The 237,256-nt window shown below is 43.4% G+C and overlaps 6 protein-coding genes and 1 long non-coding RNA gene across 25 annotated transcripts; 4 read left to right on the top strand and 3 right to left on the bottom strand.

Moving 5' to 3' along the window:
* Nucleotides 1-9,471: 9,471 nt before the first annotated feature.
* Nucleotides 9,472-33,534, bottom strand: LOC128854186 (uncharacterized). Its single transcript, XR_008453156.1, has 3 exons — nt 29,749-33,534; nt 22,053-22,150; nt 9,472-10,415 (listed from the first exon to the last, which is right to left on the bottom strand). It is a non-coding gene; the product is annotated as an uncharacterized LOC128854186 (long non-coding RNA).
* A 1,727-nt stretch (nt 33,535-35,261) lies between these two features.
* XAF1 (XIAP associated factor 1) lies at nt 35,262-54,562 on the bottom strand. 8 transcript variants are annotated; one of them, XM_054085253.1, is made up of 10 exons: nt 49,346-51,204; nt 47,696-48,069; nt 45,968-46,034; nt 43,688-43,823; nt 42,634-42,690; nt 41,596-41,848; nt 40,759-40,826; nt 39,553-39,897; nt 38,387-38,456; nt 35,262-37,459 (listed from the first exon to the last, which is right to left on the bottom strand). In XM_054085253.1, exons 3-10 carry the CDS (start codon nt 45,997-45,999, stop codon nt 37,431-37,433), a joined length of 990 nt encoding a protein of 329 aa, XP_053941228.1. In that variant the 5' UTR covers nt 46,000-46,034; nt 47,696-48,069; nt 49,346-51,204; the 3' UTR covers nt 35,262-37,430. The 8 variants fall into 8 exon arrangements, with proteins under 8 accessions (XP_053941228.1, XP_053941226.1, XP_053941225.1 ...); XM_054085251.1 differs by lacking the exon at nt 35,262-37,459 and adding an exon at nt 54,250-54,562 and having other exon boundaries at nt 37,468-38,456; nt 49,346-49,454; XM_054085250.1 differs by lacking the exon at nt 35,262-37,459 and having other exon boundaries at nt 37,468-38,456; nt 49,346-49,454; nt 50,979-51,204.
* Nucleotides 48,566-70,852, top strand: SLC13A5 (solute carrier family 13 member 5). Of its 2 annotated transcripts, none has more exons than XM_054085246.1 (13): nt 48,566-48,766; nt 54,566-54,673; nt 58,522-58,650; nt 59,902-60,038; nt 60,459-60,673; nt 61,260-61,431; nt 62,931-63,053; nt 63,585-63,797; nt 64,547-64,668; nt 64,943-65,061; nt 66,310-66,471; nt 68,043-68,180; nt 68,927-70,852. In XM_054085246.1, exons 2-13 carry the CDS (start codon nt 54,569-54,571, stop codon nt 69,050-69,052), a joined length of 1,761 nt encoding a protein of 586 aa, XP_053941221.1. In that variant the 5' UTR covers nt 48,566-48,766; nt 54,566-54,568; the 3' UTR covers nt 69,053-70,852. The 2 variants fall into 2 exon arrangements, with proteins under 2 accessions (XP_053941221.1, XP_053941220.1); XM_054085245.1 differs by lacking the exon at nt 48,566-48,766 and adding an exon at nt 53,993-54,251.
* Nucleotides 70,853-88,261: 17,409 nt separating this feature from the next.
* Nucleotides 88,262-91,495, top strand: MED31 (mediator complex subunit 31). The gene is made up of 4 exons (XM_009558663.2): nt 88,262-88,341; nt 89,768-89,845; nt 90,457-90,553; nt 91,303-91,495. Exons 1-4 carry the CDS (start codon nt 88,332-88,334, stop codon nt 91,493-91,495), a joined length of 378 nt encoding a protein of 125 aa, XP_009556958.1. The 5' UTR covers nt 88,262-88,331.
* Nucleotides 91,496-92,803: 1,308 nt separating this feature from the next.
* Nucleotides 92,804-95,738, bottom strand: TXNDC17 (thioredoxin domain containing 17). Its single transcript, XM_054085330.1, has 4 exons — nt 95,526-95,738; nt 93,950-94,031; nt 93,581-93,656; nt 92,804-92,944 (listed from the first exon to the last, which is right to left on the bottom strand). Exons 1-4 carry the CDS (start codon nt 95,665-95,667, stop codon nt 92,876-92,878), a joined length of 369 nt encoding a protein of 122 aa, XP_053941305.1. The 5' UTR covers nt 95,668-95,738; the 3' UTR covers nt 92,804-92,875.
* A 449-nt stretch (nt 95,739-96,187) lies between these two features.
* Nucleotides 96,188-113,805, top strand: KIAA0753 (KIAA0753 ortholog). 5 transcript variants are annotated; one of them, XM_054085301.1, is made up of 16 exons: nt 96,188-96,736; nt 97,370-97,512; nt 98,696-99,323; nt 100,356-100,462; nt 100,758-100,820; nt 101,625-101,840; nt 102,131-102,338; nt 103,259-103,449; nt 104,039-104,199; nt 104,954-105,043; nt 105,210-105,297; nt 106,641-106,814; nt 107,563-107,644; nt 109,850-109,970; nt 110,142-110,366; nt 112,210-113,805. In XM_054085301.1, exons 2-16 carry the CDS (start codon nt 97,423-97,425, stop codon nt 112,325-112,327), a joined length of 2,562 nt encoding a protein of 853 aa, XP_053941276.1. In that variant the 5' UTR covers nt 96,188-96,736; nt 97,370-97,422; the 3' UTR covers nt 112,328-113,805. The 5 variants fall into 5 exon arrangements, with proteins under 5 accessions (XP_053941276.1, XP_053941275.1, XP_053941274.1 ...); XM_054085300.1 differs by having other exon boundaries at nt 103,256-103,449; XM_054085299.1 differs by having other exon boundaries at nt 103,226-103,449; nt 106,644-106,814; nt 112,210-113,804.
* A 2,246-nt stretch (nt 113,806-116,051) lies between these two features.
* PITPNM3 (PITPNM family member 3) lies at nt 116,052-236,989 on the top strand. Of its 7 annotated transcripts, XM_054084901.1 has the most exons (21): nt 131,826-131,945; nt 133,683-133,798; nt 152,104-152,199; nt 171,958-172,065; nt 188,732-188,779; nt 195,229-195,305; nt 196,194-196,429; nt 200,271-200,460; nt 202,451-202,570; nt 207,647-207,828; nt 210,442-210,611; nt 217,619-217,789; nt 223,720-223,914; nt 224,643-224,791; nt 227,388-227,504; nt 228,156-228,272; nt 231,044-231,192; nt 231,778-231,927; nt 232,722-232,905; nt 233,293-233,421; nt 233,814-236,989. In XM_054084901.1, exons 3-21 carry the CDS (start codon nt 152,139-152,141, stop codon nt 234,120-234,122), a joined length of 2,862 nt encoding a protein of 953 aa, XP_053940876.1. In that variant the 5' UTR covers nt 131,826-131,945; nt 133,683-133,798; nt 152,104-152,138; the 3' UTR covers nt 234,123-236,989. The 7 variants fall into 7 exon arrangements, with proteins under 7 accessions (XP_053940879.1, XP_053940875.1, XP_053940874.1 ...); XM_054084904.1 differs by lacking the exons at nt 131,826-131,945; nt 133,683-133,798 and adding an exon at nt 116,052-116,069; XM_054084900.1 differs by lacking the exon at nt 133,683-133,798 and having other exon boundaries at nt 131,775-131,945; nt 210,496-210,611.
* The last annotated feature ends 267 nt before the right edge of the window (nt 236,990-237,256 follow it).

The following is a 237,256-nucleotide window of genomic DNA, read 5'->3' as shown; positions in this document are numbered from 1 at the left end:
TTGGGCCCCTCCCAAGCATCCCAGCTGCTTTACGATTAAAGCACAATCTGGAACAGTGCAGAAGACTTTGGATCCCCCTGGATCCCAGACCACCGTCTCCAGTTGCAGCACTCATGCTGTGCTACTCCTAGAACTCCCAGTGCCCACATCCTTCCATTATTAATTGTCAGGAAATACAAACTGCCTGCATGGACTTGAAATTAAACGCTTGTCTACTTTCTCCTATGTGCCTATGACCTTCTTCATTATTTTCTGGATCCCTTTGGAAGAGCCAGACAGTAAATAGAGCCCTACTCAGCATGACAGTTTCCTCTGAAAGCAAAATGAGAGGCATTTTGAGAAGGTCTGATTGTCTTTACAAAATTGTTGGCAGAATTGCCTTCATTTTTCTCAACTGCTTCATTAAAAAGAAAAAAAAAATCCAGTAAGGATGTCGCTACTGGGCCAAATTCCCCAGAGGCACATTGGTTTAATTGAATCTGCAGTAGGAATCGGCTCTGTCCTTTATGTTTTCAGCTTTGTTTCTGGATTCAACTGGATGTTATTTAAGCACTCCAGTGAAAAACTAAACAATGAACATTGGCATTTCTTGACCTCTATGCAAATTATCTCCTCTCTCTCTGCTCAAAAGTGCCAGGTGTTTTTATCTCCTCTGCAATTATCTGCTTTATGAAGTGTCATAGCAAAGCCATAAGGAAAACCGTCCTCTTTAGTGTTTCATCTCCTTTTTTTTTTAGTCATATTGTATTTTCTGGGTAAAGGGAAGGAAGAACGCTAAAATACTCAGAACCAGGTCTTCAGCTGAGGCTGGTGAATCAAACCCCACTGAAATCAATTTGCACAAGCTGCATAAATGGCCAGAAGCTTTCAAAAGGTAATTCCTTGGGTTTTGCTCTCCCCTACCTTCCATGCTTTCTTTTTGATTGCAAACAATGTGTTTAGCATCGCATCATACAACACTATGCCTCAGCCACACAAGCAAGGCTGGCGATGCACGGGTTTGTTCCCAAGCGTTGTAGAGGTTCTGCTCATCACGCAGGAGCAACACAAGTGACCAAAGCACAAGCTGGTATTGGGCTGTAAAGCTTGCCCGGATATGGCTCATCTTTAACCAAGGAAGATGGGATTTTTGTAGTGAAACCCCAAGAATTCCTGGAGGTTCAGGACTTCCTGTGACACTTCAGAAGTAACTTGACTCGACAGTCTCTGAAAGACAAAAGTTTTTGCTGTAGGTGCCATCCAGCTACAGCAGTGGATGGAAACTAATGGACTAATGGAGAAGCACTCAGGATTTCAACCCCTACCATCAACAACATCTTGAAGGCATCCCACAACAATGTACAACTGCAGGGTGTTCCATAGAAAGGACAGTGATGATCAATCGCCGGTGTGCAAAATTTAATAATAGGAAATCAGCAGCTTGCATGGAACATGTGGAAGGATTGCACACCAGCCTCCGTGATCTCTGTTTATCAGCTGCCAAAAGAGGGAAGTAGTTTAAGGAAATACAAGCATAAAGCCCCTCAAGGCATCTTAGCTTGAGATACAGTCTTTGAGCAATGTCTTTATATCTTCCACACAGAGCAAAATTAATACATGGAAGAAAGATTCCACTGGGTTTACAACTCTGTCTTCAAACTGGGCATAGTGAAAAAGTTGAGAGGGATGTCCAAGTCCATTCAACACCAAAAAGAGAGGGAATGAAACAACGGTATTTGTCAGTGCAAGACCCAGTGTAACAGCACTCTGCCGATATTCCACCTGCAGAAACGTAACAGCAGACACTGAGACGTGACAGAGGGAAGGGGTAGACTTTGGAATCTAAATGGCAGAGATCTGATTTACAGAAAACACAGAGCCTGCCAATATTTCCATTCCGTTATATTTTGGGAAGGGGGCTTGTTTTCCAGGTAATTTGAAGGCTATGGTTTGCAACTCAGCAGGGAGCCACTTGGCAGAAGAAAATGAAGTGCAGGCTGAAAAACAGCCAGACAGAGCCTTGGTGGTTCTTCTTTCAGGCATAGTCTGGAATGCATACATGGATCAGCTATCTCAGAAAAGAGGTGATTTTCCTTCTCCTGCTCTGCTCGTACAGGCTCTAATCATGGTAAGGCAAACAGATTTTCCTTAGGGTGTGAGACACAAGCTTCAGCTTTCCTGCTGCTGACAGCCGTGTAACTGAGAATTAAGAGCTGATTTTGTCGTATTTACCTCAAGGTATGATCAGTGAAATGTTTTTTGATGCAAGCAGGTGAAATTAAGATCTGATTAAGTCTGATTAAAAACAGTCCTGGCCGTGTCTGTCCCTTCCACCTGCCCCCAATGGTGTGTGTCTGCGACAATAGCTCTAAAGGCTCAAAAGGAAGGTAAGTACCAAATCCAATTACTTCCCAGAGGCACCACTGTGCACTGGAGTGCAAGTCCTGCTTGTAAAATAGCCACTTTCTCTGTTAAAGACAAGCCTGAACTCAGAAAGACCTGTGGAAACATAAGAACGTTCACTAGTTCCATTTCCCTTACTGTGTGATGTGCTGAAACCTTACATCTCACTATACGCTGTTCTTTTACACTGCTTTCCACTTATACATCCCGAAGCTCTAAATAGTCTCAGTATCTCCGGTTTGCAGCTGGGGAAGCTGGGGAATGAGCAGGAAAATGCTTTGCCCAAAGTAACTCAGCAGATAGTGACGGAGAACACATTAAGAATCCGAACAATAAACAGGTTCCAGTCTTTGTCCGGATGCAGAGAAGTATTTCTTACATTTTCAGTAAGAATTTTCAGTTGCTCAGTTTTTCTCAGCAAATGTACAGGAATTGTGAAAGAACGAAAGTACCCAACGCCAAGCTACTATCAAGTGTCTTCCTTCTTTCTCTCTTGGAAACAAAACTCTCCTTGCCAGCTTGTAATGAGCTGTTCTGCACTTCTTCACTGACAAGGTAGACAGACAAATTTTCATTCCAATTGAAGCCAAAATTGCAGCCATAAAATATCAGTAGATACCGAATATATAAGCTGAACGGCAACACAATAACACAGAGTAAGTAGCATACGCCTTCAGCTAAAGTTATTTTGCTATCCCGACAGGAATTTATCCAAAGCCAGCCTTCACAGACTTCTTTGCAGAGGAAGGAAGTCTGTCCTCTGCCTTTCTGGGCATCTTTCTGTCCCGGAGATACTTTGCTGATGTGCTCAGGAAAGCAGCCTGACCCCCGCGCCACACTGGGCTCTGGGGGCCAGAGCATCAGCCTGTAGAAATGGGTAAGCGCGAGAGTGCTAAGAGAGTTTAAAAGCATTTCAGAACTGAGCCTGGAGGATGGGCAGAACTGTGTCTTCGGAGGAGACCTCCTCGCGCCTCCAAGGTGTGCCTTGAAGTAATAACCAGAAGGCATTATGAGTCCCAAACAGTTCAGACTGGGAGCTCAGCACAGTCCCTCCTCACTGTCTCCCCACAAGCATCTTTGCTCCTTGCGCACGTGTTTCTGCATCCATGTCCAGGCAGGATTGGGGGTCCCTGCAGGTATCTCTTTCTCTCTCAGAGTTGGGATGGCTGCACAGGGCCAGCGCCTGCATCACCAGCGCAGACCACAGCAGCTCAGCCTCTGTCAGGAAGAGTGCAGAGACCAAATAATGGCACACAAATGCCACGTTCTCTGTGGTTTCTCAGCTTTTGACATGATTGGAGGGGTCTGCGTCCTTTTTATTGCTCTGTCATTAGAGTAATCCTCCATTTCTCCCTCACAGCTCTTCTTGGTATCGCCCACAGCTATTCTCTTCCTTATTGCCCAAATTTTCTATTTACTCTGAGAGTGGTGAGGCCCTGGCCCAGGGTGCCCAGAGCAGTGGTGGCTGCCCCATCCCTGGAGGTGTTCCAGGCCAGGTTGGATGGGGCTTGGAGCCCCTGATCCAGTGGGAGGTGTCCCTGCCCGTGGCAGGGGGTGGAACTGGATGGGCTTTGAGGTCCCTTCCAACCCAAACCATTCTACGATTCTATGTTGTCCTTGCACTAGGTCAGTCAAAATGGCACAATTGTAACAGAGACAAACAGGCAGCGTCAGCCTCCAGAGGAACATGTGCCTGACAGCAGCATTTTCATTGTGAGGAATAAGGAAATATAAAAATGCATGAAAGAGACCATCTATTTGGGGAAGAAAACACTATCAATAAAATAGGGAGAGGATTCACAAAGGCATTTTCCTCCCCCTGTGTTCCCCAGTAGGTCTAATACTGGTACAGCTCAGCCCTCCCAAATGATTCATTTAACCTTCACAGTTTAATCATAACTATAATATTTGTCCTTTTCTCACAGCACCTGATGATTGCTGTATTCATTACACCAGAGCCGTACATCCTCTGAAAGGAAGCACTCTGATGCTAGTCAACCACAAGGCACATATTTTCTCCGCAGGTGCTAGCCAAGTGTTTGGAAATAACCTTCGCAATATACAGTAACCACTAGACTGTAATAGCTTTTGTTCAGCCACCAAGAAAGGTTATAAAGTTTTGCAGAGATTTGTTCTGATCAGATTTCCTCCTCCCTCCCAGTTGTAAAGGACATTTCCAAAGTCCTTTTTGCCAATTCTTCCCTCCCAAGTGCTCAGGACTTGGCTGTGTGTGAGGACCTGTCTGGCACAGGACCATCCTCCTGCAAGTAGCACCTCAGACACAGCGAAGGCGATCAAAGTACTTGTGAGGTGGACCAGCCCCCATTGTCCTCTAACCCCGTGGGCACCTTTCTTGGCTTCTTGTAGTCAAGAAATTAGAAGTCGCTATTGAGCCGTGACTCCACTGGATCAGGTTTAACATCTAACCACCACATGGGAACAGCTTCCTACTGGACTTCCATGCCTACACTGACAGCATGGCCAGACCTGGGATGGTTTGCTTCAGCACAGCTTGCAGACGTGATCCTGCCATCAGCCAAATCCCACCCAGCAGCCCCGAAACAGCCACCATCCTCTCCTGTCTGGTCAGGCTCTCCTTTCCAGCAGGTCACCTGCTCCAAAATTAGCAGGCAGTAGCCACATTATCCTTTGGAAAAATCTACTTGGCAAGTCTCTGTGCACTGAAAGCCTTGAAAATACTGCAAGATCTGACTGCAAGAAAAGTGTCTGATCGTAGAAAGAATCAAGAGCTGAAGGCAGAGCCCGTACCCACCCACCACTTCCCTAGCACATAGAATCATAGAATCACCAGGTTGGAAAGGACCCACTGGATCATCGAGTCCAACCATTCCTAACACTCCCTAAACCATGTCCCTAAGCACTTCATCCACCCGTTCCTCAAACACCTCCAGGGAAGGCGATTAAGGCTCTGTAGGCTCCAGTGAGGAGCCCATGCACTGCATGCCACACTGGATCAACAACCCAAAGCAGCTGCTGAGTTGTTCCTGCCCACAAGGATGTTGAGGCTCCTATTTTTCTCATCGACAAATTCCTCCCGAAACGGTGCAAATCAGATCACAAAAAGTGTGAAACCACTCGGTTTGTCTTTGGCCAGACCTCATTTTAAAGGGGAAGCAATAAGTGATGGGAGATAGAACCTGCTGAAGCTGATGTCTGAAACACTGCCCTCTGCAATTACTGCAAATAATAACCTCTCCAAATATGATGTATTTCTAATTAAAGTGTGGGTGAGGGGTGACTCTGAAGATGACCGTGAAGCTTCCAGCAGCTGTGCCAATAGAAGCCATGCGGTTGCTAAGGATGCTCGGGATCTTGCTCCTTGCAACCACCCTGGCCAAGGGGCTGTGCAGGAGAGCCTGGTCCTCAGGCAGCCTTGGCAGGGCTGCCACCATCTCAGGCAACGTGTGGCTCCAGCAGATAGCTGCATGCAGCCACAGCGCAACTTGAACCTCAGGAGAAGAAAGGACAGCATCAGTTACAGCCCCGCTCGAAGGGCTGGTGTGATCCTGCCACCTGCTCAGAGCCCTCTGAAACACCGTTCTCAGGGTCAGTCTCGCACTCTGGTGTGACTCTGCATGACATGCAGATGCCCAGGGAATGTATGTACACACAGACACCTGAAAGTAGCCCAGATAGTGCTGCTGCAGCTCTGGGAAACCAGAGAATGAGTTTGCAGTACAAACCAGGTACGCTTTCTGTTTCTGTGTGGCTTAGAGGCACAGCACAGAACCAAACCCGAATACAGAGCAGAAGACATTGTATACGAAGGACAGGGTCGGACTGTTCAGTAGTGCCCAGAGACAGGACAAGGGGTAATGGGCACAAACTGGAGCATAGGAAGTTCTACCTGGACACGAGGAAAATATTAGGAGTGACAGAGCACTGGAATGGGCTTCCAGGGCGTGGAGTCTCTTTCTCTGCAGATATTCAAATCCACCTGGACATGGTCCTGTGCAACGTGCTCAAGGTGACCCTGCTTTAGCAGAGGTTCAACCAGATGAGCTCCAGAGGTCCCTCCGACCCCCACCGTCCTGGGATTCTGGACTATAGCAGCTTCCAGAGGATCCCCACGCTACCTGTCCCTGAAACACGACTTGTGCTCATTCCACCCTAAAGTGAAGATACAGCACATCTTGTCACTACTGCCAATTACAAATTACCTGCTGAAACATCACCCTCTCATGGCAGTCAGGGCAGGATTTTTATTAAAGAGCACATTTTTTATTGCAAATTATGTTCTTATTAAAATTCAAAAGGAATAAATTTAAAGGAGGAAGGCTCTACATCTTCATTCATCTAAATCACAGATTACAGCTTATTTGTCACATTCTTCCTTTCTTAGTTTCCCAGCAGGCTCTGTAATTGCACAGAAATCTGTGAAGGAGGACTTAAAGGCTTGTGACAGGATAGCAGGTAGTGGACACTGACGCCTTCTGGTACGTTACAAAATCAGATCTTATTTTCAGTTCAGGAAAATGAATTGTAGGTATTATATGCTGAGTTCAGGAAAAAAAGTGTCCCCACATCAGCACAGGTCATGGGACAACCAGTACACATCCTGCTAATATAATCCCTCTACAAGAATGCAAATATTGAGCCAAATATTTGCCCCAGGTAAGTCATCAGAACTTTACTGACTTTCTCTGAACACCCGTTTGTATCGGTTCAAACTGTTCGTATCAGTTTTCATCTACGCCGCCGACAGCTGTGTTTCTGTCTCACAGATGGTGGTGGCTGCACAGCTTAAGAAGATGCAGTCACCAACTGCCTGGTACCACCCAGAGAGGAACCCACCCGCACCGACATTTTATCATGGTCCTGCTGAAGGTCTCTGTCGCGAGGATCATAGAATCATAGAATAGTTGGGGTTGGAAAGGACCTTAAAGATCATCCAGTTCCAACCCTCCTGCCATGGGCAGGGACATCCCACTGGCTCAGGCTGCCCAAGGCCCATCCAACCTGGCCTGGAACACCTCCAGGGATGGGGCAGCCACAACCTCCCTGGGCAACCTGGGCCAGTGTCTCCCCACTCTCATGGTGAAGAAATTCTTCCTAATGTCCAGTCTAAATCTGCCCCTCTCCAGTTTGTACCCGTTCCCCTTCATCCTATCCCCACAAGCCTTTATGAACAGCCCCTCTCCAGCTTTCCTGCAGCCCCTTCAGGTACTGGAAGGTCACTCTAAGATCTCCTCAGAGCCTTCTCTTCTCCAGGCTGAACAACCCCAACTCTCTCAGCCTGTCCTCGTATGGAAGGTGCTCCAGACCTCAGATCATCTTTGTAGCTTCCTCTGGACCTGTTCCAACAGCTGCATCTCCTTCTTATGTTGAGGATTCCAGAATCGGACACAGTACTCCAGATGAGGTCTCATAAGAGAGGAATAGAGGGGCAGAATCACTTCCCTCGCCCTGCTGGCCACGCTGCTTTGGATGCGGCCCCCAAAAAAGGAGGAGAGATGCAGTCCCAGAGCACACAACCCTTCCTTCTCCATGTTGATGCCAACAAGCACTGTACAGGGCTGTAATTCCACTGTGTCCCACTGCCATAGACCACATCCCAGGCTGTGGAGGCACTTATCTCCATCTGAGGGTGCAAAGCCTTGTATAGAAAGGGAGAAAAAGAAAAAAGAAAAAAAAAAAAGCCAAACACCACCTCCCCCCGCGATAATACAGACACATCCTCTGCCCCCAGGGATATCAGTACAACAGGAACTCTCTCTCTCTCCACCCCTTCCAGATGACAGAAACCTCGGCAACATCATTTGGCTAAAGATGGAAAGCTGGGTGTGGCACTAGCAAGGTAATAGCTGGATGCTTTAACCATGGTTTTAAACATACAACAGACCAAAATGAGGAGAGCTTAAGAATCTGCACGTCTCCAGTTTTCTTTCTCTGTTGCCCATCTGCCATGTCCAATAGGTTGCACCTTGGCAGAATTAAAAGAAATCATCTAACACCTTCGTATAGGAGAGCAGTTTAACTACAAAGGATTTGCTTCGAGGTGATTTCAAAGGAGGGCCTCTTAAAAGTATTTTTCCTTTTCCCCTAACTGTATTCAAACAGTATCGTCTGTTTATCCAATGCCGTCTTTGGAATGCATGCTTCAGTGAAGTGATAGATGTAACAGAATCATTAGGTCATTAATCACTGATGAATGCCTTAAAAATAAATATTAATCTTTGTTTGGGAATTTTATTTTTCTGTTCTGATAGTGGATTAAAAATCTACCTAGATATTAACGTTCCAAATAATGTTTGTTTTGCTTAAGCAAAAAAAAAAATCCATTACATTCAAAAAGACTGTCTGATAAAATGTTTTCATTATAAGATGTATATGTAATCATTTAAACATTTAATTAAATATTTCTCTGCCAGTCCAAGAGATATCTTTCCTCTAGATACTTAAGACAGTTTAATGGATAAATGTGGAGTTTATCCAGCTATAACTGAGAAGATTAAAACCATTTCCTTGTAAGACAGACTCCCATCCAGCCACTCTGACCTTTATTCTCTTCTCCTGCCATCCCAACTAATTGAAACCCAGCAGTTTCACTGACCTCAGCAAGGCTTTACCGGGGCTGAGCGTCTGCTCCCTCAGATAAACACAAGCACCGGAGATGGACAGAATGCCCTTTGTACGGGCACTGGCATTCAAAACAAGACAAATACAATCTTCCTTCATCAACCAGCGTGCAGCTGCCTGCACAACGCCGGCCGGGAGAGCAGGAGCTCTGAATCCTACGACCTTTGCTCAGGGGATGTACACGTGGAATATTCACAGAGGTTTTATCTTTTTATATCATGTTCAATGGATTCTGTTAAGTTTTGTATCTCCGCAGTGAGCTTGGCATTGAACACAATTCCCACATAAATAGGCTGACAGGCAGTTTATGAGCCATCTACAATGCACTGCACCTCCTCTGTGTACACAAATAACCAAGTTCGCTCTTTCAAAAGGCTTCTTTTTCTTCAGCAAAATCCAATTACATTATTAAGCCATAAATCTAGGTCTTGTCTCATTGTTTATTTATGATAATTTTCATAAACAAATGGTTCCCGTCTGCTCCAAATTGATAGTACAAAATAAGCAAGTTTATCAAAGTCATCCTAAACTACGTATAAAGCAACTGTGTTTTTGTAAATCCACCTCAGGTATGTAATTATCACAAATAATATTTCCTGCATTACTCATCCAAGCAGAAAGGCGTTTCAGTGAAATTATGGCTTGTAATTGATTGTTTTGAAAGGCCATCATTCCAATTCAGAAGGATTTATGTGAGTTTTTGTGCTTTATTTATATACATCAAATTTTATCTGTCCCATCTCACACGTGCCTACCACGGTGCATCATCACTGACCCTGGAAGTCTTAACACCATGGTCCCCTCTTCTGTCCCAAAGCAATCCTATAGGTCGAAAGAGTTCACTTCTTACACCTTTCTGCTTCTGTTTTGCTAATTCAGTAATAAACTGTGATTCTTACCCATATTAAGGTAATGTTCATTTTGAACGTGTATATGAGCGTATTTCACCATCAGCTGAAAATCCATTTTTCATTTATCACCCCTGTAGAGGAAAACCTTGTACACGCTCTGTGAGCAAGTCTTGGGAAGGGAAAATTTATTGGTTAATTCTTTATTCCATGAAGTATCTCCAGTAAACACACTTACTTGGGACACTATTCCATTGTCATCACCACTATCATTCTCCTCCTAACACAACTCTCTGAAGTCATTGAGGCCCCACAGTAACAGTCCTGGTGGGTGAAGTTCATCGTGCAGTGAAACTTTCGCACCAGCGCAAAGACAGTAAGCTTCTCATAAGCATCCAGCTACATTTCTTCATCCCTAGCATGAAGCGCCCATCTTCAGAAGATGAGAAGAGAGCAAATATTCCTTCTTTCTCTGACAATCGTCTGCTGCGACTCCATTACATACTGTTTTTAAAATGCGTGAGTCTCTTTGTTGTCAAAAACCTTCAAGACGGCGCGTTTAAGACTTTTTCTCTTGGTGAAGTCCTATAAAGGAGAAACTCATTTTAGTCTATTTTCTGTTTAAAACTATAGTTAGAGCATCCAGGGTACTGATGAAAGAGCCACCCAAACCACATCACACTGTCAAGCCAAAAGACAGAGCTATTAGCTCAAAGAGCTACCGACCAGCACAGCCTTGGTGAGGAAGGAAACAGAGCCTCCAAGACCTACATGGATAAAATGCTTCAGGTGGAAAAATCCAGCCAGAAATAATCATCCTCTTTTTTGAAACAGAGCCCAGTACACAATCCACCGGCCCATACAGCCTTATTCTCCCTGCCTTTTGTATTCCTTTGAGCTCCTCAGCTCCGTTTCCTTTTGTAGTGATGACTTTGGATTTGAAAACCAGTTTGTCACAACAGCAAATGGTAGTATGCATTGTGCTTTCAATACAATCAAAACAGGTACTGTGAGTCACAGGCAGTTTTAGAAGGAAAGATTCCCTTAATTGCAAGAAGAAGAATGGATCTGTACAGTGCAATGAGAAAACACAACATTTTATTATTGGCATCTAATAGCATAACAGATTATTTCCCTAGATAGATATCTGATCTGTACTTATTAATGCCAATCTATTATGCTGCATAATGTGGTTATTAATACAGACCAAGCTCTGTTTATTCTCACTGCTATCGGCTTCGAATTCATGATATGCTTTTGTGTTTAAAACATCACTCAGGCTACAATCGCCAAATATTAATCAGCCAACCACTTCCACAGCCCCCCACTCCTCCTTCCCAGAAAGCCTGTTTTCTGCAAGTGGTTAAACTCATAAACAGCTTTAAGCAACAGCCCTTTGGAGCTCCTGAACAATAAATTAGAGTCTTTATGCACCGCTAACATGTTAGAAATAAACTAACTCTTACTTGTTTATTTTTCCTAGTTTTGAAGGTCAGACTACTCCTTCTCAAGCCTCTGGGTATATACTTCAACAGAAATAAAATTCATCTGCAAGCACCTTAAGTATGCAAATTCCCTCCCCCCTTCCATTCAATAAATGGGAATGACCCATCATTCCTACTGAAAGGTAGATGGAGCTTGGGGAATTCAAAGCTTTTCCATCCTGTCTAGAAAATCTTGGTTCTGTCAAACAACTGAAAAAAACGTGTAGGAATCCACCCAGAATTGCTCCTCAACACCCATGTTTAGCAACTTGGAGCTCCAGAATTTCAAGTGCTTTTATGCTTCCAGGTAAGAGAAAGAGCGAGCGCATCTCTGCCACACTCAGGCACAGCACCATAAAGGTTTCTCTGTAAATCAGGACATGCCCCTCCTACACTGTAATGCAATGTAACCCCCGGCACATCCTCTCCGCGCTGGCAGCTGCGGTGGTTCTCTGCAATCCCTCAACTCCCACCAGAGTTGGCTTTGTCGCAGACAACACTGTAGTCATCCTGGCTTCAACATGGTAAATATTTGATCAATCTGCAGATTTTTCATTAGCATCTGTGACTCACTATTGATTTCTTCTTTTATTTTTAGACAGCTGCAGCACACTTGATGTGCTATTTTCAAAACCTCCTCTCCTCTGTACACAGTGACAGCTTCTCTTTGCAGCATTCACCAGATGGAGAAAGATCACAAGTGCATTAGCCAGAAAGAGGGGGCTCACAGCATCTGTGACAAACTTGCTGTACTACCCATAAAAACCATTGCTCAAGCTGCTGGAACAACCAGATGCAGCAGAGCTAAACTGAAGATACAGGCATGTCTCTCATCCATTTTACCTGGAACTGTGGGGCTAAATTCTTGGTTTGGCTTCTTGGTAGAGGTTGTCCTCTCTGCAGGAGGGGGACTGCAGACAGGCTCTGTGTTCTCCCTCTGCGGCACCTCCTTCCCATTCCCAGCTCGCTGCATCTCAGTGCTTCACGGGGCAGTGACTTTCCCTCCCATCCATCTTTCAAATCTTATCTGGATTCCCAGTGTGCTCCAAGCACTTCCAGCTCTTTGCCACCCTTCCTCTTGCATCTGAGGAAAGCAGCTCACTCCCACCTTTGCTCCCCCACCACTTACCCTCTTTTTCTGCTGTGGAACTACCAGGCACTGGTTGAGTCCACACACACCTCCTGGCCAGTGAGTAGACGAGCAAAGAGCCGGCGGGGCACAGCACCCTGGCAGCTCCTCCAGGGAGTTCTAATTAGGGTCAGCAACAACCACTCACTTCTTCAAGGTGGTCTCAGTTGCTTTATTGCTTCCAGCTGGGTTAATTGCCCCTCTCCAGGTGGCTCCACTCCATCAGGGGGAGGAAAGTATGCTCCCAGGGACACCACCGCTGCTTTGGGGCTGAGGGTTCACGTTTAGCGCACAGTCTGGAGGTGCTCACTTGCCACTCATGACCTCCCTGCTGGCCTAACAGCCTCCTTCCCTGTTGAGACCGTACAGCTGCCAACAGGTCCTCCAGCCTTCTGCATCCCTGCACGACTGAGTGATTCCCAAGTCTATCTTTACATACACTGATCAAGCCATAAAGCTTTATAACCACACCCCGGTATTTTGCAAGTCAGACATCTCAAGGGAGAAAATAAAATGCAAAGAATGGGAACTAAAACACACTTTTTGTATCATGTTAGCTCCCAGGGGGAGAAGAAATTTTCTTGGAGGTGTCTTAAAGGCATGTTGACAGAGTACTTTTTCTGAGCGTGTTTCCATATCAAGTACCAATTTCCTCTTCGGTAAGAACTTTGTTCTGGAATAAAACATCATGGTTTCAGTGTCACTTAAACCCATCTGTCTCACTGGAGGCAGGTCCCACACTGTTTTTTGTCCTGGACTAACCATCCTAGAGACCAGAATTTACTCCTAGACCAAAGGAGGACAGTTTTTTTGCCCTCAGTGGATCCAAGTTGTGTGATGCCAACAGCTCTGCTCTCGAGGTCTCTAATCCAGCTACGCAGCCCCCAGGTTTGCTTAGTGAGAACAAAGGTGTGCGTGTTCCCTGGGAGAAGAGGGTCATTTCTCATGTGCTGTGCTGTTTGGGACGTCCGGAGAACCACAGCCCGCAGAAGGCACCACCATATCATTAACTTGTAGGAGCATGCACATGTGTGGAAATGGGACTCAAATCTGGGAAGGCAAAGATCTTTCCTGCTGCTGTGCCTTTAGACTGTCAAGTTCCCTCAGCACAGACTCAGCCAGGAAGCTGGACACAAATCATTAAACAATGAGAATCACAAGACCTTTGTTTGAAGGTCCTCATTCGGAAACAGCCTTGAATTGCCATACCTCAGTCCACCACAGCAGCTGAAAGTTTATTTATCTTTGAATGAAAGCATCTGCAAGAGAGCTAATGTGGTTTAAAATATGCATAGAGACCTCACATTTTCAGCTGGAGATGCCTCGACTTTCCCAAGCACTGAGGTAGCTGCAGGGATGGGATCGGGGCTGCAACTCCAGCCCCTCACACCAGCTGTGGTGCGGGAGGTGGAGATGAGCTGTCAGGGACAGCCTCACCACAGAGGCTATGGCTTCACTGAGCTGCCATCCTTCTTGTAGACAAAACCACCTCTGGCTCCCACACTCTTCTATTCAATCATCCAAAGATATGGTTTACCTATAGGCTCATTTCTGAGAATTTGAGAGGGAAGCTGGTCCCAAGGAGGGCCCTTGAGCTGCCTCTGAATGACATCCAGCCTTCACGATTGTTCCTCTGCAGAGATGGAGTAAATCCCCATGTGACTCTCTGAGTCACAGCCTCACTTGTAAGGGAGCCAGGCGCCAAATCTCTAATCCCTGCTTCCTGCCAGGCCAGTTGGAAAAAAAAAACCAAACACAACACAAAAACCTCCACACAGAAATAGTTCCACACAGAAATAGTCCTTTCCCTAGCAGAGCATAAATGCACATTGAGATTTACTGGGTTATGCTTCAATTTTTATTACAAAGTTTATCAATTATTGAATAATATTTATTTGAATTATTCAGCAACCTTCTTTTATTTAAACAGGCATTTGGTAGCAGGGAAACTGGAACAAACCGTTTAATCCATAGCTCTATAATCTAAATAGATAGACATAGCAGAAATAAAAGCCTTATTTCACAGTTAAAATTCACTTGCTGGACTCATTTCACCTTCTAAGTTTGCTGCTGCTCCTCAGGAATGGTGTGGGACAGCATCAAAAAGCATCCTTTGGTGCTCAGTACTTTTGGGGAGCGCCACACCGTCCCCGCACAATGTAGAATCATAGAATCATAGAATAGTTCGGGTTGGAAGGGACCTTAAAGATCATCCAGTTCCAACCCCTGCCATGGGCAGGGATACCTCCCACTGGCTCAGGCTGCCCAAGGCCCATCCAACCTGGCCTGGAACACCTCCAGGGATGGGGCAGCACCACTGCTCTGGGCAACCTGGGCCGGTGTCTCACCACCCTCTTGGTGAAGAAATTCTTCCTAACGTCCAGTCTAAATCTGCCCCTCTCCTGTTTATACCATTCCCCCTCGTCCTATCCCCACAAGCCTTTATGAACAGCCCCTCTCCAGCTTTTCTGTAGCCCCTTCAGGTACCGCAAGGTGGCCATAAGATCTCTCTGAGCCTTCTCCAGGCTGAACAAGCCCAACTCTCTCATGTAGCCCTGCAAGAGCGCAGCAGAGAGCGATGGCAGAAGCAGAAGATGGCACGTAGGTGCCCACCAGCACAGCAGGGAGAGCAGCGACATCTGCCTGGCTCCGGATGGTTTGAACTCACCCTGCCACCTGCAAAGCAGAGGCTTGAGAAGGAGCCACTCATCCAAGCCAGAGCCTGCACCCGCAAACCACAGTTCTGTTCTCACTTAGGAAAGAGTTTGTGCAATCAAACCGGATCAGCACATCCAGTTGCGCTTTTCAACTTGAAAGGCAAACATTTTGATCACTACATCTTTGATCTTGCAGATGCTTGATCCTCTGCGTTGAGCACAGGACCCATCCCACTCACACGAAGGATGACTCACACTGAAATATACTGAGGATAAGCCTTTATCGGATTGCAAGCAAAGGCATCCTGTCTTCCCAGTTGATATTTAAACTGCAGCAAATGAGTTTCATCGGGAAACTTGCTAACACAACCGCCCTTTGAAAGGCTGGTGCGTGTCTCCCTCTGAACGTGCTGAAAGCACTGCAGCAAGCGCCGGGTTTCGCAGGTAAGTGGCCCCTACGGCTTGCGTTTTTCCTGAGTGGCATCCTCAGGATGATACTGAAGCGTGCGTGCGTGTGGCAAGTCTCGCCTTACTCACAAAGTAATCAACACATTTTAATTACCCCAATGCTGTTTACGCACAGCAATAAAAGAGACCTGTTAAGGCTGAATCATTAATCATTTGACCTAAATCAATAAATAATTATATGTGCCATACCACTGTGCTCATAAACAGAACCTTTCAGGCATGGATATGCTGGAGATAAACAATAACCACACCTGCATGTGCAGGAACAAGAGAAAACAGCTGCTCCTCAGAAAAAAAACCCCACTTTTTCCTAAATGCTTAATAGTGAGATTTCAAAGCTGAGCTGTAAACTGTTAATTTCCTGCTAATACCACTATAGGCTTTTGAAAATTTTATTACATCAATACCAGATTCATAATTACCTCATCTGGTATTATTCCTGCACCGTGATTTTAAACACTGATCAAACACAGGGGCACACAAACATGAGTAAAACAATCACCGTCGGCCAAATTGTAGTGAAGCGGGTTTTGATCTATTTAGGAATTTTACCTAACAACTTTCCTGCAATGATCTAAAAGTTGTGAGAGAAGGAGGAACGCAACATAGACAACAGTCCCCATCACCATTAAATTCTCTTTTAATACGTGTGATATCTTAGAATCATAGAATAGTTGAGGTTGGAAGGGACCTTAAAGATCATCCAGTTCCAACCCTCCTGCCATGGGCAGGGACATCCCACTGGATCAGGCTGCCCAAGGCCCACATCTTGGAGAAATACCTATTTAATTACCTTCTGGTTAAAAGCCCTCCCCACTCCCTCACCTCTCAGCACCATTTCCAAGTTACGTGATGTGCCACACAAGCAATGGCAAAGCCTGCAACCTGTTTTTCTTTTCTGCTTGTGCAAGAGCACCACCAAGCACAGTCTGTTGGTGGCACAGTCCAAATCCATGCTGGAGGCAACAGCCAAATCTGGCGCTTACTGAGTAACAAACACCCTCAAGGAGTTTTGCCACCTCTGCCTTCAGCCAGCCGCGTACTCCAGCCCTTCCGAGCTCCCCAAGGGTTGATGGGGCAGACAGTCCCAGGGGCAGCAGCAGCCCAGAGTGTGCTCAGGTGAGGAACCAGGTGCCGAGAAGGACACGAAGAGATGGTGAAGGCTGGTAACTGCGAGGACCTGCCTACGCTGCACATATCCCTCGCTAGTCTCATCTTCAAGCAGAGAGGTAAATTACAGCTACTTATGATGTGCCACTCAGCTTCCACCTACAGACTTAGGTGGAGAAACAGCCATGACATGCAAGGAGTCAACCATCAGAATACTTCTATTCTGCCATGCATTTTCATGGTCCTAACACATTATAAGAAGACAAATGGAAAAATGGGGAGTAATGACTTGGATATGTGCTTACTAGCACTGTCTCCAAGGCTTTCTGAAAAAGGTCAAGGGTAGTCTCTGAACTTGTAGAAGACCAACCCTGTCTGAGTCCTGGGAACTATTTACAGAGGAGTAATTGGCATTTCCAAGGGTACAAGATGTATTATTTCAGTAATTATGGAGATTTACTTCAACTGGGGATATAGTGAATGTTGTAAATTCACCGGAGGGAGGATACTTGTGCTGACTTGCAGGGCTAAGGCTGAGCAGTGCCAGGGAACAGGAACTGCCACCTCTGCAACCACAAGCAAAGGCCAAGCCAAAGCCACCCATTCCAGCAGCACTGATGCATTCCCTCATCCTCTGTGGGGTGACACCAAATAGCAAGGTCAGGAGAACCATCAACAAGAGCAGAGAGCCTGTCACAGGCCAGAGTGAGCACCGGGGCTCGGACCACACAGTTCATGTTTGCCAAACTGCCCTGGGATGACACGTCCCACCTTCCCCAGTTGCAACACACATAGGTTCTCACAGCTTTTTGAAAACAAAGGTATGTATTGCAGACAGCAGGAGGGTTCACACGCCTCTGCTCCAGCTTCGCGGGGAACACGTGTGCCTGGTGCTCACCAGAGTACGCGTTGCTCCACCGAGGTCACCGAGCCCAGGCTTCATCAGAGCAGAGCACCCAGCTGGGTCCCTGAATAAAGGGCCAAATGCTGATGGTTTCAGCACCTTAGAAGCACACTGGTTATCGAGCACTTCCAGAGGCCTCAGGGTAGGGTCAAATGACACTAAGAGTTACACTCCTGCAGGATCTACCTCCAAAGTAGGTTAAAAAGCAGAAGCTGTGGGGAAGCAGTAGGTTTGCGGCGGGTTTTTTTCATTTTCATCCATTGTTGAAGGCTGAAAACTTGTGGATTTGAGTTTTCCTTTAAACTAGAAAGACTTGGAACAGCATAGGAAAAGAAATGATGAAAGTCTCAGATAACTCCAGGAGCCGGAACTTTAAGAAGAAACGCTAAGTACTGCAAGATTTGTAATAAGAACTGCAAGATGTGGCTGCTTTAGTATCTTTCTGTTCTCAGAATTGAGCCCCAGTGCATCCTTCAGCACAGCACTTCCCCCGAGACAGCGAGCGCAACCAGGTGCCAGCACCCCAACTCCTGTAAATCACCTCTGTGTTTTACCTCTTCCAGTCTGCCTTTGGAGAGCAACCTTAGTCTATTTTCCACATGTGTTTCCAGGACTAAAATTCTTGCACAGGAGTGGGAAAAAAAAAAAAAGAAAAGAAAGAAATAATGCTCTTCTAATAAACCCTACATAAGATAATACAATTTTTATAGTGCATGAAAATAACAATAAAGATTCAACCTTTTGTAGAAATCAATGAATCTCCTATTTCAAAAGCTTTTATGCAAACAATATTTCCTTGCACTAATATAATACATTGAACTGAAAATTTTAACTTTAATATAATTGCATCAATAGAGCAGCCACATTCCTCCAAACAGCTACTTTGAAGATGAGATTTTAAAGCATGGTCCATAAATATAGGAAGAGGGAACAAAATAGCTTCTTTTTTGATAATTAAACAGTTAGCAGCTAAATTGCATTGTAATTGATTGGAAAATTGCTTTTTTAATGAGATTTAGTTACTAGGAAATGGCTTTTTTCTTCAATATGTCCAATGTGCATTGGGTCATTTAAACAGCAAATTGCCTTTCTGGCCTCTTGTTTAGACAATCTAGATTCAACCTCTGGAAAAAAAAAGCTGCATCACCCAATGGAGGGGCCCCGAGGCTGAGCTGAGCGGGGCTGGCAGCAGGCGTTAGCCATAGCGACTCTGCTGTGTCTCGGCATCAGGTACCCCAGGAGGGCAGCCACAGGTCTGCCGACAAAGAAAAAGCAGGAATTAGGACTTATCCACAGAGAAAATAAAATCCACACCCTGCAAGCTCTTCTCTGGCCCATTGCTGTGATTCCAGAGGTGATGCTCCATCACCAGTCGCTGCCGCAGCAGAGACACGATCCTTGCAGCCGTGTGGATCCTGCCTCCCCCTACTACTGTAAAAGGCAGAATGACCAATCCTCTCCCAGCTGAAACCAACAGCAAAAAGACCCTAAGCCAAGGAACACCAGATTTCATACCTTTTGCTACAATATTAGCTAAATTCCCTTCTGAATGGCAGTGCTGAGCTCCGCAGAATGAGCCCTGAGGTGACACGATGCTCCAGGGACCACAGTGGTGGCACAGGCAGCTCCTTCACCCTGGCTGCCCACCAAACCCCTTAGGGTCACCGGGCAAACTCCTGCACCCACTTTATCTTCCTCTTATTGTTCTCAACTTCTTCAAAGCTCAGAAGGTGATGCGAAATGAGAAATTGATATTACAGTTTATTAATGCTATAAGAATTTCCTTTATACAAGCCTTTGCACAAAATAAAGACAATCCTTCCTCAAAAATCTAAATCTAACCTAAAAATACAAGACAGACAATTCAGTACTTTTCCCCACACCTTATCTTTTTAAAGATGCTTTGGTTAAGACCTAAGATGCTACTATGAGTAGTACCAGGTTAAAAAAAAAAAGTAGCCTTTCTTCAAAATCAGAAAGGCTGTTAAAATAATTGTTTTCAAGGATATAATCAGGGGATAGTATGAAAGAAATATTGTCCAGCTGTGTGAAGCACATTGGGTGAGTACCTATTGAAAATAAATTATCATTTGGCAACCTTTTAGTTAAAGGAATTTTCCAAATGCTTCAGGAACAAAAGATTCCTATGAATGCTGATTATTGTGAACAACCTATTATGTACAACAACAAATGCAGGGCACAAGCAAGTCAGATTTTTATTGTTTAGTTTCCAAGATCTCTATTGATGTGACTTGGATTGCAACATAAACAGCAGTGATTGCAATCATTTGTTGCTACCATAGCAACAGACAAAATTAAAAGGGCAAACTACAAAGCTGGAGTGGCATCATAGTTGTAGTTTCTAATTGCATGACAGTAAAATGATGTGTACAGGATGGCAGCAGTACCTGCAGATGTCTATAAAGGCAGTTTGCTTGCAGAGATCAAAGTCATTAAGGTCAGGTTCTGAAATCAAAGATCAGCATCACCTCTTGTGTTTCCACCAGTTTTATCTCTCTCTGTCTTTACAGTTTTAAGCACCTGGGGAATGGGGTAGACTTAAAAACAAGAACTTCAAAGTAATCTTCCGGAGATTTAGGTCATTTCTCCTCCAGGTTTCAAATTTGGAAGTTGGTCGTAACTATTGTTCACCAGTTTCGTTCTGGATTTTAGGAAGTGGGAGAGAACAGACTCCCTCCTCTCCCAAACGAAACAGAAAAAAACATGCTGTCACCTCTAATCTTGCAGCACAAGATGTAAATACACTCAAATAAAACCCACTGCCAGAGTTTTCATCAAAAAGCAGGAGAATGTAGTCCTGTAAAATGCTCTGAGCGACGGCATATTTAAAGTATGTTTTCATGCTGTTTTCTGGCTTTGGCATCAAACAGACAAGCCAAAAGCCTGGATCCACTGGGTTCTCCAAATGACCTCAAAAACTGCATGCGAGATTGGTGTCTCTCAAGTACAGGTCTCTACAAGAGGTAGAAAAGAATTTCCACCTTCCCACCTTTTTCTTGCGTTATGTATTTGGATAAGCTCTTTAAACCATTGCTTTCCTCCATGTTTACACACTCCAGAACACGACGGGGCCATCAGCATAGCTGGGGAAAGGCAAAACACTCATCCAAACGACAAAAAGAAACAAAAATTCACCATCTTGAGACAGGCTTTACGCACACAAAGATAATGTTGGTAAGAAGTAAAAGGGGGGAAGCAGGTAGTGTGTGGAAATCACGTCTCTGAAATGTTCAATCAAGATAACTCAAGAGCATCTTCAAAAATTGAGTCTTGGAAGCACGGGTTAAAGGTGGAGCTCAGATCTTTAGATATGCCTGTAATCAGGCTTCAAAACCATTTAACATTTCCAGTACTAGATAGGGCAGAAAATGTGTATTAGCAGCACATACAAAGATATTTAATGATATGTTATTGACCTCTGGTGAGTGTCAAGCTTCAGAAATTCAAAGACAATCTCCGTGTTATCAAGAGCACCTATAAAGTGAACTTTTAAACTTCAATTAATTTAATGGTAATTTTCTTTATCAGCTGCCTGCTGAGGATGAAATGAGGGCCAAAGGCTGAGCTGGCCCGTTCTGATGGATCGTCTGCTTTTGCAGAAGGACAAGACACTTGACCATGTTAAGTGCCAAAAAGCTGAATTTGAGTACATAATTAATTGTCACGCTCATCCAGCTCTCAAGAACTGGCCAGGGGACATTCAGTTTTGAGATTTCATCACCTTATGGAAAACCTGACCTGTGAACATGCTTTAGCAAAACTTAGTAGGTAAAGTCTTAGCTGGTATGGCTAGATACCAAATATCTCAATGATAAATAGCTTTAAGTGTTTGAGAGTACTCCTATTTTAAATGGTCATGAAAAATATCTGCTTTATTACAGTAAAGTAGTAAGACTGCGACTACAGTCTTACCACTGGCAGAAACTAACCCATAAAAGCCGGACTCAGGGGCCAGCAGGGCTTTTGCCTGCCAGTAACCCTGCGCTTGGCCCCAGAGATCGTTCCTGACAGCAGTCAGAGCTTCCAGTCCTGATCTCAACCAGCAAATAACATTTTCTGAAGGTAAACTACAGACCCTCCAAACTTCAACCCTTTCCTTTCCATTAGCCCTTTGTTACAATGACAATGGGAGGAAAAGAATACTGCTTCAAGGTACCCCAGCCATGAGTGACAGGAGACAAAGTAACATGCATAATTACAATATTCATAAGTAAATTTTCATTATAATTAACAAAGACGTTTGTCTTCTTTTGTTCTGATTACCTAAAGATATGTTAAAAGTAGGTTTGCATAATTAATTACCCACTGTAAGGTTCCTTACCAATTCTTGGAGGTTATTTCAGGGAGATTTTATCTGTCACTTGGTGACGTAAAGAGAAATACAGCTTGAGCATCAAGCAGAAGATAAAGCCCAGGAATTATTATTAGCAATGAAAAAAGAAAACTTACAGGAGGGTGAGACATCTCTTTGCCAACTTAGAGGAGCTCTGCGAGGCCCTGCGTTGGGAACATCCAAACAACAGGAATGTAAGCATCCTGTCCCTCAGCTGGAATCAAAAGGAAAAGAAGGGAGATAAAGAACCCAGGTCCTCTGAAGGATGTTTGACTGAAAAGATCTGCAGAAACATCCTTCCTGAAAGCAGAGGCACAGCCTGCAGCCTGGGAGAACCAGGCTCTCCTTAACTCTGCCACTGAGCAAGTGACTTTTTTCAAGGTTTTATTTCTCCTCCTAACTTCCCTCTGCCTTTCTTTATTAGAGTACCATTTAATATCATATGCGAGTAAAACAAATATAAATAAAAAGAATTACATCAAAAGCTTTTTTTAAATAATAAAAATATTAAATACAAGCCAGACCAAATGACCTTTATGGACAAATATGCAACATTTACAAAATAAAATTCATTAATAACAGTAGAATAAATTCTGTCATTTCTAGGACCTTGCATGAATGTTTTTTTGTTAAATCTAATGTACACATAGCTCTATATGAATACAATAAAATAGTCTCGGTTTTCTTTCCTGGAGAAATCATAGTTCTGCAACAAATTATTATTTTGACCTTCTGGACTGTTTCTATCTCTCCAAACTCTCGGACATTTTATAAATGCTGGTGCCTCGATGGCATCTTCTCTAACAAGGGTTCTGTGATGTCTCTTCGGTCAGGACTCATTTACTTCTCCCTGGCTGGGATATTCTATCCGCAGCCCAGCTTGAGCAAACATTGCTCTGCGGATCACCACAGCGTGTTAAGAAATTACGTGCAACCCAGTGATGTGAGGCTAATATTAAATCAAATCGATTATTTCACAGAGAGATGAAGTGGCAAGTTTCATCTAAGGCAAAACAGAAACGGGTGTGAAGTTTCTTTTCACGGATTAGCTGATTAGAAAGCTCTAGCATTTTATACTTCTATTGCATATGAAGCAGGGAGAGCTGTGAAATAATCCCCGCCATCAGTGTGAGAGGACAAAGTAGTTTTCCTTGCATTTTAAATGGTAGTTAATAGAAGAAAAGCAAAAGAGATGGCCTCTTCCATCCGCCTTATTCCTAGTATGCTCCTTCATAAAACAGAGAAGGATTTTTTTCTCCCCCACCCCGAGCCAAAATGTAAACTGTAAAAGTGAATAAATCCATTGGAACTCATGTCAAATGGAATATTAATTGGGATATTAAAAGCTGATAAACCAGCATGCTATCCCATCCATCTCCCTTTCAGCTAGAGGTGCTTGATATGGAAAGATGACGAAGAGGTGCTCTAAAAAGTGGCCCCAGCGCTGCAAGAACTCCTCACCGCGGAAAAGGAAGTCAACACTCATCCCCATGTTCTCTGCTCATCACTGCGGCTCCCTGCATCTGTCTCCATCTCCTGTAAGACTCCAGAGCACTGCTGGCAGACAGCTGTGTTCCAGCTGTGCTGGCACTTCCCTGGCAGCCCATCAATGTCACTGCCCCACAGCAGAGGCAGCCCAAGGGCCCCATGGCCATCACTGTGGCTTCTATATCGTCATGGGACAAGAATTTCCTTTTTTAAATAGGAGTAGTCCATAACAAACAGTTCAAACTCCTACTGTAGACCATCATCCTTCAATAAAATTTATTTTATACACGGATCTACTTATCACAGTTCACACTGCTTCTTTGACTTCAGAAAAATACGTAAAGAAGGTCCAATTACACGTCTTATAATAAAATATGCAAGCATAAAGGTGTGTCATAAAAGCAACGTAAAGCAGATTTATTCCAACATTTTAAAAGTTCAAGATTTCAAGAGAGAAATGCAGTCAAAGCTCAGGTTCTGTGAAGGTTAAGCAACTTGATATTGTTCATTTTATCTTAACATCTTATGAAATCATTTGTATATCTCCATATATTTTTCTATTTGTTAATGCCATAAAAATAAACATTTAAGTAAAAATATATTGGCTATTCATCAATTTTGAGTGCTGTTTATTGCTTCTCCAATCAAATATTCAATACAGGATACATTTTTACAGGTTGTGCTGTGTGTTTACACTCATCTGCTTAGTATTGCAAGGAAAAATATGTGTAGGCAACTCAGTTTAAAATCCTATTTTGTCACATTTCATTGCCCTCTCCAGACTGAAAATACATGCCAACAGGTTTTAATATCTCAGAAAATATGCTTATATACATCGTATGTTTTCACTCTGCATCAGTGATTGAGAAAGTCATTTAAGGAGGTCTACTTGGTGTTTAAAACAAAGCGTCTTCTGCAACAGCTCTTGGAAGAAATATTCTAAACACCCTCTCAATGAAGTCTGGGAAAATACTTCTGTTGCAAGAGAATGATTCTTGCCCTTTGATTTAGAGCTACCCTGTCTGAAAAACCTGAGATGAAACAATCCCCTCGTGATGTTGTGTTGTTGCTGTCTTAGTGAACCAGTTTGAACAACTTGCTTGCTTTGATGCATAAAGTAGCAGAGAGAGCAGTATATAAACAGCCCTTCTGAGGATTTTACTGAAGCACAGACCCAGCATCACCCTCAGGTAAGTGCTCTCAGCCAGTTTACCCTTCTCCTGGCATGGAGCAGCGACACCTTTCACCAGAACACAGACAAGCAGACAGAAATCCAGCAGCTATTGCTAGCAGGGGAGGAGGAGAGGAATGGATCTCCCACACATCCCTGCCATCCTCCTGCTCCAGGACTGCACCACATGGACCAAACTCTCTGCACGAAGTGGAGCAGCTCAGCCTAATCAGATAGAGCTCAAATGGTACCATCTCACCTTTCTCACATACCTGTAGTTAGAGAAGTACCGATAAAACCACCCAATCTCTGCCTTGCAGGAAATACAGCCTGCACAAGGGGAGTTCTTCACCATCATTCAGAAAGTCTCCCTGTGAACAGTGTCTGTCTCAGTCACAGAAAGCTCTTAATGCTCCTTGGAAAGAAAACATCTTGGCCTCTGAAAATTTGGACTTCCACTCTGGCATCTGAGGATGGCACATCAACGCAGGACACTCTTTATACCGTTACCGCTCATGCTCTGAAACACATGAACACCAGCTTTTCACTGAGCCTTGAGGAGCTCAAAGAACTGCAGGACAAAGGTGGAAAAATGCTTTCATACTTCCTGAAGTGACCATTTGAAGTCTACTCTCACACCTGTAAATCTTCCGCACAGGATAAACTTCATGTTGTCTTTCTCAAGACTAGAGATTTGTTACAGAGCACTATACGGACTCTTCCTCACTGGTGTTCTTTAATTTGCATTACTCTCCCCCTTCACTCACAACAAGGCTTCCTGCCCGTAGCTCAGGAGCCTCATGAGAACGTGCTTTTGCCATGAAGAATTTCAGGGATAAGCAATTATTATGATTCACCTTGTCTCACAACTCAGAGTTTGGGTTGTTTTTTTCTTAAAAGTGTTTTGTGATGTTTTTCTAAGTAGCACTGGGAAAAAAAAATAGCTTACTCTTTACTTTAAAAAAAACAGCTTTTCAAATGAATTTACAGGTCACAAAAATGTATAATAGGCTCTCCATTCAAAAATGACAGCAAAGAAACTTATGCAGAGCACAGTTTGAATTCGTGCACTGAAAACCTTTTCTGTAAGAGCTCTTACAAGCAAATCCCACTCAAGTCTACATGTGTTTTTCTTCATGACTCTAAAACAGCACAGCTCAGTGCTGTACACCAACAAAGGACACTTTTACAAGCGCAGAAAATGCGTGTTCTCAGTGCCTAGTGTCAGCACCCTATGACAGGAGCTGCTTCCCCAAAGCAGAAAAACATCCTGGCAAGACAGCCCAGCTGAAAAATGAATTTTCACTTAAACAGATACTGTGCACAGAGACCTGTTTTTCACGACAATTTTCTATTACTTGCTAAAGTAATTCTCAAACTGGAAAAACGAATCTTATTGTCAACTAAAAAACCTCCCAATCTTATTTTATGCATTGGCTGGAAATTCAAGCTTTCTGCACAAAAACGCACCGTTCAGTTGAACTGCAGCCTCTAATCTGAGTAAGGGTTTTTCCTTCCAAGCTCACCTTGAAGAGCTCAGTAAGTAGAGGGAAAGAAAAAGCCTACTAAGGTTCTCCAAGATAATGATAGTTATTAAATCTAACGAGTTTACTGGCATTGCTGCAGACACCCTGTGGATGTTCATACATTTCATGTACCCGCAATTCATGCTGCTCAGAAGTGGCAGAGGTTATTCTGGGCACTATACCCCTTCACCGCTCCTGCTGCACCCCCTGCACACAGGCAAACTCAGCGCAATCACAAGCCACAACCTTCTCTGTAAGGCGGTTTGCTCTATGCCCTTGAGGCCCTACGGCAGGGTGGAAGGCGGGGACTCTCCACCCATAGAGGAGCATCCATGGGTTCTTGGTGTTCAGGGCACTTTGCTCAGAGACACCCATCAGAGAGCAAGGCTGTCCCAACAGCTTTATTAAACAAGTGCCGTGTTATCCAGAAACCCTTTTTTTTTTGTGAAAGATTTTACAAAAGAAAAGGTTTAGAATCATAGAATGGGTTGGGTTGGGAGGGACCTCAAAGATCATCTAATTCCAACCCCCCTGCCATGGGCAGGGACACCCCCCACTGGCTCAGGCTGCCCAAGGCCCATCCAACCTGGCCTGGAACACCTCCAGGGATGGGGCAGTCACAACGTCCCTGAGCAACCTGGGCCAGTGCCTCACCACCCTCATAGTGAAGAGATTTATTTCAGTGTTGCTTCAAGACAATCTCTGCAGCTACCTCAGCTGAGCAGCCCCCGATGGGAACCAGCTCAGGACCGCTCTGTGTACCGGCCCCTTTTATTAACCATCGCGAGTTGCTTTCAAAAGGGTTATTTTCACTCCTCTCCATCACCTCTACTCAAGATTTCCTCTAACACCAATGCCAGCTCTTTACATTTGCACGTCTTTGTAATAAACATATTCCCTAATCCTGAAAAGCATCTTTAATACGTTGATAGTCCTGGCACGGGCTCCAAGCCCAGCACAACAGGCAAGTTACTTATGTGGAAAATTCCCTGTGGGATAGTGTAATCTAACCTATTATACAGACAATGAACTTTTGAGAAGTTAGAGCCTTAGGGATAAGTAACTTCTGGTTGGTAAAGGCAGAACAAACTCTAAGAATCAAGATATGAAACTTTCATTGCATTTGATAGAAAAAGATATTTTTGGCACAGCAAATGGACTACTAGGAGCAAGTCCATTCACCACTTCTCTCCTCTTAGAGGATGTCTAGCGGTACTAGAGGGGACTGTGCTTCAGATAAGATTTGATACGCAGTTTATGATGTTACAACCCCATCCTCCTCCTCTGTGATCTCGGAATATAACACAAAGTATAAAATCTCATTTCCTCACGCTGCTTCCAGTCATAGCAAACCAGTTTTTGACATCTTGCGGAGGCCTGAGGGAGCAGCAGCAGCATCCATTTCACAGGAAGAAATAGAAGTGACACTTTTCTGTTGAAAGCCTAGAGAAGAGCAGAAGGATCCCCACGCAGTACCTGCGGATGCAAACCTTGCCATGGCTGGCATGTTATGCCATCAGCTCAGACACACGGCTCAGTGGGATTTTACATAGTTACAGGACACCGATTTCCGCAGCACACGGATGAATTTCCTTCTGCTCTGTTGCCTCTGGAAGGTCTGTCACCACTGCAGGGAGATCCCTGCCTACCTTAATCCACTCATTTTTATGACACAGGCACGAAAGGAGCGAGAGACTAATGAAGCTGCTCATGCTATCTGCAGCACCCAGCCTAGTTGCTCCATTTCATAGAATCACAGAATGGTTTGGGTTGGAAGAGACCTTAAAGATCATCCAGTTCCACCCCCTGCCATGGGCAGGGACACCTCCCACTGGATCAGGGGCTCCAAGCCCCATCCAACCTGGCCTTGAACACCTCAGAGATGGGGCAGTCACCACTGCTCTGGGCAACCTATTCCAGTGTCTCACAGGAGAAAAAATCATCCTAATAACTAATCTAAATCTCCCTTCTTTCCTTTCCTTCTTCCCTCCCCCATCAGGACTTGCTAGGGGGATTGATGGGGTCAATGCAAGTTGTAGTACTTCACTGCCGTTGTTATAATCTCTTTTCCACACATTCCTCTCACACACAGCTGTCACAGTGCTACCGTTCAGGATACTCAGCGTAGGGATTGTCAGAGTCTCAGGCTGAGAAGAGGTGCAACCGCAGACATCAGCAGTCAAACTACCCACTGCCATCTCCAGCTTCAAGGATCTTTCAATAGGCTGAATCTATGGCTTTTCAGCTCACGTGCCCGTGGTAATGAACCTCTGACACCACAGATAGAAAAGCTGAGACAGAGCAATCATAGAGATCATCTAGTCCCTAAGACTGCTTTTCATTTTCCTGTAACGCTTCAGTCTGAAAACTTCCAGCAACATCAACACCCCTCTCCTGAACATGGATCATATTCACTCGTCAAGCTCCTCCTCTCTCCAGCAATGCCAAAAGCACATACTATCCCCTCTCTTCCCTTTCTACATCCTCTGTCTCTGCAGGGTGAGTTCCCAGCCCCAGCTGAACCCAGTCAGAACCAGCAAACACTTGTGGAATTAGTCTAACCCCACACCTGCCAGCAAACAGCACTGGGCTGGAACCTCTTACACTGCTTCCCTGAGATTAGAGTTTGTGAAATTCCACAAGAATGAGAATGCTACCATTTGTTTAACAGCACATAGGTAAACCTCCACTCTTTCTTGTATTTCAGCTTGGTCTTTATCAGTATATTAAAACTTTTTCAATCATATGGATTACACTTCCCAAAAATACTAACTCTAAACCACTAAGCAGCAGCATCTCTCCAAGCTGTGTGGTCACCATCCGTCATTGCCCCATGTTGCGTGAAGATCCCAGCCACAAAACTCACATCTGAGACAGCAGTCCCAAGAAACCCTTCAGCTCTGTGTCATTATCATCCCGAGGGCAAAATGGTATCAGAAGCAAAAGGGATATCTATGCTTCTAAACAATGAGGAAATGAAAATCTTAACAATGTGAAAAATATAGGGAACACGAAGGCAGTTCAGAATCTGAGACAGGTGCTTGAATGAGGCTCTTATCTTAAATCCTATCTCAGATAAGGGAAAACTGTAAACATTGGTAAAACATAATCTTTCCCTTTGTGCACCTATATCTATATATTTCATATACAGGTGAGAGGATGCGTGTATGTGTTTTCAAGCGTCTCTAAATATTACATGCACATAGACACACTCAGCCTACATGTGAACTTCCATGGTCTACAAAGATACGTGTTTGAAAACGAGGCATATCTTAACTGCTGTTACCCTCGCTTCCTGACCACAAGTCCCTTGAGGATGTTGGCTACAATGCCTTTAATGACCTCCTGCTCCGTATTCTTTTCCCTCGCGTGATGCTTGTGCCACTGGGAAGAATGAGCATCCCTCAGCAAAGACCCCCTCAGCCACCTCGATGGACCCCCTCACAAAGCATGTGGTGAACTCAGGCAGCGGCAGCGATTAAAATAACTTGTGTCTTTGCCATGCGAAATGACACAAAGACTGTGCCTTGACAGTGAGCTGCTTTGTAGCCTTGAAAAAAAGCAGCACATCTGCTCCAAAACCCCTCTGGTGGTGGGTGTCAGTGAGTGCTGTCACCCCAAACTCACCTGTGTCCATCAGAGCCACCCGTGAGGAGTCTCCATCCCTCTCCACCCTGCAGTTCTCCACCAGCATCCCTGCTGTGGTTGGTGGTTTCTGCTTGCTGCAAGGGTCCCAACAAGGAAAATTATTGGTATGTTTTCATTAAGAAGAAAAATAAATTACAAAGGTTCTCTGACTGTGTAAGACACCATATAAGAAATGTCTAGGAAAATGAGATCCTCTTCAGGTTCTGGCATATTCACTTCAGTGTGACACTTCAGGGCTGATTTAACTTCCCCCTCCCACATTTTCTCTATAAAATCTCTGTTCCAACTGCATTTAAGTCCTTTATAAAGACATGCTTCTTCTATGATGTCCACATAGAATATTTATGGTGGTTATTTCCCTTCTGACGTTCATCCTTAATTTGCAAGCATCTGTGCACATAAACCAACGCTGCTGAGCAGTGTGAAGGGATTCCCTCGCTCAGTCAGATCCACCACAAGCAAACAATGAATGCAGAAAGCAGACAAAATGCACAACCCATCAGTGCACAACACCTCACGGGTCAGTATCCGGAATTTGCCTTTAGTTCTTTGATTAACACATAACTGAATGAAGTTGAAGTAAAGCAGAAACAGCAAAGCCAAGCTACGTGGCTGCAGAACCTCTGCCATTTGTGCTGGAGGAAGCACCCTTCTCTCTGTGCTTTGTAGAATAGTCTGTGGGTGAGGAAAATTCAGAAAGCACCCATTAAACCTGCTGTAGTCATTAAGACTTCACACAACATAATTACTGACCTCTAATTGATAAATCATCTCTCATTTATTTTCTCCTTGCCTTACCTAAGAAGACACCTGCCTTGACATGGAAAGGACTCATCTTAGGAAACGACTGAGAAGAGCAATTCCCTTCTTTCTAGTGTTTGTAGTACTTTTTGTGTCATTCATCACACACGCAGAGGTCTACATCCGAGCTCGGTACTGAGATACTCTTCGCAGTCAGCAGAGAAAACAGGCACTTCCAGGACACAGCCTGCTTCATCCTGAAGTAAATATCTACAATGGGCCAAAAGAATCATATCCCAGGCCCTTTGTTGAGTCTGAAAGACCTGAGGTAGTTACAGCACTGCGGCCACCTCCTCTGTAGGTACTTGCAGCTCCTGGAGATCAATCTCACCATGGTCTACAGGTCTGCAAATAGTGATAAACTGCTTTCCCCACTTCAGCTTAGCCTGATTTTCTTTTCCCACAGCCATGAACACTTACACAGCAAGTACCACCATGGCACTGCTCGCACTCAGTTGCAGGGTGGAGCCTCTGGTCCCCCTCGCTGGAGTAATCCAGCTGGTGTTTGCTGTCTTTGCAGGACCTGGGCACTATCACGATCCACCCAGGCTGCAGAGAGGCTTCCTCTCAGGGTGACTCTGAGAAAAGCTAAGCCTATCTTTAGTCCAATCAGCCACTGAAGAACTTAGCAGAGACCTCCAGACTCCCACTGATGGGTACAAGTGCCACTTCCCAACAGCCAGGTGGAATATTTTTCCAATAACTATCTCTACGGGCTTCCCAACCCTTTGCAATCATCAGTCACAATGGTTATCATTATACTTCATGGTGTAGAAATGAAATGCCACCTTTTTACAAAGCCAAGACAATGTTATTGAACTTTTCTTTTAAAACCAAGCTGTTGACCCGACTGACTGCCAGGTTTATCAACCTGCTCCCTACCTGCACCTTGTAAAGGGCCTGTATTAAAGAGTTTGCACTAAATCCAAGGAGGAATCTGCCAGCAATTATTCAAGAATGGAATGGCATGATGCATAAGAAGAGGAGGCTGAGGGGAGACCTTATTGCTCTCTACAACTGCCTGAAAGGAGGTTGTGGAGAGGAGGGAGCTGGGCTCTTCTCCCAAGTGACAGAGGACAGGACAAGGGGGAATGGCCTGAAGCTCCACCAGGGGAGGGTCAGACTGGACGTCAGAAAAAAATTCTTCACAGAAAGAGTCATCGGGCACTGGAACAGCTGCCCAGGGAGGGGGTCGAGTCACCTTCCCTGGAGGTGTTTAAGGAATGGGTGGATGAAGTGCTTAGGGACATGGTTTAGGGAGTGTTAGGAATGGTTGGACTCGATGATCCAGTGGGTCCTTTCCAACCTGGTGATTCTATGATTCTATAAGGATGCACAGCTATATATAAGGCTGCTATCCTTTTAATAAGTTCTTCTGTCTTCCAGGGAACAAGGTTGTTCTTGACAGCTGTTAATAAGAACTGATCCAAGGAGTTGCACCACCTCTGCACAGAGCAGAGCAAAGACAGCATTCAGTCCTGCAGACCGGGGGAAACGTGCCTTCCTGGAATCAAAGAAATACACAGCTCTGAAATTACTGGCAGTCACCCAATTCATTTACTTTTACCACTCGATCTTCCCCACTCTTCATATGCATTTTCTGAATTTCTTTCTGAATTGCTTAGAAAAATGTTCATAGGAGATGAGCAGCCCTGGTCATCTATCTAATAGTTTGTTTAGTTTTCCTGTGTTTCTTCTAAATAATGGAAGAGCAGTTGGGCTCAGGTTTCTGCCAAATTTTATCTCTGTGTGACTCAGTTCAATAAAAACAGAAAGCCCTTCAACAGCAAATGAAGAGCTGTCAGTCGTGAGGTACTATAGAAGTTACAGAGTTGGGAACAGTTTGTAAAAAATATGCCACTTATTATTTCTTTAAACATGCTGAAGTGGTATGAGGGCCTTGTGTTGGCTCTTAACAGACGACTTTTACCCTCTAGAGTATTGAAAATCCACATCCTACAGAAGGCAGCGATAAGTACCGAGATCCCACATTGTCCTTTGCAACAGAACCACAGAGAAGCAGCAGTGGGCAAATCCAAAAATAGGTCATTCAGCTTTTCCCCATCAGCTCACTGCAGGGTATATTGTCAGTTTAATTTCTTCATTTAGTTCCTTCTGCTTCCCATAACGCTGCTTTCGAATCACAACAGTATACGGGTGTAGGATATGCCAGCTGGCTTTGCAAATTTTTGTACACACAAAACTCCTGCCTTCAAATGAGATTAACCTTCAAGCAAAATTAAGACACAGACGGCACACGGGGTAGTGGAGAAGCCACCAGCACACAGCACCCAGGAAACGGATGAATCAAGGTGTGTTTCACTCCAGTATCAGCTAGATTTGGGTTAAAGTTTTCTCTATGACAGAACATTGTTTAAAAATAAATGTATGGAGAGGCATGTAGGTAAGCTTTAACGAGGAAGGAGGGTCGTACGGAAACGGATTGCCTCCTGCTACTGCTAAGGAATAAAAACACGTTTTGAGCTTCAGGTTCAAACACTGAAATCCCCGTGTACTTGAGGCATCAGCAATGTTTCAGGAGTATGATGCCATATTGTCTAAATACCTGCCCTGGTGAGGCTAAGCTTCCTTTTTCTCACTCAGAATTATGTTTCTAATCTGATAACCTTTTCCTGCTGGGTAAATACAATCTATCTTTTTAGGGGTTTGGGTTTTGGGGTTTTTTTTTTTGAGAAACAGAAAATAACAAAAGAAATGCTCATTACCAAGCAGAAGGATTGCACATTTATTTTCATGGTTTCTCTAGTATCTTCCAGTTCTTTCTCCCAGGGCAAATCTAGGCCAAACTCCTGCAAACAGCCCCAGTTGAACAGGGATTCTTCATTGATTCTTCATTGCCATCTAGTGACCATAGCGATAACACTGCCACTGTCACAGCAAATTGGGTTACAAACCTGGGGAATTTTGAAACCAACTCGAGCAAGAAGGGAATCATTCTATGATAATTATAGAATAGTTCGGGTTGGAAAGGACCTTAAAGATGATCCAGTTCCAACCCCAGCCATGGGCAGGGACATCCCACCGGCTCAGGCTGCCCAAGGCCCATCCAACCTGGCCTGGAACACCTCCAGGAATGGGGCAGCCACAACTTCCCTGGGCAACCTGGGCCGGTGTCTCACCACTCTCATAGTGAAGAAATTCTTCCTCGAGTCCAGTCTAAATCTGCCCCTCTCCAATTTGTACCCATTCCCCCTCATCCTATCCCCACAAGCCTTTATGAACAGTCCCTCTCCAGCTTTCCTGTTGCCCCTTCAGGTGCTGGAAGGTCGCTATAAGATCTCTGATCCTTCTCTTCTCCAGGCTGAACAACCCCAACTCTCTCAGCCTTTCCCCATATGGAAGGTGCTCCACCCCTCTGATCACCTTTGTAGCCTCCTCTGGACCTGTTCCAACAGCTCCATTTCCTTCTTACATTGAGTATTCCAGAACTGGAGACAGTATTTCTGATGCAGTCTCACAAGAGAGGAATAGAGGGGCAGAATCACCTGCCTCAACCTGCTGGCCACGCTTTTTTTGATGCAGCCCAGGATACAGTTCTTCCTCTTAACTTGGCAGTACCCTCTTCATATAATCATAGAATCACCAGGTTGGAAGGGACCCACTGGATCATCGAGTCCAACCATTCCTAACAATCCCTAAACCATGCCCCTCAGCACCTCATCCACTCGTCCCTTAAACACCTCCAGGGAAGGTGACTCCAGCCCATGCCCAGGTCTTCAAATAAGGTGCCATATGAGCTCCTGCTGGTTCCACCAACAGCCACACCAGGCATGCTTCTCTTTCTCCAGCCCATGCCGAGGTCTCCAGATATGGTGCCATATGAGCTGTTGCTGGTTCCAGCACACGCCCAGGTCTCTAGATATGCTGCTATATATTAGTTCCTGCTGGTTCCACCAACAGCCACACCAGGCATGCTTCTCTTCCTCCAGCCCATGCCCAGGTCTCCAGATATGGTGCCATATGAGCTCCTGCTGGTTCCACCAACAGCCACATCAGGCATGCTTCTCTTTCTCCAGGCTGCGCTCAGGTCTCCAGCCATAGTGGAGTATGGGTTCCTGCTGGTACCATCAACAGCCACACGATGACACTGCCACATAGACTGCCAAAATCATCCCTGCTGTGCTTTCAGAGAGGAAATACCACCTCCTTAAGAAGCTGGGCCCTCCCCCCCTAGAAGGATTACCTGGCTGTGTGCTCTAACACAAGTCAGACACAGCCAGTTTGGCTCCTTTCTCACAGTGCGAGGTGAAGCCTCACAGCTACCAGGCCATGCTTTCAGAATGTGCTGTTTTTACCTGAAATTAATAAAAGAATGGCCGAAACAAAGTATTTTGTTTAGAAAGGAGGCACTGCTTTTATTCTGCTCAGGGTGCTAGGTGGAAGGGTTTTTCCATAAAACTAGCACGCAACAAAAACCATAAAGGGTTGTTTAAGACAAACCAAGCACTTCAGGTCCTGCTTAGTTAATGCAATTGTTACACCTATCTAATGTATATCCACTATGTTACATAATTCCAGAAGCTGCCTATTCCGCACATTCACATCCTTAGTTAGTGCAAGGGTGTCCTTCAGAGAATCCCTGAGCTGTCACAAACTCATCCTATCTGACACTCCTTTCCTAGAGAAGGCACAGGTTCTCAGCCTCAGTTACAAACTTCTGGGTTTATCACCTTCTCAGCAGATGTCCAGAGATGCCAGTGTTACAAAAAAACCTCGAAGATAAACAAGGCAGAGAATATATTCTTTGTTAAGCAAGGCACAAAATATATTCTTTGTTATTCTTTTAGCCTAGGAGCTCAAAAAGTATTCATTTACTCCAGGAGAACAGAAGTTTTCTTTTAACCCCCTAAGATAACACTGTCAGGCCATGACCTGAGGCTGTGCTAACCCTCACGGAGCCTGGTACCAGGCTGCAGCTGCCCTGCGATATCCATCCCTGCTCCTTTTTTTGTCCTCTCTGGCAAACTGGGCTGTTCGTAGGTGCAAAGCATCCTCCTTTGCATTTGGGCAGCAAAACTTTCCCAGTTCCTTTTCAAAAGGGATGAAAGTGTTCTCATGTCTTTCTCTGGACAAAGATTTAGGTTGTGGAGCATGAGCTGCCTGCCCAGTTCATCTCCAGACTTGTTTTACTCAATTACTGTGGACTCTTTTCAGACCATGTTATGTTTAGCAGCCCTGGACTACAAAGAATAATGAAAAAAAGTCTTCCTGGGAGGCCTGATAAGTCCGGTTTTGCTGGAACCTGCACAGGCCCCAAGATACGCAGCAGAGTGAGAGAGCTTATGCTTGTGCAGACATCCACAAAGTCCATTGCTGTGGTTTGTACCAAAGAAAAGTGAGAACACTAAACTATGTGAAAGTCTATGGAGTGCAGAATGAAAGAGGATACATTTATGCATAGTGATACAGCTTTAATGGATGTGCTTTCACAGCCCTTCCCTCTGCCCTCAAATCAATGTTAGACCTACTTAGCAGAAGCTCAGGGCAATTTAGTAAAAGCTCAAAATAAGCCTCAGTCAGAGCACTGTCTTAAGATTGTCTTCATAAATCCCTTCTTAAATGTCGTTGGAGTACTCCTGCAAACTTTCAAATGCAGTTCACAAGACATTGATCAGCAAAACATCTGGGACAGCCAGGGAGTGAAGTTATGCGCTCTTGGCTTTTGAGTAGCAGAGTTTCAGATTAAAGAGCTCTGAATGCAGGTAGGAAAAGCTGCTGATTGCTACAGTCTCCATGCTGCAAAGGTTAAGGAACCTCAGAAGTCACCAACACTCACCAGACCGCATGACAAGTGCTGTCTCACTCACAATGCTGGCACCGGTCTGATGGTTACAAGGCTGGAAGTATCTACTCCTGGAACATCAATTGGTACATTTTGGCTCAGTCCTGCTCATTTAGACCTGCCAATGATATGAATACATGAGCCGGGGCCCTTGCTGTATCGCTGGGAGAGCTTATGAACTCAGCCTGACTTCACATCCCACGTGTGCTTGTGCATAAATTATGCAGGTATCAAAAAGGTTGGCTCTGAGAAGTACGTTGCTCAATTTATAGGGCAGCATTAGTACCATAGTTCCAGCTATCAGCTTATAAGATTGAACACTGCAAAAGGTGGATGAAAGGAAAAGGGCACCTTGTAATAGAACTGTTCTGTTAGCATGTTTTAGTGTTTATTAACGTAAGATACCAACCAGCAGAGGCTGCTTCACAAACATTCACAGACGTTAGCATAAAGCATTCACTCCCTCTTCATGTTTAACTTTGCCACCATTGGGCTCTGGCAGTTTCCATTCCTATATCAGAAGATGAACACCCTCAGTTACCCTTGAATGTATCTGCAGTCTCCCAAGACTAAGCTGTTTGCGCTTGCCTTGGGTTTAGTGGTTCACTGGAACGAAGGAGACAGGGATTTAATGGTTTTTATTTCACTGGGCCCTACCCTGAAAAACACATAGGTCTCAGCTCTTAGAGAGGGCAAAGGGAATTGGTGGCGTTCCACATAACAAGGAATTCTGAATTCCTTATTTCCTTCTCCCCTCCTAGAACAAACAGTTTTTAAATAAGCTGCTCTCATTGCTGAAGCAGGTGGGAAAAACACATTCCTAAGGCAAGCTCACACAGAAATATTTTAAATGACAACAGCCCCCATCACTTTTACAGTTTTCTGGTGAAAACTTTTAAATGCTACTCTTGATAACGAATAAAAACTTTATCACTCTTTGTTCTTGACCCAAAGTAGCAAGTTACTTTTATTTGTTGATAAAGCTATTGCACTTTCAATGCCTTTTGCTAAAGCTGAGATGAAGCTTCAATCTGAAGATGTGCCTCTATTTCCAGATTTAATTGTCAGTGCTGTAGAAAGCGTCTTCTGTAAAACAAAGCAATCCCAGTTATGAGTGGTTTTAAAGTTTCCATTTTACAGCCTGCCTATACATCACTCGGTTGAGCAAAATAAAAAAAACACAATTCAAGTTAAATAATCTGTGTAATTACTGTGTACTTACATTTATTTCAAGACTAGAGACCTGTAATTCAAAGCTAGGCAAACCCCCCATTTCTCACTTTAGTGCCTTCTCTCTTTAATTTACCAGGAGAAGAAAGTTTTACAGGGAGAAGTAGTAACTCATTTACTGAACCAAATAGGAAAAGGACAGGTAGAGAAAAACTGCTTTCAATTTTACTTAATTAATTGGAGTGAGAGGAAATGATACTGCTTAGGAACTGAAAAGCAGAGGTGGATGTTAGCAGAGAGAAGCATTAAGGCTCACAGCCTGCCTGGGATGGGGTGAGAAAAGAGACTTACTTACTGCCTACAGTTCGGTGCAAGCTCAACTGGAGGTATTGTACGGCATAGTTACATTAATACTTCTACTGAACATGAAATTTTTACTATAGAGAAAAATATTTTTATTTCTTGTTTTCTGAAATTATACTTTAAGTTTCCATTCAGCGTTGGAGCATACGGACCTGGGACAGAATGTCTGTTCTGTTAAATCTTTTGTGCTGGTCTCCGCTTACAGTAGGGAAAGTACCGCAGTGGTCGAAGTAACATAATTGAGAGGCACAATGTATGTTACTTTGAGTCAAGAGAGTGAAAACATCCTGGCTCTGAAGCAGTGCTTGCCTAGTGAAACCTCATGGGAAGCCACTGTGATTTGGAATCTAAAGAGCATTGTGCTATTCTGAGTACTAGCTTTTCTAGATGCTCTTCCTCTGAAAATATCCCATTGTTCCTATTAACCAGGGTAGAATAATCATGCATGGTGAATTCTAAGTTTCTGAAATCCTACAGCACCTTTTTTTCCGTGGCTTGATTTTTGTTTCATCCTAGCGCTTTTCACAGATGTCAAACGTCCACATTTGATCTAGAAAAATAATTAATGGTCAGATCAGAGGAGAACTTAACATTACATGTATCCTGTATCCCAGGCTGCATCCAAAGAAGCGTGGCCAGCAGGTCAAGGGAAGTGATTCTGCCCCTCTCTTCCTCTCTTGTGTGACCTCATCTGGAGTTTTGGGTCCAGTTCTGGAATGCTCACCATAAGAAAGAGATGGAGCTGTTGGAACAGGTCCAGAGGGGGCTACAAAGATGATCAGAGGGCTGGAGCACCTCCCATACAGGGAAAGGCTGAGAGAGTTGGGGTTGTTCAGCCTGGAGAAGAGAAGGCTCAGAGATCTCATAGCGACCTTCCAGTACTTGAAAGGGCTACAGGAAAGCTGGAGAGGGACTGTTCATAAAGGCTTGTGGGGATAGGATGAGGGGGAATGGGTATAAATTGTGAGCGGCAAATTTAGACTGGACAAGAGGAAGAATTTCTTCACTATGAGAGTGGTGAGGCCCTGGCCCAGGTTGCCCAGGGAAGTTGTGGCTGTCCCATCCCTGGAGGTGTTCCAGGCCAGGTTGGATGGGTCTTGGGCAGCCTCATCCAGTGGGAGGTGTCCCTGCTCATGGCAGGTGGGTTGGATCTAGATGTTCTTTAAGGTCCCTTCCAACTCTAACTATTCTCTGATTCTATATTCATCATGCAATTGTATTCAGTGGGGAGGCAATTGGCCCCCTTTGTTGAGGTGGGAAACTATCTAGAGAACTATCCATTTCTGATGCAGCTGAGATATAATCATACCTTTTGCTTAGCAGGAACAATATCTGCCTTCAGCAAATAAGGACAGTGGCAGAAGACTGTCCAGGATTTGAGCTTAAAATTAATGGCTTCCTGGTTACTATTTTCCTAAAACTCAAGCAGACTATAAGCAATTGATTTTGGTTTTGTAGATGTGAGCATAGTCAATAGAATTAACAAATTCCACATTTTCCAAAGAGTGTAAATATGGCCAGCATTTCAAGAAGCTATGGGATTCAGAAATGGGCACTGGGACCCCAGGCAGTGTGGAGATGAGTAGTGACTCTGCAGGTACAGCCCTTTGCATGTAGTAGGCCGAGTGCAATGTGTCCTGTCTTACCTCATGTTTCTGAAGGGTTGGGAGTGGCAGGAGGATGTCACATTGGGCACAAGCCACCAGTATGTCAAATGACTGGGTGTCTTCAAGAGCTTGAGGTGATGTGGAAAGTTCTCTTCTTGTCAGAGAGGGAAAGTCAATCTTTTTGTTCTTTGGGGATTTAAGCAAGGTTTTGGAGGTCAATGGCTGGCCTTTCTCTTTGGGACGGACATCTTTCCAGGCCATTGCATTCTCGGAGACAGAAGAGGGAGCCAGGGAGGAAGAAGGTTGTGGTGGATCACTGCTGGGTTTTGAAGTTGACTGGTCAGCAAGAACTTTTGTCTGTTTATAGGCTGTACTGCATTTATTCTGTCAAAAGAGAAAATGCATAGTGATTCTGAGTTGCACCAAAAAATCCGTGGCCAGCAGGTCAAGGGAAGTGATTCTGCCCTTTTATTCCTCTCTTGTGTGACCTCATCTGGAGTTTTGGGTCCAGTTCTGGAACCCTCACCATAAGAAGGAGATGGAGCTGTTGGAACAGGTCCGGAGGAGGCTACATAGATGATCTGAGGGCTGGAGCACCTCCCATACAGGGAAAGGCTGAGAGAGTTGGGCTTGTTCAGCCTGGAGAAAGCTCAGAGGAGATTTTATAGTGACCTTCCAGTACCTGAAGGGGCTACAGGAAATCTGGAGAGGGACTATTCATAAAGGCTTGTGGGGATAGAAGGAGGGGGAATGGGTATAAACTGGAGAAGGGAAGATGTAGATTGGACATTAGGAAGAATTTCTTCACCATGAGAGCGGTGAGACACTGGCCCAGGTTGCCCAGGGAGGTTATGGCTGCCCCATCCCTGGACGTGTTCAAGGTCAGGTTGGATGGGCCTTCGGCAGCCTGATCCAGTGGGATGTCCCTGCCCATGGCAGGGAGTTTGGAAGTGGATCTTTAAGGTCCCTTCCAACTTGAACTGTTCTATGATTCTATGATACTATGTGACGATTGGCATTACAGCCAACTGCGTAGTGTGATTTGCAAAAGACATCAGTCAGGGGGAGGGACAGTGGACACCACTTCATAGTGATTGTTCAGATGAATACATTGGATTGTGAAACTCTAGTTTGAAGAACCAAGACACAGTGCCCTTTCTTACCTAATATATAGCTTTTCAGAGAAGTAACCTGGATGGAAATTAAGCACAGAGTGTTCTTTTGTTCAGTTTCAAATGCACTTACCAGATGCTGGGAGTACTGGTCATCTGGGAATGAGTTATTGCACTTCCAGCAAAGATTGCCACCAGAATCTTCAGAAGGAAAAAAAAAAATGGAGAGAAACATAGTAGTGACACTAGTCATTTGTACTGGCTCCTCAGATCCACTTAGGGTCAGTGGTTCTAGAGAAACACAGAATACTGGTTCCACAGACCAAGAAGGAATTAGAGCTCTGACTACATTTTGCTTTTGGCACAACTCAAAACCAACCCACCATCCCTTCTCACAAACTTCAGATATTTCAAATTCCACTCCAGCCTCGTGTTTTGTGGCTCAAGGTGCTTCACTCCTTCACAGAGAGTTTTGCTCTCTGTTTTGCCAGCCACTCGACCTACTGGTGCCTGTTATTTTCTGGAATCATTGACAGGATTCATGAAGTTTTTGTCTTGACATACTCTGTCCAGTACCTTAGGCCTAATAAAGCTGCTCTCAACTTCAAGAAATCAAGGTATGCATCACTGGTTTTATATATGATGTAGGACGAAATTCTAAGTCATATTTTCTCCTGTGTAACAAATGGAAAAAGAAAGAAGTTCCACTTGTTTTCTGACAAAAGGAATTTCACTTCCAGGATAGAAGGGAGGCAGAGAAGAACACGGCCAATGAGCTACCAGTCAGTGGAACCACTCTGGCTTTACAATAACCTGCATAATAGAAAGCACCACTTGGCCCCTTCACCATGGTTGTTAAACAACAATCCCCTCCAGCCTGGATTACAGAGAACTGTAGAGAAGGCAGGAGAGATTTCATTGAGATTTAACAGAGTTGAACCAGTCCCTGATAAAGAGGAATTTCGCTTACCGGTGGGGCCAATACGTGTTGCATTAGTGGATGTTTCACTAGTTTGAAAGCTCACATCCTTAGGATAGGAGAGACCACTATTCTGACAAATATCTTTGTGTTTGTTCAGATCTTTATACATGATGTACTTGTTACAGTCCCAACACCACTCTGTTCGGCTGGCACAGCTGTTCAGGTGTTCCTCCAGGTTGTCGAAGGGCATTTCAAGCCCACAGATCTTGCATTGTGTTGCTCGTTTGTGGCATTCCTTGCTCTGCACATGAATAGAGGAAAATATTGCAAATCTCCTATCGATACTGAAAGAGGGCATTGGGTGAGAGCAGTGAGTGGCTGTTGAAGAATGCCTTCCTTAAGGGGTATCTACGTAACCAAATGCAGTCTTAGCTGTATTAGGAGCTCGCCTACCTAAGCTAGCTTTAATTTAGGATGATTTTGGCAATAAAAAAGGCAAAATGGGAATCAATAGCGTGAAGATATTCTGTGTCAGTACAAGTTAAGAACAGAACACAAGCCCACCTAGAAAATTTTAATACCTTCAGCTACCACCAGCAGGGGAATCCTGCTGTCTTCACTGCTTTGGTTCCTTGAAATGGTTAGACTACAGCTGGCACGCACAGGCTGCTCTTGCTTCCCAGCCTCTGATAATTCTTTTGTGTCTCTCCTTTTTAGCTCTTTCCTTGACTCTCAGTTCGTACAACCACTCTTTTGGAAAAACAGGTACTAGTGTAGGGGCAGGACAGGCTTCTTTCTGAATCTCTCAAAGAAAGTCAGCTTCAGGTGCCACAGATGAGAATTTAATAGATCATCTCCTGGAACAAACGGTCCCATCACAACTGGGTGGGAACCCACCATGGGATATACCTAATTACCAGGGGGAAAAGGTATGCCAAAACTCTGCAGCTGCTGAGAGGTTTAAGAGCCTTCATGACAGGAGTCAAGGATTTACATGGTTTTGCTGTTGAATCCATTAGTGTGACTCTTGGTGGCTGATCAAAGGGATGAGCCAAGAAGGTAAGAGGTACTGCACTCCAAACTTACCTCATGATGCTCCAGCTGGTACTGCTGCATGCTTTGGTGACAAAGATTACATCTGACCTGCAAACAAAACATAGAGCACTTCATTGGGAGCATAGAAGGATAGTGCTTTCATATGTCAACACAACTGCAAGATGCTGAGATGATCTTCCCTTCGTTTTCATCCCAATCATTGACAAGATGTTGGTGAATTTTTGTTTCTGTCAGGGCTGAGCTGTGTTGATGATATCATCAGGAAAACGGATACCTGACGATTCTGCAGGAAGCTGTAATTCTGTGTGAGGATCTAATTCTGAAAAGTGCCCATGTGAAATGCCAAGTATGACATGAAATAAAAGGTGTGTATTCAAAACTCTGACTGGGGTTCAACTTAAAGTGTAGGTCTGATATCCAGCTAGTCTAAGCTACAACAGCCCCTCTGAAAACACAGCAGCTAGGCTAGTTTTCCATAGGTTTGCCATGAGAGATACTCATTTTGTTAAGTAACTGAAATCAAGGGAATTGCTAAAATAAAACTAGTAAGACAGAACAAAAAGTCATACCTGTATATTCGTGCTTCAACATAGCACCTCTGGCCAGGCGGTTCTTAATGCTATATTAAAAATTCTATTGCCTCATCATATGAAATGCTGATAAATTTACTCCTCTGGTTCAGTTTTGTGCAAAAAGCCCATCCTAGCTTTGTACAAGCAAGGCTTATGTCAGATAAGGTACTGCCTGTCTTTCTCCAACTAAATCACTTGATTTGCAGTTCAGGTTCATTCACAAGGACTAGGAGCGTGTATCCATAGCTGATCTGTACTTTGTATTGCTGGGGAAATGGAGATATCACAGCAGAATCTTTATTCTCTTAAGGTGAGTGTGCAATGAGATCACAATGTGCTGTAACCAGGTCTGAAGGGTCATATCAGACTCTTTTATAGACTTTTTGTTTAAGGAACTACATAAGTTCAAATCTGGTTCTATAAAGCACGGTACCATGAACATGATGCTTCAGGGCTGGCAGAGCTTTTTGCTATTTGCAAGAAAACCCTGAAAAACACGTAGCATTCCTCACCTGCTTGTGTGCTTCCATTTGATGGTCTTTCATATCCTTTTGGGCAACTGGTTCATCACATTCTGGACAGAGAGTGAGAAACCGCAAGCAGTGGGCCTCGTGGAGGGAGAAATTAGCAGCAGACACATCTCGTTTACTACCGAGCACAGAAATGGGAAAGAGAGAAGAGTAAATTAAATGGTGTGGTGGGTGAACCCTGGTCAGCAGCCAAGCACCCACCCAGCTAGCTGCTCTCTCACCGCCACACCACACGCAGGGGGACAGGAGGGAGGGGATAGGAGAAACAGAGTGAGAAAACTCGTAGGTTGAGATAAAGAGAGTTTAATACTTGAAGGAAAAAGGGAAGGGGGGAAAAAACAAGTGAAGCAAACAGCATCACTCACCACATCCCACAGGCATACCTCTGCCCAACCGGCCTTTGAACAATAGCCACTTTGCAAGTAAGAATAAAACAACCCAGCCCTGTTGTTCTTCCTGTAATGCAGTTTTCAGTCCTGAGCATGAGGTTATGCAGTATGGAACATCTCTTTTGTCAGTTTGGGTCAGCGGCCCTAGCTACGTTCCCTCACAGCTTCATGTGAGAGTGTAGAAAGTTGGAAAGTCCTTGACTTAGTATAAGCATTATTTAGCAACAATTGAAAACATTGGTATGTTATCAACATTATCCTCAAGCTGAATCCAAAATATAGCGCTACACTAGGTGCTAGGGAGAAAATTAACTCTATTTTGGTCAAAACCACAACAGTCATCTAAGACATCACAAAATTTACAGCTATTTGGCTCCCAGAGGACCTATTTAAGGCAGTCCAGCCAGGCAAATGCTCTGTTCAGATGAAGGCTGCCTCTGAGCATGCCTCTGATGTCACCATGTTCAGTGGGTTCAGGAAAAGCCACTTAATTTTATCTGGGAAATTGCTTATTTGAATTTAATAACTGATGTGTTCACAACATTAGTGACAAGAATTGAGATACACTTCAGCAAGGCTCAGGTAAAATGGACTGGAGAAACTTCCATGTGCAAGCCTTAAGCAATGTAAAACTTCCATTGCTCCCTGTGAAACAGCTTTAGGAATGGATTTCCTGGGGACAATATATCATCTCTGTCACCAGAGTTTTTAAGAATTGGTTAGAAGCATCTGTCAATAGTTTTAAGCAAAACAGGTCTCCCAAAAAGTCTGATTGGGGCACAGCAATTGCTTTATTCAAAGCTGGAGCACCTTCCCTAGGAGGACAGGCTGAGAGAGTTGGGGTTGTTCAGTCTGGAGAAGAGAAGGCTCAGAGGAGATCTTATAGTGACCTTCCAGCACCTGAAGGGGCTACAGGAAAGCTGGAGAGGGACTGTTCATAAAGGCTTGTGGGGATAGGAGGAGGGGGAACGAGTATAAACTGGAGAGGGGCAGATTTAGATTGGACATTAGGAAGAATTTCTTCACCATGTGGGTGGGGAGACACTGGCCCAGGTTGCCCAGGGAAGTTGTGGCTGCCCCATCCCTGGAGGTGTTCCAGGCCAGGTTGGATGGGCCTTGGGCAGCCTGAGCCAGTGGGATGTCCCTGCCCATGGCAGAGGGGTTGGAACTGGATGTTCTTTAAGGTCCCTTCCAACTCAAACTATTCTATGATCCCCAGTCCAACCTTCCAGAACACAGTGCACAGGCTCTCTTTGTGCAAGGCCAAACATTGGTTTTCCTCTGTGATCAAATAAAATTGAGGCTAAGCTCATTTTAACCTTTCTAGGTTTGACTCCCTTTTTTTTCACTGCAATACTTCCCAGGCTTTGTTCATATAATTTGCTCTAGCTACTAGGTGAGATGCACCAGGCTATGCTGCCCCCACAGCCCCTTCAGCCTTCTGTGACAGATGGCTAGTCACCGTGAAAAAAATGATATTTTATCACTTAACTGCAAGTACAGCAAAAGAAATAAGCATCAGCCATGGAGGGGAAACTGAGGCAGCTTCTGGGTTTGGCATGGTCCATGCACTGACTCCTCTGCGAACTTACCCACAGTGGGATTACAAGAAAAAAAGAACAGTCAGTGTAGGAGGGGACTATAGAAGAAACCTCTCCACAGTAATGTAGCAAGGAAGCAGCGACTGGAAACGTGAAAACTCTTACAAAATATTTCTATTTGCTACTCAATGGCGAGCATACAACTGTCTCGTCGGGGGGTCCTTCCTTGCCTCCCCCTGTTAGAGGACACTGAGATAAGGTTAATGAAAATCCTAGAAAACTCTTAAAATCCCCACCCTGCGTATGAGTGGGGAGGGAAGAAGATCTCTTACCAATTTTTGCAGAAATTGCTCTCTTCTGTCATGACTTTTCTTTTTACTTTGCTGGATTTCCTTTCTTCTAAGAGCAGAGAAGGGGAAAAAAAACCGAAACTGAAAGCCTCTGTGGCAGTAACTCCACCCCAAAGAGCTATTCAGCTAAAAATTCTTTAAAGGAGAAACAGCAGCATTGCCAGACAAGTATCACGGAGGGATCTGGACAGGCTGGATCGATGGGCCAAGGTCAAATGTATGGGGTCCAACAAGGCTCAGGGCTGGATCTTGCACTTAGACCACAACAACCTCAGGCAACACTACAGGCTTGGGCAAGAGTGGCTGGAAAGCTGCCCAGCAAAAAAGAACCTGTGGATGCTGGTTGACGGTGGCTAAAAATGAGCCACCAGTGTGCCAAGAAGGCCAAAAGCATCCTGGCTTGGCTCAGCAATGGTGAGGCCAGGAGGACGAGGGAAGGGATCATCCCCTCCCCATACTCAGCACCTCAAATCTTGGGTTCAGTTCAGTGCAAGTTCCACATACAGAACCATAGAATAGTTTGGGTTGGAAGAACATCTAGTTCCAACTCTCCTGCCATGGGCAGGGACATCCCACTGGCTCAGGCTGCCCAAGGCCCATCCAACCTGGCCTTAAACACCTCCAGGGATGGGGCAGCCACAGCTTCCCTGGGCAACCCGGGCCAGGGCTTCAGCATTCTCATCATGAAGAAGTTCTTCCTAATGTCCAGTATAAATCTGCCCCTTTCCTGTTTGTACCTGTCCCCCAGTCCTGTCCCCGCAATCCTTTATGAACAGCCCCTCTCCAGCTTTCCTGTAGCCCCTTCAGGTAGTGGAAGGTCACTTTAAGATCTCCTTTGAGCCTTCTCTTCTCCAGGCTGAACAACCCCAATTCTCTCAGCCTGTCCTCGTAGGGAAGGTGCTCCAGCACTCTGATCATCCTTGTAGCCTCCTCTGGACCCATTCCAACAGCTCCATCTCCTTCTCATATTGAGGATTCCAGAACTGGACACAGTATTCCAGATGAGGTCGCACAAGAGAGGAAGAGAAGGAGCAGAATCTATCCCTCACCTTGCTGGCCATGCTGCTTTTGATGCAGCCCAGGACACGGTTGGCCTTCTAGACTGTGAGTGCACGTTGCTGGCTCATGTCAAGCTTCTCATTGACCAGTATCCCCAAGTCCTTTTTCCCTCTTTCCCAAATAAGTTCAGTGCACAGTGGCAGCTCAGGTCACAGGCAGGGCTGCCACACGGAGCTGCCCATAGTGCGGCTCCTGTCAGGAGTATTTGCCTGGCCTGGGCATCTCCTACCCTCAAAACCCAGCACCTCAGGCTGGACGCAGCTCTGAAGCCCCTGATCGAGCTGAAGATACGCCTGCTTATTGTCCTGGAATGGATGGATTTTAAAGGTCCTTTCCAATCTATACCATTTATGGCCTCAAGTTGCGCCAGGGCAGGGTCAGACTGGATATCAGGAAAAAAAAATTCACAGATAGGGTCATGGGGCCCTGTCAGAGGCTGCCCAGGGAGGGGATTGAGTCACCATCCCTGGAAGTATTTAAGACAGGTAGACGAGGTGCTCAGGGACATGGTTTAGTGGCACATAGGAATGGTTGGACTCAATGATCCAAGAGCTCTTTTCCAATCTGGTGATTCTATGATTCTATTCTATGATTCTTTGACGGATTCCATTATTTTATGTCTGCACTCTTCCACCCACTGCAGATACCCACCTGACAGCACCTCAAGGACCTGTCATGGCTTCCCAAGAGGGTTGTAGGAAGCCCTCAAGCCACCATCTCCCTGCTACAGCTGGAGAAGCAATGGTGGTGGGGAGCCCTTTGTCCAGAAACTCTGTCATAGATCCTGTGTGGTGTGGAACAATGAGATGTAGGGGATGCAGAAAATACGAACTGAGCTGCTTAGTCCTTGAAATGGGGACAATGATATGAATTCTTCTGCTTTGCAGAGGTATTGGGAAGAATCATTTGGTAGTATTTGCATAATGTATTGTTATGCCATACACAACAGATGTCCCAGATGTTACTCAGGAATTGGTGTGGTTCATTTCCCATCCAAACAAGCGCCTTCTGTCCCCCATTTTTCTCTGGGAAAAATAAAAGAAGAGAAAGAAAAAAAAAAGGAAGCCAAATAAGCCATTATTTAGACCTGGGAATAATGAGTGTTTATCTGAATTTTGTAGCACAAATTATGTAATGAAGCAGAGAAAAGGCTTTTGAACAAATATGTAAATGAGATGGCAGCTAAGGGAGAGGTTACAGAGTTGCCACTCTGAATCAAATTTTTTAATGTGATTTTCCTTTGGGTTTTGGTGGGGTTTTTTTCTTCTTTTGTAGCTGTTAGCCTGCACTGCATTTGAATGTGCTTTAGCATTTCATGCAAACTAAACGGGAAATACCAATTCTAGGTCAAGAACGCCTGATCAGCAACACACACTGAGTGAGAAAACCCCACTGACTCAAAATTCATAATGAGGGCTTTTATGTAGAAAGTTGTTGGGCACAGGGATTGTACTGAAAGGACTGTTCGTTCAGAGTCTGTAAAGCTTTTCTTGGAAAAATATCAGATGCTCCACTGGGAACTTGGTTGAAAAATCCTCCTAAAGCAACACAGTGGACTGGCAGTGGCTGGAAAGTACTGACTGGAGGGAAAATGGAAAGAAATTAAACAGTGATTTTTCTCTGAATCCTGCTAATAACTCTTTTCATTTAAATCCTGTGTAAATCTTCCAGTGCCTGCAAGACCTCTTCTAGGCATCTTTTTAAATCAAGCATCACATAAAGGTAAGTTCTGAGCTAGTTCTTTTTAAAATGTGATTTTTCAAAAGCAGGGTAGCAGACAATTCTTTTTCTGCTGAGTCCTAGAATGTCTCGGGGTCAGTTGTTTTCATTTTTGTTTCTCAGTGTCAAATATGATAGGTCTTTCAGTCCTTGTTTAATGTAATTTCATTAAACCTTTTGTACCTCCGGGTGTTGTGTGGAGCCTGCAACATGAAAAAAAACTTTATAAAGAATGTGAGGCGAGTTTTTTCATGAGAAGGGAATAGCAGTTATTTAGGTCAACTGCTTTTAAGCAGGCAAACCTTGTGTGCTTGGACAGCATTTAAATTAGAGGCAGAAAATACATATATCTGTAACTCAATGAATCAACTGCTACCTGTAAAAGCCTCTTTGCCACGGACCATTCCTGTCCAGCAGTAACAGGAGTAACTGGGATGACTAGCTAGTAGTGAATAAGATATATATAAGAAAAGCAGCTTCTTGGGAGTGACTTAAACTACAGTAAAATCTATATTTTCCAATTTTTCCACCTGGAATACCTGCCTTCCAAGAGGACTTGATTTCTAGTGCTTTTCTACTTACCCTAACGATGCAGGTCAGCCTTTGTTAACTGGTCTTCAGCAGTGTCCCTCTTCTGAGCCGAACTCTTTACTTACAGTGGCTCACATCATTGAATCCCGTATCCGAAGCACTACAGACAAAGGAAGTTTGTGAGACTCTGTGTGTGGTTTGACAACTGCTGTCAAGCTCATCTATGAATTCCCTGTCAGGAAAGGTGTGGCTGTTCCTGTCTCAGCTGTTACTGTTCCAAGCCATAAGGTGCCCAGTCTCTGGAGTTGATTACTTTATTGAACCTATTCAGCTCACTAGGTCAGCAGAAAAATGCTCCGCTTTCTTTGTCATGTTGAACTCCAGTGAGCCCCAGAGCCACCAGCTGAGAAACAGCAAGAAATCCAGGGCAGGTCAGCGGCAGTGAGCCATGAAGGAGGTTTGGCTCTATTACTGCATCATACCCATAGTTATCAATATGCTTTACAACACCTCTGGTTATTCGGGACAGCAGCAAGTGGGAGTAGTGGTGTCCAGTAACCACGAAAAGGGATTCCAGTACAAGAGACCCGATTCAGCTCCTGGTTTCAATTCATGTCCCTACCCATGCCCAAGTATTTGTAACACAAAGATTTGAGTTCCTTTGTAAACACAGTTGAAATTTACTACCAAGATGAAAAAGAGCAGCATATTATTCAATGTCGGAGTATCAAAATTTAGCCCAAAGGCTGCTGCAATCTCCTGCTTTTTATACAGTGCCTGCAACCAAAAGCTAATTTTACATACTGTCTTTAAAGCAGTAGTTAAAGAAACCACACCTCTCACACGTATTTGTGAATAGTGCTCTGGTCCCTGTTAGGTTCAGAGAAGTACTGACCAGAGGAAACCGTTCTTATTTCTTGAAGGCCTGCAGTTAGAGCTCAATTAGCATAAGCTGAATTTCAGGCTGTGGGAGGTTATTGTTCGAATGCCCTCTTTGAACTGTCTGAAACTCCTGCTTCTGGAGGTTTTGCAAGCACTCCACAGCTTCCCTTTGCCCAACTGTCAGACTAGGTCTGTAAAGCAAGCAGGCAAAGCTTTGTCCACCTTCTTGGCACAGTGAAGAGGAAGCTCACAGGCTAATTCTATGAAAGGGCTGCCATTCCTGAAGCACTCTCATATCCAGCCACTGCCAACTGGATCTATCTGAGTTGTAAGCACAGTCTGAAGGGGACAAGGAACAGCTGGAAGACTTGCCAAATCCAACACGCTCCTCTGTGCTTCTCTCTGTTGGTGCACGCTGATCCTTTCGACAGCAGTGCCCAGTGTTAGCCTGCACTGTAAGATGCTCTCTTCTCCCTTTCATCAAATCATGCTCTCCCCTTCCTGCATCTCAGCTACGCGTTGCACAGCTTTTCCACCTCCTTATCTGAATGGAGGCATCTTCTCTCTTGTCCCCACTCAGTATTCTTCTTCCTGCCCGTGTTGCTGTCTGTGATGATATGTGAATAAGTGGTTCTAATACCTGGATTCAGCCAACTTCTTGGCCTCCTTGTTCTTCCAGTCAAGCATAAATTGACACACATAAACCTCCAATGGTTTACAAAATAATGATGGAGGTATCTTAAATATGAAGTGTGCAGTGGCAGGATGGCTTAAGCAAGGGAATAACAAAGTCAGAATTTACCTCTCACAATTCAGGTTCAGTTCAGTGCAGGACTTTATCCTTGCTGCTCTGCAACAGCCAAGCACTTTGCTTCATTTGCTTCATCCAGACTTCCCCAGGAACTGTAGTTGGCACTACAGGTTCTTTCACCACAGATGTCACCACAGACATTTTCCATGAGCAAATATTTCACACACAGGCCAACAGACCAACCTGCTCTCCAGAAGCAAATCTGCAGAAAAGGAAGCTACTTTTCAAGTAGGAAAAGAAAAGAAAAGAAAAGAAAAGAAAAGAAAAGAAAAGAAAAGAAAAGAAAAGAAAAGAAAAGAAAAGAAAAGAAAAGAAAAGAAAAGAAAAGAAAAGAAAGGAAAAGAAAAGAAAAGAACTTGATAATTTCCATGGTCACTCTTAAAATTTTCCCCAGCTTTTGCTTTAATCAAAGTGCTTGGAATGAACAGCCTTTCAATTTATGTTTCTAAACTCAGTGCTGCTCTTGATTCATTGAAACATTACAGTTGCTTAGTTTGCGACCTGGGTCTCTCATAAAAACACAGATTAAGGAGGTTGAGACACACTTTCCTTCAAATCTGGACTCTCTTGTTCCTAGATCTTCCTCTCCCATTCAACCGGTATTGACCAGGCAGCTCCACCAGAAGTGGGAAGTGGGTATTTATCTGTAAGGGTCAGATACTTGCTGGTCTGGATTGACGCCTCCCTTTGCCCCTTCCTTTCTGTTCCACTATCTCTTGGGAGGCTTGCATCATCTTCTCATTCCTGACTGTCCCGAGTCAGCTGTTCGCAAGAACGGGGAACGCAGTGTTTCTCGCACCCCTCCCCTTCTACACCCAAAGATATACCCTCCCACTTGATAGTTGCCATGTGAACAGCAGCAAAGTGCACTCTGCTGTCTTTCAATCCAATTTTCTATTATTCAGATGCTTGTTCTTCTCCTTGAATCCTTTTTTTGTTTTGTTCCGTATCATGGAATGTACTTTGCATGGCACACTGAAGGCAAGTTCGCAATAATTCTGCACAATGACAAAATTCCCTTTTCCATATTTGACAAAAGGGGCCACTAAGGCACAGACTGGCTAATTGAATTGCCCACAAGAGTCCCTGATCCCATTCCCAGGTACAGCAAGCAAGTTTCCTTTCATGGGATTAGTCCAAAGGCACCAACACTTTCTCTTTATTTTCTCTTTTTCTGCACTGTATTTCATCTAAACACAACAACCCCAAATCATGTTCACACTGGTCTATCAAAGTGAACCTGAGTACAACTCTTTCAGTGTTAGCTCTTTGCATTTTTCTCATTTAAGCACTGTAGTCCTTTTTCTTTGTTGACTAGGGACCATTTTTTTCCATTGGAAACTGGCCACAGGAATGCAAGTTCTGGCCAGTTCCCCACTTTCTGCTAGGCTTTGCACTGGTGTGAAGTTCCCTCTGTGTTGGTGAGTTACCCAGAGGAACTGCTGCTAATTGGAATCTGTCCACATCCGGTTGGCTACTATTTTCCTTAGTGGACATTCACTGCTTTTACAAATGGAACAGTGACTTTGGAGTGTCTTGTTTTGAATTTCTGTCATTCAAGCAGTTCCTTTGGTCAGCAGAGGACAAATAGTGCAAGCTGCAGTCAGAGCTCCCTCGTTACTCGCTGTGGAATCTGAAATTCTTTATTTCTGTGAGTAACTGCTTGGTAAGACTGAACTAACAGACTACAGGACCAAACTGTCGAGATATGACTTATGCTTCCTTCAGTGTCAGGTGGCTGCTGACATCCCAGGACCAGAACATATTATTTGTCTTCAATCTTTTCAGCCCTCTCGGTCCATAGAATCATAGAATAGTTTGGGTTGTAAGGGACCTTAAAGATCATCCAGTTCCAACCCCCTCAGTGATGGGCAAGGACACGTCCCACTAGTTGTTCCTTTCCGCCTCCTGATAGTGCTTGCCACCCTTTCGGTGCCATCACATCTGATTCTGATTCTGTGGCTACACTAGATGAAATTGGTGAAATGAAAGACAGTAAAAACAACCCTTCCAGTTAACCTTTCTGGGTTATTTTTAACCCAGGTCGAAGATACACAATCCCTCACAAAATAATAGCTGGTGAAACACAGCCATGCATGCCTGCACAGACCTTTGTGTCCGGGTTTTAACTCTCTGTTTCCCTAAAGGAGCTCAGTCCTTCTTCATCCCAGTGTAAATGAGGCAGAGATCAGCATAGAATCACCAGGTTGGAAAAGACCTCTTGATCATCAAGTCCAACCATTCCTATCTGTCACTAAACCATGTCCCTGAGCACCTCATCTACCTGTCTTTTACACATCTTCAGGGATGGGGATTCCACCCCCTCCCTGGGCAGCCTCTGACAGGGCCCCATGACCCTTTCTGTGAAAAATTTCTGATATCCAGTCTGACCCTCCCCTGGCGCAGCTTGAGGCCATTCCCCCTTGTCCTGTCCCCTGTCACCTGGGAAAAGAGCCCAGCTCCCTCCTCTCCACAACCTCCTTTCAGGTAGTTGTAGAGAGCAATCAGGTCTCCCCTCAGCCTCCTCTTCTCCAGGCTGAACAACCCCAGCTCTCTCAGCCGCTCCTCGTCAGACTTGTTCTCCAGCCCCTCACCAGCTTCGTTGCTCTTCTCTGGACACACTCCAGAGCCTCCACATCCTTCTTGTGGTGAGGGGCCCAGAACTGAACACAGTACTCAAGGTGCGGTCTCACCAGTGCTGAGTACAAAAGGGAGAATAACCTCCCTGGACCTGCTGGTCACACAGTTTCTGATCCAAGCCAAGATGCCATTGGCCTTCTTGGCCCCCTGGGCACACTGCTGGCTCATGTTCAGTCAATCATCACCCCCAGGTCCTTCTCTTCCGTGCAGCTCTCCAGCCACTCTTCCCCCAGTCTGTAGCACTGCACAGGGTTGTTGTGCCCCAAGTGCAGGACCCGGCATTTGGCCTTGTTAAACCTCATCCCATTGGTCTCAGCCCAGCGGTCCAGCCTGTTCAGATCCCTTTGGAGCCTCTCTGCCCTCCAGCAGATCCACACTTCCTCCCAGCTTAGTGTCTCTGCACTCAGGGCGCAGGGTGACCCTTCCCCGGGCACCGCGCTCACCTCCCGCGGGTTCCGCCCCGGGAGAAGCCCCCGTGCCCGCGCTCCGCTCCCCTGACGAGAGCACCGCTATCGGCTGTTAAACCGATCCCGCAACCGGTGCCCGCGATCCCCGCGGCTCCAGGGCAGCGCAAGCACAGAGCAGGGAGCAAAGAGAGGAGAAATGGAGCCGGAAAACTCACAGGTGTGGGACAAGGGGCTGCGGGGAGGGAGGGACGGATGGAGCCGATCCGGAGCATCCTTTGCTGTTCGCCCGCTCCGCATCCCTGACCGCACGGGGCGGGGGCGGTCCCGGAGCCCCGGAAGGGGGGGAAAGGCGGTCCCGGAGCCCCGGGGGGGCACAGGGGCTGTCCCGGAGTCCCGGTGGGACGGGAACGGGCGGTCCCGGTTCCCTTCGGGGCGCGGGCGGGTCCCGTCGCCCCCCGCCACGTCCCGTCACCCCGTACTTAAGGCGGCAGCCGCTCCTCCCCGGCCTGCCCTGAGCGCTTGTCCCCGCAGACCATGGCCCCGAAGTGCCTGCGGCCGCTGATGAAGTACCGGGCCACCGCCATCCTCTGCCTCACGCCGCTGCTGCTGCTGCCGCTGCCCCTGACTGTGCCGACACGGGTGAGTGCCTGCGGGGAGCGGAGACACCGGGGCCAGCCCTGCTCCCCGCTGCCCCGCCCGAGCCGCCCCGTCCGACCAGAGCCTGACCCTGACACCCCATCCAACCCCACTGCCTGCAGGAGCACACTCCATCCAACCTGGGTCTGACCCTGCCACCCTGTCCCATCCTGCTGCCCCGTAGGAGCCCACCCCGTCCCATCCTACTGTCCCATAGGAGCTGCCTTGTCCAATCCTACTGCCCCACAGGAGCCACCGCATCCAACCCGGGTCTGACCCTACCGCCCCGTCTAACCCTGCTGTCCTGCAGAAGCCCATCTCGTCCAACCCAGGTCCAGGCTCTGCCACCCTGCAGGAGCCCACCCTGTCCAACCCTGCTGCCCTGCAGGAGCCCACCCCATCCAACCCGGGTCTGACTCTGCCACCCCATCCCATCCTACTGCCCCACAGGAGCTGCCCCATCCAACCCTGCTGCCCCACAGGAGCTGCCCCATCCAATCCTGCTGCCCTGTCCAACCCTGCTGCCCTGCAGGAGCTGCCGTGTCCCATCCTACTGCCCCATCCGACCCTGCTGCCCCACAGGAGCCGACCAGTCCCATCCTAGTGCCCCGCAAGAGCTGCCCTGTCGGACCCTGCTGCCCGTCAGAATCCAGCCCGGGTCTGACCTTACCACCCCATCCAACCCTGCTGCCCTGCAGAAGCCCACCTCGTCCAACCCGGGTCTGACCCTGCTGCCCCATCCCATCCTACTGCACCCGTAGGAGCTGCCCCGTCCAACCTTCTTGCCCTGCAGGAGCCGCCCCATCGCACCCTACTGCCCCGCAGGATCCGCCCCATCCAACCCCACTGCCCTGTCGAACCCTGCTGCCCTGCAGGGTCCCACGCCATCTGACCCCACTGACCCGTAGGAGCCCACACCTGCACCCTGGGGCCCCTCCAGGCTCGCTGGGCACCCAGGCTGTTTGCCCACCCTGAGTAGGGCCGTGCCCCAGACACCCTGGGCAACACTGGCCACTCTCTCCACCTCATCGCAGCATCTCCTTGGCCACGTGAGCAAGCAGTGCCCAATTCCTGGCGATGTACCATTCCCACCAAGGTACCACCCCTGCCAACATACCATCCTGGATGAGGCAGAGCCTTTTCCCTACCATGAGCTGAAGCACATTATTCCTTCCACTCCATCCCTGAAGCATTTCTGTGCAGTTCACTTAGTTGCTCAGTCCCGGACCTGAGGAGCATCTCGTGTGGGTTTCCATCCCAAACAATCTTCAGACACTGGTGCTAGCCAGCCAAACGCACAGAGGGAGTGCTATGCCAACCTCCGTTCATCCTAAGGGTTGTGAGACAACCAGGACCCAGAGTTCCCGTAGACACAACCCACCCTGCAAGTTAGATGCAATTCTTTGAAAGCTAAGCAGGGCTCTTGCTCAGAAAGTACAGGGATAGGACGAGCGTAACAGTTTAAAGCTGGAAGAGGGGACATTTAGATCAGATCTTATAAAGAAATATTTTGCTGTGAGGGTGGGGAGGCCCTGGCCCAGGTTGCCCAGAGCAGTGGTGGCTGCCCCATTCCTGGAGGGGTTCCAGGCCAGGTTGGATGGGGCTTGGAGCCCCTGATCCAGTGGGAGGTGTCCCTGCCCATGGCAGGTGGATGATCTTTAAGATCCGTTCCAACCCAACCCATTCTATGTTTCTATACGCAGAACTGGCCTGCACATTTCAAATTGTGTCTTGTGTTAGCTTGTAATTATGACAGTGGGCAGAAGACATGCAGCATGCTGCTGCTGAGGCTCTGAGATACCTCCATAAGTGCTGCCGACCAGCACAGTTCATCAGCGGAGCCGTCAGAAGCTGTACATTGTGTATTATGCAACGATCATAACGGGGTTTCAAATGCAATATCCTCCAGTTCACATCCGTCTCACTCCAGGGATGGTGGTGGCACAAATCCTTTACTTTCAATGGAGTTACGCCAGTGTAAAGTTGAAACCACGCAGTGAAGGGCATGGTCTTTAATGTCTTGTGGCCACCTGGGCAAAATGTGGGGGCTCAGTTTACAGTATTTCAGCCTTTAGAGGCTATTCTGATTCTAAAACGAGTCTTTCTTCAGAGTGACCCATAGTGCTCAGTGTATTTTATAGTAGAGGGAAATGTTATGCGTATTTATAAACGAAATCACCATCCCTTCTGTTTTACCTCAGTCATATCAGCCCTGCCCTTCTGAATGCTGGTGCTTTATAGAAAGAGGAATTCCTGACTGTTAGCTGTACTTTGATCAGTACTAGGAAAAGTAATTTCCTTTAAAAAACTTATATCTTCAGTTTTCTGCTGTTTATTGGAATATTGCATCATCAATCTAATCTGGGAAATTACACTATTTCACAATGAGAGGGTAACGTTGCCTTCAAGGACAGCTTTTCCAGCTCTTGGTGAAAACGTAAATCCCTGTGGTTCCTGTAAACTGTTCAGAGATGCCAAAGAAATGTTCTGTGACTGAATCATAGACAGTTGTAGGTACAGATAATGGTGTATTTCATTCCAGATCTTTGGTTGTTTGAATTGGCTGTGGTTGTTGGAGTTAATTTATGAGCATGATTATATCTTTGAACCTCACATAAATTATTTACTCTCCACTCTACAAAACCAGTGCTCCTTCTGTATTGTGAATTTTATTTACTTAGGGTTGTTTATCTGTGTGTCACACTGGCAACAGATTAACCACAGTCAGTTCTAGCACTTAGTTACTGTGGTGCAACATAAATTGTATCATGCGCTCACCTCATATTTATTAAGGGAAGAGACTTAAATAGGGTCTGTCCGATATCTTTTACTCTCTGAAGAAATATTTTCTTTCAAAACTTGTGCTGTAAATACTATCCTGCAAACCTGAAGAAAAACAAAACATTCTAATTACTTACAAAGGCTGTTTTCTCGTTCTTAAGCTTCTCAGCAAAAAAAGGAAAACACACCCCTATTTATAAACATCACCTTACAGCAATTTTAAAATGTCACTGTAACACCATTTATTTTTGCAATAATGTCCCATTTGTTGCATTAGAATAAAATCCTATAAACACACATTTTAAATATGAGCAAATTTGGAGCTGCAGAACACTGAGTGGAGCTTTAAAACACTGGCTACTGTTGGCTAATGAATGCTTGCTTTTCCTAGCAATTTTGAAAGTACCAACCAAGGAAGGCCAGGTTTCAATAATGCCACATCAGCGGTGTGAAAAGACATGTTTAGAACATCTTGCATCTAGGGAATCCTTTGGGAAAGTAATTTCTCTCTACGAGTCACCCAAAAAAAAGAAGGTAAAAGAGTTTTATTTTAAGAGTTACTTCAAATAGTAAAGAACTTTTAAGTTATTCAGGGATGTCCTTTGTGGGCTCAAGCCTGTTGCTGGACACACCTCGAAGACCTGTGAACTGCAGACAAGCAAATCATCCACACATCCATTTACAAATTATTAACTCAAAATAGAAATGCCAAAATCTACAAACACTCTTAAAATTTCTTGGCTCCAAGGTGTGAAATCTGCTTAACTCAGCTGCCAAAAGGGAATCGCACCCTACAGACTGTGCTTCCCTACTTGTGGAGGTTTTGGTTTTGCCACACTCTGTGTTTTGTGTGAGTGCATTAGAAGAAATGTGGTCAAAAAGATCATTTTGTGTCTTCGGAACTAAGTTTAAAAGTACAAACTTCAGTCCTCATGTCTCTGCTACCTATTTCAGCATAACTTGTTGAGCCCCTTATAAGAGCTACCAACGTGTTTCATATCTATGAGATATTTTTATATATCTTTTTTAATACTTTTCTGTGCTCAGATATGTTTTCCATTATGTTGCAGGAGGCCAAATGCGCGTATGTCATCATCATCATGGCTGTGTATTGGTGCACGGAAGTGATCCCACTGGCTGTCACCTCCCTCATACCTGTGGTATTTTTCCCTCTACTTGGAGTTCGGAGCTCTAAATCAGTAAGGAATTTGTTCAATCCAGATCTGACATGGGGTTTTCCATTGCTCTCATCTCCCATCAATAATTAACAAATAAATCCAATAGGAAAGCGCTCCAGTTCTGTGGTGCTGGTTTTGAAGATGTTAAGCAGCACTCAGGGTCCTTGTGTGGGGAGATGCTGAACTAAAGATACTTTTGCCCAATATGGGAAGGGTGTGGAGCTTGAAGTGGTAGAGGGAAAGGTCTGTTTCTGGGTGTAGATGCAGCTGGAGAGCAACCCACTAGTGTCATCTGCTTGGGTGTTTGTAACTCATAGAATCACAGAATCATAGAAGAGTTCGGGTTGGAAGGGACCTTAAAGCTCATCCAGTTCCAACCCCCCTGCCATGGGCAGGGACATCCCCCTGGCTCAGGCTGCCCAAGGCCCATCCAACCTGGCCTGGAACACCTCCAGGGATGGGGCAGCCACAACTTCCCTGGGCAACCTGGGCCAGTGTCTCACCACTCTCATGGTGAAGAAATTCTTCCTTATGTCCAGTCTAAGTCTGCCCCTCTCCAGTTTATACCCATTCCCCCTCATCCTATCACCACAAGACTTTGTAAAAAGTCCCTCTCCAGCTTTCCTGTAGCCCTTTCAGGTACTGGAAGGTCACTATAGGATCTCCTTGGAACCTTCTCTTCTCCAGGCTGAACAACCCCAACTCTCTCAGCCTGTCCTTGTATGGGAGATGCTCCAGCCCTCTGATCATCCTTATAGCCCTCCTCTGGACCCATTCCAAAAGCTCCATCTCCTTCTCATCCCACGAGAGCGCAGTGCTGACATATCCTCTGGGAGATATCAAAATGCATGGGACAAATTTCTGAGAGAGGAGACAGCACTATGGCAGCGAGTACACAGTGCCCCGTCTAGAGCTCATTCTGGCTGTTTGTGCTGGTGCTTTAGTCCAAAGGAGAAAGACTGTGTTTGGGTGCTGTAGTCTACCTTCAGTGCTGGCCAACAAGCTGTTAAGGGCAGGTGTGGTTGCTAAAAGTGCTGAGAATCCGTTTTGGAGCTCATCGTTTCTAGTACTTCCACACGGAAGACCCTGCAGTAGGCAGTTCAGCACTTAAACAGGGGATTAAGGGTTCAGGCAACTGGAGGCAGCTCTGAGGCTGCAGCTTCTCATTTTGCCAATGCTGGTATAGGCCCTGATGCAGTAAATGGCAAAATGTACCAGTGAAGCTCGCAAAGAGGCAACTTTTGGGCCCCTGACCTCCCTTCTCTCTTTCAGGTGTGCTTGCAATACCTAAATGACACGTGCATGCTGTTCGTTGGAGGGCTGATTGTTGCCATTTCTGTTGAACAGTGGAATCTTCACAAAAGGATAGCGCTGAAGGTCCTCCTGGTTCTTGGAGTGAAACCCGGACTGTAAGACTATTATATTACTTCTTCCTTGCCTGTGTCAATTTAGCAGAGGCCTCAGGATGTTGTTTGACAGTCAGCAGAGAAGAGTGCCTTCAAGAACCTCTGCAGCTGCACTTGTACAGACTTTCCAGGGGTGAAGTCTGGCAGCAAGGGCAGTTTGTTTGTCCTTTAGCCAAAACCAGCATCTGACTAAATTCTAGATGCTTGCCACTGGGGACAAAATGATGAGAGACTTAATCATGCACAGACAAAGATGCTAAATGGCTTTCTGGATTCTTTCAGTGAAGGTGGCAGAGCTGTCGTAGGAGGGAGTCTGGCCCTGCTTTGCGCTACTGGGTGCTGCGCTCTAAATTGCAGTGACTACAAAGCCTAGCAGAGTCTGTTGTCTTTCCTCCTTTCCCCTCCACCTATTTCTCTTTTCAGACTCATGCTGGGATTTATGATAGTCACTGCCTTCCTGTCCATGTGGATAAGTAACACAGCCACCACTGCTATGATGGTTCCCATTGTCCAAGCTGTACTGGATCAAATGGACAGCACAGAGTGTGATGTGACCATGATGGAAGAAGCAACCGGGCAAACAAATTCAGTGGCTGAGCTGGAGGAAAAGAACGCATCAGATCCCGATTCAGCATGTGGTAAGGGCAATGAGCTGGTTCTACTGAACTTGCTAAGCTCAAAGCTCCCTGACCGAGGAGTTCTCTGTACCTTTTCCAGGGAAAGAGGTTGACAATCTGACTGAAAATCCCTAAACTCATGACATCTAGATTTTACAGAATGGCAAAATTTCACGGTTGATGTAAACTGACATAACATATTGGTCTTAGCAGTCATGACAGGCAAGAATTTGGTTGCGGGTGGATTTTTTATTGCCCAGATTCACAGCTGGTAAAGCTTTTTGGGTTCTTACTGTGGTATTGGAATGGTTCCAGTGACTGCAATATCTGGCTGGTGGTAACCCTCTCTGTGAAACAGGGAATTACTGCTGAGTAACTGTGGCACCAATATGGACCAGAGCATCCTTAATCACGTAGACCCAGATTATCAAACTCTCTCTTCAGCTCCTCATGAACGTGAGCCCAAAGTATTTAGGGACATGTCTGTGCTTTTTTGAATTAAAATAAATCACATATTCCAAACTGCAAGCACTGACCTTGCACAACCTGTTCTGAACTCTCTGCTTCCCTAACTTTTCTAAGGCAAGTTGTGTTCTTTGTATCTTAGTCGTGGGCAATGGACAAGTTCCTGATGACCCCAGATCTTCTCAGGAAAAGGCAATGAGGAAGCGTATCTATAAAGGAATGACACTTTGTGTGTGCTACGCTGCCAGCATCGGAGGAACTGCAACACTCACTGGAACAGGACCAAACGTGGTATTGAAAGGCCAGATGAATCAGTAAGTCATTCTTGCTCTTTCTTTTACTTATAATATCTTACTGTTTCTGTGACCAACTGACTAGTCTTGGTTTCAATTTTTGGTTGCAAACCGTAAGCAATAACCAGTTGATGAACTGAGAGTGAGGGATGTTTAGGAAGTGTTGTACCTCATTTTTCTGCTTCAGCCTTTTTTAGGCAGCTATGTGCTTGTGTTGCAGGTCTCCTGAGAAACTCAGGAATACTTGCTGGTAATACAGCTGGTTGCCATGAGATACCGGCGGTTTTGCTTCCTCTTTTTTCACTGAAATGCAGCACATCAGCAGAGGGACTGCACTGAAGAGCATCAGAAGAATGTGACTCGCTCTTCTCATCAGAATATAAAATACCTTAAATTGCCCTATATTATTTCTCCATGCTGTGGCTGCGGAAACTGTACAGATACAATTGTAAAGGAAAGGAAATCTGCACAAAATATTCTCTTTGCTAAACTGAGCTTGGGAATTCATTTAAATTAGTGGAATTTTTGCAGACTCCACAATTGTTCAGCCTGGAGAAGTTTCAGAGGAGGTCTTATAGCGACCTTCCAGTACCTGAAGGGGCTACAGGAAAGCTGGAGAGGGGCTGTTGATAAAGGCTTGTGGGGATAGAAGGAGGGGGAATGGATATAAACTGGAGAGGGACAGATTTAGACTGGACATTAGGAAGAATTTCTTCACCATGAGAGTGGTGAGACACTGGCCCAGGTTGCCCAGGGAAGCTGTGGCTGCCCCATCCCTGGAGGTGTTCCAGGCCAGGTTGGATGGGCCTTGGGCAGCCTGAGCCAGTGGGAGGTGTCCCTGCCCATGGCAATGGCGTTGGAACTGGATGATCTTTAAGGTCTCTTCCAACCCAAACTATTCTCTGATTCTATAGTCCCTCAACATTGCTTCCTTCTGTTGGGGGGCCTCAGCTGCCCCATTACCTGTTGGTTTTTACACCCACCTGGAAATTTGCTATTGATATCTTTCCTCCAGTCATTATTGGTGGATGCAGGGAAGAACAAAAATCGCTGTTCTTAAAACATTGACTCCATTCTTTTAAGCCAACTAGCAACTTTGTCTTCTATTGAAGTGCAGCTATTAATTTCAGGAAAGACAATTCTTGCTCTCTTCTTGGAATGAATGGGAAGGAAGAAAGAACATTCTGTCTTGGGATAAATGAACAGGCATGTTGGAATTGAAAGGTACCTAGAAAGTGTGGGAGATCTTTCAGCTGTGCTTGTCTTACTGAGACCTGATATACCAACATGAGCTCCTACATGCATTAAAGTAAAATAAAGGGAAAACTTAGTATCATTTCAGTTTCACTCAGAAATCCAGGCTGCCTTCCTAATGACTTCAGTTAGACTACAGATGTTGCCTATGATTACATGTAGAAATTGTCCTGGGTTTACATGTGTAATTGTCACTAATACATAGTAAAGGCAGAGTAGGTTACTAAATGTTTTGACTTTCATATAGAAAGCATTTTTCTTTTCAGGTTATACCCCAATAATAATGATGTTGTGAATTTTGCTTCCTGGTTTGGGTTTGCATTTCCTAACATGGTTCTGATGTTGATACTAGCTTGGCTTTGGCTACAGTGCTTCTTCATGGGACTCGAGTGAGTATTTAACTACATGATATCGTGTAAACCCCTGAGCTAATGCAGGAAGCTGGATAAAACAAATGCACTGACAAGTTATTAGTTTTGTAGCAGAGAGCAGTTCCATTTCACAGTGACTTTTCAGGTCTGGAAACCTTTTGTGTTCATGGGAGTTGCACTAAGGCAAAAGCTTTATACATTCTTAATGTTCAGACAGAATTACTTTTTTATTTTTCAATGTCATATATGAGAATTTCAGCCCTACAAGAGCTAGCATGTGTGTTTTGCTACCCTTTATTCAAAACTGAGTTTTTCATCCTAGATTACTCCAAACTGGACAGAAACTTATATCCATTCGTAGACCCCATTCTGCTATGGGAACTGGCATGTCCCCATGAAATCCTTTGACACTGTTGTCATTTCTTTGTTCCCAGCTTCTGCTGTAGTCTCTTGTCTGTCCCCAGGACTGACAGCTTCAGAGTGATAAGCATGTTAAATCCCTCTAGTGCGTTAATACTTATAGTATTTTCTTCTCCCTTTTTCTTAAAGCTTAAAAAAAAGCTGGGGCTGTGGGACAGAGAGATCTGCTAAAGAAAAAGCTGCATACAGAGTGCTGAAGGCAGAAATGAAGAAATTAGGACCTATTACTTATGCTGAATCCAATGTCCTCCTGTTGTTTATTTTGCTGGTGCTCTTATGGTTTTCCAGGCACCCCGGCTTTGTAAAAGGCTGGGCCACCGTACTCTTCCCAAGAGGAGAAAAGTAAGTTTTTAGGGTTTTTTTCCATCCTGTACCTTCTTGGTTGTGAATCAGATTCCCTTGTTCTTACATTCTATTTGAGAGTGGGGTCACCCATTCCAGCCTTCTCTGATTTCTCATGTTTGCTGGGCTTGATCCTGTTGCTTGTGCATGAGATCACCAGTTGATCCATTGTTTGACAGCTGGTTCTGCAATGAAGGCTGGAGACGGGCACACGGAGCAACCTGAACCTCCTAAAGTAAGAGAAAATTCTGTAACACTGGCCTCAGTCGCACTGATGTACTTGTTTGTATTTTGTTTCTATGAGCTCCAATCATTGTGGTGTCACTTCAGTATTTGGGTGACATTGGGAAGCTGATTTGTTGTTTGGAATGGCTTCTTCACATAAAGTCAGCGGCATATTGAGAACACAAAATGCACGATGGGGCTATCATTCAGGCCGTTTCTTTATACATCTTTCTTTAAGACCCAGGTGTTGCATCTTGGCTTTGTCCCAGAGAAGGAACCCTGCTCCCAGGAGCCGTTGTCATCTGTGACTCTGGTTATTAATGCATGTTGTAGCTGGTTTCTTTTATTACTGTGTTTGTGTTGTGGCAGGTCTGCGAGACCTCAGTCATGAACTAATGACCCATTTTGCTAAGGTACAAACCCCAGACAGGATGACAAAGAGCAGGGACTGCAATGCTGGAAGGCAGCCATCTTCAAAGAGAAAGATGTCTATTTTCTAAGCTATATTCTCCTTTCTTCTTTAGGTTTATCACCGATTCTGCTCCTGCTGTGTTTGTTTCCTTGCTACTATTTATCCTTCCTGCTAATAAACCCAAACTCCAAGACTGGAAACTAAGCACATCTGACCCTGAAAAGTCTGAAGAAGGTATTTGAAAAAGGAATTGTAACACTGGGAAATAGTTAGACAGTTCCAGCTAACATGGAAACTGCACGGAATTTGCATGCTTATGTTTATTCAGGGTAGCTTACCTGCCTCACTTCTTGGGCAGGGCTGGGGCACGTTCCCTGCTCATGTATGTTACCCTTACCCTGTGCAGGTTTCTCAGTCTTTTGAGTCTTTCCCTACTAGCTTATGGAACAGGAGACAAAAACCTCTTCACTCTCCTAAAATATGTTCTGCTTTTCATTTCTCGCTTCAGATTTTAAAAAGCCATTTTTATCATCCCCGCTGCTAGACTGGAATGTGGTTCAGAGGAAGATGCCCTGGACCATTGTGCTGCTGCTGGGAGGAGGTTTTGCTTTAGCTGATGCAAGCGCAGTATGTCCTGATATCTGTTTTCCTCTGTCTCAAAGGCAAAATTCCCTGGTTTGTTATCTAGTTCTGTATTATTGGGCATCCACCCAAAGCCAAACCCAGTAGAGATGTTCAGATCTTGAGGCAGATCCAAATTAGCAAAAAATCAGGAGGAGAGGTGAATGTTTATACCTTTTTTCCAGGAATTTGTATGCTCTGACCAAGTTTCTTGAATTTATCCTACCTCTTGGAGGCTGCCAAGTAGTTTGGGATCTTCACTGGCTGGATGGACCAGAAAAGCAGCCTTTCTTATTTAATTTATCATCCTGATCCCAGCCCTGGCTAGAAAAACAGAAATATAGATAATGCTTGTAAGATTTTCAAGAACTGTGTGAGAATTGTTTATAGAATAGATATGTATGTCTTCGGATTTAAACCAAACCACTACTGAAGTGATCAGGAAAAAAATCATTGTGGGTAGATATCTTCCATGGTTATGCACAGCGGAGTTGTTCCTTTTGCTCCTCGTCAGTGGCTGTCACCAGGCAATATGCTGCGTTCCATAAGGCCATGGTTTGATCCCATGTTCATAAATTCACAGAAAAGGCAGCTGAATTCTCCAAATAGAAAAGAATCTTGAGGTGAACCATATCGTTTCCTTCATCGCTGCTAAGATGCATCTAAATCAAAGCAAGCCTTAGCTCTCAGCAGTGCCATGCTTTGGGGAAACTCATATTCAGTTTTGTGGCTGGATAGTCTCAAACCATGGGGCAAATTAAAAGTTCTACATCATAACATTCATCTACATACATCATGCATATATTATCACAGCTCCAGAGTGTTAGAAGCCATCAAGTCAAAGGTTTTATAAGCTGTTTGAGTTAATCACCAGCTATGTCCTTACACTAAAACATTGATACAGCGTCACTGTCTTCAGAAACCTTAGGAAAACTTGACAGGAAACTTGGACACATGAACTATTTGCTACAGTCTCAGCAACAAATGTTTCTTTTTAGCAAAAACCCATAGTTTTGTAACCAAAGTGTGAGAAAGTATTTGAATAAATCAGGGAAGGGGGACTCTGTATTATGTGTAGTTGGCAAGGAATTTCTTTTAGTGTTTGTGACAGACCATTATACTTTCTGGGACGGTGTTTCTATAACACAGAAGTCATTTAGCATGATTTGGTAGGAAGGTTACACATAATATGAGTTCCCTGTACATGAGCTCGGGGTTCGAAGCCTCACTGAAAACCACTTTTTTTCTTGTCAGAACTCTGGGCTCTCAGCTTGGCTGGGTCATCAAATGACTCCACTAGGATCTATCCCACCATGGGCCATTGCAACAGTAATTTCACTTACCATAGCTGTCTTCACTGAATGCACCAGTAATGTCGCCACAGCCACCCTCTTCCTACCTGTCTTTTCATCCATGGTAAGGTTGCTTCCATCCTGTTATTTTATCCACTGGGAGATCAAAGTTAAATTGATAGTCTCTAGTGGCAAAGCAATATCATGTTTATTGGTCCACTGTTAATCTCAAAGCCAGTAATGAAACAGTCCATCTGACGATGTACAACAATGGGTAGTGTTTTTATCTGGTGGTCACTGCTATGTTTATAGCTTCCCGTGTGGATAGAAAGTGGGAATGCAAACTTTCTCCAGTCTGCCCTGCCTATATGCCTCTTAGTCTGGAGAAGGGGAGGCTAAGGGGAGATCTCATTGCTCTCCACAGATCCCTGAAAGGAGGTTGTAGCGAGGTGAGTGCTGGTCTTTTCTCCCAAGTAATAAGTGATGGGCTAAAGTTGCACCAGAGCAGGTTTAGATTGGCTATTAGGAAAAATTTCTTTGCCAAAAGAGTGGTGAAGCATTAGCGTAGGCCACCCAGGGCAGTGGTGGAGTCACCAACCCTGGAGATGTTCAGAAAGCACGTAGCCGTGCCACTTTGGGACATCGTTTAATAGGCACAGTGGTGTTGGACAGTTGGACTTTATGATCTTAGAGGTCTTTTCAAACCTCCATGATTCTAAGACTCTATGATTCAGGACCCCGAGAACCAGCTTCTTGGGAGAAGATGATCATACAGGATGCCTATCCTATGGCACCCTCGCTGAGAGGGAAGCCAGTTCAAGACTTCTGCAAGGTGCGTCCTTGCAGTGACGTGACGTCCTTAAATTGAAGTGAGAGTCACTTTTTTAATACAGATTGACAATCATCAGTTACTTTTTGGTCATTTTCTGTTTGAACTACCAACTCAGAACTGGAAAAGCACACACACAAAACCCAGCTCAACCCAAAATCAGCACTTTCTATTCACCCCTTTGAATGGTTCCTTCATCTTAATGGTTTTATGCTGGTGTACAGAAAGTGGTAGGCCTGGTTATTAGAAATGTGTGATTTTCCATAGGAAGCCAGAACAATTTTAAAACTTATAGAGGAAAACCTGGGGAGTTTCACTGCCTTTTCTGAGCAGAATTGAAATTGTAGAATAAAGGCAAAAATAGGTTATTTTGGTTTTTAATTTGAAAGTACAACTGCTTTATTCTAGACTGATTCACTGGAGTAAAATTATGTTAATGAAGGTGCTGCACTATTAGTGACTTAAATTAGCACTTAAGTTCTGAGTCTCCCAGAGTTTATGTAATGTCTCAGAGTGTTACTCCACAGGCCTAGTAATTATAATCCTACCCTTGTGTTACCCTGCCAAAAGCATGGTCTGAGGTCAAAGAAAAGATCATTGGTTAAATTTGACCAGAACTCCAAATTATACCATACAGCAAAACAAACAACAAGAAAGAACCAAGCATTAAGTATTGTGGGACAGGAATAGAGAGCAAAGTTATCTTTAAGCACATGTGGATTGCAGAGTAAAATACATGTGAATTACTCTGGTGGTATAATACCAGGAGATGAAATGAGCCTGGGTGTCCCAATGACCTGGTAAATGTTCTTTGTGCTTTTCTTTTGGAACACCTCCAGTACGATATTCTTTCCATTTCATTGCAGGCTGAATCTGTCAAGGTCAATCCTTTGTATGTGATGTTGCCTGGTACTCTCAGTTCTTCCTTTGCCTTCATGCTACCTGTTGCAACACCACCAAATGCAATAGCGTTTTCCTATGGCCACATCCGCGTTCTGGATATGGTAAGATTGCCTAGTCTCTTACCCAAAGCTCTCCATTGCCTTTATCCTGAAATATGGTGCTTAATTTTCTTAGCCAAGTATTTCCAGAGTCCCAGGAAGATCTTATGGGCTGTAACTAATACCTGCTTATGCCCCTGTCTTATGCAGTGTTAACACTGCAATAAAGATTTGCATCTCTGAAGTAACAATACCTTTCTCACAGGCTTTGGCAGATGCAGCCCAGCCCAATTGAAATTGATAACTGACAAGTCATGAATCTCTTAACCACTGAAGGGTTAAAATGCCGTCAGTGCTCTCCAGTTTACTAGGGCTTTGGCGAGTCTTGCTGAAGCCTTGATTCCACTGGAGCTGAAAGCAGAAGGTAGCAATCAGTTGCCCTCGGCTCTGGCCCTCTGCTTGCCTGCCAGACCACACAGTGCCAAGTTTTGTGCCGAACATCCAAACGTTATTGGTTTTCGAACTGAAAACTTGAAAGGGGCAGAAGTTGTTCTTTAACGAGTAACAGCAACTTGTTGGATGTGCCTTCGCAGTCCTTTACTAGTTATACAGCAAAGTGTTCCAAGGCTTTGCACGGTGCATTCCCTGGCCTTTCCACCTAAGCCAGAACACAGGGCAGTGGGTACAGGGGCTGTTGCTGTGATTTCTTTGACCCGGTGTCTCTCTTGTGTGTGTACAAACAGGCCTTGCTGCAATTTGCTCTGCTGGTGTTTGGTTATTGTTGTTGGTTTAGACTTTTGTCCTCACAGGTTAAGACTGGAATAGTGATGAACATCATTGGAATTTTCTGTGTCACACTGGCCATCAACACATGGGGGAGACTTATGTTTGATCTGGACACATTCCCAACCTGGGCAAACCAAACAAGTAACTAGTGAGCAGTGAAGAACCGATGTGTTAAAGAAGGAAAGGACCCATGATGCTACTCCCTGTTGCCCGAAGCCCTGTACAGTCTCATCACCACTGTGCCTCCAGTCAGGATCGAGATTTAGAATTTATCGAACTTTAAATAAAGAGGGGGCAGCCTGTTTTATCAAATGGTTTGAACTATCGTATCACTGATAAGTACTTGTAAATCATTTGCATTGAACACTGCACTCAATTAATGCATGAAAATGCATTAATTATTAATTATATCCTGATGTCAGCCACTGTACAGAGAAATCCTAGTGAAAGAAGAGCTCCGTTATGTTATGGTTTTTTTTCATGGGGCCTCAGTCATGTGGTGGAATCCTTCCGAGTCGAGATCTAACACATTTTCCATTGCCTCATTTTCACTCCCAATTTTCACTGCATTTATACACCCTAAGTGCTGAAATAACCTAACTCCACTGGTCATGATTCTTGGGCAATGATGAGTTAAGGCTGGCTGGCGTGGGCTTTGTTTTTCTCGCACTGGCAGGGCCAGCAGCTTTTCCTTCTTTTGGCCATAGGATGTGGTTTCACTTGCCAATGAGTGTTTTGTTAGTGCTAGCCTGGGAATGACTGGTAGCCTACAGGACTTCACACCTATTGTGAAAGTTCCTGGATTAGCCCCTGATGTGCCTTATTACCTAACTCTGGAATTTTGGAGTGGAGACAAGGCATGAGAAAGGCTCTAATTGAAGGCCTTGTTAAAATTTAGGGGCTCAGATATTAGGGCTTGTGCTGGCTGACAGCAGTGGGTGTTGTCTTGTGTACTTTGGAATTCAGCTTCCCTCTCAGAAGAGTGTTTTGTAGCACCTGTTTGTGTTATTTCTGAAGCAGAAGCAGTCTACAGCAGACTGGTGTTGGACTGGGTCTATTTTGTATGTGGATGCTTTTTACTCAGCCCTTTGCGATGACATTGGGTGGGAGGTAAGGCACTGTGTTACAGCGGAGAGATCTGCGGGCGTGAACCAAGTCCTGCTCCCAGACTTGCTCCGCAGCCTTACGCAAGTCAGTTAACCTCTTTTAGCCTCAATTTCCCCTCCTGAAGAAGATGTCATGGCACATATCTACCTCACAAGAGAGTTGTGAGGACATAAGGGTCAAATTCTGCACCCATGGTGATTCCCCACCTCATGATAAGGTGTGCAAGGTAGAAGTTACAGAATCACAGAATTCTGGCTGGAGAATTCAGTCCTCTAGCATAGTAGCTATAGCTTTAATAGTTTTGTTATTAATGTGAATGTTCCTTATAGAACTGGAAAAATATTCACATTTTTGCCTTAAAACATGAGGTAAGTATTTATCACAAAATCACCGGGTGCTTTTCTGAGCAGAAGACTACTTCAAGAATGATTTGATTTTCGTGCCTTTGTCTTCTGTGCTCTGTCAAGGTGCTGGGCACCACAAACTCTCCACTGACTGTTGTTCCTGGGTGCTTCCAACAGCCCTCTGTCTACCCAGCTGGCTGCATGCGATGCAGCCTCACACCTCTTCTATGGAATGGTGGAGCATGTGGATAAACACTGTTCCCCTGCAGAGTTTATCTAAGGAAGAGGAAAGTTCTAGTACCAAGAAGTGACTTGGTCACAGACGTTTTGTCACTGCCTGAACCTTATCCCAATATTTGTTTGAGGAAATGGAAACCAGGAGCGGTTAAGCACCTTCTTGGCTTTGGAAGTCACCATTGAATGATGATTTGCATCGGGAGGTGTCTAAATGCATTTGAGAAAGGGATATTTTCTGCCTTCTGATGGAGTTCACGGTATGAGGACATTTCACCACCACAGGTACTCCGTGGTGCTTTGCCATTCTCTATTGTGTGTAACATAAAGTGGGGCGTGCATGGGTGGGTAACGCTGAGCTTGCTGTCCCCATTTGCGCAGATCAGAACTCCTCTAAAACAGGTTTCAGCTAAGAGGTGTAGGGCAGACACTTCCCTGTCCCATTTGCAGAAAGGAACCTTCGTCTCTACTAGGGAAGAGCTTCTCTCTGCTGCTGTGCAAGCAGAAAACATTATTGTCATCCATGGTCACACAGGGATTTATTGTCGGGAGCGCCTGGGCAGGGGGAGTGTATGTGGAGGGTAATAAAGAATGCTGGGTTTATTATAACCGTGGTGTACTTGATGTGCCACCTCTCTGTCCTATTCATAGTAAATGTTTCTTTCTAAGAGACTTATGACACCCTGTGATTGATCTGTATTTAATTTAAATGGGTGAGTTGCAGAATGAGAGCCTGGCAAATAAAAAATTACTAAACCACCTCCTCTCCGGCATGGATTGTTTCCTGTGGAACACAGTGGAGCCCTTGTTTCTACACTCGCTTCCACTGCAGCGTGGTATCGCTCCAGTCAGCTCCAGGAGGGCACACACCATAGGGAGTCAGTGCAAAACACGATGCTGCTGGAAGTACCTTCAGCTCTCCATATCAATCGTTCCTCCTCTTTCCTCAGCTAAGTGATAACACAAGTTTCTGTCTTTGAGAGTGTTCAGGTGGGATGAAATCAGGTGAGAATTATATTCTCCAGTATAACTGTCACAAACAGGCTTTTCTTCAGCAACATGTTGTCCTGTTCCAGTACCCTAAGTAAACACACGTGTTCCTCACAATAGGTAACGCAAGAGCAGTTGCTTTGTTACTGCAGATGGGCTACACTCCCTCCCAGCGTTGCAGGGCAAGTAGCATGGCAGATGTTCATCCTGCATGACATTTCTTCTTCTTCTCATGAAAGAGTGGGGTTTTTTAGGTGCAAAAGTTGTGATGGTCCTCAGGTAGTAGCATAAAGAAATCCCTGTGTCCCCCACTTCAAAACAGATGCCAACAGAGAACATGAGAGGATCTCAGGGTGGATTTTGTCAGGACAGGTTACTCAGCCACACTGAACCAGCAAACAGCTTCTGTTTTATCACACGTGGGCAGTGTGAATCCTCGTGGTTAATGGGTTTGTCACTGTCCAGTTGGCGTAACAGCAGGCAGCGCCGCCTACGAGGAGCTAAATTAATGCCTTCCTATTTTCTGTTCACTTTCTGTCGCATGTCCTTGACTTCTCCTTTCGTCTCTCAGGAGAGCAAGTTGCTAACACTGTTTCTGCCAATGTTAACTGTCTGAAATCGCAGAATCGCGACACAGGCTGCAGTACACGGGGTTTGTCCCCGATGGTTCATGTCTCTGTGTGCAGGACTGTCCCCACAAAGTGCTGGCTGTTTGGGAATGGTTACAGGTGTGCGCATGAGCTCAGGGCTGTCCAGACTACAGGAAAACATACAAAGGGAAGACAAAGGTATTTCCTGCCTCTGCGTTGAACATCTAAATCTGTGGAACAGAGGAGAAAACCCTTCCAGCATTCCCTCTATGATCTAGAACTCGCCATGCTCAAAAAAAGCACCCGGACAGAAATAGCCTCAAATCTAATGCGGATGCAAAAGTCACTCCTTTTTCTCTTCAGTAGGAATACACTCTGCTTTGGCCTCTTTGGTGGTAGAGATCTGTCTGAGCCCTGAGTGTGAAGTAGGGCTACGTTACACTGGTCACCTCTTTGGCTACTGTCATCCGCTGGATTCGGAGCAGCGGATGGTTCATTCCGGCAGAGTTCTGATGTCACTTGAACACAGTCTTTGGTTTATTCAGATGTTGTTTTTCACATCAGGTGTGTTACCACTGTAAAGAGCAGTAGCCTGGTTGTAGACAGTGTGTTGGAATTGGACAGTTGGGGAAAACCAGCCCAGAAAAAAAGTAAATCACTGAACTAGTCCTGGTCAAAATCCAGCAGTGATTCCTTAACACAATAGTACATCTTCTTTTTGGTAATGACATATACATTTTTACATACTTCACATCTTTTTGTCTTAAATGTCAGTGTTAAATATGGGAAGAAGAGGGTAATAATGGATCCTGAACACTCAGATCATGTGGCAGATCGTTCTCATGATGTTTCCCAGTGTGGGAGAATAAACACATGACTACACAGCGCTCGGTCTGGCTGTGTCACTGTGAGGTCTCCAAAACTTCGAGCGTTGCAGCACAATCCCAGCAACCCATCACCGGGCGCTCCCTTGGCCTGGGATTTGTCTGCATGATTTAATGGCAGGATGCTGGTTTTCCTGTCCCCAGGAACCACCCCAGTGGCAGTAATTCTGCGTCAGATCAGACCTTCACTTCTACGAATGTTCGCTGGGCCCTTTGTGAAGAGCTCGTGGTATAAAGAGGACTCAGGCACACACCATAGGCTGCACCTACATTGCAAGATGTGACTGGAGACGTTCCTGTCCTTGAACAGAGAACCCTAATCTCCCTGAGCCCGGTGAGCTCCCACAGACCGGCAGAACACCACGGCTCAATAGTGCCAATTGCTACCAGTGACTATTGTAGAATCATAGAATCACAGAATAGTTTGGGTTGGAAGGGACCTTAAAGGTCATCCAGTTCAAACTCCCCTGCCATGGGCAGGGACATCCCACTGGCTCAGGCTGCCCAAGGCCCATCCAACCTGGCCTGGAACACCTCCAGGGATGGGGCAGCCACAATCTCCCTGGGCAACCTGGGCCAGTGCCTCACCACTCTCACGGTGAAGAAATTCTTCCTAATGTCCAGTCTAAATCTGCCCCTCTCCTGTTTGTACCCATTCCCCCTCATCCTGTCCCCACAAGCCTTTATGAACAGCCCCTCTCCAGCTTTTCTGTAGTCCCTTCAGGTACTGGAAGGTCACTATAAGATCTCCTCAGAACCTTCTCTTCTCCAGGATGAACAACCCCAACTCTCTCAGCCTGTCCTCGTAGGGAAGGTGCTCCAGCCCTCCGATCATCTTTGTAGCCTCCTCTGGACCCGGTCCAACAGCTCCATCTCCTTCTTATGGTGAGCATTCCAGAACTGGACACAGTATTCCAGATGAGGTCTCACAGGAGAGGAATAGAGGAGCAGAATCCGCTCCCTCCCTGCTGGGCACGCTGCCTTGGATGCAGCCCAGGACACGGTTGGTTTCTGGGCTGTGAGCACACGTTGCCGGCTCATGTCGAGCTTCTCATTGACCAGCACCCCAAGTCCTTCTCTGCAGGGCTGCTCTCAATCACATCATCCCCCATTGTATACTGAAAAAGGGAGATTTTTTTATCAATGACAAAACCAGCACAATGAATAATAATGTTGTTTTCCAAAGTCTAAAAATAGTTTCTTAGGAAACCTAGCCCCATAACATAGTATGATGTAAATAACCACGAGAGAAAAGGGGAAAAAGTTGCTAAAAATTGGTATTGTAAAGGAAGGAGGTCCTCTTATCTTTATTCATTACTAAGATTCATTCTTTACTGGGCTTTTGATTCGAATGTTTCCTGTATAACGGCTGCTGTCCAGTTAGATTTGTTAGGGATAAATTTGATACCTCTTCTGCTCTTACTTTATATCCTGCCAAGATTTTTCACCTGCAAAACCAGCAGGAGGATTTTTTATGCACACTCACCTGGGCTGCCATTGAAAATCAGCTTCTGCTGTCAACAGAACACTCCAGGGAGAAAAAAGAGAATTCCTAGAAGGTTGATGAGCACTTTCTGAAGACTTCTATCTAGACTGTCGTTACCTAAAGACTGCTTAAAGATTTTTGCACTCAGTATTTTACACCATTGTCTTGTAGCCAATAAATGACAAAGTGATCCTTTACTGAGCGCCAGTGATATAGTTTGTTTCACAGGAAGGCACGCTTTGTGAGAGTTTCTTTTTGTTTGCTTATGCCCAAACTGTTTTGTTTTAATGATCAACCACCCCCTTTATTTTTTCAGACTGAGGTCTGTTAAAACCCTCAGCTCTAGGAGCTCCTCAGGATTGCACTGATCCCCCCAGCTGGCAATCATCTCGCTTAGGCGAGTAAAGCCAACTCCTTTCCTAACGCCAGCAAGTTCTCTGTGTGATGGCCTTTCCTTTTATATTTATATGCATATGTACATATTACACACACATATATAAACTGGGAGGAAGTTGTTTTGAGTGTTTCATGTGAGTCTGGATTGCTTAAGTGTATTTGTAAAAATCAGCGTGGGAAATTGTGTGAAAAGACTTGTGAAAGTATATGCGTTAAATGGAGACAGCGTGAGTGTAAAGCAAGGAGCCAGAACCTGGTTTATTAAGTTTATTCAAATTGTTTAACTTTCTGTTTCAGTCTGAAATGTGGTATTTCATGCTTGTCAATCTGTAAAACTAGTAAGAAATATGTCCTGCTAATACATGCACGAAGACAGAGATTAAACATTTTGCCTAACTAATAAATAAACTATTTTGCTGAAGGTTGTGAGTTCAACCAGACTGTATGAAATTTGCTGGGAGTCTTGAAGTTCCACCTCTTTGAGTCATGTTGGAACCCTAAATTGTCTTGGAAGAAATAAGCCTAAAGCATGGGAAGAAAATCTCTGAGTATCAACTCTAAAGCCTCAAAACCCAGAGGATAAGTAACAGGAACTTGCTGTTTCAGTTTTTAATTACTTAGTTTTAAAGGCAGACTTACAATTTTGAGGGCTTGGCTCATGACTTTGTGCAGCAATTTGCTGAGCGACGCAAAACCGAATCCATGCTGATAGAATGGCATTTCTTGTCTATCATATCCATCACTCCCTGCTTTTCCACTTGTTGTTAAATCCCAGTGCTATTTGTTGCACTTGCACATGAATGTAACCCTAAGAAGGAAACTATATTTATCAAGAGATAATTCCTTTATCTTCTGTAGTAGATTTATCCCAAATGCTTTGTTATTTAATCTGTGGTTTAGCGTTTCGTTGTAGTAACTGTGAACTTAATACGCTGAAAATAATGTACTTATTTATGCTGTGCTCTTGCATGGGTAGTTAACACCTGTAACTTTTCATGGTGAAGGAGAATTGGCTTCTTCTGGAGGGAAATGTCCTTTATGGAATTGAGTTAGGTCCAGCCTTCATCATATGGAGCCACAGAGTAAAAGGCAGGCACACTGTGCTACTCTGAGGTGACGAGTAACTCCTTAACAAGACGTTTGGTAGCTCTTTAAAAATAGAGATGACTATACTAAAACTACACTTTGCCCATTTAGGTTTTTCTGGAGCACTAAGTCAATAGTTGCACGTTCATTACTGTATAAATGTGGACTGTAGATTCTGGTCATAATAAAGAGACTTTCTTCCGTAAGAATAAAAGGTGTTATCCTTCTTATGTTTGCTTCAGCACTTTATTTACCCACGTGAAATTACTCACTAGCCTTATTTGACACTCAGCTCTTCCATGAGTTTTCATAAACTGTCCCAGGTCAGAATGTGAGCCTCATTACAGTGTTTATAAAACCTCAGTTCTATAGACAAACCGTATTCTTGAAAGAACTGAATGTTCCAAACACTAAACATAGTTTGTTGTAGTTTCATTTGTGAACCATTCTTTGTGAACAATAACATGGGTTGGGTTTTAGCAAATATTTTAGCAAGCCAGTTGAAGATCAAACTTTCCACCAGAAACAAAGTTAACAAAATCTTTCAATTAAAGAAGAATTATTTCTGGAGCAAGTATCTATTTTGCTTCAATATTTTGTCTTGGCTATAAGTTCAAAAATCAGAAACCCAGGACTTTGTTCACATCCCTTTGAACAGTTACCCTTCAACTAGAGAAAACAGAATCTTCTCTGAGAAAGCGGGGTGGTGGCAGGACACTTCATCTCCTCTTTGAATAACAGAAGCCGGGGAAAAAAACAACATAAACTTCCCTGTGAGCATCCTCCACACACACAATTGTCTTATGATGCCTCCTTTCAGAGCTCACCTTTGGTTGTTTTCATTCATATCTGCCCACGTGTGTAAGTCAGAACAAATCAGAGCAAATCTGAACATGTCACCCTAGAATACTGAAAACATATAAGTTAAAATCAACCCTTTGAGGGCTTATATTGGAGAATAAAATCCCCAATTCGCAGGGTGGGCAACTAAATAAATATTGATTTTTTTTGGTAGCTGATCTTGGCCCAGCTCTTCATTTTCTTTTTTTTTTTTTCTTTTTGGGATGCAGGTGTCCCTCATGAAATACTTCTCCGGTCTTTGCTAATTTATATGCGTGGTGGCAGCAGCTCCCTTAGCTGTGTGGAGCTCCTCTGCTCCACTGCAGTGGAATTGCTCCATCAGTAGGTTGGCGTCTACAAGCTAAACTAAGGGCAAGAATGTCAGTATTTTCTTCCTCCTGAGGAACATTTAATGAATGGAAATCACAAAGGGTGAGTGTTCGGTTTGTAGTTGGGTTTTTTTTTTATCTCCTGCTGTAGCCGATGCCCCAAAACAGCAGGAATTGAAAGATCAGGAAGAGACCCTAATAAATGCTGGGAGGTGTGAATGCCTAAACTTGTTCATATTACGCAGGTGGGAGCTGTGCATTTGTGTGCTTTGTGAAGCGTTTCTAAGCCTGTGCGGCAGAGTTCCTCTGCAAACAGCCGACCACACATCATAAAAACCTCTGGCAGTGAGAGTGTTGGAGCCGTTGCAAAGAAGCTCCACCAGGCAGAGCCTGTAATAATGGAATCTAGAAACCTCTCAATTAAGGGATTAACTGAAGACGTACGTGATGGCTGGGCAGCTGTGCTAATACGTACATCTGTGATTTCTTTTGCACTCAGAAGGTGGTGGCGAGGGATTTTAGGAATAAAGACTGTTTTGAGTTTTCTTTCAGAACTGGGAATATATTCCAGGAATAATGCTGTTCAAAGTGTGGGTGGGACCCATGCTCTTCTCTCTTCTTGTCACTCTTCAATATTCCTGATAGAGGAGGTGCCTGCTCCCTGACTGGAAAGAACAGTCCATGAATACCTTCTCCTCTCCGCTAAGCAGTTCTGTGCAGGAGCTATGAAGGATTCAGTTGGACTGTTTGGTGGCACTCATTAAGATAACCATGGGTGAAAGACAACAGGAAAAATGGTTGCTGAATAGCTATGATATCAAGCAAGAAAATGGTAGTTGTACAGCCAGCGTAAGTGTTCACGTATTTCCAGAACCTACTGGCTGATTCCAGCCCAGGTTCCTGGATGGAGAGAGTCTTGGGGCAATATGTGCCCGGTGAGAAGAAAGAGACCTGGTAATGCCTTAACAATGAGAAAAGTCACAGAGAAACCACACAAGAGAATTTTCATTACTTAGAAAAAAACATTAGAAATCTTTTTTGTGGGAAATCCGCTTCTTTGACTCTAGTGCACCCAGAACAACACTTATAATAAAATTATTGCTATGTACTGTCTTAAATCATAGAATCATAGAATAGTTAGTGTTGGAAGGGACCTTAAAAGAACATCCAGTTCAAACTCCCCTGCCGTGGGCAGGGACATCCCACTGGCTCAGGCTGCCCAAGGCCCATCCAACCTGGCCTGGAACACCTCCAGGGATGGGGCAGCCACAGCTTCCCTGGGCAACCTGGGCCAGTGTCTCACCACTCTCATCATGAAGAAATTCTTCCTAATGTCCAGTCTAAATCTGCCCCTCTCCAGTTTATACTCATTGCCCCTCTTTCTATCCCCACAAGCCTTTATGAACAGCCCCTCTCCAGCTTTTCTGTAGCCCCTTCAGGTACTGGAAGGTCACTATAAGGTCTCCTCTGAGCCTTCTCTTCTCCAGGCAGAACAACCCCAACTCTCTCAGCCTGTCCTCGTAGGGAAGGTGCTCCAGCCCTCCAATCATCTTTGTAGCCTCCTCTGGACCCGTTCCAACAGTTCCATCTCCTTCTTACATTGAGAACTGGACACAGGATTCCAGATGAGGTCTCACAAGAGAGGAAGAGAAGGGCAGAATCCCCTCCCTCGCCCTGCTGGGCACGCTGCTTTGGATGCAGCCCAGGACACGGTTGGTTTCTGGGCTGTGAGCACAAGTTGCTGGCTCATGTTGAGCTTCTCATTGACCAGCACCCCAAGTCCTTCTCTGCAGGGCTGCTCTCAATTACATCATCCCCCATCATGTACTGAAATCGGGGATTGACCTGACCCAGGTGCAGGACCTTACACTTGGTCTGGTTGAACCTCATGAGGTTCTCCCAGCTCCACTTCTCCAGTCTGTCCAGGTCCCTCTGCATGACATCCTGTCCTTCCGGTGTGTCAACTACGCCACTCAGCTTGGTGTCATCCGCAAACTTTCTGAGGGTGCACTCAATCTCTCTGTCAATATCATCGACATTGAAATGCTAGTCTTCAGAGAAGATGCACAGATAATACTGGTGCAAAACACCTAGGAAGAATGCTCTGAAGCCACTGGATGGCTAGGGAGATATTCCCAGAAAAGCAGGAGCTATAATACAGCACACTGAGGCATTTTGGAGAGGAGCTCGCTCACCCTTGCAGAGGGGGAATAAGGGCAAGAACGAAAAACAAGCAATGCCCAGCAAGACTGCCAAGATATGCAGCTGGGTGTGAAGTCAGGACATGCATCTCAGGTGAGATGAGGAGTGCTCCATCAGTAACTGTCTATCCATATCCCCTGCAGGGTGTTTCTCACGGAGATTATTGCTGCTCAGGGTCAAACACTGTTTATGCTGCTAGCTTTAACGCTCACACTGCACCAACACGGTGTCTTCCAATAATGACGTGGTCATTGTTCACCTGCTCAGAGACTGAAAAGAGCAGCACTGAATTGGTTCAGCCAAATGATGAATCCATTAGATGGATTGGAAAGGGAGACTCTGGATCCGTTACTCCTTTATTCAATATGTACCCCTCTTTCCTTTCTTTTTCATAAAATTACCTCAGCCTCCTGGTGAAAAGGGATGGAGCTGTTAGATTAAAATTATATCCCTTAAGAATTCTTTCCAAAGCCAACAGATCTTCATGTCTGCAACATCACTGAAACCAGCAGAGATATTCTCCTCTTCAGGTAGTGTATGTATATCTTTTTGTTTGGAAAAGTGTAGAGGGAGAAGGAAAATGTATTAGGGCATCATCTCAGGGTGCTCACCTTGCGCTAAAATTTTCAGCTTTCCCCTTTTGCATTTCCAAACCAAATCTTATAGTTAGGATGGTGATTGATCCAAAACCCAGTTAAGGGAATGGAACACATTCTATTGTTCTTAATATGCTGATGCAAAAGCAAAAATAACCTAGGATCAGATCCTGAGCCTTTTTTTCCTGTTTTTCTTTTAGCAATGGTTAAACTGAAGGACTGCAAGATCAGGCACCTCAGAAATTATAATTACAATGAGAGTTATAGTTCCACGTTTTTGTTAGTTGCAGTGTTCTATATGTAATTGGACAGTAAAAAAAAAAACCTTGGGATTTTGTTTGGGTTCTTTTTTGGTTTTGTTTAGAAAGGGTTGTTTTTTGGCCACACAAAGTGGCTTAGGAAAAGGGATAGATTGAAAAACAATAGGCTGTTCTCATCAAAGTAGGAAAAACAGCTAAAGAACAGATATATTACTTGTAAGATATGAGCAAGGAACCAAGAGAACTTTAAGAAAACACCCCAGAGAAACTGTGTTTCTATGGCAATTAATCTCACAATACTTTTAATTAAAATATTAACTTTAAAATACAGAAGAAAAACCAAACTGAATGTAATGCAAGTACCGTGTCAAGGTGGGCTTTATGTTGCTTTGTAACTATACAAAACCTCCACGTTACATCAATTTACTTAAGTTTGCCTGTTAAGCGCGACCCAAACATCTACTGTACGCCTGGCATCTGAGGGTTCATGGGTTTTGCCTATATTCAGATTTACTCCCTAAGGAATTCAGCACTTTTATTCTCCTGAATGCTGTATAATCCTGACTCTAAGCACTGACAGGTTGGCCAACACGCAGCTAAAGAGAGGGTTTATATTCGTGCCAAATATCAATGTAGGCATCCGGAAAACTGTAACTATTTGCCCTTCTCCTTTGCAGTGACCAAGAACTGAAGTTATTTTCATCACGAGTGGGTGAGGCTGTGGGTGAGTGTACAGAATATTTAGAGTCTTACTTGCCAGCAGGAAGGAATCTCGCTAGTCATATTTTCATTATTGAAGACTATACATTTCCAGCTCTCTTTTCTTTATCCATAAAAGTAACTATTTCTAATGCCGTTCAATGTTCCTCTGCAAGAGTAGGATAATGGGATTTTTCTTTTTCTCTCTGATTTTCTTAAGTCAGGCAGTCGAGATGGTGATATAAAAGCTAGAAATAATTTTTTTTCTATTTATACCCAATTATTTAATTTACATTATTATTTATTATCAGAATATTAATTCCTGGGATCTCATAGCTTTGATCCTTATGTGAACTGGCAGGACTGTATCAAATTCATCTGCTCATCCAGTTTACACCTGGGGAAAGTTAGTCTTGAGTCTGAATCAGTACTGAACATCAGTCTGCATTTTCATGCTCACTTATCACTGGCACTAAAGTAGCATCTACAAACCCAGCAGTTTGAAGTCTGGCTTTCCACATAATTAGTGTTACTTGGTTTTGAGAGCTCTGGTTTGCCAAAGCCCCAGGTAAATTTAAAGCTCTGTCAGATCTTGAGCTTGCAGCTCGGGTTCCAGCGGTTTGACCCATTCATCATTTTAGGGATGAGCAAGTTGAACGCTCTTTCTTGCTACTGTCAGCTTGCTCCTACTTGTCAGCGCAGCCAGTAGGTTCAGGGAGGTGATTCTGCTCTTCTGTTCCTGTCTTGTGAGACTTCATCTGGAGTATTGTGTCCAGTTCTGGAATCCTCAACATAAGAAGGAGATGGAGCTGTTGGAACGGGTCCAGAGGAGGCTACAAAGATGGTGTGAGGGCTGGAGCACCTTCCCTACGAGGACAGGCTGAGAGAGTTGGGGTTGTTCAGCCTGGAGAAGAGAAGGCTCAGAGGAGATCTCATAGTGACCTTCCAGTACCTGAAGGGGCTACAAGAAAAGGACTTGTAGCCTGCTCACAAAGGCTTGTGGGGATAGGACGAGGGACAATGGGTATAAACTGAAGAGGGACAGACTTAGACCAGACATAGCGGTTGGAACTAGATGATCTTTATGGTTCCTTCCAACCCAAACTATTCTATGATTCTCTAGGCTACCATGCCACACACACCCCTTTCAGAACTTCCAGAAAGCCCTAAGGTTTTGACCTCGCTCACTATACAAGAGCTCAGCCTCTGAGCTGTCAGAGATGCTCTGTGCATTAGTCCACTAAGCGTTCCTGTCATTCATGCTTAGAAACAGCAAAACATGGAGTGCAGGATTAACACTTGTGCCAATTACAGAATCTACAAAACCCTATCTGCAGGTCTGGCAAAACAAAACCAGACAAACTAAACCTAGATATAAAACATCTACATTTACTCACAGTACCTCTGCATGTGGCTTACCTGGCTCTTAAGCTTTTAGGCTATATCGGAGGAAAAAATCACATTCTCAAGCTGTAGTGCTGGGAAACTGCTCTGTTCTTCTAAAACTGAAAAATACCTTCTCATGTAAGTTGAGAACCTTCCCAGTTGGCAGAGCCGTTTGTCAGTTCTTGTGATTATTAAGAAACATGCCCTCAGCTGTAGTCTTTGTGGGTGTATCTATTAGTTTCAGCATCAAATTAAGTATTTGTTTCCTCCTTGCTGAACACATCAAAACCATGTTATAAAATAAAGGGGATACATTTTTCATTATTTCCAGGTTTATGCCAAGGAGTTCCTTAGCTTTATACATAATTCTTTCTGGTATTTTCCCTACGCCCTTCTGCTCAGTGCCACAGTAGAAAAATGTAAAAATAAAACGGCGTAGAAAGTGGCTCAAATTACATAATTATTGGAGTATTATTTAGAAAATTAAATAATTAATGGTAATCCAAAATATAGTGGTAAAGAAGTGAAATTATTTGTATTTGCAGTCATTGTAGCTAACATTCAGCTTGTCTATGGGTCTCAGACTTTGGAAGTTTTACGCTCCTTCATTAGTGGGGAATGAGTTTCTCTGTCCTGTTTGGCATTCAACAGGATAAGGGTCCCTTCAGATCAGGTCTCACATGTCCTCTAGCTGCAGAATTCTTTCCTTGGAGTACCTTAAAAAGGGCTTCAAATGGCAAGCGATATCTTGGTGAGGATGTTCCTTGTAGACCCTTGTTCTCAGGTTCAGCATATTTTGCTCCTGGCAAATGCCTGGCTTCAAATTCACCTGCCTCCCAGAAGCCCTAAGAAGAGAAAACTGACTGGTTTTAACCAGCTTATTAAAGAAAAACACAAAATGCTTCCTGATAACATTAATTCCTGAATTCATCTTTGCTTTCTAACGCTTGTCTGAGGGTAGAGGTGTACCGCACACAAGTACGCATTCAAGTGCTGCAATAAACCACAGCCTTTCAAGCCTTTTTACACCTTTTCACCCAATTTACAGCTTTGTTGAATGGTGTTTAACAGTCTTCAGATGAAGCTTTTTCTGCCACGACTGTCACAGTTTGGCTTCTGAAATGCACATTACCTGCCAGTCTCTTGACCTCAAAAAATAGAACTCAGTCAGCAGTTAAACCTTTAATTAAATATGTTCTGACAATTGTTTCAGTCGCTGATAACTATGATCTTGTTTCTATTGAATTACAATTATAACATTGGAGTAAAAAAATTGCAGACTTTGTACTGGTTTGTTATAAATATAACATAATGCATACTCTGCTCTCTGTTATTTAACCATATTTGAAGCAGAATACTCTCCAGTCTGCAGAATTCTGCCTCGCATTCTATGGATAAAATCATTTAAGATGTTATTATCCCTGTCAATACACATTTGCTCTCTATTCTAAAGCAGATGGGTAAATGTATGAACAACAAAAAAGAAGATAACAAACCAGTAAAATATATTAGAAAGGATTTTTTTTCCTGTGAGGGTGGGGAGGCCCTGGCCCAGGTTGCCCAGAGCAGTGGTGGCTGCCCCATCCCTGGAGGGGTTCCAGGCCAGGTTGGATGGGGCTTGGAGCCCCTGATCCAGTGGGAGGTGCCCATGGGTGGAACTGGATGGGCTTTAAGATCCTTTCCGACCCAAACTATTCTACAATTCTATGAAAAGGGGATGTCTTGGGTTCCAAGCCCTGTGTAGAAAATACTGTTCCTCTTGATCAGCTTTCAACCACGAAGACTTGCTTAGTTATTATACCATGATCCTGACTTTCAATTCTGTTTCTAGTTCTGATGGCCAAGAATTGAGATGTCTGACTGAACTCTGGCAAACGTAGGTAGTAATTTATTTCTGTGACCACTCCTTTTTTAGGATTCTCTCCTCTGAAGTCAGTCTTGGGAGAGAAGTCACATTCCAGAATAGCAATACAGACACGTGGGATCTGTTTGATCTCTGCTTTTAGCCCAAAGTCTGTGTTTACTGGGGAGTGACTTGTTATGATTTGATATAGTAATGGTAGTATTCCACAACCACTAAAAACTTGTCTAAACAAAGCAACCCTATTTTATTAAGAAAAACTATGCATAAATCCTTTTTATATGGTTTTTGTAACCCAATTCCCAGGAAAAAAAAATCACACTGCATAGGAAAAGATAGAATTATAGAAAATTGCTAACTAAGATGCTGAAAATAGTTCAACAACTGAAAATAGCAAAGCATTTAAAAAGGAAAAGGAAAAAAAAGTGGGTCAGGTTTCAGGTAAGGCTGTATATGGTGTAGTCTTGCACAAGTGCTTAACAATACCATTATCATGGCAGTGGACCTAAGCTAGCTTGACAGTGTTGGACCAGTGGGGCTTCTGTTTCAGCCAAGTTCTGAAGATTCTCGATCTAACAGCAGGCGGAACTGCAGCTGTCGGGGGAAGTTCACAGCCTCGGAGCGGAGCTGCTACTCCTCAGAGTGCTGATGCAACACTGCAGTTCTGTGCTGTGCCCGCACAGCGTTTGTCCATTAACTGGTTTCACTCTGATACAAGTATTTTAATGAATGAAGTATTCAGTGCAGAGCGGGACTGAAATCTACTTGGCTCATTGTAAAGCTGCTACGAAAAACAAAACAATGTCCCAGCTCAAATGTCGGTCCAATGTGCAGAAAGGAAAAAAAAAAATCAAAACATAGTTTACTATTTTAGGGCTGAGTATCTCCTTGCCATTTCCTTCTGTGCTGGAAGTGATCAACAATGGCTTATCTCACACAAAGCCAAAATGCATGTTCTGTGAACAGAAACACAAGATTATCATCTTTGTATCCTTCTCTACTCAAGTTTTTCTCTATCTGGGGAGAAAACACGTCTAGAACATTGAACCCAAAGGTACCTTCTGGTGGAATCGGAACTGAATTGCCTAAGAGCTCCCTTACATGACAGAACAAATCATTGCTCCAACATTAATTTTCTTCAAAACGTTGTTTGCTCACATTGTAAATCACCAGATCTATGATGTTAGACAGTGAACAGTCCAGATCAGGGACACAAGATCTTGAGGAAACCCGGAGGGTTGATGACTCACTGATGGCAGCAATGATAAAAACACAAATACAAAGATCCATGGCAAAAATGAACACTTCAAGCCATGTTATGCCCTCCTTGTTGTATATCACAGAATCACAGAATCACAAGGTTGGAAAGGACCCATTGGATCATCGAGTCCAACCATTCCTAACACTCCCTAAACCATGTCCCTCAGCACTTCATCCACCCGTTCCTTAAACACCTCCAGGGAAGGCGACTCAACCACCTCCCTGGGCAGCCTCTGCCAGTACCCAATGACTCTTACTGTGAAGAATTTTTTTCTGATATCCAACCTGAACCTCCCCTGACGGAGCTTCAGGCCATTCCCTCTAGTCCTGTCCCCTGTCACTTGGGAGAAGAGCCCAGCTCCCTCCTCTCCACAACCTCCTTTCAGGCAGTTGTAGAGAGTAATAAGGTCTCCCCTCAGCCTCCCCTTCTCCAGGCTAAACAACCCCAGCTCTCTCAGCCGCTCCTCGTAAGACTTGTTCTCCAGCCCCCTCACCAGCTTTGTTGCTCTTCTCTGGACACGCTCCAGAGCCTCAACATCCTTCTTGTGGTGAGGGGCCCAGAACTGAACACAGTACTCGAGATGCGGTCTCACCAGTGCTGAGTACAGAGGGAGAATAACCTCCCTGGACCTGCTGGTGACCCCATTTCTGATCCAAGCCAAGATTCCATTGGCCTTCTTGGCCCCCTGGGCACACTGCTGGCTCATGTTCAGTCGGCTGTCAACCATTCCCCCCAGGTCCTTCTCTTCCGTGCAGCTCTCCAGCCACTCCTCCCCCAGTCTGTAGCGCTGCATAGGGTTGTTGTGCCCCAAGTGCAGGACCCGGCATTTGGCCTTGTTAAACCTCATCCCATTGGCCTCAGCCCAGCAGTCCAGCCTGTTCAGATCCCTTTGCAGAGCCTCCCTACCCTCCAGCAGATCCACACTTCCTCCCAGCTTAGTGTCATCTGCAAACTTGCTAAGGGTGCACTCGATGCCTTCATCCAGGTCATTGATAAAGACATTGAACAGAGCTGGACCCAGTACTGAGCCCTGAGGAACTCCACTTGTGACTGGCCTCCAGCTGGAGTTAACTCCATTGACCACCACTATCATAAGCATATTATCATATCATAAGCACCAAACTGCTTTCTGAAATGAGTTCTTAAGTCTTTTTCTCCAACCAGCTTCGGAGTGTCTCGGTCCAAACCGATTCAACATTTGGGGAAGCTTCTGTATCCCTTTGATAACAAGCCCATCATTTCTCCATGAAGAGTTATGTTAAAGCTACAGATCTCCAGAAATTCTGTTGCATTGCGACAGTAGAGAAATCTGAGAAATGCGCTCTTGAAAGATCGTCCTTACACATCCCCTGGAAGAGCAGTGACGTGGCTGCCTTACAATGTCTGGATAACATTGACAAATGCCAACCTTTCCAGCCAAATTCCTTTAAAAATCAGTTGTAAGGATGTCTTATTTATGCCTACACTGGATCCCACTGGAACCACCATGGCAACATTCTTCATGCTGAGGGTGGGGAGGCCCTGGCCCAGGTTGCCCCATCCCTGGAGGTGTTCCAGGCCAGGTTGGATGGGGCTTGGAACAACCTGATCCAGTGGGAGGTGTCCCTGCACGGGGTGGAACCGGATGGGCTTTGAGGTCCCTTCCAACACAAACCATTCTATGATTCCACGACCATAACTTTTCTTTCCCACATGGTGAAATCTTGCAGATTTTTAGACACCGGTAAAGGTGGTGAGGGAAGCGTTCAGGGTTTCGTTTGTTTTGCTCACCGAGTTTATAGTGAAGCGATTTATGTAAAACCAAACTTGGGCGTGTTTAAATACACCAGCGTTTGTGCTTCGGTCTCTGAGGACAGAAGTCAAAAATCAAAGTTTGTGGTGGCCGCAGAGGAGGGGAGGCCGGGCAGAGAATGGACGGAAAGGAGCTCTGAAGGGCGTGGGGGAGCTGCTGGAGAACCTCAATGGGAAGCAGGAACGTGGGCTTCGAGCCCATCCCGCGCTCTCAAGCCACGCCCCTCCTGCATAGGCCACGCCCCATCACCGAGGCAGTCTCCTGTCTAGGCCACGCCCCTTCTGTACAGGCCACGCCCCTCCTGCACAGACCACGCCCCACACAGAGGCCACACCCTCATCTGTCCCAGACCTCGCCCTCTGCACAGACCACGCCTTTTTCTGCCTTTTTCTGGTCCTTGCGCGGACCACACCCTTATATGCCCCAGGCCACGCCCCTCCTGCATAAATCCCTTCTCTCCTGCACAGGTCACGCCCCCTCACGCAGGCCACGCCCCCACCTGTCACAGACCACGCCCCTTGTAAAGACCGCCCCTCCTACCCAGACCACGCCCCCTCCACACAGACCGCGCCCCTGTACAGGCCACGCCCCCTCATCCACAGGCCACGCCCCTTCCTGCACAGGTCATGCCTCCTCTTATTCAGGCCGTGCCCCTTCCCCGTCCATATCCGGTCTCTTCCCCGTCCAGAAACCGCCTCTTTCCCGCCCGGGCCACGCCTCCTTCCCTATCCAGGTCACGTCCCTTTGCATAGACCCCGCCCACTCCTCAGTCCAGGCTCCTCCCTTTCCCCAGACAACGCCCCCTTCCCCACCCAGGCTCTGCCCCTTCCCACAAACCCCTTCCTCACACGCCCCCCCCCGGCCCCGTCCTTTCCCACTGACCAAGCCTCCTTCGCAAGATAGGCCCCGCCCCTCCCCCAAGCCACGCCCCCTTAGCCTCTTCCCCCAGACCCCGCCTCCTTCCTAGCTCAGACCCTCCTCCGCACAAGCCCCGCCTCCTCCTCAAGCCACGCCCCTTCGTCACAGGCCCCGCCTACTTCCTGTTTAGGTGCAGCCCTTCCTTCCGCTGCCTGCCTGCGGGCGCCATGGAGGCAGGTGAGGGGATTGGAGCCGTCGGGTGCTCGCGGTGAGGGGTCGGGTGGCTCTGAGCCCGCTCCCCGCCGAGAAGGGCGCTCGGGCGTGGGTCTGAGCCCCTCCCGTCGCTCCCGGCAGCAGAGTTCCACGTTCCCAAAGGGCTGTTCCTTCGGGTGACGCCGACCCGTGGCTCGGGAATCGGCTGCAGGGCGGGCCCGGTCTGTCCGGAGCCAGCAGCGAGCCCTGGAAGCCAAGAGGGCAACTGAGCGCCGGGGGGCATCGCCCGACGGGCCGGGGCTTGCCAGGCCGGGCTGGGAGCTGGGGGTGTTCCGCCTGGAGAAAGAAGGGTTCAGAGCAGCCTCCGGCACTGAAAGGGTGATACAGTACGTGGTATGTTTCAAAGGGGAATATTTTGATTTAAGCTAAAATACAGTTAAATTTTGTCTTAAGCACTTGTGGTTTTTGAAAGTTGGACAGAATGTCCTTCTGGTAGCATGTTTTCCTTAAAACAGTGTTTTTCAGACACTGCCCTTTCTTTGCGAATGACCATGTATTGTGTGAGGAACGACTTATAGAATCATAGAGGGAACGACAAATAGAATGACATATAGAATTATAGTTAGGGTTGGGAGGGACCTTAAAGATCATCCAGTTCCACCCCCTGCCATGGGCAGGGACATCCCACTGGCTCAGGCTGCCCAAGGCCCATCCAACCTGGCCTGGAACACCTCCAGGGATGAGGCAGACACAGCTTCCCTGGGCAACCTGTTCCAGTGCCTCACCACCCTCATGGTGAAGAAATTCTTCCTAATGTCCAGTCTAAATATGCCCCTCTCCAGTTTCTTCTTCTGTAATCACCTCTGTTTTTCCTAACTAATCCTAACCAAAGGTAAGGCCAAGCAGATAGCTGGAGCCAGCTCCAAATTAGCAAGAGTTTTCACTGTTGCAAAGTTTCATAACATTAAAATTAGCCTTTGGAAAGTAATAGAATATGCATAAGATTTCTGGGATTTCTGTGGGAGAACAGCGGGATGCTGAAGGATAGCCTCAGCCCAGGAAGGATCAGTCTGGGGGGTAACATACAACTAAGAACCTAGTGGGCTGTTTGGAGTTCCCTGTTCTTTACCTTCTTAATGTTCCCTGTACAGATATCTTGGGCTTCTTGCACCTCCCTTTTCCATCACTCTAAACATGGTGTCTGTGGGTGTTCCTCCATTCTTTGCACTCACCTGATTGTAAAATAAACCCCCTAGCATGTTCGTTAATGATGGCTCAGCACGGATTCCAGTAATAAAGGCTTTGCTGGCTGAATCCTTGTTTATGATCTGGAGTTGCTGCTCTTTCTCCTGTTTAAGCCTGTGACCTCTGCTTGTATGGCACAAACAAAGAAAATGACTTTCAAATTCATTGTGCGAGTCTAATTCTTATTGGTTTTCTCATGCATCAGATGATACAGGAAATCGACTTCGGTTCCAGCTGGAGTTAGAGTTTGTTCAGTGCCTGGCAAATCCAAACTACCTCAACTGTGAGTATTTAGAAGTGAATATCAGGATCCTGAGGAGTGAATAGAGTTCAATGGTGTTTTATTTTTGCTGGTAATGTTAAATGGGGAGAGAGGGGGCTAAACAAGGACAAAGAAACGGGCCTTTCACAGCATAAAGGTTGTCTGTAAATAATTTATTTTGTCTAGATTTCTAAAACTGCAAAATGTATTATTGGCTGAAATGAAAAAAAAAAAAAAAGGCAAGTTCAAGCCTGTAGTTAAAATTAAGGTCAAATTAAGAGTATTCCTTTTTCAGAAAACAGGATTTTACTGATGTTAACAAGAGGTTCAGGTACTATACTTCCCTGCCAATTTTGATGCCACAATCCAAATTTCAAACAGCTGGTCTCTTCCTTGCTGTTGTATGACTGATGAACACCATGAGGGAGATGGGACTTATTTGTTATGACCTGTGTGTAGGTGTAAAAATGTATTTTTTCCCTGGTTTTTTTTTTCAACCGTGATGGCTCTGGTAAAGTTGTGAGTGCTGTGCATCTCTGCATGGTTTTGTGAATCCTTATTCTTCCAGTTTGTCAGATTTTTTTTCCCACACGTCTGTAACTTATGATTCCTTCTTTGTCCTTTTATTTCAGTTCTTGCACAAAGAGGCTACTTCAAAGACAAAGCTTTTGTAAATTACCTTAAATATTTACTTTATTGGAAAGAACCTGAATATGCGAAATATCTGAAGTAAGTGTTAAAATCACTTAGGTTTCTGTATTTTAATGATTTGATGTTCACTTTCATTTTAATGATTGTATGCATTCATTTTAACGATTTTTTACATTTTAATGATTTGATGTACCGTACAGCTGTAGGTCAGTATTTATTTCTGCCTGTAACCTTAACCTTTGTACTCTCCACTGTGTTTATATACAACATAATTTTTCATGTTTCCAAAATTATAAAACTTGCCTTTCACGAGTGATGTATGGAATCTTCCTTTTGCAGCTTTTATCTGCACCTTACCATTTGCTTAAATAAAACTATTGACAGTTATGGTACGAAACTACTTCACTTAGGCCTGGTGAGGACGTTTTAAGAGTAATTTTGCATTGTGGATGCTTACTCGAAACAAAGGATGACTTTGCATTTTTGCAAGTATGGAAACTCCATCAAATTTCAGGAAAATAATTCTGGGTTATGCTCTTTAACTGACCTCTGGAAACAGATGTTGTAGTTGTTACTACAGTAATCTAGTCATTAGAAAGCTACTCTAAGCATCTGTGTCCATTTATAAACTGTTACGGGACTCCCTGTTTCCCAGACTAATACTGAAGTTAATAAGTCTGTGGAATATGTAGATTTTTCAGTGGTTTGATATTGAGTAAAGCACACATGTGATAGAACTAAAACAATGAGCTGCAGAATTATTGGAGACTCCACTTTTAGTGCAACTTGTAAAAACTTGTATTAAAGTATGTTTATTTTTAATCCAGGTACCCTCAATGTTTGCATATGCTAGAGCTGCTCCAATACGAACATTTCCGCAAGGAATTGGTAAACGCTCAGTGTGCGAAGTTTATTGATGAGCAACAGATTCTGCACTGGCAGCACTATTCACGGAAGAGAATGCGCCTCCAGCAAGCACTTGCAGAGCAGCAGCAACAGAACAACGCCTCTGTAAAATGAAAAACGCTTGGAAGAGTGATGATAAGGCATGCTTTGTGTCAGCTGAAGTATTTACAAAGGGAGGAATGAACCCTTTTCTACGTTTGGCTTTGGGTGTGCATTCAATTTAATTTTGATATATTGTGACTGGGTTTTTTTTCTTTCCTCAACTTTTTTAAAGACACAAAGCAAACACCTACTTCTGCAATTGATTTTGTAGCATGGACTATTTTCTAAGATCATTGCTTGCTGTAGTTACTGATTACTTGGTTTTGAAAACAAAATAGTTTTTTTACTTACTGACATTTAAGTATCTAACAAGAAGCGTAGCTCGGAAGCCTTGTTCTTAGGAGGCATTTTCCCTGGAGAATAATACTGTGGCTATGAACTCAGTCATGTATTTCTCTTTACAACTGCAGGATGAGCAAAGTGGAAGTGATGACATTGTTCAAAATCTAAATTGTGGATTTTTGCCTTGAAACTGAGCTGAGCTATTATTTGTCACTTCCATTTACGTGGTGATCGTTGTTGCTGATGGTCTTAGCGTTCTCCTTACAGCATGTTGTACAAAAGGAAATCAGAGTAGGGGCAGAGATAAGTAATAATAAACTTTGCAGATATTCAACAGGAGTAGGCTGTAGCTGATCTGTTCCAATAAAGCGAGCCAACTTTAATATTGGGTTTCTGACAGTGAAGTAGTAGCTGCCCTTGGGTTTCTCTTCAATGTGATTGAAAACAATGTTAACAAAAAAAGGTGTAAATGCTTGCAGGATCGGAGAAGTGTTTGCCATTTACTTCTGTATAGTTTTTATTGTAAGGACACAGATCATGGCAGCTGTCAGGGATTTAATTTTTGAATTTTAGATTGTATTTATGCTGCATTCATATTATATCCTTGTAGGAGCAGTTACTGTAACTGTCAACCCTTAGTGGTGGGATCAGTGACACCGGGACTGTCAGCCTTCAGCTTATCATACCTGGACTGAACAGATAGCAGTTAAACATGTCTGGCATTGAAAATTTATCTGAACAGCTTCATTAGCTGTGTGAAGTCAGATTTAGGAAGAAAAGGGAAGTTTTCCTTTGTCTTCTACCCCCTCCCTTATTCACTGTTATAACAGTTAACAATTACTCAAGAGTAAGACTTGGCTGCTCTCAGTTTATAACATGAGAGCAGCTCTTTTGAAAAGAGACTGTTTGCAAACTCAAAAGTTTATTTGAACATGAAAGGAAAGATACATTTTTTTTTTTGTTGTTGTTGCACAATTTCAGTGGGAGGTTTGGACCTAGAATTTAATGACATTTATCTTGTCTGAATTAACCACGGAAGTTTTAAAAGAAGGTTTCCTTAAAAGGACACTGAAATTTAACATCTTCATAAATGATTGACTACTGGTGGATTTAGTCTTCGGTAAACAACATACGTACAAGCTCTGCTTTAAAACATTCTTCTTCAACCAGCTTCTGAGGCTGAAAGAAAAGTTGAGATGTTTTAGGGGCAATTCAAAAGCCTACTGTAGACTAGAACCATTTGTACATGCTAACATTAGTCACGCTCCAGTAGTTATTTCTCTGAGGAGGTTGAGCTGAGGGTGTGCAGCAAGCTGAAAAATGCCTGAGGGCTTTTTGGCCTTGCAAGAGGCCAGAAAAGAAAGTTACTAAGAAAGTAACTGCCAATTTAAATGATGCGCACAGGTTAAAACTTGAGGTACAGTCTGGAATGAAATGTACTGCATGTAACTTGTTTCACTCTTCTAATTCAACATTTGGATTTTTTTTAAATGTGAGGAACTGCAAGTCAGGAAGCTAACACTGTTGCTAGGAATTTTTTCTACCCCCCAATGCCTGGATGCTGAGGGTACATACTTTCCTTACTATGTGCTTATTATAGACAAATTGTACAGAAACCTGAGTGGTTGTCTCTTGGGGAACTGTTTCAGCCAGAAAGTGCACAGGTGCGAGTAGAAGAGCCATTCCTAATTGTCTGCCCTTTTTAAACAAAAGGATGCCGGAAAACATACCTGACATTCATTTACAGCCATAAGCTCCTGCCAGTTTCCTATGTGAATGCCTATGTATATCCAGAACATACAATAAATCACTTACTGTTCCATATTTAAGCAGTGTAGGCACTCCTGTTAGTTTCAGATTCTTCCTGAATTCATTGTTGGGGTCTTTCCAGCTGTTAGGAAGAAGGGGTTAAGCACAGCTTGTAGAGGTGCAGTCTGAAGTCAGTCTGTCAGAATTCCTTCAAAAGGATGACTGAGAGGCCTTTGCCTCACCCTCCCCACCCTACTTCTCGGAACAAGCATGCAGATTGTTCACCTTAGGGATGATGCAGACCTCAAAACCCAAAACAATGCTTCATTCTTTGCAGAAAAGGACAGCTCAGTCAGTTGTTCCAACAGGTTTGTTAACCTCCAGGCCACACATAGCAAAGTTTCATCAGTCATTGGTATTAAAACAATTACTTACTAGGCTCTGTCTCCTACAAGGCAGTAGATGAATACAGACTCATCAGGCATGTTATGAAGTTCCTTCCTCACAATCGGTTCAGCTAGAGAGTAATTTTGAAAATGTATTAGTAGTTACTATTTTTACTGTGCTACAGAACCACACAGATTTACTTTGAGAAGCAAGCCTGTTAATTAATGTTTTAACTGCTTCAGGTAGTGATCTGTACTTTGTTTCCTCTAGTTATCCATGAGCTCTGCAGAATTTATTACATGTTTACATTGAAGGGACTTGTCTTTGAGCAAAGGCCAATTTCTGTTTTAAGAAGTAAGAGAACTCATCATCTCCCGTCCATGAGAAAGCCCATTGGAGCAGCTGCTGTCTGTATGCAACTACCACCCAGGCACTTCCATGCAGTGTTTGCTGAGGAATTGCCTTCATCCTCTGCTGGCAGGCCCCAACTGGTGCATGACTTCTGCTCTGGGCGTATAAAACGGAGGTGAATTAACTCATCGTTAAGATTCATATCTGATTGTTTGCTGGGCCTTTGTAGCAGCCTCCACAGAGCACCACGTTGCTGTTCAGTGGCATGCGGCTAACGAAACGAGCGTGGCACAGACTGCTTGTTAGTGAGGCAGTCGTCGCAGCCACCACTGCCCGTTGGATTCAGGTGCTTAGTAACTGAACTGGGAACAGCGGTGAGATGGGATGAGGCTGCTCAGCGCCAGGCGCTGCTGGTGACCACCAAGCGCATTTCAGGAGTGACACTGAGGGTCTCTCCAGCATCCTCAGGACACGGGAAAGAAACAGCGTGCACTGTGGGCCAAGGCATCCCGCCAGGCAGGGGCAAAGCAGGGGAAGGGGCACCCCAGGGCAATCCGCTGGGCAACAGCATCCCGTGGGACAGGTCAGCATCCCGGGAGAAGGCTCAGCCCGGGGACAGGGGGCATCCTGGGAGGGAAGGGGACATTCCAGGGGGAATGGGCGACAAAGATGATTGGAGGTGATTGGAGGGCTGGAGCACCTTCCCTAGGAGGACAGGCTGAGAGAGTTGGGCTTGTTTACCCTGGAGAGGAGAAGGCTCTGAGGAGATCTTATAGCGACCTTCCAGTACCTGAAGGGCCTACAGGGAAGCTGGAGAAGGGCTGTTCATAAAGGCTTGTGGGGATAGGATGAGGGGGAATGGGTACAAACTGGAGAGGGGCAAATTTAGACTGGATTTAGGAAGAATTTCTTCACTATGAGAGTGGGGAGGCCCTGGCCCACGTTGCCCAGGGAGATTGTGGCTGCCCCATCCCTGGAGGTGTTCCAGGCCAGGTTGGATGGGCCTTGGGCAGCCTGAGCCAGTGGGATGTCCCTGCCCATGGCAGGGGGGTTGGAACTGGATGATCTTTAAGGTCCCTTCCAACCCGAACCATACTATGATTCTATGAGTCCCGAGGGGAAAGGGGGCATCCCGAGAGAGAAGGTATCCCGAGGGAGGGGGGCATCCCAGGGGCAGGGAGCATCCCGGAGCAAGGGGCATCCCCGGGCTCCCCGCCTGCCTCGGCCCCAGCGCAGCGCGGACCGTCCCCGCCCCTCCGCGCCGCCGCCGCACCCGTGACGCAATCTGGGCACCAGCTCCGGCCCTCAGCGTCCTTGTCGCCGCAGAAGAGCGCGAAGATGGGCCGCCCGTGGTAGCGCTGCGCCGTCTGCACGAACTCGGGGTACCCGCGGACCTGCTTCTCCTCCCAACCCATGGCGGCGGCGGCGCGAACGGGCGCACGCGGGCGCGCCAAGCTCAGCCCACGCCCCGCCCACTCCTGACCACGCCCGCTGATATATTGGGCCACGCCCCTTCCCCATAGACACGGTTACTTCCTTCTCATGCCCCGCCCACTCGCGCGCCACGTTCCTGTTCAGGTCCCGCCCACTACTCATCGCCCCGCCCACTCCTCAACCCTGCACCGCCCATTCATTGCACCAAGCCCCGCCCCTCTCTATTACCCCGCCCACTCCATCTCGCTCCGCCCCCTCATCGCCTGCCTGTTCGCGCCCCGCCCCTTCACGCACAGATCCCTCCCCTTCGCTCTCACCCCGCGCACTCACTCTCAATGCCACTTCCATTATCCACTGTGCCCCGCCCACTTCCCCGCCTCCTTGCCACCTCCCAGCGCCCCCGCCCACTCTAAGCCACGCCCCCTTCTTGATCAAGCTGCGCCCGTCTCTGTGCCCCGCCCACTTCCCCGCCCCGGCCCTTCCCGGCAGTCTCTGCGGCGGCGGTTGTCGCGAGCGGGTTTGAACGCGCCCCGGCGGGACCCGCGCTGCCCGTCCCCGTCCCCGTCCCTGCGCTCCCGGGGAGCGGCCACAGCGCTCGCCACAGGGGAGGCGGGAGGAGAGAGACAGAGACCGCGACCGCGGACAGGTGCGGCCCGAACCGAGCGGGAGAGGAGACCAAGGCCGCGTTCGCTCGCGACAGGAGCTCAGGCAGTGTACGCTCGCGAGTGGAGGTCGCGACGGGAGCCCAGACAGCGCTCACTCGTGACAGGAGCTTGGGCAAGGATTCATTCACAACAGGAGCGTGAACAGCGTTTCATTGCGACAAGAACCGGGACAGCATTCGGTTCCAACAGGAGCCTCAACAGCTTTGGGCCCTGTGCACGGTGTGGTTCTCAGAGGCGGGTGAAGGAGCCACAAGTGCCTCCACACATCACTTCTATCTCCTCTGTGAAGGAGCCCTTGGCCTAGTTTCCTTCGACATCAGCGTTGTCTGCACCAGCCCATCCTGCTGCTCTGTCCCATTGCTGCCCAACATGGTTTCCCTGTCAGGTAAGACTGTAAAAGCTCTGTGGCAGTCGTCTTGGGGCACGTGGAGTGAGTCTTGTGGGCTGCAGTGGTGCCCCTTGCTCTCTGTGGAGGGGTGTAAAAAGAGCATGGACACCGGGAATGTTGCCTTACTCCATTTTGTGTGCCATGTGTACGAGCACAAGTGATGTTTTCTATCTCTTCATGCCTCAGGTTGCCTCTCTATCCATTATTCACATCAGACCTGGGACTGCTTATATGGGCGGAAATAGAATCATAGAATTGTTTGGGTTGGAAGGGACCTTAAAGATCATCCAGTTCCAACCCCTGCCATGGGCAGGGACACCTCCTGCTGGCTCAGGCTGCCCAAGGCCCGTCCAATCTGGCCTTGAACACCTCCAGGGATGGGGCAGCCACAGCTTCCCTGGGCAACCTGTTCCAGTGCCTCACCACTCTCATAATGAAGAACTTCTTCCTTATGTCCAGTCTTACTCTGCCCCTCTCCAGTTTATACCCTTTGCCCCTCGTCCTGTCACTACAAGCCTTTGTACACATTCCTCCCCAGCTTTCTTGTAGCCCTTTCAGGTACTGGGAGGTTGTTATGAGTTCTCCTTGGAGCCTTCTCTTCTCCAGGCTTGATTCCTCTTGTGTTCACAGTTGTGTTATGAGCAAAGGACGACTGACTGGGTTGTCAGCGTCAGGCCAATACGATGGGACCACGCAAGCCAACAACAACTGATGCTGCATTTGCATTTCCTACTCAGCTGCACGGGAACAGAGCCCAGGCTTTACAAACACAGGTACTACTTGACTACTGCAGCAACGCTCAACTGGTTTTCATTTGTGATCTTTTCAAAAAGATGATTATGCCCTGCTTCCTGAGGTAGCCCACTACTAAGTCTCAGAGTTTCATACTTGCTTGCATGATACTGTCATACATTATCTCTGCCCTTTTGTAAGGTTATAGATCAGAAATGACACCTGCTATTATTTACTTGTCTGTTGTGGTTTAGCCCCAGTAGGCAGCTAAGCACACAGCCCTTCAGTCATGCTCCCTCAGTGGGATGGGAAAGAAGATCAGAAGGGTCAAAGTGTGAAAACTCATGCATTGAGATACAGTTTACTGAGTGAAGCAAAAGCTGGGTGCACAAGCAAAGCAACGTGAGAAATTCCTTCACTACATCCCAACAGCAGGCAGATATTTAGCCATTTCTGCAGCTTCATCACGTGTGGAGGTGACTTTGGAAGACAAAAACCATAACTACAAACATTCTCCCTTTTTTTCCCCCCAGCTGTTACTGCTGAGCATGCTGTCATATGGTCTGGGATATCCTTTGGGTCAGCAGGGTCCGCTTTCCTAGCTGTGTCCCTTCCCAGCTCCTGGCCCACCTCGAGCCGGCTCGCTGGCAGGGCAGGGTGAGAGGCAGGAAGGGCCTTCACTCTGTTTAAGTGCTGCTCAGCAGTGACTAAAACATTCCTGGGCTTTATTCTGGTACCATGTTTCAGCTTCCTATTTCTCCTTCATCACACGTGTTTCCTTTGTTATTTTTTCTTCTGTTGCCTTTGTAAATTTAATAAGTAAATCAGTATAGTATGATCATACCAATTTATATTACTAGTGTTAGTTGTTATTAACTTCATTGTCAGAACTCTTAAAAAAAAAGTCTTAGTAAGGGCATTCGTTTTCCATGGCCTGAGCCCTTCAGAGCTGATTTTTCAATGTGTGCACCCTCCCTAAGGTGTCCAGTCTACATTGCAGGCATTATTTACAAGTTGATCTAAATACTTAATTCAAAATAATCTGGAATAGTGGCATTTGAGTGGACAGAATGCCTTGCATGCACTGAAGAAGTACCATCACAACAGAATGCATTCTAGTATGAAAGAGGATCCATTTTCCTTACTGTTATACCCTAGAGGTGCATCACCTGTGTAAACTGTTCTGTGTAACGTAAGCCTTTTTGTTTTTACACTTTGGAACAGCTCCAGTTTAATCGAAACGTTCCTGCAGTTCCAGAGAACTTGGCTCTCAGATTCTCTCACCCTCGTCCAATTATAATAGAAAAGCTGAAGGCATCCAATGATCGGAGAAACCTCACTGGAAGCGAGGACCTCAGCGTCAGAAGCTCTGGTATGTTTTCAGTGGTATCTGAAGAGAGACTAAAATTGGCTGTTCAGCTAGCCAAGAAGGACATAAAACGAAGGCATCTTGAAGAGCAAGTGAAACAGCAAGTGGTTGGAGATGCTGTCAATAAACCGCTGTTGGCCCAGAAGTCACAACAACAGGAGACTGAAGTATTTGAAAGTCCTGGAAATAAAAACGCACGGAAGTCTCAAACTCGCTTGAAAGATTTGCAGAAACTCAGTCAGCCTTCCAGACTGGAGACCACCAGCTCTGGTGCTAAGGTTTATCTCTACACTCCGAATCGGAAAAAGCTCATACCGAAAAAGGTCATGCCAGCTGTCTCAGATTCTCCACCCACTCGTGACACCGGGCCGGACCCCAGGTCAAGCGTAAGTAATAAAGAAGATAAAAATCTGCAGGAAGTCCGACGGCTGCAAAAGGAATTGAGAAGCTGTGTCCAGAAAATTGAGGACCTGACTAAAAAAGGTGTAAGACTGTACATTTATATATCATTATTTTCCGTAGTGTGTTGATCTGTTCTTCTTTGGGTTTTGGCTTGGATTAGAATCGGCGTTTAATTCTGTAATTTTGAGAACCACCTCCTTTTTTCAGAAGTAGATAAAAGCTAGAAATGCTACCCACTTAAAGCAATTGCAGGGTTTAATATCTTGGAGTGTTTGTGGTGGGTTCCAGTCCAACCTGAATAACATGGGAGAACAAATATGGGTGTTTGTAGGCCTATTAGCTAGATATTCAGATTGCAAAAAACTGTCATAATTAACCACTATCTTGTCAGTGACAAGAAAGGGCGCAATGGCTGGTAAAATTTGATTTCACAAGTCACTGACCTAATTTATGTCTGCGCAGTAGCATGGTTAATGTTTTTTTTGACACTGTGTTGTGGGCTAACCCTGGTCAGCTGTGAAATGCCCCATGCTTATGCTCATTTATCCCCTGGTGGGACTGGGGAGAGAATAGAAATATTAAAAGCGAGAACGCTTACAGGTTGAGATAAGAGTAGTTTAGTAAGGGAAAGTCTTAGTGCTCTGCAAGTACCATTCAGCGACAGCCAAAACACTGTTGTGTAATCAACACTGGTTTAGTCATAAATCCAAACCAGCACCATACTGGTCACTGTGAAGAAAACTCACTTCGTCCCAGCCAGCACAGCTGCACAGCTTCTTTTGTAATAACTAGCAGGAGGTTTAACTATTCTTGACTTTGTGTGCTTTACCTGCAACTCTGTTGTAAAACTGAGGGGTCATGTAATTTTTGGAAGGTATAACTAATAAGCTATATTGTACAAGAATGTTTAATCAGCTTCTAAATAGAAACGTGATGTACAGTTAAATAGCGAGCTTGTGTAACAGCTCAAGGGAGCCCTGCAAAATATAGATAGGTTGTGTATTGGTTCTGCATGAGAGAGGCTTTTTGTTAAAATATGTTTGTTATCATGGCTTAATCATAATTTCCACAGGTTAATTTAAGACATAAAACTTTAGATTTCATGCTTTTTAGGGAAAGAGAGAGAAATTCTAGATCCCGATACAGAGCAGCGAGTTCGCATTAGGAGACAGGAGCAAGCTGCACGGTCAGCTCGGATGCTGTATGCGCTCCAGCAACAGGTAGGAACCAGCATTTTAAATTGGGATGTATAGTAGTTAGTTTATTGCCGTGGGTTTGACAGAAATGGAATGAAACAAGAAATTCTGTCAGGTTATCTCTGAGCTTCCACGGCATTCTAGTTTAGATCTGAATGGTGTGACTGATTTCCCACATGACTGGACAGAGGGATGAGCGTCACTGGGGGAAAATGCGGACTCTCACTCCGACGTTACAGTGAAGAGTAATTGTTCCTATATAGTCATGGAGCTAATTCTAACTGACCTTCCCATCTCCCCTTCCTTTCCTGACAAACAGGTAAAAGAAATTCAGGATGATTTAGAGAAACTAAGTCCTCATAAAGTCAAGCATACTAAAAAGGTAAGATGTCATTGTCCTTCAGGCTGTAAGTAACTTACTAACAGAGTTTTCTGGCTAGTTTAATTGGTTGTCTAGGGCATGCCTCAGCCCTCTCTAGGAGGGAGATGTTCTTCGTAATTTGCACCTTATATCTCATCCTGACAGAATTACCTTTCACTTGTTCTTTTGCTGCCTTTGCTGCTTTCCTCTTCTCCTCAGTTCTTATCCATCTACACTAAACTGGGGAAGAAAGCTGCTGGTCTTCTGCTATTACATGACTCTTAATTCCTTCTTCATTCCACTTTCTTTTCTGAATTATAGTGTTCTACTTTTGACTGCTTTTTATAACTTCCTGTTGATGTGTCTCAGTCTTACCAGTCTCCTTTCTGTCTTCTCTAACCAGCATCTTTCAGAAAGACCATACTGAGATTATGTCTACTGTTTGGCAGTATTGTCCCATTCTCTTCTGCTTTTCCATCACTTGTATTTTCCTTTTATAACCAAAACTGAGGGATGGAGAATGTTCTATTTTGCAATTGCTGCATGTTAGGGTCAAGCCCGTGACTACAGTACTTTATTGGTACAGGTAGTAGAAACATCAGATTGTGGTTATTTTGTCTGGTCCTTGATATGAGTACTGTTGTGTAGTAACTTTAATAGATTACTTAAATGCCTGTTCTGTTCCGTTCCACAAATGACCTCATATCCATCAGAAATACCCCAAGTCTTAGCATTTCTCCATGAAACTGTGGCAAGAATTCTGTGAATAGTATCAGTATTCATAGAAACTATAGCTATTAAAGCATTTCTTTTTCATTTTTCCAGTCTCGAGCAGCATCCAGATTGGCAGCAGCACACAGAGGAGCTGTACGAGCCTTGCAGGCATTTGCCAGTCAGTTTACAGATCAAACAGAGCAGCAGATTCCTACCCACTACAAGGAACTGGGCAGTCTCATTCGACAACTTTCTCTCTGTTCAGCTAGACTAGAAGTGGATTCTTCCATTTCTGACATTATCATAGATATTTTGATGCAAGTTGAGGTAGGAAAAAGCATTTTTGTTTTGCTGAGGCAGAAAAGATGTAGTGAAATACGAGACTACAAACTATATTCTGTGTTCATGAAATGGCAGAATATCTTACTGTTGATTTTTTTATTAAAGGCTGTATTTTCTAGTGTATAAATACATTTCTAATGTTCCTAAGTAATGTTGTTCTAAAATACAGTTGAATCCTAAAGATGGAAGCTACTTGCTGCCGTTCTTGTTGCTGTTCTTGTTATTCCATCAGGTTGATTAAGAGATTAATAACAATTCTAAATCCTTTGGTGCAGGATCTGGATTCACTGCTAGAAAAGAAACAAACATCAAAAAAAGTTAAGAAATGTATTTCAGCATCTCAGGAGAAATCTCCAAGGAACCTGGAGACATTTCTAGCCAGAAAGCAGCTTAACTCTCCAGAAGGAGAAAACAAACATCTCGTCTTAAAGGAACAAGGCCAAGAATGTAGAAAATCTCCAGCTGCCAGGAGTCTCTTGCCTGGTTTGTATTTTGAATTATTAAATACATTTTTATTGGATAATTTACCATCTGCAGTTCGAGTTGGTAGTATGTACATGTTGTTGGTCAGAAGTGCAGAACAGCCTTAGTAGCCTTAGTTGAGCTGTTCTCCTGAGATGTTAGACCCACAGATTTATGTGCCTTGTTATAACACTATTATTATTAACATCATCATGTACTTCCTGATTTTCTTTTACTGTGGGCTACACTTGGATTGTTCTTCTGTAACACACCTAAACAACAGTTTACAAGTTTACATTAATAGTGCATACAGAATATTTCTAAATATCTACGTGGAGAATACTATATAAATGCATTATTTTGGATTGCAAAGTTACTGACTGTTAGCAAATCTCCAACAAGGCTATCATGGTTTAACTGCTTACAGTGAAAAGATACACCAGAGCCTTGGCTCAGAATTCCCTTGGTTTGTGCAGTTTCTCTGCTTTTGAGAGAGGTGACTGTTTATTAATCTTGCCAGTTTATTAATGTTCGTGTCTTCTGAATAGTAATTGTAGTTTCGGTACCTAGAGACACATTAAGTGGTGGTTAAGCTGAAGACTCTGGGTATTTTCACTACTAATTTGCCATACAACCTTTGGGAATTTACTTTATTGTTCTTCTATTTCATATATGACAGGAAAACACCCAAATTTCCTCTTCATTGAAATAGTCTAAGAAAAAGTTTATTTAATACTTGTCAGGAAATAAAAGGATTGTTTTTTTAATTTGATTTTTATTTATGGCAGAGCTTAGAATTTCATGATTACATGTACCTAGCATAACAGCAGCATCAAATGTAGAAATAAAGGTGATGCTTGTCTCTTTCAACTTACAGTGAAAAGTTCGTTTGTTATTCTTGATTACAGATAAACATCAACATGTTGCAAATATTTCAGCAGTTCAGAAGGCAAACAGCTGTGCTTACGTGTTCCACAATAAATTCCGAGAAGAAAACGCCCTGCCTGCTCCAAAGAGAAATGCTGCTCTCCAAGGAGGCCTGAATGAACTGGTGAGACCTAGGGCTGTGAAAAACATCCTGGAAAGTGGCCCTTTGAAGAAGAAAGGTGTGTTATTGCCTGCAAAATCACAGGTATGGAAGTGATAAAAGAATTTATGCTTTAGAATCATAGACTATTTTGAGTTGGATGGGATCTTAAAGGTCATGTAATTTCAACCCCCCTGCCATGGGCAGGGACACCTCCCACTGGCTCAGGCTGCCCAAGGCCCAACCAACCTGGCCTGGAACACCTCCAGGGATGGGGCAGCCACAACTTCTCTGGGCAACCTGGGCCAGTGCCTCACCACCCTAATCATGAAGATATTCTTCCTTATGTCTAGTCTAACTCTGCCCCTCTCCAGTTTATACCTATTGCCCCTCATCCTATCCCCACAAGCCTTTGTAAACAGTCCCTCCCCAGCTTTCTTGTAGCCCCTTCAGGTCCTGGAGGCCCCCTTCAGGTACTTTCTTCTAATTGTCCTCTGGGATTTATGTAGTGTAAGACACCACCAGGCTTTGCACTTTCTCACAGAAAGGGGATACATGATATCTGCCTACTTTATGTCTAACGACTATTTTATCAAATGTTTTTTTGAAAGTAATGTTAGTGTTCCTTGGGAACGCACTGTGCAACTAGAAACAATGGAATCTATGTTTTTAACATGACTGTGTTGATTTTAAGGGAAAGCTGAAATCAAGACAAATACGGCCTAGAGGAAAGCGTGCCCGATTTCAAGAGACAACTATATCTTTCCAGCTGAAGGAGAACAAACGACTTGTTAAAGAGAGCAGAATACCTTGTGTGCCTCTAGACCCTACATCTCTACCCGCTTCACCTGAGCGGTACGTTCACAGTCGAGTGGAACGAGGCTTTGCCCTAGTGCTTCTGTCCTAGCAGTAGGATGGGTTTGGCCTGACTGTCGCACTGTGAGGACAAGTGGCACAGTGCAGCTCACTACCAGATAGCTGTATGCTTTTCTCACTCGGCGCAAGGTAGCCACATTCGTACAGCCTTGGAAGAGCCCCGGTGCTCTGTGCTTTTCCCTGGATCAGGTGCAGATATTGTCTGGGAGTCACAGGCCAAAGGGTGCTAGGCAGGGCATTGACGAAACAGACTGGATACAGAGTAGTTATTCACAGGTAAATGTATCCCTGTTCCAGAAAGATAATATATGTATCTTTGAGCCAGTGGCAGAGTGCAGGTTTTAAACTGTATTCAGCATCTTGTAGACCAGGGCTCCCCACATTTTTATTGTTTTGTGACTGTCGTTTGTGACGTTTGCAGCTGGAGATAAAACTGCTGATCCAGCTGCTGGACCTGGAGTAGACAGTTTGTATGGTAAGATAAGGAGCTTGTCTTGCTGGGCAGTATTTGTGGATAGCCATGAAGTTGCCCGTTTGTCAGTAGCAGAAACATAATTGAAGATCCCTGGTTCTCTGCCGAATTTCCTGGCTTATATGATTTCAAAGTCAGTATTAACTTTCTAAAGTTTTTTTGCAAGTTTTCTGAGCTAGTATTTGGAATCACATGATTGCATTCTTCAGTTTTTAGAATGTGCATTTCATAACCCTCTTCATTACTGTTTCATTTTTGAAGACTAGCACAGCTTGAAGCAGGAACTTCAAGAGGAGTGAAGGTTCTAACTGACCTCAGCAAAGGAGAGATGAAAAATATACAAAACTTAAGGTAATGACTTACTTTGAAGAGATAACAAATGGCGTCAGATCTGATGTGGTCTTTTTCCCATTCCCACCAGTCCCCCAGAACGTACATTTATGTGTTTGGGAGTTTTAAATTATTGTTGTCATACCGAGTTTCAGAATGACATTGTCGTCTCTTCTTCTTTGTGTAGGTCACAAAGTGCTTCTCCAACCCGGTACCCAGACAAAGTTGAGAAGGCAGCGCGGGAGCACTTAGAACCTCCAGTAGATAGGACACAGGTAGTACAATCAAGTTCATGCTATTGTTTGAAAGATGCGTTTAGAGCTGTAAAATACTTATAAAGAGGCTTTGGTTTCTTTTCAACTTAAAGCAAGTCATATTGACGTATAGTCAACATGGGTTTGGACTTTTGGAGATCGTAGTTCCGTTTCAGTGTGTGGGTCTTGAGTTATTGTAATGAAGTTTGGCGAATCTGCATTTAATGTTTTGATTAGTTTCTTGTCAAGTACATGTATTTTTAAGTTGGTTTTGAGTAGTCTACAGTCAATATGACTGGACTTGATAAGAGTATTTTAATAATTCTTATAATACCATATTTAATGATTAAATAATTTTAGACTAGCAATATTAATGACAAATAATACAGAAAGCTTGATTATCATGATAGGATTTACATTTTATTTAGAAGATCAATCTCTCCGTGGAAACAATCTGTCCTTTGAAGGATTCTTTATTTAGCTACCTTTTAACTCATGCAGCTGAGAAGGCCTATTCTAGCTGCATGTTGCAGAGTAAAGCTACTTGACATTTAAGATTAATTTTTATCTTTGCCATAGAGCAGAATACACCTGGAAAAGTAGCACTGACTTCCTGAACTTTGCAATTTCAATTTAACATAAGTCATATCTTTAAAACAGTGTTGTTGTATGGGCACCTGTGCCTTCTAAAGTGTTAGTTTGTAACCACGTGCAATATGAAACAATGAGAAAGCTCTTTCTACCAGCATCTCTTTTGTATGTTTTTCACTTGGTGTGACCTCCAATGCATAAAGTTGTACAGGGGGAAAAACATTTTCATGTAAAATAGTGCAGATAAATGAATAGTGATAGCATACCATGGCTAATTGGTAACACTGGACACAGCGGAAACATACAGCTGTGGCCTGGATCCTATATATTTACTCATTACCACCCAGAGCTGCCGTGAGGCTGTTCCTGTATGATAAGTTAAATGGGTGCATAGTATTTTTAAGGTGAGAGCCTTCGCTTCACTTTCTTGAAGTCCCGGATGATCTCTGAACCTGTGGCAGTTTTTTCTTCAATTTGGGAACACAGTTGTATAGTGAGCTTTTTCCATATTCATTGATTTTATCACTAGGAACATACTAAGCTGTTTCTATTGATTTGACTTATTGTGTGGTCAGAAGGAAAACGGGAATTTATTTGGGCTTTTTTTTTTCATTAAAGGGAAAAGTTGAAATGACAATTGAGTTATTTCCATGAGCTGCTGTAAGAGATGTTTGATTTGTAAGCATTCTTGCCCACCAGTTGTTTTGGGTTCTTTTTCTTTCTTTCTTGCATTGGTTGTGTGTTGGGGTTTTTGCTTTCCTTTTTTAAAATAGCAGGTTGCAGCAAATGCAGATATTCTAACTGAAAAGCTATTGGATGATCTTTTGGAAGATACTGCTCAGGAACTGTGGAGTATAGAGCAGCGTGAGAGCCTACAGATGGAGGCTCTGCCCGTGGCTGACATGCACAGTCTGGAGTCAATGTTGCAAAGAATGGAAGAAATTGAAGTAAGATTTTCTTTCTGGGTTTGTCTCATCAGTACAAGTTCCTTGTTTACTGTCCATAAACTGTAACCTGTGTAAATAAGTATCTACATTCTGAAGTGAAGCAAGGTCCAACTGGATCAGGGTATGAAATGGAGGACTTGACTCAAGACTCAAGACTTTGTGGCTTAGACCATCGTATGTGAATAGAGGATCAGTGTGGTGATTCTGTTGATAGTCTCACTGACTGGAAGGTCTTTGGATATTGATGAATTTAATGTTATTTTCCATTTTTCTGGCATAAGGATCCTAGTATGCCAGCAGCATGAGCATCTCAAGGAAATATGCTCTGGTAATCCAAAATATTTTACAAGGCACCATGGAGAAGTCAGACAAATACATGGTTATCTGCTCTTTTTTATCTTTCTATGTAAATATTCATGCTTTCTATGTAAATATTCATGAGGTTATCATTTACTTAACTTGAACTTTCTCACTTGTTGCTCACTTAAGGTCAGGTCTTCTGTAGATTTTGGTTAAGTGCTGTTTCAGCCTTCCCATTCAGTGAAATTTATCCTGATTTAGAACTGAGTTTAGCAAAATTTATGTCTGGAGATCTATTCACGAATCCGAAGCCTGAAGCTGATGTTGTGCAGTTTCCTTACCCAGGGGAGGAATTCACTGTGGGTGAGGCAGGAACAGCGTGAGGGCCCTTTTGATGTCTGGCTAACTGCTATGTGTTGTTCGATTCATTTTGTGTATTTAAAACCAGAGATACCAGGAGGCCGTACGCAGGAGGTTCACCCAGATCGTGTACAGTGACTTGGAGTTCTGGGACCAAGAACACAAAAAAGGTAAGTTTCTTTTTAATGCAGTTTGCTTTTCCCTGTAATCACAGAATCACTTGATTGGAAACGACCTTTGAAATCATCAAGCCCAGCTGTACCTGTCCACTACTAAACCAGATCCCTGAGCACCTCATCAGCCTAGCTTTTAAACCTCTCCAGGGATGGGAACTCAAGCCCCTCCTTGGGCTCTGCCAGGCCCTGAAAACCCTTTCAGTGAAGACATTTTTCGTGATGTCCAATCTGAACCTGCCCTGGTACAGCTTAAGGCCATTCCCTCCCATCCCATCAGCTGTCACTTGGGAGAAGAGACCAACGCCCAACTCACTACAACCTCCTTTCAGGCAGTATCTGTATCTTTCTTTCAGATGTCAAAATCACTGGATTATGCGTGATCAAACAGCACCTTCCAGACACAGTTTTTACTACAGGTTCTCCTTGAAGAGGACTGTTTCTATCGTATAGTTCTAAAATCAATATTTTAATGACTAAGGATCTCTTGTGAGAACGGACTGTAATTTTCTGCTTGCCCTTCTTGGGGTTGTATTTGGATAGAAATCACTGCAGATGCAACTTAGCTGAAGGATAGGACTCTTTAGTACATATAGCAATCATTGAATGTTAGGTTCAAATGTTGTTGTCCATTTTCTGGGCATTTGTCATTCCTTAACTTAGATATGTTCTCTTCTACCAAAATGTGAGTAATGATTTTTGTGCAGTGAAGATGATGATCCATGTTACACATACAGGAATTCATCTGTAAGCTACTTGAATTTACTCCAGAAGGCAGCGAGTTGACTTTCTAAGTCTGAGCTATCCAAAAGCCACTTTGCTCGTTTTCTTGTTAAGCTTTTCATGACTTGCTAGCCTTCAGTTTCAAGAAAAGGGCTGGCAAACCTGTAAACCTTAATCTTGAAAGGACCATTTAGTGTGTCACTTAAATTGATTCCTTTGAAAGGCCGTTAATTACTTACCAGTAATCATTATCATGCTGATGAATTCAGAACTGTTTGTAAGAGTTCACAGGCTGAGGCTAGGTAGAGTGAAACAGTCTCGTTTGTTCCTGCTGCTGATTTGCTTAGGCAGGAGCAAGCAGGGATTTATCTTCTAGTTTGCTTCTTTCTTTTGTTTTCATAAACCATGAGTTTAAGTGGCTCACAGTTCAACAGTGTCTGGTAAATATTAGTGTAGCAGTGAATCCATGACAGTTTAAGGTTCTCCTGGCAGTATACAGAAGATAATATTAAAATACTTAAGCTTAGAGTATTTCTCTCTTTCCTTATTCCTTTCCAGTGATGGTGATACTGTTTTTTAGATCTTGTGGAATCCATGCAAGTTTAATTTTTAAATCCTTAGACTCTGGATTTTTGTTTACAGAATTCATTATCCAATGATTAGGCAAAAGGGTGCCTAATCCTTGAAAGAAACATAGTTCAGATGCTTCCAGTTGACATTAATCACACTTTTTCTGCTTGTTTTTTATTGGATAGAAAAATAAATGAAAGGGTGTAAAGTTTTCAGACGAAACATATAACTAGCTTCACATCAGATTAAATTCCCGATTGAGAGAGACACCTAAGAAATATAAGAAGGAAACTGTTCACTAATGAAAGGTAGCATTCCAAACAACAGCTTTGTGTTCCCCGTGCCCAAGTGTACATATTTGTTTGCCACAGTGACATTCCAATAAGGATGAATTATGCTTGCTCTTTTCCCCACCCCTGCACTGTTCTTCATCCTTTGAGTGCAACAGTGAAGCTACACTGATTTTTTCCAAGTTGAGTATCTGATCACACGCTGACTTTAATGGAACTATCTTGTTTTACGCCAGCTGGAAAATCTCACAGTGAGACTGGTGAAGACTTAGCCTGTATCTTGTTGGATTTTTTTTTTTCCATGTCTTGGATTTACGGCCAAGCCTAATAGACCACGCTAGTTTTAGAGTAGTATTTTGTTTCTCTTCTCTAGACATATCTACTGCCACAACAAACTATTTATACTAAAGGTAGGATTTATAAAATGCTCAGCTTTAATGCACTGAGCTATTGGAAATTCTATCTTGGATTTACATTTTAGGGGCTTGTCGACTTCAATACCTTTCTCTGAAGGACTTCTGCTTAAAAGAAGTAAAAGTCTTTGTGAGGACTTACCTGCAGTAAATGTAGTTTTTCTTTTCCAAAGAAACAGTTTTAAATGTTATTTTCTTCCTTCTAGAACAACAAATGGCATCAATAGCTGAAAGACCTACATCTCCTCATCCAATTCAGATGACTAAATTAATTGGACGCACAGAGCCAGAAGTGGACATTTTATTGGAAAAACCTCTTGATGGCAAGTAAGTAGAATGTTCAGCCCTGCACTAAGCTGGGGTGCAAATGAGCCGTGTGTTGTCTTTATAATGTTTTTGTTACAGAAAATTAGGGTTACTGTTTGAAAAGATTTTCTGATCCTTCAAAAAGGTACTTTAAAGTCTAGTTGTGGCTTAATGACTGTTTTGTATTTTCAGTGATATTGATGAAAATGAAGAAGCAGAGGAGAAATTGCAGACTGGAAACGATATTCTGCAGCCTTTGACTCGGAATTCTCTACAAAAAGGGTGCTGTGTGTCTCTCTCTGTGCCAAAACATATGCTCCAGAGTATCTTGGATTATAACAGCAGATACAAGCATCACTTGAAGCTTATTTCCCATGAGGCAGTAGGCAGTTTCGATCCATGGCAGATTGCTGAGAGGTATATGAACTATTTTTGTGTCTTTGAAGTGAATGTATTGGCTAATGAACAGGCTTTCTGTCCTTATTCATGAAAGGAGTGGGGAAGGGACCATTTAAATTCGAAAGCCAGATGCAGTTGGCCATTGGACCGTTTCGCCACCAGTACTTTGTACTCATGGATTTTTAAGGTAATTGGATACAACAATTGGTAATTGGATACGGGAGCAGAATCTCCTGGAGGAGGGATTATTTTTTCACATCTTCCTGTGGTTTCTGCTAAGCAAGCAGGACGATGTAAGCTGCAATACCGACCTTTGCACTGAAGCTTGAATAAGTGTTCTGATTGCTCAGTAACGGGTATAGCAACTAAATTATATCACTGGTCATTATTTCCTTCTGCTTTTATTGAGTGACTGGCTATAATTGCCAAGCAATCACTTTCAGTATATATATTCTGATATATCTTGGAAATCACCTATTGATCTTGTAAGGTCCCAGCTCCTCGAAAAACATGGAAATAGACTGAACTGAACTTGGTAGTCCCATTCTTTCAGAACTGAAGAAATAGTAGGACAACATCACTTGGCATAGAGGGGCTGTTAATTCCCTACAAAATGGAAATTGGGAGGCTTCCGATTATGGGAGGAGAGAAATGAAAGAAGAAAACTTGGGAGTATTAAGAAAGAATTGCGAAATTTAACCAGAGTTTGTAGATGGAGTGGTTTGCTGTAATTGCCTGTGTTGGTAGATTGGACATCGGCCTTATTGCCAAGAGTTCTTAAGCTTCTGCACGCATTTTTAATGTACTATCACTGAAAATCGGCAAGATAGCTCATTTCGGCACCATTTGGCATCTGCATTAGTGTTTCCAGGAACAGGTCCTACAATATTTGAGATTACTTCCCTATGTTGGCCATGAGTGCTGGTGGTTTGCCCAGCTGTGGATAAATAGGCAGATGTTTAATAGCTATGGTTAGATCACTGTGTGAATCTGCTGAACTGAACCACTGAAATACACTTTGCCAGATCTCAGCACTGCACTCCTTTTTATAATCCAAGTCAGGCTGGGTAGTTCGAGGGCTGGCACTTTCATGGAATTGGCCGATGGATTAAATGGCAATGAATCTCTCCTGACCGCTGAATTCCAGTGCTGCCCTTTGCCTGGTACATGTTTTTACCCAAATCAAACTGCCCCCCAGTCTGATAGCCAGTGTGTGCCATGGACTCGTTACCACCAGAGGGCATTCTAAATCTTTTTACATGGAATAGCCACGTTCTACAGAATCACTCCCAAGCTGTGCTCAAAGTCTTAGAAACACTAATTTTATGATATGTTAGAATATATGCAAAAATGAAGAGAAGTTTTCAAGAGGTAAACAATGGTGTTCTTACACTAAAATAGTTTTCTGTAGCATCTGCTGTGGTCCAGAGATCCCTGAAAATTGAAATTTCGTGTCTCACTTTTCCTTAAGTTTTATTACTCTCAGTAAGACGTGATTCAGTGGCAGATTAAAATCAATGAGAAGATTCCCACTTGATTCAGTGGCCTCTGGATGAGCACCATAGTATGTTAACTTTTATTCCCAAAGCAGGATTAGTATCTAAGAGTTTGAAAAAAAGTAAGCCACCGAGATCTCTCAATGCTTTGAAGCCTGAAGTACATCCTTAGCTATGAACCAGAGTGAGGAAAGAATTTCTGATATCTTATACCACACACAGCAAATCTTTCCCTGGCCTAAGCATTAAAAAGAATGAAAAAACATGAGTATTTGCCTTTTAAATGCAGAGCATTGCTATCAATGGAATGAATGACTGGAACTTCCTGAACCTTTTCCCTTTCTTCTTTCTTCCCTCTCCCTCAGTCTTGCAGAGCAACTGATAGAAGAAGCCCTTTGTGATGTGGCAGCAGAGCTGCAGGATGTTTGTGAGGATTATGCAGAAGCTGTGTTCACATCGGAGTTCTTGCAGCCAGCGCTGTAAATGATTCCAAATCTGCCCCATTATCAAATGCAACGTCAGCCTCAGTCTGGCAGTCTCGTCAGATGATCTCATTGTTCATGTTTTCTTAAACGTCTGTGAGATTCACCAAATGATTTAAGCCCATCAAGGATTTATCTCAGGTTTTTGTAAAGCCATTATTGTATTTCCTTTTCAGACTCTATCGTATTGCACTTATCAGGACTTTATTTTCAGCCAGTGTTTCAATAGAATGAAGTAAACTTTTACAGGTAAGGGTTATATGTTTTGATAGGAATAACGATCTGTTTGCATACCTCTTACTTCATTCATTTTATGCGTGATCTGCTTTCTAGAATAAAATACTGGGAGGAGAAGTGGGTTCAAGCAGTGTCACAGATTTAGCTGTACTGTGCCTCAGTCTTCTGCTTTAAAAGAGAGAAAACCTGGTTTACCTTCCTGTAAGGGAACTATGGGGTTTGGTTTGTTCTTCTCACTAAAACGCTTTGAACAGACTTGATAGTTGTGTCAGAAGAACAAAGCATTATTGGTGTTTCTGAAGCCAAGATGGAACAGTCCAAAGTAAAAGCTGTTTGGTTTGCTGCTGAGGGCTCTCAAGTAAGAAAGGTGTTGTCTGACACCATGCTGAGCCTGTGTTCTAGGATTAGTTCTTTTGGGATGTGGCTATATCCAAAGGAAGGGTTCTCATGGCACAGCATTCAGTAGATTTAAGCACCGTCAGCTTAAATTTAGGCCAGCAGCCTGCTTAGACTCTTGCTTGGACCTTCAGAGTGTATGACCTCTTCTGCTGGTTTCAGAATATCACCGCTACATTACACACAGACAAGTGAGACCTTTCAATAGAAGCGCATCATGGAGATTTTATTCCTTTTTTTCTTAAAGCTAGTATAGAACATTATCATTTTATCAGCGTTTAGTGATCCAACCCCACGTTTCTTACTAGAAAGGCTCCTATTGAAATCAAGAACAACAAAATTAATGAGCAACTGGCATTTCTGCAATATTGAATTAACTTGTTTGTTTTAAGTAATCAATGGTTGGCTTATGCCTGGAGCGAGCAATGAGTAATATTTATGGCAGTATTCTAGGGAAATGCAAAATCAACGCTTGAGATAACCCAAAAAACAATATGACTGTCTGTTCCCTTTGACAAAATCCTCTAATAGCGGTCAACCTATAACAGAATTATTCCTAACCTTCAAAGATCATTTTAATTTTCTCTATTTAGGACAAACATTTTGAAAATAATTGTATTTTTATTGCAGATTGGTTTACTGTATTTACACCAAATGTAATGATGTAAATGTTACTGCTGATGTGTGACTTTCCTGATGTGTGATTTCTGTAATTTAAAACACTATCTTTTTTTATTTCTAAGATTACAGATATAAACCTGGCTTTTAGTCCCAAAGATTAAAGCCATAGAGTCTCTATGTATGTGTATATATGCTTTGGAAAATATTTCAAGATATATTTTATTTTTTAATAAACAACACTTGTTTCTTAGGACTGAACATAGTTTTAATGTAAGGTAACTTCCATCTGAACCCATTCGGAATAGTCAGCACCTCACTACATGATGGAATCAGACTGTCATGTGCCTCAGAGTAACGTAGTGATCTCTCAAGGTAAACAGCCTTTCTCTCTTCAGTCCCATGGTACTGTGAGTGGTATCCTCTGGTGATGCTAAAGTGAACTTTTATTTTGGATGAGAATTTTGTGGTATTTCAGTGCCTTCCAGGAGCAGAAATGTCTGGAGAGTTGAGGCTTCAGGTAGGATCCCTGACTTCACACTCTTCAGCCCTTCCTGAGGAAGGGTTTTGTAATGCCTTATTTTCACATCAATCCAGACAATTACAAAGTTGCTACCCTGAAAAATTTCATAATTGTAGGGCTTCATCTTAAAGTGACTGCATGTCGTTCCTAAGGGACAAATTAACATCAAGCTGGGTAAACATTACACGTGGGCAAATTCTTGTCACAGTGTGTTGATGGGGCTGAAACGTGCAACCATAATACCAGTGCAGTTGTTAACTATGCATCTAATGAGCCGTGTTAACTGTCATGCATTTATGTAGGGCACTGTCAGACATTTAAGTCTGTATTTCTTTAAATATAAGTCATGGGGGAGTGCCAGAAGCAGTTTCAGACTGAAAAAATATTTTAATGGTATAGATAGTGAAGAATACCTTTTTTTCTGGAGACTGCGCTGTCTCTCATTGCTGAAAGTCTTTAGGTACAGATTAGGTATCCAAAAAGTAGTATTCTACCTGGTTTTGCAGAGGATCCACTTCCATGGATCCGGATTAAATTACACTGCAAGATCTTTGCAGGCCTGTTTTTCTCTTGATTCTTCACGTGCAGCTTTCTTCAGTGTCAGAGCTGTGAGAGGGATAAGGCAAAAACAGGATGAAAGAATTCAGTGGTTCTGTAGACGTGGGGTCGTCTCCAACAGATATCAGTTGATGCAGTCATATAGAGCTGAAGTAGAATTAATGTCTAGAGAGTGGATTGAGTGATTTGAGGGGTGGCTGGTAGAAGCGTATCGGAGCATAAAATCATAGAATAGTTAGAGTTGGAAGGGACCTTAAAGATCATCCAGTTCCAACCCCCTGCCATGGGCAGGGACATCCCACTGGCTCAGGCTGCCCAAGGCCCATCCAACCTGGCCTTGAACACCTCCAGGGATGGGGCAGCCACAGCTTTCCTGGGCAACCTGGGCCAGTGTCTCACCACTCTCACGGTAAAGAAATTCTTCCTAATGTCCAGTCTAAGTCTGCCCCTCTCCAGTTTATACCCATTCCCACTCGTCCTATCCCCACAAGCCTTTGTGAACAGTCCCTCCCCAGCTTTCCTGTAGAACAGTTTGGTGCAAGGGCAGTGCTGTAGCCTGGGTGCACCAAGAGACATGAATTGCCCCCACCAGCCTGCCTGGGACTTCTGCCCATGGCCAAGAGCCCTGCTTGCGTTCAGTACACTCTTTGATCCTTGCCAAAGCTGTGCCACAGGTACAGCCCTGCCCCCCAGCCCCTGTTCCTCCAGACTCACTTGACCTCGGCTGCAACTTGTTGCTTTGTGTGGTCTGGTGATGCCTGGGCTATCAGTGAGACCTGTGACTGTCACCATCCCACCTTCCTTGGGTGCTATGGGACAGTGTCCTGTGGGCACCGTCACTCCCCAGCCTGTGCTGCGGGTACGCTCTGCTCCCGGCTTGCCCTCCTTCCTGATGGATAACCGGGGGTGTAGGGAGTAACGTAGTGAGGGGCGAGGCGTGACTCTGAAATCCTCTCTGAAAATCCTGAAGACAGGACTGCACATTTGCATTCTTGAGCAGCTCCTGCAGCTCCTGAAAACATGCGATCTACTCTGTAAATATTTAACTGTCGAAATTAAATTGGCGTGCTTCTGGGAGTGAGGTAGTTATGGCAACAGTGTTTGCTCTACCAGTGCTTTGGAGAGCTACCTTTTTCTACTAATGCTGGACCTAATTCAACTTCCATTAACGTCAATCTAAGAGCATAATTGTACTCCTTCCTTCTCTTTGGCTTGCATTGACTCTGGGTTACTTCTGGAGGGTAACTTTTTGCACACCCTGCTTCTCTGCTTTCCTTCCTCCAGGAAAAAGAGGAGCATTTTTTTTTTGAGAACTGATTCACCAGCAATAGGAAAAGGGGCTCTGCTTGTGATGTGCAGGTCAGTCAGTTATCAGCCAAATAGAAGATCTGCTTCAGTATCTCTCCTCAAGGTATGTCCTGGAAGAACATAATAGTTTTCAAGTTTATTCTTCCTCAGAAGACCCCACATTCTCTCCTGCAGCATGTGGGAAGCATTATTAGAGGTTGCACTGATGTTTTAGGATGATAGTCTGGTTTGAGAGAAAAGAAGCAGGTTTTGGTGGTCCCAACTGGTCGTTTATCTTGTTTCTTGTGCTTCACCAGTGTGTTGGTGCCTGCCTGTTGTCTCTTGCATAGCAGAGGCTGCTAAAAGGGTTGCCTCAGCTCATGCTGCTCTGAGCGCGTGGTGGGAAGCGCCCGACCACCGGAGCTCCTGACCGCTCCTACAGTGTTACTGTGGAACAGAGATCTGGCTGGTAGAACCGGCCTGAAATACCTCCCTGAGAGCAGCTGAAACAAATGCAAACCAGGATTTCATTTTAAAGTGCAGGCATCACCCTGCACAGAAGGAAATGTGAGCTAGTGTTCAAAGTTCAGTCCTTACTTCCACTCGTTTCGTTGAGAAACGGTCTTTCTTTACTGGTTGTTTTCTTTCTTCTTTTTGCTGTAGGAAGATGCCTCTTTTCAAGGAATAAACACAGTCACTGCTGCTAAGCAGTATGTTACAGTGAGTGATTTTAAATATGTTTAGGTTTTGGTTTTCAATGTTCTTTTAAGCAGCCCTCTGGTTTGCTTTTGGACGTGTGTAACTTTGAAAGAAATTATGTAGTCTTGGGTGTAAAAATTGCTGAATTCAGAGCTAATTCACGAGCTACGTGAGTTTTTCTTTCACTCAAATTCCTACTGCACCACATATTGTGCCCAGGGAGGGAGTTGAGTCACCTTCCCTGGAGGTGTTTAAGGGACCAGTGGATGAGGTACTGAGGGACATGGTGGGTCCCTTCCAACCAAGTGCTTCTATGATTCTATGATACATGTGTAAAATTCAGGTAGAGATTACAAATTTAATAAGCACAGAGTCTGGTCCCACGGCACCAAGGTTGCAGTCAGTGCTTTCCCTTTGCTCCCTTTTCCCTTGGTGGTGACCGGTCTTTTCAGCCTGGCTCTGCCAGAGCTGCACACACGACTAAGAGGGTCACCCTGGCAAACTGGGCTGGGTGATAGCACGGGTGATACCAGAGAGGGGCTGTTGCTGTGGCTAGTGGCTCAAGCGGCCAGGATAACACATCTCATAGTGGCCATGAGAAGACAAAAGCCCCGTTGTTCTGTGCCAGGAGCGAAGGAGCTGGGTGGCTTAGACTGGCCACACTACGTCACTCTGGTCTTGGCGTGTATGAGAAGGTAACTCAGGTGAAAATGTTGCAGCTCAGGACTGTGAGAGACTCTGTGCACAGTGTTTCCACCTTCCTCTGTAGAAGGCATTGCTGGAATACTTTGTACAGCTTTCCTAGCCTGAGTGCCAGCTGGAGGAGTGAGACTGGCCCCTGCTCCGAGCTCGGGTTTCTGGAGCAGGCCAGCTCTCTGGAGGTTACCGTAGGAAGACTTCCTATGGGGAACACATGGTGCACCAGGCTGTTAGATTAGTGTGAGAAGTGGGGAGGGAAGGATGCGAATAAGAGAATGAATTACATTAGAGTAGCTCTCAGTCGCGCTCAGTTAGCTGTTTAATATAGGAAGGAATGTTTTCTCAGGACTTAGATAATACAGATGATTCTTTTTGAATGGTACTTTGTATATCCTGGGAATTGTTACCTTCCCTTGTACACTAAGAACGTGCCCTCCACCCTCTGTTTGGTACCTGAAAGCTCTGTGAAACCAGAATTTGGATCGCTGGTGAGTTTTGAAGCTGCTTGCTAGTCCTTCGGACTCCCACTAAAATCAGCAGGGACTGAATGTCACTGGTGTCTGAATCCAGTTCCCGTAAGGATCTGTTTCAGTGTTATTTCTCATAACCCTATTTCACAAGCCTGACCCTGACTCAGCATACGTGGCTGAGGGTGGATGCAGTCCTGATCCCAAAGGGCTGGATCGGTGTGTAACAGCACCCCGTTGTAGAGGAATAAACCTGCAGGACTGAAAGCTGAGGGAAGCTCTCGCCTGCCAAGCCCTTTGGTTTATTTCAGCCTGGTCATTGTGTGATATAAATTGGCCTTATTACTTGTGGAAGATACAGGTGTGAGCTGGGAGAAGGACGAAGTGTGGGTGTCCCATAAAGAAGATGTTCTGCAGAAAGACTTAACGCTGATCTGTGTTACCTAATTAGAATTCCTTTGTTGCTGTCTCTTTTTAGAAAGGTTTTGGCTTCCTGTTTGTGCATGTGTCAGAGGTTAGGAAACAATAAGATTTAATAGGCTTGAAAGCAAGGAAAGGCTATAACTTAGGTAATTTTATGAGTGGAATGGCTGTCAATGGATTGCCCGTTCCACCAGGTGACAGCCGTTCATTATCCCTGTAGCTGTAAAAGCCCTTCAGCAGGGGCCTGTGTGGGATTGGTGACTACAGAGCCTCTCTAGGGGCTGCATTTGAACTGGAAATCGAAGGACAGCAAGAGATGCTGCTGTTTTGTGGCTGGTGGTTGGAGGTGGTGTGGCCGGGAAGGAGATGCCTGCCCCGTCCCCTGCACGGTGCCCTGCAGTGGTGGCAGCTTCAGGCTTCTCAGGGATGTGGGCTAACGTAGCAAAAGGCTGCTCCTCTGGCCCAGCTGAAGGTTGCTGTTAGGCTGTCAATAACTTGGCAAGGCCAATCCAGCACCATCTACTCTTTGCAGAGTAAACCCTGTGAGGGGACCTAGAATGGAATGGTGCCTTGTGCTCTGCTCGACCACTCAGGCACGTTGCCTTGGCTGTTTATACCTAACCTACCAGCTAGTGTCTCTCTGCGTGGGCAGGTTATTTGAAAGTAAATAGTGCAATGAAAACGAGAGGGGATTGGAAATGCCAGTGAGCTTGACCAGGAACACCAATGTCTCATTAGCGTGTCCCACCTGCTGATGGCCAAATGGAAAACTTGTTTCTGGTAGCGTGTCCTAACTCTGTTAGGGAGATTTCTTTTTCATATTGTTGTTGATTAGCTCTTCATTTATATTGATAGAAAAGATTACCCCAAGCTATTCAAAACGCCTTTGGAGTACACTCCCTCACTGAAGTGAAAGCAGCGCTGATCAGTTATCACTTAGTTACAGCCGTCTAAATTCTTGTTCTGTCTCTGAGCAAGTGGTCGTCAGTGAAGTTACCTTGATCAAACCAAACACAGAGCAAGAGGACAATTAGTCTTGATGAAGTCATGGGCAGAAAACACTGATTTTTTTTTTTTTTAAATTCAATTGCATTTCTTTTTGTGCTATCACCTCCTTTGTCTGCAGGGAAGTTTTTCTCAGCCTTCTAATGAGGAGAACAAAGCTTCAGGCATTTTACTTGCATCCACCTGATAGAAATTAAGCAATACCAAATTTCTGCAGGCTTTAACCTCTTTAGGGAATCTGAGTCTCGTTTATTTATTGCATTGATTTATTTTTTATGTTTGGCTATTACTTTCCTTCTGTGAGTCAAACATGAAAATAGCAATGTTATGAAGGTTCATGTCTGGGGAGCTGGTCTTTGATTGTTCCAGTGAATTATTAGTAGGGATGAGCTCCCGCAATTTCAGGAATTTAATGCTAAGCAGTTGTCAGGATTTGGCCTTCAATTTGGGGCAATCTGCAAAGAACCTGGTTTTCCTATTGTAAGTTCTATGGGCTGCACGGGCAGCTGTATGAAAGGTCGTTCACTGTTAAAGGATTTTCACCAGACTGTGAGTAACTCTAGGCTTGCTTTATTAACAACTCTGAGTTGTGCCATCATCTCAGTGAGTGGCAAAAACCCACACAAAATCATCAGATATTTATATACATTATACAATAGGTATTCTTTCTTCAAAAAGTTCTTGCTGGTTTTCCATGGTGTTTTTCTATGGGCTCTCAGTTCTCTGTTGTTCATTATTCTTCTTTAAAGCCCACCTTGATAATTCATCTCTGCTGTCTTGTTTCGGTTCTCCCTTGGAAGTGCTGCTTCATGTTTCTCTACTGATCATTAAAATCACTTACCTTCTTTCTTGAGACACTTAAATTTATTTGTTAAAACTTCTAAAGAAAACCTCAAGCAGTTCCACTAACTTATTCCTATATTTAATGTATGCCTATACTCAGAGTAGTTTAACCTTTTACTCATGAGTTATCATTAAATCAAATACCTGTTCTAGGGCTGACATTTCTTGCACAATCTGTTGATTCAGCTGGACAGGGCTTTAAACCAGCCATGGAAAGGGCTCTGCATAATTGAACAGTATTCTTATAACTGCCCTAAAGGTTACTCTCCCAACACTGGTTCTGATTATACTCTTAACACAATACTCTTTATCACAATCCACTAACAATAATATCTAAGTTTTACACTGATATATTCATCATACCTCCTTAATTTCCGTAGCCCTCGCTGCCAAAGTGTTTTCACTGGAACCATCATTCCTCTCCCAGGTTTGTCATTGTGGCTGAAATTCAAATGAAAGTTTTTGCTCTCTATAATTGTCTGTTGTCTTTCCATTGGGAAAAGAAGCTTGCTCTGAATATGAAACTAAGCAGCAGCAATAAATTAAGGTAAAGCTGCTGCTGCTGCTGCCTTCTGCACCGCCCCAGTCCCCATCCCTCCAGCTGCCCTGTCCCGCTCCTCAACCAGCCTGGGCATCGACGCTGAGGGAGATGCAGGCAAGCAGACGGGGGGGCAGGAAGGAGACAGGGAACAAGTCAAGTCCCTGTCCCCCTGACAAAAGGGGAAGGAAGAAAGAAAAGAGTGGTTTCTTCTGTTGTCGAGACTTCCAGCATGGATTTCTAACCACCTCAGGAGCACATGCTTAATGATGATTATATCAGCAGGAGGTGGCACCATCGGTGTCAGTTATTAATAAACCTCTCAAAATGCACACGCTGACTCTTTTTCTTTCTTCTTCCTCTTCCCTTTTTAACTTACTGTAGCAATTTCTGTCCGTTTTTGAGCTGCACAGAACAAAAAGTCCACAGTATAAATGAAACATAAATAGCACTGTTCAAATGGACCCAAACTGAGATGCTCAAGGGAGATCACGCTGGGCTATTCCATATAGAGAGCTCCTTAAGCTTCCACTGTCCTGAGATCTGTACAAACCAGAACTGTCTAAGTTGCAGGTTGCCCAGAGAATAATACAGCCCATCAAAGAAAAGTCAGCAGCTAGTGCGTTTGTTGCCTTTCTGAAATATGGCCTTTGCTTCTCCAGCAGCCCTCAATAGCCTCGGGGCTTGGGGGTGAAGGTGGGAATGGGGGGGATGCTCCTCTAAAATATGGGCTCCTAAGGTCCAGAGACTTTGCTTTCTGCTTTGTGACAAAGCTGCCGATGGCACATTTTGTCTCTGAATCTAAGCTCCAGTAAACTGCCTTCTAATACAGATTTCAATCCATTCCCTGAACGCGAAGAACATCCCGGAAAGTTTTTCAGTCTTGGACTTTACCTGCAGACACAGCCAGAACTCCCTGGAGCTGAGGTGAAAGTTGGTTACATTGCACCTGGTGGGTCTTACTGCAAAGGGGTTTCAACGTCAGTCCCAGACAGGACAGGGCTCTGGATCAGTGCCGGTGCTCCGGGAAAGAGACAATCGATCTGTTTTGGCTTGTGTATGTTTAGTCCTATGGGCAGTGCAGCACTGCCCTTTAGGCAGTGAGTTATTCAGAAGTAGAACAAGTGGAAGAGGCAAATCTCTGTCTGCTATGACCTTGTTGATGGGTTTAATTTTCCCCAAAACACCTGGAAAACACGAATGTCTGCTTAATGCACCTGACTTGTGCCAAAGGTAGGATGAATTGGGCTGTGGCAGGGAAGCAGGGGGGAAATATCTACAGTCCAGTAATGTTCTCTGAACACTCACCAGGGACTGGGACTCCAGAATGAAGACACTGTCGAAAAATTAGCTGAAACTCCTCTGTCATAGGTGTTCAAGGCCAGGTTGGATGAGGCTTTGAGCAACCTGATCCAGTGAAAAGTGCTGCTGCCCATGGCAGAGGGGGTTGGAGCTGGGTGATGTTTGAAGTCCCTTCCAACTCAAACCGTTCTATGAGTCTAGGCAGCATGTATTAGCAAAGCTCAGCCAGGGAAAGATTGATCTGCTGAACAGAAAAATTGTGTGAGCTGAACAAATCTCCACGTGCAGGCATGGAAAGAAAGCTTGCTGAAATATGCCACGTGCCCACAGAGCAGATACAAGTCTCCGGAACACCAAGTAGCGTTGTCCTTCCAATGCCCTGTGTCAGTGTCTTTTGGTTTGGATAATAAATATTCTTACTTTTCTATTTTGTTGGATGTTTAGGAAAGTGGGTAGGTTGGTAGGCTCAAGGTGTGTATTTGGAAACACTCTAACAATAGAAACACTCTAACAGTGGAAACACTAATAATGGAAAGTGGGTTTCTTAATCCTCTTAATAGCACTGTGGTGGCTTTTGCTGAGACAGGAACCTAACGGGATCTGATCCAGGGTTGGAGGGCACAATCCACAACTTCCTACCATGCTGATGAAGCTATGTCATCTCACTGCTGGTACCCAGTAGTGTTATTGCTAGTTGTTTCTCCAGAGGAAGCTGAGTCATTGTGCTTTCACTGCATCTCAGCTACATTATTGCATTGATTTATTTAAACAGACCCTCGAGACAATCTGCTTTACAAATATGAGCACCTTTAGCCACAGTTCGGCCATTCGTGTGCCAGTCCCCCCAGCTTTCTCCAGTTTCCCCAGTCTCTGACTTCTAGGGAAGTGCTGAGATTTTTCACACTCCTTTGCACAGCATTCTGTGACTTTGCCTACAGGTAGAAACTTTTTTTTTCACTCCTCTTACTAGAGACAAAGCGTGTATTGAGATAACCGGTCCCTGATATGTGATCTCGCTCTGTATGTATCAGCAGCATGATAATTGTCTTTTGGCAGGAAGCTGTGGATACCTTAGGAAGCTGTTTCCTGAAGTGAGAAATCTTCACCATCTAAACTGAATATCAGACAGCTTCTAAAGGAGGAAGAAGCTAGTAGTCTGGGAGTTATAGTAGGCGTGTTTTGCTTGCTTTAAGAGAAATATGAATAGGTACTTACTGGAAATATGAATAAGTCTAAAATTGTATTACAGGTGAGGAAATGCATCACTTGCCTATTACAGACTGGGGAAGAGAAGAGGTAGGCATAGAGCCACCCAGCATACACATAGGTGGCTGCGGGGTCAGTCTCTGGACTCAGTTTGGGACATCATGGGTTGACAGATAGGAAAAAAAGGGAATTTGGAGGAGGAATGAGTGCTGCATGAACTGAGAATATTTATACCTTCTGAATATGCAGCAAATGAAAAAAAAAATCTGAGTTTCTTTACCCTTGAATGTTTCTGAGAGCTGGTTCTGAATAACTTGGGCACCAGCAGAAACCAAGGTGCAAGTCCTGGGGTTAAAATGCCTTTTTAGGATCATCATGCATTTCCAGTTCATCTGATAGGATTTTCCAAACTGTTAACTCTCTAAACATGGTATAAAGCAACGTATGTGCTATTGTCAAGCTATAATGTCTGTTTATAGCTGGCAATAACTGGGTTATTGATTGCAATATACCTGTGGTAGTGGAGAACTTGGGGATAACTACACAAGTAGCTCCCTTGCTTCCTGCAGATGCTTTGCAGCCAGATAAGCTGTTTGTTACCACAGCTCTGTGGCAACTGGTACCCACCAGTGACAGTTTAGTCCCAGCCTTGCTGTGCCACTGAGTTTCTCAGCTGTGACAGTCACTAATTAGCAAGTTGGCCTCACTTAAGTCAAAGTGACATGGGTGACGTGGCAGGATGGTGTGAAAGTCTCCATCCTGCTGAATAGGGTAACTACAACTTCAGCTACTGTTCTTTCCCTGATTCCTTGGTTTCCTCTGCCTTACCCCACCCGCAGTACAACTGGAGCGTGAGCGCAGTTCATGCAGGTTTGTCTGTGCCATCCACCAGCCTGTCTGGGTGCCAGGAGCTGTGGACTAGCAGCAGAGTTTGGCCACTTTGCAGTATGGCTCCCAGAAGCAGGATGAGCAGCTTGCCCGAGCTGAGACTGGTCTGTGCCTGAGAAAGGCAGCGGAAGCTCAGGCTGGGTATGTCTGGGCAAACAGCTGCTGCACTGCAGAACGGGAATATTCCGTGGATCCTTCTAAAAATCCTGATATCGCGGTTTCTCCCTCTCCCCTTGGCGTTTCAGTTGGGAAACAGATGACTAAAAATAGCCTGCTATCTAAAGAACCCGGAGAGCTGTGCTGTCAGATTACTCCTTTAGCATTTAATTTTTGTTCTCCTGAATGCATCCTTTTTTTTTTTTTTTTCAATATCCACTCCTTCATTTATTGGAAAAAGAAAGGATCAAGCTGATATTCATCAACAAATCTTGCATTTATCATAGTCCTTCCTCCTGCTGATCTTTCCTGACGCTGCTCTGCTATGGACCAGCAATCAGGCTCTGCGAAGAAGGCTTCCTAGCAACGCATTAAGCTACTACAAAAATGTTTTTGAAGAAACAGGCTGCCTTTATGAAAAATAACATTGTGAAACTGATAGACTTTTCCATATGGAAAGAATAGATGCCCCGTGCTTATCCACCAGAACACACAGACTCCGCAATTTTATTGCTGCCTTCCTCTTTTTAATGGAAAGATCAGAAAGGGCTCAATAAAGCAGAGCAAATATAAGTAATGTTGGAGAACGTTGGTTATTCTTTGATGGTAGGTTACATTGGGGAGGCAAGAGAGGGCAAAATCTGAAGTATTCCATATCAGAGGAATGAGATGTCTAACCAGCAAGGTTAGAGTACAGGCAAACCAGTGTGTAGGCATAGCAGGGTTTAGCATTTGTTTTTAATCGGTAGATGCCAATTAATTTGGGCTTTTTCTGTGTGTCTGCAGCAAGATTAAAAAAAAGTACCTTTAAGTTTGCTTGTGTCTTCCTCCTTTCCCTCTCAGTGTGGTATATCCTGATTTTTGAGAGTGGAAAGGTTGAGAAACACGACCTGTATTCTAAGATTTTGAAAATTAAGACATTGCTCTCCTTTTCCAGCTTCCTCCCCTCCACTTGTCAAAATGTGGCAAAAAAATTCCCTAAATTGCCCTGAAATAACACGTAAAAGTACTATTGTATAAAAATACTATTCCTTTAAGTTTTGATTCATGGACTTCTGAACACTTGGGTTTCTTAACATGTGGATCTAACCTTCTGAAAATTTCTAATTTTACTGTCATTAGTGTGATTCTAGAGTGGACAGAGGAGCTGCTGCATCTATCTCCTTCTGCAGAACTATGAAAAGTATGACTGTATGGGTATGAAAAGTCATGACTGCATGGATATATTTGAATGTGGAAGCCTTACTACCAATACTGGAGAGCACTGGAATGAAAGTAGCATGTACGATTTCCCTTGCCTGCATTTAAGAAAGTCTCAGCCCTGACATTATTGATCAGCACAAGCCTGCTCTTGCTCTGATAGACCTTTAATTGGATAGGCTTTGGCTAGTGGGAAGACCGGAGGCAGGAGGAAAGAGCATCTTTCAGTTCTGAGCCAACAGCGAAGGAACAGATGAGTGGCTGCCTGGTCCAGGACTGAGCCTCCCTCAGCTCTTGCTCTGGCAGCGATTGCCAGCTGGCTTGGCCGTTAGCTCAACCCTGCTTCTCCTCAGAGCAAGACCTGTGATGCTGCCAAGAAGTTTTCATTGCCAGGTTCACATATTTGTCTGGCTGCCCTGTGTCTGTTGTGGACTTTGGAGAGCCAAGTGTCCAGCTTCAGCTGCAGAGCTGAGTAACCTTGGTGTCAGTCGGTGCAGCCTCAGTAATAAAGGCTGTATGACGCCTTTCTGGTATCTGGCATTAACCAGAGCTTGCGGCAACCTGGCAGCATCACAGCCACCTCACCAAGCCATGTACCTTCCTGCTGGACAATTCCCTGTACCTGAGAGGACCATAAAGCATGGGGAACACCTGCCCATCCATTGCTGTCTTCTGATATGCCTCTGGGGGTTAGGATTGTGTTCCCTTTGGGTTTTTTTTGCAGAATGTTCTCTCTTCTAAAGCGCTGGGTTCTGACAGAGCCCGTCTCTTTTTTTTTTATTATGGCTGTGGGTGACATATAAACAGTGCAGAGAGGCCTCTCAAACTATTTGAAGTTATGTTGCCAAGAGTTGCCATCTCAAGGCTTGTTCTTGGATCCTGGACAGCTTCTTTGGCTGTTTCGCTGGCATGAGCAGCCACAAAGCAGGTGTATCTGCTGCCAGAGAATTTCTCAGTCCTTCCAAGGAAAACAGCGTAGTGCAGCCCATTTCTAGTGGGTGGCTGACGTGCAATACTTGTCTGTGAGCTGCTCTACCACCTGCTGTTTTCTCTGACTCAGTGTGGTGTCTGCTCCTTAGAGCTGCCTCTCAAATTCTATGGTGACTTCAAGGAGGATATAGGAACGGAGCTTAAAGGGTTCTCCTGACCTTCACTGCTCCTTCTTTGTCAGCTGTTTTCCTCGAGTCCCACAACTGCTCATGGAACTGCACTCAACTTCACTCCGTCTTGAAATAAGCAACTATCTTCTCACTTTGGACAAGCAGCGTTGACTTGAGAGGACAGGTCTCCCATTTTCCTTATGTCCTCAACAGTCTCATGGCTTGGCTCTGGAAGCTGCTTGACTCAGATTGAACCTGGTGTCAGCAGCTACAACGCGATAGTGGCCAGGCTTGAATTCAGTCCTGGAGATGGTAACCAACCAGTCAGCTCTCAGCTGAGCTGCCTGGGCCTCGAGTGCATGGCAAGAGCAACCTTCCTTGCCCAGTTTGGGCAGTTTTGGGTCATTAGGTGGGCAGATATTTCCACTGGAGGCAATAGCATCAGTTGGTAGCATTCTTCCCTGAGCTCCCATCTCAGGTTGCCTCTAACACATGGCACTGCCTGTTGTGTTGATCTTTTTCTGCATGAATTATGCAAACCGTGTTTTGTACAAGGTTTGATTTCTATAATTAGACACCTTGCAACACCAGAAAACCTAGTAATGACAGGGAGCAGCCTTTGTCAGTATCTTTGCCTTGAGAGGAGTTTCTCTGCTGTATTGTAAGGAAAAGAACTTGCGTCACCAGTAAAAGAGAACGCGTTCAGGATTTGGAATTGGATTCTCTTCTCAACAGGTACCTGGATATATAAATATCTATGAAGGCATTCCAGCTCCGGCCATTGCCTGCCTTAGTATATTTTTCTTACGTTATTATTTGGCTATGACTCTTGTGAAGGTTCTACATGTCCTCTGTAATGCAGGAAAAAAAAAAAACAACTGTGCCTTTATGTACCAAAAGGACTTAGTTGAAATCTCTGAAGCTTTTGCAAGTTTTTAGGAGAAAGAAAAAAATTCTGGAGGTTTATGTTGTCAAGGGCTGGCAGTTGTCTGCTTTCAGCGTTCAGGACAATGTAAATTAATCTCTTCCCTCGAGGGAGGGAGGTGTTGTGGTTCTTACTGCCTTCAAAGGCTGCGGTTAACTGCCTGCTCAAGCAACCCTGCCAAGGGAAAGCCTTTTTTTGTCAGTCACTGCATCCAGCCCAGTACAAAAGAGCCGTTAAGGATGAGTGTGTGTTGGAATAACTGTGCTTACGCTTTCTTATGTCCAGAGCTATTGTTCAAAGGTCTAATTTCTTTTTACTCCCTTGGGGGAGAATGGTGGGTGGGGAGGCGGCACATCTGCAATGACTCCTAGATGATGGAATCTGAGGCAGAGAAGATGAAGAAGCTGCTTTGTGAAGCATTTTCTGCCAATACAGTTTGCTGGTATGATTTTCATTAAAATAATGGATGGGACACCTGTTGAAGGTGGTTACAGTTTCTGTTCAGATTACAAACCAATCCTTTTTGAACTAGTGTCCAATCCAATCTTCTTAAAATAATGGGTGCGGCACCTGTTGAAGGTGGTTCCAACTTATGTTCAGACTACAAACCAATCCTTTTAAACTAGTGTCCGATGCCAATCCAATCTTCTTAAAACAATGGGTGCGGCACCTGTTGAAGGTGGTTCCAGCTTATGTTCAGACTACAAACCAATCCTTTTAAACTAGTGTCCGATGCCAATCCAATCTTCTTTCAGTGGCTGAGTCAGAATCTGATTTTAAAGTGTGTTTTCAAAGAAGCACAACCATAACTTTCATTAAAGGCAAAGATTGCTCTTACATGTTATTTGGGGTCTACTTTCTTTGAGCAAAGGAGTGCAGGGAAGAGATAGGTGAGCTGGCAGGACAAAGCAGTGTCTGTCAAACTGATTTGGCAGTGATGTCTCCTGACCCAAGTTCTGACCTTTGCCTACTACCATAAACACATGTACCATAAATTCCATAAATATAGTAGCTTGCGATGTCTCTTGTAGTGTGCTGTCACTGTAAAGTTGCTCTTTGTGATCTAAGTTGAAAGGACTTGTTTAATGAAGAATGTCTCATGGGAGTCTCCTTGGTTATTTCCTACCTGGAAAGAAAGTTCTTCCAAGCCCTAGAAAAAATTCTCATTCAAAATTCTGTTCAGAGGAGTATAAGAATCCAGTTTGTTGTGCCTCTGACATGGTAGCTGACATGGATAGTGTTAGCCTGACACTTCTCAGAAGCTACTCTGGTTCATTCCCATTACTTCGATGAACCTGCTTCACGGCAGTTGGATTGGGTGAATCCAACCTAGAAACTGCTTCTTGCTGCTTGTTCTTTTGCGTGCTCAGGCTAAATGCAAATATGGGAAGGCTGAAGACTTTTTGAAAGGCTGCAGTGCAAGCAGATCCATGTCTAGCCTGTAATGATTGTTTTCTTGAATGCGCATCACTGACACTCTTCCTAGCATTTGCCTTCAGTATTGGTAGGTTTCTTGAAATAATGCTGATGTGAGGCATTAAGTCTTGTGCTGGGCTTCTGCATAGGTAACAGCCTCAGCTTTGAAAATGAGATTAAATTATGCCTTTGTGTATGCCAGCTTTGTGGATTTCAGAGATATTGCACTGTCGTAGCAGAGAGCGAAGCTTAATGCACATTTGCCCTTGATGAATAGCAAGGAGAAGACAATTCCTGTGTGTCTGTCACTTCCTTGCATGCTGTTGTCATGATAGCCTTCACAATAAATTGCAGATGGCTTTGTTGTACGTTTGTGACGGCTTTGGGTAATCACAAGTTTTTGTCGTGCATTGGGTAATCATGCATCACATCTGAACAAGATAGAGGCTGTTTGGAAAGTACTGCAACTTTCACTGTAGGAACCAGCAGAGAGTAGGGAACTCGCTGCCTTTCAGATATTTCCCCTGAGCCAGTGCTGCCACCAGAGCCAGGAATATATCCACAGCCTTTCCCTAGGATTGCTTTATATGGTGTCTCAGTGACACTGTAGCATGTCTGGGGAAGCAATCGTGGTCAAATCATTTAAGTGGAACTTCACGTGAAATAGCGGCGGCAGCGTGGCTCAATGCCAAACGTTCCAGCACGGAGCACTGTCACCCATCGCCAGGGAAGGTGAATTATAGCTGGTTTACTTGGAGCGGGCTCTGAGGCTGCAAATTGGCAGGAGCTGTGGCCATTCCACTTAAGCCTGAAACAAAACCACTTAACTCACTCTGTTCTCAAGGGTATTGGCCATGGCTCCTTGCATGAACTGCTCAGCAACACCCAGAGCACATCAGGTATTTCTTTTTCTACCTATCAAGTTGGTACTGGCACAGAGACCATGAGTTGCTTCAGGACTTGGTTATATTGTGTTTGCTTGGCTCTTTAATTGTAGGCTTCCTTGGGCAAACCTTTTGTTTACTGTGCATTACTTGGTGATGTTCTGACATGCTGTACATAAAATATAACCCCTCACAGGCTGCCTGCCTGCCTCCTCCCATTGTTCCCACAAGATAAGCTGCAATTTAAGAGGCTTTTTAAGGTGAGTTTCTCCCAGTTCTTGGGAGAGCTGAAGGAGCTGGCTACTCTACTTTTTTCCTTGATGGTATTAGAGAAATGCTGCCAGTGGGGCTCTTGAAGGGGGAGGAAGCAAGTCTGGCCCTGAAAGTTCCCTAGTTCAACTCTTAGCAGAGCGGCTGGCTGTTTGCTGACAGTTGATGGAAAGGGCAGTGTCTCACAGCCATTCAGCCACTGCATCAACACGGGGCTTGGCAACAGCCGAAGGACTTTTCATAGAATCATAGATCACTAAGGCTGGAAAAGACCTCTGAGATCATCAGGTTCAACCATCAGCCCAACACTACCATGCTTATTAAACCATATCCTGAAGTGCAGTATCACCAAGCTTTTTGAACCCCTTCAGAGACGGTGACTCCACCGCTGCCCTGGGCAGCCTGTGCCAGTGCTTCACCACTCTGTCTGTAAAGAAATTTTTCCTGATGTCCAATCTAAACCTCCCCTGGCACAACTTGAGGCCATTTCCTCGCATCTTCTCATCTATCGCTTGGGAGAAAAGACCAGCACCCACCTCTCTACAACATCCTTTCAAGTAGTTGCAGGCAGTGATAAACAACCCCAGTGCTCTCAGCCACTCCTTGTGAGACTTGTTCTCCAGCCCCTTCTCTAGGTTCTCTGGATGCACTCCAGCACCTCCAAGTCCTTCTTGTAGTGAGGGGCCCAAAACTGAACCCAGGATTCAAGCTGCAGCCTCACCAGTGCTGAGTAGAGAGGCAGAATCACTTCCTTGGTCCTGCTGGCCACATTTGTTACTGATACAAGCCATGATGCTTGTTGTGTCCCAAGTACAGCACCTGACACTTGGCCTTCTTGAGCATCATTCTATTTGTCGCAGCCCATGGATCCAGCCTGTTCAGATCCCTTTGGAGCATCCCTACCCTCAAGCAGATCAAGCCTTCCTCCCAGCTTAATGTTGTCCTTGAACTTACTAAGGGTACATTCAATCCCTTCATCTGGGTCATCAATAATGATATTCAACAGAACTGGGCTGGATTGAAACAAGACTGGACTGGAACAGAACTGGGTTGGAACAGGACTGGACTGGACCAGAACTGGAACAGAGTAGAATTGAGTTGCAACAGAACTGGAACAGAACAGGACTGGACTGGAACAGAACTGGGCTGGAATGGAACAGAATTGGCTTGGAACAGAACAGGACTGGGTTGGATCAGAACTGGATTAGAACAAAACTGGTCTGGAACAGAACCGGAACAGAAAAGGACCAGGCTGGAACAGGACTGGTCTGGAATTAGACTGGACTGCAATAGAACTGGGTTAGAACAGGACTAGACTGGGCTGGAACATAGAATCGTAGAATCACAAGGTTGGGAGAGACCTCTTGGATCATTGAGTCCAACCATTCCTGTCTGCCACTAAACCCTGTCCCTGAGCACCTCATCTACGCGTCTTTTAAACCCCTCCGGGGATGGTGACTCCACCCCCTCCCTGGGCAGCCTCTGACAGGGCCCCATGACCCTTTCTGTGAAACATTATTCTGATATCCAGCCTGACCCTCCCCTGGCAGAGCTTGAGGCCATTGCCCCTTGTCCTGTCCTCTGTCACTGGGGAGAAGAGTTCTGATCCAGGACTGGGCTGGATCAGAACTGGAACAGAACAAAACTGGGCTGGAATCAAACAGGACTGGAACAGAAGTGGGTTAGAACAGGACCGCGCTGGGTCAGGACTAGGCTGGGCAGGAACGGGACCGGGCTGGAACGGGACTGGGCTGGCTGAGGGCTGGCTCAGCCCCGGCTCGGCCCCGGTCCGGTCGGTCCCCTCTCACGGCGGCTGCGCCGGGCGGGGGCTCCCGGTGGCTCCTGGCGGGGGCTCCGCGCGCTCCCGGCGGCTCCTGGCGGGGGCTCCGCGCGCTCCCGGCGCGTCCCCGCAGGCCCCGCGCGGGCAGATGGGGCTGCGGGCGCCGGCGCTGAGGCGATGGCGAAGGCTCCGCGCGCAGGTGAGACACAGAGCCCGAGCGGCCCCGGCAGCCCGCAGCTCTCCCGGCTCCCCTGCCCGGGATTCCTTTCCCGGTTTCCCTACCCGACCGCCTCCCGGCTCCCCTCCCCGGCTCCTTCGCTCCCGTTCTCCTGCTCTCCTGCTCCCCAGCTCTCCGCCCCAGCTCCCGTGCCCGGCTCTCCTGCTCTCCTGCCCCAGCATTCCAGCCCAGCTCCCTTGCCCCGGCTCCCCAGCTCCCCTACCCGGCTCTCCGGTTCTCCTGCCCCGGCTCCCCCTCTCCCCTGCCCCGACTCCCCGGTTTCCAGCTCCCCTCCTCCTGCCCCCGCTCCCCTGCCCCGGCTCTCCGGCTCCCCTGCCCCGGCTCCCTTTGCCCCGGTTCCCCTGCCCCGGCTCCCCATCTCCCCCTCTCCCCTGCCCCATCTCCCTCTCTCCCCTGCCCCATCTCCCCGGCTCCCCTGCGGTGCCAGCCCCACACCAGTGCCAGTCCTACTCCTGTGCTCACTGCAGGAGCATTTTCCCTCTGGGATGCACGCGGACCCCGTGGGTTTTGGTGCTCGAGGCCTCGTGGTGCCGTGGCCGGATGCTTGCAGGGCTGAGTGGAACCTGCCTGGTGTCTCGGGCCAGTGCGTGTCACAGCTCTGCACTGCACTGTAACGTTGGTTGGGCTCAACCCAAAGTTCTTGCCCAGCAGTGGTCTGTTTTGGTTTTTTTTTTTATTATTATTCACCCAAAATGCATGTGGGTTGGTGGCAGCCCAGAGAGAGAGCGCTCAGGAGCAGGAGAGCAGCAGTAGTTGCAAGATGCAGATGTAGTATTGAACTAAATGGTTGTGTTCTGTCTTTGGAAGGTGAAGAAATAATCAAATGGGGAAAAGTTGTTGTTTCATTGTCATCAATTTGCTTTTAACTTTGATGGGAAAATAAGGGAGCATTGCTTTCACTTTCAGTGGTACTTGAGTAAGGCAGCCTGCAGACAGAGCTGCCTTCTGCACACCCAACTCTGCGCTCGGATTTTAAAGGATGCTGCGTCTCTGGGATGGGATTCCACTCAAAACAAGGTTCCTGATATCAGCTTTATGATGTTGTCACTCCTTCTTACTGTAAAGGAAAGCAAGAATTGACCATTCATAATGGAGCTCTGGCAGGGGTTAGGAGCAGGGGGAATGTGATGCTTTTATGCACAGAGCCTACTTAGTGTATCGTGGTATCTCAGAATCATAGAATGGTTTGGGTTGTAAGGGACCTCAGAGATCATCCACTTCTGACCTTCTTGCCATGGGCGGGGACACCTTCCACTGGGTCAGGTTGTTCATAGCCTCATCCAGCCTGGCCTTGAACATCTCCAGGGGTGGGGCAGACACAACTTCAACACTTATCAACAAGAGCTGGAATACATACAGATACAGAAATGTTGTGATTGTTTTGCTTGTGCCGTGCAGCCCCTGCTAGTGCTGTAGACTTGCCATAAATACAAAGATGGTCATTCTAGTAGCCATGAAATCTACTGCTCGACCACTGTTGAATGATGTACTTATAAAGGGTTTTTAGAGGTGGTCAACTCAACTAAATTGAGAAGCCAGATCTCACCTAGTGGATTCTAGCTCTTAGGTGCTTGGAATAATCCCTGTGCAGAAATGCTTGGACATTTGCAGGACTGTAGGTTGCAGATCACTACCTGACAGGTCTCTGTGGGGGTGGTGTAGTATCTGCTCTTCATCTCCTACTTCATTTTTTAACAGGCAGCAGTGACTCAAAAATGCCAGATCCTCTTCAGAAAGCCAAAATCTCTGCACTGTGAAAGTAGAGTCTTTCAGATGTGATGCAGGCAGTCCACCTACAGTCGTTGCAGGAAAAGGTTAGAGAATATTCATATCTTCTCTGGTTTTGGGGAGTGAGTTTGGAGGAGGTGGTGATAGTGCTGAGAGGGAGGGTGAGGTTAATTTCTGCTGTGAGGAAGCTGGCATCTGAAGCATCAAGAAATGGCTCTAAGAGATGCACTATGTTTACCGGAAAGCTTGAGCTAGGATTTGGAGCCTGAACTCCTCTTTCTGTTCCTCCACCTCACCAGTAATCCCATAAGGTGTAAGACTGGAAATGTCACTGGTACCTTAAAATAGGGGCTTAAAGGCTTGTGTGGCTCGGTTTCTTGATTTGTTTCCTGTACTCAATAAGCAAATATATGCCTGTCCTTACCATCTGCTGCGGAACTGCCGGATGAAGGATGTACAGAGTAGGTAACCAGGGACTTGTCATTGCTGAATTGCTATGAGATGAAAGACACCGAGTGAGGAGTGGAAGAGAGGAGTTGGTTATATTGGATGCTTCTGTCCGCACTGGTGTCTGAACTGGACCTCCAGGTAGCTCTTTCACTTGACTTATTGCTAAGGGAACCTGCATTTTGTGTGGACATTTTTGTACCAGGACCCCTCTCAGAGCGGGCATTGTAACATCACTTCTCTGGGCTGCAGCTTGTCTGACAAACTTTGTTCATTCTGAGACCCAGTATGCTTTATTGCTGTTTCAGGATTACCTTTCTTCTCCTTTTCCTCCATGTACATGCTCCTGACTTTGTCCCTTTCCTCTTGCTGCCTCTTAAACCAAGAACTTCCACTTAGTGCTCGTCCTCAAGGCTCCCACTTCTGTCCCTTTTAACTTTTCCTCTCCTATCGTCTTTCTGAAGTGCCAGCCGGGCTTCCAGGTCTGCGATTCACAAGACTGGAAGCATATACACATTCTGCAGGGCAGGATTCAGCCTATACTTGGAGTACTGCAGGTTCGTGAATGGAGGTATTGATTTGATAATCTAGTGGCTTGCTGCCAAGAGTAAGAGAAAACTTGAGTGTTTCCACCTCTTCCCCATGGCAGCTTCCACATTTCCACAGCTCTTCTGCAATCTAGGTCTGGGAACCAAACAGGTGGAAAACTCTTCATTTTCTTAAATGTTTTAAATTAAATGCCTTAAATTTAGTTTGTGTTTTGCTGGTTTTACAGTCCTTACCTGCTCAGCTGCAGGGTTGGGTGATCACCTGCCCTGGCGGGAAGAAGGAAACGGGATCACGTCCTTTATAAGTAGCTACCAGCGAGGCTGGCAGATGGCTCTCCACTCCTGCATTGGCCTCCCGCTCCCTTACTTGCCTTCCTGCTCTGGATCCCTGATTTCCTCCCCCTCTGCCTGCCTCTCTTGTGTTTTCCTCCTCCTCTCTCCCTTGGGGCTCCCCATCTTCCTCTGGCATTGTGCGTTCTCCTTGGCTTCTTGTTCCCCTTCAGCCTCCCCATGGCCAGCCCCTGTCCTGGTGGCTTTGCACCGGGCTCTCCCCTGCTGCCTTTGGCCTCCTCCTCTCTCCTCCTCAGCCCACCCCTCCTGCTTCCCCTTGCTCTCAGCCTCCATCTCTCTCATCAGGTTCACTTTATTTTCCTCCTCTCTGCCAAATATCAGATTGTCTTTCTTTATTTTCCTCCTCTCCGCCAACTATCTGCCGTCCTGCTTTCTTCTCTGAGTGCTTTTCCCCTTGGCCTCATGTGCGCTCTCTCTTGCCTCCAGCTTTTATTTTTCCTCCCTCTCCCCCTGTGGTGAGAGGCCAGAGGATGAGCTCTCCCTCTTTGGCCTCACACTTCTGTAGGCTTCCCACTCCCTCTCCCATCCCCTTCCACTTGCAGTAGGTTTAATTTCAATTTCAACCCATTTCCTTTTGGTTCCAGTCCCTGCTACAGATTCATTGTGTGACTTTGGATGAATTCTGTGTGTCCCTGCTGCCAGTCATGGCATATATGGTACTTCTTCCCTGGTGGTCTGTGCCAGGTGAGGGCTTACTGTAGTTTGCCCTCTGGAGTAGTTGGAGGGAGGATCAGCATCTCTCTGCCTTGCCTGAGCTCCTGGGTCTGAGGAGTGCCTTTTCACACCTTTTAAAAGTCCATCTTCAATTTTACACTTGCCAAAGAAGAAATTAAACATAACTAGAAAATAACAGTGGGTAATTTTGGCCTCCAATAAGTCCTAACTGCGTAGTCACTAGGTAACACTGTGTGGGCAGCTCAGTTAAATCACTTAATGGGTAGGCAGGAAGCATCTGAAACCAGCAGAACAGAAAGAAGTATTATTATGCAGCAGCAGTCAATGGCAACAGCAAAGGTCATTCCTTCTACCCAGCATCTCTTTCCAAATGGAAAAATGACTTGTGCTTTTTTAACTTTATTAAGGAAACCTCTGAATTCAGAACCATCACAGTTCTAAAACAAGTTTTGACAAGCAGAAATGTTTTAATCTGTGTAGCAGAAACTAGGTTTTATTTTTTATTGAGATCAATTCAGTCTTCAATAGTTTACTTTGTAAAAGGCTGAGTTTTCAGTAGTTATAAGAACATTGTGTGTTACTCTGTCTCTATGAATTGGGTTGGTGTGGTAGTATTCAGGAGCGCTGTTTTATGGTCTCCTGACTGTTTCATTTCTTTCTGTCTAGGCTTGGTTGCAAAATGCTTATTACCAAGAAAAAGATGTGGCAAAATGCTGTGCCTGCTGCAAAGCTTGAAATCTGTAATGTTATGACAGTGACGTGAATCGTATTGAATTAATTTTGCAGGAAAGCCCCCTGCTGTAATCGCATCCAGTGAAAACTGCTGTTCTTATCCCAGGCTGCATCTTCTGGTACAAGCACTCCTGAGCCTGGCGAGTCCGTTGGACTAGCCCGGTACCCTGGTGATGCTGCCAGCGCACACACGGGGATGGTAGGACCAGCATTCAGATCAGCCTGCTTGTTTTCCATCTGTCCATTTCTTTCCATCTGTCTGAGAGGGTAACCATTGACTCGTGTGGTGTTAAGGAGAAGAGGGCCTTCAGGAGGTGCTGGATTGAGTCTTAAACTGATGCTTCTGAACCGCGCCTACTGTTCTGCCCTCTCACAAGCATGCCTGAGGTATAAAATTACTGTTTCATTCCCATAGTGTTTGCGCTGATCCTGCTGGTGAAGTTCTGCTGTAAACAGAGTCGTCGTTTTCCTTTTCAGCTGCAGTCAGTGGTTTTAAAAGCTCATTCGGGCTAAGGAGAAGGCAGAACCAGTGAAGAAAGATAACGTGGCTGTGGTTTTACAGCAGCGCTGGGCTTACTTCCCAATGCATTTGTGAAAATACTTTTCAACTTGGTAGATCCAATGGCAAAGCCCTGTGTCTCTCGTAACGTGTGCTGTCTGCACAGGACATTGTCTCTGCAAACTTCCCTTTTACAGAAGGTATCACTGTGCTCTGCACATTTTATCTCTGCGTGTATGGCACCAAAAGATCTGGGGCCTCCCAGGTGCGGTGTTGGTTTATTCTAAGTCAGAGGTGATGCCACTTACTGGAACAGAATAAGTAGATCCCTTTTCTTTTTCCTGACCTGATAAGCATTTTGAATATGATCTTTGCATAACAAGTAATATCAAACCAACATTTTGGTGCTGGTAGCAGAGCATGTGGAATAATTGAGTGGCAATGGTGAACCATTCTGTCTTAGAATTCTTGGGACTTAGAGGATGAGTGGGTTTTGGACATCAGGCCTTTTCAGATGATAAAGGAAAGTGGTTAAGTTAATGTCTGGAATTGGCAGCAATACCTATTCAATTTTCAAAGTAAGATCTTTGTTTCTTAAAGTGCTTTTCAAAGCCTCTTAGGCCTTACTTAGCTTCTTGTCTGTTTTTTGTGCTTTCATGTCCATAGTTCTGAGAATGTTGCCTACAGACCAGTAGGGTCACTTTAACTGCTCTTGTGGGTTTTTTTCCTCTCTGCTAGAAACACTGTTGGATCACACAGAATGAAGAGCACTCCTGCACTGCTTACTTGTCATATTACTGCCAGTCTGCTTTATTTCTTAAGACAAACAAACAAACAAAGACACTTTTAGAAGGAATTTGGGTTTATGCTTTCTGACTAGGAGAAACTAGACCAACTTCTTCTCTTATATACACTTTTCACTGTTGATTTCAGCAGGATAATTTGCTCATGAAACTATGAAAAAAAGAGCTCTGCTGGTGTTTATGGGTGAAAGTGGAAACTGCCTTTCTGATGGCTGTTTTGCTACTTATGCCTATTTGTGGAACATCTCAGAGACTGCATGGTCATAGTTGTTTTTTTCTTCTTTGCATGGATAGCATTAGAAGCTGCTGATGCACGAGTGGGAGCTATTTCCTCAGCAGTTTACTGGAACTGTATGCAGGCACTGAACACTGAGGATGAAATTTGCCTTGCACCTAAACTGGGATGACACCTACAGAGGGACAGTCTGACTTGCCCTCAAATGGGTGTCATATAATAGGACATGGAACTATTTCTGCAGTAATTCTTCTCAAGTTAGATCCTGGATGTTCCTGGGGAGAGGATTTTCTTTTTTTTTTTTTTTTGTTCTTATAAATGAGGGTCAGAACTACTAAACATTCTTTAGGGATAAGTTTAGGTGTTCATTCAAGCGTGGGCTCCGTTAGCTGTTTTACTGCCTATAACAAGAGGATGCAAATGATTGCATCTGCTGCTATTGCCCTCGTGGAAGCAACTGCTGGTGTAGGACACAGATTTCAGTTGTGATCCTGATTTATACATCTTAGTGCTAAGGAAATCACTATCCAACATGAGTAAATTGGCTAATGAGCATACTATAAATCTAAAAATCTTACTTGAACTGATTCATTTTTCAACAACATTCCACAATGACTTTGCTTTTAATTAGCAACTTATTATATAATGAGAGCTACTGTGAGGCTGGGGTGTATGGTGAAATGTGGTGAGTCACAAACCAGATCTAGTGTGTCCTTGATGTGGAACATTGTCTTCTGTAGGTCCTTCAAGAGTTGTCTTCATGTTATAGTGTCAGCCATATGGAAATTAAGATATTAAATGGTTTAGTGCAGGGAAAATCCAGAGAATGCTTGTCAAAGTTGAGTTTTACTCATGTATCACATCACCTCATCTCACGTCAGCAGATTACAGATGCAGCAAAGTACCGCTGGAATTCCAGCTGTTCTTTGTTGAAGGAAAAAAGCAATACTTTTTTACAGAAGAAAATCACTGATTGTAATCTTAATTGCAATTAATTACTGCTAGCTTAACTAGAGAACTCTGCTTCTGAGCATGGTGCTGTGTGTGGCTCTGCTTTTGTCTTCTCCCTGCTGTTAGTGTGGCCCTGTGTGCAGGGCAAGCCCCCAGTTGGCTCCCTCTGCAAGAGGTACGTGCAGCAACCTGCAGCGCTACACGAAAGAGAAGAGCTTCAGTAGGACACTTTGCTTCTGCTTCTCATAGAAGAAAAGCACCTCTGCATTTCTGTGAACTCTCCTTCTGCCACTTGGGAATGTGCCCCTTGTGTCCCATTGTCGGTTTGTCACGTTGCTGTGGGAACTGCTGTGTGTGCTTCTATTTCAACTGTTGTGGCTGGCAAATTAGTGATGTAGTTGGTTTCTGGTAAAGGCATTGCATTGCTGCATGGTTCTGTCCTCGAAAATTGTGATACTGAACAAATGAAAGGAAATGCAAGTTGCTGCTCTGCTTGCAGAAATTGCTGAAGTCTGGCTGCTAAGGATCAGTCAACAAATCTGATAAAGTTTGCTGACGTGGAAGCATCGAGCGTTGTTACCGAGGAGTTAGCCAGTGTTTTGGAGTAAGGCTGGTCTTTTCGTTCTCTGAAACAAAATAATATAATGAAATACGCAGCAGTTGACACTGTAAATCAAATCAGTGAGTCCAAGCCATGCCAGTGTCTAATGCAATCAAGAAATGTTAATAGAGTTCTATTAAGGTGGCTAATGCTCCTCTGTTGGCAGAGAAGGAAGCAGACTCAATAAGACTCGTGTGTTAGGGCGATGCAATGCAGTCCAACCAGCAAATAAATGTAGCTGTGAAGAACTGCTGCAGTGAACTTACGCAGCCTCGTGCTGCTGACTGTGCCTATGTTTAAGCTGCTTCTAAATCTAGAAGCATTCCTAGTGCAATATAATAAAACTGATGCTCCCAAGGGCTTTTCTCATAGCCAGAATTTACGCCTGGAGATTTGTGACACTTTTCCCTGCCCTCCCTTCACATTCTGCATCACACTCCAAGGTCACTGGAAGCATGAGCTTTCTCTGTGGGGCCAGCACCTCTACTGATTTCCAGCCAGGCTAGTGGCAGTTCTTCTCCAGGGAGTTGTTGTTTTCTTTGGAGTACTTGTGAAGTCTTTACAGTTTTATGTTTATATAGCCTTCTTCCTTCCCAGGAAATTCTCATGACTGGAATGGAAAGCTTTTTATTCTGGCAAAAAAGCAGCAGTCCCTGCAAGGCTGTTATTCAGCCACAAGTGCCTTCAACTTTACGTTATTCATCAGGAGATACTTCATATGGATTAAACAACACTAGAATGGTGTTACTTAGGGAGGTGCTCATGGTGGTTTGAATTTAAGTTGGAAATATTAGTGCAACCACTGACATTTTTTTCCCTGGGGTGAGGTGTGTTTATGTTTACTTCAATTTTTCATAGGCAGCGTTCTGTGCTTGAGTGCCTTAAAGCTGTAATGCCAGCATTTTCCATGGCTAAGGGAAATGGCAGGTTCCACTTTTGGATAGGGCCTTACTTCCATGTATGAAACATTCCTCGAAGCCACTGCATACAACACTGAGGATGTACAAACCTGGGAAATGAGCAGCTTTCCATGCTCTGCTACTGCTTGTAAGTATAAATTACTAGTGAAATTTAAAAGTGAATAGATTTGAAGAGCAGCTTTGAATGTCTCACACCTCCAGGACAGTAATAATGAGATAAAGCAAATGACCTGGAACGCCTTAGAGCTGTTTTACCTGTGGGTCATGCATCTTGCGGCACTGTGGTGCTGACACTAAAATGGCAGTGCTGCTGCATTTGTTTTTTTTTTCCCATGTTTTAATGCTTTTAGACTTTTGAAAGGTTTCTTTGTTGTTTAAATCTGTACCGTGCACTTTCATGAAAGCCTCTGTAGGCAGGTGTCACAACTTCCATGCCTGTGCTGTGCAGATGATAGTTCTCTTGAGACTTAGAAGCTTGATAGCATGTGACCAACGGGATGGGGATTAGCAGCATTGCATCTACCACATCTTGATAGTGTTGCTGTGCTAAGTGTTGCTGTGCTCTTCCCAAAGGAGCATTTTCTTCCTTTTCCTGAAGTGTCTCCAGTCTCCTTCCTGGAGTTGCAGATGCTGTATTTTTGCATATGGCTTGACAGAAGGTACTGCCAGATACCACAGTAATTGCATCTGTCAAGCATTGTCTTCCAGCAATCCCTCAGATAAGTTCTTTTCTTCTTGCCACAATCCAGAGTTCTTTCCAAAGCAGCGGTGGCTTCTCCTATTAGGGTTTTTACAGAGTTTCACAATGGCTTCTCCGTTCGTTTCACAGCTTCTGCATCAGAGGTCAGGAATTTTGACACCACCAGCTTCTGGATTTTGGCTCTGCCTTTCTAGCCTGGTACTTGACCATTCCCTCATACTAGTCTAAAAGAAAGCATGAAAGAGTGCAAGAAGGAATGGAACAGTGGAGCAGGGAGTAGAAGAGTCCTCTTTCGTGAGGAAATTGGAAGGAATGGCTTTCTTTGCATTTTGGAACATTTCCCACATTTACACGAATATGGAATCCATAATGCAGTGGCAACTAGACGTGGATGTCCTGGGTGAGGATGCTCTTTGTGTAATTCTGGGTGGGCTCACCTTGGCTGCGTCCCCTCAAGTTGCTACTGATGAGATTTGGCTGACCTGCAGGACAGAGCAAGGACTCTGCTGACGATCGGAGTGAGTAACTAACTAGTGATCTTTGTGACTTCAGGGGTACTTAAGCTAGGCATTTAGGCATCTTTAAGGGCTTTGATTAGGGATCGAGGTACAGTTTTTCACTTGTTTTTATATTTAGGGCTTGCACAGATTATGTGAAAATCTGCATCTGCTCATTGCTGCGTTATGTTGCTGTGCCTCAAGATTCACATTCTTCCTGGCTGGCTGGGTTTATTTTAAGGTTATTACTAAGAAACAGGACTGTTTCTACAAACACTTCAAAATTACCATGCTTGAAGTCATTTGTTCTTTGTCTTTCCCTGCCTTGAAAAACCAAAACAACCTCTCCAAGTCTAAAAATGAGCACATCAGAAGATATTCTCCCATACTGCCAAGGAGCAAAGAAATGAAGAAAACAAAAGAATTTGGGGGTCAGGAGAAGAGAGCAAAACACGAGCAAGATGGATAGATTGTGGTAAGAAATGTGTGGGAAAGAATAGTTATTAATATGAGTAGATGCTGCACAGACATTGGATATTGCTTATGATTTGTAGGTATGGATCAGTTTTAAGGCAAGGCAGTGAATTTATGCAGTATTAGTGAACTTTTCTGGGTGGCACTGTAGCTGGTTGGGGGTGTCTTGGTTTAACAGAATCTACTTTGCTTGCAACTTGAGTTCTCAGCTGTCTTTATTGTTACTCAGGAGTTTCCAATGATTTTGTGAAAGGAAGAAAAGAGAGCCATGACAAAAACACCTAACTGTTTTTTTCACTCCAATTCTGTCTTTATTACATCTTGTGTGCTGGATGGCTGCTTCCAAAGAACATCACATACTGGGCAAATCTCTCTTATGGAACTGCTCTTCAATGGGAATGAAATTAAATAATCAAATAAGATTCATTTTCTTTCCCTTAAAGATAGGAATGTAGGCTACTTTTTGAAGAATTCATAGCTTCTGAAGTTCGTTTGGTCCTCTTCCCTCCCCAGAGACTAATGGTTGGACTTAAGAGGTCCAACCTTTATGATTCTATGACAGTGTCCGTTCAGATGGAGTTGGGGAACGCCCTCGTGTTCCCTTCATCCTAACTGAAGCACGTGGCACAGTGCTTACGCTGCCTTTATGTTTCTGTTCTGACAGCAGGCAGAGAATGCCCGCTTAGCCATGAAGCTGTCTGGTACCAAAGTACTGACCCTCTAGAATGTTGGGAACTTATATTATGAGGTTATGCTGGACCAGAGTCATGTGGCTGTAGCACCTTTGTTTAGATTTGGAGAAACCAGATGAGAGGCTCGAGCTGCTGACTCTGTGATCAGCTGTGGATCAGCACTAGATACTGTTGAAGAAATCCTGCTGCGAGTGGCTTGACCTACTGAGTTTATAGCGGAAGCCATGACCAAACCGGAGCTTTTCTCTCTCCTTCCTCTGTATTTGAACCACGTATAGAGTTGTTCTTTTTCTCTGGCATTTGTCTTTCAAGCTGGTGGCTCCGTGCAGAGTGCTGAAGTGATTTGTTGTGTAACAGGGCCACTTAAGTACCCTGTGCACCCATTCCTTCCTCCTTGTGCTTCATCTCCCTTCTTTCCAGAGATGCAGTGGTTTTGCATAAGGTTGTGGTCTGCCCAGGGGAAAAAAAGACATTTTGTGCCTCAGCTGGTCAGTCAGAAGAACGTAAAAGTGACTCTGCAGCAGGACTGATGGGACTTTTTTGGTGGTGTGCTTAGCAGTACTGAGAACTACATCAGTGTCTGTCAGTGGGAGCTGCTGGCTAAGTTTCCCATGCAGTGGGTCTCGTACATGACTCAAATTCTTCTTTGCTGCATTTAAGCGTTTAGCGTGGCATTTGGGGATGCAGCACTGGTCATCTTGTGCCTGTGACTTCCCAGGCAGTGCACTAGCTGTGCAGTTCGCAGCCTGCGCTGAGCTATTGGCATTCTGTCGTCTCTGCCTCTGCTTACAATGTGCTGGGTTTGAAGGGAGTTCTGTCTCACAGACCGGCTTCTCACCTGCACCTCAGTTGTCTGACACCCGGCAGATGCCAGGGACAGGGTCCCGGTGTATTTTTTGGTAGCATATTCAAAGAAGAAATGGAAATGAAAAATGGAAATAGATGCAGTGAAACACTAATGCTTCAATTCGCTTCAGTTTTGAGCTGCCATCCTTTTTTCAATTCATTATCATACCATTGATTTGAAATGCATTTGCTCCTCTGTGGATTCTTGCACAATCTTTCTTGATTCCTTTAACTCACTTCAGGAAGGGAGTCTGCTTGTCTTCCCTCCACCACTGTCCCCAGCTACAAAGATCTTCTGGAGTTGTACATGAAACTTATTTTTACATAGTAATGACAGTTTTGCTGCAGATTGTTACTCTTCCAGCTGTCCTTTTTGTGGTTGTTGCTGGGTGACACAGCCTTTGGGGCATGAGTCCAGTGATCCCTTCCACATGCATGCACCCTTAAATCTGGAACAGGCTTAGGGATGTTTAATGCTTCTCCCCAGAAAAGAAAGTCGTGCTTTTACCCTGCAGGTTTTTGCTCTGGTTGCCTTGTGCACAATGGGCTTCAGCCTCTGGTGGCATTTCCTAAAAGGACTGAGCCTGTCCTTTCCTCTGGCGGAGTGGGATGTTGCAGAACTGCCCATAAATGAGGTATTGACACCGTGTGGGAACCTGGCCTGCTCAGAAATGCAGTCTGTGCAGTTGCAGTAATAGGAGCTTATTGGCATTCTGTTCTATGCATTCCCTCTGATCAGAGTGCGCTGTGTGTCATCGCAGGGAGTATTTTTATCTTTCAAGTTGGAGTGTCTACAGCACAAATTCATTTGCATGCACACACAGTTGTGTGTGTGTGCATAGATGCGCTGATATGTCCTCCCTCCCCACCTCTGCCAATTTTCTCAGTACCGATCTGGTTTAAGATACATCTGCTCTATAGACAATAGCAGAACAAAAAGCTGCTGCTAGGAAAAAAAGGAGACAGATCGATTATTTTAATTGCTTCCTGTATTGTGAGCTAAATGCTGACATTTGATTGGCAGTAAATAAATGAAAATAAAGGTTGTGTAGAGGGACTCTGCATCTTTCATCCTCTTCACCTCATTGGAAGTAGTTAATCCCCGCTCATCTAGTTTCCCCCCACCCTTGCTGAGATGTAATTATGTTATTATTTACTGTACTTTGTCTGCTTTCGTGGTATATGTGTCTTGCCTTATGCAGTGAACATCAACCTGCCATGAATATATAGGAGAGTTTAAGTTTTTTGAGTGCTTTAGGTAAGTCTTTAATATTGGTTAATGATTTTGTTATTCCACATCAGTTTTTCCTCATGCAGGTTTTAAGGAGACCTGGATTCTTGCTGGTCTGGGAAGTAAGTAGGAAAGCCAGCTTGCTAAGATGATGAGTAACAGGACATGAAGTAGAATGATATGGATTCACCGCATGAACTCTGAGGCCTTCTAAATATTTCTTTAATCTGAGTTTGCCCCAGGGGTTTTCCTGTGAAGTGATGCTGCAGCCACATTTCTGAATCATTGTTTAAACACCCGAATGAATGTCCACAGTTATTTACAGGAGGTTGATATGGGGTTATGGCTTCGTTATGGTTGCTGAACTTGAAGGCAGATGCTTAAACTCATTTGATATGCTGATTTCATCTGTACAGATGGATGTCTGCTGAGATAACTGTTGACCTCTGTGAGGTTATGCCACAAGATAGATTTGGTGCTGTTAGCTTCATTTAATGCTGCAGGTATTTGCCTGACTCTGATATGGATAATAAAGAGATGGGAAAAGGCAGAGCACTGGAATGGAAAGGAGTTTCAGTTTTTTCCCACTACATTTGCAACATGTAAGTCTACACATGTATTTAGTTTATCGTTGAAAGGTCGGACTCCTATCAGGATTTGTGAAGACTAATCTCACCACTGTATTAGAACCAAAGCCTGTAATGATCTTTTCACCTCCTTGGAAGGGCATAAGGTTGTGTTGGGCCTAAGGTATATGGATTGTCTCATTTCAGGTTGAACAAGCCCTGTTCCTTAGCCCTCCATTGTCAGGTAACTGTACAGTGGCAAAAACGAGTCTTATACCCATCTGCTTCAATTGTTTGTGCCTGAGAGTTCCTGTCGGTAAAATAGAACTGCTAATACTTCCTTTGCTTGTAAGGGTGTAAAATTCCTATTAACTGTTAAGATTCAATTAAAATCTTAGCTACAAAGGTCAACTTTGCAATATTTTCAAATCAAAGTCAAGCAGTTGTGTCCTATTTCAACATTTTGATTTTAAAAAGACAAAACTTCTGTAAAACTTGTTAGAGTTTGAGTCATCTAATACATCTCAGAACTGTTAGAGTTTTCTTTGTTCATGGTAACACTGAAAAACAAAGTCAAATGTGGTGTGAAAATCTGCAGGAGCTGCTGCAATAGGAGACTACTCTTCATTATTATTTTTCGAACTTTTTCTGTCCCATGCAGCTGTATGGTTTTCCTAGAACAAAGAGGGATTTTAACTTTGTGTGACACCTATTCCTGATTCAAATAGACATGCTGATTCCTTCAGGTTGCTAGCATATGAGCTAAAGATTTGACCCACTGGACACCAACGTGATGAGGGAAGATTTAACTAGAGGTTCTTAAATGAAGGGAGCTTGAGGAGCACTGTCTCCTTGCTCAGGAAGAGTCCTGTAAATCTCAGATCTGTTTACCAAGTTGCAAGTGGGTTGTCTGTCCTGGCCAAAGCATGAGAGCTTTTCATATGCAGATCCACACTTGTCCTCACCTCCCTTCATCTCCGATGCCTTTTTTTCCCCACCAGCATATCTTCTCTTGCTTACGCTTCCTCCACCACTGTTGCCGTTACAGAGTTTGTGGGTTGCTCTCTTTCCAGGAAAGTTCCGTGCCCTTTTGTGCCATTTAGGCAATTAAGCGGTGTGAGCTTGAGGCACACAGCTAAGAACTGCCTCTCTAAGATACTTCTTTTATGTCACAAGGCTTCTTTTCTGTATGTGCAATTCTCTATATTGGCTTTATTGATCCTTATTTTGGTCTGGAAATAGCTCAGGGTGAGAATCTTGATTTTCTTAGGGTGAGAATCTTCTTCTTTTTCTCAAGAGTACAAATTTATCTCTATTTTTAAGACAACTGGGAGTTGGGGAAAAAGTAGTGGCTGTTACAAAATCCTTAAACAATCGCCTACTGTATCAGTGAATCATAGCAAATGATAACTGTAGTGAGGAATGAGTCTTCAATGAATCATACTTACTGTATCAGGTGAATACTTAATTGGAGAGGATGAAGATGCTTGTCAGAAAGAAAACACTGTACCACGTGTGATCCTGGTGCCTGCAGGGGTATTGTGTGGGGTTTGGTTTGGTTTCTTTTTTGAAAGCCTAGCAATTCATCGTGGCTTTAAGCGTCATCACAATTAATAGGAATATAACAACATTTTTGTTTTGTTGCCCTTCCTTGTGCATCGTTTTTTACCTAGTCTATGGGAATTCTGTTCTCTGATTTGTTATAGTAACCAGGAACTTCAATCCCAGACAGAAATCACATGATATGAAGTGGTGGGAAACACAGAAATATATAAAACCGTCTCTGCTTTGGGGCAGTGTATTGCTATACATGCTGCAAGATAAAACCATTGTTTATCTTCCTAGCAATGGTGATACACAGTCCATCCAAATGAAATCTGGATATCTGCAACCTAGTTGAGGAGGCAAGATGTTAAGAAAGAGGTACTTTTCTCAAGTGTGATAACTTTGCCCTGCCATCTCTGGTGTTGAGGACGACTGGAAACCTGGCTTCTGTGCCTCAATTACACGCCTAAGGATGAGACAGATGGATCTGAGGTCCTAAGTTGACTTTACTGGTAGGACAATTTCTTGTAATTGCAGTGGATAAGGTATATTCCTGCGAATGTCACTTGGAGTTGTTAAATGCCTTAATACTCATTGTCTGTGTATCAATCTGATAACTTGCTAATCAGGCTTTCACAGGGGTCTTTTTTAATAAACAATTTAAATGTACACATTACAGTGTTAAGTAAAAGCTTAAAATAACTCTTCCGTACTGATGTGATGGTTTAAAAAATGGCAGCCTTTACAAGGTTTTCTTAAACAGAAATAAAAACAGAGGTAAAAAATGGGGTGAAAATGTGAACTGAGCACTTATTAGTACCACTGCTTCAGTTAGAGGAGACATCATTTTTAAGCTTTTGCTTAGCATTCTTTATCTAACGAGACTGTCAAATGTTGCTTCAGTAGCGAATGATTTCCTGCACCCTGTAGGGATTTACATGCAATCAACTGCATTCTGTAATTACCGTTGGGCTGGCCTTGGGAAGTTCTGCGTTGTTGAGGAGGAGGAGTGTTCTCTGCTTTGCTGGGACGAGCAAGCTCTGCAGCAGATAGGAAATGCAGTAATAAATACCAGCCATGAGAGCTACACTTAATGGTAGTCTGTAGAAGTTGGAGGTGGCTTGGTCTTGAGTGTAGTGGGCTGGGAAGATTTACTTAGCAGCGGTGAGGTGCGGTGACGGCAGTACTCAGTGGTCTCGTTTTGCTTTCACAAGTATTAGTGTCTGAAGGACGGGTGTGAAGAAGATGCAGCCAGCTTCCTCTCTGCAGTGCCCTGTGGCAGGACAAGAGGCAGTGGGCACACACTGAGACACAAGAGGTTCCCTCTGAACATCTGGAAATCCTTTTTTTTTTACTGACTGAGCACTGGCACAGGTTTCCCACACAAGGCTATGGCGTCTCCCTCCTTGGAGATACTAAAAGGCTGTCTGCACAAGGTCCTGGGCAAGCAGCTCTGGGTGACCTGCTTGAGCAGGGGTGCTGGATCAGATGAGCTCCATTCCCATCTAAGCCATTCTGTGATCCTTTAGATGTGTTTGCTTTGGTTTTACCACCTTTTGCTGAAAAACAAAGCCTGCAGAGAGGGTATGAGATTGGCAATTTGTGGAGCTTGGCTCTATCCTTTCCACTGATCTGTGAAGGCTGTGGGTCCTGTTACACGGGAGCTGGGGATACTTGATCTCTTGAAGGACTGAGGTCTCCTTGGGTTTTATTCAGCTCCAAAGTAATCTGTGTTTGACAGTCAAAATGTCAAATAATCAATACAGTCCTTAAGACAAGAAGTTTTGAATTAAGGCTGAATTTATTTGGCTTTCTCTTCTTGCTTTCTTGAGATTAATATATTTTGTTTTGTAGCAGCACTTTGTTCCTTCCATTCAAATGCAGATCGGATTATTTTCACAATTCAGTTGAAAATTTCGGGAATCAAACATTGATTTTTTTTTTAGATTTTTTTTTTGTTTCTCTGTGTGCAGGAGAATTCCTTGATAAATGACTTGCATTCTGAATCCTTTAATTCTAAATTCTAGTTCAATTGTGTTATGCAGAAGTAGAGCACAGTCATATATGTCTTGATCTCAATGAATTTTTATTTGATTAAGGAAGCCATGCTGAAAAAGCCTTTGTTATTATCAGATGCAAATCAGTGAATCATTCGGATGCTTAAACTACTTTAGTCTTCAGTGGTTTCTGTAGTGTTTTTTATTTTATTTGCTGTTTTTGTCATAGTAACATCTCAAAATCTGTTAGGTAAAAAAAGTTTTTTCCCAGGAGCACTGGCCATCTTCCACAGAGGAACCAAATGAAAATTGAGGTGGGAAGGCATATATCATGAAACAGAAGGTGCCAGCCCACGTATTACAGGTGTTGGATTAATCTTGCAACTTTTAATATTTGTTCTTTGAGGGTCAATTTTGCAAGGGATTGAAGATCAGGAAAGGCAGAGAAAAAAAGGAAGGAAATGGGTCCTTCTTGTCTTAAATCTTGAGCTTCTGCTGGACAATTATGGAAGGCCAAGACCACATTGAATGGGACGTCACCAGTCCATGGGAAGTACAGCTGGCTGACATAACAAGAATTGGAGAATCTTTTAAATCATAATTAGGCAAATCCTGAAAATAATTATCTAAAATGCCAAATATTTGTTTCTTCTGGTTTGTTTTTGTTTGTTCTTCTCCCCAGTGTTTGCTGGCTTTGGATACCTGCATTTGTAGTACCAAACTAGAGGCGTACTGTTATTTGGCTTTAAAAACTGCAGAGTAACTTGTAAAGGTCAGCCCCCCAATGTCTCATCAAAACAAATTATTGGCTGCCATAAGAGGGTATTTTTTTGTTGTGGCATTTTGTTTGTTGCTGCAAATGTAGCCCTCTGGCTTCTTGTGGAGTCATTGAGTGCTCAAAATATATGATAATGAGACGACTCGGTTTTTAGCTGTGAAAGGACTATAATCGGTACGGACATCTGGTCTGGAAAATCCAAGCAGAATTCTCTCAGTGTGAAACTTATGTATGGGAATGTCTGCATCTACAGGACCCCAAAAAGCAGTAACTGTGTGGTACCGATGAAGTCTGTCTGCCTTAGGTGGGATATTCTTGTGGTTTGATAAACATCCATAGCACAGAAATGCAGCTTCAGTTACGGGTCCTTGCTTGACCAGGGGAGCTGCGTGAGGAGCTGTTTTCTCCCAGAGGAAAATTCTGACCAGTCTCAAGATGTTGGAGGCAGTCCTTTGCCTCGTTGTCATTCTGTCTGTCCCACTCTTGTTCTCATGTTCTGTGGACCTCCCTCTTACTTATACGTTCTTTATCAATTTCCTAGTTTACTGTCTTCCTTTTGGCTACTCAATAGATCTTACCGTCTGTGATCAGTAAATCTAATATTCTGCATAAGGCTGAAAAAGATGGGTTTACTCAAAAATTATTCTACTAAGACTAATAATACTGTATTTTGTTTTTCAGATCTAGCATCTCTGAAGGCAAGGCAGATTATTCTCTCCTCCTGCTTTTTTATAGCATATGGGCTTTTATCCAAAGACTGAATTTTGCAAATTCTTCCTTTCCCATCTGTCACTCTGGCTTTTTTTGTGGTGCTTCCCATTCTTGTGCTTTGAAATTTTGGAGTTCCTGCTCTTCCAAGCACTGACCAGTGCAGACTTTTCTTCACAAGAAGTTCAGGATAGTGTTCTTTTTATCACTATTTTGATGACTGTAGTCATAGGTTTTAGGATATGTATATCTGAGTGGAGGGACGGGAAGGTGCTATTTGGTAAGGAATAAATCGGTTTGCTGTTCCCTGTCATTAGTAAAAGGTTCCAGGAATCTGTAACAGTAAATGTAATCATCTATATGCAATCTCTAGTAGCTGCCAAATATCACTGGAGACATTCCCAATACATACTGTACTCTTGTAATGAACACCGACTCCTTAATAACCAATTATTTTAAATGTCTTTTCTTTGTTGTTGGTTTTTTTTCAGCTTAAGGTGTTAAAATGCTATTAACTGATTATTATTTTCACTCTCTTCTTGGCCACCCAAAATCTGCTTCCTCCTAACACCTTTCCTTTAAGTTTCTGATTAGTTTGGCTATAGATGTGGTAAAAGTAGAGTGAAAGGCTATTACCTAGTGGCGTGTTTCTGCAGAATAATGTAGAAGGATGAGTGAGTGGAGAAGGAGAATGCTTTCATAGGCAGGGCCTCGGGATGTTTGGGTCTGATGTCATCATTTGGAGAGGTGAAAAAGAACAGGGTCACTATTCTGGTTAGTAATGAGGGTCCTTTCTGCAAGAGCTGTAGTGTTATTATATACAAGGTGAGTTCAATCCCTGGTTCCCCACTGATCTGGGGGAGACTTTATTGTTAGCATAAAGCAATGTATTTCATGACTGCTTTCTAGTGCTGGGTTGCTGTAGATGTAAGGAGAGCTGATAGAGTTAGGCAGGTCTGGTTTACTAATTACATTACAAATAGGTTTGAGTATGACAATCCACTGGGACCATCTAAGCTGTCATGGCTATATGTGTTACTACACCTATTTTGATGTGGATCTGCCTTCCTGTCTTCAAATGGCAAGCTTCAAATGAAAGCCCCAGGCTCCAGCAAAACAAAGCTGTCTGATGAAAACAACTCAGTGAGTGAGGATCCAGTAGTTTGTCTGCCAATCTGACAGAGCCAAATAGGATGGCACTTCTTCTGGAAGTGAAATTGAATTTAAAGGGGAGCTACTGCGGTGTCCCAGGGAAGTGCTGCTTCATATCTTAGAAACAACATACGGTTTGAGGGTTGGAAGTGAACAGCCTGGTGAATTCAACAGGGAAGATTTTATCTTTTCAAGTCACTGCATTAGCCAAAAGTGATGCAGCTTATCTTTAACAAGAACTTGTTTTAATCACTTTTCTTAGGTGGAAGCAAGAGGTGTCATTTTTGCACCATCCTGAGAGCTCTGTCTGTCTGTCTGTTGAGATTAAATTACACGTGCTGACCAAAGCAATCCTCTTGAGCTGTCTACACTAACTGTTTATTACTGTTTTTTTTTCTTTACGCCTGGAGCAGAGGTTAATGTGAGTCTCTGTGTGTTTCCAGCTGGCCCGCGTCGATTCAGTGGTGCTCAGTGGCACATGCAGAACGTCCTCAAAGACTCTGTGGAGAGCTCCGATGATGAATTCTTTGATGCACGAGGTCAGTACACATTTTTTTTTTTGTCCTCTCTATTCTTTCCCCAATTTTGCAGCAAGTAACTAAGCTCTGTTAGGGATCAACGGATGATGTTGTCCTCATCAGACTGAGATCTAAAAAAGACCATCAAATCTTCTCTCAAGGATTTGTGAATGGGCCTATACTTACGGGAGATGAGTGAAATGCTGCGGTAAATGAATGAGCTGCCAGGAACTGGGTCTGGCATCAGAATCTGCGCGAATAAAGCAGTGCAGAGCTTCCTGGGGTCTCGTGGGCCCTGCTTGTCCACAGTTCAGGTAACGTATGATGTTACAGTTGGAGTGCTCTTGGTTAAGGTTCCTGATCAAGGTCATGAGCTTCTGCGTTACTGATGGCCAACTTTTAAAATCAGTGGCCTAGGTTTTCCACTCTGGCAAAACTTTCACTGCAGTGACTGGGACCTCAACTCGTTCAAGAGCAGCGATGTCTGAGTGCTTGTGGGTTCAATCAGGTGAATGCAAAATGCAGCACTCCCTACAACATATGATGAGAGATGGAATCTTGGCATGGTTTTTACTGTGGTGAGTTATGTTCTGAAGGGGGAGTAAAATTTGTGGGTTGTGTGCGTGCACAACCTCCCACCTGCAGTGGGAGATGGGGGCTGTGGGTTTGGTTTTGTTTGCAGGAGTGCAAATGCTTTTCTTACAGGTTTCGTTTGCTTTTCTGAATAGAATAACCAGCAAGGGATGATTAACTCTGCTACAACTGTGAAATCCAACTGTGGGATCTTTTATAGTATAGGCTACTGAGATCAGACTGAGCGGTCCTTGGGTCCTCTTGTTACCTGGAAGTCAGGTGAAGGGTCATGGAACAAACTTGTGGAGTATCCTTTGGCTTTTGTAGCAAAATGAGTTCATTAAGTACAAAGCAATTCCTATGGCTTGGAGCAACCTGATCTAGTGAAAGATGTCCCTGCCCATGGCAGGAGGGGTTGGACTAGATGATCTTTAAAGGTCTCTTACAACACAGACCATTCTATGATTCTATAGAAAGAAGAGAGATTCCCCTTCCCTCAAATATTTGTTGAGACTTCTTTTCTAGTTTAAAGTAAACCTAAAGCAGAAAACTCGGCTGTCCTGAGGAAACTTGGCTTGGTTTTGGATGTGCTTTCTATTTGCAGTTTGGTTGCTTCATTAATAGCAGACCTTGTGCTGATGTCTAAGTGCAAAAACATTGAATGGCTAAGATTGTCACTTTGTTTCTCTCTCTGTTGATATTTTCGGTACAGAGAGAAAATCCCCTCCTTTCCCAGCATTCTGTTCTTCTTGAATGCAGTCTCTTTCTGAGCAAATTAATTTTCTTTTAGAGGACTGCATTGAGTTCAGTCTCATTGCTGTGTGCTGAGCTGATGTCTGGAGATGCATGGTGGTATTGCAAATAGCAATTGGTGTTCTTAATGCCAGTATTTTATATTAAATGTCAGCTGTCTTGCAGTGAATTTCATATTTCAGCATGTTTTAATTGTCTTTGTTTGTGGAATTGTTGCAGGAGTGGTTGGCGACTGACTCTTGTGTTTTCAGTCTGGCATGAGTTGAAATTCAGCATGAAGGAGTTGTTACGTCAGGAGCTTTTTAGTTGCTTTAAAAATGCAGGGAGTAGGAGGCAGGTAGTGAGAATGAAACAGCTTTTGTGGGGGGATAGGCTCTGTGCTCTGAATGGTTGGGAAGCTCTGAAGCAGCTTCACTGATAACTCACCAATTTATTTCTGTGAGGCTGAATTTGCAATATTCTTTTCCCAAACAAGCTGATTTTTTGAAGAGGCATAATTAATCAGATTATTACTGTGTACTATTCATAGTACAGGTTTGGATCCAGGAGGCCTGGACATCACTTTATCTGCCTATTGCTCTGACAATGAGGATGACTTTATCTGATGGTGAACCCCTTACTTTCCATTTTCCTTTCTCTAAATTGCCTACTGCAGCTCCAAAATTTATGACAGCTTGAAAGACAAGCTGCTTCCGTGAGAATTAGATATTTCTAATTGCCTCCCCACCCCCAGCAGGCAACAGCCTCAATCAAACAGGGGAAGTTTCCAAAATAAAGTGAACTATGAAAACTTAGCACAGAGTTCTGGCCTCACCTAAAACTCTACAGCTGTTCATTGAACTGAACAGTTCCGAACGGAGGTGGATTATTGGTATAATGTTTTGATGAAAGTCAAATGATTTGGGTTTGGTTGATCAAGTATACTAGAATGACACTGTTTGATGTGACTTATTTAGAACGTCTAGTGAAATCATGTAAAGGACCCTTCTGTCTCTGGAATCTGTGACATTGACTGTGGATTCATGTTCTGTCAGGAACATGCTTGCATCCTCTTGATTTACCAGAGATGGAAATGAGTCTGTAGCTGTACAAATGTGCTGCACCCACTGTGTGGAAAGAGAGATGCAGATATTCTTTCTTAGTTAATTCGAAAAAACCATCCTGTGGCAGGTTGGTTTGGTTGTTTTATATTAAGAAAAAACACTCTGAAGTACATTCCAGGGAACAAAATTCCCTCATTTGTTGCCTGCATTGATTAAGTGTGTATTTGGTTCAGGTCTCTTTTGAAGTCTGAAGCATAGCATATCCATCAAATATTGGTTTTCTTCCCTGTTCCTGTATGTCTAGGCTTACATTAATAACTACATGGCTCGCGTAGTGGGTTCTGTATCTGAGAATCAATAAGGAATCCGCAAAAAAGTAAAGAAATAAGTGTCCCAGAGAGGTAAATAAATGAGAGGGGTTTTTAAAATGTATAGGTAGGCACAAAGCGCAACTGTATATTTTCTGGTGACACAATGTCAGCTCATGCCCTGCCTGAAATCAGCTCCGATCTGCACTTCTGAGCTGGGATTTAGCAACCCATCTCTATTTGAAGAGGGATTTGAGAGCTCTGCGTGAAGAGCTCTGAGCTCTGTGTGTGTGCCTGCACATGGGTGCGTGTTTCAGAAAATACATTGCTGAACACTGATTATTTTGTCCTTGTTCTGGACCAAATGGCTGTCTTATCTGAAAGAGACGTGTAGCACAGGGATGTTCCAGCTGTCTGCACAGAGCAAGGAAAGAAATATGGATGTGATAAGCTGATTTGTCCCTTGTAATCTTTATTGTCAGTGGGTGGGCACACAGACACTGCAGCTGGTATTGAGATGGTCCTTGCACCTGGATTTTTTTTCCTTTCCCCAGATGGATGCTTCATTGTTGCAGGAATTTAACATCAGATTGACTGCTCTAAATTGTCATACAAAGCTGATGTGGATGTGTAACTGATATTTTGGGGGTGAGGCTGTCTGGCATACGTGTGTAGATGTGTATTTTATTTCCTTTTTTTTTCCTGTAAGAATGGCAGCCTTGTATTTTGTAGGCAAAGCCAAAATCTCAGTATATTTATGTCGTGTCTCATAAAAATCCGTGCCCTTGAAATGCATCTCAGTTTATGGAAGTCTTTTCACACTGAGAGAACTAGTAAACAATAAATTAATTCACCAGTACAGAAAAGCTTTCTGCGTTCTTGTTGATCAGGTCTCCAAGCCGATCAGGAGGAATTCTGCTATTTTGGGAATGGGCTTTAGCTACCGCAGAAGTGCATGCTTCTCCTAAGTAGCTCAAGTGTAATATGACAAGAAGCAATGCCCTGTGATAAACGTGAAAATCAGTGTTGAAGATGCTGTTCTGCATTGCAGATACTCAGAGTGAATGTTCGGCACTGTGAAAAGCTGTCACTTAGGGAGAAAACAAAATGTTAAATAAGATGATGACCACTGTGCTTGAGTTTGATCTGCTGCATCTCTTCTAGTGTCTGTTCCACAGGACTGACTGTAGCAATAAGGGGTTGGGATTGAGCATTGTTACTCAACAGACTAGGGCCAAATTTGCAACCATTTACATGTACAGCTACTCTAAGCCTTGTTTGGAGAGTTTCACTGCGTAGTCACCATCAATAAGTAATCACTCTCACTGATTAGTTATGACCATAAATTTAGAATCATAGAGTCGTTTAGGTTGAGAAAGATCTTTAAGATCGTCAAGTCCAACTGTAAACCTAACATTGCCATGTCCACCACTAAACTATATCCCCAAGCACTACAATCAGATGTCTTTTAAGGGATCGTGACCCCACCACTTCCCTGGGCAGCCTGTTCCAATGCCTAACAACCCTTTTGGTGAAGAAGCTTTTCCTAATACCCAATCTAAACCTCCCCCAACTGTTGTGATCTTTATATTCTCACTTGTGATACTTCAGCAGACTTAGCCTGATTGGGGGTTGGCTACTGCAACTTGTCTTAGAAATACCATTGAGTGTTTGACCCATGAAGCATGGTAGGTTGTAGTGCTATTTGGGAAGAGTAAATTCTACCAACTTTGCGATATGTTTAATTTTTCTGAGCAATAAGGAGAGAAGGATTCTAGCACAGTGATACTGAGACAAAGCCATAGCTGTTAACAGTAGCATGTGGTTCCCAGGGCAAAATGTGTCATAAAATCATAGAATAGTTTGGGTTGGAAGGGACTTTTAAGATCATGTAGTTCCAACCTGCTTACGAAGGGCAGAGACATCCCACTAGATCAGGATCTTGGGATTCAGTCCCTAGATCAGGATCTTGGGATTCTGGGGCTGACATATGGGTTAGAGCATGCTTATAAAAAGGTGCTGGAGGCTCACTGGGTGAGCAGCTTATGAAGAGCAGCCTGTCTGGATTGATTTTGAGAAGAAATAATTTCTAGTATAGATTTCCAAATCTTACTCCATATGAAAACTGGAGAAATCAAAATGGGATATCTTAAATTGGTGTTTGAGATGCACCTTCTCGTTCCTCAAATACATATCCACAAAGAAAGTGAAATTTCTTTTGGAGCTGTTGAAGAGCTGCAGGCAGGGCTGATAGCAGCTGTGTGACAGGAGAGCTCTCTGGAAATGAGTGGATGAGCAGCAGTTCAGTCTGCTGCTTATTTTATTGAGACAGAAAGAAAAAAACTGACAAAAATGAACTTTACGTGCAGGTGTGAAACAGGCTACTCCCTCCACCTTTGTACATTGTGCTGACAGAAATGGAGAAGAACCAAGGGAAACTGCAACTGATGGGAGACTCGGGACTCAGCTTTCTGTGTTTAGAATGAGTAACGTGAATGTCTTCAGTCAGAAACATTTAAAGCAAGAAAGAGCAAGGGCATCTGGAATTGTAATCTGCTTGGAGTGTAAAAATTATAGAAACTGGAAAAGCTGCATCACTGCTGCAATCAACAAATATGTTTGCATGTAAAAGGCTGATTTCAGTCTTGCTTGTATTTGTAAAAGCAATGACTTTCAAGTATAGATGTGGGTACAGAAGATGGGGGACTGCAAGGGAAGTCTGGTACCGTCTAATCTAATGAGGTGTTTTTAATTCTTTCCCTGTATAGCCCTGAATTAGGATTCTCTTTATCCCGTGTTGACTTTACGCTGCTTGGGACCCAGCACAGAAGACTTGCCACCGTTTCCTCAAGCATCAGACTTGGCTACACCTAGTTTGCAAATGTGCATCTTTATTGCCCTCAGAGCAGGGGTGTGGGAGTTCGTGTCCGTCCTGTTAAGAGTCAGGTTGTCTATCATTTTGGTGTTGTTGACTGAACTGCGATCTTGCAAAGTTTTAGGGGAGGTGGCTACCTTTGGATTAAGAAGCCAGGTAGGAGCTGAGATTCTCCGATGTTTGGTCTATACCTGTCCGTGTTCCCAAGGACGTCACTTACAGCTGGGTCATTTTCCTCAAGTCTATCACCACACCAGTCACTCGGTATGACTGTTACTATACTGAGTAACTGGTGTTATGACAGACTTAAGGAAAAGCTTTCAGGTTGGTAGACACTCTTTTTTCCCCCCTCTTTTTGATGCATTGTCTGCCATCCTACTTATGTTTTGAGGTAGAATCTATATTGCCTGTATCAGCACTCCAGACTGGAGGTGGCACTAGTAAGTGGGAGACGTTATTCTGGAGCAGAAAATGCCTTCAAGGGATCACAGAAATGTCTTCTGTATCATACAGAAGATCCCAGATCCTGGGAGTGAGGAATAGGCAGGTGAAATATCAATCTTCAGGATTTTTGCTCAGGAAATACTAGCCTCTTTTTTTCCATGGGGCTGCTTATGGCTACGTTTCGTGAAATGCATGTAGTGAGATACTCATAATAATATAATTGTGGACAGTATGAAATTCCAGACCATAGTAATAGCTGAGCGGAATCACCAGGACACTGTAGTTGATTTGCTGTTCAGCATTTGCCACTCATTTTTTCTTGGCACTTTGCTTCTGTGATATTGCTGCCCCATTGAGTCCTGCTAAGGTAACTGGCTCTGCTTCACCGCGTGCTACATGTTTCATGATCTGAAAACCTGGAGTTAATGCTGCTTCGCCTCTTGGCTGGAAGGCGGGAAGAGAGCTTCAGCTACTGAGATTTGTCGCTGACTTCACACCAAGGGGCAGGTGGACAGTGGCTGCACACCACAACGATGAAGCATAAAATACACGGCTGTTCAGTGTGGGTTGTTTTGGGTTTTATTTTTTGTCTTTGGGCAGGAGAACTGTTACGTTATGCACACTAGTAGTTTTTCCTTGTGTAAGTGCTGCATGGAGTTGCAAATAGACTGTTTTGGGCTTCTGAAGTCTGTGTACTGCCACGAGCTGTCACAAACAGTGACCCTCTGCCAGCTGCTGTCAGGTGGGCGATGAAAGGACCTGGACGTGCTGACAAGCTGTGGAGAGGAATGAGAGGTTCTGTGCTTTCATGGCATTGTTAGGTTTATGGTTGGAATTGATGGTGTTAATGGTCTTTTCCAACCTAAAAGATTCTGTGATTCATTATAGGGTGCTGCTTGAATGGGGTCCATAATCTGAACTTGATGTAATATCATCACATTTACAGGGCCATGACCTTTCTAGAAAATTAGATAGAAGAAGAGCAAAGCTGATGAAGAGTCATATGTATTCAAATACACAGAGAGTTGGGATTGTTCAGCCTAGAGAAGAGAAGGCTCTGGGGAGACCTTTTAGCAGCCTTCCAGTACTTAAAGGGGGCTACAGGAAAGGCTCTTGATCAGGGACTGCAGGGATAGGATGAGGGAGGACGATTTTAAGCTGAAAGAGAGGAGATTTAGATTAGACATTAGGAAGAAATATTTTCCTGTGGAGTGTGTTGAGGCCCTCGCCCACCTTGCCCAGAGAAGTTGTGGCTGCCCCTTCCCTGGAGGGACTCAAGGCCAGGTTGGAGGGGGCTTTGACCAACCTGATCCAGTGGGAGATGTCCCTGTCCGTGGCAGGGGGTTGGAACTGGATGGGCTTTAACGTTCCTTCCAACCCAAATCATTCTGAATCTATGAAATACATATCTTCCAATATGTGACTAAGTAGTAATAAAACCCTCTAACCTCCCTTTTAGCTCATACTCCCCGAGGGCTGACACTTGAGAGCATGAAGCAGAAGTTATAATAATGAGGAGAGACCTTAGCAGCATGTACTGACATTGCAGTGAGACTGCCTTTGCTAGTCAGGCCACTACAACACAGCACATTTACCACTCCAGATCCCTGGTGATGTAAATAGCAGCCAGATGTAATCGCGAGAGAGGCATAATTTGGTTTTAGCAACAGGAGATCTAAGAGCAAAATGGGAATAAGAAACTGGCCAAAGGTAATCTCAGTCTGGGGCTGCATCCGAAGGAGCTGATTCTGGAAGTTGCTTTTTTTGGTTGAAGGCTGTAAATAGATGTAGAAATGTAGAAGGATGCACGAGCCTTAGAACAGAAACTGCAGTGCGTTTGCTCCAACTGCCCTCTCCCCCATTGTCGGTAAGCATTTTGGTTAGTTTTGGTTTCATGTGGTGGTGCAGAAGCAGGGAATATAATTTTTGACAGACCGCATGCCTTTCCTCTCCCTTGGTCTGTGGGCTGCTTCCTAAACAGGCTACGAGAATTTATTTTAACAGTTGCCATGTAACGCTTCTCCTTGAGTCCATCAACTGCAAACTAGGTTGTGTTCACGCTCCTAAGTGAGCAATCTCCAATTCTGTTTTTATAACCTAGACTCCAACCACTAGGATGAAGACAGATTTAAGGTTTTTCTTCTGGCCCTGTTACCTTGATTAATTTTATTCTTGGTATCTTATTTTGTGCTAAAGAAATTGCTCTTCTTATTTCCTGGCCTTTTTTGGGAACTTTTATTCCCTACAGCATTTGAGCTCTGGTACAGGTTCTCATTCAGCACACACGTTCATCATACCCTCTCACAAAGTTAGCTAGATGTCCTTTCCAGGAGTAGAATTAACAGATGAGGCTCGGCAATAATGTAGGTATGGCAAAACTGATCAGGTTGGATCATGCTGTCTGATAGAAAGGTGTGCTTGCCCGACTGGTCCCAATGGGGCACTGAGCTCCATAGGAAGGAAAGGTGAGGAAGTGGGTAAAAACCAGATGGACTGTGGGTACATACAGGCTATTTTAGGGCACTGATTTTCTGAGTCATGTAAAACTATGCATTTTTTTTTTTTTTTTCCCTAGGTTTTCATTTTTCCAACTGTAAACTATGAGAAATCTTTTCTGGCAGGCGTCTGGACATTAGAGTGATATTTAAGAGGGAGCTGTTGATGGTGGTTATTATTACAGTGCCTTGGAGGTGATTTCAGGATTTTGTGGGCTCCCTCAGAAGATGCAATGTTAACAGTTGATAACATGTTTGTGGTAAGATGTAAATGGTAGTTTTGCGGTTCACAAAGGATCATGTAGCTGCTTTCTGACCTGCTTTATATTCAAATGAACTCTTACTTCAACAGTTATTCTGGATTTAAACTAATCTAGCAGATGAGAATCCAACCTAATAGAAACCTACCTTCTTCATAATTCCTTTATTCGTGCATGGGCCTCCTGATTTAGAATGTGAAGGCATTTCTTTTTCCTTGCTCCATAAGTGTGTAACTGCAGCAGATGTTACAGTCAAAAGCCTACTGACAGCTTTGCTAAAGATCAAAGAAGTGGCGTGGAATACAGCTGCCTCATTTTCTCCAGCTGAGTTTATTTAGGCTGCATAATAACTTTTGTCATTAGTTTTGCCTTCTTAAAATGAGCCTTATGGCACTGTCTTCTGCATTACTGTGTTCATGTAAAGCTGAAGCCAACAGATATATGGTTTATATTTCAAGCCAGGCTCCACATGTGCTTTCTTGAGATCCTTATTTGTGAAAGAGGCTATGGTAGCTCTTTGCTAATTAAGAGCTGCTCTTGATTTGCTGCACCTTCCTCTTCTGAAAATCGATCCTCCGGTCTCATTTATTTAATTTTAAAATGCTCTGCTGAGCAACTTAAATATTATTTGGAAATGCTGCCAATGAACTAAAGTGGAAGTTTGAGAGTTTGAACGCTCCCCAGTGTGTTTGTGCTCTAAGGCAACAGTGTGTTGTAAAACTCAGTGGTGCTCAGCAAAAAGCCCTGGTGTGAGGATGATGACCCTTATTCACTAAAGTACATGAATTTTAGGAAAAGGCTGTGTTGCGAAGGTGGCTTGTGAGCGTCAAGTTCCTGTCTTGTTTTTTGCTGGGTGTCGTTTCCTCCTGCAGTTAAACATCAGTGGAAGGCACTTTGGTAAGCGTGTTGTTGTCCATGCAGTACGTTCATTGGTTTACCAGTGGTTTACCACTAGTTTACTGTGGTTTATCATCCTTTTGCAAAAGACCCAAGTGCTTGACGTGGGTAATATTACCCCTGCATCTGCTGCACTGGAGCAGCTCTTTGTCTCTGCTTACGGGTCCTTCCAAGAGACAATTACAGGTATTTCCAGAGATTTCTGTATAAACTGTATTCAAATGTCTTCTGAACCTCTGTGTTCATAAATCCTTTTTAGCTGTTGCCTAAAGCAGATAGTTAGTGTCTGCCCTTGGCTACAGACACTTTGCTGTGTACTGTAAAGCTACTGCAGTGTCTTTTGTCAGATGGCTGATTTGATGCTGGCATTGAGTTGTTCTGTAGCAGATATTGTAATATCATGACAAGACCAGTTTCAATATTTTCATGCTTCCAGAATTTATTTTAAACACTTTTATTGACGACAAGTGTCATCACTTCTCATAACGTGTGGTTTATTTCCCATTTTGTTCAGTGCAGATGATGCTACCAACCTATGAGCAGTGATTTATGACTGCACTGGACTCACACAATGTTTCAGAAATGTGAGGAAAGAGATCCTCTTCATGGAGTTTATGGAACTTCATAGTCCACTGAAGTTAGTGTAGATTCTTTTTGGGTGAAAACCCCAATCCAATTAAAAACGAAGTCAACGGTGACTGCTTAAGTACTATTAATTCAAGGGGTCTGGCTTGAAGGTTTTTTTTTGTAAGTCTGTTTTTTTCAGAGTGCCCTGGCTCTGAAAATCAAGAGTACTAAAAGTTACATAAATTGAGAAACTCCAGATTGGGAAGATTTCAAAAAAAGAAAGAGAACATCCTAATCTTAATTTTTAAAAGCATCCCGTGCATCCATCAAGCCTTTCTTCCTCTTTGTGCTTGAGAACATGCTCTACATTTCTGTCAAACTGAAAAGGTTCAACGGCTTGTGCATCCTTTCCTCTCAAAACCTCACTCACTCTGCACTTTGCTAGAACAGGGCATAGCAGGAGGTGCTCAGGCCCAACTGAAACGGGCATCAGCATCTGTTGGTAGCAGTTCTCCACCTACTGTGCTGTACTCCGTGTGCTGGGCAGTGCGTGGCTACCACAGTGGCAAACGTCAGCAAGAACATGTTTTGTACAATGCATTGGATTTGGAAGGGGAAAGAAAATCCCAGATATTCCTCGCCCTGGTCTATTGTCTCCATTCTCTTAATTCTTATTTTCTTTTCTTGAGATAAACAACTTCAAAATCAGAATGCCTATGCAATAATTTTTCCACTTTTAATGCTGTCCACTGTCTCAGTTCTTGCACGGCTGGATGGTTTTCAAGGTTTGGAAGGAAGAGGGCAAGTGTGTACATATAATATTTTACCTGATATGTTTTTAAGGTATTTGGGAGAAATGTCATGATACTCCTACTTTTTGAGCACAGAATGCTGTGTTTAAAGTGCATTGATTTAGTATGTAATACAGCTTTCACTAAATACTTAGTTTTTTAATGTCAGGATCAATATATATCCAGAACGCTTATAATGACAGTAGCCATCCTTTTTATAATTGTTACTTGGAATAAAAAGTGACTGCTATGTATAGACAATGAACGACATCTGTTACTGAGTTGTTAATCTTCTAATAACAGACTCTTAGTGAGAGATAAGCAGTTTACCACGTATTAATTACTATGTGGATCAAAATTAAATGTGTATTGGAGACTTGTAGGCATGAAGAGAACAAGAGATGGTACTCTGTTCCCACTGGGTGTCGAGTGAGAATGGGATACCTAAATTGTTTAAACTGCATAGAAATCTTAAGCTTTAGTGAGTGGAAGAATTGGAAATAGAAAAGAAAAATAGCCTCTGCTGATTTTCCTCTATGCTGCCGTTGTGCTTTTCAATGGTCTCGTACCATGTGCTTGAAACAGCTGTCTTGAGGTTTTCAGTGATGTTTCCAAATTTCATGTGAAGCTGGAATTGTAACTTTGGGCACCACCTCATACTTCAAATTTTGTCTAAAAAGAGAACTAAAATGGTGATGATTCAGACATTTTAGATGAGGTAGTTTCTTTGATGCGAAAGCTGTTATTGGGTTCTGTCTTTGGGAGTATGATCACATACTTGATGGAATATTCTTTTGAATTGTCGGCATCCATTGTTCAAGAATGCTTTGAAGGTCAGTGTGATGACTGCATTTTTGGAGTTGCTGAGGCGTGGATCGTAGACTAATGAGAACAAAATCCACACTTGGAATTTGCTGAACGTAGTCCATAAGTCAAAGAACAGACTTCAAAATCCATTTTGCAGGAGACAGAAATGTTGATAAACAGCGATCGCCTGATGTACCAAGAGAGTTTGACACAGGTATTTTGAAGTTTTGATTACTTCATAGTTAGCTTGCAAAAATACTCTTCAAATCAAGTTTTGTTCAGATAGGTTTCCAGAAGAAAAGTAGTTTGGGAAAACGAACTTCATTTCTGTGGTGTAATTGGTCTATTAAGCAACCTAAGATAATGTTGCTTGTGTAATATCTTATAATTAAAACACAGGCTTTGGCCAGGACAGGAGACTCCACCACAGCCCTGGGCAGCCTGTTCCAATGCTTCACGACTCTTTCAGTAAATGCATTTTTTCTAATATCCAATCTAAATGTCCCCGGGTGCAATGTGAGACCATTTCCTTAATTTCCCAGCTCTCTAGTCTATCCTCATCTCTCTGTAAGGCCTCTCTACCCATGAGGGATTCCACAGCTCCTCCTAATTTATTATCATCTCCGCTTTCTCCGAAACCACCTTTCAGGAGTAACGAGTGTTTAAATGTCAGGAAAATACATGTACACAAAAGTATAGACACTAGCAAAAGAGGCAGAAGGCATTTTTATGCTCAGAACCACCCTGGGAGACGAGGTTGTATCTTTGGTAGAGGAAAGCATATGTGTGGGCTAAAATAATTGGCATTACCAGTAGATTAAACACAGCACTAGAGAAACCACAGGAGTTTGTCTATGATGGAGCGAGGGAAACCTGCCCAGGAGAGAAGAGGCAGCAGCTTTCACCTCTGAGAAATAACGTAGCTCGGTACCCTTATTCTGTCTCCAGCGTTATATTTCCTGTAATATTTCTTACCTGCATGTCTCACCTGTTCTCTGTTATTTATACAGAGTGCTTCATAAAGGCTTGATATTTTTGCAGCTGAAAGGACTTTCTGCATAGTGCAGCTGGAATTGAGTACTGTGTTTCTTTATGGGAGAATCTGGATGCTGTCCCAGACTTTACATCTACCCATGTGTAATTTGCACTTCAGAGACAGCCTGAAGTAGGAGGCAGAGGGCACAGCAGTGGGCACAATTAAAACATAACATTAGTGAGCTGCTTTTGCATTCTGAAAAACAGCTGGGGTCAAACCCCAGTTCCTCAGACAAAGAAATTCCTGGCTGACAGCCTTGTAAACAGAGAATCAAGCACCTGTGTGTGAGATGGAGCAGCTGTACATGTTTTGACTGTTGATTCCTCTGCCCTGGCTAGCTACTTAATGTGGTGAAATGAGTAGAGAAAGGGAGAAGTAATATTTTACTCTTTCCCTTTGCTTAGATTTTCTTTGTTTCTTGCTTTCCATGTGGAATGCAGTAAGTTAGGCAGAAAGTTCACCATTCACACCAGGACTAAGTTATGCTTCCATGTTGGAAACTTTAGGCTTATTAGATTTTCTTTTGCCTTGCTACTTGCAGAATTTCCTCAGGTAAATGATGATCACTAAAAAGGTTTTCTCTGTTTATCAAATGTCCTATCAATGTGAATTTCCAGCTGAGTGTGAACAAGGTAAGAAGCTTTTGACAGTTAGACCAGGCAAGGGATGGAGGGAAAGATGCAGTTATCCTGGTTTTGCTGGCAAGGCACTGGAGGCAAGCAAGAAATGAATAGCTTTCCCCGAGTCAGACAGGACCCCAGGTTCTGTGACAGCCACAGAGAGAGTCCAGGTCTATTAAGTAAGGGTCAGGTGCCTTTAGATGTGCTAGCAAGCTGTGTGTCCTTCAGACTTGGAATGTCTTCTGCTGCTGTCTCCTCAGCCGTAGCAGGTGGGGATGAAAAAATACATGAGGACCGGAGGGAGAATCTTTTGCTCAGGAGCATATGGTTACACTTCTCCTTACACCCAGTTGGTGGATGGGAACAGCGGGAAACATAAAACATCACTGAAAATTGCCATAATTCTCAGATGGCTTTTAAAGGCACTTGATGGGGAGGAGGGGAGAGACAATAAACACTTCAGATCTGGTAAATAAGCAGGAGGCGAGCGTTGCAGCATCGCCAGTTAAATAAAACTTTTTACCCTTTCTGGTGAAAATATGTTCACATCAGCTGAGTACTAGAACAACATGCATGAATCCATGAATCATACATGAATTTGAGTGGTGAGGCACTGGCCCAGGTTGCCCAGAGAAGTCGTGGCTGCCCTGTCCCTGAGGGTGTTCAGGGCCAGGTTGGATGGGACTTTGTGCAACCTGATCCAGTGGGAAGTGTCCCTGCCCATGGCGGGGGTGGGGGGGGTGGGGGTGGAACTGGACGGGCTTTAAGGTCCCTTCCAACCCAAATCATTCCATGAATCTGATAGGTCCAGTCTATCCAGAATTTCTCCCCATTTTGATGAATTGCAGATGATATTTCAGGGAAAAAAAGATTAAGACATTCAAAGATTAAATACATGAAATTTATGGTAGAACAAAGTCATCATCATCGATATTTGGGCTTTAAAGGTAGAGAACAGCTGAAATTCCTGGAATTATGAGGAGCGCTGAGGGACCTGGGGTTGTTTAGCCTGGAGAAGAGGCTGAGGGGAGACCTTATTGCTCTCTACAGCTACTTGAAAGGAGGTTGTGGAGAGGAGGGAGCTGGGCTCTTCTCCCAAGTGACAGAGGACAGGACAAGGGGGAATGGCCTCAAGCTGTGCCAGGGGAGGGTCACACTGGATAGCAGGAAAAAAATTTTCACGGGAAGGATCACTGGGCCCTGTCAGAGGCTGCCCAGGGAGGGGATGGAGTCACCATCCCTGGAGGTATTTAAAAGATAGATAGATGAGGTGCTCAGGGACAGGGTTTAGTGGCAGATAGGAATGGTTGGACTCAGTGATCCAAGAGGTGGTTTCCAACCTGGTGATTCTATGATTCTATGTATTAGGTTTAACATTTTGGGGTTTATGGCTACACTAGATTTCTGTACTTTTAAAATAGCACTGTTTTGTTAATTAAGAAGCAAAAAGCTTCAATCTAAAATGATCACAAGAGTCCATGATTGCAATTTTTAAGAAATAAGAAAAATTATGAACCATCATAAAACTTTAAATTAAACCACTTGAAGCAGCGCTGTCTTATTGATTTGTTTGTGACAGTGCCCATCAAACCCAGTGAAGGTTAGCAAAGTTTTGTGAGTTAACAATAAGCAAAATGCAAGCAGTTACCACTAAAAGAGCTGTACGTGACACACATGCACTGCTTATGATTATTTGAGTGGCATTTATAAATACTAGCTCCATCTGCACAGGGTCTGAAGATCTCTGTAATCCCAGCTGTTTGTTGTTTTCACGTGGCTGTGCTCTGAGCAGACATCGTCAGCCAGGATGCACAATTGTCCAGTAGCTAGATAATTGTGAAGGGCTTCAGTGAATTTGTGGCTTTTTGGGCAAAGTATCATAAGATTTCAGGATTCGAAACCAATTTTGCTGTCGTTTGGACATGGGCGGCATCATCTGTTCACACCTCAAGGCTCTGTCGCCCACGGGTGCTGATGTGAGTAGTAACGGCTGGAGACCCAAGGTGAAGCATGTAGAAGAGCAACGAAGCTGGTGAGGGGCTGGAGAACAAATCTTACGAGGTGTGGCTGAGAGAGCTGGGGTTGTTTAGCCTGGAGAAGAGGAGGCTGAGGGGAGACCTTATTGCTCTCTACAACTGCCTGAAAGGAGGTTGTGGAGAGGAGGGAGCTGGACTCTTCTCTCAAGTGACAGAGGACAGGACAAGGGGGAATGGCCTCAAGCTGTGCCAGGGGAGGTTCAGGATGGATATCAGAAAAAACTCTTCATGGAAAGAGTCATCGGGCACTGGCAGAGGCTGCCCAGGGAGGTGGTTGAGTCGCCTTCCCTGGAGGTGCTTAAGGAACGGGTGGATGAAGTGCTTAGCGACATGGTTTAAGGGAGTGTTAGGAATGGTTGGACTCGATAATCCAGTGGGTCCTTTCTAACCTGGTGATTCTATGTGAGGGGTGGCTTGGGCTTGCGGTTAGGGGTTCTGCTAAAAAGAGAGATGTCTGTCTCAGGAGCGAGCTCTTGCTTCACAAAGCCTCCCTAAAGCACAAGTGTTCTGGCTGTATGCGTAATACACATATACAATATTCTGCAGTATGTTTGGTATTTTAACCCCTGAGGTTAACACGGCTTTTTCTTTTCATGTTTATTGTGACGCTGCAGTTTGCTGGAGGAAGTCAGAGTAGGGGTTACCTTCTGGTGTTATTTGTCCCTCTCTGCAGTGACATGCTGTTACATTCCTTAGTGTGTGCTTCTTCTGCATGTGGAGGATCACTTTGTCATGTCATGGCGTGCTCACAACCCTCAGTTTCTGCTTGAAGCATAAGTGAACTCCTCATAGGCGTAGAGGTGTGCTCGGCTGAACACAATCCGCAGAGCTGATCAGCTGCTTGGACACAGATAACATTAACACAGCGTCCAGCTCCTCCCTGCAGTATCCATGCTGAAGCTCTAAACCAGCAACATAAATCAATGAGAGCTCAAGGCAAGTGGGAGAGGAACAATAACACAAAGAAGGATAAATTGAGCCCTTTCAAGGAAGCAAGGAATATTGTGTAGCTCTTTATCTTCCTAAAGAAATTGTAAGATGAAAACTGTTTTTGTGGAGATAAACCATGTCTGGTGCTTTTACTTGCCAGAAGAGGCAAATAGCAAGAGAAGACTCCAGCACTGTGACGTGAAATGGCATCTGAAAATGTAGATTGTTTATGGAGGTCAGGACTGACTGTGAAATTGGAGCACCTTGGAGTCTGTCGTGGTTTGCCTTATGGAAAACACTTGACCTACATCCAGCACTGCGGGCACTGCCTGGGAGCGTTCTGTCCTTGTGCCTTCCCAGGGCTGCAGAAGCCAGCAGCTCCTTTCCACTCCTGACACTTCTGCACCTCTAAGTAACTGATAGTAGAGCTGTGATAGTCTATTTTGTGCTAGGAAGAGTAAAGCAGAGACTTGACATTTTTATTTGCAGTCTGGTAAGGAGATAGAATACCTTTTTTCTGTAATATTTGTTTTTCCCTTTCATTGATGATTTTTTCTTGTGGGTTGACAGTCATAACAAATTTCAGAGTGAATTGTTTCGCCACTTTTGCTTCCTTTCCATAAGTGAATTTGCTTTAAAACGTTATTTTGGGAGGCAGAGATGCATGTTTAATATCCCTTTGTGTAGTGGTCCACAGGTCGTAAAATTGCTTTGAAAACTCACAGGTCCTGATACCCGGTTAATACTAACCAGATATCTGGTTTACTCAATCATATATGGCAGTTTATTCCAGTTGAGAAACTCTCTTGATGACTTAGATGTACTGCCACATGATTTTGGCTTTATTGTATGGTTGAATTTTAGATTGCTAAACTTGAAGACCTGCAGGCTCACCTGGTTCAGAGTGAGGTGACACAAGGAATACTCAGAGGTTTAGTTAATGCTTGCGGAAGCAGTTGACATTGAAGAACATCGTAGCTGTCCACCAGACCACGAGTGTTTGAATGTGGGTGTTCTGTAGCGTCGTGCAATTGCACTAGTTTAGTTTCTTCTGCTTGTCCTTAAAGGTCTTCTTTCCTATTATTTAGTCTGGGGAAAGAAGCATGGCAGAATTCCAGTTTGGAAGGCAAATGTATTTGGAGAGGAATTTAATGTCTGGATAGTTAACAAGCTCTCCAAGTAGAGGGAGCAGACTTGGTGAGGAACATTAACTGTTTTCTTTAGACTGTGAGAGAAAGAAGAGTCCTAATAATGGTAGGAAGGCTGGGGGTGATCCACAGCCTCCCTTCTGACCATGGGTCCAGGGTCTGGAGCACACTAAGCGCTGTTGCCCAAGACTAAATAGCCTTGTATTCCAGTTGCCAGTTAATGTTTTCTGTCTAACTCAGAAGGCCAGTAGAAATGAGAAACAACGTCTGACCTCTAATCTTATTTCATCTCTCTGCTAAACAGTAAAGCCATCTGGAATGCCTGGCTTGGTAAATGACGTGACGGCAAAAGCGATAGGAAAATACTAGATCTAATGCTCAAACAATTTTGGAGACTTGTTTCTCTGCAAGAGGCTGGTCTATAGCACCCTAGTGATACAATTCCTGGTACCGGGACAGATCCTTACCCCAAACCTAGCTCTTTGAAATACCACTAACAGGCCGTCCCACCTCTTCCCGCTGGATGATGCAGGTCTCTGGGGAAGCACAGCTGCACAAAGAAGGCTGGAAGAGCTGCCTCCTCTGCACCAACATCGAGGAACTCAATGGCCCAGTCTCGCCTTCCCTCATTGCACTTGTGATAACAGTGAATGCAGAAGGAGGTCAGCCCCAAGCTTCAGGTGAAGGTTTTGGTTGCTAGCTTGATCACAAGAGGTGCAGGATGTCCTTGGGGCATCTCCATCCAGTGGCTGTGGCAGGGTGCCACTGAGGTGCCTTCAGCCAGACGGTCGGAGCATCCCTCAGCCACCCATGGCTCCTTCCCTCCCTGCAGAACGTCAAATAAGTCAGCCTTTGTGAGAGAAAGGGACAATAACCCAGCAAAATGCTGCTCTGGTTGCCTCAGGGAGCAACTAAGATTGAACCCAAGTGTGGAAGGCGCTTCACTGGATCCAGCTTCTCCAATAAATCTGACAAATGACCTTTACAGGAGTCTGTTTCCAACTGGTTGGGCTTAGAGGAGGATGAGGGATGGCAATGACTGCCAAGTGATTTAAAAGCCCTTATACAGCTCTGCATTCTTCCTCCTCATTACCAATATCTCTCTAAATGAGAGAGGTACATGTGAGAGAACGTGAAAGAAGACAAACGTTTCAATCATTTAGAGAGGCCTGCTGCAAGGCCTGGTTGCCAGCAAACTGATGTTTCTTTTTTTGTTTGAAAGTTTGGATCATTTTAGTGAGAAATGTTCTGGCCAAATTCTTCTGTGTTTACTCCCACAATAGAGCCCTTCTCTCTGCAAAAGGCAGTTAGAGAGGGCAGTATTTGACCCATTCTGGGTCTGTCTTAACAAGTAAAGAACCATCATTATTCATATTGCATTTTTTCCTGTGTTCTCACCCTAGGTACAAAGGCCACTCTAGGCTGAATACAGACAGGCCTTTCAATAAATTTAGTCAGAAAAGACTAATGCATCCTTCTTGCCAAACAGCTGTTAAATTGAAGGAAAATGTTTTCCTACAGCTTCTAGGCCTGTTTGGTTTTTGTTGGGTTTTTTTTTTAAGGGAGAGACAAAATATCTGTGGTTCATGTTTTGTGCTTTTAGCTTTTCCCACCCCCTCTCCCTGGATGGGATCCCAATAAAAGAGGCGGTTCTCTGTGCTTGCCACTCCATTATGTCCCTCTATCTCTGGATGAAAATGTAAAGCTTTGCGTAGCACGGGTGGCTTTAATAAAAGGGGAAAAAACACGCTTGAAAAGCCTTAGACTGATCTGTATGCCCATTCTTCCTCCTGCTGTGCCTTTTGTATATTCTGAGGTAGATGTAAAAAAAATACATTTTTCTAAGAGGGAGAAATAATTCTGAATAAATTTATTACTTGATATTAAACACTCAAAGTGGTATTATTGTAAACTCTGGTTTTTAAGTGATTGCTCAACATAAGAGCAAAGATTCAGGCAGTCCTCTCTTTTCCATGGTTTTCCTGCACAGATTGTATGAAGCAAACAGGTACACTGTTGGGCGTATCAGTAAGCGAGAGGCTTTCCTGGCAAGCCCTGCGTGTGCAAACCTGTTCTATATTCCCATTAAGGACCATGAGGAGTGTTTACCTCTGTCTCAATTACTAGTTCTCATCCTGTCTTTTTTTCTCTTGTTCATCACTGCGATTTATTCTGTTCTCCTTTTTCCTCCTACAGAAGAGATGGTGGAAGGGAAAAGTGCCATTCTCCTAGGCATGAGCCAGTGGAACTCAAACGACCTTGTTGAGCAGATAGAAACAATTGGGAAGCTGGAAGAAAATCAAGGTAATGTTTAGCTTGCCTTACATATTAATTTAAAGTTAACAAGAAAATATGGCTACTGAAGCAAGTAATTGTCAGATATTATGTAAATTGTCAACAGAAATATCATTTACAGTATCACATGGTTAAAAGATTTGCATAGAAATGCAGGCAGTATTTTAGTGCTGGGAAATGCATTGCAGTGATCCCTCTCAGGAGGAAACAACTTCTCTGACAGGCCAGGTAATACAAATTTATTGGCTTCAATGGGAAGTCAGTGTTGGACTCAGCTCAACAGCTATGAGACAGATTACAAGAGGACAATTTGTGTTTTGCATGTTTCCTGTAATCAAAATATATGAGGCTTTTGAACATTGTCACTGGGTTATTTTGCTCCTTCTAGACAGCAATTCATTATCTGAAATTTTCAAGAGGACACCTAATTTTCAGGAGTAGTTTGGGCCAGTTTTAGGTAAACATTGAGGTAACTTTGTGCTGCTGAAGTCGGTGCTAATACACCAATAAGAATCTGGGGCCTAGGACAAATGCCTAAGCAGTCTTCCTTTAATTGTTTTCTTGGCTCTGAAATTGTCTAGTTGTTTGAAAATTAAAATTACCTCATTTTGTTTAGGGAGAGAAAAGGACCTAACGTCCTTATCCCTCAATGATATGGTGCTCATGTAGAATGGTGCTTGTTAATTAATCTGACTTTTAAAGAATTTTATGGATTTGTCCATTTCAAGAGCCTTTTCAGGAGGCTTTTCTTTGTGGATTCTCTACATGTAGGCAATCCTGAAGACAGCTGTTAAAAGGGCTATTTTAGTATGCGAGTACGTAAAAGTAATATTTATCTGAGTCGTAAGCTTCTTGATTGCCTGCCATGAGAATGATTTATTTTGATAGTATTTAAGTGGCAGGTAGACACAATACACAAAGTGTATTTACAATTATTAAATAGGTAATTACAGAAGAAAAAACTTCACTGTTTTGCATTTGCTCTGAACAGTCATGTCGAGGCCTCACCTTGCTTGGTAGCTTCCTTTATTTGGAGTCAGAGATGCAATGGCAGTTTGTAACAGATACTATGTATGTTGTAAATATGCCATTTTCTCTGCTACAAAGTAGCAAGAAAAATTAATACATCAAATTAATTGCATCGAAAATGTGAGTTGATCTTCTAAATGACTTGCCAAGAACCAGCTATCCTTGTATTCTTGCAGGTGTTTCTCTACTTCTTCCAGAGCTGGTAAAGATTTAGGATGCTTATATTCATTGTAGCACCCATTATACGAGGTTTGTTATATGTTGTTTGTTTTTTTCATAACGCACTTTGTGTTGAGCACTAAGGAAAGAGTTGTAAGTTGCTGTTTTTAAGGATTTCTGCTGTTAAGAAACAAGGCTGGTAAAAGGATTACTGTTTGCATTATACAGTTGGATAACTGCAGGAAAGAGAATGCAGGACCCAGGGTTACATGCAGATCTGTGCAGGGACAAATTATGCAGTCCTTTGAGTTACAATCATACAAAGGGTCTCTATTTTCATTTAATCTAATTCCCTGTGATGTTTTGTAAAAGAAGGAATTCTCATCCATTATCTTCTTCATTTCTGTTCACATATAGCTGTTAGAAGCAGCTTTGGAGCCAGCATACCTTACTCAAAGCATTTGATGAATTGGCCTACGTGTAAGGTGTATCTGCATTGCTTCACGTGTGCTGGAGGTGTATTATGGCTTTTAAGATCATGGCTCATTGTGCTGATTTTGACTGTTCTTGAGTAGAGGCGTCAGGCAAGGACTGAAGTCGTTAAGAACTGGGCTAACACAAGTTAAGTTGGTGAAGGGTCTGGAGCATAAGTCTTATGAGGAGCGGCTGAGGGAACTGGGATTGTTTAATATGGACAAGGGGAAGCTGAGGGGAGACCTCATTGCTTTCTACAGCGTCCTGAAAGGAGGTTATACTGAGGTGGGCACTGGTCTCTTCTCCCAAGCAGCAAGAGGCAGGGTGAGAGGAAATTGCCTCAAGTTGTGCCAGGGGAGGTTTAGATTAAATATTAGGAAAAATTTCTTTGTCAGAAGAGTGGTGAAACATTGGCCCAGGCTGCCTAGGAAAGTGGGGGAGTCTCCATTCCTGAAGGCGTTCAAAAAATATGTAGATGTTGAACTTTGGAACATAGTTTAGTAGCCTGGTAGTGTTGGGCTGACAGCTGGACTTGATACTATTGGAAGTCTTTTCCAACCTTAATGATTGATCCTACAATTCTGTAAGTCTGAGCCAATATTCCATGTACCACGTCTTGTTATGCCAGAATTTGATTTCACTCATTCAGTAATACAAAAGAAAGTAGAGCTCTGGCTGTAGTGCACACTGCCAGTTAGAAATTCTCCCTGATGCGTTCCTCTGCTACCTTCCAATCTCAAATTTAGTGTTACTGGTTAACTACATGTTATTTTCTTTTCCATTATTACTTTTTATTTTTTATTTTTTTTTTCCCTATGTGTGCTCATCTGTATCTTGTCTTCATGGAATTATCTGCCAAATGCTGATAGGTTGTATTGCAGCGTTGTTAGTGCAGATAATTGTACAGTGCTTTTGTTGTAGCTTAACAAGACTGAACAGTGTTACTGAGACAGCAGTTTTAGAGAATTCTGTGATTAGCAACCGTCAGATAGAAATGATAAAGGCAAAGAGGGAAGGAGGAGGATGTTTGAAGGAATAATGTTGTCGTCTGTGCCACACTAGAAAGATATGTAAGCCTTAACCCAGTTATTTATAACAAAAAATTAATAGTTCAGCTAAAGCTGGATATTCTCTTTAAAAACATTATATAAAAAAGACAAAGGTGTCGTGTATGGCTTCTTTCCCAGAATACTTCATTCTTTCAATGGAAAGATGTAAGAAGTATGGTCTGCTGATTCAAGGAGAATTCACCCCACCTCTCCCCAACCTGGATTTATTTTTGGCTCTCAGAGAATGAAGAGTTCATTGGCTTTGGTTGCAGAGAGCTTTGTTATAATTCAGTCGTTCTCTAGGGCCAATGGTTTTGTTAAGTGCCTGTGCAGAGAGCAGAGCACTGGTTCTTTTTCATGGTTTAATAAATTGATTAATAAAGCACATAATTATGAGCTCTTTCAACAAATGAAGATGTATGAGAAGATGCTGTGTGCTCTGGGCAGAGCTGAAGACCCACTGAATGCTGCTTACTTAAGTGATGCTACAGTTCCAATGCAAGACAGACGAGGTCCTCAGGAACTTAATAAATGGCGGGTATATAGTTTAATTCAATCATTGATTCTCAGTAAGTACAACTGAGGGCACTTGACCAGCACAACCTTTCTCATGAGAAGTAGAAATTAGTCTTTGGGGGAAAACTGGCAGCAGCATTTAAATTTATTAAGTTCTCATTATGGAAAATAACACAAACAGCAATCAAGCTGAATTGAAAACTCATACAGCTGCATAAGTTATGCTGATGCAGATCTCTTTGCTGTTGTCGAACAAAAACATTTTCACACATCACAGTCATGCATTTAAATTCACTCCTGGTGCAAAATATCTGTCCATTACATTAAGGAAAGCTGCACTGTAGGGAGCACTAGGAACAAATTCAACCTGTTGGATGTCAGTGCTTTGCATTTCCTCCCACTCTCTTGACTGCATATCCTTACTTTAAGTATATATTGTTAATGTTTGTAAGGTTGAAGTTGTTGGTGGTTTGTTTTTGCACTCTTGACACAGTGCAGTGAAGATGAGGTGAAGTCTTTGCAAATACAGCAAAGACTGTTTGTATATTTTGAATTCAGTATGTGCTTTATATTTTGTTACTCAACTATCTTTATAGCAGAAGATGAGTTCATTATACATTTTATTGGGCAAACCAGGCAAATACTTGTAGGAAAAAATATGTCACTCAATCCAGACTAGTATTTGACGTACAAACTTGTGTCAGTATTTCAAAGACTGAAATCCTGAGGTAAAACAGCATAGCTGGAGTAGACATTACTTGTGAGGTCAAGACATGTTTGTTTGAGACCAAACCTACGTGAGACTTAAAATAAGGGTTTTAAAATACAGGAATAGCAGGGTTGTCCTCTCTGCCTCAGTTGCCCATCTCTTGTTATATTTGGCTTTTTTTAAATGTAGTGTTGAGAGCCGGAAAGAGTTATAAGAGTTTAACGTACCATTTTTTTTTTCTTTTCTCTTACACATGCAAATCAAAGCTTGAGGGTATTCAAAAACATCTGAAATGGATGAAAAACCACAGACCTCCATAGGGAGATAAAACTACTTGCCATTGCAGTTGGAAGTTAGCAGTCCTGCCATAATTTGATGTCTGTATATGGACAGCAGGTGTTACTGCTCTTTGCCCTTCAGTTTGTCACTTCCTGCCCCCCCCAGTCCATCTTATTTTTTCTGAAGAGTAGAAAAAACATGTAGTTGTCAAGGAATGGGCCATGCAGTTCAATGCCTGCATATCTGAGCTTTGCCAACTGACAGCATCATGCATCCAGGAACATCAACCAGGTTTAATTATATTGAACTGCAGTGGCGAAACGACCGCTTTGTTCTGCAGCTTCCATAGATCAGATTGCTCTTTCTCACCAGTAACTTCTAGGCTGGGGAATTTTATTCACCTCTGCCTTCCTCACCGGGTGAGCAGGAGCAGCTGGCATTTTCTGGATTGTTGCCACAGACAGAGCTGTGATGCATAAATTTGTGCAAGCTATGCTGCAACTTCAGGCCTCTTTTGCATTAGATTTAATATAACACACAAGTTTTATTGTTTTCTTGTGTTGCATTTCTGCTTTTAGTTGTGGCTCTCTGGTTTTCTGCCTGTCTTCAGTAAGCCAACAGCCACTGCTGGACAACTCCAATTCCCAACCATCTTACCAGAAATGCCAGGGAGGTTTTTTCTAGGCAAAAGTTGCTAGGCTTTGCTTTTCTGTTACTCCCTTCTTCGACTGTGGGGAAAGGCTCTTTATCAGGGAGTGCAGGGAGAGGGCAAGAGTAATGATTTTAAGCTGAAAGAGGGGAAATTTAGATTAAATATTAGGAAGATTTTTTTTTTCCTGTGAGGGTGGGGAGGCCCTGGCCCAGGTTGCCCAGAGCAGTGGTGGCTGCCCCATCCCTGGAGGTGTTCAAAGCCAGATTGGATGGGGTTTGGAATCCCTGAGCCAGTGGGAGGTGTCCCTGCCCATGGCAGGGGGTGGAACTGGATGATCTTTAAGGTCCCTTCCAACCCATTCTATGATTCTATCACATAGAAAAGCCTTCTCTACCCCAGTAGTAGATCTCACGGTGTTGTGCAGCAAGGGGAAGAACAGAATTCCAGCTATAGTTCACCTTGGTACAAAAAATTTCACAGTGGCTACCATGCTTCCTTAATGATCACATAAGCAGTTAAGCAGATCAACAAAGGTGTGCATCCTTATCCTGACCACAGTAATGTTCCTTTCACTACAGGCTGCGCTCATACTGCTATTTCTTGGTATAGTGAAATACTCCCACCAGGGCTGACTGCCCATGGCAGGATGGGAGAGGCAGCTGTGTTGGAGTGGTGTGGTTGCTTTTAGTATTTCCTGTTTACTGCTTGTTTTCTCCAGATTTTGTTTGGAGAAACAAAAAAAGTGGTTTGTTCAGGCTTCCGAATGGCGTTAATGTTGAGGTACTGCTCTCTCTGAGAGCAGCTGTCATCGCTACATGTCGTAATTCATTGGCATTTTTTGATTTTCTGAACTCTTTGCTACCCTCTGACTCCTGGTTGTGTCTTCTCTGCAAGAAAACAACAAGAACAGTACAAACATAGAAAATTTTAAAATCACTTTGCAGAAAAATAATTGTCTGGCAACTGTGTGGAAGGTATCCAAGCTCTCAGTTTGTTAAGGACTGTGTTATCTTGTTATTGAGCTGCTGCTTTCCATTCCTTCCTATCATTTCTTTCATCTGTTCTTTCTGTTAGTGGTGTTTTCTGAGCACAACCATTTCCCTTTGGAACAAAAAGGGACTGACTTGCCTTTTGAGGGGCGTTGAACTCTCTTCCTCTTGCCCAAAGGCCTGATTTTTCACTGTTTTTTTAGCTCTGTGCTTTTTATAAAACAAAAACAACGTTAGAAACAGTGGATTTCCAAGCGTATTTGTAGTTTTTTTGCTGGAAGTGAGTTTTGGGGCTGTATTGTCCCTTGGCTGCTGCGCAGCAGTTTGGATGGGAAAGCAATGTATTCAGCTGGCAGGCTGACATAGCAGATCCCACGTCCAGCCCTTCACTGGTGTGACAGGAGCCCAGCATACCAGCAGGAAGAGACAGGCTATATTTCATTGCACTTGCTGAATAACCCAGAGCAAAGTGACGCAAAGCCAAGATTTCAGCATGTAGCAAATGCCAAGCTTGAGATCTTAATGCAATCTTTATGGATCTCCTTTGTCTGTTTGCCCTGTCATGCGGTTTTTATTTATCAGTAGTGCGATGGGAACGCGTTGTATGTGTCACAGGTTTGCTTCCTGACCTTGACAAGGGCAGACAGAGAGCTCCTGTCTTTAGCAGTGGTGGGCGAGTTCCTGAAGGAAAGCTTGTCTGGCAGTGAATGGGAAGTGCTTGTGCATCTGTCTTGTCTGTAAATAGCTTTTTCCTACGAAAGCTTCTGTTAGAAATTTCGAGAGATGTGAAGATGGTCTCCAGAAAGACAGATGGAAGTGTGAGTAGGAAGGCTGAAATGGTCTATTTTATATTATTAAATTATTATTGAAATGACAATAGCAGGATATTTGCTATAGTGTGAAATCATGGTGTAGTTGTGGGGTAATAGGTAAGTGACGTGTTCTTGTTTGGGTTCTGTTTTTTCTAAGGAAAAGAAATATACATCTTTGTAAGATGTGATAGAATTAGATAACATCTGAAAATCACTGCCTGCAATTTCTGATTCTTATGACTGTCTGTCCTAGCACAACTCTTGCTTCTCAGGAGCACATGATTTCTGGGTTTCACCAGAAGATATGCTTTAATATCTGAGGGCAAATACACGGGGGGATAAAGTTTGTATGCTCATTACAATGGCAATAGGTGACTTTTCTGGTTCTGAACCCTCTCAAAGTTATGTTGCGGTAAAGCTATGAAATTACTTAAGAAGGGAGCTTTGACCTCAGAATGAAAAGCAAAAATAAATCTGTCTGGCTTTGTCTCTCAGGAGACAATGTTGTATGACAGGACGTGTGTTGACCTCCAATGTTTTAAGTAACAGATGATGATTATGAGCTCATTTGGAAAGCAGTCAAGTGTTATTGCTCTTCTGGTTCATAAACAATTTATTAAAGATGCATCAAAGTGTCTGCTTGCTTATGCACATTTGCTGCAGGCTCTGATGAAAATTACTTCAACGTTTCCTTAAGGGCTTTAGCCAGGTCTGGGGCCTGGCCAAACGACGCAGAGAACTGAGCAGCTAGAACATCAATTAAACTTTTAGCTGCATGAGTGCCAATGTTTGTAACCATCTGACGTCACTTTGTGACCTGTAAGAAACAAGTGGAAAAGGATTCTCATTGCCAAGCCCTGCGCTTCCCTCCCACCGCACTCCCTGTCCAACCCCAGGTTAATGATGCTTTTGGCATTGACTGGCTCTTAGTTGGATGTTCCTGCAAGGAGCTGACAGGCTTCAGGGTCCATGGAATTTTAACTATCATCTTGTTTATGGAGGTAAATCAGTTTTGATAGCTGAGGCTGTTGTTGAAACGGGGAAAGATGCTTATGTTGTGTTTGAGAAGGGGAGTGTATTTAAAGCCCTGGTTACTACAGATTCATTCTGCAGATTCTTGTCCCAGAGACAACCCCTTGCTGCTCTGCTAGAGAGCCAGATTCTATGCTTGGTTATTGCATGGAGTCCCAGTGAAGTGGCTGTGCTGTATATTATTGCATACTGGGCAAAACATAAAATTTGGCTCCTTATTGATGAAACATTTGGGATCCTGACAGGGGTGATTTGCAATTAATTGCAGTAAAAGGGAAATGGATCACAAATTAATATGGCTGTTCTGCTAATAATTAGACTCTTGATTTCTAACTGTAGAGTCAATGCTTGGCATACCTCACAAAATACTATTTTATATGCTGGAATGCAGTGAGTGCTCTATTGCCATTTGAAATAGTCTAACTGAAAAGCTGATGGAAATTGGAATGACTGATACTCTTCTGACAATTGATTTGTGTGTTTATGGTTTTAAGCAGGTCCTGACAAGTGCAATGTTTTTAATCACCTATTACCTTCTGTTTGATTTGTTTCATTCTTGTTAAGGTGCCTGAAGCTCCTCGGCTTTCAAGTTGGTCCAACTTAAGTGAAATTAGTGTGCTTGCACTAGGTGCAGACTAGATTTGTGTCCTGGGCAGGAATTTGGCAGTCAAGGCTTCTTCATTCTTTTCTTTCACCTCTTCTGACACTCTGTGGTCTTCCCTGTAGCTCATACTCAAATAGACTGAAGCATATACTTTATTGTGTTACCTACTACAAATCGTGTTTGAAAATGTGGGACTCTTTAACTCTTCTTCACATCCAGCTGTGAGGATATGTTTGTGTAAACTTAGAACTTGTGTTGATTCATTGGTCCAGAGGCTGGAATTTGGGAATATGAATTTGTTGTGAACTTTCTGTGTTTTGATGTGAGCATCTCCTTATGATAAGACAGGCGTATTATTGATGATTCTAGTGCAGAGGTACACCTAAGAGGATAGCAGTCTCCTTTCAAGTAGATTGTATCTTTGGTATGATTTGAAGGACGTTCTCCATTTCAGTCACTTCTTTTGCATGTACAAAAATCAGAAGATCTCGGTATCTAGGATGACTGCCATGTCATGAAAAGATGACAGAGAATTAGAAGATTGTACTCACACAGTGTTTTGTTGGTGAGTGTGTGAAGTGGTCTGGCCTGCTGAAGAGAGAAACCAGTCAGACTATCTTCCAGAATACTGGGTTAATATGCTGGTGTGGGATCTTCCACAGGCTGCAGGTGGATATCTGCTCCACCGTGATCCTCCCTGGGCTGCAGGAGAATCTCACCGGTGGCACCTGGAGCACCTCTTCCTCCTCCTTCTTCACTAAGTTTGGTGTCTGCAGAGTTGTTTCTTTCATGTTTTCTCACTTCCAGCATTGCAGATGGTCTCAGTTTTGAGCAGCTTTGGTCCATCTCGGGGCAGGCTGGGACTATCTCTGTTGGATGCTGGGGCAGCAACTTTTGTCCTCTCACAGAAGCCACTCCTGTAGCTCCCCGCTACCAAGACCTTGCTGCATAAACCCACTACAATTACTTAACTCTTCTGCAAAAAGGTTTAAATTCCAGTTCTGTCAGATTTGTAGCAGGGGCTTCAGCTTGGGCTTCTTTTGGAAGGATTCCATAAATACTTGTCTGTTGGCTGTTTTGCAGTGAGTTTGTCTCTTCTAAAGTCTTTGTGGGGGGAAAAAGGTCACATTTCTGTGGATAATTTGCATTTTCCAAAATGTAAACATCAAAAGAACCACAAATGCACACCAAAAAAAGTGCAACAGGCAAACCTCCAATGAACCTGGACTGGCCTTTTTGTTTGAAACTTAATTTGTACGGCAAGCTTCAGGCAGTTATCTTGAGTTCCCCAAGCACAGCAACCTTAAATTGGTAGGACTGGAATTGTCAATATGCTTCTCATGCCTGGAGCCAAGAAGACATTCTAAAATTTGTGGTCTACCCTGGGCTTGCAGCCTTATTTCTGCAATATGGAGAGCTTAAAAAAATAAAATACAACAACCAAAACCAACAACCCTCCTCCAGAAAACAAAAGAGACCGGCATTACTGGTATTTTTGTAGAATGTAAAGTAAATGAGTAAGCAAGCAAAATAATAACAATGTAATTACTGTAATGCAGCTGCCCACAAAGGATGATTATTGATTTAATGCACCCTAATTAAATTTTAAGAGCCATTAGTCAATTTTATCAGCAATATGCTACTATTTTACTCTGCAAATCCAGCTAATTGAATTAAAATGCTTCAAATGAGGATGAATTCTCAGGTAGGCAATTGACAAAACGCAATTTAATCTTCAGTTGTTTAAAACGTAACTGACTGTAAAGTGCCTGTGAAATTCACTTTTCCTGTGCTTCGTATGCCACACATACAGACTTATGGATTGCTTTACTGGTAACCAGTAAACTGCATGGACATGGTCAGCTTTCAAAACTGGAAATTTTCGTATTGGGTGAGTGAAGGGCCTTTCTTGGTCCCATTGCAGACAACCACATCACTCAGATGTTTTAATCTTTTAGTGCTTTGATTGTCTGTTTGGAAGACAGTGCTGACAGTACTATCACTCGCTTTCTGGGACTCATTTGAATTATTGATTTAGATTAAACTTTTAACATCCAGCCCTTTACAACATAGTGGTTGGAGCTGGGGGGTGCAACTGTTGGCCAAATTCTGTTAGGTCTGTGTATGAAATCCTGCAATTCCTACCCTTTCTGCACCACCTAGGATTGAGCTGTGCAATTCCTACTGGTTTGGGTTTTTTTTTTACATGACAAATTCTGTGCGTCTCACCTTAAAACTTACAAAGAATTGTTCTCCAAAGCCTGTGGCGTATGACTGCGACTGTAAGGTTCTGTTGAATTCACAGCGTGCACTCTGACTCCCCATCACTCCAGCTATTCTTTGTAACTCCCCTTTTGAAAAACTATTTCCTGAGATCTTAAGTACGTAAATACATCACTGAGTGATGATTTTTTCTTTTGCTCTCTCATATCATATCTTTTGGATCTCATCTTTTTCTGTTTAGCATAGGGGAGGAAAAAAGCCTGTTTTATTTGTGAAGCAGCACAAATTTTTGAGATGACAGTGACAATTTCCTGTTGATTCCTTCAACTGCTATCTCTGTTCTCATGTCATAAGGTCCACAAGGCACTGAACAGAACTGGAAGACTAAAATAAGATTAAGTTTAATATGCATCTGTGGAGTGAGCTAATTCAAAGAATCATAGAAAATCTCAGGTTGGAAGGGCCCCATAATGATCAAGTCCAACTCCCTGCTCCTTGCAAGACTACCTAAAACCAAACCATCTGACAAAAATCTTCCTCATTTAGACTATTGTATTTCACACTAATCTGAAACAAGCATTACTAGAGCACATTTATGCTTCCAGAAAAACATCTCTCAATTGCGGTGCCTTTTGATGCAGGTACCTACCAGAGGAGGCTACAAAGATGATCGTAGGGCTGGAACATCTCCTGTACGAGGACAGGCTGAGAGAGAGTTGGGGTTGTTCAGCCTGGAGAAGAGAAGGCTCAGAGGACACCTTATAGTGACCTTCCAGTACCTGAAGGGGCTACAAGAAAGACGGGGAGGGGCTGTTCATAAAGGCTTGTGGGGATAGGACGACGGGGAATGGGTACAAACTGGAGAGGGGCAGATTTAGACTGAACATAAGGAAGAATTTCTTTACCATGAGAGTGGTGAGGCCCTGGCCCAGGTCGCCCAGGGAAGTTGTGGCTGCCCCATCCCTGGAGGTGTTCCAGGCCAGGTTGGATGGGCCTTGGGCAGCCTGAGCCAGTGGGATGTCCCTGCCCATGGCAGCAGAGTTGGAACTGGATGATCTTTAAGGTCCCTTCCAACCCAATCTGTTCTATGATTCTATGGTTCTGTGATTCTTTGCAGAGACTACTGTAAAGAGTTACCCTGCTGAAGAAATTGGCCTTGCAACAGTAAGGAGAGCTGAATCTGTCCTGCTAGCTTTGAGCAGAGACTTCTTGTTTGGAAGGGGTGGTCAGTCATGGGGTACTTCCACAGTCAGACACTGGGCGACCTTGTGCTGGGTGTTGCCATTGTGATTCTAAAGCCCTAGGATTCACGATAGTTTTTGTTCCACTACTTGGAATTCATCTTTTCTGTTGTCTTGGATGTATAAGGCTGCTATAAAGACTTAACTCTGACAGTGATTCTTCTGTTTTGAGGAAGTTTGGTTTGGTGTGGACTGTTCCCAAGGGATTTTCAGAGTGTGCTGAGCTCCCATAAATTGTATTGGGCATTCAGAAGCATTAAGCACTTATGAAGATGCCTTTGTCCTTGTCCCAGACTGCTTGAATCTCCGGTTAGATGGATGCGATGCAGCACAGGGTAAAACAAACCAAGCAGAGGGTAGGATACGCTGACAGCTGGTACAAAAATTTACCTTAATCTCATCCTGTAGTGGAAGGTAGAGATAGGGAAGTGAATGAGAAAGTAATTAATATTTTGTTGCTTAATAGAGTATAAGCAGTTCTTAATTCGGCTGTCGAATAGCGTTGCTTTATCTTTCCATCAAATTAAGAGTCTAAGCAGTCATATATCATGGAGAAACATTAACATGAGAGAGAAGTAATTAATTAACTTCAGGAGATATGTCTTCATCAACCTTTCAACTGGATTGTTGCTAAGTAGGGACAAATCCTAAGTGTAAGAGGAGAGTTTAGCTCGATCACCCTGCAGATTGATGTTTTTGCAGAAGGAGAAACACTTTGTAGTCTGGAAAGCATCTATTGTTTCTCGTAAAATAAAATTCATCTTGGTTTAAGTCAATAATAAAGCTTATACACCGTTTAAATCTGTATATATGGTGCTCGGTTAGGAGTAAAGCAAAGCCTACAGCTCCCCGGGCAATGATTAAATACACCTTCCGCAAGGAAAGCTGCCAAGGTGCTAGGATTTAGCCCTGAGTTAACTGCAAAATGTGGCAGGAAGGCAGCTGTTAATTTTACTCCTTTAAGGTTAGTTTTTCCAGGCAAGATTGCAGTGGCTGTTTTTTTTCTCTCCTGTTTTCTTCCCTTGTACAATTCATCTGATTGTATAATTTCCTTATATAATAAGGTGAAATATATATATTTCCTTTTCACTCAGTTCTTTCCTGTGTATAAAACCTGTAGTGATGGAATCAACCTCTTTCTTTTACGCCTAATTACCTGTGGGTGTTAATTGTTTTACTGATTTTTGTATTTCTAATGCTTAAAAAAAAAAGTTAGGTTTGAGAATAGGTCAAGAGAATAAAGAGAAAATGTAACATATGCCAACTTGGCTGTAAATCGAGATTTTTCACTTAAATGGAAAGGCTAATGTTTTGCATTGAATGGTTTAGACTTTAAGATACTTGTCAGTTATGATGTGGATACTAACCCATGGTATCAGAAATTATGAGCTATCTTGGGTTGGATCCATGAAACTCCTACAGGAAACTAGAGTTTCTGTGCAAGGCTGGGTGTACACTAAGATGTTTTTAGCATCACATTTTTTAGTGGCGCACTGATTCAGTCACCTTTGCTGTCTCTGCCATGCATTTATGCCATGGGCAGAGCACTCAATGTAACAGAAAAATCTCTGCACCCTCACGACTCTGCTTTCAGTATATTTTTACCTTGTACTGGTGTTTCTCTCTGTCCTCTGAAGGCTGCCCTGCCTCTTTTTGTCCACAGTGAGTGTTCCGCGTAAACAAACTGCTCCCTCAGAAATGTTTGATCTCCCCCTCCTTGTGGAGTCCTCCTAGACTCCTGTAATTAACTAAAGGGTGTTTGTACATAGCTGACTGGAGTGTTTACGCTGCTATTAAATTTATTGCAATAGCATCTGCCGCTGCCTAATAGCGTGAAGAATGGCAAATAGAAAATTTGGCTTAGCAGAATAAACAGCGGAAGGATAGAAACTAAAGTAGTCAACAGCGTTCCAAAACGCGTCAGATGGTTTGTATGAAGAACAGATTTACTTCGAGCTGCAGGTTTTAGAGAGAAGCAGTGAATTGGATTTCTACAAATCATCCATGATAGCAGTTTATGCTAGGACAGGTTACCAGTGTTCTGCAACTGCGGTCATTTAATTTTCTCAAGCTGTACGTTCTGGAAAACACCTCAGCAAATGCATGCAAAGCGGAGGAAGCTTAAACTAGCTGCTAAGATATTTTTAGCTGAGAGCTGAGTCTGCTGCAGAGACTATTGTTTTCCTTGCAGTCCCTCCACAGATTCCTTTTTCCTTTTCCAACCTGTATTAAGATCCGGTCCGCAAACTGAAATCAGCATGTGTTCTTCCATCAGTGTCATTAAGCCGAGAGTTTCCCTGGCTACCATTCCCATCAAGAGGGTCCTGCCATCTGTAGGTATATCACTTCTTTCCCTTGTCTCCTACTTTCCAGCATTTGACGTAATTGTACTCACACCGGTGTTACATTTGCCACTGCATTAAATAGACATATATATATATATTAGCAAAACAGATTTTTCTATTCAGAAGTTAAATTTTACAGTATTCTTGCTGGGGCAAAGCCACGTTCTGAAGCAGAGCATGAACACTGTTTGTTCTGGTGATGTGGTTGTGATGTTAAAGGAATTCAGATGATTACAACAGAGAAAGGCATGCATGCCATAAGGAAGATGAAATGAGAACGGAATCTAAGTCAGGAACCTGTTGCTGAAAGACGTTATCAACACTATTTTCATGGCAAATCCAAAGCATAGCTCCATACGTGCTGCTGTGAAGATATTTAACTCTATCCCCACCAAAACCACTGCAATTTAATAAACCTTGAGAAATACCTGTCTCCTTTACCACATTTCCTTGCTGCACGTGCTCTATAACATTGTGTGCTGTACCTGCAAATTGGTTGTCATTCACTGTATCTTGCACAAGGCAGTGGCACCAATGTGAGAGGAGCTATTTACAGAAAAAGAAATAGAAAATCATGGAGCAGGTCTAGAATTTGTTGACTTTTATATAGTGCTTAGCATCTGAAAATATGTTTCTTTTCTGGTGTTTTTGGTTTGCCTTCATGTTTTTGTTTACTTTTTTTTCTCTGACCTCTTATTATTTTTCTCCTTTAGATGGTGAAATATGTGGGACATGCACGGTAACATGTACCAAAGGACCAAATTCTAGATATTAAAAACTTATATTAAAAGTTGAAATGTGTTACTAAAGCCTTAGAAAAAGGAATTGTTTTTGAAACCTACCGAATAAAAATTATTTCAATTCTATAGTGAAAGTGGCATCACCTTCCATCAAGAGGTGATTCTTTTGAGATGGAGAATGTCTGTTTGCACAGACATTTAAAGCTGTCATGGGAAGGAGTTTTCTTCGTGAAACTCATCATTTGCCAGTCACATTGTAATTCATATGACTGTCTACACAAGCCCTTCAGAAGGCTGGTGTGTGCTCTTGCTTTTAGCTCCTGCACTCTCGAGAGCTCACGGGTTCTTCCCAAGGCAATGAGTGGTGGCTGACTTGCCTCAACAATTACTCTCTCTGCGAGCTATTGCACTCGTAATAATACTTCTTCCGTAATACACTGAAAGCTGTTAATAGTTGTGACCCAACCTCTTTGGCAGCACAACAGTCTGTGAATTGCACTGGTGAGGAACTGAAAATGAAAGATGATGTATGTGAGGTTTGGGAAGTGGTTAATTCAAATAATTTTCCTTCCTGAAAAGTCAGGTTCCAAAGAACAAGGAAGAGCACGTTTCTGTGCTGTATATTGAAGAACCTGTATTTATTCTTTTCCTTTTACTCTCTTTAATAGCCAAGTTGTCAATTGTGGTAGCTGTGACATCTGAAAAGAAAGTGAATTGTGACAGAGCTGTTATTCAGTACTGCTGCATCCATCAGAAGAGTTAAATGTTATTATTAGTCATTAGAGATTAACCCTTGTGGGATTTAGTGTAACAGCATTTTTAATTCATGAGATGAGGACAGTGCGTACAATTTCTGTAGTCTTCTTAGGGCACTGAGCCAAAGCTTTCAGTCAACACAAGAAAATCAGTGGGCAGGTGACTGCAACATGTGCACTGGTTTATTCCCATGTCCTAGAATGCTATCACCTTCCATGGTCCTTTTCATTGGACCAGTGTGGTTCTTGTTTCCAAATCGATAGATCTTGTCCTTGCCTCTGTTGTTTATTCAGACTGTGTCTCAGCCCGAGAGTGCTGTATCTCTTGCTTGTTTGAATAGACCCATATGGTAGGTGGGTCCACAAAACAGTAAATTTTGCCTAGGAAAGGCACTGGAGAAGGAATCTAGAGAAGGGATTGAGAGCCCTGTGTTCCCATCCCAGCTCTGATGGTGGGCCGGTACCATTGGGCTTTCATTTCTGTAGTGGTGGAAGGATGGAAAAGGTATTTACCCTCCATGGTAGAACCCTCCGAGTGCTGTAGGAGACCTTTATCGAAATGAAAAGCCCTTTTTTGCTCATATCCTTGTGTGCCTGTATTTTAATTTGGTAATTAGATCTGAGAAAATCTCTTTGTACTTGCAACTTTCCTTGGGCAAGTGGACCGTGGGAGTGAACAGAAGTACAGAGACGTTCTTAAAAACACTGTTAATTAAATATTTGGAGTAAGAATCTATTTTGTGTTGCTAGGTAGATGAATTCTTAGTTATTTAGATATTCAGTGGCTAACGCAACAGGTAGATTCCTGGCTACAATTATTGCTTATGATGCCTTTCTTGAAATTAAGAGTAAAATCTGTCTTCTAGACTAACCATTTTGATGAATAGAACAGAGTAGTTTTCAAGCATGCTGTGTGCTGAGCTATTCCCACTGAATCCAGTGGGAGTTTTAGAAATCAGTAGAGTGGTCAGTTGCAAAATATTTACTGCAATACAGTAGAAAAAGTAAAGATCTTGATGTTCATGTAAAGCAATCCTCTTTCACACAGCATTTTTCTCCTTTTGCAGGTGAAGAGTCTGCATTTTGCTCATCTGGCTTATTACAGGAAAAACAACGTGAGTTGAAGTTCTGATTTTAATTTGCACCAAGGCTACCTAACAACAAGTGATAATAATAGAGCAGAAATATGAGCCAGCACAGGTCTGGCGTTATGTTATGTTTGAGAAGGGAAAGGGGTGTTGAGAGACCAGGGTTCTTTTGAGTTTTGTTTCAAATGTATTTATGTTTAATGTGGATTATGAAAATGTACCGAGAAGGTGTCTATAGTCTTATTTAGTGCATTAGGCTGTGCCTTATAGAATTGACAAGAGTGGCAAAGGTGGAACGTCACAGAGTGAAGCTGCTGCTGTACATGATAGCTCGTACAGGGAGTACAATGTGGCTTGTTTTGGAGCATAGAAGACTTCAGGGGTTTGTGCCCTGGACTTCCTTCTCCCTCTCTGCTTAAAGAGGAACAGAAAGCATTGCTGGTAAAGTTTCTGAGTGCTATAGGAATGAAGAGTAGTGCCATGCCTGGCATTGCTGTGATTCCTTTGCTGCTGGTGGAGCAGTCAGAGGAGTGCATTCACATTTGTTACTGTGCTGTTGATCTTCCTGTGCTTTTGCATTGCTTGCTAGAGAAAGCAAATTGGCTTATAGAAATGAGTTGGGTTAATGAGGGTGTTCTCTGTCATTACAGTTCTCTTTGGGAGAATCAGTTGCCCTCACTGAGTTTGCGGTGGAAGGTCTGTTTACTATTCCTGCAACTATGTTCATAAGCACATGCTGTCACGCTGTGCCGGCTCCTTCCTTTTGGAAATCCTGCATTGCCGAGCTCATCTGTCCTGGTCTGAGAACTGGAGCTGAGGAGCGCTTGGAGGCTGGATCCTCAGCTAAACCCTGTGTGTTGTTTTTACTCCCAGGGCTCTATAGTAGTCATGTACAAGATCTGATGGTGCTCGTGAGACTCAGTCAATGCAGAAACAGTGTGGAAGTGAACACGGGAACTCTCTCGTGTTGTAGGTTCCAGAACAGGATTGGGCTCAATGATGAGTGCCATTATTTTCCTGTAAACAGTGCAGTTTGTGAAACTGCATCTGCAGTGTATTACAATATTCTTTATCATTTGTTAATAGAAAGCATATGTTACGGCCTTCATGGGAACATATTTCTCATGACGGATTTGTCATTATAAACGGCTGGTAATAGCACAGCAGATGGCAAGAAACGGCATCATTTCTCATGGGAGTGCAATAATGGAAATAACAGTTTTCTTTAGGGACTGTCACCACCTTGTGCTTTGTACCTAAAGCAAGTTCTCTTAATTTTGCTCTAAATTCCTCCCTAAATAACATCACAAAATATTAGAGCTGTTAGAAATGCTCTGGGGGGAAAAAAAAAAGTGGATCTGGTTTGATTCTTAGTACAGGTTTGAACTGTACTCAGAAGTTTGGAAACGATCATGGAAATTGTTTTCTCCTAGATTCAGGGTACTTATTTCCTTATTTTTTTGTCACAGATTGAACTGATGCTTTTTGTGGCTGGTTTGGGGTGCTGAATCACTGTTGGAGCTTTTCCTTTCACCTGGCTCTCCTCTAATCCTGATGGCTGATCTTGAGATGCAGTACACTCCACGTGAAGAGACTTTGGGCAGTTAGTAATTTCAGGCAATGTTTATTATGTATACCAATTCCAGTGGGAATTTGAGTCCAAAACAATCCCTGCTGGAGACGCTCATCCATTGGTTTCTGCAGTAGCAGTGTATGTTTCTGTCTTCAGAAATACTTGGTAAATCTCTTCTCTAGTGATTAAATCAGCTGGCTCAGGTGGTTGGCACAGTTCTGGATATTGACTGCTAGACTGAAAAGCAGTATAATTTCTGTAATGTGGTTGCATTTAATTTAGGACGGTGAGCTGTCTTCCTTATAGTTCAGCATCTGATCAGCAATGGGTAGATGTTTTCACTCACCTTTTTCACTTTGCTTTGCTTTGTTACCACTCTAAGAGCCATTTCACTATTTGAGGTGATTCTCAATGAGCTGATACACGGGCCAGTGGCTGTCCTGACAAAAAGCCCTTAAAATTTCCTGCTTTTTTTTTTTTTTTTTTTTATCATGCAGCCTTATGTTTTAAATATTCTTCATGGATGACCTCCCAAAAGATGGAACTTTAAATTTCATGCTGTTGACAAAGTTGTTTAGTAATGAGGTCACTGTTTCCACATAATAGTTGGGCACCCACTGCCTGGGCTGAGGAAGCATCTCAGAAAAAAGATCCTGGGAGTTTGCATTCTGACCTGCACCCTGCAGGAAACCAATGCAGTGATATTAGGGCAGGTTCACTCAACAGCATGAAGAATTCATTCTGCTCAGTAATAGCATCCAGAGCTGCGTAGGGTGGCTCATCAGCTGTGTCCAGATTGAGGTTTCCAAGCATTATGCTCCCAGGAGAACCTTGAAACAAATGCTGGGGTTTTGAAAGCTCTCAGTGTGTTTGGAGACGTGGTTGCTTTTGTGAATTTGGACATGAGGACAGCAGTTGGAACAGCCCCCACTACTGACCCCTTAGTTTGGGGGCCTGTGGAGGAACTGACCTTCTCGAGGAAGAAGATTTCAGCATGTTCTCCTATTCAGCATGTCTCCTCTCCCTGTGCCAGTTCGAAGAAGCCTAGCGGACTGTGCAGCTGGAGTATTTGCAAGTTAATTAAAAAACAAGACCAAACAAATGAACAGAAAGTTTTTAGCCTTATCCCACCCTGACCTTTCCTGACTGCATCACTGGCTGTTACATGTAAGCTATTACAACCCACTAGTTTCTTACTCTGTATGGGATTTGAGTACCTTTTTTGTTACTGTAATTTACATAATGATACAATTAGCATAAATTAGTATAATCACGGTATGAATCAAGACAGCTGGAAAAATCTGTAAAATGTTGATAATGTCATCAGAGAGGTTCAGTCCAGCAAAACCATGTAATTATTTTACCTCATTAAGGCCCTTCCAGTAAATAATAAAACACATAATTTCTCTGTAATCAGTTTCATTTCAGTGCCTGATTGAATTTCTGCCATTTTCTCCAGTAGGTCAGGCTGTCCGTTTCTGGCTTTGACAGCGCTCTGGCTTCTGAATAGCCTCACCCTTTCTATTGTCATCATGACAGAGGAAGTCCCTCTGTTGTTTGTCTCTGGTATTTAACTTAGACAATAAAACTGAACCTATGTAGACCCAAAATCTGATTATATTCCAAAGTACGCCATCAGCCTTGCTTTTGGAATAAAGGCATGTGTTGATCCTCTTACAGATGCCACACAGCCCCTCGACCCCTCATGCTTTGGATTCAGGCAAGTTTCTTTCTTTGGGCAACAGTTGCTGAAGATCTCTCCATTGAAATTCCTGACTTGTGCTGCAAAGAAAGACCTGTCTCACACTTGCTTTTTGTTTTTTATTTTTTTAAGATCTCCTCATTCTTTTCATGTTAAAACTGCACTTCTAGGTGCAGCTTTTGAAAACAAGACAGTTTACATTCTGACGTTACTGCAGCCTGAACTTTTAGTAGTGTTTTGAAGACAGTTGAACTCTGCACATTGGTATGTCTGAAAGAAAAGAATACCTTGTGTGCTTCCATAGACTGGTCTGTGCATCATCATTTCTGTAATCTCTGATACTGTAAGTTGATATGATGCTTTTTTTCTTCCTTTTTCTTAGCCAAAGTGAGAAAATGAAAGGAGCCCGATGTTATGATAGAAGACCACTTCAACAATAGAATAGAAATTGAGATTAAAACAAAGCCTAGAATTATTATGTCCAGTTCTCTATGACATTTGAAGTGAGGAACTATCCTACAACCTGACTTCTGATGCATTACAGAAAAAGCAAACCATCCTCTGCTTTCTAAAAGCATACTGTTAGAACAAGATTTTCAAAGGAATAGCACGAAAGTAATCAAAGGAAATATTTTGTCTGGTGTGTTGCAATGTGTTGGTGACTGAAGAGGTTTATGAGCATGAGTCGACGAGTCTTGGGTTTCCTATTTCAGTATTCCCTTGAAGATAAATTTTGTGGTTCAGGATGAGGTGGTGCCTTATGTCCCTGAATAATCCTTTTCCGTGAGGTGAAACTAATGTTTCTGTGCTGCTGGTTCTGTTGTGAGCTTGAGCGTAAAAAAACCTGACAGTTTCATATGATGGCCTTCAGGGGAAAGTGAGTTCTGGATGGGTTTTTGGAAGCAACACTTTTAGTTAGAAATAGTTTTAAATTGCAGACTTCCACAAAGCAACAGCATTTGGTGGAAGTTCAGGCTTTATGGGTATGTGTTGTCGCTGTTGGGTTTGTTTTCTGATGTTTTGGGTTTTGTTGTTGTATTGTTTTGTTTTATACAAGTATTAAATGACGAATCTTTTAAGAGCTTGCCTGCCGGAAAGACACAAATAATCACCTTGCTTTTAAATACAGTGAAATGCAGCCACAGAAGTCACATAAATTTATAGTGGTTATAAGGAATGATAGTGGTAGAATCTGATGAAGAATTAGCTCTCAATCCTGATGGAGAAGACGAGAGAGTGTTTGAACTGTGTTTTGGACTGTATTCAGTGCTTTTAGAATAACCTGGCAAGACCCCGCTTAATCTGCATTCTTGGTGAGGTGAAAATTAGAGTCCGCTCTCTTAGGATCTGGCAGGCTGCCTGCAAACACATAGCAAATGGAGTGGAACCACAAACAGAGAGTGAACTCAGAATGCCAAAAAAAAGTTAACTGAGTCATCTAGAGCATTATGGGATGCATTTGTTTTCCTCTAACACGCTGGAAGAAAATGTGTTTAGATCCATAATGCTGGCAGTTTGGTATTATTTAGTATGATCCTCTCTCATTAACTCCCAAAACTTGTATTGGCCATGGAGGGAGGAAGACCTCCCAGTTTTGCTTAGAACTGCTAAACCTTGTGAGATGAGTAGAATTTTAAGGCTGCAACCCTGCAGTCAGCTGAAGTTTGAAATTACAGATTGCTGGTGTTGACATCCAGAAGGGTTTCAAAGCCAGCTGCTCCCAGGAGAGGGAGGAGGAGTTGTTACAGAGATTGGAGGATTCGCATCTCATCTGGAATTTCATCACTGTCTGTAGAAGGGAAAAGCACATTTGCCCTCCCTGAAGAATTGACCCCTTGACTTCAGCTGAAGTAATTCCCCTTCAGTGAGGTGTTGTAATATTTAATTTCTCTATTTAAATCCACTGAGGTGTAGGAATAAAAGGTGTTTTCTAAAGACAGCCTGGCACTTCTGGTTTGTAATTGGTTTCGTTTAAATGAAAGAGTGGCATAGTTCGACCACGCCATAGTTGTCATAAAGAACTTTTGCTGGTCTCGTGTATAAATGTGACAATGAAGCTGAAAACACTGCTGGTCTGATTTCATTCCACAGCTGTTTCCTAGGTAACTTAACTACCACATGTGACTGTAGAAGGAAAACCACGTTATATAGAGACTAGAAAGATCCTGTAGCAATTCTCTTCAGTGACCAAGGGGGAAAAAAGTGGATAGTGCTGTATCATCTGCTTCTTTGTCCTCAAGGACAGAGAATATTTGTTATTAAGTGCATCATCCAAATGCCTCTTAAGCAGTGACAGGTGTGGGGCATCAACCACCTTTCTAGGAAACCTCTTCTGGTGTTTGACAACTCTGCAAAGAATTCAAAACCCTGCGTCCTAAATTTTGCTTCCCAAGGTGAGACAGTGGACAATCTCGTGATATTAAATCTGGTATCGGGAATGTTCACCACTTCCAGCAGGTTGCTGGCAAGCCAGCCTGCCTAAGAAACAGTCACAAGCCTCTTTGCGTCTGTTTGGTCATGCTCCAAAGTCAATGCAGAGACTTTTGTTGTTGTATTCGTAACAAAGGATGTTGCACTCATGATCCTGTTGTGAAAAAGCATTAGCAAGGTGCTGTGTTCCTTTGCAATGTCAGGTCCTATTTTCCAGGTTACAAGTTTTTTTTGAGGAGCAGCTATCCTTTGTTCTGTTGTCTGTTACTCCTGGTTTGCATCCTGGTAGTGGAGCACTGCCATTGCTTCTGGGACCATCCTACATAGTCACAGAAGTTTGTAGAAGAGCTGATTCCTCAAGGTCTTTGGAGAATTTTAAAGGCTTAATTCATTTGCCTATTTAGAGGTGTTTAGTGCCATTTAAGACATACCAGAGCATCTAAGATATCTGTATGAGACAAGCAGAGATGATGCAGAACCTCAGCTGACCTCTTTTAGTGCTGCTCCAGAGACGCACTGCCGGTAGCTGTACTGGCAGTACACACCTCTGTATAAGAACCTGAATCCTGTTCTAAATGTTGCTGTTAAGAATAGAAGAACCTCTGATATGTAGGGCTGCAAGAAACTTTGTCTATTCTGCTTGTCCACAAGATTTTCTGTGAACAGATCTTTCTGTCTTAAAACTAGGAATGTGCCTTACCTCCATAGATGTCTGTAAAAGATGAGGCAGCCAAATATTTATATGATCAATTATGTCTCTTTTCCTTTCAGGTGAATTATATAGAGCCTCTTTAAGAAAACAAAGGTTCCCAGCACAAGGCAGTATTGAAATACATGAGGACAATGAGGTGAGATTGTTTCCCACAACAAGCTGCACTGATTTCCAAGGAGCAGACATGGAAATACTCTCTGTTGTATTATGGAATTATAAATGTGTTTGGTGACTTAGTGTGTCCTTCCTTTCCTTGTTGAGTAGGTGCACATGCAATTAATGAAAACTCTCACAAGACGTTCAAAATGTTTTTCCAGTCTCAAGTCGATAATATATTCGTTATTCTATGGAGTATGCTGATTATTTCCTGTGTATGCACATATTCACATATTCATAAATGTATTTGTGAGTTTTGTGGATATCATCAGTGATACTTTTATTTTACTCTTTCAGTAAATATCTGGGCAAGTTAGCTCCATTTTCATTTTAATAACAAGTTGCTATTCTCAAAAGGCTGAGACAACTGTATCATCTGCTTTCGCATAATGTTTTCACTGGCAGAGAAATTTGTCTTTTTAGAACCCGTGATGACTTGAGTTAGAACCTTTCCAGTAAATGCAGCAGCCTCGTTCACGATACATAGACAGATGTTGGCTTAGGCTGTCTGTGGATGTTGGAGTAGTTCTCCAGTCTCAATATATTTAAAATGGCTTTTGATGTACACAAAGCTGTTGATAATCTTTGTTGATCTGTAACCTACATCTGTGCTGCAAAGGTTTTCCAGCAGAGCATGGTGTGCTCTACCTGGTTCAGACACTGAATCAAATGGAACACAGGGCAGGGAGAGTCAGACACACACATGCACACAACTGTGTGTGCTGCCCCTGCCCAGCGAAAGCAAATACCACCAAAAGATCACAGTGGGGAAGGGGGAAAAAATCAGTGTGAACTGCTTATGAACATGGGCACCTGCTCTACAAACACTGTCTGTAAAAATGCTTCTTATTCCCTGTTTTTCTTACAGGAAGGAGTTCAACAGCAGAACTGCAAAACTCATGTGCTAATTTTGATCCTGCATGGGGGGAACATCTTAGACGCTGGCGGTGGGGACCACAGCAGCAAGCAGGCAGACATCAACACCTTCAGTTCTGTATTTGAGAAAGTGACTCGAGCCCATTTCCCTGCTGCTTTGGGCCACATCTTAATCAGACTTGTTCCCTGCCCAGCAATCTGTTCAGCAGCTTTCTCTCTTGTTTCCAAGTAAGTTGATTTGCATTTTCTAATGTTTGGCTTTGCGGTGTGGTTTTGAATGGCTTTCTATGACTTGTTTTTTTCATAATGAAATGTTGTGAACCCTCTTAATCTTTTGCTTACTGCAAGACCTGGAGTGATCTTACTTCTTTCTCTAAGCAGATGTATTTGTTTTAAAAAAAAAAAAAAATGTGTCCTATTCGCTGCCCTGTAAAGCAGAGCTCTGACAGTAGAAGAGGAGGTGAAGCATCAAAGAGTGTTTGGGAGATCATCCTTGCCCATTTGGGCCATTGATTAACACAAGGCTTTGTAGTGGCTCCTAGGTATCCCATAATGGAGGTCTCAACTCTGTGGAAGAATTGGTGGTAGATCGGGAGAAAGAGTGTTTGCTGGCAGCCTAAATAAACAGAGCTCCCATTTTCTTTCTCTATTTTTTGATTCCCTCTTGTCGCAGCATGCAGTATTCAGCCAGACTGAAAATAGCCAAGCTTTATGTTTGAATATCCATATAGAATCATTCCCCACACTGACATAGGACTGATATTGCCTTAATATGTCCGTGCGTGGAGCTGCTTTCAATGTACCCATTTGGAGCTGACAAAAGGAGAGGTGATTCCCTGCTCTTGCATTTCTGCAGCTTCATGCCAGCAGCTTTCACAGCCAGAACTCCAGGATGCAGTTGTGGAACATAAACATGTGGTAAACATTCCATTTAGCAAACTGTGGGGGAGGAAGTGTGTTTTTAATTACTGTAATGTTTCATTGAGGGTGAGCCAGATGACTGAGTAAGCAGCAGCACAAGATTTCTTGTTTGGTTTGAGTGTATCCTCCATTTTGTGGATGTGCAGGCATAGCGCGTGCCAAGGTGGCACAACCCTCTGCTGGGTTCAGAGGGAATCCACTGGGACTTTTCATCTGAACACACCTCTGCAGTTCTCCTCTCCACCTTGCAAACAGTGGCTAAAAGTGAAAGGATGTTTCAGGGCAAAATCACTCCATTTAGTAAGTGTTTAATCTGATCAGCTCCCATCTACTCCCATCGCTTTCATTTTCCTGTATCTCTCATATAAATCAGAAAGACACTGTTTATGCAACCTGTGTAAATTTATAATGCATGACTGATCTCTTGCAACATTTATCTCTGAGTGGATCAGCTGTTATGTTTTATATAGCATATGATTTGATGAGCATACATTGATTCACACCTCCTAAATTACAGTATTCTCCAAACTGGAGAGCAGTAATTGGAAAGGGGGAGGGGTGGGTGGGGGAGGAGAGAAGGAAAAAAGGCCAAAATAAACATTACATTTAGGAAACAAACACTCAAGTAGGAAAGTTAGCAAATAAACAATTGAGTGAGATGAAAGTGTTTTGTTGGATGATTTTTGAAGCACTCAGCCCCTGGCACGCTCCTCGCACAATAGTGGGTCCGGCAGTGTAAGCTCTCAGTGTTGTATTTGCCTAATCAATTTTTTAAAATACTTCTATAATTTAATTAGAAAGCAGGCATTATGGACAGAATATTTTCTGTTCCTTGTGTTAATTCTATCCTAAAAGTGGAGGACGTGAACATGTATTCTGGCGTTCAGAAACAGCAGCAGCAAATCCCTGGGACTGTCAGCACCGAGTACGGGTAGCTAAACCATAACTGTCAAAAACCTGTTGTGTGACAGTTATCCAAACAAGTGGGTGCTGAAAGGGTGATTTTGCCCCCTGCTTTCTCCTCTCACCTCAGCAACGATCAGGGACTTGCTGACCTGAGGAAGTTTTGAGGAGGGACCAGTGTTTTGGCTTGTTCTGTGTTCAGAATAAGCCTTTACTCCCTGTTCTTTCTTTTCTCGCCCTTCATCCCCATCTCCCTGGTGCAGGCTCAGCATTCCCTGCTGGCAGATGCCCTCGAGCCATCCTTCCCCTCTCACCTGGCAGCCAGGTGTACTCCAGCCCACCGCAGAACGCCAGGTCTGCCTTGCAGCCTTGTCATTTGCTGCCTTTATTTGGGAGGTTTTGGGCTCGGATGCCGGCGGCTTGCTCTGCCAGGCTCTTACCATTAGTGACTTCAGCTGCTTCCTTGTGATTGCCCTCTTCATCCTCAGCCACTGTGCGAGTGCAGTGTTCCCAGGCTGGTGCTCCGAAAGTCCTCCTGCAGGGATAACGAGTCTTGTGCTCCTCTCAGCTGCAGCGCTGATTTCACCTGTTTGTCTGGGGTTCAGCAGGAGTGCTTCACATGTCCCTGTGATAAACAAATCCATCTCTTTCATACACTCCTTCAGTGGTCTGGATCTTTCTTCACTTTGTGTTGTGTTTACGATAACAACGGAGCGCTCTGTGGCCACAACCTTTACAATAAAATAAATTTGGATTAAAAAACCTAAAGTCTCATTTCTATGCCAGTTGACGGTGATTAATTGTCTAGAAAATAATTGCTCAGTTTTATCTGTATTGCTTTAGCCATGAAAAAAATATTACCAGCTATTAATTTTTCCATTGACTCTGTTTTATGTCATTCTCTTCTGAATATTACATGTATTTTACTTTTATTATGAAAACACATGCCGGTATTTTTTTCCATTTCAAACATTCACTTAATCATTCTTTTCCTTTTGTGTGTCTCTCCTCTTTCTGAGGTGTTATCTGCCAATTGTTATAGTAAATGAAGCTTTTTATGTAGGTTTTTAAGGTACATTTTCCAGTTAGTGTTTGTAACGGTGTATCTGCTGTGCAGTTGGATGATCTAATCGGCTGGCAGTAGGAAGCTGTATTAACTGGTACGTTGACACAGTTTGGCAGAGCAGCTGAGCTCTAGGACACAGGAACTCTTACCCCACTTCAGATGAAAAATACCAAATCATCAGAGTGCAAGAGGCAAGCGTGAAAGTGTCCAGTAAGGCTCAGGACATGAACACAGACCAGCTTCCATATGTGAGCGTTGCAAGTGATCTGTTCTTCTTCCGTTACCCTGGTACTACCCTCAAGGATGCAGGTTTGGTAAAGATTCTTAATTCCTTTTCAGGCAGCTTGCTTTTAAATATTGTGATAGCCCACAAAGTTCCTAAAGAAAATGAATGCAAAATAGTGTTGAAGTTGCCTGCCTGCAGCTTCGGATGAACTTCAAATGAGCTGAATTATCCAAAATACATCTGACTTTCCTTTAGTCTCTAAAGGACAGCCAGCTTACTGTAAGAGAATCTGGCACACACTAATGTGCCTTGCAGCTTTGGCTCTCTGCAAATTGTTTTCCCCACTCATCAGCAAAAATCAATCAGACATGATTGGCAGATTTACTGGGAAACTTGTAGGGTGCATATCCAAGCCAAAATAAAGTTGACATCTTATCAAAATGACGCATTTTCAGCTAAGTCACCTCCTTTTTGCAAAATGTTATTATGCAAACATTCACATACGATTTCAGAATGTGTGCAGCTTTTTCCCATCTTTTCGAAAGGATGGAATACTGTGAAAAATGTTCTTATATGCTTTTGAACAATACATCTGTCACACTTGTGTTCTAGGAAGCAATATTCCATTGTGATGATTGGATCCCATTATTTGATGTAGTAAGTTGTAATACGGAAAAGAAAAAGCTGAAGCAGAATAGTCTTTTTGCTGCTTTAAACTGTGTCTACTTGTATTTGGAAAAATTACACTAAGTATGTTTATCTACAGAAATGCCTTCTAGCACGGTCTCATTCATATAAACCAGTAACTCTTTCTTTAAGCGGTTGAATTTGATGAGAAAACCATCCCTTCGTTGTGAATGAAAATCGCCCGACCCGTTTCTGTTAAGAAGTAACTGCACATTCTCTGTTGCTGCCTGCTGCATGTTTCCTGACGATACCATGTCCTTCTCTAGCCTAAATCCCTACAGCTACGATGAGAACTGTCTCAGCAGCAGTGAAGACCACATTCCGCTGGCTGCCCTGCCCTTGCTGGCTGTTTCATCCCCTCAGTACCAGGATGCAGTTGCCATGGTGATCACTAGAGCCAATCAAGTTTACAATGAATTTCTCAAATCTACAGATGGGGCTGGTTTTAATGGACAGGTAGGACTGTTTTCTCTTACATCAAAGTAAAATTCCTTTGGAGGAAGGCTGTTTATTTTTAAGCCATTGTGTTGAGGGTTTTAAGTTATGAGTGTGGGACAACACTGCAAATACGATGAATGAATGCTAGCGTGGGATTGCCCAGTGTGAGAACGGCACTTCTGGAATCCTGTGCAGTATCTAACCTGGATTTACTGAGTTGGCAGAAGGTGCTATACCTTCTCCTATGAGCATTTTGACCCCTAAGCTCTTACTAAGTATTACTATGAACTCTGGTGGTGTATAAGAACCTTAGTTGTGCAGTAAGTGTGGATGCTAAGCAGTGAACAAGCACACCAACCCAAGACAAATGATAATCTGTGTTACGAAGTTCCTCGCACACCTGCTGTAGCTAATAGAAAAGTTGGGACATCTCTGACTACGAGCATAAGCAATGCAATTTAATTGTTGCTCTTTCTTTTTTTGGCTCCATTACAGTAGCAATAAAACAATTGACAGTAAAGAAACTTAGAAGACAAATAGTTGGCAGCGGTGTTGCAGATTTCCTGTGTCACTTCAGGAATGTCATGTAATTTTTCTGGTGTGATCTGCTCCCCAGTGGATCCACCTGCAAGCTTCTTCCAGCTGATGTGTCACAGTTACTGTTCGTGCTTCTCCACCTTTAGACAACAATAAAGAGTACGTTCTTACTTCACACAGAATAAATATCATACTGCTACTCTATGTCAGTTACTGAAATTATTTTGTGATGGGGCCCTCTATGTAGCCAGAAACATGGACTACCTTAAAGTGCAGTGGCCTCTAGAAAAGTAGAAAAAAGAAGAAAGGGAAAAAAAAAGACATTAAAAAATAAAAAAAGACATTTAATACAGAGTACAGCATAATCTTTGAAGGAAAGCATGTGTCTTATTGCACAAATTCTTTTCCATAGCAGTAAAAATATTATGCTGTGGCATATCAGTATTTTTAGACTAAAGTTTGGTCTGAAGCCAGTTTTAATATCTGTAGTAAACTGTTCTTGCTTGAAGCATAAGAACAGCCCAGCTGCAGTGACAGAACATTATGAAAGGTGAGATTATGTAAGGAAGAATTATACCAGTTACAGAAATAATTGTGAAAATAATTCTCAATAGAAATTCAGTGTTTGGGTTTTTAGTTTGTTTTTTTTTTTGACAAAGGTACAATGAAGCCTTGGTATGTTTTACAAACCATATGTATTAATATTCCCTGGGGAAATGTCTGTGTGACCTCTGATGCTCTGTAGAGTTTTCACCATCGAGTGTTACCAGCACTGTTAAAATGAAATGAGTTCTCTGTGCTCTCCACAGCGTTTTGCTTTGGTCCTTAGATAGAAATCTCAACTCTGCCTCTCGATAAGTGCTATTCAGTGGAATTGGCTTGGGAGATTGATTCTAATGTGCCATAAAATTACTGCAACTATTGAATTCTCAACTTTAGCATTCTATATATTTTAATTCCCATATCCATACCTTGAAGGTAGCTTGTACGTGTATATGAAATGTGAAGCAAGGGTGAAGCTCTCTGCTTAATACCTCATTTAAAGTTCTATTCCCTTGTCCTCACAGGGGAGTTGTGATCTGGCTTTAATCTGTTGAGATTCTCTTCCTGGTATGACTCTGTGAAGGAGATGTTAAGTGTCTTGAAATCTCTGTGAGACCAGTTGTCGGTTGATCTGACCATTTCGAGCTGGAATCTGGCTGCAAGCAGCTGGAAGAATTCTAGCCTGTTTGCCAGAACTTCCAGTTGGTCAAAACAGTCCCTGGGATAGAAATTCTTGGCGTAGGACTGGAGGTACAAGGAAGTGGGAGAAAGTGACTACGTATTTTCAACTGCGCTAGGACCCAAGGTGTAAAAAAACAGGAACGAGGTTGTAAAGAAGGACAGCAGCTCCTCTGTGCTGCTGTGATGCTTTTTGTTTCTTTTAAAACACTTGCTACATTTAAAAAAAAAAAAATCTTTATTTCCTCAGGTGTGTCTCATTGGTGACTGCATTGGAGGAATTCTGGGCTTTGATGCCATCTGCTATAATTCTAATACAGCTGATGAGAGTCGGAACAGTAGCAGGAGAGGAAGCATCAGCAGCATCCAGGTGAAGAGAAAAAATCCACACAGCTGAAACCCTATACAATCAATGTCTGGAGGAAATCAGCTCGATGTAGACCAGAGAATGTTTAAGGATTTCTTAAATTTCCGTGATAGCACGGGATTTTGTTCACATATCAAAAACGTGCTGACTGAAAATTAAGTCTACAGCTTCAGTTTTATGATACAAAGAAATCACTAATGAAGGCTTTATCTGAACATCTTTAAAGTAGGGTTACCAAGTGTACCTTGTTGTGTCCCTAGCTGTAGGTGCAAATGTCCTCTCTCAGTAATCACTGGTAGGCTCCTGGTTTTGCCTCCCATCTTCTTCTGTATTACTTTGTGTATTCAGAAGAACGAAGTATTCCCTCCCTCCCTATCTTGTCTTTCTGTCCATTGTTCTCATCTTGCTCATGTGAAACACATTCAGGAGGACTCTTGTTTTGCTGTTTATTTTTTTTTTCTCCTTCCTTGATGTCTCCAGTAGAAATGGATCTCATTGGAAGAGTTCAAGACAGAAATATAAGAGATGTTTTTACTTTACTGTTTCACAAATGTCAGGGGCATTTGAGAAAGGAACCTAGTTGGAAACGGGGATGAGACTGAGGTACTCTAAACCATTGCATTTTATGTTCTGGCTATAAACCATGAAAATAGATTGAATTAGGTTTATATAGTTCACTTCTTACTCTGTTTATTTCAGAGTGGTCTATAATAATAAGCTGGATTTGTGATGCTGTAACCATTACATTCTCTGAATAGTTCACAGTTTTAGGTACTAAAAGCCTCCCTTTGGAGAGAAAGGGCCTGTTAATTTAATGAGGCAATGTAAGTAAGGGATTAGAATGGTACGTTCTTCTGCTGCCCCAGGTGAGTGTTCGTTGGCTTGCGTGTTGTAGTCCACTTTCTAATTTTGAGTTCCCAATGTACACTAAACGATCATGTCAGGATTCCCCATAGTAGATAGTAACTTCTGTAGTATAGGCAGAAATGTGAATGATTACTGAGATCACAGTGACCATTGCGTGTACGTGCTTGTACAGGGCAGTGTTTGAAAATGTACTTGTATGTTCCTTCAAAGAATCTGCAGTAGAGCAAATGTGACTCTACTCAGATCAGGAGAGTAACTCTTGCTCTTTAAAAATCAGTTATATTTGTAAATGTCAAAGTACTTAACAAAGAAAGCCAGTGGTGGTGTCATCATCATCATCATCATCATTGTATCACTCCTGGGGTTATTAAAGGACAGAAGGATGGAGTGAACTTGGTCCATCATTAGAGGTGGAAACCTGAAGTCTTATATTGGCAATTTCTGCACTTGGTTAGGAACAGTGTCTCTTAGAAGAGGAAGATAGTTCTTTTTTTCTGCAACAGCTAAAATACTCAGAATGTAGAAGTAGACAACTCTTCCTTACAATGAATGGAGAGAGTTGACAATTTGCTTCACATGGATCACAGCTAAATAAAATTGGACTGATTCAAATCCCAGTATTGATACTGTTTTACTGCAGATGAGATTTTAATTGTGGCACATGGAGGAATTGAAAGAGCTTGTAGTAGTGGCAAACGAGATTTTTAACTGTTTAAAATGCAGCAACTAGTCTCTATACTGATTCCTCAACCTTCTTCTTATGTGTTGCCTAACATCTTTATAAGTGGTTTAGTGTATTTTTTGGTACTATTTCTCACTCCCTGATCTGGCTAATGTAACTGCTGAATTGGCTCAGCCTGTTTTGCCGTATGCAAGAATGTCATAAAGGCAAACCTAAATGAAGCTAAATCTCAAACCAGCAAGATTAAAATCTGGCCAGTTTGATTGGGATTTTTTAATAGGTTTAAATAGGGGTTTTTTTTAACAAGACTTTTTTTTTTTTTTTAATTTATCAGACTACTAAAATTACATACTTTCTCTTCACCATGCCACACTGTGCAGGTGTTTTGACATGCTCTTAGTATCTGATGTAATCTTCACCTTTCAGATGCAGAGAAGGCCCAGGTGGCTTAGAGAAATTAATTTCTTGGTGATTGTTCTACTCACCAAATAACTTTCTGTCTCTCTGAAATGGTTGTGAGGCTTTCCATATTGAATGGCTATTCAGTAACATGTAAAATTAATTTGGTCCCCGTTCAGTCCCCAAGGGACTATTGCATGAATTGATTGTTCAGGGAATAAAAGTCAGCTAACTTAGTTCCTGGGTTCTCTGTTCTCAGCAATATGAACACTTCCTTCTCACAGAAGCCCGAAGGTTCTCTTGGCTATTGAATGTAGGTGGAACAATGTGGGAAGGTTCATCTCATAGATCAAACACTGCTTTTATCTTGGTTTCATTTTCCTGCAACTCATCTGCATCATTCTGGAGAACGGATTTGGTTCTTCAGCATCTCTTCTTGACATGAAATCTCACCCCATGTGCACAGGGCTGCTTATGTGGTCCGGTAGTGAGGGAGATTATGGGAAATACCTGTCCTATGAACTTGTTTGATCTGCAGCTTCAGAGAAATACATTCAATTAGCATGTTTTCCGTAGCCTGTCTGTGTGACTTTGGCCAAGTCTTTTGATCTATCATGCCTCAGTCTTCTATAAACCTTGTACTCTTTCTCACATCCTCTGTTTTGCTTAGCTACATTTTACACTCTTTGTAAGTAGCTTAAAAGTACTGACCATGATAAAGTCTATTTTCACTTGGGGCGTTTGCTGTTATGAATTGTGACAAGTGCTCCAGTGACACTTCAACAGTGTAAGGCAGTGGCATAATCCGATGTCCAAGAAGACAAGGTACAGGGAGCGGTGGTGGAGAAAATGTGAAGAAGCGTGAGGAGAAGGTTGGATGCAACAAGAGAAAGAACAACTTTGAATCCTACTCTCTTGTACAATGCGTAGTGAATTTCCCAATGACCTTCCCTAAGGTCATCTCACAGAGATCTAATCCCTCATCCTTCTAAAACTGCTTTTTTTCTTCCTTCATTGGACTGCCCGTGGCATGTATGCTCTGGAAAACCTGAGTTTTCTCATAGTTTTTTGAAGTTCAAAATGTGTTAATTTTAACTAAACACAACAAAGGCTTTCTTCTGCCTTGCAATAAAGCGTGCCACATCCCGTTAACTCGCTTTAGGTAATGGTTTTTGCTCTAGAGCAGCTAGTGTTCTGCTGTGTCTCTGACAGAAACACTGTGCCCAGTAAGCCAACAGACACAACTGAAATGCTCGGCTAACCTTAAGCATAGCAGTGCAGAAGGGAGAGCTTAATGCTTTTCCCTCTTGTTCCAAGACTGTAAAGCTCCTGCAAAATTTGATCTGTCTGAGATTGTTTTATGACACAGGAGAAGAACGTACCTCCGGTGAGGAGAGCCTGTTATTGAACCTTAAAGGACAATGGTGAATTGTTGCCAGCTCTCAGGGATGAAGATATTAACTTCCATTAATAACATCTCTTTTGGGCTAGTTCTGTGGTGACACAAGCTAGTTTTTAAATACTATGGAGAAATATATAACTAGAAAAAAGTGTTTGATGTTACGTTGCTGTCAACTGTACACCTTACTCTCAACTCTGTGCCAGTCTTCTTCCTGAGAAGAAATGTCACCAGGATTTTCATAGAATCAAAAAATAACTAAGGTTGGAAAAGACCTCTAAGATCATCCAGTCCAACCATCACCCCAACCCCACCATGCCTGCTAAACCATGTCCTGAAGTGCCACATTTACATATTTTTTTGAACCCTTCCAAGGATGGAGAGTCCACCACTTCCCTGGGCAGCTTAAAATAGATACAAGTAGGGCCCATAGGTGGTTCTGGCTTGAACTGAGTGGAAGCACGTATTTCAGATGGAGACTTTATTTTGGTTTGACATCACTTTAGCACACAAAGCGGCAGCAGTAGCTGCCAACGCACAGCAGGAGCCCTCATCTCTACCTGGCCCTGTGAAAGAGTCATTAACAGCAACAATGACAAGAAGTGAGGCTTACTTGTAACATTCCAGATACATCAGTTTTATGCCAAGCAAGGTCCTAAATCTTACACTTTAATATGAAAGTTGGCATGATGTGGATTTTGCAACATTACTGTGAAATGCAGGGGGAGACTCCTACATGCATGTTAAGTTTATTGATTGTATCATCGCAGGAATAATTGTCTGTGAACATGCTCGTCCTAAACTAATCTTCTGCAAGTTATTTAGAAGCTAATGCTAGTTGTATCATGTCATTCCCTGAATCCTGGTATGGCATTGTATGAGTTAATAGAATATAGATGAAAACCATTTATTAGAAGAGTTTTAACGTTATCTGTTCTTCAAATGGGCCTTGTTGATGTTCTTATCTTTGAAGTTTTGTAAAACTAGATGTCAGGAATTTTCACTCTCTCTTATTTTGTTCATCTGAATAGGAGAATTACACAGAATTGGATGACACAGTTGTTAGAAAGAACCAGACATTGCGTGCCTCCTGCACCCAGATCCCCGCGTGAATGGGAGGCATTCAGTCCAGTGGTGTTTTGTTTTGAAAAGCAGCATTTGCATTTGCTTCTGAAATGGATGCAGGAATAAAAGTCTGGGGGTAGTATGGATATGTCAGGGAGGATATAAGCTGCAGATATGCTGGAGAGAATGAACAATAAATAAATCTATTTCCTATTTTAAGGGGTACCTTAAAGATATGGTACCACTGGTCTCCTCTTGCATCCCGCAGAAGTTCGCATTCTTAAAAAAATCAGGTCCTGCATCCATGGAACAAGATGAGCAAGACTATTAATGTTATAATGGGCATTTTGTGCACTCAGGTAAGACCCCTTCTGATATGTATAGTTCTCTAAGAGTGATGAAGTCATGAGGGGTAAAGCTTTTGTGTTATTCCTCCTTCCCCCGCTAGAATTCCCGATTGTCCTTCCAGCTTTTAGGCTATATGTCTCACAGGGAAATTTAGTCTTCATCACTTTCCTTATCTTCTACTGCAGGGAGAATGTCTAACCCCTTCCACCCTTTCTTGGATAAAGTGAGGTCAAGTGTGTAAATGCAGCCATTTCATATGAGTTCTGTCATATTTTGGTCACTGTCTAAATCTTCCTTTTGCTCTGTTCATTCTCTGAAGGATAATCCCCTCTTAGCTGAGGACTCCAGTCTGGGTGGCAGCAAACGCCTGAGCAAAAGCAATAGTGACATCTCGGGAATCATGGAGGATGAGAAGCCAAGGCAGCCGTTGCCTAGGAAACAGAGTGACTCATCCACCTATGACTGTGATACTATAACCCAACATCATGCTTTCCTGTCTAGGTAACTAGTGTTTGATGACTGAGTGAAAGAAATAGGCTTGCCATTGAGTGGAGCCTGTCAGCACCAGAGCAATGGAATCATTGTTATTGTTTGTGGTTTGCTTTAAGTCCCTGTGTACCCCTCAAATTAAACCATAGATACAGCGAGTCTAGTATGAACTTATGTGTGGAGAGCTTTTTATTTAATCTTCGTTCAGTTGTGAGAGTTTTGAATATGCAAAGCAATGCAAATAGTTCCATGTCTTCAGTGCAGCCCACACAAATGAAGATGAATGAATGCTTTGTGTTTCTAAGTTTCTCTTAGGTTTTTCTTTCTAAAGATCCCTCTGACTTCCCTTACGGGCTTTCTGTTACTCTGTAAAGAGTGAAATAATTGCTTTAGGTGTTCCTATTGGTTGTCTATGAGCTGTTCAGATCAGCTTGAAAATGAAAAAAAAACCCTATATAAACATTTGGCTTTAATGAGGAGGAGGTTGGGGGAGGAGAGTTAATGTAATTAGCTTTCCTAGATCCTAGGAAACCTTTAAAATACAGATTTGATGGGAAGATAAGCATTCCCTCTGTCTCATTGTTTCTGCCTGTTCTGAGCTTTTGGGGTTTTTTTTATTCATCTGAATGCTCTGCACTTTTTTTCCTCCACCCATCATCTTATGTCCTTTATTTCGTTGAGAGTAATGCAGAGGGAGAAGTCTTATTATATATTGAAGTTTCAGTTCTGCTGCGGTTGAGCGTAGTGCAGACTTACTACCGTGCCTCACTTCAAGTCTGGCAGTTTTGTTAGTAGCAGTTTAAGGTAATTTTATTATCTTGCTTTGACTGAACATACTTAGCTTTGCTTTTGTTGACTATTCTGCTTTTATTTTCGAATGATCGGGTTTTCTTGATGTCGGCTTGTTGTGAAGTATCTTCCCTCTAAGGCAGAATGGTTGGGTTTGGTTTATCTGTGACTGAAAGCAGGTAGAATTTTTTTTAGTCAGTCACTTTTAGGTCTTGTATAGGAGGAGTAGTTTGTTATGTTTAAAACATGGTGTTGGCTTGTGTAAAGCACTTCAGACTTGAGGGATATCAGGATAATTGAAAGACAAAGATGACAGTTTTCTTCCAAGCCTTTTCTCATGTCCTATGTATCTGTTTTTAAACTGAAACCTTTACATGTGGCTGTACTTAAATAAGCAGATAGAAAAGTGTTATCTTCCATCCACATTTCAGACTCCTCAAACTTTAGGCTGTTGGTGAGTTATTGAGGAATAGTTGGAGAACACAGGCTAAAGATGGCAGAAAAAAATTGTTGGTAAGGTAAGAAGGGGGTGGGACACACGGACACCAAACGATGTCATTCCCTGACCTGACCTGCCCTATGCATAGAGGGAGATTCTAAGCCTTTGGTTTCCTGCCTGTGAGATGTGTGTAAGGTTATTAAAGCTTTGTTCTCCCCACCCCCTTACTGCAGTTAAGAGGTGCTGTGTCGGTGTGAGTAATGAGGTTCCAAGGATGGTTCTTTCATACAGAAATGGCCTTGTCCTGCACACTGTGGTTGTCTGTCAGCTTGTGCTTTTTGTCCAAGTGCTTTTGGCATGGAGAGTTAACTCCTAAATGCTGTGCCAGTGATGGATTTAATTGTTGTCTTTATTCATTTCTACCCTAAAGGGGCTGTAGGCTTGGTCTCTGGAGTTTCTGTTCATTACATAAGGTTATAAATTGAGAATATCACTGGGTTCTTGGGTTGAAAGAGAGTGCCTTGGTCTGATTTGGGACCAGTCTTCAGCATTTCTGGGTTCTGATCCATGTTTGGCCACCAGTGCAGAGTGTATTATATGGATAACTCATGAGGGCTTCAGATACAGCTCTGGTTGAAGTCAATGTGGTCAGCATCTCTCAGTGAGGGTCTGGAGGCAGGTTCTGCTCTGTTGTCTCATGACTGCGCGGCAGGTGCATATGCTACCTTTTTGCTTCTGAATGTAGTTAATTCATCTCCAGCAGAACTAAATGAGTGCAAGTCATTGTCAGTGAAGAACAGGTGATCTGTATTTAGCTCCTGCATGTAAGGCATGCAAAGTAAATGAAAGTGTTTCAATCTCTTAGAAGATTAAAAGCTGTTTATAAGCATCTCTAATTTTAACCTGCAGTAAATAGTTGAAAAGTAGTGAAATTCTGGTTCCTAGCTCAGGAAATGGATAAGAGCTACGCTTTTTATGTACCCATGTGCTATACTTTATGACTGTAACCTTTTAATACCATTACCATTATAGAGCTTGAGGAGGTTAACATTTGTAGCGGAGGTTTCAGAATAAGCTTACACACATTGGTACTGCTAAAGGGAGGGAGGGGAGGCAAACATCAACCTGCAGAGCGGTTGCGTAACTTACCACTAAACATTCTGTAGAGTAACTGTAGAAAACTTATGCATGTCAAAGGGAGTAAATTTACTGAATAGCTGCACTGGAAATCATGACAAGTGGCTGCTATACTGCAATATCTGTTCACAGTTTAAGGCATATTGCTGGGATCTAGATACAGATGCCAAAGCTTTCTAAGCAGCCTGTTTTGAAAATGGATTTTTTTTCTCTGGATGCCCTCTGCATTATTGTTGAATCAGTGCATTTTCTTTGCTCAGCATCCACTCAAGTGTGTTGAAAGATGGTGCAGACTTTTCTCCTGTGAATTCCAGTCTCTCAGAAGTAAACCTGGGCCGATTTGAATTCGAAGTGTCTGATTTCTTCCTCTTTGGATCGCCGCTTGGTTTGGTGCTGGCCATGAGGAGCACTGTTCTACCTGGCCTGGATGGTAAGCGCTTTCTGGGGTTACAATACAGGCTGCTTAATGACTTCTATAAACAGGAGACTCTCTATGAAATAGTTAAATGAAGGAGCCTAGCAAAATATTGGGGAGTGAGGTAAGTTTCTTGCTCTAAAAGATGAGATTGATAGTGTAGGTAGGTCCTGAGGGTTGTTCTAGAGGTGTCACTGCTCACGCGTCTCTTCTGCTCCACTGTCAATTCTATATTCCACGTCACACAACATGAAGCTTTTTACTCACCAAGGATCGGTCCTTGAAAAAGATGCCAAAAATAACATCTGTGCTTGGTTCAGCGTTACATCTTGTTCACGTCTGGTTTCATGGGTAAATCTGGCCCCCAGGTGTGTTGGTTGTGAGGCATTTTTCCCTTTCTGGTAACAGATCCTGCTGATCAGGCACATATGGGATTTGTTCTTTTATTTCCAAACACATCTGGATTTTATCAGTTTTTCAGTTAAAGTAAGAATTTACTTTACTTATCAAAATTCAGGGTGCATTTTGCCTCTTTACATTTTATGAGGTTTGGATAGCACAGTATCCTCATGGGAAATGGGATGTTCGTTCATCAGGTGAGGGAGAAAAATCAGTTGCAATGGTGAGAGGAGACAACAATTCAGGACTGCCAGTTTTTTTTCTTCTAATTTTATAGACTTTTGAGTTTGACTGAGATTTCAAAGTCAGATTTGATTGCAAGAATAAAGTGGAGTGTAATATAAACTGAAAATTACTTTACCTGCCATAATTAAAAAATGACCAAACCTATGTCGTTTGCACCCTTTAGAAATGTGGTAGGGTTTTTTAGCATGTTCTGTGGGTTTACAAGAATGCTGTCAGAGAAATGATCAAAAATGACATAGGTGATGGCTGGCTTTGAAAACTGCACTGCAATTTGGGTTTCTGTCTTAGGAATTTCTTTACATGAGCAAAACTTCCCTCTGAGGATGGTGGGGAGCTTGCTGTGGGATTTGGGGCAGGGAGTTGAGGGGTTATTTTGTAGGAATTCATAGAATCATAGAAAGATTTGGGTTGGAAGGGAACTTCAAGGTTGTCCACTTCCGATCCCCCTGCCATGGGCAGGGACACCTCCCACTGGATCAGGGGCTCCAAGCCCCATCCAACCTGGCCTGGAACACCTCCAGGGATGGGGCAGCCACGACGGCTCTGGCCAACCTGTTCCAGTGCCTCCCCACCCTTGCATTAAAAAATTTCTTCCTAACATCTCACCTGAATCTCCCCTCTTTCAGTTTTTTCATATTAATTTGTGTTCATGGATTCAAATCCTTTGAGCTAGAACTTGTATTTTTGCGAGGTGTCGTGGTTCCCATTTAATGGATGCCATTTACTCTGGCATCACATATGGAATAGAGCTTGCATCTGTTTCATTAGATACCTTTATAGAGTCTTTGAGGACAAATGCTGGTGAGCAGATATCAATTACTGCACAGTAAGTAGAAAATCTGGGCGGCATTTGGTATGAAGGTGTTGCAGTGGCACACACGGACACGGCTTTTCGTGTAGTGACCGTGTGTGATGAGCGCTCCCGACAGTCCCGATAAGCACAGATGAAATGCACACTTCACTTCACGGGAGTGTACACATGGATTGAAAAATGTGTGAACATTTCATGGAGTTGTGGTTTCTGCATGGGGGATTGCTCTGAAGTGACACAGATTTTGTGTGTAATTCTTTGTGCGATCTGAAAGTCTTCCCTTAAATGCTCTGCTGCATATGAAAGCATTTCTGTGTTCGAAAGTGTGACAAGTACATTCGAAAGTCATTTTTGGCCACAGAAGTACAACCTTTAGAAGTAATGTTGGATTTGCGGATTTGAGAGGTTCCTTCCTGAAACCTTCTATTGTGGAGTAGGATCACTGGGATGGGAGAAGCTCTGCAAGTTGGTCATAACCTTTCCCTATCTGAAATCCAAGAAAAAGCGCAAAGGAGGTTTTTCTGGAATTTGTCTCAAGATGGCAATTTAAAAAAACACAAAGTAACTTACTGCATTTTAAGCATGTTTTGCATGAGGCCATAATGCTGTTTAGAACTTGAAACTCCTCGTTATCACTGCAAGGCAAGAGAAGGAAAAAGGGACAGCTTTGCCCTGGCTGGTAAGAAGGGAATTTCTGAAGGTTTCCATGACTCTGATCACTGTATTTATTGCCATTTATTGATGAGAATGCATCAGTGAAGAGAAAACACAATGTCTGATGGCTTCGTTTAGCAGAATGGCTGAGACATGGCTTAGAGGCAGTAAAACTCTCTCTAAAAAAGATATGATGTGTCTGTTCTGCAGCTTTCCACTTGCTACAGGAATCTAAAGCACAGCAATTGTTCCTGTTACTAATTTGGAAGAAATCGATGTACCATACAATTACATGTTTACCTTTAGATATTGGGAAACAAAGAGCAAACACAGATTCAGAGTCCTTCTATAATATTTTGGTGGCAAATCTGTGCACAGATCAAAATTCCCTTCTCATATTTAAATTTATAGTGGTTGAATGAGATAACCATAAAGAATTTGGATTAGGTAGAGATGGATGGCAAATTTCAAGGCTTAAATGCTTCACTGGACTGAGACTGTATGTTTCTAAACTCTTTACCCAATAGTCCTTTTTTGACCTCATCTCAGCTCTGGTACCCTCACGACACTCGGACAGGAAAATTTCATATGAATTACTAGTATTTTAAGCTATTTTCTTTAAATTAGCTCTCATTTCCATCCTCCCTCTGGTATCCTGCAGGAAGCATGCTTTGAGAGCAGCTGAACTGACCCACATTTCAAACACATTCCAAGGTGAGCGGAGTCTACTTGAAGCATCATTAGTTTTCAGAGGTACATTTGATAAGAGAATCCCATTTTGAAGTGATAATTATGGCACGGTTGAGAGGAAAACAGACAAATTGAATCCTGTCGTGTAGACATTTGGAAGTTGGGTGGGAAGAGTCAGGTGCCCTTTTTACTGAAATGATAGGTATAAAGCTACCTGGAAATGTGAGAAATAAAATTCAGGTTGTTTTGATTTATTTGTTTCGTTAGAGTCAGTTTTTAAAATAAAAGGGAAGAAAATGATAACTGGAGGCTTGCCTGTTCTGTCTGCAGAACAGATGCCTTTTCTAGTGTTTTACTTTATGAATATTTATTTTGCAGCAATAAGAGTGTGGCTAAAACCAGATCTTTACTTCAATTTTTTATTTCCTTGCAAAATGTTTTTTAATTCTCTTCTGTCAAACATTCTCTTGATCCCTTAGTGCTGCTTTGACGGTTTTCTGGTTATCCTCTGGCACTCTTCTGTGGTTCTCCCACTGTCTACTCTTAGTTCTTATTTTCTAAAATACTGATCATCTGGGGGGTTGTGCCAGATTCTTCCACTCTCGGTGTGCCGATTTTTCTTGGAAGAGACTTGCTACCCCATGAAAATGCCAGTGTTGTTTAGAGTTCTGAATATATCCTGAGCGTTTAGTTACATCCACAAAGTGGCACTGTCCTACCTTTGGATAGTTGGAGCGCTGGGGTGTTTTGCACTTGCTCTCAATGATCAGCTTGGGAAGTAATACTGCTAAATGCCACCATAGTCGGAAGTAGTCTCCTTTGGAACACAACGTGCTATATTCCTTTGCCAAGAGGGGTTTGAAAACAGCTGATAACTCAGAGGACATGCTTTCTTGCTGCCTCTAAATAGCATAGTTTGCCCTATGCTGACAGTTTTCCTAACCCTGCTTTTTGTGTTCCTGGCTTTCTTGGACTCTGTCTGCCTTCTGTGTGGATACAGAAAAAGTTTCTGTACAAGAGTATTAGAAGGTGCAATTAGGCGACTGATTTAATTACATTAAGCACTTTCTTTGTGTTTGGCTCTGACAGTTGATATTAAGCATGATGAGAAAAAGAGACTAAACCAAGGAAGGAAGTTCTAGTTTAGCAGAATAATACCCAGCTTACTGTTCTTACTTTTGAAGCACTAGATCCCTAAATACATACATCAAAGTTATAGGCTTGACAAAATATGGTTTTAATTATAACACAGTGCAATGCTTTACCTCAGAGAATGTATTTCACACTAATTGGCCTCTGCAGGAGACTTACACTTCCCTTGCAAAGAGTTGATTTCTGCTATGCTTAAATGCTCTCATGCAGGTGACCTGTTTCCATTTTTTTCTGACAAATACTAAGAACAAAATAGACCTTGAAGAAAGCTGTCAGAAATAGTCCTGGATCTTTGCAGTCTTCCTGGTGTTTCCCATCTTCTTCTCTGTTAATTCTGCAATTAATTGGAATACATGGGAGGATTTACTCAGTTTTCATAGCACAATAAACTGATGGGTGCATTTTGTACCCTACTTGGAGAATGTGTTTAGAAAAAAGAGAATTTGATATTGGTTCCTAGAGAACTGTGGAAAGGCACTTCACCAAAGAATCTCACGGGCCATGTTTTTTGCATATAATGGTGGGAAAAGAACAAAAGTGGCACAAAGCTCCTATTTAATTGATAGTGGGCAAGGGAAAAGATACTCTCGTCTCCTCAGCAAGCAGTCTTATTATCTCATACTTTCTTTTCATCTGCTACTGGGTGTGCTGATTAATGCTGATTAATGCACAATTTTCTTTCTAGAAAAATGAACATACAACAGACATCAAAAGTAGGTTTGGGTTATGCTGCAACTAGAAACTTGGTAATTGCCACTGATATCAATCTTAAAATGTTCTACAGAGAGAGCTTGGTCGGAGGGGGGAGTAAACTACAAAGCTTCACTTAATACCCCAAAGACACCCACATTGTTTGCTTTGTGTCACAAAAATCCTGCTGCACTATCCTCAGAATGAATCAGTGAGTACAAAATACAGTGCACACTGCATGTCCAATGAAGAAAAAAGTTTGTGGTTTGGCAGAACTGGATCATATGTGGTTATATTCTTATTGGAAGATGTGTCCCAGAGGTTTTCTTGAGAGACTATGAATATTGACACCTTCGTGACATGAAGATAAGTCTCCTAGACAGTTTGGCACGGAGCACATGCAATGAAGTAGTCCCCATGGATGTGATTCATCATTGTATGCCAAGTATCTTAAGAAGGATTTTGCTATGATAAATTATTAATTGCCTTAACTAGTTTGAGAAGAAAACATTGTGTGCCTGTGCTGGAGCCTTTGTAGAACAAACATGCATATAGAACAGAACAAAATAAAGTATTTTTCTGACTTGGGGGAGGACTTGGGGTGCTGGTCAATGAGAAGCTCAAAATGATCCAGCAACATGCACTCGCAGCCCAGAAGGCCAACTGTGTCCTGGGCTGCATCCAATGCAGCGTGGCCAGCAGGGCGAGGGAGGGGATTCTGCTCCTCTATTCCTCTCTTGTGAGACCTCATCTGGAATAGTGTGTCCAGTTCTGGAATGCTCACCATAAGAAGGAGATGGAGCTGTTGGGATGGGTCCTGAGGAGGCTACAAAGATGATCGGAGCACCTTTGCTACAAAGATAGGCTGAGAGTGTTGGGCTTGTTCATCCTGGAGAAGAGAAGGCTCAGAGGAGATCTTACAGCAACCTTCCAGTACCTGAAGGGGCTACAGGAAAGCTGGAGAGGGGCTGTTCATAAAGGCTTGTGGGGATAGGACGAGGGGGAATGGGTACAAACTGGAGAGGGGCAGATTTAGACTGGACATTAGGAAGAATTTCTTCACCATGAGAGTGGGGAGACACTGGCCCAGGTTGCCCAGGGAAGTTGCAGATGCCCTATCCCTGGAGGTGTTCAAGGCCAGGTTGGATGGGCCTTGGGCAGCCTGAGCCAGTGGGATGTCCCTGCCCATGGCAGGGGGGTTGGAACTGGATGATCTTTAAGGTCCCTTCCAACCCAAACTATGCTATGATACTATGTCACTTATGATAGACTCCATTAGATCGAATATTCCATGACACCTTATATTAAAACTAACATCTTTCTTCAGGGTTTCCAGTTAAGCATGTGTTTGGCTTGTCCATGAAAACAATGCTGTACCAAACATGTCTCCTTAGGAAAAATATCATACACATAACCAGGTTTTTATTGCCACCACAAGGAAATAGAAGTCCTATCAAAAGAACCTTTAGGGCTTATTGTATAGCACAGCGGGTTTGAAAACATCTTGCCTGCATGGTGTTCATGAGAAGCACACCCATTCCCAAAGGTATTTTATAAATACTTTAGTTATTCCTTTACTCTTGTAGTTAATAACCTGACTGTTGAAACACATAGTGGCAGTACTCTGCAAACCGTACTAACTTTAATGAGCCTGTAATGAATTGATTTACTTTTGCTGGCGAGACTCAGTGTGATTGAAGGGTGGACTGGTGAGAAGTGACTACACTGGCAGTTTTACAGACCTTAGCAGTCTCGTGTGGTCGCCCACCTGAGTATAAGGGATGCTTTGGTGCTGTGTGTTTAGTCAAAAAAATGCCTTTTGAGCTGAGTCAGTGATTTTCAGATTTGTATTTATACTTGCAGCCCCAAAACCTCAGGAGCTGCACACCTTCAGCAAGAATCACGAGCATTGCTTTGCTGTTACAGTGTGACCGTACGTTTCTATATGTTAGCTTCCATAAAGTGACTTCAGCAACCACAGTGCTTTCTGTCAGCTAGATTTGAGTCCTCTGGATGTAGCAGGCCTATCAAACCATTTTGCTGGTAAATATTTGAAGTGCTGAGTGTCATAGCTGCAATGCTTAATAATATATTTACAAGATTTTTAGATTTATTATTCCTTATTTCTGTCTTTCTCTGGTTGGTCTTCACATCTGCTGCATGCCTGCATCTCAGATTGTGATGTCTCTGTAAACTCCTTTGCAGTGAGTGTTCTTTACTTATCAAATAACAAACAATTTAGTTACATTTCTTGTGGCCAGATGTATGCTAGTCTGGAGCTTTTGCAGAAGACCGCATTAACCATGTTTCTGTATAGACTCCTTGAAAATTATAAAGGGGCAATACTGAATTCTCTTTTTCTGTCTCATTCTCATCCAAGTATGCCAGATCCGCCCAGCCTGCAGCCAGGTGTACAGTTTCTTTCACTCCGCTGACCCCTCTGCCTGCAGACTTGAACCACTGCTGGAGAAAAGATTCCATCTCCTGCCTCCTTTCAGTGTCCCACGGTACCAGAGATACCCACTTGGGGATGGAAGATCTCACCAGTTAGGTACAGTGCTGATTTTCGTTGTTCTTCTTGCCTGTTGTACTCTATGATACCAGTTGTATTAAAGAGAGGTTAGAAGGTGGTACCACCGCTTTAGTTGAAGTGTCACCTCCACATCTCTGACTATCATTTGAAACACTTTATTTTTACAATTAGTTGACCTTTGGCTAGATCTTCAAATATTGATTCTCTTGGTTGCTCATGGTTGATTTGTTATGGATATCTGCTAGGACAAATCAGAGCACTGAGCTTTTGATTGCTCTTTTCCTAGGTTGGCTACTAAACAGTAGCAGTGTTGGGTAATAAACGATTGAATCCAGGAAAAAACAGAAATAGGCTGATTTGTGAGGAGGAAAGAGAAGGTGTGGATGAGCAAGGTGCTAGTAGGAGGAATTGTGCTATTTTAACTTTGTAGAAAATGAGGTAAAATATAGGTGTGAAGGATCTTGATTAGTTATATTATGCAAAATAAAAGGAGTTGATGGGTGTGTATCTGTATATGCGTGCACATTAGATTTATTCTTTTTGCTACAGATTCAGACATGAATTCAAGCCTCAGCAGGGGTTTGCAAAAGGCTTATCAGGATTCAGAGCTTAAGGTTGGAAGTTAATATAGCGAAATAGCAGTGCTTTTTGTTTGCTGGAGCTAGAAGAATCATGTCATTGGCAACCTGTTCTGTGCAGTAGGATACACACAACTCCTTTGCTTTGTCTGCTCAAATATTGTGTATGTTGGATTCCAATCAGTTTGAATGAAATTAAATCAATGTTTGAAAAGCAACAGTTGATTGAGTTGCAGACGGTTTGTTTCTAGGAGTTGTCTTCACTGAAACATGCGGCTTCCTCAGGAATTGGCTTAAGAAATAGCTAAGGTGATAGTCCAAACTAGGGAATATGTGCTCTGTGTCGTAGGCTGCTTGTCAAATGGAAAACATTGCGTGGGTGCATTTCACCAGTTTTATTGTGTTAAAATACACACTTCAGATAAAGTGACTCTTGAAACAGAAAGTGATGTGGGAACAACTTGTGTCCCTTTTGAGTTCATCTAAGACTCTGGGCCAGAAGATTCCGCTGCAGAGCATGTGAATCTGGAAAACCCTGACTGTTGGATGTATTAGCAAATAAAAATTCCTAAGTGCTAATGATCAGCAAGTGTTCCGTGGTGTAGTTCTGTATTTAAACCTCTGTGCCGAGTTAAATCATTGCTGTGCATTACACCTAAGCTGTGTTGTATTTCATTGAATGTGAAATCCTCTCATTTAAATGCAAATGCTTTGAGATCCTTTTGGAATTTAAGATTCTTCATTCACAACAAATTAATTCTGGTGTCTGTGTAATTTTTTTTCTCTGTTCTCTGATACGTGGGCTTGTGAAAGTATTTCTTAAAATGAGGGCATTCGTGGTGTCTGCTAGAATGGCACTTTACTAATCAGTTTTGATGAGATGTAGTTAAACTGACCTCTAATTATTACGCACTGCCCCAAACAGCCTTTTCTGATAATGTTTCTTGACATTGAACAGTCTCATTCTGTGTTCCTGTTCTCATAAATGAGAACTGATGATTAAACTAAGAGCGATTCTCTTGTCTGCCTGACATTCCTGATAGATGCCTTTGTGGAAAAAAAGCCCTGATCTGGAAGACACGTGGCAAAAATGAACTGCTAGAAGAGAATTTCACCATATGATTCATAGGAAAGGTTCAGTGATGACACAGGATGGAGAAGATGAGGAAAACTGGGGGAGGTCGGGATTTCTATAGCTGTCTTTCCGTTCTTGGCAATCAAAGTGAGCTCTTGGAGCCAGCTGCTCTGTGCATAGAGTTTATCTTGAAGCTTTTAGTTTATCAAATTTACTTTTTCCTTTGAGATTCAGCAAGCAGCTAAGACTTAAATGCTAGTACTTAAAGAGCAGGGCATGCGTTTATCTAGACAATTGCCTTTTGCATCCAGCAGGCATCAATACTTATCACTAAGTCTGACCCCGAGGTCATTCCGTTGTAGTAACGGGATATTGTTTGTTTGTGATGGATTGATCTATTAAGAGTGGTGATGAAGGCCAACTCTTACCAGGCTTGATTTTGACCAGCACAGAGAATTAACCTGCACAGAGAATTATTCCTATTTCTGTCACTTACTTGTTCACTTGCCACTGTATCTCCTGGTGATAAAATTCGTGATGTGGATGTGATGGCATTAGGCTATTGATAGAACACCTTAATGAAAGAAAATAATTTGAGGCATGATTTAAATTCAGTATTCTTAATGTACGGAACAGTCAACACATTATGTACAAAGAAAAGGAAGAATTAGCAAAGGTTAATATCTGAGATACCTTTGACCTGTGCATTGGATAGAATGGAAAGAATCATAAAATGAATCCCACTTTTTCAGAAATCACCTCTTTAGGGCATATTTCCCTCATGCTGCTGTGATATACAGACAAGTGACAGTAAAAGAACCTGCCTGCAAAGCGCTGCCAGATGTGCAGAGCAGGTGGAGGAAACGTTTATCTCCATCTCTCTTTCTCCTATGCTCAGTGCTGACAGAAGACATAGCAGTAGATAATGGCTCAGAGGAAAATATGATTCAGTAATTGGTGGGTTTTTTTACTATAAGGGCAGGGTACAAAGTTCAGGTTATGTTATAGCCCAGAGAAAGCCATACTGTCTTGACCTTTTATTAAACAGTAGCTTTCTCAGCTGCTGCCTCGTTGGCATTTCATAATCAAAGTGCTTTCATAGCTATTATAAGTGAGCCTTAGCTTTGTGACGGTGTGGGATTAAATTCCGTTTTTAATTGTCTTTGCTGCTTATGACATGATGCATTTTATTTACTTTGGGGTTAAAAATGTGGTCTTTGTGTATTAATTATTAACATCTGGTTTCAACCTATCCTACTTTTTAGACATTTGATGTAGCAGAATCGTAATCTTCTTAATGATTTGAGCTTCTGCCTCACATTTTACTTTGCAGCACAGCTGAAATAATTGCCAAATTTTTCTCTTGCAATGTTTTATTTATTGAGAACGTGCAAGGGTACCAGGCCAGACTATGGTTGTTCTGACTGATCTGCTTCGTTACGGAGAGCTAGAAAATAAGGTCTAAAAGCACAGTATACTTCTCGAATTGTATATGCATAAAATAAAGTGGTGTTAATTTTGTCAGGAGATGGTTAATGCGTGTCCTTGAGGAAGTTACTTCGCCCCTTTGTAGTGGCTGGAACTATCATAATTATCCGAGATGATATTCTGTAAAATGATCTGCCTTCAATAATTTCTTATCAAGCCCGATAGTAAATTTAGATTAGTAGGATAAATGATAAGAATCTTTAGTGACCCTCAGAGCCATGAAAAAGGTTGTTTTGAGTGGAAAGTATCCATTTCAGTTATTTAAATAGAAGAATTATGCAAGTAGACTGCCCTAAGTCTAAAGTTTAGCACAAGGCTTTTAGAAAGAATAGTATGACATGTATTTATTCTGTTTAACTGGTACTCTCTGTTCTCCTTTACAATTCAGTGAAGACTTGACCTACAGAGTTGAAGGTAGGCGGCCGCAGCTTTTAAAACAAAGGTAGTCCAGGAAATAGGAGAGAAAAAACTGCTAAAAATGCCTTCCATTTTATTGATTTGATCTTTCCATAGAGAGAAGGATTAGTAAGCTTAGAATAACAGTATTACAAAACAAACAACGTGTTTCAAGGCGCCAGACCCCTTACCAAGCTGGTCTCAAGGTAGTCGATAATATGGAAAAGACAAATAGATCTGTTGGCCAACAACATGTTTTCCCTTCTGTGCAGAGTTATTATTTTTACTTCTCTCTCCATCTCCATTTCAGTGGGAATGAAAAACCCTTGGAACCCTCTTGGAAAATTATAATGGGAGAGGAAGGATTAGATTAGAGTCGATTTGGGACTGTTTCCACAGAGTAACAACAATTCAGAAGCGGAAAATTTCTCTTAAAAGCACAACCTTTTTATTTCAATGAATCTTTTGGAAGGGGAAGCAGAAAGAATACATCAGAGCACTGCCAGTCCTGAGCACTTCATGGAGATACAGCTGTCGTGTGGGATTAATTGCACCTTCTTCTGTGGAATCCCTGTTGATTGATGGTTTGGTCAAGGTTCTAATTCAGAGGGACCCCTAATGGGGTGCAGTTTGGCAGCTTCCCTCCTGCTCACTGCTTATGTCTGGATTCTGCTACCCTCTTCAGTGCAATGATTTGCTGCGATATTTTAAGCCCCATGATTTGAGGTTAGTTGTCAGAAGGACCAGGTGCCTTAGCATGACGTAGAATCAGACCTTTTATTTCTTTGTGCTGCTTCTTTCACTACAAAAAGTGAAAAATACTTCTTCATTTTGTGAGTTAGGTAATAGGAAAGCAGCACTGTGTTTTCTTGTCAGTTGTCTGTATTGGAGTCTAAATAGTTTGCCTGAGACAAGGGAAAGTATAATAAAATTATCCTTCCATTCTTTTCACCTCCAGCAAGCTTTCCTGTAGCCATGCAGAGCTTTCCCCGCAGCATGGCATCAACAAGATTCCTTTGAAAGGACAGTGCATTGAAGTTTCTTTAATGGAAACTCAAAGCATGTGTTCCCATGGAAACTACAATTGAACATGTTCTGTCCCAAACTACGTACCCATCACCAAGTGTTAGAATTTAATTATTTCTTTGTTTCAATTGCAGGGCAGCTCTTTGTAGTGTCTCATGCAATTGAGATATCCAGGTTTGTGTTAGAGCAAGCTAGAAGCTTTCTAGCCGTGTCTGCTTTTCGGAAGGGAGGTGATTGTAGAGAGCTGTGCTGCTATTCCTTTTCATTTAATGGTGACATGTTTTACGAGTTTTAATAATCTGTAGACACTTAGGCTTCCAGTGTGAGGCTTTTAAGGAATGGTGTCCTTGAAAGCAACAACTTGTGTTCTCCTGTGTGCACCATTGAAGTATTCATGGCACTGAGAGGTGGTAAGACTGGAAAAGATGAAGAGAAAGTTATTCCAGGTCTCTCCTACATAAAGAATTGTATGACATGGGCCCCTACTCAAGACCATATGAAAGATAACACAGTGCAATTACAGTTGTTTGTCTGAAAGGGACTGAAATAGGCTCAGAAATAGAGCAATGCATCATCAAGGGTCATCTGCTTTGCTTTTGTGTTGTGTGCATCAAACTGGGTCTCCTTTTTCTTTCGTTCACTGTTTTAATCTCTCCAAGAGATTTGTTCTCTGAAAAAACACCACAGAGGTGTCAGCTGCTTTTGATATGCACTTTGCTGTATCTCAACTGAGGTTCTGCCTTTCCAAGGTACAGAATGGATGTGCAGGCGGCTTCAAGCAAAATTGTCAGTAATGCTTTTCTGTTCTTAGCTGTTTCAGAACGCCTCAGAAGGAAGGCTGTGTTTTCTTTCCTAAGCAGAGGTGTTAGCCATGGCCTGTAGCTCATCTGTCAGAGTGGCATGCATAAATGAGAATTCTGTTCCATTAGGGAAAAGAAGAAACCAGTGTACAAGCTTGCTGAAGGCGCTCTTTCTGAAGTCATTTTCCTCATGTCAGGAAGAGAACAAGAGAAGTATCACAGACTCCCAGAGCTGTGTAGCTGTTGTCAGAGAATGAATTGAAAAAGTATAGGGTTTATTGTGATGTAAAATAGCTTCCAAACATCACTACCCAGTTTGGAAGATCTTAGCCAAAAGTACCAGCTGCCATTTTGATGGCAGTAGGGTGTCCTTTCTCCATTTAGTTGTGCTGTCTCATGCTGTCATCCTCACTCTGAAGAGTTTTATCCATGGTCATTAAATCTGATACTAGTCAGGAAAACGCTCATTAGCTCTGTACTATAAAATAATAAATGAAGAAATGTGCACAAAGAGACACTAGTTTCAAAGCCGTGTTGTTCATCCCATTGATTTTTCTTCCTATTACTGTGTTCTGTAACCTGCAGGCGATGCTATCCACAACCACAGTGCCCTGTTCCTTGAGAACAGCTCTTCGAACATACCTTCCTCTCAGGAGAGTCCTGGATCTCCAAATGCATCTGATCAACCACAAGGGAAAACGAGAAAGTTGAGCTTGGCCAGCACCAACAGTGAGAACTCAGGGTCAACAGAAAGCTTACCATCAGCATACCTCACCAGCAGTGAGTGAAACCCGGTGCCGTGCGCTGTCTGATAAGGCAACAACCTTTTCTTCCACACCCTGGCTGTGGAAATGTTTATTGTGAAAAGGAAAACTACCTGCTTGGAAATTTGGAGAGAATGAGAACAGCCTAAGTTGCTGCAATTTAAAATAACACAATCTAGCTTCCTCTTCTGTTTGGGATTAAGTAGATAAAGTAATAAAAGTGAGGTCACAGTTCTATATTAAGGTGCCACTTTATAAGTAGTCAATGAAGAAATATAAATAGGTCAGATTTGTTACCCATAGCTAAAAGTGCTATAAATCATAATATTGTCGTGTTATGGACTGTAGTTGTATATCAACATTCTGTTCACTGTTTGGGAAGTGTGTAAAATTCTTACTCTGTAATGTGACGATAGAAATGCTAGTCTTTCACTGTAGATTTTCCATGGACTAGGAAACAATGGGAATCATGCTGAGGTGATTTCTGCTTCCTATCACTTGGACTCAATAGAATTGTTTAGATTTCAGACATTGTTTATTGTTTATGATTTCAGACATTTAAGTGATGATACAGTGAAAGCAGTATTCCATGTTTGACAGATAACTTTAACAGACTCTAAATGTCAAGACTAAAAAAGCAGAAGAGTTCATTCAATTATTTAGCTTAAACATAAAGGCAGCAAGAGATTAATTAAGAAGATATCATCTGGAAACGTGATGCTGTTTTGTTTGGTTTCTTTGTAGTTAGCGCAAAGTGGTGGGGAACAAAACGGATAGATTACTCCTTGTATTGTCCAGATGTGCTGACAGCCTTTCCAACTGTGGCCCTGCCGCATCTCTTCCATGCCAGCTACTGGGAATCGACAGATGTTGTGGCCTTCATTTTAAGACAGGTGATTGATCATTTTATTTTTTTCTGTGCAACAAATAGCCTTGTGACTGTCAATTGCGTCTTTCAAGGGTGATAAGTCGTTTACTCTTCAGTTAAGTTAGATGGTTAGCTGTGGTTGCATCACATACAACAGGATGTAGGAAGGACAGATGTGCATTTCTTGGAGAGGTAAAGGGGACAGTGAGCCCACTGTTCTTACTACTGACTGTGTGACTAGGGACAATGCTCTCTCACGCCATCCCATGCCCTAGATCACTTTAACCCTGCATTATGTGTAAATTCCCTCCTGTTTTTGAAGGAATAGACCTTACTTAATGATGTATTTCCCTTCTAAATATCAAACTATTAAGCATATGTTTGATAATAGAACAGCAGTTTGAAAGTACTGCTCCCGTAAGAAAATCAAGTCTGTTCTGTGGCTGCAGTAGAGTGTTTCGAGGCATTGTGTGTATTGTCTCCTCGGAATTTATTTCTGAGTCATATGATGGGTCTTTTGTTCCTACTGTGTCCATAATTAGACAGCAGCTCACAGTGACTTAGGGATAATGCAGTGCTCTGACCTCTAGAGAAAGTGGTGAGGCTGAGAAATCTCACCTAGGGTAAAAAAAATTAAAGTAGTGTTCAACTGAAACCTGCAGGATAAGTGTCTCTCCAAGAATCCAAAGTGACCCTCACCCGAAAGCCAGTCTCAAGCAGTTTCATTTGGATTAAACCAAGAATCAGTGTGTTTTTTACATCCAGTAAATGATGAAACAGCTGCTACCAGGCAAACAGTGGAGGGAATAACACAGAAAACCGCACAGTGACTTTCAGTCATTAAATCGGGTGGCAGATGTCAGTGTGCCTGCCTCTCTCGTAACTCCTTATAGCTGGACTCTTGAGTGTTGACTTCCCTCCACCCGCTGGTGTGAATGATGTTAGTTCCCCAGAGGCTCACCTGGGAGCTCTGTGCCTGAGTTCTCTCCTTTCCAGACCTGCTGCAGAGTCACAGTGTGTGATGATACTGAGCCCCCATTTTCACACAGTTTGTGAGTGGAGCGTGCAACAGCCAATCTGTCTGGTAGCCAGACCACTTGCAGAGTTTTTGATTGCTTTTTTTTAGTTGATTAAATTCTAGGAGTCCTTCAACCTCTTAGTGTCCTTTCAGAGCATCCTCTAGTATATCTGATTCCAGTGAAAATATATTTTTAAGCTTTGTTTATAACTAGCATCACCATAATCAAGGCAGAGCAAAAGTTGCTGAAGAGGTTTTCCGTGAATGAGAACAGAGTCCAGAACAGGAATCTTATTTGATGCTCATGCTGAAGTAGAGGAGAGGTTTCTACATGAAGTGGCAGGATGCAAATCTCTGTGTTTTCTGTTTAAGGGTCCTAAATAATTGTACGTAGATGCTTCTCTCCTCACCTTTGCAGCTCTCTTACAGGTCTTATAATCTTGTCTTCTCCCTCAGGATGATTTTTCGCCTTGAATGCATCAGAACACTCCCCTGTCTTTTCTTTCAAACGCCTCCCTAAGCCCAGCTGTCTGTTAGCAATCATTCCTGCTTTGTCCTACTTGGTATCCCATTGCATTGTTGTGTTTTACCTTGCTTTGTATGTGCTTTTAGGATTTAATAAGCCCTTTAAGGCATTTGGAACATGCCTGTAAAGCAGTGTGTGACCTGACAGCGCTCCATAAAGGCCTGGTTAGTTCCAGCAGAGTCTGGACGTTCTGCCCTTGCTGGGGGTTAATACTAAGGCTAATGGCTCCTGAATGCCCAGTGGGCACATTGAGTTGCTGCACACGACCTCCAGGGAACAGAATTTAAGCCATTTTGTTAAAAAACACATTGACCTTTCATACTATGATTTGTTGCAAGCCAGCTGCTTTGCTAAGGCTGAATGAAGCAGGATTTTACTCAAGGGACTTCATATGTGACATCTTTCAAAATGATTCCAGGCCACTCCTCCAGAGTAATTTTCTGCTAGTTTGTGGAAGAGACAGAGCTATTTCTCGTTCAAAATGAAGGAGCCTCACACTAGCCATGATCCTAGGGTGCAACCCACAGGTTTCCGTAAGAGAGCTTGCGCTTTCAGTTGACACAGGACATAACGCAGATGCTGAAATCTGTGTTGTGCCTCAAAATCTGAGCTGGACATGTGAGTTTCTTGGTAAGTGGGTGATACTTAGGTTGCGAGAAAGTGTAGGGTTGTGCTCCTCTTATATTACTAGCCACAATATATTACTATTTAGCCTATCACTTACTGCAGCAGCGAGTAATATCCAAAAGGTGAGAAGAACTGTTCTGTCTGTGTGTATATCAAAAAAATCAATACAGATGGGGTCAGGAGTCCCACAAAGGATGTTAAAAAACAATTCTGTGGTTTTAAGCTGCTTTATCGACATTGCAGACCATGAGTGGACAATGTGAGTGTTGTGAGTGGAAGCAGCTTATTTTCTATGCAATTAATGTGAACATATGGCCTGTACCTCTTTGTACTTTCATTGTGCTTTTGGCTCTGAAGTGTCTTATGACTGGGGCAGCAGTGTAGTTCTTTCTTTGCCAAGTACCAGGACTCCCCAGGCCACATGGTGTTTATCAAAATATATAATTTCAGGTGATGAGGTATGAAAATGTAAATTTCAAGGAGAATGACAACCTGGATCCAGCAACACTAAGTCCATCCAATCAACGAGAAAAATGGCTACGCAAAAGGACGCATGTCAAATTGAGAGTAAGTATTAATCAGAATATATATGACAGCAGTAGAACTTGGGTTTGGCAGAATTTAAATGGAGTTTGATCTCCCAAAGCATGAGTTTATGTAACTGAATATTACTAAAGAGCTGAAAACCGTTATGTAATGCAGAGGCAAACAAATAAGTGATTAGGGAATAGGAACAATTTATTCTTGGTTTCTCACTACATGTTGTGAGAAAGTATATCTCTTTCTTTAAATAACAGAGAGACCTTAAGTTTCACTTAAGCAAAGAGGTGGTTGTTCTGTTTTCTTAGATGCTAGATGAATTCATAACTCAAGGAAAAAACGATTTCTTCATTCTTCAATTAGGAATATCAAGATGCCTATGTCTTGCACATAATCGTGTGAATCTGTGGTATCACTTGAAGTGAAAGGTTATTGACATTACCTTAAATGTTCTCTTATTTGGTCATTTTGGGCGCTCTCGCTAGAAAATCTGTCCAGGACCCCATGGTTACTGGAAACCTGGCTACAGCTGAAACAGTAACGCAGTTTCACTTGCTGCTCTAAGGTGCACTGTCAAGGACTGTGTTTCTGTGTCGCTGTTCATAATAGCATAAAAGAGACAGTAGCTTTTGTTACAAAAGCAACCACCACCCTGACCGCCCTCTGTTCTTATTTCAGAATGTGACTGCTAATCACCGAGCTAATGATGTCATTGCAGCAGAAGATGGTCCTCAGGTGCTAGTTGGGCGCTTTATGTATGGACCTCTGGACATGGTAGCTTTAACAGGTGAAAAGGTAAAGTCTCAGTAATTGATTTCCTTATTTTTCTGAACGAGCTTTTGCTAGAAACAGTTGTTGAATGTAGCATGTATTTATAGTAACAAAAGGCCTTGCAGTGAGGGGAGGTATGTCACTAGCCTCCACCACTTTGGCAAAAATACACTGTAAGTGGGCTTCCCTGAGAGCTGACCTTTTTCCCAGCCCTCATCCTTCTCAGAGGATGCCGACCATCTCCTCTGGTTAATGATGAGAGTGCCGTGCAGTGATTTTTGATCCTGCTGTCCGATTGTACCACCTACTGGAGACAATTAACTTTTTGAGCAAGGAGGAAAAAGAATTTTATAGTGGTTGGCAAATCACTAAAAGAGAACTGTGTATCCTTCTATCCAGGCAAGCCAATTAGATAAAGGAATAGGGATTCTAGAGGCTAAGTGGCTGCTGTTTCTCTTATAGATGGAAGAGTAAACATTAGTTTTAGAATCTAAGTAGTAATGTGACACAATTGGAACTGTCATTCCTAAATCTGCCTGCAGTAGCCAGGCATACAGCTAATGAAACCGGGCTTTAAATGAACACATTTGTTCATATCAATTGAGACTGCAGGATATTTTTTCTGGAAATGAATGGAGCAGTGCTGCAGAGCTGAGGGTAAAACTGAAATGTGGAGTCTTCACTTGGCGTGGTTTGTGGGAGCCCATTCTCCTAAGCTGCAGCACTAACCTGATGGCTTTACGGATCAGCCTGCTGGCGAAATGCCGTCTTGGGAGTGTATTTGCTACTGCAAATGGCAGGACTGCGTGTTTCCAGAACCATGTGCGTGATGACCGTGCTTCTGTCACTGCTGGGCCTCGTTAGTCAACTCCACAAGGCATAAGTGGTGTGCTTCCTCTCAGATTTTGTTGTAGAATTCAGCGTACCTGTGCTGGTACACATTGAACTATCAGTATAAGTTATGGTTGTATTTTTAAGACCATTGCTGCTTCGGTCTTGTCCCATAAAGCATAAAGTTGGTAAAAAAAACTTAAAACAGCCCCATCACTAGAGTTTACATGCGAAACAGGATCACAGATTTTGAAGATTTTAATCACATCCCTGTGAAGACATTTATAAAAGCTAATGATCTGGTCACATTTTATTCATTGAAAAGGTTCTTCTGTAGACTAGATTAATTTTAGCCTTAGGTCTTTTACTGAGATTGACTTAGGTTGGAAAAAAACCCAAATTCAGCATTTTAGTGTGCAGATGTGAGCTAAGTTGAAGGTAACAGTGCTTTTCCTGAGGCTGGAAGTGTCTCTCTGGGATTTACTTAACCCTTATTTTCTGGGCATTATGGTCTAATGTTTCATCAGATCAGCATAAATTTAGTGTTATTCAGAGTTACAGCCCGATGTCGTGTAACATCATGATGTCCAAGAAGAACGTATTTGCAGCATTATCAAGGATATCCGCACAAACAGTGCGATCTTGTAAGCTGCTGGTGAATCGTGTAGAGTATCTAACTGCAGATTGAGTGTTGAAGAAGTCCACGTAAACCTTGTGGGCCTAAGTTCTGTAAAACCTGAGTACAGAAGGAGAACTTGGCAGATACCTCCCTCAGATTTGCTGACATACTTAGTGCTATAAGGTGCCAGTTCAAATCAGACGAGTATTTCATACACTTTTGATAAAATATTTCGGTTGAATAAAACCAAATTGATGAAACCTTTTGAAAGAAAAAAAAAACTTGATTATTTGAAGCTTTAGATTTTGCATTTGTAGGCAAGTTTATGTTTTGAAGAAGATTTCATTTTGCTAAAGAACCAGGTGAAATTTTCCATTTTGTAGGTTTAGTGTGCGAAAATGTAATAGGCACAAAGGGATCTTTTTTCCTAGTTCAGGATTCCTGCCAAATTTCTGAGCTCTCTACCCGCGTTTGACACCTGCAGTGCTAAGCTGAGTGCTTTAAATGACAAAGGCAGTGAACTCTTGTATTGTGTGTTTGGAAGCATTTTCTAGTGGAGAGGACCCTCTGTGAAGTTTTTACTGAGTTTTGAAGTTCCTTCAAACTTCCTTGTAAGCTTTTAGAACAAGCCATAGTTGGAGGCACTGATATATCATAGAATCATAGAATCACCAGGTTGGAAAAGACCTCTGAGATCAGTAGTCCAACCAAACCTATCTGCCACTAATCCATATCCTTAAGTACATCATCTACCCGTCTTTTAAATATCTCCAGGGATGGCAACTCAACCACCTCCCTGGGCAGCCTCTGACAGGGCCTGTTGACCCTTTCAGTGACAATCTTTTCCTGATATCCAGTCTGACCCTCCCCTGGCAGAGCTTGAGGCCATTCCCCCTTGTCCTGTCCTCAGTCACTTGGGAGAAGAGCCCAGCTCCCTCCTCTCCACAACCTCCTTTCAGGCAGTTATAGAGAGCAATAAGGTCTCCCCTCAGCCTCCTCTTCTTAAGGCTCAACCTCAGTTCTTCAGCTGTTCCTCGTAAGACTTGTTCTCCAGCCCCTTCCTCAGCTTCGTTGCTCTTCTCTGGACACGCTCCAGAGCCTCAACATCTTTCTTGCAGTGAGGGAACAGAACTGAACCCAGGATTCGAGGTGCAGCCTCACCAGTGCAGAATCACCTCCCTGGACCTGCTGGCCACGCTGTTTCTGATCCAAGCCAAGATGCCGTTGGCCTTGGCAGGCCTTTTAATGAGGGGATGTGTTGCTTACTATCACACTGGAGGATCTTTAAGGTCCCTTCCAACCCAAACCATTCTGTGGTTCTATGACTGCTGTGTTGGTTTTGCAGGTCGATATCTTCATAATGACCGAACCGTCTTCGGGTAGGTGGGTGTACTTTGACACAGAGATATCCAACAACAGTGGCCGGATATCTTACAGCATACCCAAACAGAAGAGACTGCGAGTTGGTGTGTATCCCATCAAAATGGTGGTCAGGTAATAGCTCCGTGCCCGAACTACAGCTGTGATGGGTTGTGATCAGGAAGACACCGAGGTGTGTAAAATCGAAGGGAGTGCACAGGGAGATTGCGATCAGTTGATTTTTTTTTTTTGAGGTCTTGTCACTGTGTTGTCAGCTTAAATTTGAAGCAGTGATCGTTTGGTTACTGGCAAGTTTGGAGGTGGCCAGGCCAATGGGTTTATCCCTACTGCAACACAAATCCTCAGTGCAGTTCAATTTGGGAGCACTTGGTCTTGCAAAATGTGGGACTGAAGGACTGTAATCAGTCTTCTTGTGGCAAGAATGTACGACTTGGGCTATTTTGTTTCCAAATTCTTTAGGTATTTATACAGATGTGATTTCTTATTAAAGTCAGCTTCTAAATTTCTCTTCGGAAAGCTGTTTCATAAAAGTTTAAGCTTTAATTACTCCGCATAGGACTGAAATCAGAAGCCCTATTTGACAGCGCTTTTTGAAGCTGCAGATCCAGACAGATCTCATTTCAGGTCTTAACTAGAATGTGCAGAATATACATTCTGACATTTTGCTTTTTAAATGTATTTCTTGCTTTGACTCTGGAGAGGGGACCAGAGCAGTGCCGCAAGTTACCTGACAGTGCTTCCTCGAGGGATGGAGTGTGTTGTGTTCAGCATTGACGGCTCGTTTGCAGCCAGTGTTTCAATTATGGGAAGTGACCCCAAAGTCCGAGCTGGGGCTGTGGATGTTGTCAGGTAAGTGAGGTTTGCACACTTTCTAAATCTCCAGCTTTTCTGTTTGAACACAATAGGAAGGAAGAGGGAAGAATAGGGGTTTTTTATTGAATAAACAACAGTTCTTTGAAGGCCAGGATTCTGTGCAGATATATTTCTATATTTGCTTGGTCATCAGGTCTGCTTGATTTTCAGAGGAATCTTAGAATGCTGTATTTTACTTTGAAAGTTACATTCCAAGTTGCACAAAGATTAAAAGTTGCTTCTTGGGATTATGGCCTTAAAGTGAATTAACAATGATTCCGTATGTTACTGTGATTAGCAAAGAGCGTACTTGGTTTTCACTAACTTCAAAAGAGGACGTGCTTCTGCTTCAAAAATATCAAGTGCCATGAATGCAGGAGCATTTTTTGGAGGAAAAATTAAAAGACCTTTAAATCCGTTCTTGCAAGTCAGTTCGTGTCACACCAGAGAGGGAAATACAGCTCTTGTTTTGGAATTTGCGTAACGGTACAGCTGAAATGGCAGGAAATCGCGTTAAAGGTTTCAAAGGTAGCAGGACATGATGTGTAGCAAGGTCTGTTCTAAATGTATTTTTAATTAGCTCTCATATTTTATATAACATATTTTATAAGCATCTTTTCTCCCTTAAGATGTAGACATCATTACTTAATTTCTCAATAGGAGCAGAGACTTAGGTGTGCTGCTTTCCACTTGTTGAAGGATAGCGTGCGATTTCTGATTGGGTGAGCAAAGAAAAGCTGAGTATTGTTTCTCTTTCTGCATCTACATCGTTTACCTGCTGTTTCTGACAGGCATTGGCAGGACCTGGGGTATCTGATCATCTATATTACTGGCCGTCCAGATATGCAAAAACAGCGAGTGGTTTCATGGTTGTCTCAACACAACTTCCCACAAGGGATGATCTTCTTCTCAGATGGACTTGTTCATGACCCACTGCGACAAAAGACCATTTTTCTCCGGAATCTCATGCAAGAGGTACTAGAAACCTGTTTATAGCCTTAAGATCTGTTTCCAGAGAATGTCATTCAGTGAAGTTAGAGATCTCCCTTCTTTCTGAACAGTAAATCTCACTGACCATCACAGTCTTTTTGCCGTTCCTCATTTCTTTTCTCGCTTTTTAAAGAGCAAGAAAGGCTGATAAAACGTCCCAGGAGGCATCCTGGGATGACAAATAAATGAGCTGTGCACAAGTGTGCGCATCTGTAGTTTTTCCTGGCATGTAGGCAGACAGATTTAGCTTTCCATGTTTATGGAGCGAGGTTAACAATGAGCTCATCTGCTGCTTCATTGCAAAGCCAGTGCCATCCTTGTAGTGTGTGGTGTTCAAGAGAGCGTTCACTTTGGAAGTAATATTTGTTTCAGTGCCACATCAAAATCTGTGCCGCATACGGTTCCATGAAGGATATTTCTGTGTACAATGTCTTGGCTCTGTCGCCATCCCAGATCTACATAGTTGGACGACCAACAAAGAAATACCAGGCGCAGTGTCAAGTAAGTAACTCGCGCTGCTCAGTCGGGAGCCCAGTGGGGAACAGGGAGCTGCGTGTGTCTGGATACAGGGGCCAACACACACACAAAGAAAGAGCAGAGGCAATGTTTCTGAGAAAGAGAAAGAAGGCCAGTTTTGGTTTCATATGAGGTGTTTTCTGGTGGGGTGAACGGTTAAGAGAGTTGAGTGGTCGTATTTTGTATTGACAAGCGCTTGTGTCACAAATTGCTGAATGACAAAATGGAACAGGTCACTGGACACAAAGCAAAGGGAGAGTATTGGTGCTCCGTGGGTACCTAACTGGGGTTCCAAAGGCAGAAACTTAATTCCTCTTAGAGCTCATTGGTCAAGGCAGCAGTAATTTGTCACTCCCTTTCTTTCCTTCCTATTTCAGTTCCTCAGTGAAGGTTATGCAGCCCACTTGGCCTCGCTGGAGTTCAGTCTCCATTCACGACCCAAAAAGAACAACTCCCGGATGATCTTGAGAAAAGGCAGCTTTGGCCTCCACTCTCAACCCGAGTTTTTGCGCAAGAGAAACCATCTCCGCAGGACTATGTCTGTACAGCAGCCTGACCCACCTTCTTCGAACCCCAAGCCAGAGCGTGCCCAGAGCCAGCCCGAATCAGACAAAGATCACGAAAGGCATTTGCCTTCCATTGCTTGGGTTCGAGGTGGGATTCACAAATTTGAATCTGTCCCCTAGGAAACTTGGGAATACAGAGCTTGGGCGCACCCCGCCTAACTTGTAGGCACGCCTCAAAGATAATATTTAGGCAGCTTCAACTAAGAAATGCAGAGGGGAACCTGTACCACGGAGTCTTCCCTGCTCTGGAATCTGCCTTCTTACACCAACCGAGGAACTTCCAGTCTGTTCCTCTTGACGTGTTTATTGGGAAGTTTTGAAACTATCTGAAACTATCGCAAGTGCTTATAACATAACAGCGACAGGAAGTATCTTTGGTTCTTTTTTACAATAGATATAATAAAATGTGCAATAAGAGAAAAAGCTGTAACAGGCTGATTATACTCAGAAGGAGGAGGAATTGTGGTATCAGCTAACGAGCTGCACCCGAAACAGGATAAACAGTAGATCGGCAGGTTACAGAGAAGGTTTACACTTTAAACATTAAATAGTTGCACCTGTTCCCACTTCGCTTTCCATAGTGATACACTTGCAAGGGAAGCAGAGGCGGGAACTACAATAAGGGTGGTCAGGATTTGTTCTGTAAGATGCTTTTTGGGTGACTTAAATGCAAGGTTTCCTTTCAGCTTACACAGTGTTGGTCAACGGACACCAACATGGGCACTCGTGTTTGAGGTGCTGGACATCACGTAAATGGAAGACCACCACTTATGAACCAAATCGTATAAACTTCATGTTAGAAATAAATGTGTCTGCTGCAGTTTGAAGCAGTAAGTGTTGCTGTATACAAAGTAATGTGCAAGTGTACAAAAATCACATTGTTTTGTGGAACTTGGTGACTGTGCAAAAATGTGGGGACTGCTCCAAGTAAGGAGATGGCTCTGACCATCTCGGTCCAAAACAACCTCAGATGGTAAGCTAACAGGCGTCCTTTTACTAAGGGATCTGTGAACTTTAGAGCAATCACTTTTTTCATTATTCTAACTGGAATCTTTGAACTGGAGGAGGAAGAAAAAAACCAATGGAATTCTTATGGGTAAATTGTTCACCGTCTCGTGCTTTATAGCAAGTGCTGTGTTAAGACAGTCTGTAGCATTCAGTGTTACAGCATTTGAGCTTCAAAAAATGGACGTGCCAAATTACAGGTGCCAAATAGATGTTTTCCTAATGATTTAAATTTCTCTCAGATCTCTCAGTGAATTTAATAGAAGTAAAATGTGAAATTTTCCCTAAGTGGTAGTATTTCTGAAGTGTAGTAGTTAAACATCGCAGCAGTTTGCAGATTCTTCCTGCAGATTCTTCCACTGCACTGAATTCACCAGGGGAACTTTCATGACTAAAGCATGTTTTGAAACCTGCAATGAAGTTAAAAGTGCCCATAAAACCTCTTTTCTTTAGAAGTTACAACCAGACTACTGACACTGAGAAAGCTTAAAGTCAATAGGAGATTTCTTTTTCAGGTTTGTTGGTTTGTTTTTCATTTCAGGCAGTTGGGGTGGAGGGTGTTGTCCCTTCCTCTCATCTCCTCCCCTCTCTTCCAGGTTTTCCTAGCCTGTAGCTAGACCAGAAACAGTCTCTCAACAAGTCTGTTGGTTAATGATTTTGAAAGTTGACATGTAGAGCAAACAAGAAATGCAGAAGTAAACCTCAATCTATGCTCTCTATTCACCCAAAAGTTTCGGTGTGCTTTTTGAAGGGCGCAGTGATGTGGGGTTTGCCTCAAAAAAGCAGCAAAGGAGCTTATAAAAGAAGGTCTTTGGTTTATTGGGAAGACTGTCAGTTATCTATTTCAAACTTCCTGAAGGATCTTGGGCGCATCAGTAATTTGTTTTTCATAGTGCTTCCTTTAAGAGAAGGTGTAATCTTTGCTGGAGATTTAGGAAGGAGATGAAAAGCCCTTCACAGAGCACTGGGCTTCTCTGGTCTGTTGCCAAGTCAGCCAGCTCACAAAAGCTACCTGAGAAATAGCCACAAACTACATTGAAGCAGTCTTCAGGTATCCAAACACTTTCCCAGTAGTATCACACCTAGTTCTTTAACACACAAACTTAGAGATATTGCTCTGTGTTCCGCTGTGGCTCTGTGTGTTAGTTTTAATCTCTTTGCCTGCCCTCTGCAGCGAGGAGGAGATGCACGGGGATGCTGACCCGGTCTCCTGCCGCTCAGGTCGCTGTTAGCGTGCTCCTGGAGTAGGGATGGGAACCCAAGGTTTGAACTCACTAGACAAATTTTAGATGTGCTGAGGGGACCTAAAAGCAACACTGATTGTTCATAAAGTTGGTTTTACGCACTGGTTGTTGTGTAGCATCTCTCCTGACAGCAAAGTTCAACACTAATGTCACTTTAGCCATCGATCTCTACTATCCAAGTGACTCAAAAATCTGGGTGGTTTATGGTTTAAGTTGCTGTAGTAGAAAGTCCGACTTCCTTTCAAAAGAGGGACCGGTATGTAATGCTGTGACTGTATTAAATGAACGAGCATCTGAGCACAAGGTTAGAGACATTGTCTGGGTTGTTAAGGCCTGTCTTTTACTTTGCAGACACACCATCATTTTGCAGGGTACCATGTCATGCAAACTCTGATTTTTGTGCATTAATAACTGGGTCAGTTTAGAGTAGCCACTGTGCTGGTTTCTTTTTAAGAACTTCACAAGCTAATAGCAGTAAAAGAAATGTGTGCGTGCACGCATTTAGGGTGGTAACGGTTCAAAGTTTCTACACATGGTATTGAAATCAAGCTGAAAATATTTTCCCAAACCTAATTTCTGATAATATAGGAGAGCTCACGTGGCCTTGGCGTAATTGCAGCAGTACTTATTGCTCAGGGACAGGGTGGTTTGTCTCCTGGTCACATGCCTCCAGCTGAGCACGTTGGTGGACAGTGACAGACGTTAGCTTGGAGGTTAAGGTTTCGTGTGGGTTTGGAGCTGATCCCCAGCTAGACGTCCACAAGTCTATGGGGCCGGATGGGATCCACCCAAGAGTATTGAAGGAACTGGCGGATGTCCTTTCCAAACCCCTATCCATCATCTTCCAGAGGTCCTGGCTGACTGGGGAAGTTCCACTAGACTGGAGGCTGGCTGATGTTGTGCCCATATACAAGAAGGGTTGCAGAGAGGATCCGGGGAACTCCAGGCCTGTCAGTCTCACCTCAGTGCCAGGGAAAGTCATGGAACAGGTAATCTTGAGTGCTA

This window comes from Cuculus canorus, chromosome 20 (genome assembly GCF_017976375.1).
Source record: "Cuculus canorus isolate bCucCan1 chromosome 20, bCucCan1.pri, whole genome shotgun sequence".
NCBI classification, from domain to species: Eukaryota; Metazoa; Chordata; class Aves; order Cuculiformes; family Cuculidae; genus Cuculus; species Cuculus canorus.
The sequence above is the reverse complement of the archived record's forward strand: the minus strand, read 5'-3'. Positions and strand labels throughout refer to the sequence as shown.

Bases quoted from the DNA above. Each gene is read 5' to 3' on its own strand.
- XAF1 (XM_054085251.1), bottom strand. From the start codon at position 45,999: ATGACAGAAGAGAGCAATTTCTGCAAAAATTG. The intron at 43,824-45,967 runs GTAAGAGATCTT...TGTGCTCGGTAG, and splicing joins AGCAATTTCTGCAAAAATTG to TAAACGAGATGTGTCTGCTG. The intron at 42,691-43,687 runs GTGAGGAATGCT...TTTTGTTTGCAG, and splicing joins AAATGGAAGCACACAAGCAG to GTCAGATGTAATCTTTGTCA.
- SLC13A5 (XM_054085245.1), top strand. From the start codon at position 54,231: ATGGAGCCGGAAAACTCACAG. The intron at 54,252-54,565 runs GTGTGGGACAAG...TTGTCCCCGCAG, and splicing joins TGGAGCCGGAAAACTCACAG to ACCATGGCCCCGAAGTGCCT. The intron at 66,472-68,042 runs GTAAGGTTGCTT...ATTTCATTGCAG, and splicing joins TACCTGTCTTTTCATCCATG to GCTGAATCTGTCAAGGTCAA.
- MED31 (XM_009558663.2), top strand. The intron at 89,846-90,456 runs GTGAGTATTTAG...CTTTTATTTCAG, and splicing joins AAATCCAAACTACCTCAACT to TTCTTGCACAAAGAGGCTAC. The intron at 90,554-91,302 runs GTAAGTGTTAAA...TTTTTAATCCAG, and splicing joins GAATATGCGAAATATCTGAA to GTACCCTCAATGTTTGCATA.
- TXNDC17 (XM_054085330.1), bottom strand. From the start codon at position 95,667: ATGGGTTGGGAGGAGAAGCAGGTCCGCGGGTACCCCGAGTTCGTGCAG. The intron at 94,032-95,525 runs GTGCGGCGGCGG...ATTACTCTCTAG, and splicing joins GTGCCCAGATTGCGTCACGG to CTGAACCGATTGTGAGGAAG. The intron at 92,945-93,580 runs GTAAGTGATTTA...CTTTTCTTTCAG, and splicing joins CACTGCTTAAATATGGAACA to CCTCAGAAGCTGGTTGAAGA.
- KIAA0753 (XM_054085298.1), top strand. From the start codon at position 97,423: ATGGGACCACGCAAGCCAACAACAACTGATGCTGCATTTGCATTTCCT. The intron at 99,324-100,355 runs GTGTAAGACTGT...CATGCTTTTTAG, and splicing joins TGAGGACCTGACTAAAAAAG to GGAAAGAGAGAGAAATTCTA. The intron at 107,645-109,849 runs GTAAGTTTCTTT...TCTTCCTTCTAG, and splicing joins GGACCAAGAACACAAAAAAG to AACAACAAATGGCATCAATA.
- PITPNM3 (XM_054084898.1), top strand. From the start codon at position 131,924: ATGGCGAAGGCTCCGCGCGCAG. The intron at 207,829-210,441 runs GTAACTAGTGTT...TTCTTTGCTCAG, and splicing joins CATCATGCTTTCCTGTCTAG to CATCCACTCAAGTGTGTTGA. The intron at 231,928-232,721 runs GTAAGTGAGGTT...TGTTTCTGACAG, and splicing joins GGGGCTGTGGATGTTGTCAG to GCATTGGCAGGACCTGGGGT.